Source organism: Rhinolophus ferrumequinum, chromosome 5, assembly GCF_004115265.2.
Source record: "Rhinolophus ferrumequinum isolate MPI-CBG mRhiFer1 chromosome 5, mRhiFer1_v1.p, whole genome shotgun sequence".
Taxonomy (NCBI): Eukaryota; Metazoa; Chordata; class Mammalia; order Chiroptera; family Rhinolophidae; genus Rhinolophus; species Rhinolophus ferrumequinum.
Window position 1 is genome coordinate 76,464,241 of NC_046288.1, and position 282,924 is coordinate 76,747,164.

At 38.9% G+C, this 282,924-nt stretch overlaps 1 protein-coding gene across 1 annotated transcript; it reads left to right on the top strand.

Moving 5' to 3' along the window:
- Positions 1 to 39,732: 39,732 nt before the first annotated feature.
- Positions 39,733 to 227,137, top strand: LOC117022118 (endogenous retrovirus group K member 8 Gag polyprotein-like). The gene is made up of 3 exons (XM_033105771.1): positions 39,733 to 41,712; positions 223,860 to 223,935; positions 226,893 to 227,137. The coding sequence occupies exons 1-3, from the start codon at positions 39,733 to 39,735 to the stop codon at positions 227,135 to 227,137; spliced, it is 2,301 nt and encodes a 766-aa protein (XP_032961662.1).
- Positions 227,138 to 282,924: the final 55,787 nt, after the last annotated feature.

Genomic DNA, 282,924 nt, shown 5'->3' on the forward strand with positions numbered 1-282,924 from the left:
GGGGAGCACAATCAATATGTAGAGGAGGGAGGGAGCCAAGGAGAAGTCTGTGCATACAACCACTAACCCCACTGTCTTTCCCTCCACTGCCCCTGCTGCTGGGGCCTCCATAACCACTGCCAGTGTCACAGTAAAAGAATCCTCTTTCCTTGTATTCTATAAATGGCTAAAAGGCATTACACATGTTATTTTCCTTCCTATTCAGAATTTTTTGTGTTATTAGTCCTTGGAGTATTTTTGTTTTTTTCTTTTCAGTTTTAGTTACTTTCTGTTATTCTTATATTATTTTCCTCACTTTTTAAAAAAATCAACCTCTCAATCACACCCTCTATGCAGATTCAACTGTCTGTTTGTTTGTTTTTCCTAGGCAATTCCTTCTGGAAGCTCTGTCTCCTTCTTCTGCAATGCACACACTCTGCTCCCCAGGATAGCTGTAGACCCCCCCCCCCCCCGCCCAGTTCCCTGCTAGGACAGGTCCCCTATTTCCTGTGTGTCTTCACCTTTGTGTGCGTGTTTACTTGTTTAGTTCCTGCATATAATAAATTGTTACAGTACATTTTCAAGTAACTTCTTAGGAAAGAATGGATGTTTTATAAATCTCCCTGAAAGTTTTAGAATATGAGCCTTTGTTTTTCAGCAACAAGTGTTTCTTGAAGCTTCCAGGATCTGTATTGTCCTTGATGTTCTGAAATTTACAATGAGGGTTCCAGATTGGGGGTTTTTCCCCCATTCATTGTTCTGGACACTTAGCATGTTCTTTTAATATGAAAAAATGTGTATCCTTCCTTCAACCTTAAGGAATTCTCTTCTTTGACCTTTTAATAATTTTTCCCCATTTATTCTGATGTCTGTTTCTGAGACCTTAATGGTCAGAAGTTGGACCTCCTATATTACTCCTCTAGGTCCCCTTTATTTTCTCATGTTTCTCTCTCTCTCTCTCTCTCTCTCTCTCTCTCTCTCTCTCTCTCTCTCTCTCTCTCCCTCTCTCTCCCTCTCTCTCCCTCTCTCTCCTGTTTTAAGTTCTAAGAAGTTATTTCAACTACACTTGTAAGTTTGTGAATAGAAATTGAAAATTGTTCAATCTATTAAAATTATTTTTAGTTTCTATTGTTTTCTGATTTTCTTTTAGAGAAACTATTCTTTAATTGATGTAATATCTTCTTGATTCTGAGTATATTAACTTTCCTTCTGTTCCCTGAATTATTTCTATTTCCTCCAGGATCAGTTTTCCTGTTTGTAGTGGCCCTTCTCTTTCGTGCTTCTGGTTCTCTTTATGTAACCAGTGATTCGTCTCTACTTAAAACAAAGGACTTGCTTGCTTACAAGTATGTAGGTTACCTCTGCTTTATATGAGGAGGGCTCTCTCCAACCAGGGCCCTGACTGGGAATTTTGAGGAGGAGTTCTGCGCAGATCAGAACAAGATTTGCTGAGTGACTGACAGTCTCACAGCAGGGGGTACAGCCCGTGACCCGCACTCAGGCAAGTCCAAAAGCAGCTTTTTTTTCTGGAAAAGGATCTAGCCAGGTTATTACCTAGATCTAGACAAATGCTAGTGTGAGAGGGCTTTTATTCCGAGGTACTGGAATTCACAGTGGAATAGTGAGCTTTTCCCAAATACTTGCTTCAATGTTGTTGGACCAAAGTTTCTGGTCTTCTCCCGTGAGGTCATCTTTGCTGCCAACCTGTGCTAACTTTGCCCCTGACAATCTGACACCAATGCCTGCTCTTCTCACCCCTGCCCTATTCCGTCTTCTCCAAAGATTCAAAGATACATAAAAATATATTTGATGAAGTGTTAGTGTTTCTGATTGGAAACACACTGAAAACTGCGATATTCTGGGCATATGGCAGCTCAGAACTTTGGTGCCTGCACAGCTCTACCTTAAGGAACACAGAAGTGTGAGTGGCTCAGATTTTTCCAAGTACCTTTCTAACTCCTCCACAGTTTTCACAGGAAACAGTTTTCACAGGGGAGTGGATGGCGGTACCACCAGATTGGTGTGGTTGTCCTATTAATGGATCCTCGATTTATTATGCCAATTTTAGCCCCACATACCCTGTTGGTAAGCCCTAAGAATTAGCCAAGAGCTGCTGAGAGCTGCACCAGACAGACTAGCGTGGGTCTCACTTCTTCTAACAGCCTCTTCTGATAAGTGTCTATGCAGCACTTGTCCTGTCTCTTTTCTGTCTTCCAAAAATCTGTGGAAACTCCTGTTCATTTGTCGTACCCATGCCCGTACATTTTTCCTAATTTATTCTGATATTATGAAAAGGGGCTCAAAAAGAATGAGAGACTCATTTCTTAATAGTTTAAAGTATGTAATATAACACTCTTCCTGGGATATCTGAAGATGCTCTCAGAGTTTGACCTAGTTCTAAGAAATGTTGACATTCTGCCATACCATGTTATTCCATGAACCCATTCCTTGGATTGTTTTCCCTTTCTAAAATTCTGGAAAAAAATCTCTTTTTGGACAACAAATTCTCCTAGTCTTTCTCCTCCTGTCACTATAAACAATTGTTATAACTAGATTTTTAAAAGAAGAAAAGACTCTGTTTTTATATCAACAAATCTTTTCTAATATCCACATATGGATTCCTTGACTGCTCACACCTAAATATTCTTCCAGAATTAAAATGACCTGCAAATCGAAGTCTACAACTGATATTTCACTCATAGCCACTCCACTACTATTCTTTACAAAGACATATACCTGCATAAAAATACTCCTAAAGAACGTGCTGCTATAGCAACTGACCATTCCTTTCAGCACTGGGTGCCGAAGGGTGCAAAATGCAAATCTAACTATTCTGCCGGTAGTTCTTGATTGCATCAAATCTGAAAGATACATTTTTTTTAAAGGATTTTTTTCCCTCAAGGTCAGAGACCACAGCTATAGAGGTGAATTTCAATCCTTCATCATGCTCTGAATGAAGCAAACATCACCTCAAATAGCAGTTACATTTTTCGGTTTTTGTGCTACTTTTGAATTTGCATAATCAGGTTCTTATTTCACTTCACATCCTTCCAAAGTTGACTTTACAGCAGTTTTTCCTATGAGCAGTTTATCTAAGAGAATCACTGAGGAAAGCCAGAATTGGGACCATTGTTAAGATAAGAATTTATGATGGTAGCTGTTATTTATTGAGTGCTCCAATAGATGTCAGGTAGAGTGCTCAGCTCTTCACATAAATTATTAGGTTGGTGCAAAAGTAATTGCGTTTTTTGCAATTATAAACACTGTATCAGTTGGATGAAAACAACAAAGAAAGAGAGAGAGAGAGAGAGAGAGAGAGAGAGAGAGAGAGAGAGAGAGAGAAAGAGAGAAAGAAAGAAGAATAAGAAAGAAAAGAAAGAAAGCCAGCCAGCAAGCAAGCAAGTAAGCAAAAAAGAAATAAAGAGAGAAAGAGAGAAAGAAAAGGAGAAAGGGAGAAAGAAAAGAGAGAAGGAGGAAAGAAGGAAGGGAAGAAAGGAGGGAAGGAGGGAGGGAGGGAGGGAAGAAGGGAGGGAGGAAAAATAGTTCCCTGAAGTCTATGTAGCCTAACTTTCCATACCATTGGTTGAAAACCTCCATCATAGTGTGACACATTTCCATCCCAGATATTCCAGCTAAGGAATCAATATCTGCACAGCCAGAGACCAGAAGAGCTTGGAGAAGATGCTATTCCGAAGAAGCTGGTAAACTGGTTTTCTTAACTATGGACATCCATCCAACTGGGAACCTATCCAGATATGTGCATTTCATTTGCATATGCATATGTGCGTATGTAAATATATGTATATATATGCATCTATGTAATCTACAGCAGTGACTCTCAAGCATGGGAGCACACTGGTATCATCTGGGAAGCTGTAGCCAAATATCGATGTCTGGGCCTCACCCCCAGAGATTCTGATTTATTTGTAAACCAGAGGGAATTTTAATGCTGCTGATGCCAAAGCTGCATCCAGGACTAATTAAAAGTAGACCAGAAAGACTGACAGAACTTGGTGGTTAATTGGATGTGGAGAGTGACAGAGAGAAGTCAAAGACGGCACCCAGATTTCCAGCTTGAGAAACTGAGAGAAGTACGGTATGCAGGAATAGTTCTCCCTGAGTTCACTATGTCTCGTATGTGCACAGTGGCATTCTGTCATGAAATCCACATTTGTGGAGCCCTCTGGCAATGGGAGAGGGCCTTTGAATTTTTTTTTAAAGGGAAAGTCCTAGCAAGGAATTTGAATTCTAAACCAAAAAATGATTTCCCCATCCAGTAGCCACCCCCTCCCCTCCAGTTTTGCTTTCCATGGTTACAGTTACGCACGGTCAATCAAGGTCCAAAAACACGAAATGAAAAATTCCAGAAATAAACACTCCATAAGCTTTAAATGGCATGCCCTTCTGAGTAGTGTGATGAAGTCTCGTGCTGACCCGCTCCCTCGGTCCAGGATGTGAAGCATCTCCTCATCCAGAGGATCCAATCTGTACACGCTCCCCACTCATTGGTCACTTAGTAGTCACCTCGGTTATCAGATCGGTTGTCACTGTATCACAGTGCACGTGTCCCAGTCACCCTTATTTTACTAAATAATGGTCCCAAGGCACACCAGTAGTGATGCTGGCAATTCGAATATGCCAGAGAGAAAATGTAGAGTGTTTCCTTTACATTAAAAGGTGAAAGTTCTCAACTTAATAAGGAAAGAAAAAAATCATATGCTGAAGTTAGTAAGATCTATGGTGAGGACATCTTCTATCCATGAAATTGCCTAATTTATAAATTAAACTCTACATCACAGGTATGTGCGTATAGGAAAAAAGACAGTATATTGTGTTCGGTACTATCCACGGTTTCAGGCACCCATGGGGGGTCTTGGGACATATCCCCTCCAGACAAGCGTGGAGTACTGTATGCAGAAACGTCAATTTCTAGTTCCTGTGCAAAACATTTAACTATCTTCTGCAGAATTAGTTCAGCTATGCCAAAGGAGGTAGCATCATGTCATCTGGTAGATCATAAAAGAACAGATAGCGTTGCATTCTAATCATGAGCTTCCTTGTATGATTCCACATCAGACTGTGAGCTCCTTGCAGGACAGTTTCTTTGTTTCCCCAGAGCCTGTAGAATGCATAGTAGGTGTTCTTCAATGCTATTGGAATGAGGGCACGAATGCAGTTTACACAAAGGGATAATACATTCTCTTTGATGTGACTGCTTCAAAAATACATTTGTTCCCTAACTCGAGTCCTGCTTTCTGTCCACAGCTTCCCATAGAAAACTCGCAGGCAGCCACTGCCAATTTATGCCAAATATATTCACTAGTCCAAGGGGATATTGTTTCTGATGAAGAATTAATACATTTTGTTTGGCATGAAGCTGTCAATGTCAACCAGTTTAAATCAAACTGAAATGTCAAATCACTTAGCATATGGCTTATCCGTACCTAATGCTGTAAGCCAGGGTGGTGTTCTCTGAAAAAGGAACAATCCTACTATACAGTGAGATGCAGTCTTGAAACGGCCAAACCTCATCTAAAAACACATAGTCTTCTACTTAAATTTTTCTATATATGCCCTTTCAGAAGCACATGCATGTAAATTATAAGGGAGCTGGACCAATCTGCCCTGTTCATTGCATCATTCCCCAAGACTACAACAGTACCTGATACAAGGTGCGCAGCAATCGGTATTGACTAAACAAAGACATACGAACAGTTATTTGCTGGAGCACAAACATCTGCTCTGCTAACCACCACAGATGCCATTCACAGCCATGTATTTGTGCTTTTACTTCCTTTAAAGAAAGTAAAAGAGTTTAAATGACAAGACCTGAAATTCTGATAGTAAAGAAAGAAGGGACTTAAACAATAGTTGGTAAAAAAAAAAATTAATAATATTGTCTGTGCAAATGAGGTCATCAAAACCAATACCATCAACTTCACAGCACCCTTGTGAAACCAAACTTCGCACCAATGTGTTCATGTTAACCCTTGCAAAGTGTCACGTTTGACTTAACAGATAACTGATGAAGAGCTTTTCAGAAACCAGATGTTCATAAGTAAAGGAGCCTCTGTGCCAGGACGTCAGACATGCAAATGCTATATAATTAATAAAGGATAACACGAGCATTTAATGAGCGCTTACTGTGTGCCAAACAATACTTTAACTTATCATTATCTATCGATTCATTTCTTCTTCACAAGAAACCTGTCAGTTCGGTATTCTCATTATCCCCATTGTACAGACAAGGAAGTTGAGGCTGGGAAAAGTTAAGCAACTTGCCCAAAGTGACACCACTAAAAGATAGTGGAATTGAGAATCATACTGAAGCAAAATACACAAATGGTTCTGGCACGACGTAAACAGTTAAAACTAGTCTAATAAATCTCTGGGCATGTTTAAAGGAAAATAGGTAAGTGTGATGCATCTATGGCTGGGAGAATCTCTCTGAATTAGGAGCCTGATCATTCATTAAGAACAAAACCAATCAACAAAGGGCCTTCCTTGTGCCTGGCATTATTTTAGAGGGAAGAAATGAAGTGGAATTAAGTCAAAGGGTGCCCAACTCTCACGGAGCTAAACTTCTAGTGAGGAAAGATTGATAATATGCATGAAAAAATATAAACGCAGTATTTTCAGATCATGGCAAGTGCTATGAGGAAAAGACAGCAGGGTGAGGTAATGGAAATTGACTTCTAAGTTACTTTAAGTTGGGTGGTTCAGAGATTTCTTAGAGATAGTAACATTTGGGCTGAGATCTATGCTGACAGAAAGAGGCAGCCAACTGACGATCTAGGAAAAGGGAAATTCAACATCAGGAACAAGAGATACAAAATTTCTGAACCTGGGGAGAGCTTGGAGCTCAAGAATCAGAAATAATGCCAGTGTAGGAAAGAAAGAAAGGAAAGGGAGGGGAGGGTCGGGAAGGAAGCAACTCCATTGGGAGTTTCACTGTAATTGCATCAAATATATAAAGTCATTTGTGGGTAATTAACATCACTTTAATATCGTGTGTGTTCCCACCCACTAACATGGACTGTTTCTTATTTCTTCCAGTCATCTTTCATGTCCTTCAGTAAATTCTCACGGTTTTCTTTATATAGGTCCTACACAGTTCTTTAATTTGTCACCATACGCTAATATTTTTATTATTATAAATGGGATTTATTTTTATTTTTACCTATGCATATTTCGAATTGTTTTTTCTCATATATATTAAAGTGGTTGTAAGAACCACATGGCAAACCTGGTGAAAATTCTTGTCCCCAAATGACAAGAATTTCTTCCTTACAGCTGAATAAAAACTGATATTTTGTTCTCTATTAAGCTCCAATCTGATGACCTCTCTTATAGATATTCCCCCTTCCTTCCTTCCTTGTTTCCTTCCTCCCTCCCTCCCTTCTTTCTTTCCTTCTCTCTCTCTCTGTCTTTGTCTCTTTCCTTCCTTCCTTCCTTCCTTCCTTCCTTCCTTCCTTCCTTCCTTCCTTCCTTCTTTCCTCCCTCCCTCCCTTCCTTTTTTCTTCCCTCCCTCCCTCCCTTGTTTCTTTCCTTCTTGCGCGCGCGCTCTCTCTCTCTCTCTCTCTCTCTCTCTCTCTCTCTCTCTCTCTCTCTCTTTCTCTCTTGCCTTCCTCCCTCCGTCTCTCCCTTCCTCCCTTCCTTCCTCCTTTCCATTTATCCAACCACTTAATAAACATTGATTTCAGAAGGTTATGGATGCACAATTGGAGGCCCCTCATCCAGACAGGGGTAGGTAGAAAATACCTTCCACAGAGGCCCAGCCTGGAGACAAGAAAATCTGGGTGGAGACCGTCAGAAGAGCCCAGGACAAACGGATATATTTCATCATCCATGAAACAACCCCCCAGTCAGACTGATCGCTACAAAAATATGTTTTTCAATTATATTATTAACCCACAAATGCATGTTTGGTATAAAAATGCAATCACAAAAATGGGAATATGGAAGAAAAATTTTAAAGTACTGTATATGTTTTCTTCACTTGAAGAGTTTACAGATAATACTTTTTAGCTATATTGTTATACAGACTTTCATAATTTTCTAAATGTATACATGCATCCACATGATATAATATATATATCACTATACGTATTATTTTTCAGCTTCCCTTTTTCATTGACAATACCTTAGAATGCTTATGCTCTCTGTACATATAGAATTCCATCCTTCATTTTAATACATATTTGGTGTCATTTCTATAATACAGAGCGATATGTATTTACATGTTCGTGGTAAGAAAAACAGCATTGAACTTGAAAAGTTGAAATGGAAGTGCCCGAATCCTCCCACAACTATCCACTCACATTTTCATTTCTCAGAACTGAACTCTTTGAAAGTCTCAATATATTCTTCCAGAAGTGTGTCTGTGTGTCTGTGTGTGTGTGTGTGTGTGTGTGTGTGAATGTTTTCTCCATTCTCTTAAAGCCTAGCTGTTCTCAGGACACAGATGGACACAGACACCCCACTTCTGCTGCACTGGTGCTCCATTCTGGGAAAAGCTGTGCGTGAGACGTGTGCAGGTGGGTCAGCCCTTCATCGTACTAGACTTCAGGAAGGTTCTGTGCAATGTAGTATGACCTCAGTAAGGCGAGTTAGAACAGAACTGCATTTTCTGGTGGGAGACATTCTTTTAATGGAGGAATGGGGTAAGGAAAACAGATCATGCTCTTATTGCTCACGTTGAAGGGAGGATGGAAAATTTTCTTTGTAAGTTATTTACTCCCTTAATCCAAGTTACTCAGCAAATGCATGTTGATAGGACCCAGTAAAACCAAGAGGATCTGCAGGGAGAACATTTATTTGAATTTCCACCTGCACAAGAAAACTAATACTCGAGTCTCTAGCTGACGACATTCCGCTTTATATGCTTCATGGCTCCAGGGGATTCTAGCTCCTGGCTCCATGATAATTTATAGTAAATGAGGTTCAAATTTGCAGGGATGATTTATTTACTTTGAAGTGAATCCGTGATCTGGGAACAACCCTATTATGAGTTAATAGGAGGAAAGAAGTACTTGTAACTGGAATAAAAGGAAAAGCATATAACATGCTCAACACGGACTTCACATTTCTCCCAAAAGGCTTGTGTTAATAACATTGGCAAGGAGATAAGTGAAGCAAAACTATTGTCCACATGTGAAACATAAGAAACTGTGTACCTCAGACCTGGGTACCTGGCTTGTCCAACTGTACCTAAAATGTTAGTGAGCAAGATGGACCCAGAGGGACTTTTCACCATAGGAGCTCTTAGGTTTATAGTGAAATACTTAATAATTATGCAAACTAAGATTACTATTGCATTTCACAATTTATAAAGCAATTTTACAACAAACAATTCACACAATAACCCAGTTTAAAATGAATATTTGGGGAACTATTCACAGCACTTATTTAGAACAAAAAAGTACAGGCTCAGGAAATTAAATGACTTGGTTCAGCTCATGCCCCGAAAAAGTGACAGCGTTCAAAGGACAGAGCTTCTGCTGGCAAATCCCACTTTGCTCCGAAACACTATTACATGACATCTAGAATTTCAAAGTATTTAAAGCCTGTGTTACTCTATTTCCTCAACCCCATGATATAGGGAAGCAAGAGGATTTTTACTCTCACTTCCCAGAGCAGAAACCTCCAAGAACCAGCGGCTTAAAACTGCAGTCACCCTATGGGGAGAATTAGCCGCTAGTTCCAAAATCAAGGACAGTCACCCTCCATGGGCAAGACTTAATGAACTGTTCTGTCGAAACAGTCGCAATAGTTTTCCCTATGAAACCAGCGCAACTGTAGAAGGACTGAAGAGCCCATTGCTTCCGTCCATCCTTTGTAGACTAAGGTTTACCTGACTGAAGGATTTGGGAGAGACTTTCTAAGTTTGACCACATGGGGGCAGTATTATCTTGGCATTGAAAGGCTTCCAGAAGCATCAGTTCAAGATGAGAGTACTGCCAATTAACTCAGGAAAACATCCTTTTGTGTCCTCTTCTTTGACTTAGAGATATGCAAAAAAAAAAAAAACCCCAAGAAAACAAAGATAGCAAGCTGTGCAGGCTCTGAAGAGAAAGCTGGTTCTTCCCTCCAGCTTAACTGGAGGGATCTGGATGCAGGATGAGGGGTAACACTGCAGCCTAAAGAGCCCCTTACTCCGAGAGGCACAAACACCAGGTACGCCTTGGGGCTTGGAGAAAGGTGCTTGCATGAAGTGGAAAGCAGGACAGGACTACAATGTTAGGCAAATCATAGGCTTAAGATACGTCCTTGGGCTTAAAACTTCTTCTCTTTTCTCTTTACTTGACTTTCCAACAAAGAAATCAGAAAGAGATGTTCATATTAGGATTTCACCATTTTGTTGGTGATTTCTAATTTGTACAAGTCATGTCTTCCTAGCAATAAATCTACAGCACAACCAACTTGCAAATCCATGCATTCAAAATATTGCATTCTGTTACACTCACATACAATTTTATACGGAGGAAACTAGCTCTCTCATATATATATATATATATATATATATATATATATATATATATATATATATGAGAGTGCGTGTGTGTGTGTGTGTGTGTGTGTATCTATATATGTATAAGATCTGGCATATATATTATATATTATTCCCTGAAAGCACTATTGCATTAAATCGTCACAATAGTTCTGTGTAATAGCTGTAATTATTTCCATTTTACAGATAAAAAAGCAAAGTCAAGAAAAATGAATTGAGTTGACTCAAGATTCCCCCGAGAGCAAATGAACAGTACTGATCTATTTTACGCATAAACCCACAATTTTTCCCCTCAGCATACTTATTTCACATTTAGGACAATTTTTCCATCCTTTTACTTAATCTTTGTATATTTCATTTTGTTATTATCCAGGTTTACTTTTAAATTTTTAATTAAAGAAGTCTCAAGATGAAAATAAGATATGGGTGATAAATTGATTGCCCAAATGAGCCCTGATATCATTAAAGATTAAGAAAAAGAAAAGTATAATATGTCGACCTGATCAGAAAAACAACCACACAAAAAAAAATAAAAGGTAAAACCTTCTCTATGACCCACAAGACCCCCTCCACAAACATCCCACTATACTTCTAATAAATAATAAACTAAAAATGGAAGCACAATATATAATGATGCATATAATAATATAAGCTAGTATTTATAACAGCATCTACTATTAGCCAGGCACAGTTTGAAGCACTTTAAAATATTAAATCAATTAATCAATTAAATCATTTAATATGCATGTATAGTCAAATATTTGTTTTTTATTTATACTAAAAGGATCTCAGTCTTCACAGTATTCTGAACTTTTTCTTTTTCCTTATTTTTCCCCTTTAAACATAGGATGTCAGACAATTAAGTTTGCGAACTCATCCTAGAAAAAGTGCTACATCCCTCATTGCTGAATATCACTATGGTCACCTTTGAAGTACTCCCCTTGGGAAGCTATGCACTGATGCCAGTGCCTAGTCCACCCTTCAAAGCAATTTTGGAACTCTTTTTCTGGAATGGCCATCAGAGCTGTCATCATATTACCCTTGAGGTCCTGTATGTCATCAAAATATCTTCCTTTCAATATTTCCTTTATCTTTGTGTAAAGAAAGAAGTCATTGAGGGCCAGATCAGGTGAGTAGGGAGAGTGTTCCAGTACAGTGATTTGTTTACTGGCTAAAAACTCCCTCACAGACAGTGCCGGGTGAGCTGATGCATTGTCATGATGCGAGAGCCATGAATCGTTGGCGAAAAGTTCAGGTTGTCTAACTTATTCATGCAGCCTTTTCAGCACTTCCAAAGAGTAAACTTGGTCAACTGTTTGTCTAGTTGGTACAAATTCATAATGAATAATTCCTCTGATGTCAAAAAAAGGTTATCAACATCATTGGAACAAGTTCGTGAACTTAAGTGTCATACCTCATATATCTGGGAGATCCTCCTCTACCCATAGAAACTGGAGATATATATATATACTTATATATGAAATATAAGTATTTCATAGCAAGTATGAACCATAATTAACAGATACCTGTGGTTTATTTTCTTTCCCTATGATCTTAACTGAGAAACATGTATAGTTGATTTCCTTTTAATTTAAAAGTCACATCTTAGTAACAACAACAAAAGACTGAATATGGTTAAAGGGTCCTTATGTTAGAAAGGAACTGATAAAATAAAGAGAAACTTTTATAGTTTAGAAAACAGTTGTACAACAGTGTTGCCAGTCACCTGGGCAGCATTGGGGTTGCCTAGGACAGAGGCTGGCTGACATCATACATCAAATCATCCATTCACCCTGGGCATTAAAAACCTTCCAGCCAAGCCATTTGCCATTGCCAGGGAATAATCACACACACACATACACACACACACACACACACACACACACACACACACACACAGTAGCCTTACCATGGGGGATACGTCCCAAGACCCCTAGTGGATGCCTGAAATAGCAGATAGTACCAAAACCTACAAATACTGTTTTTACTATACATACACACCTATGATAAAGTTTAATTTATAAATTAAACACAGAAAGAGATTAACAAAAATAACTAAAAATAAAATAGATCATAGCAACGTACTGTAATAAGTTATGTGAATGTGGTCTCTCTCAAAGTCTTATTGTACTCACCTTTTCACATAACAGAAATATTTTATGGCTCCTCTTAGGCATATCCCAATTGCCAGTATTGCACTATGCTTGCGCTTTGGGGGACATTATTAAGCAAAATAAGGGGTACTTGGACAGAAGCACTGTGATACCAGGACAGTGGATCTGATAACCAAGACAGCTACTAAGTAACTCATGGTCAGGGAGCATATACAACATGGAGATGCTAGACAAAGGAAGGATTCATATTTCGGCAGGATGGAGTAGACATTGTGAGATTTCATCACGCTACTTACAATAGCATGCAATTTAAAATGTATGCATTGTTTATTTCTGGAATTTTCCATAACTGAAAACGCGGGAAGTGAAACCACAGACAAGGGAGGACTACTATATACCTCAGCCCACTTTTCCCTCCACACCAAACTAATGACCAGGTGTGTGAAGCTCTGCCCACCAAAAGGATTTTTCTTCACCATCGTCCTGTAGTGTTACCCCTAAGTAGTGTGATAACAGAGCAGTAGTCCATTTTCAGCTGGCACTAACATATAATACAAACCCATTTGTGATCCAGCCTGGGTCCTTTCTTCCTTTGTCAGTTGTCATAGGAAATACCCCAGTAGGCCACAAGTGTATGTTGAGAGAGACATCAATACAATATGGGAGTGAGTGTAAGCTACCTGTTCATATAATTTACAGATGCCTTCTGGATCTGCTTGTGCTCAATCCGGAATACACCATTTCTAGCGTACAATGAATTGCTGTGTTGACCATCCACCTTTATGTGACTTGGTATATTGGATGATACTCAGCTTATGATAGATAATTTAGTAATGTAATATTATCAGTACAATGAACAGCATGAGTCTGACATGAAAGTCAAGATGGTTGAGATTTGTGCAACATTATAAAAGAGTACAAGAGAATTAATAGTCCTAGACAGAAGGTGAATGGTTGCTGCTTCCTTTCCCTGTGGAGGTGAAATGTTTTTCATCCCCCCGCAAACTTAGGGGAAAAAATAATGCATTTATCAACATAATATATACATTCTAACTCTAGAAACTCTTATGATCTGCTCCAGTAAGATACTATATCCTGCCCAGCAGCTGTGATCATAATGCCACCTAGTTAAGCTTATGGTAGTCCATTATAAACCTCTACAACCCATCCATTGTTTGCAGAGCCCATAATAGTGAAAGGGGCAATGATGAAACCACCACATCTGTATCCTTTAAATTTCTGATAGTAGAGGTATTGTTTCTGAACAACTATCTTGGCCAGAGATGGGGGAGGTCAGCTGCAGGAGCTTCCAATCAGTCTTTTCTAAATTAATGCTCTTTATGCAACAGTTTGGAGAATCAATGTGAACATTACACCAGATGGATATAATCCTTGCACCCAACATAAGAGAACCTAAATATATAAAGCAATTACTGATGGACACAAAGGGAGAGATCAACAATAATACAGTCATAGCAAAGGTCTTTTACACCTTATTGACATCAAAGGATAGAACTTCCAGATAAAAAATCAACAAGGAAACAGTGGCCTTATATGACACATAAGATCACATGGGTTTAATTGATATTTTTAGAGCATTTCACCCCAAAGCAGCAGAATATATATTCTTTTCAGGTACATGTGGAACATTTTCCTAGATAGAACACACGTTAGGCCACAAAATAAGTCTTATTAAATTTAAGAAGTATGAAATCATATCAAGTGCCTTCTCTGAGCACAATGGTATGCTACTAGAAATCAACTACAAGAAAAAAATGAAAACATACAAACATATGGAGGCTGAATAACATGTTGCTAAACAATGAATGGGTTAACAATGAGACCAAGGAAGAAATCAAGAGGTACACTGAAACAAATGAAAATGAAAACACAATGACCCAAATCCTGGGACACAGCAAAAGCACTCCTAAGAGAGAAATTCATAGAAATAGAGGCGTACCTCAAAAAACAAGAAAAATCTCAAATAAACAGTCTAACCTTACACCTAAAGGAACTAGAAAAAGAACAGCAAACAAAACCCAAAGTGAGTAGAAGGAAGGAAATAATAAAGATCAGAGTAGAAATAAACAAAATGGAGTCAAAAAACAACAAAACAATCAATAAAACCAAAAGTGGGTTTTTTGAAAAGATAAACAAAAGAGATGAACCTTTAACCAGACTCATCTAGAAAAAAGAAAGAGGACCCAAATTAATAAAATCAGAAATGAAAGAAGAAAAGTGACAACTGGCACCACAGAAATACAAAGGATTATAAGAAAATACTATGAACAATTATATGCCAACAAATTGGAAAATCTGAAACAAAGGGATAAATTCCTAGAAACATATAATCTTCCAAGACTGAATCAAGAAGAAACAGAAAACCTGAACAGACTCATTAGTACTAAAGAAATCAAATCAGTAATTGAAAACTCCCAACAAACAAAAGTTCTGGATTTGATGGGCTTCATGGGAAAATTTTAACAATATTCAAGAATTAATACCTCTCCTTGTCAAACTATTCCAAAAATCAAGTGGAAAGAAGGGCTCCTAGGCTCATTTCAAGGCCACCATTAACTGATTCCAAACCTATTACAAATGACATAAAGAAAGAGAGAGAGAGGAGAGAGAGAGAGAGAGAGAGGAGAGAGAGAGAGAGAGAGAGAGGAGAGGAGAGAGAGAGAGGAAAGGAAAGAAAGAGAAGAAAGAAAGAAGAAAGAAAGAAAGAAAAGAAAGAGAAGAAAGAAGGAAAAGAAAGAAGAAAGAAAGAAAGAAAGAAAGAAAGAAAGAAAGAAAGAAAGAAAGAAAGAAAGAAAGAAAGAAAGAAAAGAAAGAAAGAAAATTATAGGCCAAATATCCTTAATGAACATAGACGCAAGAACCCTCAACAAAATATTAGCAAACCGAATTCAGTAATACCTTTAAAAGATTATACGAGGCCTAACAATTAAGTTAGACAACTTGCCACCATGTGCTTACATTGGCAGCACTGTACAAACAGCCCGGTAAGGTTTCATAACCTTGGTATATCAGTGTCTCACAGCTGTGCTCGTGTGTCGATGTGTGGTGGTGTCTTGCTGAGTGGTGTTCATTATTGTTGCATATTTTTGTGTGCCATCATGAGAATGTCTGAGATTCAATTAGTGCAATGGACAAACATTAAATTTCTTGATAAACTTGGCAAGAATGGAAGTGAAATCAGGGACATGTTAGTCCAAGTTTATGAGGGTAATGCCATGAAGAAAATGGCAGTGTACAAATGGATTAAATGTTTTTCTGAGATGAGAGAATGTGTTTCTGATGAAGAGAGGTCAGGGTGGACAGTAACGAGCAGAACTGGTGAAAACATTGCAAAAATTCATCGAATTGTGTGTCAAAATTGTTGGCTGACTGTGAGAAGCATAGCAGACCAAATAAACATCGATAGAGAAACAGAAAAATCTTAACTGAAAATCTTGGCATGAGAAAAGTGTGTACAAAAATGGTCCTGAAGGATCTCACCAATGAACAAAAGCAAAGCAGAGTCAAAGTTTGCCAAGACCGTTTGGAGAGGCAAGATGATGTATTGGACCATGTTATCACTGGTGATGAAACATTGGTGTACCAATACGACCCTGAAACAAAGCATCAAAGTGCACAATGGAAGTCAGCCAATTCTCCATGACCAAAAAAGTTCCGTCAGTCCAAAACAAGAGTCAAAAGACTGTTGTTAACCTTATTTGATATCAGAGGGATTATTCATTATGAACTTGTACCAACTGGACAAATAGTTAACCAAGTTTACTATTTAGAAGTGCTGAAAAAGCTGCATAAAAAAGTAGATGAAAACAACCTGAACTTTTCACCAATAATTCATGGCTCTTGCATGACAACAATTCACCAGCTCACACAGCACTGTCTGGGAGGGAGTTTTTAGACAGCAAACAAATCACTGTATTGGAACACCCTCCATGAAATCAGGGACATGTTAGTCCAAGTTTATGGGGATAATGCCATGAAGAAAAAGGCAGTGTACAAATAGATTAAACATTTTTTCTGAGAGGAGAGAACACATCACTGATAAAGAGAGGTCAGGGTGGCCAGAAATGAACAGAACTGATAAAAACATTGATCTGGCACCCAGTGACATCTTTCTTTACCCAAAGATGCAGTAAATATTTAAAGGAAGACATTTTGATGACATTGAGGACATCAAGGGTAGTATGACGACAGCTCTGATGGCCATTCCAGAAAAAGAGTTCCAAGATTGCTTTGAACATACTGGCATCAGTGCATGGCTTCTCAAGGAGAGTATTTTGAAGGTGACCATAGTGATATTCAGCAATGAGTTATGCAGCATTTTTTCAGAATAAGTTCATGAGCTTAATTGTCAGACCTCATACACCACGATATTCCTGGAATGCAAGGTTGATTCAATATCCATAAATCAATTCATGATACACCACATAAACAAAATGAAAGATAAAAATCATATGATCACATCAATAGATGCAGAAAAGGTGTTTCACAACATCCAGCATCAATTTATGATAAAAACTCTCAGCAAAGTGGGAAAAGAGGATACATACCTCAACACAATAAAGGCCACATATGACAAACCCACAGCTAACACTGTACTCAACAGTGAAAAGCTAAACTCCCTTTCATTTAGATCAGGAACAAGACGAGGATGTCCACTTTTTATTCAACATAGTATTAGAAGTATTTTATTCAAAACAACAATGAGACAAGAAAAAGGAAAAAAGGCATCCAAATTGGAAGGGAAAATGGAAAACCTTCATTATTTACAGGTGACATGAAACTATATAGACAGAACTCTAAAGATGCCACCAAAAAACTATTAGAACTGATAAATGAATTCAGTAAAGTAGTAGGGCACAAAATTAATATTCAGAAATTGGTTTCATATTTATACACCAATAACAAACTATCAGAAAGAGAAATTAAGAAAAAAATCCCATTTACAATTGCATTAAAAAATACCTAGGAATAAATTTAACCAAGGAGGTAAAAGACCTGTACGCAGAAAATTATAAGACATTGAAAAAAATATACAAATAAATGGAAGGACATATCATGCTCATGAATAGAAAGAATTAACATTGTAAAAATGTCCATACCATCCAAAGCAATCTATAGATTCAATGCAATCTCTTTCAAAATACCAATGGCATTTTTCATAGAACTAGAACAAATAATCCTAAAATTTATATGGAACCAAAAACGACCCAGACTAGCCATAGCAATATTGAGAAAGAAGAACAATGTTGGAGGTATCACACTGCCTGATATCAAACTATACTACAAGGCCATAGCAATCAAAACAGCATAGTATTGACATAAAAACAGACACATAGATCAATGGAACAAAATAGAGAGCCCAGAAATAATCCCACATCTATATGCTCAATTAATCTACGACAAAGGAGGTAAGAGCATACGATGGGGTAAAGACAGTCTATTCAATAAATGGTGTTGGGAAAACAGGACAGATACATAGAAAAAGAAAAAGCAGACCACATTCTTAGACTATACACAATAAACTCAAAATGAATTAAAGATTTAAATGTAATACCTGAAACCACAAAACACCTAGAAGAAAACATAGGCAGGAAACTCTCTGATATTGCTCTTAGCAATATTATTTTCTGATATATCTCCTTGGGCAAGGGAAACAAACAAACAAAAATCAAATGGGACTACATCAAACTAAAAAGGTTTTGCACAGCAAAGGAAACAATCGACAAAATGAAAAGACAACCGACTGAATGGGAGAAGATATTCATCAATGATACATGTAATAGGGGTTAATATCCAAAATCTATAAAGAACTCAACACACAAAAAAATAAGCAATCCAATTCAACATAGGCAGAAGACCTTTTGGAGACGTTTCTTCAAAGAGGACATAGAGATTACCAATAGACATGAAAAGATGTCAACATCACTAATCACCAGAGAAATGCAAATTGAAACCACAATGAGATATCACCTCACACCTGTCAGAATAGCTATCATCAATAAACTTACAAACAACAAGTGTTGGCAAGGATGTAGAGGAAAGGGAACCCTTGTGCACTGTTGGTGGGATTGCAAATTGGTGCCGCCACTATGGAAAACAGTATGGAGGTTCTTCAAAAAATTAAACATAGAACTACCTTATGGCCTAGCAATTCCACTTCTGGATATTTATCTGAAGAAATCCAAAACACTAATTCAAAAAAATATATGTACCCCTATGTTTACTACAGCACTATTTACAATAGCCAAGATATGACAGAAACCTAAGTGTCCGTCAATAGATGATTGGATAAAGAAGAGGTACATGTATACAATGGAATATTACTTGGCCATAAAAAGAATGAAATCTTACCATTTGTGACAACATGGATGGACCTAGAGGGTATTATGCTAAGTGAAATAAGTCAGATAGAGAAAGATAAATACCATACAATCTCATTTATATGTGGAATCTACAGGACAAAATAAACAAACATACAAAATAGAAATAGACTCACTGATACAGAGGACAAACATGGTTGCCAGATGGAGGGGGTTTGGGGGACGGGGTGAAAACAGTGAAAGGGTTAGGAAATACAAATTGGTAGTTACAAAATCACAGGGATGTAAAAGTACAGCATAGGGAATATAATCAATATTATACTAATGATGTATAGTGCCAGGTGGGTACTCGATTAATGGGAGGGAATCAGTGTAAATTATATAAATGTCTAACTACTGTGCTGTATACCTGAAACTAATATAAAATAATATTGACTGTCAACTGTAATTGGGGGAAAAGAAAGGTTACCACCACCTATTCCTATTGGACAGGACACGCTCCCTGACTGCCGTTCTGTACTGGATGGCAATTGTGATCATTATTTCCATCTTGTGACGTGTTCAGATGCTGCCACGTGGCTTCTGCCATTCCCGAAATGCATCATTCATATGTGAGAGAGCTCAACTGCATGGCAACCTCTCCCTGTCAAAGCAAGCATATATAAACAGCCACCAGTGAGCTACTGAAAAGGCCATGCACCGCTGACCAGTGCAGTTCTTAGTGCCTTAGAGAAGGGTGTGCTTCCTGGGCTCTCTGGAAACAGTCAGCAGGTACACTGTAAGTCTTACAGAGTAAAGGCATTCAAACATCCCCACCTACCCAGCCCTTCTTCTCCATTCATCAAAATGCATCCAAGGAGGTTCTGGTACCCACTCCATTCACTGTAGTTTATCTTTATATTCAAGCATGAGGTGCCTGCCCAGAAAACCCCAGATGTCTTTTACAGAACATGAATCTAGAGTCATGAGTGCCCTGGCATTAAAAATGTCTCCCCTATCCATCCTAGAGTCAACTCTGCCTGCTCCAACACCCTCAAATGCCATTCTCACCACCAGTTCCCCAGTTCTTAATGCTACATATCAGTCAAGTTCTGAAATGGCTTTGGGCTGCGACAGTCCTCCCCCACTCAGACAGTGGGTGCTGAGACCTGACCCGGCTACTGGTCTGGAGGAACTGGGAAGACAGGATGGAGCCTCCTATGACCTCCAGGCAAAGAGGCCGCTAGCCTCTGGCAAGAGGAAGCTGGCCGCTTCTCCTTGTGTGGGACATTCACGGGATTAGGAGGGGTCGAGATCCCCGGGGCACATCCACCCACCCGTCCCCTGGCCAGTTCTCAGCCTACCTTCACCCCTTTCTCTATCAAGGTCGTGCCTGTGTGTTTTGTCTCCTTTGCAGCTCTGGCCCCTGATTTTCCACACAGGCTGTCCCACAGCTATAACACAACTTACTGTTCTTCAAAGCGGCCGTGAAGTCCCTCTGACTTTCACAGCATACTGCAAGTAGGAAGTTTACTGCTCTATCATTTCCTTTTACCGAGGATTGCAATGCAATTGACCCACTCCAATATCCTCATAATTACCATTCCCCATTCTGTTTATTCAGCGGAGGCTTCGCATAAAATAATGTTTCAGTTAGGGTTGCTAGATGGGCGGGAGGGGTGGGGGGTGGGGGGGAGGGTGAGGGGATTGGAGGGCAGTCGGTGACCACAGGATGGCCACGGGGTTTGAAAATTAATCTGGGGAACGTAATTTGGTGGTTACCAGAGCGTAAGGGGGTTGGGGGGTGGGGGATGAGGGTGAGGGGGATCAAATGTATGGTGATGGAAGGGGAGCTGACTCTGGGTGGTGAACACACAGTGTGATTTATGGATGATGTGATACAGAATTGCACACCTGAAATCTATGTAATTTTACTAACAATTGTCACCCCAATAAATTAAAAATAAATTAATAAAAATAAATAAATAAATAAATAACCAAAAATAAATAAATAAATAATGTTTCACCTACTCCTTTCACCTCATCTTAATGAATCATAGGTAAAGACAGCAGTAATTGTAATGCCACTGCATGTCAGGGGGTATGACTCAAGGAATCACTGCCAGTATAGGTCTCATAGTGCCATCAAATCGTAAGCAACCCAGCTCCAAAACAGATTTTTAGGGTCTGCTTTCTAGAACTTCCTCTGGTCCCAATTGCCAGAGCCTAGAGTTCCCAGAAGGCAGAGTTTGAGGCGGAAGGCTGTTATGCTACTATTGACAGGAAATACACATGGGGGCAGGAGACAGGCTGTTACACGAATAAATTTTTACACAAATAATTACAAGGTAACAAAATAAATTCTATAATAGGGATATGAATAATATCTACCCTACAACCCACCTGAGAAGGTGATTAATTGTACTCGAACAGTCAGGGATGTCTTCATGGAGCACCGAGGTCAGGACCTATGCCACTTATATTTATGTCTAATACTTGTAGGTAGTACTGCCCGCCCCATTTTAGAAACGAGAACACAAACTAAAACTTAGTGAATCCCAAAGATTCCGGGTGGCAGTCAGGCCCATGCTTTTAAAGCACAATGCTGAACGGTTTGTCTGGAAGACTCGATGCTGGTCTGATTTTTTAAGAGCTTGTGTCAACTAGAAGGACGTGGATACTCTGGGCAAAGAGAACAAGATATGCAAAGGCAAAGAGATGCGGAAGGGACTCCTAGGCTGGAGGGCAGTAAGAAATTCAACACGAGACGGGAGCCCTTTGGAGTATGCCTTGATCTGTTCTGCCCGCTGTAAGACACCGCCATAGTCTGGGTGACTTAGAACAACTGAAGTGTATTTCTCACCATCCCGGAGCCTGAGAAGGCTATGGTCAAGGCCCCGGCAGATTCAGTGCCCGCTGGGGCCTTCTTCCTGGTTCATAGACGGCTGTCTATTCGCTGTGTGTCCACAGCGTGGAAGAGGCACAGGAGTCTCTTTATGCGGGCACTAGTCCCACTCGTGAGAGTTCCGCCTCATGACTTATTCACCCCCAGAGGCCCTACCTCCTATCCCACTGGAGAATTGCTTTAAACATGAATTTCTGAAGAATATAAATACTCTATAGCAGAGCAAGAACGACACAGGGAAGAAAATATGATGGAGAACAGTTGAGGGAATTTAGACTGTAAAACAACTGGTGCGTTTTACGATAGTCCCACTAAGAGGTCATGAAACTGAAAATGAATTATGGCCCTGGACATGGGCAAAGGGATAAGGAGCTTGTGCTCCAGTATTGCTGTTACCTTTGCCTCTCTCCTCCCTGGGCCTACGTGCCGGATACCCCACTCGTCTCCATGTGACTTTGGGCAAGTTTCTCAACCTCACTGTCCTGTTTCTGTACGTATAACATGAGGAAAATAATAGCAGCTATCTATCGACCTCGTAAGATTGCTATAAAGATGAAATGAGATAATGCAAGTACAGGACCCGACACCCACATTTAACTTATATGAATTCAGCTGCAACCTCTTGTCCAGAGAAAGAAATATAAAGGAAGCAAGAGAAGAAGTAACAGTTCAAGAATATGTGAAATTTCATTTTCAATAATTGGCAGCTCTCCCTTGGTGAGAAGGGAGGTGTGAATCTGCTATTCGCATATGGAGTCCCAGTTCCTCCACTGCCTCTCAGAGTGTGAGTATCTCACAGACTAGAAGTCATTTGTGCTTGACGCTATGACTTAGCATAGTGAATGAAACACAGCACATATTAAATGAGCGTTCAACAAATGTTTATGTCCTTGTTAATTACTATTCTCGTCCACTTTGTTCATCTTGCTAGCAGGCTACAACCTCTGTCAACAATCGAGTTGTCAAATTTTCTCTCTTGGAGAAACAGCTGATTTAGCCCACCCTTGTCTAGAGAGGAGCTATTGATCTGTCCTAGGTTATTTCCTTAATGGCTACCTAGAACAGCTATCCTTTCAGCAGAAGTAGCTATTGAAACCTAAATCTGTCCCTGAGTTCTTGCATAATTCCCCCCACACACCCCATCTGGAATTAATGTCCATCTCCATAAATTTAACTCTAGGCACACCTGATCACGTCTTGCCCTACCAGTCCCAGAGAGAAAGAGGGTAAAGAACATAGTATCACCTTCCTGCCCTTTATTTAAGTCCTATCTCATATCTTGGCCTAACTAAACTCTTCTCATAACTACATATCCTTTCTTACTCCTGCAAATTCTGTCCCCACTCACAAGATGTGATCTGGTCCCAATGTCCTGGCAATCACCATGATCTAACAGTCTATTCCTAAAATGCCTGTTTATGTAGGGTCAGTGAACTCTGCATGTCAGACATCAGTGGTCCAACCAGGATTGTACTATGCTATCCCAAGCTGATCCCAACTCCTTCTCTCAGCCTTTTCTCCAATGCTGAGTGAGGAAAAGATCATTCCAACACATCCCTCATGTGTAGTCTGCCCTCCACATTCCATCTCCTGGGAGCAAACACTTAGACAAAAAAACATGCAAATATTTTCCTAAAACAACAACAACAAAATAATGTTTAGACGTAGAAAAATGTAAACCAAAATTTGGGAGGAAAAAACCTTGCACAATTTTCAGGGACACAAAATATATGTCCAGTGTAAATCACTAAACAGAAGACTTAATACTGCCATCAGCAGTGCCTGCATTTGCATAATTTCACTGTCAGCGGTCCTTGTCAAGAACAATACATGTGGGTTTGTCTTCTGTCAATGAAATTATAAGATCCATCAGAGTCCTCTTTCCCAGAAAAGGGAAACCTATGACCTAAAGACAAAAGCAAGTGAAGTCAGATTAAGTTAAGGCAGATTCTCATATACACTGCTTGGTAGAGTGCCTGGAACACAATAATCCTTCAATTGATGTTAGCTATTTTTAATTATCATGGTAGCTGTCCTTTGTTATCACCTCACGGTATGCCATCCTACCAGCACATGCACCAAGTGCAAAAAGAGACCCTTGTTTTCTTTTGACTTTCAGAGCCAAATGAAACAAAAGAAGTCATCATCTCGATCCCTAATTCGTGCAAGAGTTTGATCATGAGATGCTTTGAATATGTCATATGTTGAATATGTTGAGTTACAAACTCAAAAGTGGTTTACAAGCCAGCTCCTTTGCCAAGTGTCCCCGGTGGAACAGTCAGTACTTTCTTGGAATGGACTGATTCACGCTTGATGTTCGGCGGAATGTACAAGGATCTCTAGTGCAGAGAATTTGTGGATATTTGTATGAAAGAGAAAAACAATACAAAGAAAGCTAACTGAGACCCCATTTCATGAGATTTAAATAGCAACACATCAACTAAAATTATGATCTTATTCCAATGACGTTTACGTTTTAGCCTGTGTGGCTCAATTTGATATTTGGAAGAGTTGAGACAAGGTCTATGTACATTTAATTTCTTGTTGGGAGATTAGAATCTCTGAGCATTAGAGTTGGCACATACACACAACACCTAACAGATATCTTCCCTACATGCTCACCTGATGGCCTGGCAGCTGCTGGGGAAACTAGTTGGTGCTGGGGACAGTGAATAGATTTTGGACACAGAACTATCGAAAACAAGTCAAGCATCTCAACTTATGGGCTCTGTGATTCTGGTTGAGTTACTGCTCCTCTATGAATTTCATTTTATCAGCCATAAAGTGGAAATTATAATAACATCTACCTCATGGGAAAACAGTGAGGCCTGAGCTGCACAGTTCTTTATATTCTCTCAGGTGTTATACAAATTGCATGGAATCACACTGTTGTGATGTGTGAGTATGTGAACTCAATGCACAGAACTTTAGTTTAAGTCCATGTTCTACACCTGACCTTTATAAGCGTAACGGTCCTCATCTATAAAATGAATACACATAACCTTTCCCTTATCTGGGTTTCTGTGATGACCCATGAGATACCTACAAAGCACTTATCACAGTGTCTGATACATAGAAGCACCCAACTATGTCAATTATCGTTAGATATTTGATGATAAAATTGATGTTCCTTCAGCAAATATTTAATGAGATCCAGCTGTACCAGGCACTCTATCTGCTGGGCGTGAAGGTGGGGGAAAAGATCAACTCTGGCTCTGTAGGGACTCACCATGTAGTAATAAATTCATATGTCCATTCCAAAAAACGATCAGAGGTTTTTCATGGCCCAGAAAATGAAGTTCAAGTTCTTTGTTTGGAATCTAAAACACTCCACCATCATCCTGCCCTATCAACCCACTGAACCTCCTTATAAAATCTTTATCTCCAATCAAACTAAATGTCCTATGCTTGTATCATTACTTGTTGTATTAGTGAGGGTTCTCCAGAAGAAAAAAAAAATCGGAGGGGAGGAGATTTTTATAAGAACTGGTTCACACAATTATAAAGGCCAGGAAAAACTATAGTCTGCCATGTGTAAACTGGAGAACCAGGAAACCTGGTGGTGTAATTCAGTCTGAGTCCAAAAGCCCAGGAACCAGGAACACCAATGTCTGAGGGCAGGATATGATGGATGCCTCAGCTCAAGGAGAGAGCAAACTCTCTCCCTCTTACTTGGTCCTATTTGATCCTCAACGGATTGGATAATGTGCACCCACATTGGAGAGGGTGATCTTTATTTGGTCTACAGATTCAAATGCTAATTCTTCCAGAAACATCCTCACAGACACATCCAGAAATGTTTTACCAGTGATCTGGGCATCCCTTAGCTTAGCCAAGCTGACACATAACATCAACCATCACACTCGTGCTGGACTCTCCACCTGGGATACATCCCACACACTTCTCTCTCTATCCAAACCCTGTACTTGCCTCATGAACCAGTCAAATACTCTTTGTTGTGGACATCCCGTTTTCTGCTCCAATTCATGTCCCTTTAAGGAAATCCTCTTCTCTACCCCTCTTCTGGTATAGCTACAGATGCAATTCGTTGGCCACAAAACGATTACAAAAGTACCTATTTCGGGTCAAGGAGAGTGTGGCATCCCCTCACTTTAGGGATTAGTTCTGGGGTAGGATTGTGACCCAATCCAAGCTGATGAGACTGACATCTGGGATTAGAATTATTTAGAAATAAAATTTCCTTTTACACTGGAGTTGTCAAACTAGAAGGCTATGAATCCAGAGCTACAAGACACCATCTTACCCACAAGGATACCCAACTCAGAGGAAAGTAGAGCTGAGAGACAGAGAGAAACCAACTCCCAATGACATCATTCACCACCTGGATGGACACCCCTTGACTTCAGTTAAGGAAGCCAATTCATTTATTATTATTATTATTATTATTATTATTATTATTATTATTACTATTATTATTGTTATGTTTCTGTTACCTGCAATCAAGAACTTCCTGCTGACCAAGACCACAGTTTCTTTTTATATGTGGCTCCTCTGAAACATTGAAAATGAGTTTTTGCTCACTATAGGTGCTCAGAAAATGTTAAGTTAGATTAATCTATAACTCATGGACTAAAATGCAATGGATTCCAAATGGCATTCAACCTCACTAACATTTAACCTGGTTCATTAAGACAGAGGAAATATATCTGAGCCAAATGATCTATTTGTAAAGACCATTCAGCCATTCAGTTTCTCTAGAGATTCAAATGAAACTGTACTTTGTATAATAGATACATAGTACATAGATAGGAAAACTATACTTTTCTGGGTGCGTTTAATTCTCATTTTAAGAATGAGGTCTAGAGAGAACGACTGATTTTCTACAGTCTCACAGGAAGTAGGCAAAATACTACTGTGAATTCCTTTATGATTCTAAACTTTGTGATTCCAAAGGACTTAAGGTCCTTCATCTTACTCTGTTTCCAGAGTCAGGAAATATAAGAGTAAGAACTTTTAGAGTTACCCAGCTAGACTTGAAACCTCACTTACACCAACTGTAAAACACTACCTTAGGGTCTAGGACATAGTAAGTGCCAAATAAATGACAGATTTTAATTACATTAACACATATTTTCATGATTTCTCAGTCCACCAGAAATTTTAAACTGACTCAGAAATCTTGGGGGAACTTCTCTGACTAGCTCCCACTATTACCTATGAGATTTCTGTTTTAGGTGACGTCTCAACGGGGAAAATGGTAGGCGTAAATGACTAGTGCTTGTTTTATGATTAATTTTCCACCCACTATTCATAGACTTTCCCATCCATAATAAAACAGAACTTTCCTGTGCTCATTGAGAGAAGAATATTATTTGCTTACTGTTAAAGCTTTGCTAAGTTTCATTAGTTTTAGAATTTAATTTATGATGAGATCCTTATAAGTCACACTAGGAAATTCTGAACAGATTAAAGGAATTTGATGACTGTGAATCAATAAGAAAATGTGCAAATGAATATAAAACTTAACCCCATAAACTTGAAATGGGTCCAAAAATTCTTGCCTAAGATTGAAGGGAAAATTAAAGGGCAATTGCCTTCTTTATGTGACTTTATGTTTCATCATTGTCCTAACTAAATGTCGAAGGAAATGCCTGAATACAAAGTGCCAACCAAATAGACATGGCTGAAAACAAAATTTTCTCACCCACCAGTGAGGCCACTGTAGACAAGCTTTCATTATGAAATCACAATTCCTCTTTAAATCAGGATTAAATCATCTATCTGGATCACGTGTGATTGGTTTATATATATATTTTAAATATATACACAGTTGATAATTTAAAAAATATTTGGTGGGTGATGTCAGAAGCATGGCAGTGTGAGAGGTCCCCCTGGTCTCTCCCCTTGATGTTATGACAAGTTTAATATGTGTAATTCAACAAAGGATTCCTGCACAACACACAAACACATCTGAGAGATCCGCACATCGAGACATCTGAAGGTTGGAGAATTGAGGTGAACAAGGAAAAAGGGAAGAGAGAAAAGTAAAGACAGCTGCCACAGACACTGCCTGGAGCTCACTGCTGGTCTCGGGAGAAGGGAGGAATCGGGCGGCTAGTGCACTCTCTGTAGCCCCGAGCATTCCTGCCTGAGTGGTCAGTACATCCTGTGACTGAACCCAGTAACTGGGGCAGAGACGGAACACTGAGGTGTGGCAGCTTTGGTCTAGCAGCCACCATTGCCAGGCAGAAAACAAAGCCACTGAGCCTGGCCACCTCCCCTCATCTTCTCAGAGCTAGCAGCGGGCCCCAGAAGAAGCTGTGGCAGTGAGTGCAGAATATCTGTAGCCCTAAGAGCTGGCGAGACAGTTCCTGAGAAGCAGACACACACAGCTGCTAATCCCAGTGACAGGGTGGAGATATACAGGCGAAGCAGCTGAGGTCTGGCAGTTACCATTACTGGGAAGAGAAATAAGCCACAAATGTACAAGTGGCCTCTCCCAGCCCAACCAACCCCACCACCACCCATCAGAGCTGATTTAAATAAAGGCACCTGGGACATCTTGGGCAGTGCAGCACTGCTGGCAGTGTCTGGTTGCTGGGGGTAGCACAGGAATTTCATGGGCTCGGAACCTCATCGCCCATGAAATTCCCCCATGAGGGTGGTACCTGAGACCAAGATAATCTGGTCACAGAGAAGATACCCACCTCCCAAGGGAATACAGGGCATTTTTCCACCAATTCACAGAGATCTCAGAAGCCATAACAGTACAAAAGAAAAACAAAATACATGCGATTCAGCGCCACCTACTGGAAAACAAAGGAAAGACCTCTTCTTTTCAACCTGCTAAATAAACTATCACTCTTAAAAAAAAAAAAAAATGCAGATTTCATTACCATAAATGCCTAGGCAGAAAAACAATCCATCAAATATAAACAACAAAATGAAGAATCTCCAGAAAATAAACTTAAAGACTTGGAAATATGTGATTTAGATGACGGAGAATTCAAGATTGAAGTTCTGAAAAAAACTCAGTGAGATACAAGAAAACTCAGATAGGCAGTTAAATTAACTCAGAAATAAAATCAGTGAACAAAAGGAATACTTTATCAAAGAGATTGAAATTAAAACGAAAAATTGAAATTCTGAAGCTGAATAACTCAATAAAGAGATGAGGAGCGAGCATAGGAAATAGAATTGTAGAGACAGTTCCTAAGATGGAGAAAAGAATTAGTGATATCAAAGATAGAAATGACACAGATTGAACAAGAGAGAGACTTGGGCACAAAAGAAAAAGAATGAAAGAACTCTACAAGAACTATCTGACTCCACCAGAAAGAGCAATGTAAAAATAATAGGTATACCAGAAGCAGAAGAAAGGAAGAAAGGAGAAGAAAGCCTATTCAAAAAAATAAACAACAAGAACTTCCAAAACTTATGGAAAGAACTGGATCCTTGAATCCAAGAAGCAAACAGACACTTAATTAATTATCTCAATCCAAAAAGACTCTCTCCGATGCACATCATATTAAAACTGTCAAAGATCAGTGGCAAAGATCAGTGGCAAAGAAAGAATTCTTAAGGCAGTCAGGGAAAAGAAAATAGAACCTATAAAAGAAATCCCATTAGATTAGCACCAGATTTTTCAGCAGAAACTCTACATGCTAGGAGGGAGTAGACTCAAATATCCAAGCTATTAAAAGGGAGAAACTACCAACCAAGAATAATATATTTAGCAAAGCTATTTGTTAGATATAAAGTAGTAACCTTTCCAGACATACAGAAGCTGAGGAAATTTTCCACCACAAGGCCTACATTACAGAAAATATTGAGGGGGTTATTCTACCTGCAACAAAAAGGCAAAAGAATACAAAACTATGAGTAAGATGACTAACAGACAGACAGAAGGAGGAAATCGCAAACCTTATTCAGGATAGGGTATTATACACTTAAATCTATACATAAAGATTACAGGAGTTAAAAATATTTAAAAAGAGAAGACACCAGCTACTGCAATTTGGAAATGAACTCACAGCTTAGATAGGGATAATCTGCAAATACAAAAACATAAAAGGGGAGAGGATAAAGGTCTGAATTTGCAAAGGGAAATGGAGATAAGATGCAGTCAGAAGAAAAAAAGACTACTGTATATATGAAACTTTCTTTTTCATAAACCTGATGGTAACCACACACACAAATCTAGAACTGAGACAAGTAACATAAAAAACAAAACATAGGGGGAAAATTCATAGAATACCATTAAACTAAAATAACAGACAGAAACACAAGGGAAAAGAAACATTGGAGACACCACAGAGTTACCAGAAAACAAAAGACAAAATGACTACAGGAAATCCTCATATATAAATAGTCATTCTAAAAGTAAATTGACTGAATTCGCCAATAAAAAAGGAATAGAGTAGTGATTGGATCAAAACCCAACCATACACTGCCTTCAGGAGGCATATCTCAGCTGCAAGGGAAAATCTAGACTCAAAGTGAAAGGGAAGAAAATACACCAAGTAAATGACATTCAGAGAAAAGTGGGTGCAGCTATACTTATATTTCACAAACTATATTTCAAAATTTAAAAAGGTAACAATAGACAAAGATAGACATTTCATAATGACAAAGAGGACAGTGCATCAAGAAGACATAACACATCTATATATATATACATATATATGTGTATATATATATATGTATGTGTGTGTGTATATATATATATACACACACACACACCGATCAGGGACCACCAAAATATATAAAGCAGTGACCAACAGAACTAAAGGGAGAAAGTGACAAAAACACAATTTTAGTAGGGGACCTAAATACCCCACTGACAGATAAGGATAGATTATCCAAACAGAAGATCAATAAGGAAATATCATCTTTGAATGACACATTAGAACAAATAAACATAATCAACATTTACAAAGCCTTTCACCCCAGAACACCAGATTACACATTTTTCTCTAGTGCACATGAAACATTCTCAAGGGTGGACCATATGTTGAGACACAAAACTAGCCTCAACAAATTTAAGAAAATTGAAATCATACCAAATATATTCTCTGAAAACAGTGGTTTGAAACTGGAAATCAAATGCAAAAAGAAAGCAGGAAAAAATACAAATATAGTAAGATTAAACAACATACTACTAAAGAACAACTAGGTTAAAGGAGAGATCAAAAGTATATAGAGACAAATTAGAATGACAATATGACATATCAACACTCTAGGGATGCAGTAAAAGCAGTAATAATGCATGTAATAATGTACTGAAGTTTATATCATTACAGTCCTATCTCAAGAAACAAGAAAAATCCCCCCAAAACACCTAACATTACATCTTAAAGAACTAGAAAAAGAAGAACAAATGAAGCCCAAAGTCAGAAGAAGGGAGGAAATAACAAAAATTAGAGCAGAATTAAATGAAATAAAGAACAAAAAGACAGAGAAAAATTAAAGCAGCAAAGATCTGGTTCTTTGAAAAGATTAATAAAATTGACAAACCCCTGGGTATACTCAATAAGAATAAAAGAGAAAAGACTTAGGGAAGTTACAACAGATACCACAGAAATACAAAGGATCATCCAAGAATACTGTGAAAGACTATATGACACAAACTTCAATAACCTAGAAGAAATGGACAAGTTCTTAGAAATATATAACATTTCTAGACTGAATCATTAAAAATTAGAAAATCTAAATAAACTGATCAACAGAAAGGAAATGGAAACAACTATCAAAAAACTCCCAAAAAGTAAAAGTCCAGGACCAGTGGCTTCACTAGTGAATTCTACTAAACACTCAAAGATTTAATATCTATCCTTCTCAAACTCTTCCAAACAACTGGGGAAAAAAAGCAGTACTTCCTAATACATTTTATTATGCAAACATTACCCTGATACCAAAATTTGGAAAGGATAATGCAAATAAAGAAAACTACAGACCAGTATCTCTGATGAATACGGATGCAAAAATCCTAAACAAAATACTATATAATAAAATATATATTATTAAATCCTAAACAAAATACTATATAAAAAAATAAAATATAATAATATATTAAAAAGATAAATACATCATGGTCAAGTGGGGTTCATTCCAGGGGTGCAAGGATGGTTCAATATATGCAAATCAATCAATGTGATACCCCACATAAACAAAATAAATGACAAAAATCATATGAAAATATCAATAGCTGCAGGAAAAGCATACTAGTAAGACAAGACACAACATCCATTTATAATTAAAACACTCAATAAAATAGGTATAGACTGAAAGGACTTCAACATAATAAGGCTATATATGACAAACTTTCGGCTAATATCACACCCACTGATGAAAAACTGTAAGCTTTTCCTCTACTATCAGAAACATAACTAGGATTACCACTCTCACCACTGTTATCAACATAGTACTGGAAGTTCTAGCCAGAGCAATCAGGCAAGAAAAATAAATAAAAATAATCAAAATTGTGAATGAAAAAGTAAAATTGTGTCACTTTTTGTAGACAAGATGATTCTGTATAAAGAAAACCCTAAAGACTCCACCAAAAAACTATTTGAAACCGTAAAGAAATAAAGATGCAAGATACAAAATAAATGACAAAACTCTGCTGTGTTCCTATATACTAACATTGAAATTTCAGAGAAAGAAATAAAAAACATCAATTCCTTTTGCAATTGTAGCAAAAAATACTAAAATACCTAGGAATAAACTTAACAAAGAATGTGAAGAACCTATACACTGAAAAGTTCAAGACATTAAAAGAAATTGAAGAACACAAAAAGGAAATGGAAAGATATTCATTCTGTGTTCATGGATTGGAAGAATCAACATAGTAAAATGGTCATGTTACTCAAAACATTATACAGATTTTTAATGCAATCCCCAACAAAATCCCAATACCATTTTTTTAAATAAATAGAACAAAAAATCATATTTATAAGGAATCACAAAATATTACCAGTAGCTAAAACAATCCTAAGAAAAAAGAACAAGGCTGGAAGTATCACACTCCAAATTCAAATTAAACTACAAAGTGACAATAATCAAAACAGCATGGTATTGGCCAAAAAACAGACATACAGACCAATGGAACAGAATTGAGAACACAGAAATAAATATATATATATATGCAAATGATTTTTTACAAAGTAGCCAAAAACATATAATGAAGGGGAAAAAAGTGTCTTCAATAAATGGTGCTAGAAAAAATGAAAAACCATATACAAAATGATGAACCTAGACTGCTATTTGTCACCATACACAAAAATTAACTCAAAATGGATCAAAAACCTGAATATAAGACCTGGAAAAAAAATTACGTAAAAGAAAACATAGGTACTAAACGGTCTTAGAGAGGATTTTATGAATTTGACCTAAAAAGCAAGGGAAGTAAAAGCAAAAAAAAATGAATGGGACTATATCAAACTAAAAAGCTTCTGCACGGCAAAATAAACCATCAACAAAACAAAGAGGTAACCAACGGAAAGGGAGAAGATATTTGCAAACAATGCCTCTGATAAAGGGCTAATATCCAAAATATATAAGGAACTCATACAACTTAACAACAAAAAGACAAACAATCCCATTAAAAAGTAGGCAGAGGACCTGAACAGACACTCCTCCCAAGAAGAAATATAAATGGCCAACAGATACACGAAAAGATGCTCAAGTTCACTAACTATTAAGGAAATGCAAATCAAAACCACAATGGGATGCCACATCACATCTGTTAGAATAGCCATTATCAACAAGTACTAACAAGTTTTGTAGAGGCTGTGGAGAAACAGGAACACTCATGCTGCTGGTGGGACTGTAAATTGGTACAGCCACTATGGAAAATAGTATGGAGTGTCCTCAAAAAATTAAGAATAGAATTACCATATAACCCAGCAATCCCTCTTCTGGGTATCTACTGGGAAAATCTGAAAACATTTATCCATAAAGACATACCGTGTTTCCCCCAAAATAAGACTTAGCTAGACAATCAGCTCTAATGCGCGTTTTGGAGCAAAAATTATTATAAGATTCAGTCTTACTTTACTGTAATATAAGACTCAGTCTTAATTCTTGCTCCAAAAGACGCATTAGAGCTGACTGTCTGGCTAAGTCTTATTTTCGGGGAAACATGGTGTGTACCCCTATGTATATTGCAGCATTATTCATGGTGGTCAAGACATGGAAACAACCAAATTTTCCTTCAATAGATGATTGGATAAAGAAGATGTGGTATATATACACAATAAAATATTACTCAGCCATAAAAAAAGATAAAATACTGCCATTTGTGACAACATGGATGGATCTTGAGAATATCATGCTAAGTGAAATAAGTGAGATGGAAAAAGTCGAGAACCATATGACTTCACTCATATGTGGGATATAAAACTGAAAGCAATAAACAAGACAAATAAACAAACAAAAACTCATAGACACAGACAATGAAAGGGAGTGTGGGGGAGGTTTCTAGAAAAGGGTAAAGAGGGTCAAATATATGGTGACAAAAGAAGATTTGACTTTGGGTGGTGAACACACAATACAATATACAGATAATATAGAATTTTACACTTGAAACCTATATAACTTTATTAACCAATGTCTTCCTAATAAATTTAATAAAATTCAAAAGAAATTCATATAATGTGTGTATAATTTAAAATATGATATTGAATTTGAAAGCATGCCAATACAGAAAAAGAGAAGACACACGTCTCTCTTGGGGTAGAAGTATGTTATCACTTTAATTGTTGACAAGATTGCCTCTGTGACAAAGTTCTCTCCCCAAATTCTGAAAGAGAAAGCTGAAGAAGAAAGGGATATCGGGGGAAGGGATTTAGCATATGGTGAGCATCTACTTCATTCCAAGTTTGTGCATGATGCTAAACACATGTGCGCGCCTCTCGTTCTCCCCAAAGCACTTATGATTGATTTCCTCACTCTGCACAAAGGGCCTTTGAGCCCCAGGGGAATTGACCAGAGTGCCTATGATCTCCTCACTCATAAATGGCAGTTGACATTAAAAAAAAAAAAAAAAAAAAAAAATCAGCGTTGTGACTAAAAACCAAAAAACAAATCTCCCAAGCTCATTCTTTTCCTCTTCCATCAGCGTTCTCATAAGCCATTCATTCATGTTCTCAGTCATGTTTAATCTTTTTAACTTTGTTAAATTGATGTAGACCAGGGATTAGTTTTTTAGCAAACCGTCTCATAACCAGACCAGTTTCAGCCTCCTTTGAAGTTGTGTGGCCACATGATGGAAACATGGCCAAAGGAATGTGCTAGGTCTGATCTCCTAACTGGCATCCCCAGACCCAGCCCATTATAAAATCCTAGGCAATCCTCCAAGCTCTTCACGTTGACCACACCTCCTATCCATATTCAGGTGACCTCATAGAGGTCTCCAAGGTTCAGTGGATATTGGAGCAACTGGGCAGAAAGAGACTGTGGCGTCCATGACTACACGGGGCAGACCCATGAAGCCAACTCTCACTGGATTGTGACACGCATGAAAAACATTATCCAATGAAGTCTCTGAGACTTAGCAGCTATTTATTACAGCATCTAGTCTTCCCTAACACGTAATAAACCCTTTATACTTAATATTTTTTATTTAAACGCATCTACTTTTTTCTTAAAATTATTTATCACAGCGTTATTTACTGTAACCTCTCCTGTGGATCTGATGTACTGCGTAATTTTTTTAACATGAGAATAAAATCGAAACTACTTTTTAAAGTTTACTGAATAATAAGCTTGCCTGGCATATTTTGAGATATAGTGGTATTCTAATCACTGCCATATGACTAGCCAGGTAGTTGGCCTCTTCTTCAGCCAAGACTCTGAATATCCAAAATGAATGTTTGTCAGGATATGCACACATGGGCACTGTATCATCCCAATTCAACAACTGCTCTTTTGCTCTTTTAGTTCAGAGGGTCCAGCAGAAATGATGAAATGGAGCAGAAACTCCAGAGCTGCTCTGGATTAAAAGGCAGCATGAGCCTCTTGGGTGAGAGACAGAGTAACTGTGACCACAGGCTTCTCTGGATTATTCTGATCTTGGCCCTGTGGTTGCTGTGGTCCCCTGAGAACCACACAGGACTCAATAAGCAAGAACAGTGACTCTTCCTATCATCCTTCTGCTTTGGGGTAACTGAGTCACTCATGCTCACTTCTGAGTAAGCCAGACCTACGGACTCAGCTTACATAGCTTTTAACAAGTATATTCAGGCATCTGACCCCCAAGACACCAATGCTCCTTTAGAAAACCTTCTAAACCCAAGACTAATGTTCTGAGAACAAGCCAGAAAAATAAGAACTCCTGGAGCACAAGGACCAAATCCTCATTATCTGAGTCCCCAGAACATTCCAGAGCACAGAATAGGTCCTGACCGAGCATTGCTAACCTGAGCATCAAAGGGATGCTCTGTCCAGAGGGAAAACAAAAGTTTTCATGTCACCTCAAAGTGAACCACTCCAAAAAAGAGAATTCCTTAAGAATTCCATGAAAATACAATAGATATTTTCAGTAAGCATACATGTGATGACTGAATTTCCCTTCCTATAAAGGAAATATAAGCTGTGTTTGAAACTCCACTGTAAAAATCAGATGAGTGCTAAATCTGATATAATTAAGATGGAGTCAGTATTTACAAGGAGCTGCTACTGAAATTCAACTGCACACCACAAACACACACACACACACACACACACACACACACACACACACACACACACACGCCACTGCTTCATTAAATCAATTACATCTGCCAGTGTTTGGTGGTGATGCTTGGAACTGTCTAATATTGAAAATCAGGCCACCTACCCAAACAGAAAGTGGGAGAGGGAAGAGAGAGAGAAGGAGGGAGGAAGGGAGGGAGGAAGAGGGAAAGAAACAGAAAAAGAGAGGGACAGAGCTTTTAGTATGAAATACATTTAACATAAAACCTGGTGATTCTCCTGCATGGCAAAGCATAATTACTCTAGCGCCAGACATCTTTTCTATATAGACTTTCTGCACTGTTCCACTCTGTTATTTATGGGAAAAGGGGAGGGGAAAAAAACAGACGAAAGCTTGCCATAGCAACCCTTGCAGAGCATGTGACACCTAATACTATCTTTCATTGCTTACAGAGAGAGCACTTCTCACCAGGAAAAAACTGGATTTGGCTTCATTATATGAGTCTTAACCTCCATCAGAGAAAACATACAAAGCAATCAAGAGAGCCCTCCCTCACTTTGTCCCCTCAAGTGTTGAAACAAAGCTCTGAAGCTACCTGCTTTTTAATAAGATCTTCATTTCTTTTGAGGAAGAATTGACAAATTTGTATAAATGACCTTTAGTGTCTTAACATGATGAACAGGTATTACCGTTGTGCTAAGACTGAAGATGCTGATTATGTTTAAGATTTCTTTCCAGTGTTTTCCATCCAAAATGGAAACATTTCTTCCCCAACTGTTGTTTCCTTTCAGGTGTTCACCCCCAGGTTAGCATGAATTTGCTTTTGATTTGGTCACTGCTGTCACTGGGCCAGTTTGCCTTCAGGCTCACTCTCTCTCTCTGTGCCCACCCCCACCCCCAGTGTGTGGCCTTGTGAGTCTTCCAGACACAAGCAAACACTTCGCTCTCTCTCCTGGTTTTGCTTTTGATTACCTTCTCTGGGCTCTGGCTTGCTCTGTTTTTGAGAAGCCTCCTAGAATTGTCTGTGAAATGTAAACACTGTCAGGCTCCAAGAACACTAATGCCAAGGAGAAGTAGGGCTGGTAGGGTGGCACTGCTTCAGTGCCATGGTGTGATGCAGGCAAGATGGCAGGTTTTCATTTCTGGTCATCAATCCCCAGTGGGAGTCTATGGAGACATGTTCCAAAAAGTTCTGGTCTCTAAGACCAGCCCAAACACAATGCCATATTTCCAATGGTTTAATCAATCAGAAACCCTTTGCAGACAAGCTTTCTAACAACCCTCTATTCTGATAAGTGATAGAATGATTGATTCATACAGACAGAATTTTTGAATGACCCTGTGCTAAGGAATGTGCTAGGACACAATGATACCCATTAACTTCTGCATCTCAGGTTAGACTTTAGAAAGTGTTCTCTAACTTCTACAGGTGGGTCAGGTATCTTCCTCTGTGTTTCCCTGGTACCCAGAGTTTAATCTTAAGGTAGCACTAATTGCTTTGTAAATTAACTTCTTACTCTTTGTAATAGTCATAGGCTAAGCTAAGCTTCAGGAGCAAATAAACTCCCAAATTTCAGTTGCTAAACAAAACTATATTTCTTACTTAAATCACCATCCAGTATGGACTGGGTGGCCCTATAGCAAGGCTCTTAGCTAAGAACTGGTTAAGGGACCAACTTCTATTCAGAATCCTTGCTTCCAGCTAAATGCATAGGAGAATAGGGGGAGAGGGGACAGAGAGGGATGCAGGGAGGGGGGAGAGAGAGAGCGAGAGAGAGAGAGAGAGAGAGAGAGAGAGAGAGAGAGAGAGAGAGAGAGAGAGAGAGATTGAGAGAGATCAGGCCATGGAGATGCCACAACCACTTTTATCTGTCTCAGAAGAGTTATGAACTGGCAAGAATTAGTGATATTGACCCCCCTCAAATTGAGGATGGGAAATATGGAGGAACATAAGGATATTTAGTGAGAAATTTCACACTCTGCCCCTATATGCAAAATTAAATTGTAAACTCTTTGAGAACAGGGACTGTTGTATGAAATGTTATAGCATATTTGTACCTGATAGGAATTAACCAACAGACACAGAGACTGATGGTACAGGAAAGAGAAAGGACAATTACATGAGGAATGATTTTGAACAGGCAAGAGGGAATGGGATTAAGGAAAAAAGTGAAGAGGTTGGCTCCAGACAAAGCCCAAAGCATTCTTTCACTGTAAGAGGAGAGAAGATAGTGTGTATTGTCAGAGGGTATATGGGAACAAGGACATTTGATAGTGGAAGGATGAGAAAATTATCTTCTGGTTTCTTCTATTTTCTCAGTGAAATAAGAATGGCCATTAGCTGAGAGTGCAAAAGAAGAGGAAAGGGTATTGGTAGGTTTAAGGAGAGGTATTAAAGAAAGCAAAAAAAATTTCAGATTCAAGAAACACAAGTCCTATGCAGTGTGGGGAGCCATGATTTCTTGTTTATTCTGTAACGTTGCAGACTGGCTCAGTTTTAGCTCTTAAGGCATTGTCTCTGCTTACACCTGGAGGGTGCTTGCAAGCTGCTGAGGAATGAGGTGGGAACGGCCAGTTCCCGGACACAGATCACTGATGATTATCAGGGTAATTGGTGGGCTTTGTCATTGAGATAATGACTTTGGGAGAGTTTCAGTGAGTCTGTAGTTCATATGTAAAAGTTGCAAATTTTATTTTCAATGAGAAAATGCTCACTCGTGATTGTTAAGCTGCACGTACACAGGTGGTATATATTGGTAAAGAAAAGTAAACTCCGTGCTTCAGTATCACTGGAGACCGGCCGCATCATCATCATTGTGAGTGTCTTTTCATTCCCACTCCCCCTTTCAGGATCCGCGTTGATTCGTGGCTGCTGGTCAGCCGCAATTGGCGCCCAACGTGGGGCCTGAACACGGGGGATTCAGTGAGGAACACCGTACGGATTGGTACCGGCTCGGTTCACGAGCTAAACGGAGCTACGGTGAGTAGGGCACTGTTGCCTCGGTCGAATGAGTGTGTGAGTGAGTGATAGCTCCACGACTTTGTGTTACGGAGCTTGAATGGGCTCGTAACTGCGTTTCCGGCACTGTCTTACGGCTAAACGGCGATCAAAACTTCGGTTTTGCCTGGTCGGGGGTTTTATTCCGTCACGCTTAATTGCCACGATAGTCTTGGTCCCGCGAGGGGCACGGCCAGCCGAGCATCTGTGTGTTTTACTTGTGTGAAAGAAGGGCCGAGGATAAAGGGAAATGGGTCACGCTAATAGCAAGGACCTTTACATTAGAGGATTGAAAAAATCGCTCGCCGCTAGGGGCAGCAAGGTCAGCAGAGACCAAATGGAAAAATTCTTAGATTTTGTGAGAGAAGTGTGCCCTTGGTTCCCAGATGAAGGTACCGTCAGCTGGGAAACTTGGGAAAAGGTAGGAGAAAGGCTGAAGGATTACTATGCAGCGCATGGACCCCAGCAGGTCCCCGTGGAAACTTTTGGATTGTGGACTCTAGTCAGAGATTGCCTGGATCTTAGACATGAGGGATGTAAGTTGGAAAAATTAAGACAGACAGGATCGGAGGAGATGCCTCCTTTTGCGCCCGAGACCAAAGGAGAAATAGAGGCGCCCAATCCGCCCGAAGAGCTTATTAATTTACAGTCTTCGGATGAACAATCGGAGGATTTAGACCCTAAAGATGAGGAAGATTTAGAAGAGGCTGCGGCACGATATGATAGGGAAAAATACCCCCCGATGATTGCCGTAGCTCAAGAGGAAAAGTCCTTTTTAGATACGCAGGAAGGGAAATCTCTCCTTGATACAGTCCGTAGCTTGACTCAACAGGTAGAAACTCTTCAAGGCCAACTGGCTGCGATGAAACTTAAGCAGGATAAAGGGTCGACTCAAATTAGAAGCATTACTGGACCCTCTGTGACATTTTCCTCTGAACGGTGGAATTCAGGGGGCAAAGATCCCCCTGATAATATAGCCTTGCCACCTTCTGCGGTGCCTCCTACGGCACCACCCTTACTACCTACGGAGGCCCCCCTGTGGGACCCTCCTTTATCTAAACCACCTCCACCCGTTTGGGACATGCCAACTAAACCTCCGCCAGGATATGCTAGGCCAGGGTCAGATTCGGTTATGTATTCTTCCCGAAATTGTGAAGGCTCTTACAGACAAGGGGGAGATACGAAACATCGTGAAACATTTCCTATTATCGAGAGAGTAGATCAGGAAGGTAAACCCCTACAAGACTGGAAGCCTTTACGGCTTCATGACACGTTTCCCGTTTTTGAAAGAGCAGATCAAGATGGTCAGCCTCAGAGAGATTGGAGGCCCTTTCAGTGGAAACTGGTAAAAGATTTGAAGGAAGCATGCACCCAATATGGTCCCATTGCCCCTTTTACCATGGCAATTGTGGACTCAGTAGCTAGAGAAACCTGTACTCCAGAAGACTGGAAGCACATAACACATGCTTGCCTGTCCGGAGGTGACTTTCTTATATGGAAATCAGAATTCTATGAGAATTGTAAGATTAGAGCCAATGAAAATGAGATGAGAAATATTCCAATCACTTTTGAAATGCTTGCAGGAGAGGGACCCGAGTATGCGGATGCTAGAAATCAATGGAATTTTGCACCTCGTGTTTATGATCAAATTGCCTCAGCAGCCAAAAATGCTTGGCGAATGTTGCCTGACAAGAATAGCAAAGAAGAACAGGTTACTCAGATAAGACAGGGAGCTGATGAATCTTTTCAAGATTTTGTGTCTCGCCTTACTGTTGCTGCGGGACGGACCTTTGGAGCGTCCGTGGCTACGGAGGCTTTCATTAAACAGCTTGCTTATGAAAATGCAAATTCTGCCTGCCAAGCGATTATTAGGCCCATTAAGAAAAAAGGCACTATCTCTGATTTTATCCGTTCCTGTGCCGATGTCGGCCCCTCCTTTTCACAGGGAGTGGCCCTGGCTGCCGCTTTACAAGGAAAAAGCATTCATGAAGTAATGCAGCAACAGGCCAAGCTTCATGCTAGTGGCCGCGCAGGAGCTTGTTTTAACTGTGGAAAAATGGGACATCGAGCTTCTCAATGCCCACATAAAATGGACGCTAACAATCCGTCGGCTACTGCTGTGGTTAAAAAACCTCCAGGGCCTTGTCCCAGGTGCAAGAAAGGCGTTCATTGGGCTAATGAATGTAAATCCAAAACTGACAAAGACGGCAAACCCTTACAGGGAAACTGGGTGAGGGGCCAGCCCCAGGCCCCGACTCAGCAATGTTATGGGGCACTGCAGGTTCAGGAACAGACCCAGGAGCCGAAAAAGAACGAACCCCTGCTAGGAAGCATGTCACAGACTTATTCAGGGCCACCACAGGCAGCGCAGGATTGGACTTGTGTTCCACCTCCGACATCATATTAACTCCTGAAATGGGAATACAAGTTTTGCCCACTGGAGTTTTTGGGCCCCTGCCACCTAAAACGGTGGGTTTACTGTTAGGAAGAAGCAGCTCCATTATAAAGGGAATTCATGTTTCTCCAGGGATTATTGATGAGGATTTTACAGGAGAAATAAAAATTATGGCTCATTCTCCTCTTAATATTTCTGCCATTCCTGCTGGAACCCGTATTGCACAACTGTTTATTTTGCCTCGTCTTAATATTGGAAAAAACAGGCAAAATCAAGAGCGGGGGAACCAAGGATTTGGCTCTTCTGATGTATATTGGATTCAAGAAATAAAAAAGGATCGACCCGTATTGTTACTCAAAATAAATGGAAAAGATTTTCAAGGACTTCTGGACACTGGAGCCGATGTCTCGTGCATATCTGCTGAACATTGGCCCTCCAGTTGGCCGACGCGCTTTACTAATACCAATTTACAAGGCATAGGCCAATCGCAATCCCCCCTCCAAAGTAGTGATCTTTTGTCTTGGCAAGATCCGGAGGGTCATCAGGGGACGTTTCAGCCATATATTATCCCTGGTCTCCCAGTTAATTTATGGGGAAGAGATGTTATGAGTAAAATGGGAGTTTATCTTTACAGTCCTAGTTCACAAGTAACTCAACAGATGTTTGATCAAGGCTTTCTCCCTGGTCAGGGCTTTGGCTCGGTGGGACAAGGGCGCCGAGAGCCTATTTCAACTAATCCTAACTTACAGAGAACAGGTCTGGGGTATTTTCCCCAGGGGTCATAGATTTACCTGTACTCCACCAAAAAACTGCAAAGGCAATAATTTGGAAAACAGATACACCTGTGTGGATAGATCAGTGGCCCCTTACACAGGAAAAGATATCGGCCGCCCAGGCGCTTGTACAGGAGCAGCTTGAAAAAGGCCATGTGGTTGAGTCTACCTCCCCCTGGAATTCACCTATTTTTGTAATTAAAAAGAAGTCTGGAAAATGGAGGTTGTTACAAGATTTGAGAAAGGTTAATGAAACTATGGAAATTATGGGCGCCCTGCAGCCAGGGTTGCCTCATCCTTCTGCCATTCCTAAGGATACTTATAAGATAGTGCTAGATTTAAAAGATTGTTTCTATAACATATTGCTTCATCCCCAAGATTGCAAAAGATTCGCTTTCAGTGTCCCAAGTCCGAACTTTCAAGAGCCCATGAAACGGTATCAGTGGCAGGTTCTTCCTCAGGGCATGGCAAATAGCCCCACCCTGTGTCAAAAGTTTGTTGGTGAAGCAATAGTGGAGACTAGAAGACAGTTCCCTTCTGTTTACATCATTCATTATATGGATGACATTCTGTTAGCCTGCAAACAGGAAGGAATGTTGTTGGCTTGCTTTGCAAACATAAAAAGGAACCTTTTGTCTGCTGGCCTTGTGATTGCTCCTGAAAAAATTCAAAGGAGTGAGCCTTATGCCTATTTAGGTTTTCAATTATTCACTCAGTACTTTACTCCACAAAAAATAGAGCTTAGAAAAGATCACCTGAAATCTCTTAATGATTTTCAAAAATTGTTGGGGGACATTAATTGGCTGCGTCCTTCTTTAGGCTTAACTACTGGAGACCTGAAACCATTATTTGAGATTCTAAGAGGGGATTCTGACCCAACCTCCCCTAGGTCTCTTACTGAGCCTGCAAGAGAAGCTCTCTTTAAAGTTGAGAAAGCTATTCAACAACAGCACGTTTCTTTCTTGGATTATTCCAAGCCCTTGCATGCCTATATTTTAGAAACCAAGCACACGCCTACGGCAGTGTTATGGCAAGAAGGGCCACTTAGATGGATACATCTTCATGTGGCTGCTCAAAAGAATCTCACTCCTTATCATGAATTTGTAGCTAGTCTAATCCAAGAGAGTCGTCTGGAAGCTAGAAAATATTACGGAAAGGAGCCCGATTCCATCGTTGTCCCCTTTACTAAGACTCAGATTCAAGGTTTGATGCAGTTTACTGATAGCTTCCCTATTGCTTTAGCTCATTTTACGGGAACCTTGGATAATCATTATCCTAAGCATAAATTGCTTCAGTTTTTTCAACATCATGATCCAATTTTTCCCTCTATCGTTGCTCATGACCCTCTTCCAGCTGTTCCTAATATTTTTACTGATGGGTCCAGCAATGGTATAGCTGTTTATACACTTAATAAAGAAGTTGTTAAAAGACTACAGACACCTCCAGCCTCCGCTCAAGTTGTTGAGCTTCGAGCCGTTCATATGGTGTTACTTGATTTTGCTTCTCAATCTTTTAATTTATTTTCTGACAGTCATTATGTAGTACGTGCAGTCAGAAATTTAGAAACAGTACCCTTCATTGGTGCCAGTAATCCTGTTATTCAGGATCTGTTCCTTCAGATACAACAAGCGATTCAGCTGCGGTGTAAAAAATTCTACATTGGGCATATTAGAGCTCACTCTAATCTGCCAGGTCCTTTGGCAGCAGGTAATCAAGCTGCAGATGCTGCCACACAGTTTGTTGCCTTAACCCAAATAGAGAAGGCACAAAAGGCTCATACCCTTCATCATTTAAACAGCCAGAGCCTCAGATTGCAATATAAAATTCCAAGAGAAGCTGCTCGTCAAATAGTAAAACAATGTCCTAATTGTTCACATTTATTGCCTGTGCCTCATTATGGAGTTAACCCTCGAGGTCTACGCCCTAATGATTTGTGGCAAATGGATGTAACCCATATACCTGAATTTGGAAAACTAAAATATGTCCATGTATCCATAGACACGTTTTCTGGCTTTACAATGGCTTCTGCCCTCTCAGGAGAAGCTACGACACATGTCATTAGACATTGTCTTGCTACTTTTGCTATGATTGGCGTGCCCAAAAGAATTAAAACTGATAATGGCTCTGGATATACTAGTAAAAAATTTGCTCTGTTTTGTCAACAGTTTTCCATCATCCATGTCACTGGTATTCCGTATAATCCTCAAGGACAGGGCATTGTTGAGCGCTCTCATGGCACATTAAAAGTCAATTTACAAAAGATAAAAAAGGGGGAGTTATATCCCCTAACGCCCCATAATTACTTGTCTTTTTATTCAAAATTTTTTGACTTTGGATGCCTATGTTAAGAGTGCAGCTGAACGTTTCTGGCATCCTTCTGCCGTCCCTGAGGCTTTGGTCAGAAAGAAGGATCCACTTACTGGATCATGGCAAGGCCCAGACCCAGTCCTCATATGGGGCCGAGGGCATGTTTGTGTTTTTCCACAGGATGCAGATAGTCCTCGGTGGCTGCCAGAACGATTGGTGCGACATGTGGACCCTCTACCTGCTGATGACATTGATGACCCTCAGCAATGCAGAAGAAGACCAGACGTATTGGGCCTACGTACCTGATCCACCTATTCTCCACCCTGCTGTATGGGAAGGTCCTGAGATTCCAGACTATGTCAATGACACTCACGCCCTAGGATTGCCTTCTGATGGACACATGAAACAACATTTGGAAAGTTTTGTAAATCAGGCACTCCCTGCAGTCAGGTGACTGACTTACAAGACGGGACTAGAGACTGGTCTAAGAAATCTGTTAATGTATCTGCTTGTGTTCCTTCCCCTTATACACTTTCGATTGGAAATATTAATGTACCTTTTGTAGGAGTTCAGTATATGGGAGATGTGATTCAGAGTATAAAAGTTAAATCTTATTTAGAATGTCATTCAGAATATCATTGGATATGTGTTACTTCTAAAAGGTATAATAATAGTCAATATGATTGGAATCGGGTTCGTTTACATCTTCAAGGAATTTGGCATGATGCTAATGTGTCTTTAGATATGTTTCGGCTTCATGATGAAATTCAAAATATGAAAAAAGCTGAACCCTTAAAATTTGATGCAGCCCAGGCTGCTTCTGAGTTTGTTGATGTTCTTAGAAATGCTATGCCATCTATGCCTCATATTACCCATTCTGTTATGATTTTTCTTACATTGGGCATCTGTGTCTGTTTGGTTCTGTGCCTTCTCCCCATTTTCATCAAATGTTTCATCAGCAGGATGTTAGACTTGCGAGCCGACATCCATCAGCTTAAACTTAAGACAAAGCCCTGAGCCTTCCTCCCCAAGCATTCAGAGGGACAGGATAGTCAAAGACGGGTTGTACTTAGGCACCGCTTCAACACCTAAGACAGGGCTTGTATTATAAAATATAAGTTCCAAGGACGGGTAAGTTGAAGTCGGCGTCCCGAGACACCTAAGTCAGGCGCTGTCACCTCGCCATCCTAGCCGGATGGGTTTTGCTCCTATAAAATAAAAAAGGGGGAGATGTGGGGAGCCATGATTTCTTGTTTATTCTGTAACGTTGCAGACTGGCTCAGTTTTAGCTCTTAAGGCATTGTCTCTGCTTACACCTGGAGGGTGCTTGCAAGCTGCTGAGGAATGAGGTGGGAACGGCCAGTTCCCGGACACAGATCACTGATGATTATCAGGGTAATTGGTGGGCTTTGTCATTGAGATAATGACTTTGGGAGAGTTTCAGTGAGTCTGTAGTTCATATGTAAAAGTTGCAAATTTTATTTTCAATGAGAAAATGCTCACTCGTGATTGTTAAGCTGCACGTACACAGGTGGTATATATTGGTAAAGAAAAGTAAACTCCGTGCTTCAGTATCACTGGAGACCGGCCGCATCATCATCATTGTGAGTGTCTTTTCATTCCCACTCCCCCTTTCAGGATCCGCGTTGATTCGTGGCTGCTGGTCAGCCGCAATGCAGAATAAATAAATCAGTATCTAGGAACACTGTTAAGAAAATGTTAAATATTAAAAACATGATTGATAATCAACGATCATCACAGAAACACGGAAGACAGATTACTTGCACAAAATTATGATTAGCATTACAACTGATATATTTTTTTCATGCACATGTGCACACACACACACAAACACAAACAACTAAGAAGGAAAGAACAAACACCTACAAAGATCTTTAAAAAAACTCTATAAAAACTGAATTTAAAATCCAACCTTTAAATAAATCCCATCAGTGGTTAAAATTCAAATATTCAAACATTCAAACACACACACACACACACACACACACACACATGCACACAAAGTTTTGGAGATGAGCTATCTCAAAGATTCAAGATATATATGAATTTCATAATACTTAATAAGTACCAAAATATAAAAGAAGGTAAATTCCCCAAAGTATAAGTCCATTACAACTCCAATAAATGGGGAAAAATGGAAAATTATAGGCTAATCTCATTTATTAATATAAGTGTAAATTCTAAAATGAAATATTAAGAAGAAGAATCAAACAATGCATTTAAATAATTTATCAGGAACAAGAATTTACAAAAGGAATTCAGAGAGGTTTTAATATAAGGAGATCTACTAATTTAAACCACTATATTGAGAAGAAAAATTGTACTGGATCTGCAATATGTGCAGAAAATACTTATGATAAATCTCAACTATCTCTCATAAGAACTCAGCAAAATAGGAATAAAATGACCTACTCGAACCTTAAAAGACTATCATATACCTACAGAAATAATATTAGATTTAGTGGTAAAATATTAAGGATTATTATCTTTAAAGTCAGAAAGAAGAGAAGGATACCTGCTAATAGCATTTTTATCCAATATGATATTGAAGTTCTAATCTGTACAAGTAGACCAAAACAGCAAATAAAGTAGAAAAATTTTTTTAAATTACTTAAAGAAAAACAGCAAATAAAAATTAGCAGGGTTGGAATAAAGGAAAAAAATTCATCATTTTCAAATAATACTATTGTCTCCATAGGAAAATCGAAGTGAAATGATGCATAAAATCTTATTAATAAAAAGTTCAGCAAACTTACTTGATACGAGAACAATATTAAAAGATCATTTTTATTGCTAATACACCAGCAATAAACAAATACAACATGCAAGTTTTTAAAATGATGATTTTCGCAAAGGAAGAAAAATTATAAGGTATGTGGGAGTGTAAAACGATTCCTTGATTTTGGAGAACTGTTTGGTAGTTTCTCATAAAATTACACATCTACCTATGACTTAGCAATTCTAGTCCAGATATTTACACCAGAGAAAGAAAGCCATCTACCACAGAGAGAACTGCATAATTCCTTAGGAATTCTTAAGAGATTTGCTCATAAGAGGCAAAAACTGGAAACAGCCCAAATGTCAACAAACACATTGGAGTATAATCATATCATACAATTTGATACACAATCAAATCAAATAAAATGCTGCTCATGCAACAACATAAAAGAACCCCCAAAACATCCTGTTGAGGATGAGCCAGACGTAAGAGTACAGACTGTATAATCTGACTTATATGAAGTCCACAAATAGACGAAGCCAATGAGGAAATCAGAAAGGATTTATCTTTGTGGCAGTGAAAATTCAATGGGAAAGGGTCATGAATAATTGGTTGGAGTAGTGGAAATGATCTGTATCTTGTTTGGGATATACAAAAGTTTGTCCAACTATCACAATTTCTCAAATTGAATACTTAAGATCCATAAATTTTATTTTATTGAAATAATACTTCAATATGACAGCAAGGAAAGAAACCTATAAGCACCTAGGAGTAAATTTTCAGAGACGTTCAAGACTGTCTGAACAAGTTTTTCAAACTGTATTGAAAAACATTAGTGAAAATATATATCATATTCATGGAGAGGAAGTCTCAATCCCATAAATATAATCATTTTCATTAAATAAATCTACGTATTCCATGCAGTTACATGTAAAGTCTCAATACCTGTTGGTGTGAGTGTGTGTATGATCACCTGGATGCCCGATTACAGAATTTACATGGAAGCATACAGAGCCTAGCCTCGCCCTAATAACCTTGGAGAGTGAATATAATAAGATGGGTAGATAAAGGATGGAGAGCTGAAAGATTTAATTTATCATTTAGCAAGACATACTGTATCTATACTGTATTTAGAACAGTGTATATTGGAGAAAATATAATCAATAGACCAATGGAATAGGATAAAAACGTTCTCAAAGTCATAAGTAAAACAATTCTCACTCTGTAGAATCAGAATTCCCCTCTACTGAATAATTTGCATTTACACACAAATGTGTTTTTATTTCTCCTATCCTTAAAATAACTATTTTAACCCCACTCATCTCTGTTTTATTAAACCATTTTACTGAGATGTGCTTGACATACAAAAGCTGTATGTGTTTAACATGAGTATACAAGGTGATGAGTTTAGAGACAAATATACATGAAATCATCTCTACAATCTGTGCCATAAACATACCCATTACCTCCAAATGTTTCTTTCCACCCTCTTTATTTATTATTACTTTTTGAGACAGAACACAACATATGACCCACTCTCTTGGAAAAATTTTAAGTATATAGTAGTGATAACTACAAGCAATTCTCACTACCACCTAACTTCATAAGTACAATTATCATCAGCTCCATTTTACAGGAGAGAACCTCAGGCACAGAGAGATTTAACAAACTGCGTGCTTATCTTGCATGTGCATGATTACTAAACTAATCTACTTTTCCATTCACTATCCCTGGAGCCATATTGCAGCGCTATGAGGTAGGTGCTATAAGAAGATGCATTTATTTGACAGATGTGGAAACTGAAGCAAAGAGTTAGACTCATATGTCCAATGTCACAGTTAATGAAAGATGGACCCAGGTCTGATGGAGACATTTTGCTGCTGAAACTTCTGCTCCCACCACTATGTATGGATAACTTTCTAAGAATGCTATTGCATGAAATCACTTCTAGAAATCATAAATCTCTTATTTGTTGTTATAAAAAAAAATCACAAGTTTTCCTTCTAGGCTGATTTTTTTAAGTGCTGCAACTATCATTTTACTGAGTGAATGCCTCCCACATCAGACTGTACTGTCTGCCCCCTTCAATTTAGTGACTTCATGCTCATCAAGCCTGGACTGCTGACCCAGATCCTGTGTGCTTTCCTCTCCATGTGGCAAACTCTGGATCAATCAGATGTTCAATTCAGTTTAATTCAATGTTTTTACTGATTTGAACCATTTCCCAACTGAGCTTACCGAAATACCACCGAGGACGGACACCTGACCAAGTTAATATGGATTTCAGTCCAGATTTTAATCAGTCTAGTTTCTATGTGTGTTTTCTTTACAGTCAAGTCATTCAGGATCTAATGTGAGAATGATGACTTGGGACCCAGAGGTTTTGCCAAATGTTCCTGCATTTCTCTTACTGCAAACTGTCTCGCTGGGACCACCCTGAAACTCCTCATGGAGGACAGCTAACTTTTAGTTAGTGCCTTCAGTGTGCCATACACTGCGCTATGTAGTTTATCTATCTTTGGTGAGACAATGAACAAAAACATGTAGATAAGCTGATAGAGTAACTGTCCTCCATACAGTGGTCAGTAGCCAAGTCACTTTCATCTTGTCGCTCCCTCATCTCAACACAAGGCCTCCTTCAAGCTGCTTATAGGAAAAAGAGATTGAAGATTGTGAAGTGGCTTTTTACTGTCTTAGGCTGGAAGTGAAAAAGGCTGTCACTTAGGCTGTCACTTCTGCCCACAGCCCATTGTTAAAAGTTAGTAACATGACTTGACCAAACTCTAAAGAGGCTAAGTGAGAAGTGTGGTCTTCTCTGGGCCCAGAAGCATGTGGTAAACTTTAATGACATCCCAACCATAGCGATATTCTCTCTCCACAAATGCTGCTGCTGGGTCTCAGAAAGTGTAGGCAATTGTTCCAAGGACACCCAGTGGAGCCTGGATCGGAACTCCAGTGTCCCGGGCTCCAAAACACATTCTCTGTTTTGTTTTATTTTCCACCACAGCATCCTACTACTTGTTGGAACTGTTCCTTTGGGAATTGCTTACTAAGATATTCATTTTCAAATGGCAGGCATTAAACTGGGCACTCTTAACACCTTACTCCACTCCCATCTTAAGGGAACAAGCTGTCTCCCATACCTGAACCTGAACACCTCTCTTTTAGACTTTCCCTCTCCTGTGTCATTTCACTTCCTCCGTCTACCCAAAGACTGTCTGAAATGCCGAGTGTAGCTCTAAAACTCTAGACACTGTTACTTGGGAGGGCCATTTTTTTCTACCCTTCCTTGAATCAGTACCTGCTTTCAGGACACACTTCAATGTCTATCCTGTGTCATCATCATCAAGGAAAATGAAGGCATTCCATCTACCATTCATCCCTCATTCTTCCATCAGACACTTCTAAGCAGTACCCAGAGGAGGAAGGTACCATCTGAGAAGGAAGGAACGTGGCTGGTACACTTCTAATGTCTTTTCTGAGATGCCACAACACCACAGATCTGACTTAGTTTTGGTCTCTCTACTGACTGTGTATATTTTACTTTAGAAACATACAGAAACACAAAATCCTAGTACAAAAATATGGGAGCATAATTAAGCAATAACTAAAGTATGAGTTGTTAGTAGAATAGTCGCTAACTTGTTGTGCTAGCCACAAAGACGGATAAGCAATGTCCTCACAAAGTTTTCAGTCTCCTGGAAAAGGCAAAACATGTGAAAAATGATAGCTCAAGAAAGAAGCTGTGTCATAAGACAGGTCCAAACAAATATATTTGAATGTCCAGAGAAAAATGAGATCATGTCCTGTTGAGATAATCAGTGACGGCTTCGTGAAAAAAGTGGCATTTGGTGATAATAACAATGGTAATGATAATAGAAATAAAACCGAGTTAACATTAATTAAACAATTATATCATACCAGTCATTTTCCTAAGCACTTTATATTTGGTAACTTGTTTAGACCTTAGACTCTTTCTAGGAGATATTCATTCATTCAACGAATACTTCTTGAGTCCCTCCTCTGACAGGCAGAAGTCTGTCCATTATCTGAGGTTATGGCAAAGAGTAAGACAGGAAACTGCACAACTCCCTTGAAGGTTACTTGTCACTGAGGGTTACCACTACAATCCCCATTTTCCAGGAAACCGAGTTAAGTCTCCTGCCAAAGTTCACACACATTTTTAGCGTCTCAGTCAGGATTTGATTGCAGCCTGTAGGGCACAGAACATGCTTAAGACACTGTGTTCTTCCAACATAGAGGGATAAGGTGATAATAATAACAAAAAGAACAATAATGTCAGTTAACATTTAGTGGCATTTAACGTATGACAAGTGCTATGCAACTTTACATGGGGTACTTCATTTATTCTTCAAAACAATTCTAGGAGTGCAGTAACTGGAATAGGTTTATGACTTGGTAAGATTCTGCACTTTATAATCAGACCACCATATTTTATTTTTTTTATTTTTATTTTTTGGTTTTTTTTTGAATTTTCATGTATTTTATTTAAAAAGATATGCATACAATATAGTATGTGCAGGAGGGTTATTATAATTTTTCCGTCTACAAAGAAATTAACACACCATGAATGGAGACTGACATTATGCCCCAGACCACCATATTTTAAATTCTAGCATCAGTGTTTTTGCCTGCCCCTGTTTCCTGTATTTTAAGTGTTTTGGAGTCAGGGCATGTCTTAGTATTTGTTCTGTGCCAGTGCCAGGCACACTGGAACTGCTCAATAAATATTTGATGAATGAAAGAAAGATTGGTAGAACAGGGGACCTTGATCTTATTGAAGAATTTTCATAAATCGAAGCACATGGCATGAGCCATATGATTTCAAGAACTTTAGCGTCCCAGAAACCATTTGAGAAGCCACTACATACTGGAAAGATCATCCTTTATCATTATAGGAAATTCACCATAAGCCAAGGTCAGCACCTGTGGCTGCATGGAAGGCCCTGGACACCCAAACGAGATAGCAGACCAAAGGGTGACAACTTTTTCTGTTTCCATGTTAGCCTTGGGTTTGGGCCAAGTTCCAAAGAAACTGGATCAGAAAGTAACTTCTAGAGGTACAAGTTTTTCTAGCACAAGAAAGCGTACCTCGTATTAAAGATCGCACCAGTAGCTGCATTTGTGGGTGCTAATGCAAGTAATATTCTGGTGTCCTAAACACATTACTAAACCCTCTACAATTACAGGAATCCGTTGTTGAGGGTTGTAGCGAGACCATTTTCAAAGTTGGCGTGGAACCGAGAAATAAAAAATTCAAGCTCCATCCATTTTCTTTTCCCACTAATGAATACTCCTTTTGTTCCAAAGGATCCCAAGTGACTCCCCTGACAATACAGGTAATTAATGGACCATTCTTCTTGATTCAGATACTGTTGAAAATGTAGGGGGGCTTGATAATTGAATCTGCATCCAAACTTTCCCATTACTTAAGTGACTAATAAGTGTACATTACATTTAAAACATTTTTTTTTGCTAGAAACTTCTTCACAGCTTATGATAATGCTCATTTGACAAAGGAGAAAATGGTGGCAGAGAAGCCTTGCTAAGTAAGGCTGTAGCAGAAATTTCCTTTGATTGTCTTTGAGATTCAATTTCATGTTAGACTGCATTAAAGTCAACAGGCCTAAGTCCACCATCAGGCTCTCAAAATGTCCAAATTAAATAATTACGTAGTGCTTGTTAATTTTGTAATGACTTAAACCTATATATTTTTTTTAACTTTGGGATAGGGTAACTTTCAGAGTCAACAGTAACAATAATATTTAATGCTTCTGATATTATTTCATTTTTAAAAAAAAGATCTTTAGTGTCACCCATCTCCAGGACACCTTAATGACAGAGATTAAAATTGGTTTGGCTCTGATTGCTTGAGTAAGTTGTGCAAAATGAGAGTCTAGAAGTCATAGATGTTTGAACCACTCATTAACTTATCTTCTCTGTAATTGGTCTTAGTGGATGTTGGCTAGAGTTTCCCCTCCTTCTCCCAAAGGCACTTCTACACTGACTCAAGATGCACAGGGCAGAATAAGAGCTGATTTAGAAGAGGTCCTACTTTAAGAATTCCTGAAATATAAGTTTCTTGTCCTTGAGAAATCTAGTGGCATCTTCTTGCATTTCAAGCAACGTATAATAGCCAGGAAAAGATTACCATAGACTTTGCAGTTGTTCACACTAACGTACCCCATGCATTGCATTAATGATTTAAGGAGACACAAGATGAACAATAACTGATTGCTCATAAACAAAATGTTGGTTGCATTTCATGTTTTCTCATAACAGTGTAGACAACATATGGGTCAAAGTAGCTGTTTTGAGGGTGTTTTAACAGGTATCACAAAGGAGGTACTTCTGGTCTGTTTCCCAGGAGAAAATAAAGAGAATTAAAGAGACCAGAAAGAAAGAGATGGTGTTTGGGGGAACCACAAGTCGACTATGGTTAAAAATACCAATATTCCAGGATTCAGAGACTGCAGGAAAATAAGAAGGGCTCTGAACACCCTGATAAGGAATCAGTGTGGTATATATAGCAGCTTTTCCTAAACACTACTGTCCCACAAAATATTAATCGGCATTCCTCAGAAACATATGTTTTGTAGTCAAGTAAGCTTTGGAAATGGTGAGTGCTATAGTTCCCACTTTAAAGATTCAAAATGCACTAGATGTTAAAACTCATCTAAATCTTAGAGGACAGAAAGTCCATTTAACATGGTTCAACCAAATATTTTCTAACTCATGTTATCATGGAACAAACCTGCCCTGCTTCCCATACACATACACATTCGTTCTTTCATTCCTTCCTCACTCCTTCCCTCTTTCCTTCTTTTTGTTATCTTTCCTGGATACCCATTAACCTCTAAGACTATTCACAACTGTGAGCCATTGCAGGTTTTTAATGAGGACAGTGATATCACAAAATTTGGATTTGGAGTACAACAGGAAAAGTGGGTTGAGTGGGTTGAGACTGAAGGGGGTTGGGGGGTGGGAGATGAGGGTAAGGGGGATCAAATATACGGTGATGGAAGGAGAACTGACTCCGGGTGGTGAACACACAATGGGATTTATAGATGAAGTAATACAGAATTGTACACCTGAAATCTATGTGACTTCACTAACAATTGTCACCCCAATAAATTTAAAAGAAAGAAAGAAAGAAAGAAAGAAAGAAAGAAAGAAAGAAAGAAAGAAAGAAAGAAAGAAAGAAAGAAAGAAAGAAAGAAAGAAAAGAAAAAAGAAAAAAGAGAGACCACAGCATTAGATGTGATTAGAATTGAGAAAACATAGGTTGGATAGTAACATAGGGTAGTCAAAGCGGAAAGAAGAGAACAATAGTAACTCTGATGCTTCTGCCATGTATTCCTGGTGGTGATTTTAAGATAGAAAGTAGAAGGAGCAGGTTCAAGAGAGAAGGTGCATTGTTGAGCTGCGGAAATCTGTGGTTTCTGTGGCACATTTCTGGGGAGACATCTGGGAAGCAGTTGAGGATGTGTAGGAAAGTGAGCATGTGGGATATGATGTTAGGAGTCACTAATATTTCATTGGGTTGTGAAGCAACGCAAACGTTAAACTTTTAAGGCAACATATTATGTTAAAGCTAATTTTTGGTATGGATTCCAATCTACCACAAACCAAAGCTTGCAGAGACTACTATTAACTTGAGAAGAATGAGAATGCTAAGTAACATATGAAGCCTACAAGTCAGAAAACTGGGGTTATACTTTCAGTTCCACTGGGAAGTGTTTTAAAAGTAGATAGAGGTAGACCACTTAGCTACTCTGTGGTTCTGTCTACAATGGGCCGGCTGACCATTGAAATATTTGTTTCCTCCACCTGAAATTCCCCGCAACTTGTTTATCTCCCAGACAAAATGAAACCATCTTTAAGTCCAAGCTGAAGGTCCATCCCCTCCACAAAGCCTTTCCAGCCATCTTCACCAACACTGAAGTCAAAATGAGCCATTTCTTTGGCAGAACTGCAACACTTCACTCCTATCTGTGTTAGGACATGTCATACACCACACTACTACTAGATGGCTTATGTCTTTCTCCCAATTACATTGTGTGCGCCTTCAAAGTTTAAGTCTTACCTTATCTCTAAGTCTTTTGCCCTCTTTGCCTGGTGCCTGGTAAAGTACCATTCAATTTCTGATGAATGCATAATGAATATCTAGTGAACAAACAAATGATTGTGTGCATTATGAAATGTATGAAAGCAAGAAAGAAAGAATACATGCATGCATGAATGAATAAAGAAATGAAGATCTGTACTGGCCATCTGGATTGGGACACTTAATCAGTCCACCCGCTTTGCTGAAATTTGCTCTTTGAGGAAACTGAGCAGTTAGGATTCTGAAGTGCTTCACGTGGGATTTTAGGCAACTAGAAGCAGTCAGGGCTCACAGAGTGCATCCTACTGATTTTACTAGATCCACATAGACGCAACCATTGGTTTCCTGGTTAGAAAACTGAGGAGCAAGTCATTTTGTACAAGTTTTAGATGAAGAAATGGGGGACAGGAGGAGAAGTTGTTTGCATGGTAATAATTTTTGCTCAAAACATTACATTGAAAGTGGAAAGGCCAAAACCAGGGGAAAATATCAGACACTGGCAAAAATATTATGAAGGCTGATCATATAAACCTTGTCTTATTTGAAGGGCAAAGACTGTAATCCACAGATCAAGTTCAAATTTCCTGTTTAAATATTGTTAGTTTGAATGTTAATCTGAGTTCCATGTTTGATTGTGGGGATTGGAGCTGCAAATATTGATTACTATGAAATGAAAACAGAAACTCATTTCTGAGAAGGAAGCTAAGGAGCACATTTAAATGAACCCAACCAATAAATAATACCTTGGGATTCTGACTCATTCCCAAACCAGAGTGTAATTATTTTCTCTTTCACCCTGCTTCTTCAGCCTCCTTTCAGTTGACCGAATGCACATCCCATATCTGGGCACACTTACAAAAGCTAAAACAAACATTCCAAGCAGCCAAACACCATGGCAACAGAACCAAACTTGACACCACTAACACACAACAATAAATCTCCATAGATTTCAGAGCCACCACCAGATCCCCCACTTCGTGTCCTCCCATTATAAAGTCTCACTTTCCCAATGAACCACAGGGCATCACTGCTTCATGCCATGACTCTTAATAATTGCCAACCCCCACGTGTGATGGACAGTGGGGGGTAAAGCTCACAACAGAGACTCCCCAGCTGAGCCAAACCTGCTACCTGGAACATGGTTTGCTTTTGAAAACAATGAGAAAGATCAGGTTATAGCGGGGAGATGCAATCTTGCACAAATTAATGAGTCAAACATGTCACAGCGTGAGATTTGCCAACAGAGCTGAGCCCAACGTTCTTCTTACTCCAACAAATTCCTAGGACACTGAGTGTGTGGATCACTCCATATTCATATGTGATCTGGTTGCGTCAGTCATATTTGTATGTAGACTTGTTCATATGTGATTGATGCACCAAACTTGAGAGGAAGTGGAGAACGGAGGCAGAAAACTTGACACAGGTCAATGGACGTACGATTCCATGTGAACAGAAAACAGAATTCAGGTGAAGTGTATAGTGATGCTTTCCTGAAGCTTTCAAATTCCTTAAATTCTTCTCTTCACTTTGTCTACATGCAAATAACCCAGGTTGTACAGGCTCAACAGAAGGGTAGGGGTAGGGTAGCATTGGGTCCCAAATGCCAGTGAGCAGATGAATCTGGGTTATAACAAAGTTCTCACAGCACCAAGGAAAAGCAAAAAACAAAGGAGATTAAAGTGAGGTTTTCTGAAACCAAATGACTCATCTTAATTCTGAAATTATGTCCTCTATATTTTATTAGTGCTGAAATATCCTCTCCTTTATGCCATGAGGTAGGGGTAAAGTATTATAGTTTTGTTTGTTTTTATTTTATTATTTTTTTACTTGACGAAACAAAAAAATATGGCAACGCTATAACAAATACTATAATTAAAAACATACATCATTTTATGAAATAAAATTGTAGCGAAGCATAGAGAAAAATGCAACAAATGCTTCTGTTTCTCAAACTTTTAACTCAAGCTGTGTATCATTTGGTATGGTTTTACGTCTTTTTACATAATTAAGCAACTCACATAAAGCCAAGTCTCCTTGACATTTATTCTCAATGGCCTATGATTCTAGGTAGTGGGGGCAGGACGAGATTTCTGTCTCCAGCTTCCTTCCCACTACTCCAAGTTACTCTTTGTAATCAAAGCAGCCCTTGGACAAGTGATAAATGATATTCCAAACAAATATCTCACATATGGATGCTTGGAGAGAATGCAAAGTACCTGAACAAGATATGGAAAGAAGAAACTAAATTGAGCAGTTACATCATAAATTGTGATTTCTGTTTCATCATGGTCTTACAGTTCCCAAATCTTCCTGATAGAGCCGATAAAGCTCAAAAACCAAATTTTCACATTCCTGTGAAAATGAAAATGTCATACATAACCCCACTGTTATTGGGACAACGCATAATATAGTTAATAAAAACAACTTTGGAATCTGGTCACTCTTATTCAATAAGATACATGACTTTGGGCAAATTAATTATCATTTTTTAAGTCTCAATTTCCCCATCTTTAAAATGAGAATGATAATACATACCACAAATTAAATTTATCTTTGATGGATTAAATGAGAAAATATAGGTAAAGCATTTAACACAGTGCTCAATATACACTACCAATTATTGCTGTTACTACGGGTTTTTCTTCATTTGTTTTTTGTTTGTTTGTTTCTTACAGAGGCTGCACACTAATGCTGAAAGTTTTTAACTGAACATTACAACCTTCAGCTGCTGGGTTCATTTCCCCGGCCTCTATCAAAACCTCCTAACACACAGTTGCCAGCAATCTTTCCTAAACTCTCAACGTAGAGCATTTATTTTCTCGTATGCAAATTTTACAACCCAAATAGATGTAATGTGCATATGTGGAAGATGACTCTCTGGACTAAGGGCTACTTGGGAAGTCAAAGCATAAGCAATTTAATACATCATGCAAGAGATAAATATAGAGGTACCAAATATGCAAGATGCTATACATAAAAGCAAAAGAAAATCTCAGAAAACATGACATGACAAGGGTCAAAAGAATGGTATGAGTAATGTGCTTTGGCTTCAAAAGATATTAAGAGTTCTGTAGGCTGGAAGGACTGGAAAACTCTGTAGTGGAGAAGAGTGCATTCGGGATGGACAGGATTTGCTTTGGCTGAAATAGGGACAGTTACATGAGTAAAATCAATGAATAAATGACTTGGAATAAAACAGAGAAACTGGAGAAGTACTAAGTGATTGGAAATAAATCTAGATTTTATGTAGTTAGATTGAAGCCAGGAAGTAGAGGTATCAAAGTTCCCAGCCACCCAGTACTTCTGGGAAGGCTCCATTTGGCAGAAACTTCCTCAGCTCTGTGTTGTGAAATATTTCACGCCCACCTCTATTAGTTCCCCTCAGTGCAATTATACCATTCCTTTTCAACCTTTTCGCTTTAGGTTTTTTTCTTGTTTTTTCTTGTTGTTTTTTTTTGCTTCTCATGATTTTTTTTATTTTCTCTTTCCTGTTGCTCTCTTTGACATGCCTCCCACCCTCTCCTAATATAACACTATTTTGTTGTCATATTTAAACTATGCCCAATAGAAACTTCTTCTTCCTCTCTCTCTCTCTGGATACAGACAAGATCAAAACTTTGTCTATGACACCATAAAACTTGTCCCCAGGGCCACATGAGAATCTGTGCCTGTCTAGCCACAAAATGGAGGCTTTAAACTCTAGACAGACGGAAGCCATTGAAGTTTAAGGGGGTGGGGAAGGGTGATGTTGAAAAACAGTTGTTGATCTTTTTGTGTCAGTGGGATTTCAAACATTAGAATTTGGTGCCCATCCTAGAGAAGTTAAAGGATTTAAAACATCACTAACCAAGGCAACACAAATTCAGCTCAATCATCGCCTGAGTCTATCAGTTTTGCTTGTGATGCCTGAACAATCACTGTGTACCAGTCTCTGCTGTGGTGCACCATTCATCAGTTACCAGTCAGTTCTCTGTCTATTCTGGGGGATGGGGATGCATATTTTCTGCTTTAATCTGTATTTTGTATTCTTGAAAGGTGAAGTTTTTACAGACTTATTTAACTTGGAGCCAACTTGGTGTTATGCCTCTCACCTTGGTGTTATGCCCACCGAACTGTGCAGCTCACTCAGCTACATTCCCTGCTTGACAGAAAGAGAGAGAGAGAGAGAGAGAGAGAGAGAGAGAGAGAGAGAGAGAGAGAGAGAGAGCCCTATGATAATCTGAAAATATACATGCATTGTGAAAATCCATGTTAAATGCTGTTCAAATTTGGCAGCTCACCTGGGAAGGTTTGAGGCTCATTTGCATACCATGACATTCCAGTGGTAAGGCTCTGTCTGGTCTGGAATCTTAAAAGCAACCTCATACATACAACGTGAACTCCTACAAACCACAGTACCAATAATTACTCATCTGGCCTCTATTTAGATATTTGTAGGTAGTTCTCACAAACCATATCTGAGATATTCAATTTGTATTTTTTTTTCTTGTATTGATTCAAAATCTGCTTTCCTCTGGTATCCGCTGTCCTAACCTTGTTTTCCAGAATTAACAGAATAAATCTTACCCAGAAGCAGACCCTGAGTAAGGATTCTTGTGCCAGTGATTTATTATGGAAATGTGCCCAGGAGAACTTGTCAAGGAGTGGGGGGAACAAGGGAGAGGACAGAAAAAGGGAAGAAGCCAGTGAAGATGAATGACACGCTAAGGCCTTCAGCCAGAAGCTACCTAGACTTTCAGTTACATCTCCCAATTTTGTCCTTATTTGGAGCAAGGAAGCTGGGCTTTCACACTCCATCATGAATCACTCATTCACCAAAGGGCCACCCTGCGCCCCGAAACCTTCTGTACTTCTATCTGTCTGTGTCTGTGGGGAAAACAGCTCTGTAGACTGAGAAGAGTCCTCTGAAGGAAGATTTCAGGTGTGAGCCTTTGAAAGCAAAAGCACACAGAACCCAGGGGGAGAGATCACAGAAATGATAGAGATCTGAGCACAGAAGAATGGAGACCAAGAGTTCACTACATCACTCTTCCTCGTAAGAGTCCTTTATGTCGTTGCAGAAAACCCTCACTTTTTCTCCAAGTCTCCTCATCTTTTCTCTAAACTTTTTTAGTTCCCTTGACACCAAGTTTGCACCCAAACCTCATGAGACCTGAGTCATATTGAGTTATTGATGATCTATCATGTCTCAAAGAAAGGGGTACTTTAGGAAGATTTATATGGCTGTGGAATGACACCAAGGTGAGCCTTTCAGAGAGCAAAGGTTAAAAGGGCTAGATATTAATGTCTGAAATTCTCCATATGTCAACTGCAAAAAGAAATGATGGTGGCAAAGGATTTTTCGAAAGGCCCATCCTTCCAGAGAAACCAGACCCTGTGTTGGATTCATTTGAAGATGAAGTTTCAGCTACAACAGTTTTCAACTCAGCCATGTTTATGAAAAACAGCAACTTGAAACTGGAGATTTTGACACCAAAAATGGTTTGAATTTTAGAGGCTGAAAAGTACATTTCTAGCCTTTGGAAAGGTCACCCTTCCTGTTTTCAGGTTTATGAGCCACAATGTTTATGGTGGCTCAGTTTCAACTCCTGTTTCTTTTGCCTGCAGGGCATTTCTGTGTAAATGTCACTTTCTCCAACCTGCACACTGCAAGGGTGGCTTAAGGAGAGTTTGTCTGTAGATATCCAAGGCTCTGTTTCCACAGGCAAAGGTTCGGGTTTGTGTGTGTGTGTGTGTGTTTTCCCCCCTGTATTTTAATTGACCTTGTTCGTAAAGTTCTGTTTGCAGAAGGATCTGAGGTCACAAAAGAGGATTCTAAAACACCAACCAAAGCAAAGCAAACAAAGCAACAAATATTAAACAGCGTCACAACAGTATGCCTACACTAGGTTAGCAGGTTGACAATTAATCATATTTCTCCTCCTCAAATTGAAATACAATTAGGAATAGGCATAGAAGTGAGTCACAGGCAGAGAATGAAGTATTGCTTTTGCAGAAGGGGGTGAGATTAGCATGGCTCGAACCCATAAACAGTGGGCTTCCTAATTCTATTTCCTCCACTGAATTAACCAAGTCCCCACAGAGCAGCAGGATTGTGTTTGGCCATTTCTGCAGGGACAGGCCAGTCACCAAAGCAGAATAGTTTTGGGGGCTGAGCAGGGAGAGAGAAAGAACTGAAAACAGGGACCAGGACACTCTGGTTTGGGCACTTGCAGCTCTGTTTCAAGCTACCTACTCTCATCCTTAGGCTCCTCACTCATAAAATGAGCATTCTGAGAATTAAATGAGGTGATACGTATAAGGAGTTTTGCACAGTTCTTGACACATACTGAGTATTCCATAAAGAGTAGCTTCCATTATCAAGAATATTTTTTTAAATTAAAGTTTATTGGGGTGACAAGAGAATATTAATATTTTATTCTTACTTTCAATCCACAGATTTTTAGGATTTAGGAGCTTCTTTGTGCTCATGCTTCTTCCCTTGTTGATGCTAATGTATCAAATTTTTTTCTGTGGCATTTGAGGCCCTATAGAAAGGATCAAATGCAGATGGCAGCCTCAATTCTGAGGCGGCTCCAGAGAAACCTTCTGAACATCACTTAAATGGCCATGCACTATTTAATGAGTACCTACTTCCTACCAAGCACAGAATTAGGCACCAAGAGGAGCTAGAATTTGGCATGAGATTTTCCACTGAAACAATGGTTGTAATGTACGGATGGCAGATGAAGCAGGGAGGTAGTGATTTCTGAATCTCATTTGCTAACACTATTGATGGACAAAGTATCAAATTCCCAACAGCCAATAAGCAAATAAAACTGGAAGTCCTGAGAGCATCCTATGTTCATAAAATAAGCCAACACAAACAGAATTATATACCTGGGGTGCCAAAAAATTGTATACAAGTAGACACTTTGGTCACTGTTGATCAAGCAGTAGTCCACCATAATTAGAAGTGTCTGGATGCTGATGGTAACTTTGAGCATCTCTTGTAATTGCAGAAGTCAAATGTGACTTGTATTCATCTTTTGTTATCAGTATATATTGAGTATTAAAATTTGATACAGTTTTTTCCTTTCTTTAAATGTGTATACATTTTTTTAGGCACCCTCTGCATTTCAACATGCAATTAAAGCTAATATAGTGGTTCATTTCTTTGTATCCATATTATAACAGAAGTTCCAAAATCTCTAGGTCATGAAAATAGTTCCCAAGCCTTACCAAGCCCTCAGGAAAGAAATAAATACTTCTTTAATCTTTCCCAAAATCAGTAAACTAGACAGAGGGGCACCACACAAAATAACCCCCACACACTATTACTTAAGAAGCAACTTATGAATTATTAATGGTTGGTCAGCAACAAAATCTTTAAGACAAAGACAGAACATAAAACATAAAGCCTCTATTCACAAGTTATTACACTTTGCAAAGATCATACTTAAATACATTTTTTTAATACTTAGCTCTTACTTAACAGTCATCATGGACATCCTTTCCATCATGATCAATTTAAATGAATTATAGTCTCTTTCTTCTACTATGGTTTATGTAATTAAAAGAGCAGAGATGATGTGGAAATATTGGGATTGCAGTAATTTGGAGACTAACAATTAGCACTGATAAAATTAATAGTGCATCCATATCTTTATAAACTCCAAAAGAACTATATTTCACAAGAGTACAAGGTGTGATCAAACAATACAGTGAATGTTTACATTTAAAAAATATTACAGTAAAAGACACATTGCCGTTAATCCCCCTCACTTCCTATCATTCTCGCCACTTTCTGAAGCAGTTCTGGAAGTCCTCTTTCGTGAGTGTCTTTAGTTGCACTGTCATGGCTGCCTCCACGTCCTGAATGGATTCAAAACATTTACCTTTCATGGTCATTTTGACTTTGGGGAAGAGCCAGAAGTCACATGGCGCCAGATCCTGTGAATAATGTGGATGAGGACACACCGTAATATTTTTTTGTTTGTTTTTTGTTTTGTTTTGTTTTTTGTTTTTTTTTAAATCTTCTTGTTTTATTATGGAAATTTTCAAACATTCAGAAAACAACGGTGAGCCCAGCACTGTTAACAAATGTTAACACTTTGCCATATTTACAAAAAAAACAAACCCACATTATAAAATGTTATAGATGTAGAGCTTTTTCCCCACATGAACACTTAGTCCTTGTGTCATTCATGTCTCTGCATAAATACCACCTTGTCTGGACACTCTTTTATTTGACAGAAATTGCTGTACCAGAAGTGAAATGTGACATGGAGCCTTTCCGTTGTGACCATAAAATAGAGTGACTGCTGTTCCTGAGTGCCATCCAATGGAAAGGCAAGGATCTCCAATATGGGAAGCAGAGCATCAAACCTTAGTAACAATGTGTGACAAGTTTCAACTTGTTTGGTGCAGTCCTCGGAAGTGAGCTACAGTTGAGAGGTGTGTTTTAAAGTGTGTTGTAAATCATCCTCTGTCATGACAATGCTCCATGTCAATATCATTTCTGGTATGGCAATTTCTGTCAAATAAAAAAATTATTGTGTGTCCTCATCCACTTTATTCACCAGATCTGGTACCATGCAACTTCTGGCTCTTCCCCCAAGTCAAAATGGCCATGAAAGTTAAAGGTTTTGAATCCATTCAGGACATAGAGGCAGCCATGACAGCATAACTAAAGACACTCACAAAAGAGAACTTCCAGAACTGCTTCAGAAAATGGACAAATGATGGGAGAAGTGTGTTCAAAGGGAGGGAGAGTATTCTGAGGGGGGTTAATGGCAATGTGTCTTTTACTGTAAGAAATTTGTTTTTATTTGAACATTCACCATATTATTTGACCACATCTCATACATCTACATGTCAAGTTAACATATTTAGTAGTAAATTTAACATGCTCACCTTTTACAGGGGCAACTTATTGACACATTGGGTAGTTACAAGGGCTACTTAATCACAAGTCAGACTTCTGTAAATGCTTCTAATTATTTTATCCATTTATTTACTCATTCATTACAAAATATTTATTGAGCACCTACACTGTGTTAATTGTTTGAGAAACAGATGTGATTAAAACAGAAAGGAACTCTTCCTTCTTACAGTTTACAATCTAGTAGTAAAAATAGCTTTGACTCTAGCTGTGAATTTCAGATTTCTTATAAACAAAACTACCACGTCTGTGTACGATAACATTCAATCTATAAGCAGATACCATTAATTTGTATTTTACTAACATTCACAACAAATGTAATTATCTGGTTCCTAACCCTCAGTATATTTTAGGCAAATAATGAGAAGTTTCCACTCTTGTTCAAAAATATAAAAACTCATAAGTATTTGCTACCATTCATTAAATGCTTGCTTCCTGCAAAGCATTGTTATCAATGCTGTACTTATTTTTATACATTTAACCTTCACAAAAAAACATATGAGATGTGTACTATTCTTATCCCCATTTTTCAGATTAGAAAACTATGACACAGAGAGAGTTCAGTAACTTGCCAAGATCACTCTTCTAATAAGAAGTAGAGATGGGACTGGAACTCACAGAGTAGAGCATCAAAAAGTCATGATTTTGAATACTACAACACACTCACTCTCAAATAGAGGATGCTCTCTCAGCACACCATCGTCTTCCTGTTTTAGCAATCCTTGATAGATGCATTGGGGCAGTGTTGTTTAAAATTATTAGCTATTACAGTGGTAATTGCTGTCAAGCTTTCTATGAAATGGGAAGTGTTTTGAGTCCCATACACAAAGGCCAAGTAGAGTAAAGTCATTGCTTAATGTTATGTAGTGGACTTTCCTTGTCCTGATAGTAAACTGACAGAACTCTTAATAAAAATAATTGGCATAGGTGAAGAATCAGGATAAATTTTAGTTAGCCTTTCTTGTCAAAACTATCATCAGTGAGGAAAACACCATTTCCATCATACTTATCAATCACAAACGCATTCAACTCATGTATTATTCTACATGAAGACAAAACTAAGATAAATAAAATGGCTTTGAATGTCTGTATTCCACGAAAACTTATTAAGAGTAAAAAGATGTGGCTATTCAAACTTCTATTTGCAGACTTGGGTCACATGAAAAATCAATGTTTGTGTGAGATAACATTGAAACATTTTGAACATAGTCGGAAATACTAGGTAAGAGATTTAGCACCACAACTTAACTTTCTGACCTTGGGAAAACAACTCACTTAATTGTTATGAACCTCAGTTTACCTGTACATAGACTCAGTTTAATTCAATTCACAAGCATTTGTAGAGTATCTTCTATGTGATAAGGACTGTCGTAAACCTGAAGGTAACAAGATCAATGGGATCTAGTGCAAAGCTTTAAAGGATTACTATCACTAGCAAGTTAGTTTTAAGTTATGTTTATGGCACAATAGAGTTGTATTTTGCATATAATATACACAATTTAAGGTACATTTGGACCCCTTATTTCATATATATTTACTGTAAGTGTATGTTCATTTCCTAGGACAAAAGGCATAATTTTACACTCTTAAATTAATGTTTGGCTTTGTGTTTTTGACGTTCAAATCATCATTTCTATGATTTATTTGTTGACAAATCTTTGGTTGTACATACAAGTGTCAATTATAATACTGTTTCCCTAAGAAGCACATTCCAATTTATAACATTTGTTCTTAGGAATACATTACACTCTAACTTGGAGGCTGCCTATATTTTAAGCTCATTTTTCAGATAAATGCACTAATACCCTGAAAAATGGAGGTTTTTCTCACATAAACCAAATTATGACATCTGAAGCAAATAAAGAAACACACTGAATGTTCTATTTAAATGCGATAGGTCATGGCTCTGCGGTTGTGTTTATTATGATCACATACATATGCATTTTCTCTTTTTCTTCAAGTGAGAAATTATCCCGTTCTTCATTTATTTATCATTCATTTGATGAACATTTATTGCATAGTCACTATGTTCCAGGCACTATTTCATGTGCCCTCAAGGATATGAACAATGAAAAAAAAAATGCCAAATGAATTAATGATATAGCCACTACCCTAGAAGATCTCCCATAAATAAAAATTTCCTGGGTCAAGATGCAACGTCAGGGATAGCTCATCACAAAAATAGGAAGAGCCTAGTCTCTGGCAGAGCCACCATGCTAGCCTGGAAAGCCAACCCCCAGACAACACATTTAAGTAGAAAACTAAAACTCGTAATCGGTTTTGAGCCATTTTTAGAACATTCCTGTTATTTATAGCTGAATGCAATTCCTAATACATAAAGATCGCTGACTCATATGGAGCCCCCAAAAGTGAGTCTTTCTCTTTTTTTCTCTCTGGGCTGAAGCAAAGGTAGAAAGGTGCTAGGAAGAAAGGATGATAAGAATCTGGGAAGACTTTACAGAGCATTGGAAACTTCTAAAGTGTAACTTACAAGGAGGCTTGGAATGTGTCTAGAAGCCAAGTAAGGAGAAAACATCTCAGGGAGAAGTAATGGGAGAAGCAAAGCTGTGGAGGGGTGAGAGAACAAGGTGTGTTTTTGGAACAGTGAATGTGCTGGTGAGCCCGGGGTGGGTGCTTGGGGGTGAAGAGGGACACTGGGATGCATGACCACTAGTACATGTATGAACTGTCTGGAATGCCATGCTAGGGAGTTAAGGCTTCACCTTCAGGCCCCCAGAGGAGACCCCCCGCCCCCGCCGCAGTTCAGTGCAGTCCGTTGAAGGGCATCAATATCCCCTTGTCAGTGCTAACAGCTTCCACGGGAGAGAACTGAACGCTGTGGAAAACTGAGTGCTTGGGGCAGAGGCTACCAGAAATGCTTATTAAGGAATGGCACAAGTCCTACCAAACAGAAAAGGCAGCAGCACAGCAGCTACCATTAGCCAGCCCTTCCATGGTGCTGCATAGATATTTCTCAAGGTCTGCAACCAAGTAGAAAATAAGAGGTCATTACAAGTGCTATAAAGGGAGTCTCAAGAGGTACGGGTGATAATGTTTAGTCCAGTTCAGTACAATAACAGTTGACAGAGCAGACAAAAAATAAAATTGCTGGAGGTTCACAGGTATAATATAAAAACTTCAGCCAAGAAGAAAAGACATTACCGTGAAGACATCCAACAGTGAGCTGCTCGTAGATAACATCCCTAGAACCTAACTTCTCAACACCTCAATTCATCCCTCATCAAATATTATCAGCTAAGTGCAGTGAGGAAGATTTCCTTCATGGGGACAACTCTCTGATATTATCATATTGTTCGATTAGAAAACTGGGATCAGTGTTGTAGTTGTTGCTTTATCCATGTTATTTAGGGAAGAATTCATTTTGGCATTTTAAGTAAACTTATAAGACTTATATACATACATATTTTCTTGTAATGTTTTGTTCAGTTTTTGCTTTTCATTCAGGCTTTCTTCTGCATTTAAAAAAGTAATAAACATAATTCACTTGTAAACCATCATGCAGATCCTCAGAGGTTTATAATGAAAGCCTTTGAAATAATTATCTCTAACTTAAAGGATAAGTTTTATAAAATCTGTTGAAAGGAATTATGCAATGCAGATAAATGCCTCTTGTATTTTAAAAGAATTGAAGGCCCCCAAGAGCTTGAGGGCAGGCCCAGGATCTTCCAAAGTAGAGATACTAGAAGGCCCTTTTACTTCAAAAGCTGGAAAATGGAGTGAGAAGACCAGGATTTCTGTTCTAGTTTTGGCATTCAGTTGTTTTATGACCTGGGAAAGCCATTTTCCTCTCTGATCCTCAGTTTCCTCAGTTGTAAAATGGAGTGCTTGTACCCCTGATTTCTAAGGGCTTGCAGGCTTAGTGAACAGAGAAAGATACATACAGTCTACTTTGTAAAGTGTCAGATGGGCACGTGTCTTATTAGGGAGACCACTTCATGGATGGTGTAGATGCCTGATCACTGCACTGTACACCTGAAGCTGAAGCTAAATAATATTAAATGTCAATGATAATTTTATATATATATACACATATATATGTATATATATATGTATATATATATACATATATATATATATATATATATATATATATATATATATAGTCATATAGTCACAGGATGAGGAGTACAGCATAGGGAAAAGTCAATGGCATTTTAACAGCTATATGCGATGTCAGACAGATAGTAGATTGGGGGAGGCGGTTATCACTTTGTGAGGGCAGGGGTAAATGTCTAACTATTACATTGTTTTATTCACCTGAAACTAATTTAGAAAAAGAGGTCATGTCTCAAGTCGTGGTCAAGAGCAGGACCTCTGTAGCCACGCTGCTGAGTCCTCCTCATCCCAGCACTGCCATTTCCTTTCAGTGGGACCTAAGGCCGACCACTTAAGACTTTCAGTGTTCCATTCCTCCCCTTTGCAAAACTGCGTGATGATGATAATACAGCACGTCCTCAATGTCGTTGATAAGTTCTGTGACTTTAAGAAAAATGAAGCATAAGGAAACCAGTTTTACCACAGGATAATTGTTATAAATGAGTTAAGTTCCTAAGGTATCTCATCAACATTATAATAAAACAACGTTGAGTGAAATGATGTTATTTGCGGACCTGCTATACCTTCCTCATAGGGTTGTTGAGAAAATTGAATGAGTTAACACTTGAGCACAAAAGAGCTATGAGCACAGTGCTAGGCCTGTCTTGAAATCTCTCTGAGAATGATTCTATCCAGCCACTCTGCTAAATTCTATCATCCAATCCTACAGCCCTCCTGCAAAGCTGATGTTCTTATGCCTGAGAGATCGGTGTCCTGCCAGGAGCTACCTGACCAGTATGGTCAAGGCAGCCTTTGAATCATGCAATGAAGAGCCCCCAAATCCGTGCACCTCTGACCATATCACATCATCTCTCAGGTTCTTTCCTTTCTATTTATTCTTCCTGGCCCTTTCTGAGTACAGGACTCAGGTTCACCTGGTAAAAACTAGCAAATGAGCTCAAGGATATATTATGTTTCAAGATGCATTTGCAAAGATTTGAAAGTCTAGAGTCTGATAATCCAGTGTGACTATGGAAATCAATTAATTCCCCTTCTTGTGGGCTTCTTATTTATGTTAATGCTATCACCTCCACCGAGTTTCTAGAATTGTAAGTTGTAACCATGAGAAGAGGGAAGCTCACAGAATAATCAAAAGAGAAATACAATGTGATTATCATATAGATGCCGAGATGGCATTGATACAATCAAATATCTATTATAGATAAAAACATGTTCAGAAATACAGCATGATCAATAGCAGTGTGAGCCAAAATTTATCATGATGTTTAATTATGGAACACACAAAGAAAACATTGCCATTAAAATCAAAGAAAGGAAAAAACAACCACATTCACTATTTAAGATTTCCTCTCTGGAACATCTAAACATTGCTACAGGATACAAAGCTACAGGATACAATAGGTGTGACTATTATAAATTATGAGAAGAAAATCATTATTTAAAAATAATGATTATACATCTCTATAAACCAGCTTAAAGACTTCTAGAATTATAATACAGGATTTTTAATAAGTAACTGAATACAAAATAAATATTGAAAATTTTATAATAGACTTTCTGTCTTACAAATGCTATCACAATAGCCTCTTATGGATCTGCCTCCTCTCGCTCATACCTCCTACAATCTACTTTTCACAAAGTAGCTAGAATAATCGTTTCAAAACAAATCTGACCATGCCACTGACCTGCTTCAAATCCTTCCATGACTTCCCATCACATTTTAAATACAATCCAGACTCACAGCTCTGGCCTTGCCTTTCTGGTTAGCCTCATTACCTGCCTCTCCCATTGCTTATGATGCTTCTGGCCCCCTCACATCGGTTAAGCTGCTCAAACAGGCCCAGGTATTCTCACGGCAGGGTCTTTGTCTGTCTGATGGCCTTGTCTGTCCTTGTTTCTTGCTCTTTGGGTACTTGAATCCTTCCCATTCTTCAGACCTCAGGCTTAAAAGACCTCTTCTTAGAAAGATCTTCCTTGAACACACTGTTAGTACCTTCCCTCCCAGCCTTCCAAATCCCACAGACTCTTATTCTCAATCACCCAACCTTATTCATTGCTTTCAATGCATGCATTACTATCTTGATTTATATATTTGCTCGTTTATTTATTTAGCTAATGTTTCTCTCTCTTTGTAAATGACACTACACTAAGTTGGGGACCATAACTGTTTTCATGCAATTGCAATAACATTTCCGGGGAAAATGGACTAAACACTTCTGAGATTTATAGAAAACAATAAACAGATAATGGTGGCAATGATAATTTTATAAATAAAATGAAATAAAAAGGGAACTAACCTTGCCATATATTAAGCAATATTACAAAGCTACGATAATTAAGATAATTAGATAGAATAAATCTGAAACAATTGCTAGTAAATACAGTATTTAATATATGATAAAAGAAGCATAACATTCAACAGATAAAGGGATGGATTATTCAACAAATAATATTAAAGAATTTTTCCATATAAAAAATTAATTTTTTGGCTTTTTTACCACACACCATAAAATAGAACAAAGTCCAGATTTAATTTATCTGCTAAATGTGTGATAGATAAATGATTGATAGATAGATAGATAGATAGATAGATAGATAGATAGATAGATATGGTAAGTAATACTTCAAGGTTCTTAAGGACTTTGTGATAGAGAAAAGCTGAAGCTTAAATATAATGAGTGAAAAAGACATCTCTATATCAAACACAATCATAGAAAACGTTAAAAGAAAATTACTTGCCAAAACTATAAGAAATATGCTATTAGGGTAATATTCTTAATCTTTAAAGAATGTTTACAAATCAATAAAAAAAATTACTCAAATCTCAAAACAAAAATAGACAAAGGAAATAAGTCACAATTCACGTAAGTAAAACGACAAATATAGACATATATAAAAAAATGATCAACCTTCCTAATAATCAAAAAATTGTGAATTTAATGACTAACATTTTTCAAGGATTAAAGTAGCAAAGATTTTTCAAAGGTAATCCTAGTGTTGGCCAGGATGCATTTGACAGGCACTCACCCATTACAATAAGAAAGGGTAAATGGGCATACTTAGTGAAATGCAATTTGGCGATGTGAATTGAGAGTCTTTAGAAGATTTATATCTGTGGAATCTTCCAGAAATATATCCTGTAGTCAAACATAAGTACATATATTTGTGTATAAGGATGATCAATGCAATATTAACTATAATGGCAGGAAACATGTCTCTAGCCTAAGTGTATATAATAGGGCAACAGTTAAATACAGGATGATATAGCTCCTTTATGAAATATAGTTTGACCACTTAAATTAATGTTTTGAGAGAAGAAGAATATGAAACAATACTGACATAATGGTGAGTTAAAAAAAAAAAGAATATTAAGCCACATTCAAAATTAGCATAATTTTTTATGTATTTATGCAATAAAATTTTATGAACATAAAATGAATTTTAAAATTAGTTATCACAGGGTGGTTACATTATAAGAAACTTTTACTTTTCACTGTTTTTCTTTAAAATTTTTCACTATTTTTGTTTTTATCATATTATTCTTCCGATACCAAACATTATTTTAAATTTGGGAAATGATTAAAAGATGAGAAACAGGCTTCGAGTTTAATGAGAAAACTCAATGGAAGGTTTGTTTTAGGAAAATTTAAAACTTGGTAAAATGACTAAACATCAATACAGACAAGAGTATAAGAAAACATAATCAATAAATGTGCGTAAATAGTATGGCTTAATCAATAGGCCATAAATAAAATAACAATGCAAATTAAATAATAATAAAGTCATTTCATCTATTAAATCAGTGCCGAGAAAGTTGATGACTATATATTTACAGTGGAGAGGGGGGAAAATCAAATTTTCAACAACCCTTGGTTAGAGCTTTGCACAAGTTTACTGCTAGTATTAATACAAACTAGAACTATCTTTTTGGAAACTAGTTTTCAAATATGTAAAAGCCATAAAAATGTGCATTCCCTTTGACTTAACATAGAAATATATCCCGAGAAACAAGCCAAAAGAAGAAGTTATATGCTGGAAATGTGCATGACAATATTGTTAATAACAGCCCCGGATCAAAAGCAATCGAACTATTGGAAAGTAGGTGAATAGTTAAATACACTATGAGACTATCAACTTAGTTATTTTTTAATACACGAGGAATGCTACATAGCAGTATGTCTATGGGTACAGATAAAATATTAAGAGGCCAGGGAACAATATAATACAAGTATATGATCACAAGAAGTACATGATTATATATATGTTCAAAAACTAAAACTTTTCAAAGGTGATAGGATTCTCCTTGACTTTTCTCTTAATTTTTTTATGGTACCTACATAATTCTGCTCTGATTTATATTGCTTTGAGAGAGACAAAGGAAGAGAAATAGTATAAGTGAAGCAGGCTCCTGGAAGAGAAGGGAATGGATGGGTCCCGCTTTACACCTGAGGGGGAAAGGAGGCTTACAAGATTCTAATTCAGAATGTCCTCTGTGTCATCGCTGTTAGGTACTTTCAAGTGTGTTAGCTCATTTATTCCTTAAAATATCACTGTACATGTGTGTATGTGTGTGTGTGTGTGTGTGTGTGTGTGTGTGTGTGTGTTTTAATCCACATTTTCTGTATGAAGAACAATAGGCTCTGAATGGCTACGTAACTTGTTGAAAGCCATACAGCTGGTAAGTGGTAAGAGTCCAGGTTCAAACCCAGAACTCTCTGACTCCAAAGCCTAGCTTTATCCACCACACCTGTCTAATAAATCACCTTTCCTGTCAGACAAGTGGGGAGAGGCATGGTTGAATGCATATATCAAGTTTATTTGGAGTGGTGTGGGGAGAGAGTGGGGAACATAAAGGAAAGATAAGGAAATACTGAAAGACTTCGATCTTTCAGTCAAATGAAGGTGAAATTGTCTTCTGAGAGAGACCATAAAACTTCTTCTAAGAGGGTAGAAAAGCCATCAAGAGCTTCTAAGAAATTGGTTCTGGTACTAGCCAGGACCCCGAGCAGATTTGACCCTATTCAGGAAAGATGCAATTCCAAGTGCTTTCAGGAAATGCTACAGGGAAAAGAACACTGATTAAATTTTGAGTTTTGTCTTCATACCACCTGCAGAGGTGGGGAGTCTCAACCATGGATGATTCAGCCCATTCCCTACTGCACCCAAGGGACATCTGGCAATATCTGGAAACATTTTTGGTTGTCATAGCTGTAGTTGGGGTGCTACTGGGTAGAGGGGAGGGATACTTCTAAGCATCCTACAATGCACAGGACAACCCACCACAACAAACAATTATCTAGCCCAAAATGTTAATAGAGCCAAGGCTGAGAGACCCTTACCTAGAAGAAAGATACATAGCTAAATTCTTTGGGCCTCAATTGCTGTGTTTCTAACATAATAGTGGTAATATATGCCATAGAAGCTTATAAAAATTTGACAAATTGTGTGTGTAGTATGAAGTACAGTGTTCAGTCACATGGACGTCTAAATCATAATCTTATCTCCACTTAACCCACTGAGCCCTTGGATTCCCTCTTTCTCGATTTACCCAAATAACTACCTCCATCCAATTAGATGTAGACTCAGTAGTAACCTACTTTTTTATCAACCAACTAGCCTGGCCCTAGACTCCTTAAAAGTTGAGTGAACCACCATTTATAATACAAACTAATTATTAAAGAGATAAAATGCCAAGGTATTGCTCTGGGATCTAGGAAAACATTTAATTCTAGAATTGTCTTGATAGTAAGGAAAACATCATGGATATGCACATAGATTTGTCACAAGGATGTTTATTCCAGAGTTGTTGGTGGAAAGATGTAGAAACAACCTATCCATCTACTAGTGGGGATTGGTTCAATACGTGGTGGTATGTCCTTTGGAAAGGGTCCATTTTATGATGGAAAAAGATAAAAACTAGATTACAATTTAGTATATAAAACATGAATCTAAATTACAATAGAATATCATTCAACACAGCAAATATCTGGAAAGGCAGACATCAAAACAGGAACAGGAGTTATCTCAGGTTGGTGGAATTAAGCTTGTTATTCCAAATTTTCTAAAATTAATTTGTTTCATTACTTTAAACAAAATATAATCAATAAGTAGTACATAATTTGGAGGTTAAATGTGAAATTTCATCGGGTTCAAAATGAGTTATACATCATTTGAATACAGAAAATCAAAGGACATCTAAAAATATGACCATGAAATTTCTGAGGTCAAATGGAGAAAAGGAAAATTACCAAACTGACAAAAAGCTTCCTCTCTGGAAAGAGTTGCCAGCTTCAACGTACAACACGTGCAGCCAAAGAGTGAGAAGTGAAAGCGTATCTCTCAAACAGAAACTAACTTTGCTTCCAAATGAAACAATGTCCCCAGCCGGATTCGCTTTTTCTGCTTTATGGTACTAAGTGGTCATTTGCCTTATCTCAACTGAAAAAACATCAGGTCTGAATTCTCCAAGTAATTATACAGAAATAGTCAATCAACACACACAAAAAAACTTCTCCATTTTTCTCTGGCTTTCTTCAGTTCTGCGTGGAGCCATTTTCCATAATATTTTTAAGTGTACTTATATATAAGAATTAAAGAACGAAAACTGTGAAGTGTTCCAAGTGCTTTCAGGAAATGCTTTCAATCTGTAAGTATTTCAATGTAGAGCTTAATGTGAGTTGGAGAAAAGAGCAGTTTTGCAATGGATCCAACCAGCAAAAACATCCACTGTTCTTCCTTCACAGCTAGGCAGCTTCCACACCATAGATGTTTTGAAATAGAATTCCTAAATGCTCCTGAAAATTACCCATGCCAACATGTTCCTAAAATTCAGGCTGTATCCACCAAAGCACCAGGCAAAGCAGACCAATGATAAAATCGGCATCCTGCCCATATAACCTGGCAATCCTAGACTATCTCACCTCATTCTCGCCTTTGTTCCTTAGCACCCACTATATCCTTGTGATACGCAGATCTTCACCCCTTGGCTTTATTTTTTCATCCTAGCTCCGTATTTATCCTGGGGACATGACAACAGATTTGGCTTCTTTGATTGTAACCACCAGCACTCACTTGCCATGTTTTTATTCTTGCCTTCTGAAGCCTCTCCTGGCTGTTGCCCTCAGTGGCCACCTGGGCTAACCCATCTGCCTGGCACAGACCCACAAAGAGAGTACACTTGCTAGACAGACTTACCCCCTTGGGGTGGTTAATTGTATTTGTCACCATGGCTAGACTAACGGATGCCCAGAGAGCTGGCAAAACATCATTTCTGGGAGTGTCTGTGAAGGCATCTCTGGAACAGGTTAGTGTTTGAATTGTTAGACTGCATAAAGAAGATCCATCCTCCTCAATGTGGGAGGAAATTGTCCAGTCTGACCAGGGCCTGAACTGACAGGCAGAGGAAGGAGAATTCACTCTCCACTTGAAATGGACATCTATCTCCTCCTGCCCTCGGACATAACATTTCTGGTTTTCAGGCCTGTGGACTCAGACTGGCACTCACACCATTGGCTCCGCTGGTTCTCTAGACTTTGGGTTTGGACCAACTATCCCACTGGCTTTCCTGAGCCTCTAGTTTTCAGATGGCAAACTGTGGGGCTGCTCGGCCTAAAAAATTGTGTGAGCCAATTCCTCATGATAAATTAATTCTTATGTACCTATCTCTATCTTCCTATCTCTATAAATCCATCTCCGTCTCCGTCTCCACTCTCCTATTGGTTCTGTTTCTCTGAGGAAACCTGACTAATAAACCTCTTATCAGATGATGAGCCACCTATGTATTTAAAAGGCAGTTTGTTCAAAATTCTAGAGTCAGAATCCTGAGAAAGAGACCAGGTTTACTGTGAAGTTTAGGCACAGCGAGGATAAAGGGCTCAAATGACGTAATTGGGGCTCCATTTCTCTCCATGTCATGATGGAAGCTCATAACCCAGGACTCCTACCCTACCACTGGAAAAGTCCCTTCTCCTAAGCTGGCAAAAAGGAAAACCATCTCAGGGAGAACTCTGATTGGCTGTTCATGGATCAGGTGCCTATTGCTGAACCAATAACTTTGACAAGGGCATTGTATGTTTGTCCACACCTGAGTCCTATGTTGAGCCGTATGGTGCTAAAGAGGAAGCAAGAGCCCACCACCAACAGAGTCATGTGGAATTGGTTCCCAGAAGTCAGTGGATCCATTATCAGAAGGAGAAATCGATGCTAGGTGGTAGCTTATATGATCTCAAAGTTCTTCACAGCTTGTTTTTTCTATCATTCTAGGCCTCATTACAAATAAATACCCGAGAAGCCTACTGAAAATGTGAAACAAGGAAAGTTTAACATAATAAAGGGGAAGAAATACTATGTTTTAGAACAAATAGGAATCTTACACCAATCTATGTTCCAAGGTAGACATGCAGCAGTCACAGTGTTGGCTTTGTGTCTTGTATTCTATCAGGCTCTGTTGGCCAGACATTGGGTGCTTAAACTAGAGATGGAAAAGACGAGGCAAGCATGCATAAACCACAGGACGCATGCAGTAAGGCCAGTGAACATGTATGAAACCAGAAGACTTACCTCTTGGTACATAATCTCATATAAGTCCCTGAGGCTCTCTTACTCTGACCTATAAAATGGGTGTAATAACTCCAATACCTTTGCCAAATAGTTGCAAAGACCAAATGAGGTAAATATAACAGCATTTCAAATATAGTGCAGTATACACAATTATTTTTACAGAACATATTTTTAAATAGGTGCTAGATTGGGGGGCACCACTTATTAAATGCCACAGAAAGTCAGATAAAGCAGAAGGCAGGAGGAATAGCTTGATCATAAAGGGAGGTGGAATTGGAATTGGGCCTGAAGGAGGAATGATTTCAGCAGAGAGAGAAGAGAGAAGTCTGTTGGGGCAGACCAAGTCTCATGACTTGACTGTGGAATGACTTTCAGAAACTTCCAACTTCATAGCTTTTACCTTGTGCTAGTTCACAGCCAAGTTTACAGTTTTCCTTTGACTGTTCACTGTTTGTATTTTGCTTTGAAAGCATGGACAAATTCCATAAGTCTCAGTTGGTGAAGAAGGCACTATATGGAAAGTGTGTGCCAGAAAGAAAAGCTCTCCAATGCTTATAGAAAAGAACACAGATTTGCCAAATAGTCTGCAAACAATTTGGAGTCTGGTATCAATGAGCTCCTGGCAAAAGTCTGCACAGAATTGAATGTTTAACCTCATCCTTGGCATTTCAAGTGACAAGTGTTACGTGGAGAAATCAGCTATTGGGCAGTAGATCCCAGGTTAGCTCCTTTCAGAAACAGTGTTGGAAATTTTTCTTTTCCCTAGGCTCTGATATCTTTCCTACTCTTCTACTCCCGTATTCAACAATGATTGATTATGCCCTTCTCTATGTCAGGAACTTTCTCTGTACAAGAAAGACAAAGGTGAAAAGTCTTTATACTTGACCTCAAGGACTTTGTGTCTAGTGATTTAGGCTGGAAAGACAGTTCCAAGAAGATAACACAAAATAAGCATGAATTTTTAGATAGCACATGAAGAGGCACATATGGGGACACTACACAATTCTAATATGGGATAGAGCAGAATTTGCCTGGGCCAATCCAAGTTCAACTCTCAAGTCCTAATCAATGAAACAGTTTTGAGTGAATGGAAAACCCCAAACTTATTATTAATATTTTTATCTGAATCACACCCATTTTATAAATGAGGATGCAGAGAACTACAAATGTTTGTATAGAGTAACATAATCAAGAGGTGAGTTTTCTAATTGTAAATTCTGTGCCCTTTTGACCACATTGTTCTATGTTGTTGACTTGTATTTGCCGTGTCCACACTATCGTATCATTTTGAATTTGCAAGGGGAAATTATGAATTAATTGGTCAAGTAATTACGGAACACATATTATTAACAAGGTACTATGCCAGACACTGGAGATACCAGGATGAAAACAACATGGCCCTTCTCTTCAATTTTGGACAACAGGTAAATGACTTTATATTACATAGGGCACTGTAATATGATATCTAAAAGCCAAGACTTTCGGAGGGTAATAGACTGAAAAAGTATTAAGAAGGTAGGGATAGGATTATGTCATTAAAATGGCAGCATGAGGTAAGCCTTTTAAAATCTCCCCTAGAATTTACAACAAATTGAACAGCTATAATTCCACAAATCCCTACACAGCAGACTGGCAAGACTAAGAGACGCATAACTGAAATCATCTAAAGGTGGGCAAATTGGATGAGCAGGGGAGAAGGGAAGAGAGAAGTGCGGAGATGGGGACGTGCGGGCACAGTACGCAGACCTAGCTTGATGCTCCAAGCTTGCTGCATCCCGGAACTAACACAGCTGTGGGACAGGGAAGAACTTGGACTGCTAGGGCTCTGCTTATGGCCCACAGGACTGAGGAGACGGCATATACATGTCTGAACGCCACACTCACGGCAGAGACCTAGGAGGAAAGACTGGGGAAGAAGGCTGAAAATGGTGGTTTAAGCCCTGACTGCCACAGAGAATGGAAGGCTTACGAACTGAGATTAGCCACCCCCTCCTTACCCTCCCAGAGCTCACCCCTCCCCCACCTGCCCAGTGCTAGAAGCAGAACAGTAGCAGTGTCAGACCAAAAGAACAGAATATTTGCTGTTCTGAGAACTGTGGTCTGCAGACACAAACTCACAGTCCAACTATTTCCAGTAAAGGGGAGGGAGCCATGGAAGCAGGACTGGCTATGCTGGTGGTTGCCGCCATTGCTCTGGACCACCTCTCACCACCCACTCCACCCCTGTCCCCACTTATCTGATTGGATCCCTGCAGGAGTAAACAGAACTGCTGAAACACAGAGGCTCTGAAACTGGTGCAGGAAGAGCTTTGAAACTTTAGAAGCTCTCCGCATCCCCCCACATAGGTAGTGCCCTGTGACCCAGGCAATGTGTTCACAGAGGAGAAGCCTGCCTTCCAGGGAATCCCCCTATTGTGTGAGAAGCTGGGATAGTGCAGAGAAAACATAACACTACAGCATGAGAGAGAATAGTAGGCTGCAGTCAAAGAGAAAATAAAACATTCCACTAACACTGCTCAAAAACAAAAGAAAGACCTCTTCATACCAACCTCTTGCAAAACTCACTCCTATAGATGTCTAGGAAGAGAAATAATAATTCATTATTGCCACAAATATTCAAGGTTACAGTACAGTTCAGAAAGAAAATAAAAAGTCTCCAGAAAATGAACTTAAAGACGCAGAAACATGTGACTTAAATGACAGAGAATTCAAGATTGCAGTTCTGAAAAAACTCAACAAGATGCAAGAAAACACAGAAAGGCAGTTTAATGAACTCAGAAACACAATTAAAGAACAAAATGAACATTTTACCAAAGAGATTGAAATTTTAAAAAAGAACCAAATAGGATTTCTGGAGATTAAGAACTCAATAAAAGAAATGAATGAAATAGACAGCTTCAATAATAGAGTTGACCAGATGGAGGAAAGAATCAGCGACATCAAAGATAGAAATCTGGAACTGACACAGATCAAAGAAGAGAGAGACTTGAGAGTTAAAAAAAATTGAAGAACTCTGTAACTTTCTGACTCTATCAGAAAGAGCAATATAAGAATAACGGACATACCAGAAGGAGAAGAATGGGAGAAGAGAACAGAGAGCATATTCAAACAAATAGTCGACGAGAACTTCCCAAACTTGTGGAAATAACTGAATCCTCAAATCCAAAATGCAAATAGAATACCTAATTACCTTAATCCCAACAGGCCTTCTCAAAGGCACATTGTATTGAAGCTGTCAAAAACTAATGACAAAGAAAGAATCCTCAAGGCAGCCAGGGAAAAGAAGACGATAACCTACAAAGGAGAGTCCATTAGATTATCATTAGATTTTTCAGCAGAAACTCTACAAGCCAAGAGGGAGTGGAATCAAATATTCAAACTATTGAAAGAGAGAAATTATGAGCCAGGAATAATACATCCAGCAAAGATATCCTTTAGATATGAAGGAGAAATAAGATCTCCAGACATAAAGAAGCTGAGGAAATTTTCTAATGCACGACCTACACTACAAGAAATATTGAAGGAAACTATTCGACCTGAAACAAAAAAACAAAAGAATACAAAACCATGAGTAGTATGATGGACAAAAGCAGGAAATGGCAACCCCTACACCAAACAGGACACTATACACTTAAACATAACATACAGGGTAAAGAAGGAAAAAAAACACTAAAAAAAAAGAGGAAAAAGACAATTTGCTACAGCAATGCAGAAATCAACTCACAGAATAAATAGGGATAATTTGTGACAACAAAAACATAAAAGGGGAGAGAATAAAGGTCTGAACTAGCACAAGGGAATGGAGAAAGTAAGCATACTGAAGAAAATGGAATACTCTAAATATGAAACTTTCTTTTACATAAACTTAATGGTAACCACTCAAAAAAAAATACAGAACTGAAATATATAACATCAAAACAGAAAAAAATAGAGGGAAAAATCATAGAATACCACCACACTGAAATAACAGACAGCAAAAACAGGCAAAGAAACAAGGGAGAAACAGTCCTAACAGAAAATCAGGGATAAAATGATAGGAAATCCTCATATATCAATAATCACCTTAAATGTAAATGGACTGAACTCACCAATAAAAAGGCACAGGGTAGCAGATTAGATCCAAAAACTAAACCCAACCATATGCTGCCTCCAAGAGACACATCTCAGCTACAAGGACAAATATAGCCTCAAAGTGAAAGGGTGGAAACTGACACTCCAAGCAAATGGTTGGTATCCAGAGAAAAGCAGATGTAGCCATGCTGATATCAGATGAAACATACTTCAGGATAAAAAAAAAAAGTAACAAGAGAGAAAGATGGACATTTCATAATGACAAAGGGAACTATACAATAAGAAGACATAACAGTCATCAATATTTACAACCCCAATCAGGGGGCACCAAAATATACTAAGCAACTACTAACAGAACTAAATGGAGAAATTGACCAAAACACAATTATAGTAGGGGACCTAAAATATATCATTGATAGCTATGGGTAGATCATCCAAACAGAAAATAAATAAATATCAGCCCTAAATGACACATTAGATGAAATGGACATATTGACATGTATAGAGCACTTCATTCTAGAACATTAGATTGCACATTCTTTTCTAGTGTACATGGAATGTTCTCAAGGATAGACCATATATTGGGACATAAAACTAGCCTCAGCAAATTTAAGAAATCAGACCAAGCATATTTTCTGGTCACAAAATTTTGAAATTAGATATGAACTGCAAAAGGAAAGCAGGAAAACCACACATATGTGGAGATTAAACAGCATACTTTTGAAGAACGACTGGGTCAAAGAAGAAATAAGAGGGGAGATCAAAAGATACATAGAAACAAATGACAATGAAAACACATCCTACCAAAATTTTGGCGATGCAGCGAAAGCAGTTTTAAGAGGGAAATTTTGTATCATTACAAGCCTATCTCAAGAAAGAAGAAAAATCCCAGATAAACAATCTCACATTACACCTTAAAGAACTAGAAAAAGAAGAACAAATGAAACCCACAGCCAGCAGAAGAAAGGAAATAATAAAAATCAGAGCAGATCTAAATGAAATAGAGAACAAAAAGACAATAGAAAAAATTAATGCAACAAAAAGCTGGTTCTTTGAAAAGATTAATAAAATTGACAAACCCTTGGCTAGACTCGCTAAGATAAAAAGTGAAAAGACACAAATAAGCAAAATCAGAAATGAAAGAGGGGAAGTTACCACAGATGCCACAGAAATACAAAGGATCATTCAAGAATACTATGAAGGATTATATACAACCAAACTCAATAACCTAGAAGAAATGGACATGTTCTTAGAAACATAGCCTTCCTATGCTGAATCATGAAAAATTGGAAAATCTAAATAGACCGATCACCAGTAAGGAAATTGAATCAGTCATCCGAAACCTTCCCGAAAGCAAAAGTCCAGGACCAGATGGCTTCCCTAGTGATTTCTACCAAACCTTCAAAGAGGATCTAATACCTGTCCTACTCAAACTCTTCCAAAAAAATTGAAGAAGAGACAGTACTCCCTAAATCATTTTATGAGGCCAACATTACCCTGATACCAAAACCTGGTAAGGATAACACACACAAATAAACATTACAGACTAATATCTCTGATGAATACAGATGCAAAAGTCCTAAACAAAGTTCTAGCAAATCGAATGCAACAATGCATTAAAAAGATTATACATCACGACCAAGTGGGGTTCATCCCAGAGGCACAAAGATGGTTCAACATATGCAAATCCATCAATGTGATACACCAAATAAAAAAAATAAGACAAAAATCATATGATTATATCAATAGATGCAGAAAAAGCATTTGACAAAATACAACATCCATTTATGATTAAAACACTTAGTAAAATAGGTATAGAAGGAAAATACCTTAACATAATAAAGGCTATATATGGCAAACCATCAGCTACTATCATAATTAACGGTGAAAAACTGAAGCCCTTTGCTCTATATTCAGGAATACGACAGGGATCTCCCCTATCGCCTCTGCTTTTCAACCAGTATTGGAAGTCCTAGCCAGAGCAAACAGGCAAGAGAAAGAAATAAAAGGCATGCAAATTGGGAACAAAAAAGTTAAATTGCCACTTTTTGCAGATGACATGATACTATACATAAAAAACTCAAAAGGCTCCACCAAAAAGTTATTAGAAACAATAAACAAATGCAGTAAAGTTGCTGGCTACAAAATCAATGTATAAAAATCCATTGTATTCTTATATACTAACAATAAAATTTCCGAAAAAGAAATTAAAAAAAAAATTCCTTTTGCATTGCAACAACAAAAAAATAAAATACCTAGGAATAAACTTAACCAAAGATGTGAAAGACTTATATACTGAAAACTATAAGACAGTTTTAAAAGAAATTGAAGAAAACACAAAGAAATGTAAAGACATTCCATGTTCATGGATTGGAAGAATCAACATAGTTAAAATGGCCATATTACCCAAAGCAATATAGAGATTTAATGCAATCCCCATCAAAATCCCAATGGCATTTTTTAAAGAAATAGAACCAAAAAAATCATCAGATTTGTATGGAATCACAAAATAGACCCTGAATAGCCAAAGCAATCCTGAGAAAAAAAGAACAATGCTGGAGGTATCACACTCCCTGACTTCAGCTTGTACTACAGGGCAACAATAATCAAAACAGTATGGTATTGGCAGAAAAAAAAAACACACAGACCAATGAAATAGAATTGAGAACCAAGATATAAACCTCATAAATATGGAGAGGTAGTTTTCGACAAAGAAGCAAAAAAATATACAATGGAGAAAAGACAGCTTCTTCAATAAATGGTGCTGGGAGAATTGGAAAGCCGAGTGCAAAAGAATGAAACTAGACTGCTATCTGTCACTGTCTACCAAAATTAGCTCATAATGGATCAATACCTAAACATAAAACCTGAAACAATAAACTACATAGAAGAAAACATAGGTACTAAACTTATGGACCTTGGGTTCAAAGAGCATTTTATGAATTTGACTCCAAAGGCAAAGAAAGTAAAAGCTAAAATAAATGAATGGGACGATATCAAACTTAAAAGTGTCTGCACAGCAAAAGAAACCATCGACAAAATAAAGAGGCAACCAACTGAATGGGAGAAGATTTTTGCAAACACCACCTCCGATAACAGGCTAATAATGAAAATATATAAGGAACTCATACAACTCAACAACAACAATAAAACAAACAATCCAATTAAAAAAGGGTAGAGGACCTGAATAGACATTTCTCCAAATAAGTCATACAAAGAGCCAATAGACAGATGAAAAAATGTTCAACATCACTAATCGTCAGGGAAATACAAATAAAAACCACAATGAGATATCACCTCACCCCAGTTAGAATGGCTATCATCAACTAGACAAATAATAACAAGTGTTGGAGAGGCTGTGGAGAAAAAGGATCCCTCATACACTGTTGGTGGGAATGCAGATTGGTGCAGCCGCTATGGAAGGCAGTGTGGAGGTTCCTCAATAAATTACGAATAGAATTACCATATGACCCAGCAATCCCTCTCCTGGGTACCTACCCAAAAATTCTGAAAGCATTTATCCATAAAGACCTATGTGCTCCATTGTTCATCACAGTTTTATTTACGGTGGCCCAGACATGGAAACAACCAAAATGTCCGTTTATAGATGAATGGATAAAGAAGTTATTGTATATATACACAATGGAATACTATTCTGCCATAAGAAAAGATGCAATAGTACCATTTGCGACAACATGGATTGATCTTGTGATTATTATGCTGAGTGAAATAACTCAGACAGAAACAGTAGAGAACCATATGATTTCACTGATGTGTAGTATATAAAACTGAAAACAACAAAAGAATAAGACAAACAAATGAAGAAACGAAAACTCATAGACACAGACAATAGTTTAGTGATTACCAGAGGGTCAGGGGGGAAAGGGGTAGTAGTTGAGGGTAAAGGGGATCCAATATATGGTGATGGAAATAGACCTGACTCTAGGTGATGAACACACAATGTGATATATAGATGATGTATTACAGAATTTTATACCTGAAATCTATGTAACTTTATTAACAATTTTCACCCCAATAAACTTTAATTAAAAAAAGAAAAGAAGGTAGGGATAGATAAGACTTTCTAATTGATTGGACACTTAATCAATTTTGTCTATTTTTCTAGTTTTAATTTTATTGATTTCCACACCTGTCTTTATTATTTCCCTCTTTTTAATTACTTTGAGTTTACTTTTCTTTTTCTTCATTCTTAAGGTCACTTAAGGTCAATGATTATAAGCCTCTTTTATTTCTAATCTGAGCATTTAAAAATTCACAAATGGGCAAATGATTTGAATACACAATTCTCCAAATAAGATAAACAAATGGCCAATAAGCACATTAAATTATGCTCAACATCACTAATCATTACAGAAATGCACATCAAAATCTTAATGAGATACCACTTCACACCCATTAGAGAGCCTATAATTAAAAAAAAAAAAAGTGTTAGCAAGGATGTGGAAAAATTGCAACTGTTACGCACTGCAGGTAGCATGTAAAATGGTGCAGCTACTATGGAAAACAGTATGGTAGTTTCTCAACACATTAAACATAAAATTACCATATGATCTAGTAATTTTGCTTCTGGGTACATAACCAAAAGATCTGAAATCAGAGACTCAAACAGATACCTATACATAAGTGTTCGTAGCAGCATTATTCACGAAGGCCAAAAAGTGGACATAGTCCAAATGTCCTCTGACAGATGAATAGATAAACAAAATGTGATATGTTCATGCAAAGGCATATTTAGCTTTAAAAAGGAATGCAATTCTGCTATAACATGGATGAACCTTGACATTATACTACGTAAAAAAAAGCCAGACACAATAGTAAAAATACTGTATCATTCCATTTACATGACATACCTTGCTAATTAAACATCCTTTGTTTAATTTCCAGATATTTTTCTGTTGCTGATTTCTAAGGCAATTTCACTTTGGGTTGGAGAACTGAGACTTGTTTATGGCACAAGATATGATCTACATTAGTAAATAAAAGAATGTGTATACTTCAGCTGATGGGTGGAGAGTTCTATAAATATCAATTAAGTCAAGTTGGTTGACAGCTTTTTTCTATATCCCTATTGATTTTCTGACTACTCTTATATCAGTGAAAGAGGAGACTTGAAATTTTCCACTAGAGTTGTGAACTTCTCTATTTTCCTTTAAATTCTATCAATTTTTGCTTCGTGTACTTTAATATCTGCTATGAAGTTCATGTGAATTTAGTTTGGTTATGCCTTCATAATGCATCCATATTTTATCATTATAAAATATCACTCTATCACTTGCAGTAGTCAGTACCCAAACATTTACTGTGTGTGATATTAAGGTAGCCCATCTCAAGTTTCTTACAATTAGTGTTATTATGGAATATCTTAATGCATCCTTTATTTTTCTAAACATACTTTATTTTTTAGAATAGTTTTAGACTTACAGAAAAATTTAAATTCTGAGACTCCAGTTATAGAATATGTGTGTTAGACAGCTTGATATTATTCACAGGTTACTTAGGGGTTTTTTTGCTTTTGTTTTATTTTTTTCCATCTGTTCTTCATTTTGGATAAATTTTGTTGCTATGTTTCAAGTTCACTGATTTTTCCTTCTGAAGAGTCTAATTTGTTCTAAAGACATTCAGTGAAAATTTTACTTTAGATATCTTATTTTCCAGCTTTAGAGACTTTGTTCATTTATGAAACATTTCTCCATGTCTTTCCTGTTTAGGTTCATATTTCTTGAAAAGCTTGAGCATATTTATAAAAGCTCTCTTGAGATCCTTGTCTGCTAATTGTTTCATCTCTGTTATTTATGGATCTGTTTCTATTGTCTTACTTTTTTCTCCTGATAATTATATGTCACAATTTCTTACTTCTTCACATGTCTAGCATTTTTTGATAGGATGCCAGACATTGTGAATTTTACATGGTTGAGTGAAAAATTTTGGTACAGTCTTTCAGAGAGTTTTGGACTTTGTTACAGCAAGCAATTACTTTATTTGCTCTGTAATTTGTTCTTTTTGAATGTTGTTTTCAAGTCATTTTAGGGGTAATCTATAAATCATAGATCTATAGGTAGAATTTAGTACCACTACTAAGATGTGACTCTTCTAGGGTTTCTAATAATTGTCCCATATATTTAACAAGTTCTCTCAATTATGTGTGTGACAGTCAAATGAGTCCCAGTCCTGTGTGAGTCTGGGAATTACTCAGTTTACAGCTCTCAGGAAATTTTTCTTTCCCCCAAATTTTTTTGTGTTCATACTTGTGGAATTTCATCTGCTATCCACACAGACTGGCATACAATTAAAGCCTCAAGAAGACGCCTGTGCATATTTTTGTAACTTTTCCTTTTGTAAGTTCACTTTTTTCCCCTGATTCTGCCCTGAGAATTCTATTCACCTAGGCCTTTCCAAACTCCAAACATCTCTCTCCTCAAATCAACATGATCACTGTGCTCCACAAGGGTTGCCCTGCCTGCAACTACATTCGGAAATTCTCCTCTAGGCAGAAAGCTGGGGCATGGTAGAGTTCATCTGTTATGTTTTTCTTCCGTCAGCGATCCTGGTCCTATGCTGCTTTTGTCCAATGTCTGAAAACAGTTATTTTATATTATTTTCCAGTTTTTCTAGTGCAAGTTTGGAGCCTGTTACTCTCAAACAGCTGGAGAGAGAGATTGATTCACTATATTCTGGCCATCCTAGCAAATGCAAGCATGGATGGGACATGATAGCCAAGAACAAACAAGATAATATACCCTAACGGATGCCAGCTCTGCACTGAAGCCAAGCAGATCAATCTTCTTCTCCTCCACTCTTTCCATGTCATGACGTTACAAAGGGCCTCTCTTAACACCAGTTAGAGAGAAGGGAGAAGGAGGAGGAGAAAAACACTTAAAACGGCAGAGAAAGGCCCTAAGTGACTAAGAAAAAGTAGGATAGATGGAGAATATCAAGTTTCTGCCACTGGACAAAATAAATCAGTTTCAGTGATAGAAACAGAAAATTATTTTTTTCCTTTACTGTAGCTTCATTAGGAGGACACTGCAGCATCACTCATAATTATTCTTTCTCCTCTGTCATCCATTGTTTACCGATTGCTTTAGGTGTGTCCACTTTGAGTCCTTGAGTGCACTCTAAGTTTCTCAAAGACAATCTTGGTTTTCAGATTCCTTTCTTAATACTCCACAGCATGCAGCACAAAGCTGAGACGATAGAAGGAGATGTTTAATGGGGACATGGAGGCTGGTCTGAAAATTACTTGCCTGTGTATCTTTATAATTCTTCCACAAAGTTGCTTCAGAGCTTCTGATTATCTCTTCTTTCTTCTCCGGTCAGAAGAGAACAACCCTAATCACGAGATTTTCCTATACAACCCTCATTGCCAACATTTTCTCCTATCGCCACACAATGTTTCAAACAATTTGTCCAGAATTGAAAAGCATTTTGTTCAGAAAATATGATATTGTATTAGGTTGGTGCAACAGTAATTGCAGTTTTTGCAATCTTTAACCTTTTAAACCACAATTACTTTTGCACCAACCTAATATTTTAAATTATCATGAGAGCAGGCAACTTTCAAGTTGTTGGATTTTTTTTTAACTTATAACTTTGAATACAACTGCTCCATGAATCTCCCACTAGATAAGTTTTATATTATTTGTCAAGTAAATGGAGAATAAAGGTGGTTTTAAAATGTTCTCCAATTTTCTTTTCCAAAAAATTTTGGAAAGCAAAAATATGCTCTATTGTGTCATGCAGCATTGATAATACAGAAAATATTCTGATTATTGAGACAAAGATATGGCACGTCTTAGTGAGAATATGATTTCATTTAAAGCACATCATTGTATTTTTTCAATTGCGTACAAAAACCATGCCAGTACGTCCCCTCCAGGAGAAAATAGAGTGAAAAAAAAAAATCTATTGGCCATGGAGCTAGGTGTTGAGGGAAGAGGACAGCTCAAAGCTGCTTGATTTCGATTGGCAACAATCTGCAAGGGTTGCATAACTGATTACACTTTTTAAAAAATAGGACTGATCAGTGGTAAGTGGACTTTGCTTTAAAATGGAACTTTAAAAAGCATCAATCTTTGCTGGCTTTCAGATACATGGTCAAAGGAAGAGCTAAGCAGTCTTTGGGTGTCAGTGGTTGCCATAGAAACATTTATAAGTTGATCTTTCTCTGCTGAGAGGTGCTTTGCATACAGGCCACTTAAGGTGAGACAAATCCCCAAGGGACATATTCTCAGTAATGCCAATTAATTAGAACAGTGCAGAGGAATCAGAACAGGAAGGAGGGGAGGACAGAAAATTGGCTATTGCATTGTGGAAAAGTTAGTTTCCGATATTGACAAAAGATGTCTTAACCATACTAAACACTCAGATCTGTTTTCACTGCCTGGAACGTTGGTTTGCAAATTTTGGGTTTCCACAGATGATTTAGCGGATGTTTGCTTTGGACAACAGATCAATCTCTCTATATATAAAGGGAAGCTTTAATTTCTTCATCTGTAAAATGATGTGTTGATACTAACTCTACAGGTTGTTAGGAGATTTAAAAGGAAAAATATATGTACAATTCCTATCATATCTCTTAGAGTATTGCAGGTCCTCAAAAGATTTTAGTTCCTTTCCATATCTCACTGGAATACAATAAGACTTACTTTACTCCTAGAGAAAGTATGTATGTTCAGTGTTCATACTCCATATTTGTTGGTAAATCTCTACTAAATATTCATGAAACTATTGAAACTCATTTGGTTTCTTTGTGGCCTGCTCACGTACTCAAACAGATGATTTAAATCAACATAAAGAGATAATGATAGTTGAAAAACAGGATGTCTTACTTAATAAAATAACCTGTGTGCAGAGAAACAACTTTCCAAATAATATTATGCAACCAACATATCAATCACTAAAATATAGGTTGAGTATAATTGAATTTCTGATTATTCAGAGGTTACTTAGTTTCTTTTAGGGTTTAGGTTTGGAAATATCCATTTCACAGAAGAGTTGAAGTACCAATTAACCAGATTAGTTTAATGAAAAGGCATAGGAGGTGACCTGTAAATAGCTTTGGAGATTTTGTGTTCCATAAATGGGTTGCTATCTTCTCTATCAATAGTGAAACACTTAGATAGGGAGGAAAAAATCAGGCTAGTGTGAGTCCAGGATGAGCTCATTAGGCTGGATGAGGGAAACACAAAATGGATATTAGCACAAGAAAGTTGTAAGTACAATTGTAGATATAAGTACAGAGAGAAATGGAGTCACAGAAAAGGGACATCTTAACTTAGCTTGCAATGGGCATCAGGAAAAGCCAGATTAATCTAAATAAGGCATAGTTTGATAAACAAGGTGACAACTCTGCTCAGAATTTTTCAGTGACTTCTCACAATATAAGAATGAAAAGGATACCCTTTAGCCTACCATATAAAGTGTGTTCCTTCATAGTCAAGATATCAGCTACTCTTTCAGCCTACTCTCCCTTAACTCTTATAAGGAATTCTCCATAAAGATTCTCGAAGCCTACCTGATAGTCTCTTGAAAAAGAATCAGGCTCCCTAGCATCCAGAATTTCTATGACACCAATCCCCACCTTTACTAAAGGCATAAATATGACAAGGCTTTGGTGGAGGCAACAGCTGACCAACAGAGGTAAGAACTGGTAGTGAGAACCAATCAAAACTGTCAAGTGTCTCCATCAATGCCTTGACCAGCTAATAGGCGGATTCTCATCTTTTATGTCCTTTAATGTCAAAGAATACATTAGGCTGTATTAATTTATGGATTTGGCATGGAGACTCCCTAGATCATTCTATACATCATGACAACTTGCTCTTCAATTAATCCTTGCTCACAATTAGCATTCCAGTATAGATGTCCCTGGAAATTATTATGTCAAAGACAATGTTATGTGTTCAAACACCATTTTCTTTTTCTGATCCCATGGGAAGTCTACATTTTCCAACCTCCCATGGAGTTAGATTGAAGCCATATAAATGAGTTCTGGCCAGTGGGGTGTGACAAAGATGACATAAGTAGGCCCAGCCATTTACACATCCCCTGATGTCCCCTAACCCTCCCTTCACGGAACACGCAATGTTGGACGCCACATGTTCCAGATGTCATGGCTACAAGATGGAGGAGGGCTAGTTCACTTACACTAGACTTAGTATGAGTCCAAACCAAACACAGCCCCCATGTCACCTAGTGTTAAGTACCCTGACAGTCAGTAAATGTAGATGTTCCTCAACCTCAATTTTTTTCGCTGATACTTTTCTTCTGCTTCCGCGTATGCTAAATCTTCCGGTTCTTCAAGAATTAGCTCAATCTTCACCAATTTTCTAAGCCTGCTGGACTTTAGCATTCATTTTCCCATGGGATTTACTATAAGTGTCATCCATTTCACATATATAGGACTGTTACCTTTAAAGACAAATAGAGTATTCTTTCCCAAGCTATTTCACACTAGGACACATATAATAACTGAAAATATTTGTATGGCACAATAAAGTAAATGAATGAGATTGTTCTTGAATGATGATAACCACTCAAGGAACTTTCACCACCCCAGGACCTGCTCAGCTGCTTGGAGATCAGAGAGGATTCAGAACTTCAAACATTTGTTATCCATTCATAGCACACCAACGTGCCGTGGTACATTCATTGGAAAGTTTTGCAGAAGAAGAAGTCTCCCCAGACAGAATCCTGTGAGGTAAAAGCATATTGGAGCTGTCACCATGCTTCAGAATCTGAATCTAAACTTTCTTAGGGTTTTCTTATAATGCACTATATTACCGTGTGAAGAGCAATTACTGTGTTGTGCGTATTACCTCCTTAATTCTCACAACACTGAGGAGTAGATCTCATCATTTGTAATTAGGCTATGAAGAAACTGAAGCTTAGTGAGGCTGAGTAATTTGCACACGGCTGACAGCTTTGGGGGACCTCACTGGGACTCAAATGGATCCAGCTTCAAAACCACACTGCTTTTGTCAAGAGACTCCTCTCTACCAGTGAACCCAGAGTGATTGCACCAACCAAATTTAGCAGAAGGTAATATGTGAAGTAGAAATCCAACGCATGGCATTTTGATGAGGAATATATTGCCGAACAAATTAGAATATTGCTCTTAACTCTCCTCTTTGTCATCTCTTATCTCACTTCTAAGAAAAGAAAAACCTGGGGTCACTGAAACTTGGTTGACGTATAACATTCTGAAGGTCTGAGTTACGGTGTAGCATAGACTTGCCTGCAAATTTCAGCACAAGGGACCAATTTTTAAAATATTTGGAGGTTTAATGTCCTACATAACCTCGTATTTGTTTGTTTATTGATTTATTTAGTTTGCTTAATTCTGCTTTTATTTTCATGCCCTAGGGCTTCAAAACAGCTTCACATAGTGGCCTTTTTACATTATTTTATTCATTTGTCAGTGTTTCCCCATATCAGTCGTAGGCATATTTACCCAGATAACTAAAATAAAAGGTTTTGCTATTGCCTCTAACTCCTTTGAACTTTTCTGTTGCTTCTTTACTCCTAAAAAAGAAAGAGAAAGATGAAGAGGAGAAAGAAGAAGAATGGAGAAGAAGAGAAGGCAAAGAAGAAGGGATGGAAAGAGAGAGGGAGGGAGAATACTAACTTGCAGGGTGTCAATATAGCAGCAGTATAAACTCCCATGACTTTTATTTCGGCCAGTTCTCAGAGGAAAGTGAAACCTTCCCTTTAAAATGAATTATGTCCTTGGGTAGGGGAGACAGGAGATACACAGCATTGTCTCCCAGTTGGCTAGAAACGACACCCCCAACGAAGCAAAAGCAAGGCCTTCTAAGATGTGCCTTTGAAAAGGTGCACAGGTGCTTGAGGACGTTACTCAAGCTCACTGACATCTGAACTGGGGCTGAGCCCTCCCCAGTTCCACGTCCTTGGATGCTCAGCTCATCTTTGCCCCACTTCACATGTTGCTTTTCACACGTTCCAGTCTGTAACCTTGGCCTCCCGCCTCCACTCTCCAGCTAGCGAAGGCCTGCTCATGTGCTGACTTTGAACTCTTTTCACGTGGGGAAGGTTCATTTACCTCCCCTTTGTTCACCTCTCAATGTCTGCTTCTGTCTTTCCTTTCCCAGAGTGAGCTCAAAATTCTTTCAACTACCTCTAGACAGGACAAAATCTTATAGTTCCTGAATCTTCTATTGACATTTTTAGGAAAAAAAGTCCCTTTATTGATCAGAAATGTATCTAATATGCAGATTAGAATTGCAAAACTACCTTGCCATATCAGTATCTTGTCCAAAACAAATCACTTTTGGAATAATATTTAACAGAAAGTATATTGTAAAATTGACTTACAGAAGAGGAATCCATCTTGGGAAATTAGGCCCATCTCCTGCCAGCCATCTCGGCATTAGGTCATCACACACTTACAATGTGATAGGAAGGTCACAGCAGACCTTTTAAGGGATGTGATCATAACTGGAATATTTTAAGAATGACATTGGGTGGAGTCCAGATTTCAGTTGGGCCCTGAAGGGTGAGGGTGGCAGGGTAAGGCTAGGAAAGGAAAGGGAAGGGAAGGGCAGCTTTGCAGATCATAGGGCCCTGAAACGGAATGAAACCCACTCTGTAGATCTGTGATTGGACTTGGAGCTAAGCCTACATGGAAAAAGAGAAAGAAGAGGAACTTGAATACCAAGTAAAAGTCTGGATTCATTTCTATAGAATTTATTGACCTCCTGCTATATAACAGGCTGCCTATTAGTCACTAAGTTTATAAAACCAATCAGTCATGGCTTCTACTTCGGGACCTCATCAGATTCCAATAGGAGTGGTTTCTTTTCATAGTTCACAGAAGACTTTCTTATGTGTTATATTTGATTTTCACAGTATTCCTACAAGACAGGCAGACGAGTATTAGAATCTCTACTTCACAGGCAAATAAACTGAGGTGCAAAGAAATTAAATGACTTATCCAAACCAGGAAAATTCAGTGCTGAGCTATAGGCTCATGTCTTCTGATTTCAAATCTTGTTATGTTTTTTGGATTTCATTAGGTTGGTGCAAAAGTAATAGCAGTTTCAAAGATTAAAAATAACTGCAAAATCCCCTCACCTTCCCCCTTACTCCCCCCCCCCCCCGCCGCCCATCTAGGAAACAATCAGTAACCACAAGAGGGCCACGGGGTTTTGAAAATTAATCTGGGGAACGTAATCAATAATGTTGCAAAGATTTTGTAGGGTATCCGATAGACACATGTCCCATTTGGGAGACCATCTCAGGGAAGATGTAGATGCCTGATCACTGCACTATACACCTAAAGCTGAACAATAATGAATGTCAACTATAATATTATATATATATATATATATATATATATATATATATATATATATATGTATGTATACATTTACAAGAGGCAGAGTACAGCATTGGGAGTGGAGATAGTGGAAATGGGATGGCTTGGTGCGATGTCAGAGGGATAGTGGATGGGGGGAGGGGGGCCCACAGTGTGAGGGATATAAATGATAAACGTCTAAGGAAAAAACAAAAAACTCATAGACAAGACAGACAATAGTTTAGTGGTTACCAGAGGGTAAGGGGGGTGGGGGGTGGGAGATGAGGGTAAGGGGGATCAAATATATGGTTATGGAAGGAGAACTGACTCTGGGTGGTGAACACATGATGGGATTTATAGATGATGTGATACAGAATTGTACACCTGAAATCTATATAATTTTACTAACAATTGTCACCCCAATAAATTAAAAAAATAGAAAAATAAAAATAATTTAAAAATTAAAAAATAAAAAAAAAACTTCACAGTCAAAAAAAATAAATAAATAACTGCAAAAACCACAATTACTTTTGCACCAACCTAACACATGATTAATGCCTTACTCATTCCCTTCAGGATTCTGGCAATGGAAAACAAACACAACTGGCAAATAACTATATAAACTTCCATGATAAAGGGTTTCTTATAATGTCATATGTATCCCGGCCTCAGGCAAGAGCAGACATCCTCAGAAATTCAATGATTATATGTTTTAGACTACCACAACATGTCCAGCCTCAGGTGTGTCCTACCTGAGATCTCCAAGCAACACACCATATGTAACTGTCACCTCAGTCCATCAGAGAACCAACTTCTCTAGATCACCCATCATCACTTGTCCCCATGGTGTTCTAAATGACAGCCTTCTCAAAGTTGAGCTAGAGGTCAAATACATGTTCACCTTGCTTCCTCTTACTCATTATAACTATCTCTCCTACCTTCCGCTGTAAACCCCAGCTCCTTTGAAGCATATCTTTCCATTTTCCTACTTATTATTGTTTCTTGTGCTCTCCTGATACCCCAGCCACTTCCCTTAATTTATTGTTGACTTGAGCATCTGGCTTACTATCTCTCTGTCACTACTCCCACCTTCATATTTGGAAACTTCAACAATCATGTAAATTATCTACCAAATGCCCTGGCCTCAGCTCTTTGAGCTGATTAGCTCTTTTCTCTCATTCCACTTCAGCCGTCCACTCTTCAACCATGTGTTTACAAGTGACTACATATCTGTAGTAACTCAGTTCCAACATCCCGTTATTCAACCCAATAACTCCTATCTTTACACCTCATCCCCTGTAGTAGTAATTAACTCAAACTTTTCTTTGACTCCACTGGGACACTGAAGCATACTAACCTGGCCAAACTCCAACCTCAGTGGATCTCCTAGCTGTGTCTTCAGCTGAGCAACTAAAATTTGTTGGGGAAATCACACTCTTACTGACCAGACTCATTTTGAATTTGTGGACACAAGTCTCATATGGACACTCAAAACTTCCAGTGTCTGCTGTGCTTCTCTAAGGAATTCAGCGCCCCACTTTGCAAGACCACTGTTTACAGTTTCTCTCTTCTCCTATCCCACAATACTTTTCCCACATTAATGATTAAGATCTCGTCTTGGGATGACTTACAAATTTTTGTGAAACGAACAAGTACCCTTAATTTTTTTCTCCATTATTCCTACCTAAAGCTGCCTCCTTTCTTATTAAAATGAAGGAAGCATCCCCATTCCTGTTAAATCCCCTTCTCAAGGTACCCTGGATTCCATCCCATCTCACCACCCCAAAGTCCTTTACTTTCGTCTTTTATACTATCTCCTTCCCAGCAGAACACAAGCATGCCTTAAAATCTCTCATCAAAAAAGTCTTGTTTTTACCCCACATTTCCACCAACTGCTTCCCCTAACAGAGCAACTCTTAAAAGAGATATCTCTCCTCATGGTCTCCACTTCCTCACCTATCATTCTCTCCTCAGTAAAGTCTTATTCGAATCAGACTTTCATCCCTATGACTCAACTGAAACAACTCTCATCAAAGGCAATTGTGACCTATGTTTTGCCATAACCAAAGTCAAATTCTCTGACTTCATCTCCCTCAAACACTCAGGGACATTTAACATGGTTGACCTCACTTTCTCTATGAGAAACTTTCTTTAGTCCGGAAGTTATGGACTGAATTATGGACTGAATTATGTCCCCTAAAATTCATAGGTTGAAGCTCTATCCCCAATGTGACTGTTTGTGGGGACAGGGCCCTGAAGGAGGTAATTAAACTTAAATGAGTTCATAGGGACAGGGGCCCTAATCCAATAAGACTGGTGCCCTCATAAGAAGAGAAAAGACACCAGGAACATGTGTGCACAGAGAAAGGCCATGTGAAGACACAGCAAGGAGATGACAATTGGCAAACCAAGAACAGAGGCCTCAGAAGAAACCAAACCTGCTGACACCTTGATCTTGGATACTCAGTCTCTACAACTATGAGAAATGAGTTTCTGTTATGTGAGCCACACAATCTGTGGTATTTTGTTATGACAGCCCTAGCAAAATAATACACTAGTGTATATACTTTTGTGTATATTTGAAATGAAATTTCTCTACAGTAAAAATTGTTTTTAGAAAAGATTCCCTATATGTGGAAGACTTTCAAATTAGTACCTACAGGCTAAGCCTTCTCTGTAAGTTCTAGGCTCTCACACACAGCTGTTCTCAACTTCTCCATTTGGATATATAACAGGAATCTCAACCATACTATGACCAAAATAGAACAATTACTTATTCTCTAAAATCTGCTTCCCCTCTGTCTTAGGATGTATTATGACCATCCATGAAGCCACTTAGTCCTAAGTCCAAGGGTATCTTTGAGTCTGTTCTCATTCACCACCTACATCTTAACAGCAACATTGTTGGCTCATTTTAACATATCTGAAATCATTCAAAACATATCTGAAATCTGCCTACTTCTCTTCTTGACTGCTAACCCGAGCCAACTTCTTACCTTTCCTGGACCACTGCATTAACTTCTTCAATGGTCTCATTTCCTTTCCTTCGTTCACCTACAATTCATCTTCCACATACCGTGTTTCCCCGAAAATAAGACCTAGCCGGACAATCAGCTCTAATGCGTCTTTTGGAGCAAAAATTAATATAAGACTCGGTCTTATTTTACTATAATTTAAGATCAGGTCTTCTATAATATAATATAAGACCGGGTCTTATATTAATTTTTGCTCCAAAAGACGCATTAGAGCTGATTGTCCAGTTAGGTCTTATTTTCGGGGAAACACTGTAGGAGCTACAATTAGAGACTTTTCAAAAGCATAACTCAGATTATATGATTCACATGCTTAAAATCCACCAATGGCTTTTCATCACATTCCAAATTCTTATCACATACTACAAGGTCCAACATAATGTAGCCCCATCTTCCTTTCCAGAGGTCAATTGTCATTGCTTCAAGATTCTCTGATTTGAGGAGGTCTTTACTACCAAAACATAACTTTGCCTCTACTGACTGATATAACATGTCACCACTAAAATTTAACTTTTTTTCATGTTAATTTCTCCCCTGACTAGAATATAAGTTCTTTGAGGGCAAGGACCGTCTATTCACTAGAGTAACCCCTGTGCCTGGAACACTGTCTATCATTTAATAGGCTATCAAATATTTGTTGACCCTCCAGCTTTTTAAACTGTGTTGGAGAATGTCACTTTGTCTTGAGGCCAAAGTGGGACTTCCTCCTTTCTGCTTCAAATCTCAAGCTCTCAGAGCAGGTACCACGCCCAATCAGCTTCACAGATGCAGAACACTGGCCTGCCTCACACGCTCTGTCACACGGAGGACAAAAAAAAGCTAGTTAGAAGTCCAGGGACAAACAGTTACCTGGGAACACTAATTAGACTGAATAAGGACAGAAAATCTGCTGGAGAGGAATCAGCTGCCCTTGGAGAGAAGAAGTGAAGGAGCAGCAAGAAGGACAGTATGCACCTCAGTGGGGAAATCAAAAGAGAAATGCAAGGCTCATCTTTAAAGACACATCCATGGCACCAACTAGGGAGACAGTCCCAGTGAAGACCAGGCTGTGCTGAATGAATTAAGCTGATCCTCTTCTCTTGGAAAACAAAAGAAGTAAAACATAAGTGTTCCCTATAATACCCTCTATGAGGAGAAGGAATAGATGCAACATCCTCTATGGACCAAGGTCAAGAGTTATAGACTGGAGGAGAGGAGCCACCTCCAGCACCAAGGAACAGACTCAAACTAGGCTCTCCCATCCCAACGTCCTCACTTTCTGGACTATCATGGTAATAACGGCATTGCAGTTGGTGCAGACACAGTATGGGCAAGAAAAAAAAGATGCATCCAAGACGAGAAGAAGGCTTCCAGAGTGAGTTTATACTGAATATTTTTTAGACTGACTTTTGGGTGTTTTAATCTGCTTTGACTCATCAAGGGATGATAGGACAGGTGATAGCAGAAAGCAAATAAATGTGAAAGGAGAGTTTGTATTTATATTTCATTTTATCTTACCTTTTCTCTTTTGTACAAAATAAAAATTAGTGTCTAAGTCAAAACAAGGAAGTCAGCTCTCTAAATTGGAGGTGGAAAACATAAATTCCTTGGGAGCATCACCAGCCCCCTTGAAAGTTGAATGCCATGTTAGAACAAGCTTGCTTTGTTTAAGCTAGATTTGCATCTTAGTAGAAGCTTACAAGCATGTAACCTGTGAGGGGATGGTTGCCATGACAATATTAATGAGCCTGTCCTATGACCAGAGATACCATAAAGAGAATATGTTTGTGTTCCCACTTATTATCATATTGGTCTCTGCTTTCTGGACAGGAAGAGCTGAAAAATCACTCTAACAGAGGGAAATATTTATTAATGGGCTTGTCGTGAGCCATTCAAACTTTGCATAAGTAAGAGGAGAATTTTACAGCATTAAAAAAGTAAAGGTTAGCCTAAAATCCATTTAGATAAAAAGTGTATTATGTTTATTATGGACTACTGCTATGGAGCTGAATGCTGTTTTCTAACAAATAATGTGTCAAATTTACCAATAGTCTCATTTGGTAAATTGCTTGTATCATCTTCCTCATTGAAAGGTTTCAAAGCTTTTTTTCATTTGATAACTAAATCAGTAACCCTTCATATGCCTCTTAATTAAACAGTAAGAAATCATAGAGCACTGTGTATTTACTAATTATTATATTCCTGTACTATACTGGCTCTTTCAATAGAACGTAGCTTGTCGGCCTCAGAGCCGACATTTTGCCTCAGAGCAAAATAGAATATGGATTATCCATATTTAAGTAGAGAAAAGTGAGGCTCAGAGAGTTTGGGTAGGTGTCCTGGGGCTGCACAGTCAGTCCACAGGGCTTTGAATGCCAACTGGGTCCAAAGACGGTGGTTTTTGACCTCTTACCTTTCCCCACCAACACCACTGCCTCCCCCCATCCCAGGTGTTCAGTGATGTGTGAGTTCTCTAGAGACATATATTGTAAAAATGGCAAGAGAAAGTCCCTACCCTCAAGGGGTGGTTAATCCAGTCAGATAAGATTTATCATTCATTTAGAAAAAAATTTAATTGAATTATGAGTCTTGAGATCAGGATTCACGACCCAGATCTGACACTAACTGGCTGGCTGTTCTTAAACAAGATATATATTATTGTTGTGCTTTGGCTCCCAGAAACTACTATCTAATAAAATCTGAGTTACTAGCTTATATCAGAGCTCTCTAGAAATGGATTGGGGAAACTCAAAAAGTACTGAATGTCCTGTCATAAAAAGTATTTAACAAGAAGCTGAATGACCATTTCACTGACAATTCTACACTGAAAAGTGGATCTAAACAAAGTAAGAGGTAGATTTTTGTTTGAATTTTTAAATCAACTATTGAGAAATGTGTGTTAAAACTCTCAATTATGATTGGATTTCTCTATTCTTTTAGTTCTATTAATTTTTGCGTCATGTATTTTAAAGTTATATTCTTAATGTATATGGATTTATGCTGTCACAGCATCACACTGTTGGATTGAATTCCTTTTTATTTTGAAATATTCTTTTGCATTTCTAGCATTCTAAATGGGGCTTCTTACCTATAGCTTATTTTAATATTTTTATACCTGTCTTAGCTTTCCCTCAGTTAGTGTTTGCATGTTCTTTTTGATCATTTTTCTTTCTTTATCTATCTACTATCTATCTATCTATTTATCTATATCTATCTATCAATCATCTATCTATCTTTCTAGCTCTGAAAAACTATAGAAGAAATAATTCTGCTCTCTTGAGATTTTAACCTCCCTCACCAAAGCAGCTCCTAAGGGGGAGACGAGTTTCGTTTTGGCGCCAGAATCTCTCCTAAGTCCTGCAATACTGTGGAAACTTTTATTCTGCCTTTACAAGCTTTTGGCCTTGTCTTCATGCCCCATTGCCCCAGCCATCCACACGGCCCTCCAACTCAACAGATGTCCCAGATCCCAATTCATTGCTCCTGCCCAGTATGATCCTGTAAGTTTCACCACTTCTCTTCCTCACAAAGGCTCTGTCTGGCCAGGCTGTCCTCCTCACACATCCAGAACTGGCAGACGCGCCAAGGAAAAAACAGGTCATCTCTCCTGGGAATAATTACCCTCCTCGGGAATTTTGGTTCCTTTATTTCTCAGTCCTTCCTCTCATTTCTGATGTCTTTAATTTTTTTCTTTTTAATTAAAATGATGTTTGGCTTCTTCCAGTTGTACTAAAAACTTTAGGCGGCCACTAGTAACCACATCCTACAGAGAAATGGAATTACACCTACATACAAAATGAGCACGGAGTGAAAGAGTTCGGCTTTAATCTATGGATGCTTAGATCACGTCTCTCCAGAGTAGCCTTCTGACCATCTGGATGCTTATTAAAAATGATGTTTCCCATACTTCCTATCAAATCAGTATTTTTTTAAAAACTTTTTATTTATTTAAGTGTGTTTTTCCACCACCCATCAGCTCCAAGTCAAGTAGTTGTTGAGGGCAGAGTGGCCCATGCGGGGATCAACCCGGCAACCTTGTTGTTAAGAACACCACATTCTAACCAACTGAGCTAACCGGCCGCCCCTCAAATCAGTATTTTCAATTGAATAATGTCTGTATTTTTCTGGAACTTCTCAGATAATTCTCATGCTCTCTGATAGCCACAAGATCTCAATTATAAACACAGCACTCAACTGTAACTGAACTCGGGGGATAGACCTTTTGTTTGATCTCTGTGTTCATAGCATTTTTCACAGTCCAGACACCCAATAATTATTTTAAATGTCAGTTTAATTAACAATAATAGCTAACACTTACTGCTGGATTACTACATGCTATGCATTTTTCTAAGCTCTTTACAGAAATTAACCTACTTGAGATTTATAACAACCCTAATAAATAGGTTCAGCTATTATTCCCGATTTTCAGATAAGAAAACTGAGGAACAAGGAGAATAAGTAACTTGCAGCAAGCTCAGTGATTCAGTGGGAGAGCAGGAATATGAATCTAGGCTATTTGGTCATACCAGGCATCATCTGAACCACTTCGATCAGATGTTTCCTGAAATAAATACTTAATGAATCTAATTCTGTGGCTTCACCTAGCTTCACACTTACAAAAACTCTCATCTCTAACTCTAATACTTACTAAACATTCTCACCATAATTTCAAAATGATGACATTATAGGATATTAGGCCTGACTGAATTCAGGTTTGTTAGTCATACCATAGGAGCTTTTTAAAGAGATAAGCATTTAATTGACACATTAGATGAAACAGTGATACTCCCCTTTTCCTTCATAAACTGTATGAGCCATTGCCTGTAGCACCCCACCTTCCAGGACACCCATACTTCCCCATCATTTGAATGGTGTACACATCAGAAGTCAATTTGTCCTGTTCTCCAATTTACAGTTGTATGTTATTATGAGTATATAATTTACTCAAATATTTACATAAATTTTAAAATACAGGTTGAGAAAAGAGGCAATTCAATAAAAAGTTTGCCATTAAAACAACTAAAGCATTGGGAGGAAAGTTTCAAAAGCCAGAAGATTGTAAATTCAAATTGCTTTGCTCAGTCTCTTTAGGTTCATGGTCCACTTGGAAGAAAATGAAATGGAAAATCTTAGACAAGATATGATTAGTGTCGCATCTGAAGGCATCTGGGCTCAGGAAGGCCATGGCTCTTTATCAAATGTTTAGCGCGTAGATATACTTGATGCATTTTACATCAAGACAAATGTTTAAAATGTAAGTTTATTTGTTAAAGAATTTCTGCTTTCAACAAATTCCAGTGTCTTCCCAAAGGTCACCTCACGAGTAAGAATTTTCCTGACTACCCCACACAAAACAGCGACCCTGGCCCTTTCCTGGCACTCCTGAATCCCTTTAGCCTGCCTTACTTTACTCCTTAGCCCTTGTCAATAGCTCTCGCTGCTACGTATTCACACTGATCTGCTCGTGTTGCTTTGTTTATGATGTGTGTTCTGTGGTAGGTGGAATAACACTCCCCTAAAGAGGTCGCATCCTAATCCCTGGATCCTGTGACTATGTTGCCTCGCATGGAAAAGGGGACTTTGCAGATGTGATTTATTAGATTAAAGACGTTGAAATGAGGAGAGTATCTAGAGTAGCCAGATGGCTCTAACTTATTTAATCACACGAGTCCTTAAAAGAACCTTTCTCTGACTTAGGTCAGTGTCAGAAAAAATGTGGCAACAGAAGAATAGTCAGAAAGATGTAACATTGCTGGCTTTAAAAATGGAAGTGAGCCATGAGCCAAGGAGTGGGAACAGCCTCTAGACGATGGAAAATGCATGAAAGCCGATTCTTCCCTTGAGATAGTAGAAAGGAATGCAGCCTTGCTGATACCTTGATTTTAGTCCAATGAGGCCATGTCAGACTCCTGAATTACTTATCATAATAAACTAATAGACTCATGCTATTTTGAAATACTAAGGTAGTGGTAATTTGTTATAGCAACCATTGAAAACTAATACATGTCCCTTTGCAGAGTATGAGTTCAATGAAGACAAAAATATTATGTTTTGTGCTTTACCACTAAAACTTAGAACAGTGTTTGGCACATAGAAAATAGTCAATAAATATATGTTGAACAGATGAATAATGAATGAATATACCAAAAAAATCAATAAGACATCTCCTCCTAGTCTTGATATCATAGCATAAGAGAGGTTCTATTGGAATAAAACCAATAACGATGTTATCTATTGAATGTCTTTTATTAATCAGACATTTATGCACATTTATTTTCTCATTTACTCAACACAACAAATGTTAGGTATGTTATCTCCATTTTCCATAGGAGCAACCTGGAGCTCAATGGCACTAAGAAACTTGACTAGGTCTAACTGGCTAAAAAGTTGAGTCTTCCATTAAGAAACTATTTACAAGAATAATCGATTGTTTAAATATATTGTCAATAAAATAAAAGTTAATTAAAAAACAGTCTAACACAACCTATAGATATAGTGACCTGCAAACGTAAAGAGGGCTATTTATTTAATCAGTATGTAACAAAGACATTTACTTTCAAGGTCTTAAAGTCTGTGTACTTGTGTGGGAATAAAATAGCACTTTCAATACTCCAGTGATTTGAGTATCTCAAAGCACAGCAATTAGGTACCCTGCCTAATTGGATTCCTCATTAAAACTCCACATGTAAATTAACGGACCATGGATGCCTCTTATCCAGAAGGTCAACTTGCAAAAACCATAAGCATAATCTTTCAGAGACTGTTTCACGTCCCCTACAACAGGTACAGGTTGAGCTCCCATCGCTCTCTGCTATGCCCCTTAATAAGTAGCTCGCTGCTCCCTGAACCCATCACTGTTTCACATCCCTGACTTTGCTGAGGCTGAACAAGCCTGGACAATAAGCCTGGCCTCAGAGAGTGAGCACAGCCCAGGTAGCCTTGGTGTTGAAATGGTATTTAAAATCATATTGAAATGGAGTTTACGGCAGAGGGAGTTAGAAGGCAAATCATATTCTGTTGACCGTGCAGGAGTAGACGAAATAATGGAATTTTCAGTCATACTTGCATTTAGCAATCAATTTAGGTATTTCCCAACTGCATGGCTGGTTGCAGATTCCTGAACTCCTCTGAGCCTCAGTTTTCTCACCTGTTCGATAGGTATTTTAATATCTACTGTGTTGGATAAAATGAATAAACAGGACAAGACTACTGCCCTCAAGGATTTCACAGGATGAAAACACACCTTTAAGAATTAAAGTCACTTTGAAATTTCGAAGCATTCAAAATACTCTAAAATGGGCAACTGATTGAATAATTTCTGGTAAGTCTCTACTATGGATTGAGAGCACAATCAGGAACGGAACACATCACTTTTTGGTTTTCTTATTATAACTTATTTCTAAACTACAGATAAATACTCAAACTACATCACAGGAATGCCGGAGACCCAAAGAGAAGACACATTCTTTCATTCATTCACTCATCAAGTATTACTTGGTTATTGCTGGTGTAAACCGAAGTGTCACAAATGACTGTCATCTTGACACTAACACTCCGGAGAGGGAGAGAGACCATAAACATAATAAATAAGTACAGTGTGAAGTATGCATAAGGTAGTAAGTGTTATAGAGAAATAAAGGAAAGGAAAGGAAGTGGTGGGTGAAGAAGAGGTGGAGTTGCAATTTTCAAAGAAGATCCAGGAGAGAACTCACCAAGGTGACATTAACAAAACTTTGAAGGAGACGAGGAGGTTACCACGTGGCTATCCAAGCAAAGAGCATTCCTGGCAGAGGCAAATTATACGGGGAAACCCAAAAATTTTAAAGAGCTATACAAATATACACAAGTTTAGCACCTGAAGTGTCATTCAAACCTGCATCTGTCGGTCAGGGTATAAACCTGAAGCCCAGAATGGTTCAATGTCCCAAGTTGCAGAGCTAGTTTCCTGGCAGAAACCCAGGCTTGCATGACTCCTGACTTCTGATAAAGCTCTTTCCCCCCAAACTTAATTATTACATTCTCTCTACATTACATACTCATTCTCCCTCTTTGAAGGAAATTTAAGCATTATAAGCCCACATCTTTAAGGTGAGGAAGGAGTGTATTCAAATAAAAAACAGCTTGTTCTGCCATGAAACATCTGTCCAAAAATTCGAAAGGCAGCTTCTGTGTTTAGTTCAATTCCCTGGGAGCTAAGAGAAAAGACATAGACAGCCACCTCTTGTTGCTTTGACTTCACTGCACATTGACATCTCTTAATATTAAAGCACCACTAAGCTCTGGGAAGCCCCATTTTCCTGTTGAGTAACCACAGTAGTCCCCCCTTATTCATGGTTTCACTTTCCATGGTGTCAGTTACCAGTGGTCAACCGTGGTCTGAAAATACTAAATGACAAATTCCAGAAATAAACAATTTTAAGTTTTAAAGAGCACACCGTTCTGAGTAGCATGATGAAATCTCATGCCGTCCCACTCTGTCCCACCTGGGACACGAATCATCCATTTGTCCCGAGTACCCACTCCGCAGATGCTCTCCACTCATGAGTCACTTTGTAGCCCTCACGGTTCTGAGATTGACTGCTGTAGCATCACACGGCTTTTGTTCAAGTGACCCTTATTTTACTTAATAATGTCTCATTCACCTCATTTTATCATCTCACATCATCACAAGAAGAAGAAGGGTGAATACAGTACAATCAGATATTTTGAGACAGAGAGAGACCACATTCACATAAATTTTAATAGAGTATAATGTTATCATTATTCTATTTTATTATTGTTGTTAATCTCTCACTGGACCTAATTTATAAATAGAAATTAAACTTTATCATAAGTATGTATGTATAAGAAAAACATAGTATTTACAGGATTTGGTACTATGCATGGTTTTAGGAATCACTGGGGGGTCTTGGCTCATATCCCCAGCAGGTAAGGGCCAAGGTTGGGGGGTGGGGACTACCACACTTCTGTTTTCTAGGACTTGAGATGTTTCAGCCAAAACACAATCTTCCATTTCAAGCCTCCATGGAAAACAGTGTAAGCCCTCAATTTACTCTGGCAAAAACACAGTTCAGTAGAGTTGTACTTGGAGTCTTACTAAATTATCACAAAAATGATCTCCTTCTTAGTTGAAGGGGTGTGCTCAACAGAGGAAGGAAAGATAGGAAGAAACATTCATAGAGGGTCCTACAGGCCAGGTACGGCCCTTAATTCCCACAACAAGCCTGTGATGATGGCCTGTCCCGCTTAATAGGTAAGGAAATGGAAGACCACTAAGAGTATGCAAGTGGCCCAAGGTCACCTAGATAAGAAATAAAACAAGGGCTAAAAGTCAAATTTTCCAAAACTTCAGAATCCGTGTTCTTTCTACGACTTCTGTGTTGCACTTTGTTGAAATGCTAAAATGTATAGCACATCTTACATCACAGCTGATGTGCCCTCCCTGTGTAGCTTTTGTCCATCTCTATTCCTCAAGCGGATGCATAGAGAGTGCAGCCCTCTGTCACTGAACTAGTCACACAATATTGTAATTATTTGTTTACACAGCTGCCACCCAAAAGTCTGTGTACTTTCCATGGGTAAGAGACATGATGTATTCATATTTATAAATACCCTAGAATATAGTATATCCAGGAATATTTGAGTTATCAATCTATCCAACAGACTGTATATGGAGAACATAAGAATATAAATCCACAGAATTAATGTATGACTATTAATAGAATCACATTTGCAACCTATGATGAATCCAGTCTTATGAATCCTTAGACCAATTCATTCACTGATCCAATAAAGATTTCTTGAGCAGCTACCATTTTCCATTCCCTGTATGAAACAATGGGGATACATCTGAGAATAGAGAGAAAGGCAGCTTTCCTATTCTTACTGAGCTTTCATTTTAGAGGGAAAGAAATATGCAATAACAAACAAATAAAATAAATGCAGTGTAGAAATAGAAATAGACAGGAGGAAGAGAGGGGCTGCTTTAGATAAGGCAAGCAGAAATGGCTCCTAATGAGATGGCAGAAGTGTAAGTGCAAAGGCTGAAGCAGGCAGAACACTGTATATGGGAGACACTGAGAGAAAACTACAGAGCTGGAGCAGTGAGCGAAGGGCAGAGGGTCTGCTAGGATGCTAGAGAGACGGTCACACAACAGACTGTGCAAAACCACGGGACGAGGACAAGGCTATGTATTTTATTATTGTAACGGCCATTGTGTCCACATAATGGAAAGAGATGGAATGCTCACAGAGCAATCAGGAAAAAATTGGTAGGACCAAGTTGTTAATACATGTCCAAAAAAATAAAAGGAGATAGTCAACAAGGAATGAAATTCTGTTAAAAATAGATTTCAGTGGATTCTTACATAGAATCTTTCTTCACTGAGGTCCCAAGAAGTGAAAAGAATTCACCCTCAAGGAGCTCTGAACCCAAGTAATTAATGAGGAGAGAGCAGGACAGACATCTGTGACAGTGCCAAACCAGATCCGCAGATATTGAAAGGATGGGGGTAAGGGAGGAAGACGAGAAGAAAGAAGGAGAAGAAGAGGAGGAGGAAGAAGAAGGAGGACGACAATGAACTGCAATAACAGTAAAAACAGGGACATGTGTGTTGGAGAAAGAAGTTAAAAAAAAAGATGTTCTTTAGTGCCCTCGCTTCAATATAGGATGAATATAAACATGAAATTTCTCCAAGTCCTCCCATCAGAAAACCTCACAAGGGCAGTCTTTATGAGTTTGACCTAGAACCACAGTGTCCAATATTGTACCACTAACTACACTGGCTACTAATTTAAATTTAAATTCATTGCGACATTAAAAAATTTAAAATTCAGTTTCTTACTCAAACTATTACAGTTTTTAAGTGCTCAATAGTGACACGTGTCTGGTAGTGACCATTTTGGACAGCACGGACCTATAGATAAACAGATAGCTATCATCATGAAAGGTTCTATTGGACAGCACTGATGTAGAGTTTTCTCACAAAATCTACTCAATTGTGATTCCATAAATCCTAGCATGGTCCCTTGCATACAATAGATGCTCAATAAATATTTTTGAACTGTTGAATTACGCTGGAATCAGAATAACTAGGAAATGGGGGGATTATTTAAAGGAATAAATCTGCCACTGATATTTTAGTAAACCTATTTATAATTGAGACTCCATGTCAATAGACTTGGTAACACAACTTTCTTCCTGACTTCTCAGTTTATGGTTTTGTGGAAATTCATCGCTATTCCTAGTGTGATTCATATCATTTAGAACGTCCATGTCTTTGAAAACAAAGCAAGGTCAACTAAAAATGTTTAGCTGCATGCTATCTTTATACCGTTCTTGGATCAAGAATCCAATACAGAGTCTTTCTACAGAAAGACCATAAGATTTCTGTCTTCTTCTAAGGGATTTCAGGCAAGTCCCTGCCCAGCTGCTTCTCCCCTTGCCCACCTTACGGGGTGGTTGTGAAAAACAAGTAAAGTAGGTACATGAAAGCACTTTGGAAATCATAAAGGTTGTATATATATATTTTAATTATTATTGTAATTTTGGGAGACAGTTAAGTTGCTTATAAATCAACTATTGGAGCTTGGTACTGCTAAAAATATTAAAAGCCTTTCCCGGGCTAATAATTAACTTACCTGTTCTGTTGCTTATCAAACTGAAACACCTGTCTTTTTTGTTAATGTTTAAATTCATTTCAGAGATGTCATTTCTGTTTGTTTGGTTATGATGAAAACACTGGAGCCTGGATTCATTATTCCTTCCCCCTGTCACCTGCTTCTGACTCTCCCCCTCTTCCTGCTTCTGCCTCAGTCTCAAAATTACGCTTGTCTTCACCCTGCCACATTTTTAGAAACAATCAAGTTTTGAGATTAACAAAAGCATCCATATATAAAAGGAAATGCCACTTTTAAAGAATTCATTTGAAAAGGCACAGTAGTAAAAGAAAAAGGAAAAATTTTATTATCATCTCAATAATGTCCAACCCCAGTATTATTCTAATGGAGTTTACATTTCATATTAATCTTGCCCTTTTTATTTTCAAAGCAATTTATAGTCAAGTAGGCATTTTCACATTTATCATCTCATCTGAATCTCCCAGCTACCTCCTGAGATTGGTCAGGCAAGTACTTCTTTCTCAAATTTTTCCTAGACTCAGAGAGGTGAATTGATTTGCCCAAGACCACACAGCTGGTATACGGCAGAGCAAAGACCCAAATACCACTGATGTTATCCAGGCCAACTTTTACAATACTGGAAACCAGTAGACACGTGACATGGTTTGGCTGCCAGTTACCTTAAACTGTCCAGTGTTGCCTCTTGATTAAGTCTCTGTAAATATTTTTTGCTGTTATAAATCTTATAAAGTTATGGAACATTAACTTCAAAAAGATAAAAACATACATTTTGTCTAGATCGCCTACTTTTCATGCTAACCATGGGCTGTAAAATAGCCTGTAAATGCCAGCCAGGAATAGGAAGTTCACAGAGGCCTCCATCAACACAGACGTGAAAAACCTTCACAGGAACCTGCAATCAAATCAGTCTCTAGTGTGAGAGTGTGTTCTGCTATGAAGATTTTTTTTTTCTATTCAGGCTAAAAAGATCAAAATACTATAGACAAGATAAATTTGCAGGAAATGGAAGTAAGGTCACCAACTGACACTGCACAGAAATGCCACGAGCTCCATCAGCACAAGAAAAAAAATGGAATTATTCATAAGGTTGACTTTTCAAACACCTTCTTATCGATTTTCGTTGGAAAAGAGCCTTTCGGCCCCAGCGAATCATACCACAAACAAGCTGGCCTGGGAATGAGTGGTGCTTCGACAAAACTTTTTGCCTTCGGGAGACCCTCCAAAACGGAATGTGAAAAGTGGGCGGAACTCCTACTCAGTTATGAGATAAAACAATGTGGCAAAGTGAAGTCAGAAGAATTAGCTCTTATAATTAAAAACTGAGCTGTTTAAATACTTGCCAGAATCAAGTATAGCTATACAAAAGAACACACATGCAGCAAAGTATTTGAAGGTTGGAAAATGGATTTGATGGACAGAATTACTAATGAAAAAAATTCCTCCAAAACTGAATCCTAACGTTTTTTTTGCTACGGTGCCTACATTTTTTATTCTTTCAACTGAGATAAAATAGTTTGTACTCTGAGAGATGAAACAGTTTCACCCAGAAACTGTTAGCAGAGATTAATCTGATCACCAATATCCCTGCAGAGAAAATGTCTTTATATTATTGCTACCCACAATGGTATTTTCCCATGCCTTTAAATCATCAACAGTTTTACAGATATTCTTTGGCATGTTTTGGAGGATAGTTCTACAGTTTTTTTTTTATTATTTATTTAAACTCATATCGAGGTTAGTGATACCAGCTAATAATGTCTTGGGCCCTGTTTATTGCAACAAGAAAGCATATTGGAAAAAGTACAGGGTTGATTGTCAGGGGCATGGATTTGAGAGCTAGTCTTGAAATTAATTACTCCTGACCTATTTTGTTATTATAGCCAATCAAGCTTCTAAGAACAAATATGAGTATAAGAGCAACCCTTTTTGTAGGCTGAGCTGACCGCAAGCTGGGACGACTTCTAAGACTACCACAGTGACACCACTGTGGTAAGGGTTAAATCGTGGATCACACAATGGCCCGCTTTTCTCATTTTGAAAGTTGGGTTTTTGCTGTATTCAACCCACACCAGGAATTTCTCTATTCCTCCCACTTCATTCATATCCTCTCCCTAATTTTACATGTATTCACCTCCCCCAATAAAATGATAAATTGGTGTTTGGACAGGGAGAACAGACTACATATTATTCATCTCTGCCTACATACATTTCAGTAATTAGCACCACCCTATGCAAATAGTGTGTGTATTAAACATTAAGTGAATAAATGAAGGAAATATTGTTGTGACCTTGGATAATTCTGCCTCTATCTCCATGTCTCAGTTTCCCTCAGTAGAGTAAAAAAAAAGTGTAGGGATTGGAGAGTGTGGAATTTGGGACCAGAGAGACCAGGTTCAAATGCTACATCCATAGTGTAACCTCAGAAAAAATAATTAACCCCTCTGAGCTTCAATATCTTCATTTGTAGAATGAGGATAATACCTGTGTAAATTGTTGCAGTAAATGCAATAATGTATGTAGAATCTGTAGCATAAAGCATACTTGCAATAATAATAATAATATAATTTAGAAGTTACTTTTTTTATGGCTCTGACATACCTTAAATCTATGTTTTCCTCAAAGGTGTGTTCCATTAACCATTAAAAACACTAGAAAGACATCACAAAATGACTCCTTTCTGCTCATCAAGTCTCTGTACACTTAGTCATTTTTTGGTCTCGGTAAACAGAATAGAGATATGAGATAAAATAATTTTATTGTGCTATCTTCTAGCTTAAACTAAATGTAGATTGTGGAGGGGGGAGCAAGAGACCAGAAAGAGGAAAGCAATTACTGCTAATTACATACAGGAGTTTGGAGAAAGGGAATACAATTTATGATCCCATTACAGTAGAACAATATTACTATACAATTAGCATCAATATTCAAAAATCATTTACCCCATTGGCATTCCAATCAGTGCTGTTGTCTTATAAAGTTAGAAATTCTGCCTCAACTACCTACGGGAAATTTTTCTGATGAGAGAGGACAATGAGATATACACATGCCGCACATACAACACCAATATATGCACATGGCTGGTCAAACTGGTAACATCTCTGAAGTCAGCGTAGACACACTTCAATAAGAATAAAGCCAGTTTGACAGCAAAGCCATTGAAAACCAAGAATCTGGAAAATTGATTTAGTACGAAACATTTAGACATTGTAAAGGATTTTGAAAGCTGAAAATTGAGAGCCACCAACATTAGAGCATTTAAGTTTGTTACTTGTGCATTTTCTATACATATGATTGGAGTCAGTTTTTTTAAAAAAGCCACCAAGTTTTGATCAAATAATTTTTAATGCAAATGTTGACTGAGAACACCCTGTCCTTTTACTTCTAGCCCTAATCTCTTAATTTATTATTGCATAGTTTCATTAAATGTATTTAGTTGTTTAGTGTTTTATTCTCCCACCGGGCTCTAAGCCCCACATGTGCATGAACCATGTCTGTTTCATCCAGGAATGTGTTCCAATCATCTAGCATGTCATCAGGAACATGATAGATGTTCCAAGAAATATTTGTAGAGAAAATAAATGAATCTGTCTTAAAAGGCCAAGAGAACTTTGTGAAATGGAGCTCCTGATGTCTTTCATCATATCCAAAAATCTGATTGTGGGGAAAGAGCTCGAGGTTTTCAAATGGGCTTGGTGCCTAGTTCCTCTACTTCACAGTTCTGTGAGCTAGACTAAATAAGTAAGTTTTTTAAACTCTCTGAGCCTCCAAGAATTGTTGTAGGTGAATTGAATAATAAATTAAAAGTTTACATAGTAGTCATTGCCTCCCTCCTTGGGATGGGTTGACCTCTTTTTGACCTCTAAATTAATAAATATCTAAACAAAACTTTTTACAATTCTGCATTCATTTGAACTTCACATAACAGTGTCCTTTGAGACCATCTGTGGTTATTTGCAAAGGGGAATTATTAGTCCCAAAACAGAACTAAAAGGAATGATTTTCCCTAAATTACATGATAATTTATAAGCATAAGGAAGATGAGAATTTTAAATGACCCACTTCTCTTTAAATTAAACACATTTTTGTCTTCAGTACAGCAGTTCTCAGTTTCTTATATGTATCTTGGGGAGAATGATGACGTAGGTTAGGAAGATACTGTGCAATGAAACCAGATTCCTTTTCCCCCACACCAAAAAAAAAATTTAAGCCAAGTATATCCTTGAAGTATCTTCATAGATTTTATAGTCGATAACTCTTAAGATTTAGCTCATAATTACCATTACTTTCTGTGGTGAGAACATTTAAGATCTACTCTCTTAGCAACTTTTAAGCATATAATACTGTATTGCTAATTACAATCATGATGCTGTACATTAGATTCCCAGAACTTACTTATGTCCTTACTGAAAGTTGGTCTTTTTTGACCAACATCTCCCCAATTTCTCCATTCCTCAGACCCTACCACCATTCTGTTGCTGCAAGTTTGGCCGTTTTAGATTCCACATGTAAGTCATATCATAAAGTATTTGTCTTAAATCTGTACTATATGTATACTTATATCCAACTTTTCACTTTGTATTTTTGTTTCTTTAAATATCTTTCTTTTTTATAGGTCCTGCCCTTAGTATGTCCATTTGTCATTTGAAAAAACAAGTTTCAGGAGTTGTGAATCCTCTCTAATTTTCTCTATGTATCTACCTCATTTTATTCAATGTTATTTTTACATTTATTATTCCTTTCCTTCCTGCTTTTTTTTGTCTTTTTTTTTTTTTTAGGACTTACTCTGCTGCTCTTTACCTCACTTCTTAACAAGAACACTGAGCTAATTTATTTCAATAGTTCTTTTTCTCTGAGAAATGTTTCAAATTCATTACTTTCCTCTTAGTCTGCATCCCACAGGTGTTAACATGCAGTACTTTTATTGCCATTTAGCCTAAATATTTTGTAGTTTCCCTTATTGATTTCTCTTTTTATTAGGTTGATGCAAAAGTAATTGTGGTTTTTGAAAATGTTTTTAACCTTTTAAACCAAAATTACATTTGCACCAACCTAATAATATGGATTATGTAATAGTACTAGTAGTATGTTTAATATGTTGTCAAAACTTTAGGCTTTGTTCTTAATTCCTATTTCATTGAATTATGACCTTCTCTCATGTCTTGAATGACACTGATTTTTTTGGACTTTATTAAGGTCATCTTGTTTAGTGAACTTTATGAGACTTCGCTATACTTGACAACAACATTAAATAATAGTTTCAATGGGTATAGATTTAAAATTAGTTTCCATCAACAATTTGAAGATATTTTATTACTGTCTTCTTGCATCCAGTATTCCTGTTGAAAAGACTGATATCATTACTTCTTTGTAGGTGTTTGGTTTTTCCTATGTGAGGCATTTAGAAGTTTTTGTTGTCTTTTATGTTCCCAAATGTCACTAGAATGGGTCTAGGTATAGTTTTTCTTATCAATTCTATCAGAATTCTGTGATTTCTTTCTCCATAAGGATTCATATCTTTGCCCAGTTCTGGGAAGTTCTTATTCATTATTTCTTCTGCTACTTTCTCTCCTTCACTTAATCCTTGCTCTGCTACTGAAAGTCCTTTTAGTCATTGATACTTCTACTACAACTCTCTCTTAATCTTTCTTTCACTCTGTCCTTTTGTTCATCATTTCCTGATGTCTTCCAGGAGAGTTCCTCAACTTGATCATCAACTTATTTGTTTGTCCTTCTGCTATATTAATTCTATCACTCAACACATCCATATAGTAATTTAGTTTAACGATATTATTGTTTCAGATCTAACTCTTCCAGTTGTTTCTTCATACCAGTCAGATCTACTTCATTTTTCCCATATCCTTTTTTTTATCTCTCTGATACCACAGAATATGTTTATTTTAAATTCTTCCTCTATGTGTTCCATTAATTCTGCATACTCTTTTATGCATGTTCCATTTGTGCCTTTTCTGCCTAGAACTTGTTCTCCTTCTAGGGTTCATTATTTCTTCATGATACCTTTATATTTCTTATTTTCCTAGACTGAGTCATGCACTGGCCTCCCTGGGGTGAGGAGTGAGATCTTGGAAGCTAGACTGTGAAACTCAGGGTGCAGACCCTCTAGCCAATCAATTACCTAATAATTTTCTAACTGCCCTTTTTTCATGCATATGATGAAGGCTTTGCATCTATTTCCAGGAACTGGGGATTGATTTAGAAGGATGATAGGATGTTAATGTAGCTCATTTTTGGCTGAAAAGACCTGCAAAATAAATGAAAACTAGAAGAGCCTATCGAAAGAATCTTAGGAAATCAAATAAACTCATTTCCTAAAATCTTATCACTTTCTTTGATACCTTCCACTTTGAAATTGACTCCAAATTAATGTATTCTATGAATGCTAACACTAGAATGTGGCAAAGATGAAAACCTTGATTATAAAAAGGTTTGTATTAATATGAAATGTATTATATATACCATGTGTCCCTGAAAATAAGACCTACCCAGACTCTAATGAGTCTTTTGCAGCAAAAATTAATATAAGACCCAGTCTTATTTTACTATAAGACCAGATATAATATAATATAATATAATATAATACCCAGTCTTATATTAATTTTTACTCCAAAAGATGCATTAGACCTGATTGTCCGGCTCGGTCTTATTTTCAGGGAAACATGGTACGAGGCCTGACAATTAAGTTCGCATACTTGTGGCAATGATGTTGCTAACATTTTCTGATATCAGAGGGATTATTCATTATGAATTTGTACCAACTGGACAAACAGTTAACCAAGTAAACTATTTGGAAGTGTTGAAAAGCCTGTGTGAAAAAGTTAGACAAAAATGACCTGAACTTTTCACCAACAATTCATGGGTCTTGTGTCACAATGCACCAGCTCACACGGCACTGTCTGTGAGGGAGTTTTTAGCCAGTAAACAAATAACTGTATTGGAACACCCTCCCTACTCACCTGATCTGGCCCCCAATGACTTCTTTCTTTACCCAAATATAAAGGAAATATGGAAAGGAAGACATTTTGATGACATTCAGGACATCGAGGGTAATACGACGACAGCTCTGATGGCCATTCCAGAAAAAGTGTTCCAAAATTGCTTTGAAGGGTGGACTAAGCAATGGCATCCGTGCATAGCTTCCCATAGTACTTCCCAAATGGAGTACTTCAAAGGTGACCATAGTGATCTTCAGTAATAAGGAATGTAGCACTGTTTCTAGGATGAGTTCGCGAACTTAATTGTGCAACCTCATATCTTCCTAATATTTCCCGGAGCCATCCCTAATTTTGAGGAGGAAATAGAAACCTGCTTTCCCTTAATTAACAATAGGAGACACTCTAAACCATGGTCTAATAGCTGGGGGAAAAAACTATCTGAAACAGAAAGTATAGGCTAGAATAATCTACAAAGATTAGTTACCTACCAACATAGCTTTCACAGGAGGAGGAAATGGAAGGAAAGTTATGCAATTATGAATAGTATACTTCTGACTAGGACAGCTAGAGCACTCAATTTTCTGTCAGTAATGCAATTGTAATATTTGATCCACATGTGCCCCCATATGAACAATAAAATAGCCACTTTAAAAGGGAGTAAATTTCATGGGACATTTATAGCTAAATAGTTAAGGGCAGAGGCATTCTTGTCAGTAAGCTCAAGTTTCAAAGCTGACACTTCACAGCTATACGGCCTTGGACAAATGACTTCTTCCCTCTCGTTTTTATTTCCTTGTCTGTAAAACAGAATTGACATCAAAACATACCCCCTTAGGGATGTTGTGGGAATTCAAACAGAGGGTGCATGTAAAGTACATGGCACATGGTATCACCCCCAAAACATTACTATTACCTTGACTAAACATTTCAGGTGGATATAGAGACTTTTTAAATATAGTGGCTACTGACCAAATATTATTAGGGTTCGAGCAGCGCAAAGAATCAGTTCTTTCCTTTAAGCAATTGAGTAAGCATTTTAACTCAGAGTCAGTAGACAGAATCGAATGCAGTCCAAAGCCGATTTAGAGCTGAGCAGGAAAATGATGTGATCAATGTAAACACACACAAATAGGCATAAAATACTTTAAAAAATATCAATTCCTATAAATGTAGAAGAATAGTTGACATTATGAACCAGGAAGTACCTTTGGAATGTTTATTTTTATTATGATTTGAGATAGCACTTAATGTAGACTTTATTTTCACACCCTCAAAACTATGACACTACAGAGAGAAGATAGTCCAGATTTTTTACAACAGGATGTGACTCCCAGCTCGACAAAAGTTTATGTAAATCACAGTGCTATCAATCCAGAATAATAATCAAAAGACATTGAGACTGGGCCAAAGCAGAAATTCACCTGAACAACTCCTGGCTAAAAGTTTCACTCCTATTTTAAATTAAGGAATGGTTTATGAATACTTTATTTTGAATTAAAGTTTATTGGGGTGACAATCATTAGTAAAGATGCATAGATTTCAGGTGTACAAATCTGTAATACATCATCTATATCTCACATTGTGTGTTCACCACCCAGAGTCAGTTCTCCTTCCATCACCATATATGTGACCCCATTTACCCTCTTCTAAAATCCCCTTTCCCCCTTACCCTCTGGTATGAATACTTTTAATAATTAAGTTAAAAAGGTAAACAAATTAACGTGAGCCAGTTGTGTATACGTGTGGTAGGAAGAATAATAGCCCCCTAAGATGTCCACATCCTAACCCCCAAACTTGTGAATATGTCATGTTGCATGGCAAAGTTCTGTTGCACATAGAAGTAATGTTTCTAATCAACTGGCCATTAAAAAGGTAAGATTTTCATGGATTATTCGGGTAGGTCTTATCTAAGCACACAGGTCCTTCAGAGTGGAGAACTTTTCCATGGCGAGTCAGAGAGATGTAATGTGAGAAGGACTCAACCTGCTGCTGCTGGCTTTGAAATGGAGGGAAAAGGCTACAAGCCAAGGAATGCAGTGGCCTCTAAAAGCTAGGAATGACCCTAGCTTTTTGATCCTAGCAAGAAAATGCGATTTCAGTTGCATCACTGTAAGGAACGAAATTCCACCCACAACCTGAATAAACAAGAAAACAGACTGTCCCCTAGAGCTTCCAGAAAGCAATGCAGCCCAGCGAGCACCTGGAGTTTAAAAACCCACTTTCTTCTAAGTCACCAGAATGGAGTGGATCCAGTGACATTAGCAGCACAGAGCATGGTGGTCAGAAAGGACAGACCTGGGAAGCAGCCCCCTTCTAGACGGTTCTGCAGCACACACAGAGAAGCTAAGCAAACCCCACGAAGACAGAATCTGCAGAAATGCTACTCAACTCTGTGGTATATCCTGGGCAGCAGAACTGCAGAGGCTAAAATCCGGGAAGGGCCACTCACTTCGGGTTTAAAGTCACTTGTCTCTCAGGAGTGAGATTCTAAAAACAACTTGCGAGGTAAAACTGCATGCAATAAGAATTATGCTTGACAAGTCTCTTACATGGTCCATAAAGCACAGTATACATTGCTCTGTGTATGTGAATGTATAATGTATTTTATAATGTATTTAATGTAGATAAGGAATATGTATGTAAAATATGTTTTACTAAACACAGTTTGGTAAATTAAGAGCAAGTTCAATACAGCCCCACAACATACACACATGTATATACATTCACTCACGTAGGATGTGTAGTAGTTGGGTGGTTCATTGGTAAGCTATAAATATACATACAGATGTGGATACAGATAGTCATCTTTGACTGATCCCCTTCTCTTACAACTTACATCTGGAGTGTCAGCAAATTCTTTCAGTTTTACCTTCAGATAAGTTCATTTTCACCTCCATTGCTGGTTCAAGTCACCATCATGTCTCACCTGAACCATTGCAGTGGTCAACCTAGTGGTCTTCCTGTTTCACCCTTGACTCTCTTCCTCTTCACACAGCAGCCAGAGTGACCCTGTTAAAATATAAGTCAGACCATGCCACTCTGCCCAAAATGTTCCAGCAGCTCCCATCCCAAAGCAACAAGAAATTCCTTACAAAGACCTACACAACCTGCTTGGTCTGGTCTCCCATTTCCTCTGTCACTCCACTTCCTGGGTCTCTCCCTGACTCACACAGCTGCAGCCACTCCAACCCTTTGTTGTGCCTCAAACCCACGGGGCACATTTTCCATGTCAGGCCTTTGCACGTGCACTTCTCCCTGCCTGGAACACTCATCCCCTCAAAGCCCACACGACTTACTCCCTTACTTCTTGAGGTCTTTACTCACATTACCTTCCTAGAGACACCTTCCCTGCTCAATCTCTCCAAAATATCAACCCACTCACCCCCTTTCTTTAGCATTCCCCACTACCAAACACGACACATATTTCACTAATTCATCTTGTTTTATTGCCTATCTGTTCCTCTAAGGCTTAGAGGGTATGTTTTATTTTAAATCTTTTTGTTCCTTGCAATATTTCTAGTACCTAAATAATGCCTGGACCACAGTCAGTGGTCAATAAATATTGTTGAATGGATGAATAAATGGATACACACAGGTCCTTAATGGGCTCCATTAACTTACGTCTATATAAAGAGAAGAAAAGGGCTTCTTGGTAATAAGCAAGCCTATATTTTACGTTTACCAGGCACAGTGTGTTGAGTGAAATTACATGTTACATGGTTTACTGAATGAAGTTACACAAATGTGAAGAGAATACAGAAATTCTTATGCCTTTCTCTAAATACCCTTAAACAGCAATAAACATCAATTAATTTGGCTGTTGTGAACAGATTCTCTTGCAGCCTTCATGTTTCCACTACTCTACTTCATTAATCTTAGCCATCTACATTGTTTCAATTTTTTTTTTCTTTGGGGCATTGCTAGTATTAATACACCTGCTGTGGTTAGAGGAAGCATGCTCCCTTCCTCTCCCTGGCAAATGCCCCTTGCCAGGGAGAGTTACTTCCTGTTGGGAGGCTAAGTTGAAAATAATCCACAATTGCACACATTCCTGAGAACCATGATGCTTTCTCTCTAAGACTTGTTGCTCTTCTTTCTGGTGCTGAAATAGCTAAGGAGCCTCTACATTTAAGAAGTACATTCCCCGACACAACACAAGAGTCATCTTTGGAACACACGCACAGGAGAAGAAAGAAGTGGTGCAAGTCAAATATAAAGGACATATACTACATAAGATAACCCAGCAAAAACCAAGAACACTAGGGAATCTACCTAATACATAGAAGCAATACACAGATACTCAGCCAGAATGGGGACACAAAGAAACAAGTCCCAAATAAAAGAACAGAAGAAACCTCCAGAATTGGAACCAAATGAAATAGAGGTAACCAACCCATCAGAGACAGAGTTCAGAACACTGATGATAAGAATGTTTAAGGAGCTTAGTGACGACATAAAGAATGATAGAAAAATAATGAACAACCAGTTAGAACTAAAGAATACAGTAACTGAAATAAAGAACACACTTGAAGGAATTACCAGCAGTTTAGATGAAGCAGAGGATCGAATCAGTGACTTAGAAGACATCTAAGAGCAGAGATCACCCAAACAAAACAACAAAAAGAAAAAAGAATGAAAAACAATGAAGATGGTTTAAGAGACCTCTGGAATAACTTCAAGCTCAACAACATGTACATCAGGAATACCAGAAGGTGAAGAGAGGGAGCAAGGAATCGAGAACATATTTCAAGTAACAATGTCTGAAAACTTCCCTAACCTGGTGAAGGAAACCGACATACAAGCCCAGGAAGTGCAGAGAGTTCCAACCAGGATAAACCCAAACAGGTCCACACCAAGACACATTATAGTTAAAATGGCAAAGCTTAAAGACAGAGTATCCTAAAAGCAGCAAGAGAAAGACAGCAGGTTACATATAAGGGAACTCCTATAAGACAATCAAATGACTTTTCTACAGAAACACTGCAGGCCAGGAGGGAGTGGCAGGGGGTACTTAAAGTGATGAAAAACAAAGGCCTACAACCTAGATTGCTTTATCCAGCAAGGCTATCATTTAAAATTGAAGGAGAGATAAAGAGCTTCCCAGAAAAGAATAAGCTAAAGGAATTTATTACCAAGAAGCCAGCATTGCAAGAAATATTAAAAGGACTTCTGTAAACAGAAGAAAGATAAAAACAATCTAGCTACAAATTTAAAAAATGGCAATAACTATGTACCTATCAATAATCACTTTAAATGTAAATGGATTAAATGCTCCACTCAAGAGACATAGGGTGGCTGACTGGATAAGAAAGCAAGACCCTTGTATATGCTGTATACAAGAGACTCACCTCAGAACAAAAGACACACACAGGCTGAAAGTGAAGGGTTGGAGTAAGATATTTCATGCAAATGGAAACGAGAAAAAAGCTGGAGTTGCAATACTTATATCTGACAAAATAGACTTTAAAATGAAGAACATACTAAAAGATAAAGATGGGCACTATATAATAATAAAGGGATCAATCCGACAAGAGGACATAACCCTAGTAAGCATCTATGCACCCAACATCAAAAGACAGAGGGTGGCTGAGTGGATACAAAAGCAAGACCCTTGTATATGCTGTATACAAGAGACTCACCTCAGATCAAAAGACACATACAGGCTGAAAGTGAAGGGTTGGATTGAGATATTTCATGCAAATGGAAGTGAGAAAAAAGCTGGAGTTGCAATACTTATATCTGACAAAATAGACTTTAAAATGAAGAATATATTAAAAGACAAAGATGGGCACTATGTAATAATAAAGGGATCGATCCAACAAGAGGACATAACCCTAGTGAACATCTATGCACCCAACATAGGAGCACCTAAATATATAAAACAGATATTGACTGAAATAAAGACAGAGATCAACAGTAACACTATCATAGTAGGGGACTTCAACACACCTCTGACAACAAGGGATGGGTCTTCCAGATAGAAAATCAATATGGAAACAATGGCCTTAAATGACACATTGGACCAGTTGGAGTTAATCGATATTTTCAGATCATTTCATCCCAAAGCTGCAGAATACACATTCTTCTCAAGCACACATGGAACATTTTCCAAGATAGACCACATGTTAGGCCATAAAACAAGTCTTGATAAATTTAAGAAAATTGAAATCATACCAATTGTCTTCTCTGACCACAATGCTATGAAATTAGAAATCAACTACAGAAAAAAAAAATCTGGAAGACACACAAATTAATGGAGGCTGAATAACATGTTACTAAATAATGAATGGGTCAACCATGAGATCAAGGAAGAAATCAAAAGATATCTCGAGACAAGCGAAAATGAAAATACGATGACCCAAAATCTATGGGATGCCGTGAAAGCAGTCCTAAGAGGGAAATTCATAGCATTGCAGGCCTACCTGAAAAAAAAGAAAAATCACTAATCAACAGTTTATCTTCACACTTAAGGGATCTGGAAAAAGAACAGCAAAAATAAGCCCAGAGGGAGCACAAGGAAGGAGATAATAAAGATCAGAGCAGAAATAAATGAAATAGAAACCAGAAAAGCAATACAAAAGATCAATGAATCTAAGAGTTGGTTTTTAGAGAAGATAAATAAAATCGACAAACCTTTAGCCAGACTCATCAAAAAAAAAGAGAGAGCGGACCCAAATTAATAAAATCAGAAATGAAAGAGGAGAAGTGAAAACAGACACCACAGAAATACAAAAAATTTTAAGAAATTACTATGAGCAACTGCATGCCAACAAATTAGACAATCTGGAAGAAATGGACAATTTTCTAGAAGCATACAATCTTCCAAGGCTAACTCAAGAAGAAACAGAAAACCTGAATAGACTGATTAACACCAGGGAAATTGAATCGGTAATCAACAAGTTCCCAACCAAAAAAGTCCTGGACCAGATGGCTTTATAGCAGAATTTCACAAAACATTCAAAAAAGAATTATCACTTATTCTCCTCAAGCTATTCCAAAAAATCCAGAAGGAGGAAAGCTCCCAAACACTTTTTATATGGCCACTATCACCCTGATCCCAAAATCAGACAAAGACACCACAAAAAAAGAAAACTACAGGCCGATATCGTTAATGAACATAGATGCAAAAACCCTCAACAAATATTAGCGAACAGAATTCAGCAATACATTAAAAAGATCATATACCATGATCAAGTGGGATTCATTCCTGGTATGCAAGGATGGTTCAACATCTGCAAATCAATTAATGTGATACACCACATTAACAAAATGAAAAATAAAAATCATATGATCATATCAATAGATACAGAAAAAGCATTTGATAAAATCCAGCAGCCATTTATGATAAAAACCCTTAAGAAAGTGGGAATAAAGGGATCATATCTCAACATAATAAAGGCCATATATGATAAACCCACAACTAACATCATACTCAATGGGGAAAAGCTAAAACCATTCCCCTTAAGATCAGGAACAAGGCAAGGTTGTCCACTTTCTCCACTTCTGTTCAACATAGTGCTGGAATCAGACAAGAAAAAGAAATAAAAGGCATCCAAATTGGTAATGAGGAAGTACAATTGTCATTATATGCAGATGACATGATACTATAGATAGAGAACCCTAAAGACTCCACCAAGAAGCTACTAGAGCTGATAAATGAATTTAGTAAAGTAGCAGGATACAAAATTAATATTCAGAAATCAGTTGCATTTGTATATATCAATAATAAAATATCAGAAAAAGAAATTAAGAAAACAATCCCATTTACAATTGCTCCAAAGACTATAAAATACCTGGGAATAAATTCAACCAAAGAAGTAAAAGACCTGTATTCAGAAAATTATAAGACACTGAAGAGAGAAATGAAAGAAGATACAAATAGATGGAAACACATACCATGTTCATGGATAGGAAGAATTAATATAGTTAAAATGTCCATACTGCCTAAGGCAATATACAGATGCAATGCAATTCCTATCAAACTACCAAGAACGTTTTTCACAGAAATAGAATATATAATCCTAAAATTTATATGGAACCATAAAAGACCCCAGATAGCATTGGCAATCTGGAGAAATAAGAACAAACTGGGAGGTATAACAATACCTAACATCAAATTATACTACAAGTCCACTGTAATCAAAACAGCATGGTACTGGCATAAAAACAGGTACATAGATCAATGGAACAGAATAGAGAGGCCAGAAATAAATTCATGCCCATATGGTCATTTAATCTACGACAATGGATGCAAGAATTTACAGTGGGGTAAAGACAGTTATTCAATAAATGGTTCTGGGAAAGCTGGACAGACACACGCAAAAAAATGAAGCTGGACCACCTCCTTATACCATATACAAGAATAAATTCAAAAAGGATTAAAGACTTAAATGTAAGATCTGAAACCATAAAATTCCTAGAAGAAAATATAGGAAGAAACTTTACAGACATTACCCAGAGTAAGATTTTTACTGATATATCCCCTCAGGCAAGGGAAGTAGGAGAAAAAATAAACATGTGGGATTACATCAAACTAAAAAGTTTTTCACAGCAAAAGAAACCATCAATAAAACAAAAAGGGATCCTACTGAATGGGAGAAGATATTTGCCAATGATATATCAGATAAGGGGTTAATATCCCAAATTTATAAAAAAAACTCACTCAACTCAACTCCAAAAAAACAAACAACCCAATTAAAAAAAGGTCAGAGGACGTGAAGAGACATTTTTCTAAAAAGGACATATAGATGGCAGACAGACATATGAAAAAATGCTCAATTTCACTAATTATTAGAGAATTGCAAATAAATACCACAATGAGATACCACCTTACCCCAGTCAAAATGGCTATCATCAATAAACCAACAAACAAGTGCTGGCTAGGATGTAGAGAAAAGGGAACCCTTGTGCACTGTTGGTGGGATTGCAGATTGGTGCAGCCACTATGGAAAGCAGTATGGAGGTATCTCAAAAATCTGAAAATGGAACTACTTTATGATCCAGCAGTTCCACTCCTAGGTATCTATCCGGAGAAATCCAAAACTCTAATTCAAAAAAATTTATGCACTCCTATGTTTACTGCAGCACTATTTACAATAGCCAAGACATGGAAACAACCGAAATGCCCATCAGTAGATGACTGGATTAAGAAACTGTGGTACATTTATATAATGGAGTATTACTCGGCCATAAAGAATGAAATCTTACCATTTGCAACAACATGGATGGATCTAGGGAACATCATGTTAAGTGAAATAAGTCAGACAGAGAAAGACAAATACCATATCTCACTTATATGTGGAATCTAAAGAAAAGAATAAGTGAATGAACTAATCAGAAATAGTCTCAGAGACATAGAGGAAAAACTGAGGGTTGCTAGATGGAAGGGAGGGTGGAGATAAAGGAGGGAGGTGAGGGGATTAGAAAGCATAGTCAGTAATTACAAGATTGCCACCGGGATACAAAAGTCAATTTGGGGAATGTAATCAATAATGTTGTAAAGATTTTGTAGGGTATCCGATGGACACTTGTCTCATTAGGGAGACCACCTCAGGGATGATGTAGATGCCTGATCACTGCACTGTACACCTGAAGCTGAAGCTGAACAATGATGAATGTGAACTACAACTATATAAATATATATATAATATATATGTATATAATATATATATATATTTATGATATATATAATATATATATATATTTATGATATATATATATATATATATATTTAAAAGAAGCGGAGTACAGCGTTAGGAATAGAGATAGTGGAAATGTAATGGCTGTGTGCAATGTCAGAGGGATAGTGGATGGGGGGAGGTGGGTTGTCACTGTGTGAGGGATATAAATGATAAATATCTAACTATTACATTGTTTTGAGCACGTGAAACTAATAATAAAAAAAAAGACGTCCATTCCCCAACGTAATTCCAGTCATCGAAACAAGCCTCATTTCACTTTCTCCTCCTCTGGTTTTTTTTGTGGGTTTTTTTTTTTTTTTCTCCCTGCTCCACAGTGTACCCTGAAGATTTCTTGAAGGCACAAAAAGAAAGAAAAGAAGAAAAAAGAAAGGACAAAAGGGGGAATGGAAAGAACAGAAGAAGGAAAGAGGAAAGCTGAATAAAGCTACTGCTTTGTCATCCACTGTGTTTAGTATTTTCAAATAAATAATTCTATCTAATCTTTGTTAAATGGGTATTATTTCCTCCATTTTACAGAAGAAAAAAACAGGCTAGGAAAGGTTGAATGAATTATCCAGAGTTATAATGAGATTAATGATTCCATAGATGTTTCTACAAGTTTTCCTCAAAGGAAAGCTGTGTTTTGAATTTTCATTGTGTGTGTTGTTTGGCTGTTGGACTTAGCTTGTTTTAAGCAATTATCATATGTAATGAGGTTATATGTTTTTCAAAAATCTTTATTAAATTCCAAGAAAGAAAATGTGTTAAAATTACAAAAATTGATACACACAATTAGCTAGTTTCTAAGGAAAAAATATTTACTGTACTGCAACATAATGAATGTGCTATCTGCTATAACTTAATATTAACCAATTTTAAATGCATAATACTTCTAATATTTTCTTCCTATCTCTAGGTTAAAAGTCACTACTAGAGTACCAGAGACTTCTGTTTTGTACATATTATCAGATGTTTACAATGAAATGCAAGCAATTTAAAGTTGTCTCCTGTGGCTAATGCTAAAACCCAGGAAACAAGACAACAAAGCAAAAGATAAAGCAGATGTCATGTAGCTATTAAAGGTCTGTTCCAGTAAAGCATCTATAAGACTAGATTGTTGATAATTTTTCAACGTTATATTTCCAACAAAACCTCAGAGAAAAGGGAAATGCATTGTGTTATAACTTAGGGGAATGAAGATGTTTTCACTGAAAAAGCTGGCTCCTCAGGTGGACTTGTATTGATAGTCTAGTAATTGTCAATAGCTTCGATGAGTAAAGGAGGAGAGAAAATTACTCCAGACCAAGAAAATAGCCAAGTCTCCCCCCTTCTTCACTGACCTAGGAGGAGGAAGAAGGAAGGGCAGAAGACACCTAGTTCTTGGTTTCAAGAGACTTTTCCAGCATCCATGGCCAGAAAAATCCTGCCCCCCAACTACTGAGAGGACATGTGTTGTAGCAGCGAAGCATGCAGGAGCTGGACCCAAGTCTGCCTAAATTCCAGCACAGCAGCTGCCTCTCCTTGTTATTAAACACCTCTTGGCTATTTTTCTCTTGCTTCCTGTGCCCTCATCTGTATGATGAGAGTAATAGTAGTACCCACTCATAGCACTGTTTGGGGTACTGAAAAGACAATACATGCAGTTAGTTTAGACCAGTGCCTAGCATTGTAGGCTCAATAAATGGTACTTGTTGGTTGATGCTATTATTAATTAGCAAAAGCAATGCACCATAGCAAACCAGTAACATATTTGGGACCCAGAACTACACGACTTGGGTTCAAATCCTGATTCCAACACTTGCTAGATATGGAATTTGGGGAAACATGTCATCTCAAGCTCTTTATGCCTCAGTTTCCTCATTTTTAAAATGAGAATAATACTAATTAGTACATCTCAGGGTATTTCCTAGTTTGAATATTCTTCTTTCTATTTCAATTAGAGGAATAAAGATATGTAAAGGAAAACTCCAAAAGAGAAAGGTAAAATGGAAGGGAATGGAATCATTTAAGACGTATCTCATGCATTTCTTTTTATAGGAAGCATTTCATAATTCCCTAGAATAGCAGAGGTACTCTGCTTGGTGACAGCATATGAATTAGAAAAGCATTCAATAGTAAGCAATTTCATTGCTTTATAATTATGTATAGTAATATAGACTAGTTTATGCTGCCATAACAAATAAACACAAATTCCAATGGCTTAACAGAGCAAAGGTTTCTGTCTCACTCAAGTCACAATCCAGTAAAAGCTGAATGGCTCTCTTGGTCAGCTCACTTCCAAGCAATGGCTTAGAGATCCAGGTACCTCTTATTATGTGAGTTCATCATCACATGATCATGTAATCATATCATCAAACAGATGAACTGTAAAGAGAAAGCTGTATTTTAAGACCAGGCCTAAAAACCACTTCTGCCAACATTCCATTGGCCAGAACTAGACAAATAGTCCCAACTCAGCAGTGTAGAGGAAGCTGAGATGTGTAGTTTTCTTGAGTTTCCAGGGAACGGACACGGAATTGTTGAACATCTAGCTAATCCGGGCTGTAGAGGCTGTTTTGCTCACTCTACTCTGAGCTCCTTGTAGACAGGACTTTCTTACCAATCCCACCAACAATAATTGTAGGTGCCAATAAATATTTGTTGAATAAAATAATAACAAAAACCACCCCTACTTGTATCTCTTCCCATCTGGTAAGTCTACCTTCTAAGCTGTTCCTTGCTAAAATCTTCGGGAATTTGTTTTTCGTTTGTTGTAACAGAAAAAATAATTCCTTCCTAATTACAGCCTTCTCAACTGCTCAGCCTGGGACAATGGCTGCCCCTTCTCCTTGGCTAATCTACGAAGCAGAGCAGGAGTAAGTTTGAAAGTCAAGTCAGAAACAAAGCAATAGCCAGAAATGTAGGGTAGAGTGAAGCATCAGCAATTGATGAGAACACAGGCTGGGAACAAAGGGTGAAGTATTCTTTTATATCAGAGAACATTCTGATTGGATACCTCATAGAAGTGATGAATCTATGGAATCATAGAATCATTCTGATGTCAAAAAAAGGAAGGAATGAAAGGAAAGGTACAGGACATTTACTAGAATAAGAACATACTCGTAATCTAGTCAAAATAGCTTCTCATAATAATGATTGCTGATTTTTCAGGGTGACTACCCAGCATGCTCCATTTAATCTCTAAACCAGGACCATAGCTGACATGCTTTGGCAGGGGCAGTAACTGTCGTGTTTAGCAGTATATTTTTCTTGTCCTGTGCATCATCGAAAAAGAGGACCTGAAGCACTCACTATGACACATGTTCTATTTGAGTCCACTACTCCATTTCTCATGTCTACCATGAGTCCAGTCCTATGCCCAAGAGTGTGAGATTAAAACAAAGCCTAAGGTGTAGTCTCTGTCCTCAGGCAGTTTGTCAGCTCATAAGGGGCAGGAGGTATTAGATGGTATCCGTAACTAGGCCACTTGAGCCAAAAATAAATATAATTAACTGTGTGCGTAAGTCAAGATGAGTCCCTTAATCTTTCTGAACCTCAACGTCCTAATCAACAAAATGAGAATATTAAATCAGATGATTTCTACATGCCTTTCTCAGTTCACGTTCTAGGATATGATGCTCCATGTTTGATAACACTGCGATTGAAAATTTTAGATGGAATAGGACCAAAAGAGTTTGTTAACTGAGCAAATGAAATGAATTTCTACTAAAGATATTGGAGTCTGTGCCTGTCTGCTGGGTGGCTCATTTCTTTGACCTATCCTTAAAAGGTCAACACCTTCTTCAAAACAACAAACAAACCACCCTTCCCCAGGACATGAAATCTCTGCATTTATAGGTTCTTAAGTGGTTCCCACATGTGTGAGGTCACTTTGTGTTCTGTGCAGTCTGACTTCCCTCAGCTCCAATGAAGTGAATCAGTGGCTTGTGCTACCACCCTCATATCCCTTGTGAGATGATCCTATGTATGTGTTTTCATCTTGAAAACGTTTATAAATGTGAGTTGCTTTGATTCCTTACAAGAAAAAGAAAGGGATGATCAAGAGGGATCATAATCTTTAGAATCAAGCAGACCTGAATCTAAACCCTCAACCTGCTGTTTACTAGCTATATGTCATTGGGGCAAATTATGCAACCTTTCTGAGATTCAAGTTTAAAATACGTATGGAAATAATACAGATTTGTCGGTGTTTTAAGGGAGAGAATCCTGTGCTGAGGTTTAGAGATTAAATAAATTAACCATGTCTCAATCCATGTAGCTACTACATAGCATAGACTTTGAAAGTATATTTGTCTGATCCTTTCCATTTTTCTATCATCCCCTACCCCTTAATGACCATTCTTCAAATGATCTTATTGAACAATATTTTTTTGTTCTTTATTCTGATCAGAGTTTTTTTGGGATGCTAGGGGTGATGTGTTATAGAATCTAGCCCCACAAATTTTATTACATTAAATGGTCATCACTTGCCCATAACTTGTATTGATCTGGCTAGCTGGGGGCTGGGGTCTTCTGAATCAGCATTCAGTTCTCTCTACCTAAGTAGAGAATAAATATTTATAGTAGTGAAGTTTTTGTCACATTATCAATGACTTGACCACAATATTGCTTTAAATGGTAAATTCTTCCAACCTCCACGCTTAATCTTGTGACAATCTGCTTGTTTCCATTTTAAATAATGTAATAATGATCACTTAAAAACTATTCTGCTTGATTAAAATTTGAATTATAGCAAACTTTCAGAAACAAATCTATAAAGACAGGTCAACTTATAGAGAGATCAGGCCATTAATTCAGGACAAAAACTATTTCTAAATGTTTTCCAAAGTTTAAAGCACGCGGCTATCGCTCTCTTTTTCGGAATAATAAATAGATTTCCAAAATGCAGAACTTAAAATAGAAGTCTCACGGAACCGACTGTTCCTGTGTTCAGCTACTCGTACTCCTGACCCTGAGCAATACAACCTAATTGCCAATGAGAATAACTTCTACCCGGTTATTTTTAGTCAAGGAAACAGATCATGAATTATAATGGGTCAGAATCTCTGAGGCTGGATGATTTTGGTGTGCTGTATTTTTAGAGAAAGACACTGAAACAAGTAAACATGGGCAGGATGAATTCATATATGCTATCCAGGTGATGTCATGGGTTCAGGTTACCCTCTACCGTGTCTCTTTCGTTTGACAAAGATAAAGTCTAGTCAGCAGCTGTAAACATACTTACAGCAACGATACATCTGGGGCATCCTGATTTGTTTGTTTGTAAAGAATTTTGTAAAAGGGAGTTTGAAAAATGGTATGGAAGTCATTCATCATCAGAAATTACACCTTTTAGGGATTTCTGTACGTTTATATGATGGTTTGATATTGATTTTCTGTCTGAGTTCTCTGTAGGGAGAAGTTGGCAGCATAACCAGTTCAGAGCTTGAATCATCTAAGGTTTTGTATTTGGCTGTAATGTTTTGTTCTCAGTCACATGTCTCAAAAACGATTTCGCTACATTATCTTCCATTTTTAAAGTTAGGCAACCAAATTTAGATATTTTAAAGAGATTGCTAGTCAGGAGAGAGCAGCGTGATATTGTGAGAGGAACATTAACCAGGTTTAAAAGGTTTAAAGAAACCTAGTTACCAACCCAGTGTCTGTCATCTACTTGCTCTGTGACCTTGTGTCATCTCCTAAAACACTCTGGGTCTCTTGTCCCATCTGTAAGCGGAAGGCGTTGGACTAAAACAGTGCTTTTCAACCTCTGTTCCAATCCTACATACATGAGATCTACAACTCTCTTACCAGAAACAATGGCTCATTATGAGAGCGATCTTTGTGGGGATAGAGGAGACACAAAGAGACAAGGGAAACAATCTCTGAGCTTTGAAAAACTCCCCGAGTCATTTCTAAATTTCTGTCCCCTGACCCCGAATGAAAAATCACTGCACCTCAGGACATCTGAAATCCCTTGTGTCGCTGGAACTTCTATAGAAAAGGCTTATTGGCTATTTTTGAATCTTCATTATTGCTACTGAAGGGATTTCCACTATCATTTGCAGGGCAAGGTAACATGCGGCTCAGAGAGTCTCAGCGCCTTGCCCGGCACCTGAAGGGTGGAGCTATGGTTGCTGCTTCCACGTCCCTGACCTCCCCACTGCACGAAGCTGAGCTTTGGATGGCGAGGTACAGCAGCGCACAAGTTTACCCCCACTGGAACTCAAGGCATCTTCTCAGAAAGAAATAATTGTCTTCTCTGGTATCAACCCAGAGACCCTTTACTTCATTAGATTCAACACACGACGGCTGAATAATAATGAAAGAATAGTGAAGGCTAATATTTATTAAAGTACCTACTCTGCATCAGGCACTGTTGTACATGCTTTACATCTATAAACTCATTTAATCTTCTCAGAAAGTCTAAAAGGAAGACCCTGTTATTTATGCTTACGATGAATTGCCCAGCTAATAAGAGCTGGAGGCAGAAATTCAGGCTGCAGGGCCCTTACTCAGAATCACTACGGCATGCTGATTCTTCAAAGATCTTCTTGAAGTTTTTATATATGTTTTATTATTTAGGTTGTAGACAGAATTATGAAATCAGGAGGCAAGTGGAAGAACATGAGAGAAACACTAACATAGCAAAGCATCATGAGAGAAGGTGATAGAAAAGTGGAGAGAAGGATTTGAGATGGAACTCGGGTTCTTCCACTTCCTAGCTGTGTATCTCTGTGAGGTTATTTAATCTCTCTGTGCCTGAGTGTCCTTAACCATTGCGTGGAATTAACGAAAGTACTATTTCAGAGGACTGTCAGAATAAAAGAGTTCATGTCCAGTGCCCCATTCTTGGCATGGCACCTGACATGCCCCCACAGGAACCAAACATTCTTTAAATCCCTTCAGTTGATCCTGCTGCTCTCTCTCCTACTAAACAACTCAAGTCTGTGTGAAAACAAAGTGTTCAAGGTAAAACAATACATTCAGCCATACGGATCGCCCAATACAAGGCTATGTGCCGTAACCATAGAGATGGTTTTATATTTTATCTTTAGGAGATATAGTTTTCTAAAAGCCTTTCCATGAGGTGTGTATCATTGACTAGTGCTGACGGCAGCTCTCCTTTTGTTCATTCTATTAAATTCAACAGCTTGTATCGAGCATCACCCTCTTCTCTTTCCTCCTAGTTGAAGCTCTTGTTCTTGGATTTTTTTTTTTTTTATTCTCTTTCTGCCTTGGTCCACTGCCTCCTAACTCTCTGGTCACTAAATCTCTGTCCCCAAATTTATCTCCACTGCCACTAGTATATAAAGGAAGATACCTTTATGACAAGCAAAAGCCAACCAGATCAGATCATTCCCTAAAATATTCCAGTAACTCCTCAAAGGTCCCAGGATAACTTGACATTTCTTAGTTTGCTACTCACTAATCTTCATGAACGTTGTTTGCTCTCCCCTTCTAGCCTCACCTTGAACCAGTGTCCTAATCTGCGGGGCTTGACCCCACCAAATTGTGTGCCCTTCACCTCCCTACACCCTCACTTGCTGCTTTGCATCTCTGGGCTTTGCATGTACAGCTACTTCTTTGCAAGAGGCTCTTCTTTCTGATGTTTCCCAAACACTTCACCATAGCCCTTTAACTCGAATATCTTCTCATCCATCAAAACTCAGCTTCAGCACTGGGGACTTCAGGATGACTTTCTTGGCCACCTCCCCTGGCCTGTTAAATCTGGTCTCCTAAACATGCTCGTATCCCCATGTACCAACCTCAGTCACTACACTTGGTGCACTGACCTGTGACATCTCTGAGTACAGAAACTGTGTTTTTCATCTCTGTATTTCCAGGTCATGCTTGGCACATAGTAGGCACTAAACTCTCTTATGCCGAATGAATGAACAAATGGATAAAACGTAAATGAACTCATTTGAAACAGGTAAGTTCTCATGGAAATTCGTAAACTAACCTACATGACATTCCTCCAAAAGGTAAGAAACACAGCATTGGATTTTCATGCTACCAAGTAACGAAAAGTGGTAAACTTTTCTTGTTTATCAAAACTTCTATAAGCCGCATCTGGCATGTGCCAGTGGTTGCGATGGTAGGAACGGTGTTAGTTCTATGCACACACCAATACAGGAGACCATAAGCAACCAACAACCTGCCTCTGTCAGGTTGTTATATTAGAAAAGAACCTGGAGGAAAATTAATTTTTTTCAATGAAATTTGCATTTTTTTATTTCTAAATTTTTATTTCATTTAAAAAAATAATTTGACTTAAAGCAATAAATTTATGGATTTATAAGTGTTAATCATTTTTCTACTTTTATGAATCTTGAATTTTTCTATTACCTTCTCCCATGCTCTTGTTTGAAGCTCTACATCATGCAGGAATAGATATCATGCTAACAGTAGCATATGTGATGCTAAATCGAACATATGGGGAAAGGTGAAACAGGAACTATAAAAATGATCAATTTACCACTTTTAGAAATTTTCAAGATATGAATCGTGGCCCCTCATTTTCCAACCCTCACATAAAAAGCACACCTACAAAGCTACACCTTCAAGTGTTAAGGGGACACATCAAGGATGAAACACGGTAGGGTGAATTCACTGCTCAGGAGTTTAACGATTTTCAATTGTGATGTCTTGTCTGAAGCAGAACATATTACGGCAAGGGAGGGAGGACGGCGGACATGCAGTGTGGAAAGCTGTGGTCTCAACACAGTGAAGCCAGTGTACAGGGGACTTCTCTGTGTTCCCATCACCTTCGCTACCCAAAGCAAATCCAACCCGGCTTTCGGAAAAGCAGGAAGTTCAGTTTCTCCATGACCACATGCTCCCAAGAAACTACCAACCTGGCTTCAGGAGCCTTACTCTGCCAATGTCTTGGAAATCAGATTTTGCTAATACACAAAATCTGTCAAGAATATTGCTACACCCATGTTAATTTAATTAAGGGTTTTAATGAAGCAGAAAATTAATCAAAAGGTTGTCAGAAGAATATGTCAAAATCAGTCTTTACCAATGTCAACATACTGTTTCAGGATCCTTCCAGGTTCTGGCAACTTCCCTTATGAAAATACTGAAACAAACTGGATGGAATAGAAATAGAAACCTTCATGAAAGGACAAAAAAGGAAGTCCATTTTTGTCCGTGAAAAAGGTAGTGGGAGATTTATTTCCTTTCAGGCTAATGGTGAGGAATGAGCCACGGCATTTTAAAGAACTGAGAGATGTGGAAAGATTTCTAATAAATGCAAGTCATGCTAGTTACCATCTTATCCTCCAGAAAACCTTCAGGATACCCACTCTTGCTTTTCTCTGGAGGGTTGGGACCCATTTCTGTGCCCTGTCATGCCCGTATTTTGTGAAACAGAACTATTTAGTTATGGTTTCTCTTTCCCTCTCTTAGTAAAGAGGGAATTGTCTAATCATCTGTACAAGCTCCATTTTAGAATTAAGTATTTTTTTTTCATTTTTTAAAATTAAGGTGCGATTTATCTACAGTAAAACTTACCCTTTTGATAGTATAGTTCGGCATGTTGTGATGAGCATATAGAGTCATGTGACCACCACCACAAGCAGGCTATAAAACAGTTCTGTCATGCCCCCAAAATATCCCCGTGACCTTTTGCTGCCAACCCTGCACCATCCATCACCCTCAGAAACCACTGATCTGTTTTCTGTCCTTATGATTCTGCTTTTTTAGAAAAAATGTCACATAAGTGGAATTCTACAGTATATTTAGCCTTTTGAGTCAGGCTTTCATCACTGAACATAACACATTTGAGATTCATTCATATCGTATCAGTAGTTCTTTCCTGTTTATCACAGGGCACCATTTCATTTGATGTAGGTAACACAACTGGTTTATATCCATTCTCCACTTGAGATATCTGGGTTATTTCCAGTTTGAGGCAACTACAAATAAAGAGGCTATAAACTTTGTGTATAAGTTTTTGTATAGTTTTTCATTTCAGTTGGGTAAACCCCTAATGGGATCTCTGAACTGCATAAGTGTAAATTTAATTTAATGAGAAACTGCTGAACTATTTTCCAAAGTGGCTGTACTATTCTGCAATCCCACCAACAGTGAATCCTCACCAGTACTTGGCATTTTCAGTTTTCTTTTTGAAATTGTATCTATTCTAATAGGTGTATAGTGGCATCTCATTGTGGTTTTAATTAGCATTTCCCTAATGACTAATGGTGTCAAGAAGCTTTCATACATTTATTTTATATCCACATATCTTTTTTTAGTGAAGTGTCTGTTTTCTTATTATTGAATTTTTAGAGTTCTTTATATATTCTCAACAGAGGTAACTTTAGCAAATATAGTATTTTCAAATATTTTTTCCCAGTCAGTTGCTGTTTAAGTCATCATCTTAAAACGTTTTATGAGAGCAGACATCTTAATTTTAATGAAATACAATGTAAAAAGATTTTCTTTTATAGATAATACTTTTGATGTCTTATTTAAGCAATCTTTGCTTAACTCAAGCAAGACCCAGAGAATTTTCCCCTATGTTTTCCTCTACAAGTTAAACAATTTTACATTTTTTATATATATAATATATATGTAATATATATTATATATATAAAATATAAATATAAAATATATATACATATTTTTTTTTGCATTTTGGCATGATATCCATTTTGAGGTAAGTTTTGAATATGGTGATAAATAAAGATCAAGTTCACTATGTTTGCATGTGTATGTTCAATGGTTCCAGCATAATTCATTCACAAGATTATTCTTTATTATTGAATTGTCTTTATACCTGTGATGAAAATCAATTGAGCATATATGCATGGGTCTATTTCTGTAGCATCTATTCTGTTCAATGAATCAACATCTCTATCATTTTGCAAATATCCACACCTTATTGATTATTGTACTTTTATATTAAGTCATTAAATCAGTTGGTGTTAATCCCCCAACTTTGTTCTTTTTCAGTATTGTTTTTGCTATTCTAGGTTCTTTAGCTTTCTGTATAACTTTGGGAATCAGCTTAACAATTCCTAGTGTTTGCTGGCTTTAAACATCAGATCTTGCATATAATTTGTTAGACGTGCACCTGAGTATTTCCTGAGTTTTTTGGTGCTTTGTTAAGTGGAACTGATTTTTAAATTTCTTTTTCCAATTGTCCATTACTGTTATGAAGAAATGCAACTGACTTTGTATATTGCCTTTATATCCTGTGACCTTGCTAAACTCATTTATTAGGTCTATAGAAAGCTTTTGTAAAGATTCTTTGGAATTTTCTATTTAGATAATCATGTTATCTGCAAATAGAGACTGTCGATCTTCCTATCCAATCTCTATGCATTATATGTCTTTCTCTTGCCTTATTATACTAAGACTTCCAGTACCATGCGGAATAATAGCAGTAGGAGTGCATATCCTTGTTTGTTCTTGATCATACAGAAAAAGCATGCAGTCTTTCTTGATCACAGAGGAAAAACATAGTCTTTCTACATAAAATATATTATTATCCATAGGTAATTACTTATTGATTCTTTTATTTTTATTTATCTTTATTTTATTTATTACCTTCCTTCAAATGGTCAATTACCTTTTAGAGTGATTTAAAATATAAGAAGGAAATATTTTGTATTTACCAATTCTGCTGCACTTCATTACATTTTATAGATCTAGATTCCTGATGATGTTATTTTCCTTCTGTGTGAAAGATTTTCTTTATTATTTCTTATATATAGGACTGCTGGTGATAAAAATCTTTTTTTTTATATGTCTGAAAAGTCTTTTTTCCCCCCTTCTCTTTTGAAATATACTTTCACTAGGTAAGAATTCTAGGTTAATAGTTTTTTGTTGTTGCTGTTGTTGTTTGGGTTTTTCTAGTACTTAAAGATGTTGTTCCACTGTCTTCATGCCTGTATTGTTTCCAATGAAGAGTGCAGAGTGTGCAGTTATTCTTACAGTTGTTCTTCTGTACATAATGTGTCCTTTTTTTCTATGGCTGCTTTAAATTTTTCTCTTTATCATTGGTTCTAAGCAATTTGATTCTAATGTGCCTTATGGTTTTGCTTGATGTTTGTTAAGATTCTTATATCTGTGTTTACTTTTCATCACATTCGGAAATATTCCTGGCTTTAAAAAAAAAAGATTTCGGCCTTCACATTTCTTTCTCTCCTCTTCTTCGGGGACTCAAGTTTATATGTATTAGTCTATTTGAATTTTTCCCTCGGTTCACCAGTGCTCTGTTGATTTTTTTAGAATATATTTTTTTCTCTGTGCTTTATTTTGGATAGTTTTTATTACTAGCTTTAAGTTCATTAAATATTTATTCTGTAGTTCCTAATCTACAGAATAAATATTTAGTGAACTTTAATCTGTTAATTCCATCCAGTGTATTTTTCACCTCAAAAATCATTTTATCACCTCTAGAAGTTTGATTTTTTCATTTTAATATCACCCACATCTCTCCCTAATATGCTCAGGGTTATTAACCTTCTTGAACATAAAGATATAATTCTGTTCTAATGTCCTTATTTATTAGTCTTGTCATCCATATAATTTGGGGGTCAGTTATAGTTCATTGATTTTTATCTTCATTTTGGTTTGTATTTCTTAGTCCTTTATACACCATGCAATTTTTTTTGGATGCCAGAATGTGAATTTTGAATTGTTGGGTAACAGACATTCTGTTATATTATTATTTTTTTTTTTTAATTCTTGAGGCTTGTTCTAGGACAGTCCATTTACACTGAAATTCTTTGATCCTTTCAAACCTGGCTTTAAATCGTATTTAGCAACACTGGAGAAGCCATTAATCTAGAGCTAATTTTGCTGCAGTGAATCTTTCCCATCCCTTTTGGTATCCAAATGTCCAGGAGCTGTCCAGTGTCCTGGGTGCTGAGATGTTTCCTCATTCAGTCATCAAAAGCTTATGAGATAGCACTTGAAGCAGAACCACAGAACAGATTAAATTTGGACAGAAGTCAAAGCATTAATAGTGGAATCCTTGAAACAGAGCAAGGATTCTACTCCTTAAACGACCTTTTCCCTGGGCCATGGTGCTGGGAAGCATTCAGAATTCCAGTCATTCTGGAACTTCCCAAAGCGCACTGCAGCTAGCACTATCCCTGAACCACTGGCCTCAGCACTTTAGGAGACTTGGTTCTATGGAGTTCTAGTTTCCAAATCTCCATTCTTCCCTTTACCTTCTTACATTGTGTTCCTCTTTCATGGCTCTCCCACCTCTTATAGACCTTACATTCCAAGCAGTTCACATTTCTCCCCCAATGGAGCTTAATGTCTTCCTGGACAGAGACACAAAAGATCCCGCTGTTCCTATGTAGACACCCATGCTCGACTACCCTACACTACAATACATACAAAGCAATCAGCAGAAACTTTTGCTGTCCATGGATTCTGTTGATTTATAGTCCACGATTTCATTTGAAGTATATAAACCAATGTGAAGAACTTATATTCTGATATAAATAATTACTGTTGTAAAAAGATTCTTTCTTTACAAATAAATTATTTATTTACAAGCCCTATCTATGGACCCCAATAAATAAGCCTAGTATACAACAGGTATGTTATTTCATTTGCTTCTCACAAAAATGCTATCAAGTCAATGTACTTATTTTTATCCCCATGTCACAGAAGAGAAAACTGACACTTGGATAAGCTTCGTAATATGCCTAAGATCACATAGCCAATAATCAATAGAGCTGGAAAGCAAAACCAGGTCAGAAAGACTCCAAAGATCCTAGTACTGTGTGAAACTGCCTCACACATGGAAATGTATGTTTAAATTCAAGAAATTCTTTCTGCTGATGACGTCTCAGGAACATACCTCTCATATAACAAAACTTGCAATGACAGCAGTCAGGGCAATAACAATCCTTATGTGAGGATTATAGTTTCCTGTTCACAAAGCATTTTCTTATATGGTTTTGTTTCCTTACACCTGGAAGCCCCATTGGGCTCTTCAGCTTTTCTCTTTAAAGATATGACTGGTTCTTTTGGAGGTGGGGGTGGGGGGGGAGAAAGAGAGAGAGAGAGAGAATATGTTGTTGCAAATTGATTCTTAAATCAAACCAAATGCATATGAAAAGTGGCTCCCAACATAGGATTTCAGTGACCCAAATAAATCTTTCTTTAAAAAAGAAAACTAACGGCATCAGGAATATCACAGTCAATAGCAAATTAAGGTTTTCATTATGCTTGGTCCTTATTTTTTTAAGACGGTGTGGAATGTAATTTAAGTTGCTCTCTATCACACATCTTAATTGATAGACCTCTTCCTTATGTTTTGTTCTCAAGAATTAATGTTTGTATTTAATATCATACTGTCATTATCTTGTTTCCTCTACACTGAAAGCAGTTGTCTGTTATTTGCAGGTGTGGAGGGCCAGCTGGAAACACAATTCCCTTCTTCTCTTCCCTCCTCCCACTGAGCACTGGTTATTATGCATAATTACATGGAAGCATGTATTAGACTTTATTATAATGCATGACAGTGTGCTTTAAGTAAATTAGAAATTTGCATATCAATTTGGGGGAAAAAAAACTAAAATGCCATTCAGGACCTTTCATTTATATCCGGAGGATTCCTAGTTTTTAGGGAATTGTTTCTCTTCTCAGGTCAGAATCTAAAATGTGAAAGCATAATGAAGCCAGAGTGAAGGGGGAGGGGCTCTGCATCCTGTACTGGGTTTTCTCCCTCTACCTCCTTCCTGTCTTAGTAATCAGCTGGGCAAATGTTTCCTTAGTAACCAGGCAGGTCAGTCCTTGGCTACTTGAGGCACTTGGTATTTGCCATATAAGGTTTCAGCCCTCTGGAGCCAGCTGGCAGCTAGCTGGGGGTTTCAGACTTCTACAGCCAAAAAAAATCAGGATCGTCCAAAGCAGACACACCATGTTCCCTGGAGTGTCATGAAATAACAAGTCACAATGAGCCCCACAAGTATTCCATCCCGGCCCTGCCTGTCATTTTTTGTACTGTGCTTCTTATCTTCTTTGAGCCTGGAGAGAGTTGACCCAAGCTGAAGAATTACTTGGGGATTTCTAGACCATGGACAAGGGCCCTGAAGGATGTCATCTCCAAGCAGAGAGGGGGAAGGACTCTTGTTTCCTCCTGAATTGCTCAGGCTTGACAGTGTGGATGCTAAATCATTCCTGATGGCAACGTATGTCCCTCAGCTCGTTAAAGTAATTTGTAAAAGTGTATTTTTGCCTTTGGAGAGTACTGGAAGCTATCAGAAAGCGTCATTCTCCACAATAAAGTTCCTCACAGGTTTCATTATGCAAAGGTATTGTTTTAGCTCCATTGCACTGTGTATTCATTTATGGATTCAGAAATTCAAGTACCAGGGGAGTTTTCTTTGAATTTTTTTTTTTAAATCTATGCAGTGTTTTTGAAAGTATGATTTATACTTTTTGATTTTTCACCTTGGAAAATATAAGGGTAATGTTGAGAAAGAAACATAGAGAATAAAATAGTTATATAAGAACAGTGGGATCATGGATGGAATTTTTCTAATTATATTGCTTTAATACCAATACTAAATATATACTTCCTTGAATTCAAAAATATCACCTAATGTCCAAATACTTTTATAATCGAAACATGGAGCTAAAGAGTAACTTCCAATGGTGTTAGTTGTAAGGTCAACAATTTCTATTGTGTAGTCAGAATAGAAACTACTGTTAGGTTTAACCATTAGACATTGCCTATATGTGACCCCTTTTGATCTGCAAAAACAACAGTTTCAAATGAACCAACCTAAACCACATAACTGGTCAATAATCTTTCTGCTTCAACAATGTATAAAGATGGTTTTATTCATTTTGTTTGTTTGTTTGTACTTTCATTATCTTGTTTAGAATGTGAAAGGGGTGATGGCATTTTATAGGGCTTTTTTTTTCTTCCTTCAGATTAAAAACTTATAACAGTTGAGAAGAAAATGCAAGTAATAGTCTTTTGTTATTGTTGCTTTGTTTTTCTTTTTTTTCTTTTAGTTCTCTTTGGAATCATTAGTGTCTGCAGAATCATTCTATCTCTTAAAAACATACTGGGACAGTTAAGAAAGGACATAGCTTCCCGGTGCCCAGAAGGGAGATACCTTGAGTGGCTTGTGTAGCCACCAAGTAGCACAAAGCAATTCCCCCTGAATTGAAAAGAAAAATTGAAAGAACTTTACCTACTACTGCATAACAGCTGCCCCCAGACAAAGAACCACAATCAACCGAAACTGAGTAGGAAACAGGAGACAGAAAACACAATTATCCCCATCACTATTTCCCAGGAAGACCAATGGAACATGCCCGGGAGTCCAGAGTGCCAAGGACTCTGCCACATCACACATTTAAGGACACAAATTTTAATTCTGTCAGGTCATGGCTTTCTACAAAAAGTGATACGTAAAGCACAACAGTAATGGGAGAAGGGCCTGTTCTTTGGGATGAAAAGTTGACTTCCAATTTGAAAGAGAACTATTATGTCCCATCGTCAGTCTCTCAGCATTTCAATTTCCATGCAAGGTTCAGTTCTTTTCATTAAGAGTAAGGACTCGAAAATTGAAAAATATTAATTAAGTCACTCTCTGTTAACAGGGTCAAATGTGTACATCTTTTATTTCTATCGAAATAGGTTTTTAAATTACGTATCATATAATTACATATGTGTGTATTTAAACATACATGCCTGCCTTTGTTGGAAAACCTCAGAAACCAGAAAAGGGAATAAGAATTGAAAGAATTCCTAGAGGCCCTGTAACACCAACTGCTTCTTCAGAGTGAGAGACTGAAGCCTGACATAATATTAAGCTGGAATTAGAATCTACTCCTCCAGTACTCATTTCACTGCCACACCCACTACACACAATAGAATCAACCAACCAAATTCAGACCAAGTCAAATTTTCCATCTTCAGAACAAAAATGATTCAAATCAAGCTGAAGTAAGTACTGTGGCAGAAACTCCAAACTGACTTCTGATATCCAGTCTTCCTATCTTCCTTAGTAACAGAAAAGTAAGTTTCTAGCTGGGTGCATTGTCATGAAAACTATATTTGTCTCCCTTTTAGCCAGCTGCCCATTATTGTGACTCTGGCCAATAAAATACAAACAGGAGGGGTTAGTGAGACTTCTATGAAGTCTCCTTAAAAGGGAAGATGTGCGCTTTTCTTCTTCCCTTCCTCTTTCCTGTTGTCAGGAATGCTAATATATTGGCTGAAACCATAATGGCCATTTTAGACCAAGAGGCAACCAGGTATGAATGGCAGGCAACAAGATATAAGGATCCTGAGTTCCTAATAATCAGGGAGCCTTAATAAGCAGGTAGGGATGTAGCCCCACCTACATCCAACCACACTTAAATTGAGAAAGAAACTTCTTACTTAAGCCTCTGGTGTTTTGGTGTTTTTCTGTTGTATGCAGCCAAGTCTAACCATACCTACTATAAAAATATAAATTATATATCTAGGAGACCTTAGAATATATTAATTAATGTGACTTAATAATGGGGGAAAAAAGATTGATTTAATCTGTGATTTTTTTTTATCCTGGGGGCACTGAAACATTAATCAAACTTTATATTATGCTCCCATTTCCATTCCTACCCCCTGGGTATATTAAATGTCTAAAGCCCAACAAGGTGCCGATATCTAGGACAAGCTCTTTAATGGGAGGCACAGAGGCAAAAGTTCATTATTTTATCTTCTGTATCTTAATCTAAAAGCATCACAATTCCAGTTATGTAATTCAGCTATTTATTTGTCCTATCTATGGAGGCAGAAATGAAATAAATGTTTCAAATAATTTATAGGTTTAGATGTGTGTGTGTGTGTGTGTGTGTGTTTGTGTCTCCACACGTAAATCACCATTTTCATGATCCTTTCTATTTGAAAATCTACAAAAAATGTTTACACAACACATCAAAAAAACATCATTCAAGGAAAAATAAACGTCATACACCACTCTTTCTTATCTGATTTGGAAGCTTGTCCCACATTTTTGTGGTTATCCAATCTATTCCTTTTTATCTTTATGATCAACAGTTATTCTCTACATCCTTACTTCAGAAACTAACGTCTCCTATAAGAACAGAATAAAATAAGCTAATTACAATACAAGTAATAATAATTTCACTTTTCCAATGTGCTTTCATACAAAAAGCTCCAAGTGCCTTATAAATTATATATACAAGGATCACTTAACCTCCTACTAAAAGGCTGCTACTCTAAAAAGGAAATTCTCGGTAGTGTTGGGTAGCAGGAAAGAAAGACGGCCATGTACATGTGCAACCGCTCCAGGAATTTTAGGGAAGCAAAGTGTAATTCCCTACTTAGTGGAACTAAAAGCTTTGAACAATCCCTTTTAAAAATCATCAAGGGAGCTTTTAATCACCAGAAGTAGTCAACATTGTGTTTTGGGTTTCGTCCAATCCCAGTAGAAACTCTGCCATTAAGCTGGCACACCCAGTCAACGGGAGTCGTGAAGGCAGCTCCATTTCATTAGCCGTAGTGTCTTTGACAATGACTATGTCAAGTGAGGAAAATGGAAAAGATCTGAAGGCCAGCAAAAATTGGTACTCCTGAAGTTGATTGGAACTGGACTGTGAAAGACGTACCCAGGGCTGCATTTTGTTCCGTTTCCAGTTCTCCAGTCCAGAACTGAGATCTGAGAACTGACCCTCCATTCCAGCCACCTATCCTCAGTGACACCAGCAGGAAATGTTCTTCAGACCTCTTCACCAACTGTGAACTTTTGTCAGCCTTTGGAGACCATGACCCAGCTACTGCGCTCTCCTCTGTGAAGCCCACCGATTGTAGCTGCAGCAGGGTCATCATCCCCTTCTCTGAGTTGCCTCAGTTCGTTTTCATGCTGTTCACATAGCGTGTGTCAATCCTATAAGAGCTGACTTTTGATCTTTCTCTTCTAGTAAACAATTTGTTCTTTATAAATGGTACCTTATCATATTTCAATCCTTACCTAGCAAAAGGCCTGAACAGAGTAGGTGCTGATTGTTTTATTAATTGTCATGTCCTGCGCAATGAAGGTTGTCGGGAGTGAAAAGGGCAGTGCAGGGTTAAAAAAGACAGTAGCCAAGAATAGAGTGCAAGCAGGGCCAAGGGACTCCAGCCTCAAGGACTCAGCCCCGAATAGGGCCTACGCATAGATTTTATTAGTTAGGTGGGGAAATAAAGGAGATAAAGCTTGTCAATCTCAAGATCTGTGAATCTCATACACCATAATAGGAAACTTATTTAAGCCAATCACCCTTGCCTGCAGGCAGCTAAACGGTAAGTCTCAGGGTGTATGTACTTCCCCAAGAGACAAAACCTTTATGCATATGAATAGATGGAAAGCACATCATTGAATCTCTTTCCCCTGCAGGTTGTGGGAAGGAATGCAGCCACAGAGGCAGAGGCTCTCCTTAGCCGGTGGAAGGTGGGAGGCTGTGCCCATCTCTATGAACCCCGTGGGTTCTCCTGTTGGTCCCCACTCGACTGTGCCTGGCTTGAGTTGTCCCCACCATGGGGAATCGTACTCATCATTGGCTGACCAGCCATCTTTCTGGGGCCAAACAGGAGACATAAGGTGCAAGCACAAAAGTGAAGCAAAGTCCCTGAAAGGATCCGTCTCACAGACTCTCCTTTCTTTAGGGGCAGGTATGAGGAGACAGACGGGCAGGCTGCTACGTGGCAACAATTAATGACTAAATCATCCAATCCAGTTCAACTCTAACACAGTCACTTTCAACAACCATCTAACTGACCTCCCTGTTACCATGCTTCCCTTCCACTCATCTATTCTGAATACAGCACCCAGAGAGAGCTTCTAAAACTGAAGGTCTTTGCACCTCCCTCTTCCACCCCACCCTTCTCCATCGCGCTTGCTTAAAACTTCTCATTGGCTTTCCATTGCTCAGAGAACCAAGTCCAAATTCCTTACCATGCAATAACCTACAGACCTGGATTTTTCTCCCAAACCTCACTTTTCTGCCTCTCTTTCTTTTGCTAACTATACTCCAGTCATGCTGGCTCCTTCCATTCATCTTCAAACACACCATATTCTCTCCTTCCCCAAAACCTTAATATGTTCAGTCCTCCAGTGGGAATGTTCTTCCCCCACCCATCATTCTCATTCTTCAGATCTCAGGTTCAATGTCTCCTCTTCAGAGAAGACTCCTGTTTCCACCATGTTAGGTAAAGTTTGTTACCTCCTAGCATTCTTTACAGTGGGCCTCCCCACATGGAACAGGCCCATTAGGGCAGGGACCATGTCAGTATTTTTCTCCATTATATCCTTGGCAAATAGCACGGTGTTTGAGACTTTTAAATACTCAGCAACTATGGGTTTAATGCATAGATAACACAAAACACAAGGTGCTAACGCTAAAGACCTGTGTCCCATAAAGAGAGTTCCACTAGAGAGAATTTCCAAGGCAGATCATATAGGGACAGTCTGACAGCCAGAGAAAAAGAGCAAATATAATGAGTATGTATGAAACAGGAAATATTAGAAAAGCAAGGAGGCTTCCCTCCAGGATCACCCATGTTGTTACAAATGGTAGAATTTCCTCTTTTTAAATATGTATACACCATATTTTCTTTATCTATTCATCTGTTGGTTGACATTTGGTTTCTTTCCATATCTTGGCCATAGCAAGTACTACTACAATGAATGCGGAAATGCAGATATCACTTTGAGATCTTGATTTTGATTTTTTGAATATGTACTCAGAAGTCAGATTGCCAAATCATATGGTAGATATATATATATATATATATATATATATATATATATATATATATATATATATATATATATAATTGTTTTAGGAACCTCCATACTGTTTTCTGTAATGGCTGTACCATTTTACATTCTTACCACCAGTGTGCAAGGGTTCTAATTTCTACACAAGTCAGTCACAGAAGAGCAAATACTGCATGATTCCTCTTATACGAGGCATATATATATATAGAAGTCAAATGTATGGAAGTAGACAACAAATGGTAGTTACCAAAGGATGGGGGAAAGTGTATAAAGTGTATAAGGTGTTGTTCAATGGATATAAAGTTACAGTTATACCAGGTAAATAAGTTCCAGAGATCTGCTGTCCAACATTGTACCACAGGTAACAATAAGGTATTGTGCAGTTCAAAATTTGTTAAGAAGATAGATCTCATGTTAAATGTTCTTACCAAAAGAAAACAACTCCTAAAACAAAGGGACACAGGGAAACTTTGGGAGGTGATGGATATGTTTATTACCTTGATTATGGTGATGGCAAGATGAGTATATACTCATGTCCAAACTCACCAAACTGTATACATTACTTATATGCAGTTTTGGTTTGTTTTTGTTTGTTTGTTTTGTATACCAATTATGTGTCAGTAGAGCTGAGAAAAAACTGAAGCTTCCTAGTATGGATTCTATTTGTCCATGTAAATAAATGATTATAATAAGTTGTATATATCTCATAAGAGGGGTTCTCTCATATTCACCTGGCTAACTCAACACAGATGTCATCTCCTCCAAGTAGACTCCACTGGTGTCAAGTGCCTTTTTCATGTGTTCTGGTAATATCCTATATATCCCTCTAAGATCAGTGAGTGGCAAGAGATGTGGGTGATAAAAAGCCATAGTTATTAGTGCAAGTATTTACATTTCATGCTGAAACATTCGGAACTTAGCTAGTGAACGACAGAGAAATAACTGAAAGAATGGTCAGATATTTAGTTTAGAAAACTTGTTCTGATTAATCTGTGAGTAAAATAGATTCAAGGAAAGGAAGACTGGAAAATAAGCAATGGTTGGCAGGGTTCCACAGTGGTCAAAGACAAACACGATAAGAATCTGAAGTAGGTCAATGGCAAAAGCAATAAAGATGAATATAGATTCGGGAATTACAGAGCAGGTGGATTCTATAACACAAGAGGATCCTTTTATAGGAGTGAGCCAAAAATTAAGTTGTTTATGAGAAGCAGCTGGATTTCCAGTAAAGCTCACAGATTCGGCTTGGGACAAGTGGAGTTTAAGGTGTTATGGGATTTCCAGGTAAAAATGTTATGTTAATAATTGTAGATTTAGATCTATAACTCATGATCTGGAGAAGTACATTGAGAAGGCATTGTTTATTATACAGTCCACCCACAGATGACCTTGTTGGTAGCCCTGCCTACATGCAAATACCAAGGATAAAGACTAAGCAATTGATCAGAGTATTCTCCAGGGCAGAGCAATTTAAAATAAAATGGCACCCTAACAGTTAAAAAAATATGGTATGCTCAATGAACAATAGTACAGACTTAATTTCATTATTACCAAAACAGAAGACCATAATTCATTAAATGTTGATTGTTGTTCACAATTTCTAACACTTGGTCATCATCTTCAGGTGGCCAAAAGAAGGCTCTCTGACTCTAGAGATACAGATATAAAATTCTGGAAGTTCATTGAAATATATTATACATTAATATGCTAATGTGTTCTAGACATGTACTTGGCACCTACTGCACTTTAAGGAAGATGAGTTAGCTTATATATTATGTTCCATCTCCTTAAATGGATCCCATTACACAGTTCACAAAGCATGTTAGGACATTCCTTGCATCCACCTAAGTTCAATAACGAAGTTTAGCTGATTATGATATATGACAATACTATGATTGAGTTCCACTACCTTACTGAAAGAAAATAGCATTGAAAAGAAAACTAAGAGTTCACTAGTGTGACATAGTAAGGACTACTATGATTCAGACACTATTCATGTACTCATTTTGTTCCTTTAAACAATCATGGGAGATATTAACATGATCCTAATTTTATAGCCCCCTCCGAAAACAAACAAACAAAACTAAAGCACAGAGAAGTTAGTAACTATCAAGATCACAGAGCGTATAACTGGTACACTTGAGCTTGAAACATAGGGTGTCTGGATCTAGAACCTGTTCTTCAAATCATTCAGACTCCATATCTTCCCCTCTAAAATTTCTCAAAGTCTTCCTTTTGGGGAGAGTGAAAAATTCAATGACTACTCCCATCAACACAAAGTAGGAGCTAGACAATTAAATGTTGACTCAATGAATTAATAAATAATTTATGGACATAATGTTATGTCGTCCATCACTCCGAAATCCCACTGCACTGACATTGTGCTGCCCCCTACTTAGCCAGTCTATCAGCCTCATTCTGACTTCTTTTTGGAGCCCATTCTGTTCAAAACACAGGGTTTCATCATTTCAACACTGCCAGCCCTGTAGAGTGTCACCACTCATACTTCTATTGGACTAATAAATCCAGACTTCATAGTCCATGCCCCTGCGGGAGAAACACACAAGACAGCTTCAGGGTTGGATGATTTATGTGGTCACACAGGGCCTATGTGCCAAGGGGCTCTGTGCTTGGCTTAATGCCCTGCTGTCGCTTTCTTGAAATTCTTAATAATTTTTGAACAAAGTGCCTGCATGTTTATTTAGCACTGGGCCCCACAAATCATACTGAAAAGTCTTAAACTCACATAAATTCATTCTAATTTCGAACCAGCTTTCTCTTGACCTATTTTTACAATGATTTATTTAACTACATTTGGGGGAAGATGTTATAAAGGAAAAGAGGAGTGCTGTGGGAATGCGTGGTTAGAGGTGCTAGGGAAGCCTTCCTAAGAAAGTCGGATTTCCTCTGGGTTCTGAAGGTTGAGTGAAGATGACCACGGCCAAGAGCTGGGAGCTGCACATCCCAGGCAGAGCCCTGAAGCATGAAGTACATGGTGAGTTAGCAAAGGGCATTTAACACCGTGGAGACCTGAACAAGGTGAGGCTGCCGAGGAAGGCAGGCAGGGCCATGCAGGGACTGAGCACCACATTAAGAATTTTAATCTTCATCCCAAAGAGCAATGGCAGCCCACTGTAGAATTTAAATCAGAAGAGTGACAGGACCCAATTTTTATTTAACAAGGTCACACTGACAACTCACGCCTTTAAACTTCAAGTTATCCTCATCCTGCATTGACATTTACCAGATATGCAGTTCCTTTTTTTTTCTTACAGTTCTCCAACTCCAAATGGGCTCCTTTTACACTTAGCAGATGACTTCACCTACTATTTCTAAGAAGGTCGAAGCTTCCCAGCTTCATTATATCTTCATCCCCTCTGCCTCTAACACCACACGATCCTCATAACTTTAAGATGGTCTTGTGTTTACTCAGGCTTACCTCCTCCCCTTTTATCGCAGAAGAGTATGTACCCTCTTCTCTTCCCAGGCTAGTCCTTCCAACTATGGTCTTAATCCCACCCTCTTTCATCCCCAGGTGTCTTTACCACCACCAACTGGAACAGGGTAATCAGATTCTCTTCTTCCAGAATCTTAGATCTCACAGTACCCAACAGCTATCTCTCCTTAGCCTGTAGCTACAGCTCTGTGCTTCCAGGGGAGGTGGAGATGGCAAGAGAATACCCTTCCTTGAGCTACCACACTCTTCTTTTTCTCATCCCTTACCAACCAGTACATTAGAAAACCAGTCAACTAGGCAACTAAAGTTCTTATCTCCACTATAACCCTAAGGTTTAGGTTTGTATCTTTCTCTAGCACATGGCATCTAAGACTCTTCTCTCCAAATGTGTACTTGTGTGGTTGGTTTTTTGGAACCAAAGAAAGGCATCTTAAAATGACATCTTAGTTTGAAGCCATTGCCTCAACTTATCAAGATCTTTTGGGATCCTTAATCTGAGAGTCCACACATTCCCTTTTCCTTTCAGCTGTGTGTGATCTGTGACTTTATAATGCATGCCTTCCATGGGATCATGATGTTGGAGGTGAATGGAAATGGGTAAAGGGTACAATGTAACACTGATTTTGAATACACCTTACCCCATACACACAAACTGTATTGTAATTCTTTACCTATTTTCAAATTTGTTCTTCTGGACAGCTACATTTTCCACTGATGAAGTTACATTCAAATTTCCACTTAATAAATGTAAGGTTAAACTGCTGCTATCATTTCTAGTGCCAGAAACATTAGCAAAATCTGACTAAGTAAAAATTTCTTAAAAATTAAAAAAAAAAATAGAAACCCGTGGGTGTACATTTGAATAAGAACTTAAAAATAGTAAACAGATGAAGGCAAATGTTTTTATGGTGGAAAATCTAACTAGAAACAAAAGTACAAGTGTCTTATATCCTACCAGACAGTTCTCATTTTAGACAACAATGGTTTTTCCCAGCATGCCTCACAGTATGACTGCAGGCTCCCATGCTGCCCAATCTCATCAAAGCAGAAGTGTGACCAGAGTCGGCCTGTTTGTTTACAAAGGTTTCCCTAACAGCCAAATGAGAGGAGCTCTAAATAAGGGAGTATAAAGATTTCAATGTCTATTCAACCTTTTCTTTTTGAAAATTCTACATGCTAAAACTGAGAGAGTATCTAGTACAGGTAGAGAGAGGATCTAATAACCTTGGCTCACAATTAGAGTAATCTTAACAGAGCATTGTATCCGATTTCAATAACTAACAGCAATTTAGATGATTATTGGTGCCCAGTAAAAATGTACTATTAAGCATTAAGGAAAAACTATAGATGAACAATAATCACACTGTATTTTACATGGAGCTGTAACCTGAAGCATAATAATTATCATGTGCTATAATCTCCAGAATATAAATAACAGTGTGAAGACTATTTGAGAGAGAGAAAGGGGGTAAAAAAGAAAAAAAACCTCAATCCGGATCCAACTAGGAGTATATACCAGCTGGAAATAAGCACTGGCAATTGGAGAGAATAAAATAATAAAATATTTTAATGACCTATACAATGTAATTCCTACCACGTCCATGGACTCTACCTCTTGGGTCCATCCCCACTGCTGCTGTCCTAGCTCAAGCCATCAACAGATTCTGCTGGGACTTGTGCAGTACTTTTGTATTCTCCTACATGGTATCCTTGCTTCCAGCCTCTACCTGCTCCTGGAACTCTCCACCCTACCACTAGTATTCTCTTTCTAAAGTAAAAGTCTGACGTTATCAATTCCCAATTTAGAAATCCTTTGTAGAATAAATTCCAGGTTCCTTATCATGGCAATGAAAGCCCTTCACTAGTAAATCCTCACGAACCTTCAGTCTCACCTCTAGACAATCGCCACCCTCACTCTTCCTGCCTCTGCTCTCCCGTACGCTACCATGATATTCCAGCCATGCTACCCATATTCCAGCCATGATAGACAGTGCACCAAATTCTCCCGCAAGCCTGCTCTTGATGGGTTCTCTGTTGGCAGCAGAGTAGAGTGCTTAAAAGTATGGACTCTGGAGTTAAGGGCCTAGGTCCCACCTCAGCTGTGCCTCTTCTTAGCTATTCATATGTGACCTTGGAGAAGTTACCTAACTTCTTTGTGCCAACTCTTCTCTTCTTTAAAATAGGAATATAATTAAAGTGTCTACCGCACAGTATTTCTGAAAGCCATAAATGAGGTACCATAGGTACAATGCTTAGAACAGTGCCTGGTACATAGTGAGATGTATGTATTCGTTTTTATCATTGTCACTGACATTTGCCATCCCTTCCCCACTTGGCAAACTCTTAGCGACCACAGTGATTCTAGTCAAGTGACATTTTTCTATAACCCTCACATCTCCCACTTTATGTATCACTGGTAGGTATAATAGATACTTGATTCCCCCCCCAGCATCATAGAGCTTTGATCATATAATCAAATGACATTGACTCTCATTGTATTGAATGCCTGCTATGAGCAATGCAAATGCTGACTACAAATAAAATAGAGATAATGATCACCTTATACAGATAAGAAGACTGAGAATAAGAGATGCCATTATTCAACCAGCAGATAGAATTCAAATTCGAATTCAGCCCAATGTTATCTTAGTACAGGACTCATTACTCCGTATCAAAGATGGGTGCTTATACAGCTGTTTCTCTCTAGTCCGTGAGCTTTGTCTCATTCATCTTTTAATCACCAGCAACTTGCACAAGTCCCAGCACGTTACATGAGCTCAATAAGTACATATGACTTTTCAAAATCAGGTTCTAAGGCAGAGCTGTCCAACAGAAATATAATGTGAGACACGTGGGCAACTGTAAATTTTCTAGTAGCCACCTAAAAAGGATAAAACTGAAGAGGTAAAATTTATTTTAATGTTTTGTTTAACCCACTGTACCTACACTATTATTGTAACGTGCAATCACTATAAAAATGTTCATGAGATATTCTGCCTTCTTTTTTCAGCTCAGTCTTTGAAATCCAGTGTATCTTTTACACGTACAGCATATCTCAACTGCAAAAGGCCACATGTCAAGTGCTCACTAGTCACCATGGTTAGCAGCTCCTATAGGGGACACTGCAGTCGGAAGGAGTGTAAGCTGTAAGCACAAAACTAAACGGGATGTCAGCCACTCTGCTCTGTGGAGGTCAATCAAACAATCCAAGTAGACTGAGTCCCTCCACTGCATCCACACCACAGCCCTACTCTCCCCACCAAGTCAGTGGGACCTTTCGCCATCTTTTGTGGTTCATGGCTATTTTAGATCTTCACTGCCTTAGACAGAGTCCACGCGAGACTAGTGAACAAAGCTCCTTTTCTAACCCAGAGTTACCTTTGGCTGTACCATCAGTATCATTGTGCTCCCACTGCCTGCCACTTCCTGGGTGGGGGAAGACTGAACACACACCTATATCCACAATATGTGATTTGAACCTCTCCCGTGGAAATGTTTAAGTTCTGTCTTGTATCTGAACCAATTGCCTACAGAACTTCTCTGCACCTAAGATTTTAAGTTAGAAAATTCCGTATGTTCGACCTGACACACAGCTGAGCATCCGATGTTATGCCCTGACTTATCACTGGGCCCTCAACGGACAGTTATGGGATGAAGAATCTCAAGTTGTTTACCAAGGATTTAGAGCATAGTTCAATGGGGGAGATGTGACTGAGGGCAGGGTTGGTCACCAGTCTGCAAGGTTAAAATAGAATGGAACTAGAAATAAGCACTTAAGCAGAGAAAGAGGATGAAAAAGAACATTTCAGACAGAAGAAGTAGGAAAAAAAAAAACGAAGGCAGGATATTATTTAATAGGTATCCACATAGCACTCAGTATGTGCAAGGCTCTATTCAAAGGTTCACTCATGTAAGGTTCATGCTAACCCACTAAGTGGCCCATTTCTTGCAGATGCGGAAAGTTTAGGTTAAGTGACTTGCAAAGCTTAGTCCGCTAGAAAGCAGCAGCACTGAGATTTGAACCCAGAGCCTCTGCTTCCAGGGTCCATCCTCCTAACACTACACTACGCTGTCTCTTTGTAGCAATAACCTGCCAAGATTATTCTGAATTATGCTTGACCTTAAATTATACTGGGTTTTGATGGGATAGTGAAATGTTTGGGACTATTCTGAAGTAAAAAGAGATACAGGGTAGTTTTGATACATACTGCAGTCTGGGGAATCAGCTTGAATATCTGAATTCAACCTTCCATTTTCATCACCATCAACTCACTTTACAAGATATGTATAAGTTAGGTCTATCTGTTCCCACCACATATAGAGAGCTCTGGCACAGGAGCCATACTGCAAGGAAATTTACTTGGTAAATCGTTGGGGACATTCTAGGGACAAATAAACAGTAATACAGGCTTTGTTTTCTTTCAGAAATGTTTTGGATAGTATGTAGGTACAAGCAAAAGGGTGTTTTGTTTCATTTTCCCCCAGTTGCTACTATGATAAAATCAAGAAGTAAAACAGAAATCACTATCCTCAAAAAGCTTACATTTTGGTTCATTTCAACTCAAGTTAGTAAACAATTGTTTAGCACCTATGGGCCAGGTTCTCTGCAGGGCAATAGGGAAAACAAGATAAAGAACAATCCTCCCTTCGTGGAGCTGAAACTCTCAAGACATAAACAAATAACTATGTGCTAGAATTAGAAACACGCGCTATGAAAATATAAAAGAAGCCATAGCTAATTCTGGTAGGGTGGAGGGATGGGTATTTGCTTGATTATTAATAATTTTTCAAAGGAGTTTTAGAAAAACATTCTGCTAACTACAATAAAGAATGAAATAAAGACGAGTATATAGTTCTAACTGAGAATTCCGAGGAAGGAGTGATGAATTTTCACTTGGATAAGTAAGGAACAGTTTCAAGGAGGCAGTGACGCCTGAGCTGAGAGTTAAGGAGTACATAGGGTTTTTTTTAGGTAACAATGTGGCAATGTCACTTCTTCAAGTCCATGAAATGTGCAAAAGATCAGTTATAAAATCTCATAGTGGGCAGGAGTAACTGTTCTGCATCTAAAGAGCTCTCATTAAGTCGTTGCAGGCAGTGGGATATGGGGGCCAAGCATTGCATGTAATTCCAAAACATTTACCAAGAATTCATTATGCACCATCACCTTGCAAAGTGATAAGGATACAATGATACCTAAGACAAGGTTCCTCTTCCTGAGAAGTTCAAAGCTAGTAGCAGAAAGAAAGATATGAGTAAAGAATTGTCGGTCAGTGGGACACTTGCTAGAACAGAGGTATATGGTGTAAGGAACAGTCGAGCCATTCAACACAATCTAGGGTTAAGGGAAGACTGGTCTAAAGACGTTATATTTGAACTGAGTCGTGAAGATGAGTGAGTGTTGTCCATGGGACAAAAAAGATTCTTTCAGACAAAGGGAGCTTGTGCAAAAAATACAACTCCATGAAACATTACAACAAACTCTGGAAAAGCAGACTTTAGCATTGTTTAAGAAGGGAATGATTGGACATAAGACTGGAGAAGTTCGTAGGGGACATACAATGGAGAGGTTGACATTAAACGCATGCATGTTGTGATTTCATTATGTAGGCAGTGAGGGCCACTGAGACTTTTAAGCAGTGGAAGTAACACGACCAAATTGCTCTCCAATGAAGGACAACACTGGAGAATGGATTGGTGAAGTTAAGACTGGAGGTCCTCTTAGGAGGTGAGGCAATGATTACTGGAGAAAAGATGGTACCCTGAAATAAGATTAAACGGGTTACGAGGTAGCAGAAGCTGTGGAATGGAGAGTATTTCAAAGGCAGAACCAACATAATGTAATGATCATCCAGATTAGAGGAGGACCCAGAGATTAATAAGGATGAGTATTAGTTTCTGGATTGAACCATTAGATGAGAGTGAGGACAGCAACCAAGATAAAGCAGACACTATTGAAGAGAAAGATGACGACATGGAGAAGAGGAGGTTGATGTTGTAAAGCAAGAACACTATACGAGAAAGCAAGCCATTCAGGCTCCTGATAAGACCGATTTATCAGACAAATCTGCCATCTGCCCACATCTACTATTTACTTTGTTTTTCTTCTAAAATAAAAGAGCAATCAATCTTGACATTCACCCCAGCAACTAGGCTTAGCTATCCCTCCTACCTGGGATGCTCATTGAAAAAATGGGTCAGATTAAAACAAATCAATCAAGTTGTGTCTGCCAAGTTAACATCTCTGTAGGAAGTTAATCGACCCTGCTTCTGACACAAGCCTACATGACAGATGAGACGTGAGGGAAGATGGGACATCGCCAGCAGTTCATGACGCAAACAATAAGGAGATGTTCTCCCTCTATAAATGCCTTTTCTGGATAGCAGGTGATCCCTGGAGCAAATCTGTGGGGAGTTCAGAGGGTTAACAGGTATCTGAGGGGGAGCAGAGCAGGCTTGTAGCTACAGCTGTCATGGCAACTCCAAGAAAGTGACAACGACAGGCAAAACCTGGAGGGAACACCCTCTCTCTGCCTTAGGGAAAAAGAAGGGCACTGAGTGAAAGGGATGCAATTGCACTTGATTTGCAATCTCTAGGTCTGGCTTCATGGACACATTGCTTAACTTCTCTGAAATTAGTTAATTAATTAAAAGAAGGTTATACCCAGCTCAGACAATATGGGACAAGGTACCTAATCTTTCAAAGCCTCTGTTTTCTCATCAGTAAAATGGGCTGACACCTGCCTTTTTCTTACAAGGACTGTTTTGATAAGTAAAGGTAGTAATGTAAGGGAAGGCACTTGGTAAATTGAAAATGGGTAAACATATTTATTCTTGGATCACAACTGAAAGACAAGTGTTATCTCATGTCCTAAATTTGGGGATCTATCAAACCACTTCATTTCTCTGGGCCTCAAAACAAAAAAGCTGGGAATAGATGGATGGTCCTTACATTTTGTGTAGCTCAAATATTTTATGATTATTCCACTTGGACTTTGGGGTCACTAGAGAAATTTCTGGTAGCCTAGAAAGAATGCAGGATTCAGCTGTAAGATCTGAATTCAATTTCCTTTCCAGCTTCTTAGTAACTTTGTGACCTTTGGAAATTTACATAACCTCTCAGAGCCTCAGCTTTCTCATCTGTAAAATGGATCTTAAATATCACATGTAAAAGTGCTTTACTAGGCATAAAGAACTAAATTAACATAAACTATTTATGACCATCTTGGCTGAATTGCAATCTGAATCAGTCATCACAACCTAACAAAAATCCAAATCAATACTAAACCAACTCCTAACAAAGTGTAAGCCAAACACCCTTGCCTGGTGTTCCTTCAAATCTCAAAAGCCGAGTAAGCCACTGTTATGGACTGAATGTTTATTGAAGCCCTAACCCCAATGTGATGGTATTTAGAGGTGGGACTTTTGAGAAGTAATCGGGGTTAGGTGAGGTCATGAGGGTAGGGCCCATGATGGGATGTATGCCCTGTAAGAAGAGGAAGACACCGGAGCTTCCTCTCTCTGCCATGTGAGGACACAGAGAGAAGGTGTCTGTCTACAAGCCGGGAACCCTAACCTTGGCATTCCCAGCCTCTACAACTGTGAGAAATATGTGTGTTATTGAAGCTGCCCGGTCTGGTATTTTGTCATAGCTGCTTGAGCTGACTGACAGCCACTGTGGCCAGGGCAGACACTCCTTCCCAAACACAGCCGGTCAGCTACAGAAATGCTTTGTTTAGAAGAAATTTCAACTGATCTCTTATGCTTATGTATCCACTCCCCTCTTCACTCACCATTTATTTGGTAAGACGCAATCCTCCTTCTTATAATTTTGCGCCTTTCAAATCCCTCATAAATTCCATCCTTTACCAAGTCTAATGCTGACCAGAAAGATTACATTCTCTCTCCATCTGCTGTGGCTCCCTATTGCCTAGCAGATGGGCCTAAGAGATCACTGACAACCTGGCCTCCCTCACACCCTCAGCGCGGGAGAGTCAGCATGAAGCAGCAATGACAGCACAGGCTTCCAGATTAGAAGAGGCTGTGTCTTCTCGGAACCTAGCAGAGAGCCTGACACGTAGCCAGGGAGCCATCAATACTCACTGAATTAATGAATTAAAGAATGTCTACCACTCATTGTCTGTTTGACCTTAAACTATTAATTGACCTCTCGTCATTAGAGCTTGCTTATTTGCAAAAGAGATTATTAATACCTACTACATAGTTGTTCTGACTGAATGGACTGGAGTATATAAAGTACAACATGTTGTTTGGGACATGTTAATGTTTGATAATTGGTAGTTAGCAATATTACGGAAGCACCTTATGCCCCAGCCAAGTTGAAACGTTTGACATTTCTCAGTCCTGCCTCATCCTTTTAGTCCACGATTCCCACAGCTCATGATGCCTCTCCTCCTTTGGCAATGCTGGGAAAGTGTGTTTATGCTTCTCCACTTTTCACGGATTACTTTATCTGAGAGCTATGTTTCTCTGCTAAACTCTTAGCTCTGTGAGAATGGGGCAAGTGTCCCATTTGGTATCTAGGATAGTGCCTGGCCCAAACCTAGTGTTCAAACTTTGTATAAATGTTTGAATGAATGGAGGAATGAATGAACATAGATGACATCTGCTGAAGGCTGGTGTCAATTTCAGCAAATGTCCTTTTTCCACAATGTAAACTATTCTTGATATGTTTATTGTCTTGATTGTGGTGAGTTTCACACGTGTCTGCATATGTTCGGACCCATCATACTGTGTACATTAAATATGTGCAACTTTTTTTGTATATCAATTATACCTCAATAAGGCTGCTTATAAAAAAAATAATAACTAAAGGATGCTTACCAATAGTGTGGAGAGGAATCAAAAGGTCTCATGACCTCTGCCTAGAACATTTACCTGGCTACTTTCCTTGGTGTCTGGATCACAGATAACACTTGCCCTTTGACCTTTGACCAAGTAAAAATATATTTGGCCCTGCTCTGTTAGTACTTGATTCTAAGGAACTGTCCATAGCCTTACGGCTATCCTCTCCAGTGACATGAGAGAAAGGAAATGGACAGCTTATGATCAATACATTTTCCCTTTTGAGTATGTCTGCCTACAATGAAGAAAGCAACAGTGATGGCTATAAAACCTTTCATCCAATTCATCAGTCTAGAGCTTAATAACTCTAGCCCTACACAGGATAACACTAGATAAATGAAGTTCCTGTTCCTTAGTTTTCCCCATCTATAAAATGGGTATAACATAAAGATGTGAATAAATGAATAGAAGACCATTACCCTGAAGTTGAAACTACTTTCATGTTACCTAGCTATTCCCCAAGGCTGCTAGGCCTCTGGGTGCTGGGGCCAGTCTGGCGATGATAACACGTATAGACATGTATTCACTTCTAGAAGAAGAAAGGAGGTAATACTTACTGAACACCTATAATGGTTTTGGAGATTATGCTAAGCAGTTAACAGACTATGTCTCATTTGAGGTAGATGCAGATAAAATCCTCTGATGGGAGATGAGAGAAGTCAAGTGAGCCAAAGTCACATAGCTCGTAAATTTAGTGCTGAGTTCTGTTTATTTGTTGTTTGATTCTGAGTTTAAAGTCTTTGCTAAAGTCCAGGCTGACCTGATACTTAGTAGAAGAAATATTTAATTTTATACAGTCTGTTCTTTCAGGGGAATTCTTCCTGTTCTCACATACTCTTCACAGCAAACTCATTACAGAGGTAAAGTGCAGAAGAAGCACCTTAAAATTTGGGAGCACAGAGCTCAATATTAACTCTGCACCTCTATGAGGTAGGTAAGAGGAGAAATACAAAGGGACACGCTACCATTTGCCATTTTCCCAGCATGATTCTTTCAGTGAGTATATTGGATTCCTGTTGGGCTGAACTTCTAAAATGATAAAGCCCCTCTAACCCCTACTACCACTGCCACTTGTGTGTCGCTACAAGACAAAGCCAGGAGCCAAAGTCTGGCTCTTTTTTTTGTCAGGAGACCAGAAAGTTTAGGGAATCAAAACATGCATGTTGGAGGCACAAAGACTAACCCTGACTTCATCACTGCATCATGGTGGGAACTTCAGCCAGTCTTATCACCAGGACATCTGTTCCAGGATTGCAGGAACTGTCTCTGCCTTGCTTTCTGCTCCATTCCAGCACCTGGAAGGATGGCTGGTACACAGGAGGGGGGAATTAGTGCTTGGGAAATGAGTATCTTGAAATTACTTGACAATGTAATACGTACATAAGAAATGGGACTTAGAATTTATTCAGAATTAAGAGCTTAGAATCTGTGTATAGTTCAAATTATCCAGTGGTAGAAGTGGCAAGACTTTGGACACGACATCTCTTCATAGCTGAAGAAACTGTAGCCCAGCAAATGACTTGTCCTAAGTTATCCAGCTTGGATTTGAACCTGGAATTCCTGATATATTTTTTGCTACACCTAATTATGTTTATATAACCCCACAGAATCTTAGACGTAGATGTTCAATAATGAAACAATAAAAACTGGCACAGAACCCTTCATATAACATTAAGATTCTCTCTTATGCGTTCAGTTGCTAGAGAGGAAACTAAAAGCAAAGTTCCAAGGATCATCAAGTTGTTGTCAACTCAGTATACACAACACTGGAGTTGGACCCACAGGCCAGAGGCCAAGGTCACCACTCAGACCCTCTTGGGTAATAATGAACTGCAGACAGCCCCTTGCGTACTGCTTAGCAGACTTCCTAGGGGGATAAATCTCCTGCACTCACTGGGGGCTCGCTGTGCTGTCCTTGGGGTCTGACTTGTAAGGAGATAGAAATTTGGGGACCCCAGAGAGAGGACATGTACATGGTGCCTGTGTTTGAGGCAAATTGCAAAGAAAAAGAAACATCATGGAAGAAAGCAAAGTACAAAGGAGGCAACAAAGGAAAGAAAAACGTGGGCCGCTGAAAACCTCGGCCATGTGGTTCGAATTCCATTTAATTAATATTGCCTTCGTTGGTTGTTCGCTGTAAGGTGTAAGCTGTGGTCTAGTTAATGCAAACTGTGGCCATAGTTGCAACCTTTTGAGAGTGCTCAGGACGGCTCATGTTCATTCCCTCCCCACAGTAGAACCTCCACCGAGGGAGGTGGTTGAGCTCACTGCGCCTAGCAGATTTTCCAGGCTAAATATGTATCTGTTTTTCTTTTTCGTAGCACTTGTTAAGAATTAATAAACATATAAAGTCTTCACTCACAGCTCTTGTTTAAGATATTTCTTATTTAAGCTATGTTTGTAAACGCCCCAGGAAATAACAGAAGCTTTGCTTATGCTACTCTCTCAGAGTTTCCACCCTCAAAAGGTCAGTGTGAAGTGGAAGCTGATGGGCTTGGAGCTTCAGCAGCAGCTCCTGTCCGGTGGGTAACTGAGAGCAGTGTCACAGCTTAGCTTCCTGGAATGAGCCCGCCTCTTCCAATTAACTTCCTGACTCACCCAAGAATAATCCAGGTTAGCACTATTCCCAGCCATCTTGTTTGTTACTTGATTGGAAAGCTAAATCCTTTCTCTCTGCCCCCATCATCCCAATAAGTCCCAAATCACTACATTTCTCTGCTTCCTTATTTTGGCTTCTTACTTTTAAGCAGCTCCATTGCAAATTATCCTTGTTTTCAAAAGGACACCTGAGCTCTGCTCCTCAAAGCCTTTCACACGGTAGTAGGCCCTTGAGCGCCCGGGAGGCTAGCCCAGGCTTGATCTCATGGTGCTAGCAGAAAGGCAAGTGTGGGGACAGAGTCAGGAGTGCAGTTTCCAGGCTCTCGGCCTCACGTGGAAAAGGGATGGCTCAGGGAGTAAACGGCCATCAACTGGGATTGGATGGCCATCAGCTGTGGCTAGTTGGCCGTCAGCTGTAACCAGTGAGCCATTGGGCACTAATATAACTGCCGCGGCTGCGTTAGGGAGTGAGGTCGAGGAGAGAGTCGGTCGGTTGGCAGAAAGCGGACAGCAGGTCGCACGTCGTGTGAATCCAGCCTCCAGTGAGACTATAGCGGTATGACTCCCCTACCTATGGCTCCGTGGGTGTTCCTTTTTGGCCTAGCCATATCCTGGGTTCTTATGTGGGAAGCAGGACCAGAAGCCCTGCAGGCCACCCCGCACGACATCAAGAAAGAGCAGAATTGTCAAAGGCCTCTTGAGACATAGACACAGAATTGCCACATTGTTACTTCTACCGCATTCATGTAGAATGTTCATGAATATTCATGTACCATATTCATATTCATTCACTTACTCACCAAATGGGAGTAAGTGAAGGCTATTGATTCAGAGATTGATAAAACAAGGGAGTCAGCCACCATCACTTGCATTTGGCAGAAATTCAAAGGCAAGCAGAAGAGCTTTACAGTGGGAATAAAAAGGATGGTTTCAGGTATGTCCTGATTGGAGGCTGTTGGCATGGGAAAGCTGTAGGTGGGCAAACTAGAAGGAGGCATCCTTGTATGTGATTGGTGAGGGGTGCCTATTTAGCTTTCTCAGGTTGGTCCTAATTTGGAAGTGGGAACAAACATTAGGAGAGCTTATTAATCAAGTCTTGGTCATTTGGGGCCAATTGTTACAGAGGTTATCGTGTGGTTTCCTGGACTTGCTGTTCCAGATAGTGGTTTGACTTCCTGGTTACCACAGGTAGTAGGTTGGCTTCCTGCGCTGGTTGCTGCAGGTTGTAGATCAGAGTTCTGTCTTTATACATAGTCTGGCCATGGTCCACTTATATTCAGTCTCTCATTTTGTTGACAAAACAAGTCACAAAATTAGCCTATATTCAGGTGGGTAAATAGACTCTGTGGGAGAAGCTGCAAAGCTGCATTGCAAATGATGTGGATACAGGGTGTCACTCACTGAGTTCATTGTGGCAGTCAACCAATAAGTGTCTAGGATGTGCTAAGGGCCTGGATGTGAATTACAGGAAAAGAAAGGAATCAAGGTGACTCCAAGTGCTTTCGCTTAAGTAACTAGTAGAAGAGTCATAAAATAGAGAAGACAAGGGGTAGAATTATTTCCATTTCATATTTGATACCTTGCAAGACTATTAGACATTCAAGTGGTGATATCAACTGGATATACAAGTTGGGGGGAGTAAAGCTGGAAATCATAATTTGGAAACAGTGACTAAAAGGAGGTACCCTCGTCAGCTCAGGCTGCTATAGTAAAATACCGTATAGGGGTGGCTTATAAACAACAGAAACTTACTTCTCCCAGTCCTGGAGATGGGAAGTCTGAGATCAAGGTGCCAGCATGGTTGGGTTCTGGTAAGGGCCCTCTTCCTGGTTTGCATGTTTCTCATGATATCTTCACATGGCAGAAAGAGGGTGAGAGAAATTTCTGGGTTCCCTTTCATAACAGTATTAATCCCATTCATAAGGGATCTACCTTCATGATTTAATCATCTCCTAATATCATCACACTGGAGGGTAGAGTTTCAATATATGAATTGGAGGGAGGGGGCCACAACCATTAAGTCCATTGCAGGAGAGGAAATAATTTATAAGCCTTGAAGATTATAGAGATGCAGCAAAGCAGACTAAGAAGTGACGAGTGCATTAGGTGGATCCAAGAGGGGGTGGTATCGCAGAAACAATGGGAAGAAGAAGATACAAGAAGGGCATCATCAATTTGAGTCAAACAGAGAACAAGATGAGAACAAAGTTCTGACCATAGAATTTGGCAACATGGAAATCCTTAGTGAACTTGACATTGGTGACCTCCTAAGATTGGGTCTAGACTGTCTTTTTATTCCCATCTACTCCCACCACCTAGGAGGCCAACATCACCTCTCTCCTGGAAGATTGCAATAAACCTACAACTGGCCTCCCAGATTCACCTTTGGCTTCTTCCCAACCACTGCCCACTCTGATGCGCATCTCATCCTAAGCACTGTCACCACCCCATTTAAACCCCTCTAATAGCTTCACATTACTCTTAGAACAAAGTCCAAACCCTTAATGTGATTTCTGCACGCATGGCCTCTGTCTGTCTCTTCAACCCTTTCACTGCACTCCCACCATCTGGCCTTCTCTTATTTCCTGGGATGTTATTCTCCGTCCCACCAAAAGGTATTTTTCAATGTCATTCCCTCTACCTAAAACATCCTGCTTCCCCAACCCTAACACGAGCTTGCGCGCGCACACACACACACACGTATGCCTGGTTGTCAAAAGTATCCTTCCTGCTCCTGTTTAAAAGGGAACAGTCCAGGACTGTCTAGCTAAGTTACCCTAAACACCTCATGCCCTATACCCTATTCCTCTACTCCCCGATGCCCCACACATCCTGAATTTAATTTTGGCAGAACTTTTTCAAATTATCATTACATCGTTGCTCTGTTTAATGCCTCCCTGTAAGTCTGCTGGCTCCTTGAAAGCTGCCATATCCCCTGACTCAAAACAGAGGCTTAATTCATATTTGTAAATAAGTGAATGAATATTAGATGAACTCTATGATATACACACTATTATCTCCATTTTACAGATGAAGAAGCTAATACTCATCAAGGTCAAGACCTTGTTCAGGATTCTCACCCAGGTCTGCCGGACTCCCAAACCCTAGCTCCTACCCCCTAACTTTTCGTGTGTGTGTGTGTGTGTGTGTGTGTGTGTGTGTGTGTGTGTTCACCATAAGCTGGAGTTTAAGGACAGAGTTTATATTTTATTCATGTCTGAGTTAGAGACTACCTCTGTATTGTTAGTACTACAGTGTCTAGAAATATTGATTGACTTGAGTTGTAGAGAATTGAATTTCATAGATTTGAGCTGAAGTGAATAAACATGCAAGCCGTGTGAAAATAGGTTTAGGTTTCTCTTAGGAACTTTATATTTGGATTATCATGGCAACTTGTGCCTCTTCCTGCTCCTCCCTCCATTGCTATAGTTTCCTTCTTCAGGGAAATATTATTTTGCACACGTACAGCTAGTTGGTTCTGGCAGACATTACCTCCTGCCTTTTTTTGCTCACCTCAAGCACTATTTGTGTTTGACAGAGAAAGAATTCAGCCCATTACAAAGCAATAGAAATTGTGTGAATGCTTTCAGCTTAAGAGTCAGGGCACTTATGGGAAGTGGAGCTCTCAAGCTCCTGCCGACTGCAGACCACTTTGGCGAAACGGAGAATGCCCACGAACCACCAACCACCCTCATTCCCACTGGGGGCTGCCCCAAATGAAAACCACACCCCAGGAAAGAAACGGCTGGTACTGCCTCTGATGGGCTGCAGATGAAACAATGTCTGCTTCTATTAAATATTATAAACAAACGACTTAGTAACACCAGAAACCAAACCATAGATATAATAATAAAATAAGCAAGCACTAATGGCACAGCCCACAGGGCACCTGGTTCTCCAACTGTGGATTACCAAGTGGTCCCCCCAAAAGACTTCAAGAATGATTAAGGTGGAAATAATAGTGAAAAAACAATAAATAACAATATGAACAATTAACTTTGAATACCGCAGTGACATTTATGAAGTTCACATTTGCTCTCTTAGATCTTGCGTAGATACAATAAGTCTATGAAGGATAAGGAAGGGATTAGCATGACGATTCCACCACAGCTGAGGGCTCAGAAGGGTTGGGTGACAGGCCAAAGGCTTCATGATCAGGACGTGACAAAGCCAGGACTGCAGACTCTAAATACCACTAAGAATAGATCACTGACATACACCTCCTTGGCCATCTTGCTTCTTTGGGACTGTAGTAGATGGAATTATTGTTCGTAATGTTATAGCTGCTCTGTTATAGGATTATGCATCTGAACACTTTGCCATATAACTTTGTTTCTCCCACTATGGGTGAGCCATAATCCCCCGCCTCCTAGATGTCTGGCTGACCCTGTAACTTGCTTTGGCCAATGAAATGTTAATGATGTGAGCATAGCTGCAGAGGATTTGCACAACTGGAATGGCTCTCTTGTACTCCCATCATTGACCTTGAGAAGAGGCCCAAGGACCTGGGAGGAGGAGTGTTAGAAGACATTTGGAATAGCCCGCGTCCAGCCTGCATGGGGGAGCCAAACCCAGATCAATCTGTCCAGATCCACCTAAGACCAGCCAAAGGCCAGCCAACTTGCAGACCCATGAGGGAAAACAATAAATGCTCGTTGCTGTAAGCCAGTGAGTTTTGGAGTTGTTGGTATTACAGCATTATTACAATAAAAACTAAATGATACAGGGGCAGCCAGATGGCTCAGTTGGTTAGAGTGTGAGCTCTAAACAACAGGGTTGCCGGTTCAATTCCCACATGGGAGAGTGAGCTGCACCCTCCACAACTAGATTGAAGGACAACGACTTGGAGCTGATGGGCCCTGGAGAAGCACACTGTTTCCCAATATTCCCCAAGAAAAAAATATAAAAATAAAAAATAAATAAAAGATAAAAAAAATAAATGATACAGGGACTATGTCCCACTTTCTGAGAGGGCATTTGACTGAAAGGTGATGGAGCTGTCACAACAAGCAGAGAAATGACACCAGGCTTTGCAGTCACAACTCTAAGGACTAGGATTCAAATCCCAGTTCTGCCATGCCTCAGCTGTGTGACTTTGAGAAAATTACCTAACAGTCTGAGCCTTCATCTTTTTTTATCTACTAATAGGGATATGAAAACCTAGTTTATATAGTAGCTGTGTGAATTAAAGGGGTATTGTATGTTAACAACCAGAACCAAATAGTAATTATGATTGCCCACAAGTGTTAGTTTCCTTCTTAGATCTGAGTAAAACCTCTTTTTTCCCCACAACATGCTAGATTGTGGGCCACTTGAGGTTAGCAAACGTGTCTTTACTTCTACATGCCATTTTTTGAACACCAGGATTAATCAGCATTAGTTCAAGGGTGGGGGAAGGAAAAGAAAAAAAATCGGGAAAACAGGAAGGAAGGAAGAAGGAAAGAAGGAAGGAAGGAAGGAAGGAAGGAAGGAAGGAAGGAAGGAAGGAAGGAAGGAAAGAAGCAAGGAAGGAAGGAAGGAAGGAAGGAAGAAAATTAAAATGCAACTAACCTCAAAAGCTCACATAAGGAAAAATGATCCCACACGCCATTCTTCTCAACGCATTTCTCTGAGCTCAGATGTTAGGGGGCAGAGACTTAGCACAGAAGCGCATGCAGAGGGTTATAAGTATGAGAAATAAGAGTGGGGGAGATGAATGCCTTGCTTGTGATAGGATAATGTTGATCCCAGACCGAGCAGTAGTTGGAAGAACTGGCTACTGGGACTATTTGCTTGCACCTTCCATGTGTACAAGCACATGGCGGGAGCTCAGTAACTAGGTGCTGACTGAGTAGAGGATGAATGAGTGACTCAGTGAACGGGGTTCCAACAAGGCAATGAGAACCTTCAGTGAGGAAGAACCTGTGGGCAGTGGGAAGACCAGCTCTCTAGATCAGAGGGTCTCAGTTCCCATCCAGATCTAGAATTCTGATTATGCAAGGAAGGAAAGCACAGCCATAAACACCACAAAGAGGCAGCTGATGAGCCGGTTGCCTGAAAAACACATTTGTATTATATGATAATATCAATGTTTTGGTTTCTGGCTCAAATTACATTTTTATAATTAATATTATGCAGGCACTGAATTATCATATATTGATGTATCTAAAAAACCAACAAAATTTGGCCACTTTCTTCTCATTATCAACAGTTGACATTTTATTCTGGATAATTCTTTTGATGCCTAGCCCCTCTTTCTTAAAAAAAAAAAAAAAAAAAAAAGTTTCTATGTGCCATCCTTTGCTAAGCACTGAGGAGCCAGAGATGAAAAACAAGTCCTTCTTATGTTGGGCAATTTACCCAATACTGATGCAAAGCTACCATCAGTGAACACTAAAAGCTCTTCTTCTCTGGAGTTTGGTGAAACTCTGAGATATTTAGAAGTGTTCCAGGAGTTTTTGACTCTCCACCTTTATCCCCATTCCTCTGTCATGAGTAAATTAGCAGCTGGGGTATTTTTCCTGGTCACAGTGTTTCTCCTTTCCCTTGGTCACAGTGAAATGATGCAGGGTAGAACACAAGAACCAAGCTGAATCAAATAGATCCTCTTATTCAAGAAAGTGGGGCTTGAATCAAGAGACACAGAGGTGGTGTTTCAGTTAGCTGCTGCTGCATAACAAACACCCACAAAATTTAATTAAACCAAGCATATGTTGTTTCTCGTGAGTCTATGGATCAGTGGAGGGGACCGTTCTGCTGAGCTGAGGTTGGTTTGATGAGGCTTCCTCATGTGTCTCAGTCAGCTGCATGTGGGATAGGCAGTCCTCAAATGAGCCTTCTCTCAGAGGTGGGGCTCAGTTCAGACAGCGGGGATCACCCAGCTCCTCTCCATATCCCACATCATCCAGTAGGCAAGCCTGGGCACATGCTCATGGCAAAGACAGGGAACAAACAAGAAAGCAGAAACCTGCAAGTGCAAATCAAGCTTCTGATTGCATCAGATTTGCTGCTGTTCCAGGACCCATTTCAGAATCAGAATGATATGGAACTCTAGAATTATAGAGCAAAGGGCATTGCAGTGAGGTATTAAATTGGGACCATTAATGCAACTAACCAACCACAGATTGAAAGTCAGTAACCATATGTCAACACCCCAGAAAGCAGATATATGGAGGCTCCATGCTGATGTCCATGGAGATTCCCTGATTTCTGCCTTCCTAAGATGTAATCAATTATGTGCGCTACCCCAGAATCCTACTAATAAATAACCATCTCTGCTTACGTTCACCAGTCAGTTTCTGTTACCTGCCACCAAAAACAATCATCATCATCATCATTTATAATGACTTTCACCTAATACACCACATTTTGTCAATTCTGCATACAAAAATTTCTCATATTCATCCTTCTTAGTCACAGGTACTGCCTTAGTTTGGACTTCATCCTTTCTAAGCTGAAGCATTACAACAGGACTTCTGAACTAGAATATGAAGCCACCTGTCCTGAACCCCACTGCCAAAGTCTTTAGTAGTCCTCAGGTACAGTATTTGGCCTAGTTATTGCACTTGGTGATTTCTAACTATCAGGTGCCCCACACCTTTTTAGGGGGGAACAAGTTGGTGAGTTTTTATGGAATTTAGTGAGAGTTAAGGTGCTCTTTTCACCTTTTGCATACTTATAGCAATTTTTGTAAAGAAATACATGTTCCACCATTTTTTAGTTAGCATTCTGTTTTAGGCCTCCCAGTCTATCTGTATAGCGTGCAATAAATAAGTAAATAAACAAATGGCAAAGAAATTTTTTTTGGAAATGTATCACTCATGATATCTTCAGTAGAGAAAATAACATTATAGTTTTACCTGAAAAGTAAATTTTATCTGTTCAGCTTTATGATATTGGAATTGTTCCAACAATATGGTAATCTGTTTCTAAGGGAATTTAAGGATTACATTAAAATTTAGTCAATGAGAAGAAGAGAAGGAACAAGTAACCTAACTGGAGAGGGACTCAACAATTTCATGCGCCTACCTGTCTTTTGTTAATAATGGTTAACTAAGATGTAATATTTGAAACATTAGGCATGCATATATTTAAAGAAAAGTTTGGTTTCCTTCCAGGAACTGACACATACAAATGATACATTCTAACAGCGTGTATAAAATGGCCTTCCTTCTCGATATATGAGGAATATATATATGTTTGTTTGTTTTTATTGTGCCCTTTACAAAGTGGTGTGTCCCTATCCAAACTTTATCTTCATTTATCATTTTTCTTTTCTTTTGGTCGGGGATTTGTTTGTTTGGTTGCTTTTTATTCTGAAGCTTGCAAGGCTTGCAAACTAGGCTTGCAGACCAAATCCCACCTGATGCTACTTTTTATACATAAAGTTTTATTGGAACGCAGCAGTGCTCGTGCGTTTATATATTGTTGATAGCTGGTTTTGCACTACCTACGCACATTGACTACTTGTGACAGAGGCCACATGGTCCACAAAGCCTATTAACTATAGTTCTTTCTCAAAAATGTTTACTGACCCTGTTCTAAAGGAAACAAGATTGGCTTGGGGTCAGCAGATATGGGTTAGAACCCAATCTCTCTGACAAAAGGAAAGGTGTGGTATTGAAGAAATTAATTATCTTCTCCGAGCCTGGCTTTTCTCATTGTTAAATGGACTCAATAACCTGAGCCTCGTGGAAATATTACGAGAGTTAAACAAATATACAAAGAACTTAGAATAGACCTCACAAATACTGTTACATTCTTCATCCGTCACCCTCCACATACAACCTACCCCAGCCCCTTCTCTGGAGTGGTACAATTCCAACATACAAAATATTGATTTCAAACAAATTCACTGAAAGACAAAAAACAAGTCTTTTTATGATTCCCAAATGGGTGTGATTTCCCATTTTTTTTCTTCCCTTTCCTTTCTCCTGATACATGCCTGAAAGAATGGAGCAAACAGCACCTCTATCAGTTTGGGTAAGACACCTCCTTACAATGTGTGAGCAAATTAGCATGTTAAAAATGCAGGTGTTGTGCCAAGTTATTCAAAATCAATGCAGTTTAAGTTTCACAAAATGCTTCCCCTCCAGTTAATAATGGAATTCATCGCACTTAAGGTTCAGCATTCATAGATTGGTATTAATGCTTGTTAATCCAATTATAGATTGTCTCTCCCACAGATAACTCTCTCAAGAAATGCCAGATTCCCTCATCACAGAGTTCTATTGCTCCTTTAGCTCTTTTTGCCACAACTTCCAAAAGCCTTTTTGTGTTTCTGTGATTGTAAAACAGATGTTCAAAAAGATCACAATTTTCAAGTTCAAGTTCTAACAGTCTGATCCCACAAACGCACGTTGTCTGTCTCCTAAATCCAACTCATGCTTTGCTATCCGTGGTCTCTGAGTCTACCCCCCAGGTCAACAGAAAAGCAAAGCTCTAGTTCCAGGATGGAGAAAAGTATTCCAAGATTCCAGGTCAGAATTTGCTTACTGCCTGAGGTTTCCAAAATGGAACTAGGTTATTGAAGAGTCAATGTCCAGCTGAAGTGAAAACAAACCGAAGCTAGGTAGACTGTTCAGTAGAACCAATAATCCAAGAAGTGAAGAGAAAGTACCCTGTATGAAAATTCCACAGCGGTAGTAAGAATAATGATAATGACTGCCTCTTTAAATGCTTCCTTTGCATTGGGCAGTACGCGAAGTGCTTCAGTAGGGTGGTGTGTTGTCTGTTCATTACACAGTCCTGCCCACGTGGATATGGCACTCCCTAGAGTCATGCAGCACTCAATCCACATAGGCATTCACAGCAGGCCTCTACATGCATTAGTGCATTCTCTATTTTCTACATGCGTGACCTCAACTAGTCTGCAACAAGCCTCTGAGGTACATTTGGTTGCCCTATTTTACTGAGCTTTGGAAACTACCAATGAGGTGAAAAAGGTTACCCATGTCTACATAATTACTGAGCAAAGGAGCCAGGATTCAAACCCAAGTCTGCCTTGCTTCACGCTTTTTCCACCATTCTACGGTGTTTCTCCCTAATTTATTGACTATCCGTGATGTGTTTTAAAGCAGAGAGGAAGCTGAGAAGCTTTTACAGTTTGCACTATTCCACCAGGACTTAAGCAATTTTCCCGGAATGAAATGGGAACTCATAGAAGAAGACAGAGCTCTTTGAGGCCGTGGGGGCAACATTTAATAAACTGCTGGACTCGCCTCTGAAATGGAAAAGACAATTATCAACTCTGAGAGATGAAAACAGTGTGAACAGGTCTTATACTCTCCCAGAGGGTCAGCTTCCTCATGAAGAGAAGCATTCATACAGGGACAACCTGGTCAATTGTTAACTCAGTTTGTGATAAGAATTTATTTCCCACCGTGACGGTGTCAGAAATCATCACATCCAGCTTTAATGATCAACCCACACTCATTCGGCCTCTTCATCTTCTCATGAAGCTTTACTTGGATTTGAACATAAATATAATAATTAACAAAGAACCCAAATAAAAAACCACCCAGTTATTTATTGACTACAGGAAGCAAGCTTTCTCATGAAGTGATTCAGAAGAGAGATAATAAAGGCAGTGCTACAAGCCAGAAAGAGAATAAACAGTCAAAGACTTGCCCAATTTAGCCAGCTCTGGCCAACATCACCCCTCATTCTTAGAGGCAGACTTTGGAATCTAAAAGGGCTGACTTGAAATCTTGCTTCTCTTTAAATTAGAATAATAATGGCTGTCTCTGTTGGTGTGATGTAAGGATTTATGAGAAATTATTCATAGAGGGCCCGGCACATGGAAATCGGTTCTCTTTCTTCTGCTTTCCAGGGCCTATGATCTTGTGCCCTTGGAAATCTGAGCTTAGAATCTCCATATACATAAACCTGTCAACACTTGACTGTAAGCAATTTGAAGGCAGTTCCTTTTGGTTATATCCAATGCAAAAATGTACCCCCTACATAACAGACACTCAATAATCATGTGTTTAACTAATTCATTAGTTCATTCATTGACAAAAATATACGGAGTGGTTAGGGCAAAGAATGTTAAATGTAACTGTTTTAAGTCTTACTATTGAAAAGATAAAATTATAAGGTAGAATTCGGAAGTCAGCTGGAAAAGAGAAGACAAAAGAACATTGGGGCTTTCCTCACATCCCACACTCTTTGGGAAGATGACGTCTAATTCTTTTTCTCAGGAATTGTATTATTGGTCATTTAAGCTGGTGCTAGGAAAGGCTAATGGGATAAAGAAGCCTATCAGTTGCCCTTTCCATGCTCCCTAGAGGCAGGACTACTTACAGCCATATGATATCATCCTCGCCCTGCCAATAGTCATTATTAATCGGACTACGGAAGGATACCAACCCAAGGATCAGACAGAGTCTGGGTTAGCCAGCTACACACCCACAAATTATAAAATCAGACAGACTCAAGAGTGAAGCCTCCCATTTTGTCAATTTTAGGACCACATGTGCTAACAAATAAACATGGAAGGCTAATCTGCAGGGGAGTAAAGGAGAATAAATCAAGATGGGTGGCCTTGGTTTCTAAAGACAAAGAGAAGCTGTTGGCTAGTTTTTTAAGCCTTCTAGTTCTCAATATCCATAGTTTATGTACTTCACAGTTTAAAAAGTACATAGTTACTATACTTTAATCCTTGGATTCCATTAAACTTCCATGATTCCTTACAATAATTTCCATTTATTTGAGCTATAGTGAGTAAGTAGCTTTCTATTTAATATAATCAAATTATCCCTAAGCTAGATCTTAGTCATATGGACTAAGTTATCAGATATAAACCAAATATTTCTTAGTCCCCCAGTGTCTGCACACACGGCAGGACTGTACTCTGGCTCCCTTGTGACTGAGTGGGGACTCGTGACTACTGTCAATTACAAGCCAAGCATTCGATTGTTGGTGAGAGACATCAGAGTTCTTTCTTTTTTTTCCTGTCACACAACAGGCCATGTTCAAGATGTTGGTTGCTCCATTAGCCTGGGTCTCTGCGGCACTGTGACGAGAAGCCTGCTTATTAACCCAGGAAAGACCTTTAGCATGAGTTAGCAATCAAGCTTTTGCTGTGTAAGTCACTAAGATTTGGGCATTCTTCATTATAGCAGCAAAATGTAGCTAAACTGATCCAGAGATGATTTTAGGTTGTCTCCAAGGGCTGCATGAGATGGATGCTGCAGAAGGTAGGAGTGAAACAGCAGTGTCAAGGTGGAACAACATCAGTACAAAAGTAGTGTGAGGTACTATAGAAAGGAGGGACTAAGAACAGGGCTTGGGACATTTGGGTAAAGCCAGAGGTCAAGTACACAGAAGAAAAAAATAAATGGAGAAACAGATTGAAAAATGGCATAGGGTTCAAATGCCTGTCATTGCCACTATCAAGATTTAGGGTGCCAGATGCATTGTACTGCAATGGATGGTCTAGTGAAAGACACAGCCCTACACATATGGTTGTGAATTAGATGAACAGGGAAAGAGATCAAAGATCACCAATACTAAGGAAGTACAGACACAAATATTTTGTAGCTCTATGCACAACCGTATAAAGGTTAAAAAATAAGAAAGGAAAAGCCATCAAGTGTGTTAAATTCTGTAGAGTCCTTCACCTTCATTGAATATATTACCTATATTAATCCTCTGGACATACAAGAATCTGGGTTACACAAATTATGGCTCCTGGTTTCAAACCCAGGTTCTTCCACTTACTGACTTCCTTCCCTTGGGTAATTGTTTAAACTCTTTCAGCCTCAGTATCCTCATCTGAAAAATGAGAATAATAACAGTAACCCACTGCAGATGGTGTTGAAAATTAAATGAGATAATGTGGATAAAGGGTGCATATCAAACAGTGGGTATTCAATAAAGAATGCTTGCAGGTTACAATCAATGTTTTTCAAATATCCAAAATATTGCCAAATAAAAGGTAGATTAGATTGTTTCGTAAAATCATTGGACAAAAGTAATGGAATGACAAACTTTAGTTTAATAAACATGGAAATTTTTTAACTGTTAGAAAGATGGAATTGATAACATGAAGCAGAGTGAGTTGCCCACTGTGAGAGGAGCTCACGCAGAAGCAATTATGAATCGCTACGTGGAGACTGAAAGGGCTGTTGTGGAACCCATAAGATAGGAGCTGGTTTTTAGATTCTATTCAAATTCTACAAGGCTTCATTTGTTCATTCATTCAACAAGTAGGAAATGACAACCTACTCCGTGCCAAACACTATAGGCTGGGGGCTGGGGAGAAAGAGAGTATGATACTGACATAGTCCTTATCCTCAAGGAACTACAAGACTGGAGAGGAAAACACACACGGAATAAAAACTATACAATGATTCATTCTCAGTAAAAATGTGAAAAGTTCTTGGAGGAAAGATGGAGAGTGCTGGGACATACGGTGACAGATTGGGTAATCTTAACTGGGAGGTAAGGACAGCTTCTCAAATAAGTTAGGATTTAACTAAATCCCAAAGGAGATGCAGGAATTTAGCCAGGTAAAGTAACGGATAGATGGCTGGATAGATGGCCGAGGGAAGAACATTCCAGGCAGAGGAAATGGGATGATGAAACGGTCTGAGGCATGAAGTAGCTTGGTATTTAAGAGGGTAAAAAATAGTTGTGTGATAAGAATCTTGTCAGAAAGGGAGAAGAGTTCAAGATGCAAAGAATGAAAGACCCAGATTACATGACCTTGGAGTCCAGGTTAATATTGAATTAAATGTCATCTTATAACCCTCCCCAAGATCTAGGTAAAAAAAAAAAAAAAAAAAAAATCAGATTCCTTCTTCAGAAGGGTGGAATTTTGAAGAGCAAAACTAAGAGTTTTATTCACCAGTATCACGTTTGAGCTCCCACTGTGTGCAATAATCATGATTCATGCCCAAGTACAGGAGGTAATTACAATTCCAGTGCCAAATCAGCATATTTCTTGTTTGAAATTCTACCACTATCAAGCAGAAGGTATTGTGTCTTGCAAAGTTTCATAAAAACAATAATAACCCTAGTAAAAGGGTTACAAACGTATAATACCAGTTAAAATACAAGAATACCAGACCATAGTGTGAATATACCCACTTGTGTTGTCTCTAAACTCATTGAAGGAAATAGAGGTTTTTACGGAAGATGTTTGGGGATTCAAAGAAAATAAAATAAAACCTAAGTTACTTCACAAATGTGTCCTCCTTGGTGAGACAAGGGTTTGAAGATACTGTTCCTTCTGTGGAGCTTACAATTGCACAGGGGAGAGGGAGCAGAATGAGACACTGGGAAAAGCAACACTCGGTGTCAATCACCCCCAAGGGAGGGAACTGATTCGCACGGTTGTCAGGACTTGGAGAAAAGCTCACCCTCAAGTCAGAGTCAGACAGAGGAAGAAAAACGAACAAGCACCAGTAGATCGCAAAATGATTGCTTAGTTGACACAACTCTGAGAAATTGCATCACTGGCCCCCAACTCCCCATCCCCTCCCTATCTCTGTACACTTCTGTAGTGTCATCCACCGTAGGTGAGGGGCCTCCCCACTTCCTGACTTTGGGTTCAGACATGTGATTGCTTTGACCAACAGAATGAGATGGAGATGAGGTGTGCCAGTGTTGAACTTAGGCTTTAAGAAGTCTGTGTTTCCACACGCTTTCTGGCACCTCTGTCATTGCCTGGCCACCAACAGACCTGGGCTGGCCTGATGGTCCTAGCAGGGAGATGAGAGATACATGGAGCAGAGTCACCTGCAGCCAAGTCCAGCCTGGACCAACCGACCCCCAGTCAACTTATAGACTGAGAGAAACAATAAATGGTGGTTGTATCGGTTTGTCTTGTTATGCACAGTATCTAACTGATACAGTCTCTACTTCAAAATGTTCTGTTTGTAATAAAATCAGAGGTACAGTAAGACTCACCAACAACACAAAGTAAAACAGGAGCCAGGAAATTAAAGGGAAATGAGAGGAGAAAGATACGGTTGAGAAGCAGACCTTTGAATTTTTCTCTGGGGCCAAAAACCTTAGCGACCACAATACAGAAGGGGAAAAGCAGAAAACAGAAGAGAACCCACAGAAATTTCCAATGGCTCACAGGGTATTCAGCTGAAGTGTGGGTGCAATGGAAAGACAATAGACCTTGGAATGGGAACTTGGGTTCCCAATTGCTGTGTCAATGTTCTGAGCTCTTTTTAAATCACCAATTAATACCAGAAAATGATACTCACATTTTTATAGAGCAAATATGAGAATTAGAAAGAATCATGTAATAGAAGAAAACAGCACTTGGGGGGTAAGCAGTAAATGACAGCTCCTAATATCAGTAACATACTATTTAAATGTCGCTTAAGTTTCTGGTCTTCACACTCCGCCTACCTTTTTCCTGAGATCTGGTTGATTTCTCTCCTCCTTAGACCCATCCTGTTCCCAGATCCTCTGACTTTTTCCTGGTCTAGCAAACTAACAGCCCCGTCGGACTTTTACCATCTTGTTTCTGACAATGACAGAAATGAAGATAACATGAAGGTAATTGTAAAAATAATGACAATTAAAATCTTTAAAACCTTAAAAGGAGATATTTAAATAATGACAGTTAAAATATGGAGACAGTTAAGATATACAGAGACACTCACTAGGCATGATGTGAAGCATTTTATTTACATTACATCCTTTTGTCCACATATCAGCCCCTCTGTTTGATCATCATCTCCATTTTACAGATGAAAACACTGAGAAGTAGAGACATGGATTATCTTTTCCAAGATTACTGCCATTAAGAGGCAGTGAAAGAATTGAAATCCAGGGTTCTGTGATGCCAAACACTGCCTCCCCATAGCTATACGTCTGCACCTCCCAGACTCTCAGAATGTTTCCATGCCTTGCTGGAAACATTCCATCAAGCAGTTCCAGCAGTTCCTCGGTGGTCCCACATGTGACAGATGTGTTGGGGAAGATGTTATTGACCCCTGAGCAGAGTCCAGTGACAACTGTCAACTTTGCCAATGGGGACGGGCAGGAAGATCCTATACTCTTTCTCAGGAAAGACGGTAAAGAACAGTTCCCAACCTCCCACTGGTTTCCCCCAACCCCATGGCACCAGGCCATCAGAGGGGACCCTGTAGAGGTCCACGGGCACACACTTCTGTTCTCAGGCACCTTCACCTTCTCTTCAATTAGTCAGATGGCAGGTTAGCAACTCAATCAATATGTTCCAGGAGGTCACACTTTGGGAAGACTACCCATGAATTAAAATTTCATTTTAGACCCTTAATAGCCCAATCAATAATTTAGGGAGCAAAGAAAACATTGTCTGGGAAAGCATTAGCTTAAAACTGAAAAGTAGCTGCTCATCCCTTGAAATGACATAATTTTACCAAGGGTGGGGTAGGAGGGCAGAGGCTGGCAACTGCTTTTCACATACTCTTCCTCACTCTCCTTCCTTCTCCCTCCCTCTTGCTCTCATCCTCTCTCCTTTTTCTCTCCTTACTCCTTTTTTTCTCCTCCTTCTTCTGTCCTATCTAGTCTTTTCTATTCTTCTTCCCTACACTACTGCTATTACTGTTTCATATTTTCTCATGCTTCTGAATATTGTGCTTTCTTGTACAAGAACTAATTAATACTGCAACAAATCTGTAGCTGTGAATTATTTTTTCTTGGAAACAGCTCAAAATCATTACCCATGAATGTTGCTTAATTCCATTTTGGAGTATTAGTCGCACTTAAAATTAAAGATTCACCTTGAATAAATTGTTATTATTCAAATCCAAATTTTATTTTTTCCAATGTGGTTGGCTGACTAAAAATATTTAACTCAAAAAAATGTAAAAATAGGCAAAAATTCTAAGAGTTCCAAAGCTGTTTTTGAGAACTCACATGGTGGTTAATAATATATCTGACTTGCTAAAGCCTTTGAACTGATTTCCAAGAAAGTACTTCAAAATACGGTTCTCTCTCTCTCTCTCTCCCTTTCTCTAGTTTTTGCTGATTGCTGGCACACTAAAACATCCATTTGGTTTTGGAACAAGCAACACTTCAAAGAAAGTAACCTGAGAAAGACTTTTGCCTCTGAAGTTGTTCATCTGAGTTGATTTTTAGTACAAAGCCACAGCCTGAGGATCCAAATGCCCCACACTTTTCCAGCCACCTCAGTGATGATTCACCCAAGCCATGCAAACTTGTGACAGAAATTAAGCTTCTACATGAAAGTGAGCTCGGGGGGAGGGTGGGGAGTGGTGTTCATGAAAAGACCACGGAGCACAGAGGACTAGCAAAATGATAGATAACTTGTCCTCCCTCATCCTAAAGGAAAGATAGACATTTGGACGGATTGGGGACGTCACCTGTAAGCGTGTCCCCATATCCCATTCTTCACCATGGTCGATTCCTGCAAACCCTCTAAAGCCTGTGTATCAGAGGATTAGGGTTGTCAACAAAAGGAAATCCCTATTGGAATCCCAGGACTAGGGGGCCTTTAAAATCTTTTTCAGGTTTACAAAATTCTTCAAAAGTAGATTTTTTGTTCAGATTTACATGGCAAAGGTAATGGCGGAAACCCAGTATCCTGATTTCTAGACCAGTTTGTATTTATTGATACCACCCCTCTAGGTCTTACCCCAACCCTCTGCACCTCGTGGTAGTGCCATGACCAGGAGCCCAGGTACAGGAGCCCAGGTACATCCTGGTATGTCACCTGCAGGCACTGCCCTCAGAGACAGCCCCATTGACTTTCCATCCATTCTACCCCAATTCCTCAGTCAGTCTTCAGACAGTTCCCAGACAGTGGATCTCTAACTTAGCTACACCAGAATCACCCAGAGGCCTATTAAAGCACACGTTGCTCAGCTCTGCCCCCAGAGTTTCAGATTCAGTAGGTCTGGATGGGGCCTAAGAATTTGCATTTCTGACAAGTGTTGTGAGAGAACTCTCCAGGAGTCTCTTGCATTTCTCCATACCTTACAAGTAGAGACACTGGTTTCCTCGATTCTGCACAAATTTTCAAGGATATTTATATAGTGCAAAGCTTTAGAAAACGCAGGTTTATTTACTGTCCTGCATAAGGTAAAAAAGATAATGTGTCTCTCCAGAGGAAAGTTCAGGCAGACTTACTGTCCATTATAAAAGATTAGGATTTCCCCAAACATCTTCAAGATATTTCTCTTATAATGAAAGCTACTGTGTGGCAGGTATTATCTGACCCTCTTGACGTTGCCCCGTAAGAATTAAGGCTCAGGGACTCATGCAAGCACCGTATATATTACACATTTTAATTATTTATAAGGTTTTTGTCTACATCTCCTTTCTAGTACATTCCTACTGTGTCCACTCCTCTTTTGTTCCCAGGACTTCAAACAGAGCCAGGTATGTAATAGGTTTTCAATAAACATTTGTGCAACTGAATAAATAAATGAGCAGCAACCCAATTAGGTTCAACTCTTAACTCCATTTTATAGATGAGAAAACAAGAGATGGACAGAGTTTGGGTCATTTAGCCAAAATCACAGAGCCAGAAAATTGCAAAATTGGAATTTGAACCTAAGTCATCCAACTCTGCCACCTAAATCTGTCACACTTTATTTTGGCCCCAAATGGCCTTGTCCCCTACTTAACCCTTCATTTAATTCTGCAGACCTAGTCTGAGTCCACCATTATTACTTTTTTTTCCAAAATCAAGTTGTGTCCTACGGACAATGATTTACAACTACTGAGGAAGTTAAAGGAAGCTGCTATAAATTCTAAGCACAATCCCTAGTATAGGTCCCAAAAATAATCTTGAGCATCTTTAGAACTGGTGGCTTAGTCTCAAGAAACAATTTACTTAAACGTGAACTACACTTATTTCCCATATACCAGTTTCAAAAGCCTATATCCTTCAATCAAAGCCATGGCTCAGGTTTTCCTGCATTATAATTCTTTGAAAACTGATTGTCTCTTATCTGGCAACTCTATCGTGATGCCCGTCAGCAAGAACCACCCACCCCCCATTCCCTCACCGAAACAACCCAGAGTTTCTTGGAATCACAAAGAAGGAGCTCGGCCTCCCACAGCAGCATTTTAACCCATGTTACTCAGATTCACCTAGATAATCATTGTACGATCATTCAAAGATCACTGTACTGTTTACAGCTCTCAAGCATTTGGGACAGTCTCCTTTGTTCATTATACCCAATTAGAAATTTGAATGAAGGTTTCCATTAAGCAAACACTGATCGCTTTTCCCATGTTTATTGAGGAACAGAAGCCAACAAGCCTCTTTAATTTCCTTCCAAGTTTTGCATATGAGTTCCATTGTTCAGAATGGGGTTTGGTAATGTAATTGTTCTCCCACTGTGAGTTTGGGCCACTTGGCAGGAGCGAGTACAACTCAATCAAAACTATCTTCTGCAAAACATTATAATTTTTCACTTTTATGTCCTGAGCATTTGGAGATACATTTGTAGAATTTTGTGAAAATCAAAATGTACTTTCCGTACATTGACTTGATAAATAATTGTATGGTATGGTGAAAGAACTACCTCACTTTGGAAATGAAGAAATCCATGTCTCGGTTCCACTTACCAGCTGGAGGACCTAGGGGAAGCGGTTTTTCTCTGAGCTGTAGTTTTATCAGGAGTGAAAAATGGATTTATAATACCAGTGCTAAGTACCTCATAAAATTATTATCAATATGAAATGAGATAATATATATGAAAATGCTGATAATATTTATTATTTAGAATTAACAGTCACATAATCAAGTCTCATTGAAAGTAATCTTCAAAGACATACCTAATTTATAATTTGACGTTCCAGAAATGCTTCACTACAATACAGCCTAATGTCTCATTGGAACATTTAATCTATCAACAAAGAGCATAATAGGAGGACAGTTTCTATTTAATCATGCAAGAATAATTGTAATAAGAAGGTTACACTTGAAACATCCCCTCCTGGGGGTGGAGGAAGGGGACGTATTATGCTTTGGCTTTCAAATTCACAGAAATGGATTCTTCTGTCTTGTGTGGCATTTCACGTTTGTGTCCTGGGAAAGGGGCGGGGCAGGGGCTGCAGAAAGAGGGACACATTGGAAAGTCTCATCCCTTTTCAGTTACTATAATCAGACTCCAAGGACGTCATTCACAATGGGTAGTACACGGAGACGCTCCCTCCAGAAACACTTTAATTATGGGCTGCTGGCATGTGTCCAGGAGGGAGCTGGCCATCGGTGGCTGGGAGGCCGGAGTAAGGCTTTCAACAGGCCAGATTCAGAAAAGGGAATAGCGGGGGTTGGGGGAGGGGGACACAAGGTAATTACCATCATCAAGAGCAATTGCAACAACACTGGGATTGGGCTCTGGTTGTTCACAAACAGGCAATTCCTTTTGTGCAGACTTTCGTGTTGACCCCCTCGTACAGAAGCTCCGGAGGAAAAAAGCAGGGTATAACCTTTTCCTTCTTAATCATCAACATTTAGCAGGGTAAATGTCATCTGCTGTCTGACTTTTTATTAACCATATCAAATCCTGGGTCCTTGCACTTACAGACAGGCTTCGAAAAAATGATTTCCCTCCTCCTTTCCTTTTCGTTTTAAAAACTATTTCATTGGCACACACACACCCACCTTCCCCATAAGGAATTGCTGGAGGGGGCATGCCTGATGCAACCTCCTCATCAGAGTTTCTTAAGGCAGAATTATTGGAAGCAAATTGGGGAACTACACTAACGAGAAGAGTCAATTTAACTGTCATCGGGAAATTATAAAATAGCTTATCAGAGATTGAACGTGAAGGAAAGACCCTGAGGATTGTAATTTAAGAAGCAGTGGGTTAAACTGTGTGGGGAAGATTACCTTTAGCTCATTAGTACTTGAAGTCACAAGCATTTAAGGATCCAAGACCCACCAAGGGAACAAACCTGCCTCTGGTTCTCCTGCTGGAGAGTGATTAGCTGGAATTAACAAGGGCACCTCTAGGGACTTCTTTCCAGATCGATTGGAACAGCAGTTACCCTGATACCAAAATCTCAGGAAACAGTTAACCTGGTTTTACAACCCTGCATGCCTGCCACAGGAGCAGTGTGTACGCCTGGCATTTTCCCTCTGTAGAGCAGAATGTCACTAGGAAATTATTGAGACAAAAACATATCCACTCTGCACCTTTCACAGAGTCCTGTCGTGATGAGAAAAAATTACCTGGTGGTGCCTGGTTCTGTGGATGTCTCCATTTTATTCCTGGGCCTGCCTCTCATTCGTAGCTTCATGAGCAAATTCCCTTAGGCAGGGTTAATGTTTGGGGAAGTGGGGTGAAAAGCCATCAGTCAACTATTAGCTTCAGCGGGCATCTCACCCGTCTGATTCCTTTTGTCCAAGCTGACAGGCACCGGCGTAGGACAACGACCATGTCCAAACTCCAGTCTTTGGGGGTCCTTATCTGAGCCTCCATGCAATCTTTATAATTCACTAGACACACTCCTCAGAGATAGTGTTAAAGAAACAGGGATATCCATGAACCAGCTTCCGGAGGGGTATGAATGGTCGTGAGGTTTTAAAATTTCAAGCTATGTTTTCAATTTTGCAGAGGCCTAGATTTGTCATTAAAACTATTACTGGAAGTGTTGGGGTTTGCCATCAGGAAACCGGGGCTTGGATCCTAGCTCCACCACAAACTGCGTGATTCTGCGCCCCACACCCGAGCTCTGGAACCTCATCTCTCATGAACGAGATAATCAGGAGAGGACACATCTCATAGAATTGGGTATCAGCCTAAGACGTGTGTTTCAAACACACTGGACGATATCAAGCAAAGAGCTATTTCAAGTCAAGATTACCCCAATGGTAGTTCATGAAAAATAACAATAATGATTAAGTGAAAATCGAGGAAAGGGATTCTTGTATCATCAGTTAATCCTTTCCTCAAAATGCACCAGACTACAGAGTGGAGAAAATACATTTTTTTGATTCGTTAAATATCGCCATTAGTTGGGCTGCAGTTCACTCGTGTAATATAACACTGTAAGAGAGTAGAGTGTATGTAATCTGCATTTTTAGCAGAAAGCAACTGGCTAGCTTCAAAAGAAAACGACGTATCAGAAGTTTATCAGGGGAACCCAGAATTGAAAAGTGGCTTAAAAACCACACTTCAGATGTGGCAGGTGACAGAGACTCTCTCCTTGACCAAGCTTTTCTAAGGCCCCTCTGAGCCTGCTCATCAACTAGGCCTGGACCTTGGTCCCTGGCCTGCCTTTGGCCTGCTAAGCCCAGTGTGGGCAAGAATCCTGCTAAGTCAGGTTGTGAGAATCCCCCGAGTTCTTCACCCCTCACCTTTGATGACTATAAGCCTTCGGCCGCCGTTAGCGAGAACCCTATTAGGTCAGTTTAGCAAGAAACTCCCTACCCTGATGTCACCTCTCAGTATGTCTCTATCCACTGTAAATCCCCAGCCGTCCTTACAATTCGTGGTTGAGCCTCATGTCTTCTCCTGTTGCGACAGGCATGACCCCTGTTGCAGTAATCTTGAATAATGTCTTCCTTCTCCTTTCAACAAGTGTCAGAACAATTTTTCTTTAACATGTGAGAAAAGGAGGCTTCACAGGATCAAGAACACAAACACCTCACAGTAAGAATCGTCTATTCTCCCACCCGTGGTGATGACACCCTGGATGTCGCCCCCAAGTTCTGGTCTTTACAACCCTTGCTCCAAATTCAAAGTACTGGACAGAAGCATCAGAGTGGCTCAGACTAGGTTACCTAACCAAGCCCTGGCTACCAGGTGGTGGAAAGAGGGACAGTTTTCCCTCTAGATTCCATGGACAGAGATAAAGTAGGTGGGGTATTTCCCAAAATAGAAAGAAGGACGAAATTCTGAGTGGCCAAAGACATCAATTCTCTCCTGTGACTAGCCATTGGGTATGGCCCATGTGCCAGATACTTTGCATATCTCATTTCACTCTGCTCTCACAACCACCCCAGAAGACGAGGTATTATAACGCCCAGGTTACAGACGAGGAAACTGGGGTTCGGATAAATTCAGTGACTTCTTTAAGGATAATGCATCCTCTGAATGGTGAGACCCATTATCTGTGTAGCTTGATCTTTCCCTGACGTTCAGCTGGCTCCCATGTAAATTGGGTTAAGTGTTGGGCCCAGGGTTGAATGGAATAGCTGATCAGAGAAGAAGGTTGTAAACCGACACAAGAGGAAAAGAGAGTGGTGAGAAATAAAATCAGGGTCACCTTCTCACTCTACAAATACAATGCCAGTTGTCTCCTCTGCTCGTGTGTGCCTTGCACAGAGGAAAAGGTGGAAAGCAGTGTGGTCTCTTGTGGGCGTGCACGCTCTGGTGGCTGCCTGCCCGTGGCTGCAGAAGCTGCAGCCTGCCCTTGAAAGAGGCCGCTGTGCCTTACGGTCCTGCACAGTGTGAACCACACCGCCCTGGCCATGCTGAGGTTCCCTGTGCCATGAATATTTATGATTCCTATTTACCAAGCACCCATGGAGAGCGGTTTGACCTGAGCGTGATGCCCATCTAAAAAGGCTCTGTCCCCTCCCTGGAGAGTTTTCTTTCCTGCAAGCTGATGCCATTCAAACCAATACCAGAAGTTGCTGATTGGGAACTTTATTTCTTAATACTTTAACAATTTTTATTCATATGGGGCTGGGCACTAAAGTGATTAAGAGTTTGAATTTCAGATCTAAAAATCTTTCATATACAATTATAAAAATTTTTCTTCAACTCTCTGGAGCAGGGTAGAATAGTAAAGTACAAAGAGTAAAAATAAAAGCTGGGCTAGAATCTTTGCATGCCTGCCTATGAACTGAATATCTTATTGAAAGTACTTAACCTCTCCGAGCCTCATTTTCTCCATCTGTAAAATGGGAATGATAATAGTATTGGCTTCACAGGGCTCTTATGAGAACTTTGCACAGAACCTCCCATATAGTAAGGACTACATAGAGTTCTTATCATATTTATTTTACAAATGAGAACTTGGAGAAATTAAGTAACCGGCCAAGATCATGGGCAACAACAAAGGCTTAAACCCTGTCTTTTGATTCCAAATACAGGACATTTCCCATCATATCTCTGTACCTTCTAGTTCCTACCCAAGTTCCTGCTGGCTCTTACACACACTCTATCTTGCTGATTCATATTTATTCTTGCACTCACTGTGATTAGTAAAGAGAGTAAGAAATTCTACTCTGGGCCCAATAGGTTTGCAACCTCTGAATATAGGTGTTATGTTCCCTTGAGAGCCACCTGAGCTGGGCACTTCTCCGGAATCTCTCCTTTTCCTTAGAGTTCTGTTAATAACATGTTTCCCCATATCTGCATTCAAGAATTTCCCACATTTCTATTTTTGTGTGGCCTTGTTATTGAATTCTTAACATTTACTCCCTGCTGGGTAAAGTAGGACCTCCTTGCCTGAGGGGTACTGTCACTCAATATAGGATTCTTTATCCAAGTACAAAGCATAACCATGATCCATAGATTCTTGAATAACTTAGGGAAAGAAGCTCAGAGGAGAGACACAAATGTAATATCTGAGAAATGGAAGATGCTTTCATCATCGTGTAGGAAAAACAAAATTACCAACAAAGACCAAAAGATGGGCAAAATCTAGGCAGCATCACAAGGAGTTTAGAAATATGGGAGTTTAGAAATAAAGGCGTGATATTATCCTCCCTTGATACAACCCACCAGAATCCAGCTACATTTGGTATGAGCCCTGAGAAAACTAGAAGGTAATTTTATTAAATTGTCAATAATCAGATCATTGATGCTAATGTTTTTTTTTTTTAATATCCATGTGGAAAATAAATTCATAATGAGGAAAATGTACGTTCCCTGAAGAACGTGGCAGTGATGCCCACCCACGCAGGACTGGAGATCTGAGACAGATGGTACAACTCCACATCACTGATGTTTCCTTTTGTAAGGCTGACTGATATGGAAAGTGCACGGGCCTTGAGGTCAGACAGATCTAGGCTTAAACTCTGACTCAGCCATTTAGTAGCTGCTAACGATTGCTTTTTTAGCCGGGCCTCAGTTTTGCCATCTGTAAAAGGGAGACAATTACGCCTAGCTCACAGTATTGTATAGAGATTAAATTAGCATAAATCAACTTTGAATCAATAAATGTTAGTTTCATTTCAAATATTAGAACTTGTAGTAGATGTATTTTGTGTCTATGAAATGCATTACCTTTTCTCAAATCCTTTAATTACTATTTTATCATCACAACCCCATGAAGTAGATAAAGTAGATAACATTGAGCCTATTTAATATGAGAAAACTATGACAGAGAAGTTATTTAGTGCCCAAGGTCACAAGCCAGCTGGTAACAAAGCAGATACACGTCCTTTGATATCCAGTCTATTCTCCTTTCAGCAACCTATAGGTCTCCCTGATGTTGAATTTGAATATGATTCCACCCAGACAAATCTCCTGGGTAGGTCCCACTTGTCGTCTCTTTCATTTCCTTTTTTCATTCACAGCAACTTGATTCTCCTTTGCGCATATATTACCTCCTCTCCGTTATTTATTAGAGGGAAATGATTAATACAAGTGCTAATGTGAATTTCTATCTCCCGTATCACATTTCCTTCCAAGGAATATTTCAAGTATTAAAAATATGTACAACTAAACAACCATATGTTAAAAGGTATTTATCACTATCTTTGCATGGGTCTGATCTCAGAGATTTATTTCAAGCTGAAAAATTTTAAGTGTTAAAAAAGTTCGATAAAGCCAATTAGTAAACACACAATCTAATATTTTAATATGCATTTGATTTAATCATCGAATCATGTTTATAAGCCTTTAGATGGACATTTGGCAAAATTATACATTGTACGTGAACTATGGTTGTTTACAACGCTGAACAAGATGTCCCATTGATCACAGCTGAGAGTTATAAGGAGATGACACAATGGCAATGCTATTTACTGTATATATAACCCCTATTGAAGGTTTACTCCTTGCTAGGTGCAGTACGAAGCACTTTCCAGCACACTGTTCCTTTTCAAGTGCACAACAGAAAAGTAAATAAATTTTTAAAGATGCGCAACAGCACTTGTCCTCAGTTTAAATATAAGAAACTGAGTCACAGTCGTTGGCTGAAGTTAAGTCTTTGGCTAAAAGTAAGGGTCTCAGATCAAGTAAGTGGCAGAACAGCGGACTGGAAGCCATGTCAATCTAACTATTTTAAAAAGCACATACTCTTAACGGAACTTACTCAATAATTTCATCCATAAATCTTTAAGGAGACCTCTGATGAAGTGATGGGTGGATTGGAAGATTCTGGTGACAGAGGGGTAAGCAAGAAAGGCACAACCTCTGCCCAACTCAAACATATTCTTTGGGAGCAGATGGAAAATCAATACGTGAATTAATGAATAAGATCACTGCAGATGGTGATAAGTGCTATAAAGAACAGGATGGTGAGCCAAGGAGTAAGAGGAGGGGAGCTGACAATCCCCACTCATTGCTCTGGAGGACCTCACTGGGGAGGCGACACTGGAGCCAGGTCCTGAACCAGAAGTCTTCTGACATGAAGGGCCTGGAGACAAAGTCTTCTAAAAAGCCCTGCCCAGGAGACCTGCTAGGAGGTCAGAGAACAGAATAGAAGCCAGGGCAGCTGGGGTACAGTGTGAGAAGGAGCTAAGCTTGGAGACAGACAGGACCAAATCTGATGACAACACACTGTCATGTAAAAAGTAAAACATGAGCACAAAATCCCACTATCCTAAAGCAAACACTGCCAAGAGCTAATATATTAAAAGATATTTGTCAAACACCTTACAAGGGAAAGAATATCAATATAATGATTATTACTTTTTATATTTAGGTAGGAAAAAATCCATTTCAGCATTGTAAATTAGTTTTGGTTTGAGCTATTAGATGTATGGGGGCTATCAAAAATTTAAAGCATCTCCTTGCTTTTTAACCTCAACTCTATCGAGATATAATTAGCACATAATATTGTGTAACTTTTACACTTATATATGGCAGTGCATGTGTAATTATCACCATAGCGTTACTAAAACCTTCATCATCTTGCTTTAATTTACAAATTCATTAAATGAACTTTTTGATACTATTACTGTATACACAAATACAGATGCATCATTATTTTTCTGAGTCCTTTGATAAAAGTTCACAAATGAAGGGCACAATTTTGCATGGTTTGTTTTGATCTTTATAATCTCCAAATGCACAATAAAAGCATTCATTGGCCCTTTAAAAAATTCACCTTTTAAAGTATACAACATAGTGGATTTGAGTATTTTCACAAAATTGTGCAACTGTCACTATAACCACCACCACTACTGGTAGGCAGAGTAAGGAGTTTGGATTTTACCGTAAGGGTAAAGAAATCATTAGAAGATCTGAAGCAGAATTTTTTCATGTGTTTTACAGTAACCTCCTGACCACACTTTCTTTCCTTCCCCTCCAAGCTCCACTTACTAGCTCACTTCCTAGCTGGGTGAACCAACCAATGACCAAGTCACCTAATTTTCTACTTCACCTGCCTGGCAACTCTCTCCCTGACTCTGCTTCTCAGTCATCTAACACTACATTCCATTCTGGATGGAATGGAATGCAGATAGCTGGTGGCCAGTCTCATTCTGGGCCTTTGCACACGCCATTCAGTCTTCCCGGGGCACCCATTCTCCCTCCTACTTTTCTCTGCCCACTGGGCAAGTCCTATCACTAAGATTCTGACCAAACGTCATCTCTTTTGCTATACTCTGAGGCCCAGTTACCTCACTCTGCACTTTGAGGGTTTGTTTGTTTGTTTGTTTGTTTGTTGTTTTTTGTTGTAATTTTAATTGTGTATATTTTCTTATAAAAGTTTTAGAAGCTCATGACAAAATATTGGAAAAATGAAAAAAATAGAAACAAACTTCCTACAACTCTAATGCAAATGCTGCTTTCTTTAAATTAAAGAGAAGTGAACGCGTTTTGCATAGAACTGTTTTTCCACATTACAAAACATTGCTGTAGGATAGATTCCCAGGAGAGGAAATGTGGTGCCAACATGTCAATACAAATAGTTTCCCAAAGTGCAAGACACTAACACTACAGCCTGCAGGGTACGAGCACCTCTGTCCTGTCCCTTTTCATACTTTTAAAAAAACTGTATTTATTTTTGATATGTCATTCACATGTCATAAAAATTCACCTTTTTACAATGGCTTTTAGTATTTTCAAAAATTGTACAACTGTTGGTTTGTAAACTGGCCCCCACACACGGATACATGGAGGGCACAGAGAGACGGAAGAAAGAGGCAGGCCACTCCACATTAGTAGGTGGCAGGTTTACTAAGCAAAGGAACTTACCTGTGAGGCTTGTCATGGGCGGCTGCAAGACCAGCAGATCTCAGCATCTACCCACAGACTCCTAAAAGTTCATACAGAGGCTTTAACTGGGTCCAGTCACATACACCATCCAGATGATCTCAACAACACATTGCTCTCTCAAGGCTGTGTCCTTGAAAATGGCTCCCACTGTGGGAAAGGTGGGCGCCATGTGCACTCCAAGGGCGGAGGAGGTCATGAGGAACCTTTGATTGCTTGGGTCCTGCTCACACGTCAGCCAGCCATCACATCCTCTCAATGACCTCCTCCAACAGTAACCATCACCAGAAAATTTTCGTCACTCCAGAAAGAAACCTTGTGCCCATCAGCAATCACTCCCTATTCCCACCTCATCCCAACTCCTGGCAACCACTAATCTATTTTCTGTTTCTGTAGGTTTGCCTTTTCTGGACATTGAATGTCAATGGGATCATACAATATGCAGCCCTTTGTGTCTGACTTCTTTCACTGAGCATAAAGTTTTCAAGGTTTGCCCATGCTGTAGCACACATCAGTACTTCATCTCTTTTTATGGCTGAATAACATTCCATTGTACGGACATGCCATATTTTGCTTTTCCATTCACCAGCTGGTAGAAAACTGATTTGTTTCCATTTGTTGGCTATTGTGAATAATGCTGCTATGAATGTATTTGCATAAGTTTTTGTGTGAATGTATCTTTTTATTTCTCTTGGACACATAACTAAGAGTGGAATTGCTGGACCGTATGGTAACTCTAAGTTTTAAGTTTTTAAGGAACTGACAAACTGTTTTCTAAAAGGGCTGGACCATTTCACATTTTCACAAGCAATACAGGAGAATTCAAATTTTTCCACATTCTCACTAACACTTGCCATTGTCCATCTTTTTTATTGTAGCCATCCTAGTGGGTGTGAAGTGGTATCTCATGATTTTGATTGGCATTTTCCTAATGATTAATAATATCGAGCATCATTCTATACACTTATGCTTAGTACTTATTTTACTAGGTTGTAATGATTTGTGTTTATGTCTGTCTCTTCCCCGGAGTGTGAGTTCCTTAAGAGTAGGTATGGTGTCATTTGTCTTTGTATCCCCAGTAACTGAATAAATAAGTGAACAAGCCAACAACAGAACATAAGACTTGAGGAATTCCAAAGGCCACATTTCAAATAATAATAACAACAACAATAAATTAAAAAGGAAAAATAAAGGAAACAAAAATAGGTGATACAGTGGTAAGAATTTAGACAAAGGAGGGAAAGTTCTGTTAAGACTGGATCATCTGAAGATGTAACATTTTGACTAAAATTTTAATGAGCAATAGAAGATAGCCAAGAAAAGAACTGAGGGGAAGGGCATTGCAAGCAGAGGGAACAGCTGGTGCAAATGCCTCAACACAGAATAAGCATCATGGATGATGAACGGAGATGAATTCCAAGAAGGAAAGAATAGCAAATCAAACACACCTTTATCGATACTGATAAACGTTTATGTCTGTGGTGGTCATTAAGGCTGCCCACATCGAGCGAAATATGATATCACAGCTGTTTTCTACCCAATGGAATGTAAATAAGGCCATATTACTTGCTCTACCAACAAAAGCTGAGAAGCTACCAATGGGTCCCTTCCCCACAGGAGGTTACAGAGCCAGCCTGGGATTCACCACATCTGTGTGCCTTCCCTCAGTGATTATGGAAGCCTAGGATAAAACAGCCTCCATCATCAGCCCAGGTGCTGAGTACCTGTGGTGACTGAGCCCCTAAGCAGATGACATCAATCTGCTTAGGCTTCCATGCCATCAAATACCATAGACCAAGTGACTTAAACCAGAGGTATTTATTTTTCATTGTTCAGGAGGCTGAAAAGTCTGAGATCAAGGTTCCCAGTGATTCAGTTCCTGGTGAAAGCTCTCTTCCTGGCTTGTACATGGCCACCTTCTTACTGTGTCCTCACATGGCAGGGAGAGAGGAGGTAAGCTCTCTGATAGCTCTTCTGATAAGACCACTAGTCTCATCCTGGGGACCCCCATACTCATAACCTCATCTAAACCTAATTACCTCTCAAAGGCTCCACCTCCAAACAACATCATTGGGGTTAGGGCTTTCATACATGAGTTTTGGGGGCACACAATTCAGTCCATAGTACAGACTCACAATGGATATGCAACATGCAAGAAAAATAAACATCATTTTTGTTACTGCACAAGACAGTAACCCATCCTGACTGATGTCGTATTTTATTCTAAGTTCTTTGAAAAGACACTGGGGACATTTAATCAGGGGTATGACCTGATCTAACTTATGTTTTTAAATATGTGTGAATGATTTGAAAGAGGGAAAATGGCAGCAAAGGGAGAGAGAACTGTTCAAAGAGTAGTCACAGGTGTCCAGACAAACAATTGCTTGGACTATAATGGCACAAGTAGAAATGTATAGAAATCATTATTAACTTGCAATAGCTGAAAGTAGGAAGTATGAAAGAGAGAAAGAATCAGTTACTATCTCTGTGTTTGTCATAGTACTACCAGCTCACAGAATTGTAGAGAGGGTAAATAAAGCTTATTTGGGGGCGAATCTAACACATAACACTCTTGGGGTTTAGTAAGGTTCGCTCCCATCCTCCTCTTCCCTCTCTCTCCACCCTCATCACTGCCACTCTGTTCCAGGGCTAAAATCAAGTCACATTTTCTTCTTCAAATCATACCATTGTCTCCTCATTGTGGGGGACCAGAGGAAGAGAGTCTGAGTCACCAATCACAATACTTGGCTCACCACATAGTTTACCCTAGGCTCGCTCACAAATTCAATTTCTGTTTACCTCTCCTGAACAATGAGCTCTGCCTATGGCTAACAATAAATGATGCTCTATTCACAGTGAGGCAGCTCAACAGGGAAGAAAAATCAAATGAGAGTGATTCACAGTGCTATTGAGGCAACTCTCATGCTTATAATTATCCTTGACAACCAGAAATTTGTGGAAAGAGAAGATGTTTGGATGATGTTGTTTCCAGTAGGCCTGTGATCACTTGACTTCAGTGAAGGGAATTGGACGTCCCTTCTTTTCATAACAACCACAAATATTCCTTTAGGAGAACAATGATTTTTTTTTCCTGTAAATACTGTTCAGTGTAGAATTGTATTTGCCTAATTGTCTACTACAGCAACAAGGTGGAAAATTATGTCCTTATTTTTACCATGAAATACCCAGTGAAGCAGAGCAGGTTTAGGGCAACATGACTGTAACTGTGCTCGCTAGGCATCAGACTACTACTGGATGGCAGTGGGCGAGAGAAATATTTCTTCCACAAAATATTTCTGAGTACAGTGCCTTGCTGATAAGAACATATTATTTTTGGAAGTATTTTTTAAGAACTTGATGCCCAGTAATGTAAAGTAGCTTTTACACACTATGTGCATTAGATGGAAGAATGCTTCCCAGCTGTAGTAAGTCTAGGCAGCTTGGCAGGGTAAAGATAATCGTGCTGAGTATTTGTACAGAGCAAGGGTGAGCGCTCCCGCGTCTCCTCCAGCACTGTCTCTCTCCTACCCATGCCATCATCATGAAGTCACATAAGGTTTTAAATGCCCAGACACCAGTGTAAGAGGGAGAAGAGAAAGGACTGAGTCTTTCAGGGGAGATAAGCAGCCCAGCCCTGGATGGAAATTAAACTGAATATTTATCAAAAGAGGCTGGAAAGAAACCTAAAACAGACCACTAAACTTGCCTCTTTTTCTACCAGTGGAAAGGGAATTCGTGAACAAGATCTAGACATTTATGGGCAATGAAGAAAGCAAACTTTCTTTTGTACTACTGCATTATAGAATAATGCCCCCTTCCCAGAGATGTCCACATACACCTTTGAATCCCAAAACATGTGACTATGTTAAAAGGCAGAGAAATTAGGTTGCAGATGGAATGAAGGTAACTGGCCTTGAAATGGCGAGATCACCCTGGGTGTGACCACAAGGGTCCTTACAAGTGGAAGAGCCAGTGGAATGAGGAAACTAAGGCTTACATTGCTTAAATTGCCTATGGACACACAGCTTGTGAGTGACAAAGCCAGTACTTTTTTTTATCAATCCGTGATCTCTCTGCTGTGACTCCACTCCAGTTCTCAAGTAAAACCTGGGCTTTCCTTGCATTCTCTTTCCTTTGATACCTTCTTTTAAGTCCTATACCCAAAGCTGTGTGCAGTTTTCCTAGCAGATGGCCCTGTGGTCTTTCACAAAATATGCAATAGAGATTCTTATTTCCAAATAAATATTGAGAGAGGAGTAGTCTATCCGTATTAAATGAAGCAGAAAAAAATGGTAAAAATGGTGTCTGCCGAGGTTACTACCACCTATACCTGGAGACACAAGGGAGGGCCCATGGACTTCCGTTTTCCTTCCTTCACTGCCAAAGCCAACCCAAGATATTCCTTTGCTAATAGATCCAAGCTGATTGTGAATACAATGCATGGCAGCATCTGTGGCGTGCACATTGTTGAACTAAAAAGGCTCTAATGTGTTGGAGCAGAGGCCAACCAACCAGTATCCATGGCAACTCTGCGTTTAGTTTCAACTGACAGTTGCAGAGAGTATTCAATCAGATTATTATATTTGTCTAAATGGCACCCAATAAATATTTCCCATAGCCAACATTGTTGCCTTGGCTTAGAAACAAAGAAAAAGGAGACCTGCGTTGGGACTAACTTCAGGAAAGTTAAAATTAATGTTTCACACATCACATGAAAAAGAACTAAGGAAATTGTAATAGGTATGCATATAGAAGTGAAGGTGTGTGGGAAGGGAAACAGAATCAAAATACCTGACCCTAATTTTATCATTAAAAAGTAGTTTTTAGGGGCCGGCCCGGTGGCTCAGGTGGTTAAAGCTCCATGCTCCTAACTCCGAAGGCTGCCGGTTCAATTCCCACATGGGCCAGTGGGCTCTCAACCACAAGATTGCCAGTTCAACTCCTCGACTCCCGCAAGGGATGGTGGGCTCCACCCCCTGCAACTAAGACTGAACACGGCTCCTTGAGCTGAGCTGCCGCTGAGCTCCCAGATGGCTTAGTTGGTTGGAGCGCGTCCTCTCAACCACAAGGTTGCCGGTTTGACTCCCGCAAGGGATGGTGGGCTGTGCCCCCTACAACTAGAAAACGGCAACTGGACCTGGAGCTGAGCTGCGCCCTCCACAACTAAGACTGAAAGGACAATAACTTTACTTGGAAAAAAATGCCTGGAAGTACACACTGTTCCCCAATAAAGTCCTGTTCCCCTTCCCCAATAAAAAATTTTTTAAAAAAAAATCTTAAAAAGTAGTTTTTAAAGTCATGAAATCCAGTGGTGTTTACAAACTAATGGTGTACTGTTATCTATTGAGTGTCTTTTCAGTCATTATGCTAGGCACTTTGCAAACATTATCCCTAATACACACATACACACACACACACACACACACACACACACACACACATACATACACACACATACTCCAAGAAAGCTATTATTATCTCTATTTTATACTGAAGGAAGTTGCAGTGTAGAAAATTTATACTTACCCACTGTTACAGATTTCGCCTGTGAGAGATTTGAATTAAGCCTATCTGATTTGATTTAAAAGTCCCTGCCTTTTCCAATTTTTCACATTCTGAAGGGACCAAGGAGTAATAATTTTTTTTAAATGCCATCCTTGTTTGAATAACTGCTCCGATAATAAGATGTTACCCAGGCAAATAACAAATTTCAAATTCAAGTCTGAGAATTCATATCAATGAAATAAACAGTCTTCTCAAAAATTAAAGTTTCATATTTCACCAGAAAATCATTAAACGTGTGAATATTCTTCATTTGCATGTGATTTGTATGTGTTCATTCTAGGTCAACAAGGGGTAGAGACTGGGAGGTGAGACCCAATCAGCAAGATGCTGGAAACATGAGAATGTGAATACCCAGAGTTCTGAGCAGAAAACTGGACAAGAAAAGCTGGTTCTCCTCACACAGCATCTAAAACTACTGAGTTGCCTCTTGTGTCAATTAAACCATCTCAAATGCCTGCAACTTTCAAAATGATACAAAATCTAACTTCAGAAGAGAGGACCTTGTACTAAGATAAAATGAAGGCATTAACAGCCACCTCTGTCGTATGAATTAGTTAAGCAAGTAGGATAAGAAAGCAAACAGTTTCACAGAGGTATAATTAACATATAATACAGTGTATGTTTAAAGCTTACACACTGATATGCTTTGTAACATGTACACATATCTGTGAAACCATCACCACAATCAAGATAATGAACATATCTGCCTCCCCTGAAGTTTTCTCATGCCTCTGTGAAATCCCTCCCTCAGATCTTTTCCTGCCCAACCACCACCAACGCCAGGCAGCCAACAGTAGTTTTTATCTTCTACAGCTGAACGTATACTTCTAAATTCTCCTGGCACCAAGTTAAACCACAGGAACCAAATAAAAAGTCACCACAGCTACCTACTCTTCCAAACAGGAGTCCCTCCAAACCCCATATTTAAGGTCCATTTTGGATCTGTACTCTTGTTGGCTCCCATGTACCTGGACCATGTGTGATGCTTGGTGACTTTATTTCAGAGAAGCTGTCCAGGTCTGGTCTTTATCAGGGTACAACTTCTCATTGTGCTCTCTCAACCTAATGTCCACCTCTCTGCCTGCCAAAGAGATAGGGTGCCATCATGCCTCCTGGCCACCACTTGTCCAGAAAGTGGGACCCAACTATCAAGGTACAACCTTATGAGGACTCTATCAAATGCCCTAGAATAATAAGCTGTAGCTTGTGGGAATACAAACAATTCTCAGTCCTGTGTGAGTCTCAGAAGTTTTTCAGTCTAGTGGTTCTTTCCAGCGGTTTCCAGCAGTTCTTTCCCTAGCCTCAGGCATTCTTCTCTCATATATACACTTACTAATTCTTAGTCAAAGATTAGAGGGACTCCTCTGTAGATCTCAAATCCCCACTCTCTCTCTCTCTCTCTCTTTCTCTCTCTCTCTCTCTCTCTCTTTCTCTCTCTCTCTCTCTCTCTCTCTCTCTCTCTCTCTCTCTCTCTCTCCAGCTCTCTCTTCTTTGTCCCTCAAATGTTAGCTGTCTCAGCCTTCCTGTACTCCAGTCTCTGTCTCAGTGAGGCCCTGATCCCATATCAGTTCCCCTTTCAAGGAGTAAACTAGAACAATCCGAGGGGCTCCCTGGTCTATTTCCCTTCTCTTGGGCATCACAGTCCTGCCCTGCCTATTGTCCAATGTTTGGAAATCCTTAGTTCATATACTTTTCCCAGTTACAGTAGCTTATGGCAAGAGAGAAATTCCTGTTTCAGTTCATCTTTCAGGAGAGGAAACAGAAGACTCTAGCAGTTGGGTTTTAAACAGTCAATAAGAAAAAGGACTTGTCATGTGATATAAGGCAGTTTAAACCAGCACCTTCCAAGCTTACAACTGCCAGAAGCACGATGCCCAACATCCACAGGTGCAAGAATGACAGGTACTCCTTTCCATGATTAGCTAAATGCCTTTAGCCAAGTATTATTTCAACCAAAACCTTAAAGTTGAAAACATGACCTTTTGTTCCTGACATAAAGTACTAACCAGAACTGATAATGCTGTTTTCTTTTGCAGTAACTAATCTTAGGAAGTAGATCTGAAAAGACAATCTAGAGGAATTTATTTTTACTTTTGAATAAGTGTCATCCACATACAAAAACATGTACATGTCGTAAGTGTGCTGCTTAATGCATTCTCACAAACTGAACACACGCAAGTCACCAGCATGCAGGTTAAGAGGGAGTCCATCATCAACATCCCAGAAGCCCTCACGCATGATCCCTTCCATTCCTTTCTCCCCCTGCTACAAGGGTATCTGTAATCTTGACTTCTAACAACATAGATTAGTTTTCCATGTTTTCATATTGCATAAATTAACTTATAATTATGTATTCTTTTGTGCTTGGGGATTCACCTACATTGTTGTATGTGGTTGGAGACCCATCATTCTCATTGCTGAGTAATTTTCCATTTGCCACTGCAACAGAATTTGTCCTTTCCACTGTTGAACATTTAGAGCAGGGTTGTCCAAACTGCGGCCTGCGGGCCAACTGCGGCCCGCAATCCATTGTTAATTGGCCCGCAGCAAATTCCAAAAATATATTTAGTTTACTTAAATAAACCAGGTGAGGCAATACGTACTTCACCTCGAGTGAGTGGCCCGGCTGTTTGTGTGTTTTACCACATATGGCCCTTGGTGAAAAACGTTGAAAAAAGTTTGGTCACCCCTGATTTAGAGTCTCCAGCGTAGAGTTCTTACAAATTCTGCTACTAGAACATTCTTGTGCATGTCTTTTAGTGAACATCTGTGTACACTATATATAGGAGTGGAATTTCCAATCATAGGTCATACACTTAATTAGCTCTAAAAGGTATTGCCACCCAGTTTTTCCAAGGTGCTTATAATACAGGCCACGTTTAAACCCAGCAGTCTGTTTCAAACAGCAGAGAAGCAACTCTAGGCTTGTGTAAGTAAGAGATCAGCGTCCACAAACAAAACCAAATTTCCATTTCCTCAGCTCAGCTCCAGATATCATTTCCTCTAAATCATTTAAAACCCATGACAATACATAGTCATTGCTCACTAGGTTAAATAACTGAAAGCAAAGGAACTTTAAAATTGAAAGCACTAGAGCTGAGGGCGCTCCATCTTTTTTGTAGCAGCAAAATCCGTTTAATCTAAAATAGTCTTCTGCAAATCTTCACATCTAAAACCTGTAAATGCCAGGTAGCTCCAGAGACAGTTTTTGGGAACCACAGGGTTCTGAAGTGCCCGATTTGAAAACACCGCTATGCCCTATCACCTGTGTTAGAATGAGGACACTCAGGTCCAAGGAGGGAAAAACGCCTTCACGGAGTCACACAGCCAGGTGGTGACAAAGCCAAGGTTAGCGTTCAACTTCCTTCTAACCCCCAGTTCAGCACACCTACCACACCCTGTAAAACGGGATCCTAATCTAAACTCAAACACTGTTAATCAGATTCCTGCCCCATTCAGGGCAGGTGTAAATAGATTTTAGGAGGCTCAGATCCGTTGGACAGCCCTCCGTGGGTTATTTTCTCTCAAGTTGATTGACGCACATAGAGCAATATATTCTTCTGCTGAGAAAATGAACCCCTCCCCCCGTGAGAGAGGAAAGTCACAAAAGCTACTACATCCAGATGCTAGTTCAAAGCAAACCGAGTTTATTGTTTGTGAATGTGGACAATTGAATACTGAATGCGAACAAAATGTGTGACCTCCTAAAATGGACCGGAAAATAAGCAATGTGTAAATGTGCCCTGACATTGTCTGAATCTATTTCCAAGTACTAGCTGAAGAAAGTTAAACTTTTGATTCTGACCCAAATATTTTTTCAAAGTGTTAGAAAAATGCAAGTTCAATTTAGTCCAAGCCATTGACTTCAGGTCTGATTTCTAAAAACCCAGAAATCTTGCACATCAAATGGGTCTTTAAAATTTCACAAAGACTCGAACGACGCTGAATTCAATTTCCCCCTGAAGAACATATGGACTTTCAAAAAGGCAGGGGAGTTGGTGGCTGGCAAAATATGTTTTCAGTTTAACACATTTTTTTTTTTGAAAAAACAAAAGTTATGGCTGAATTTGCCCCTGCCCATAACAATAACCATTTTTCCTGTCACTGACCTATGAAAAACTGAAGTTTTTCTGATTATTTTCTACAAAATAATCATTCCCTGTGCTAATAGTACTTGAGCAGTTGCCGGCAATGGGCTGTTACAAGGCAAGGCCAGCCTCAGAAAAAAATCAACAGTTCCTTAAATCATCTGAAATAAAGACTATTTCCAGAAAATTACACAGGCCATTCTAGATTAAGCACCAAGATGTCCACTCTAAACCTCAATAGAGAATTTGGGTTTAAGAACAAGGAGGAAGAGAGGAGCATAAAAGGAGGAGGAAGTGGAAGGTAGGAAAGAAAAGAAGAAATTCTAAAACTATTACAACACATCAATGTATTCCTGAGTGGAAAAGTGGCCCTTTAGAGTCTGGCATCAGGAAGATTCAGTTTTGATATCGAATTCATAATTTTTCCCAAAGCGTGTTGATTATATGTATGTGTGTGTGTGTGTGTGTGTGTGTGTGTGTATATATATATATATATATATATTTTTTTTTACTAGAGCATAAATGCATGAGGGAATTTACCAGAACCCAAACTGATCCAACCCAGTTAACCAGAATTTTTCAAGTATATGTTTATCAAAAAGTTTGAAAACTAACTCTTCCTGTCTCTGCCCTGGCCTTTGCAGGCATTTAGCCTCATCTCCTCCGTGATTTGGAGCAATAATTCAAAAGTTAGACCCGGATCCTGCCTGGAGGCAGCAACAAGGGGGATATGCGCACAGCTGACGATCAGAAGTGACTGAGTGACTTAATGTTGGGGCAGAAGGAAGGCGGAGTCCTTCCAGCTGGACGGGGATGAAGGGGCTGAGCTCAGAGCTGCCTCGTAATGAAGCAACCTGTAATGTTTTGTGCCCACGCCCCACCTTACTCCCCAGTCCCACCACTTATTCTAGCGGTGCCCTTCCTACAGTCCACACCTACCCGAGGGGAATTGACTCAGACAAAACCCCTTTTGTCTCCGGGATGTGATCTTTTAGGCACCTTATTCCAGATAAGTTCCCTCTCCCATTCCTTCCTCACAGACCTGCTATTCCTGGTTTGAAGACATCGACTCTCATGCTTTTCTAGACAGAATTAATCAGTCCATCCTAGTACCAACAAAAATACGAGCCAATATTTCCTATTAAAATTCTATGGAGCAGGTACTAGTCTAATAATTTTATTTAACTTAAAGCAATAGGCCTGTGAGGTAATTAGTTATAAGTCTCATTTTATAGATGAGGAAACTAAAGAATGAAAAGGCAACTAGATTTATGAGGAGAAAGAATAAGTGACCCCCAACATGGTATGAATTAGATCCCCCAAGTGAGTTCAGTATTAATCCTTCCATCATTACAACACCTTTCCTTTGATGCTTTTCCATCTGCTCTGGTCTGAATGTCAGTGTACCCCTAAAGCTCATAGGTTGAATCCCAACCACTAAGGTGGTATTAGGAGGTGGGGCTCTTTGGGAAGTGATTGGGTTACGAGTGACCCATCAGGAATGGGACTAGTGCTGTTATAAGAAAAAGGACCAAGGAAACTCCCTGGCCACTTGCACCACGTAAGGACACAGCAAGAAGACAGCCATCTGGGAAGAAAGACTACACCAGACTCTGAATTTCCCGCTGCCATGAACTTGGAGTTTCCAGTCTCCAGACATAAATGTTTGTTGTTTAGTGGCCACCAAGGGTGTAGTATTTTGTTGGAGCAGCCCAAACTGATTAAGACACCGTCATCAAGTATTTCAATAAAATGTGTAGACATCAGGTATGTGGATCAGAGTTCTTTGTCAAAGATAGCAGAATCTACTCCAGTTAGTTTAAGAATAAGATGAAGTAATTTGGTGAAAGACACTACACAGTTCATACCATCTCTGTGAGACCCAAATTACTAGACTCATGCTACATAAGCCAGGGTAGATGCAGTTAGGTAAGATGCATCTAGAAAAAACATTCTTGTAGGATGGTCCCATCCTAGAGGAACCATCACTGCTCTCCTGCCTGTATAATAACCTGGATTAGATGAGAGACATACCCCACACCTGCCCTGGACCCCTCCCCACCACGCTTGTTTGAAATCTTGGTTTCTCCATGGCCTCCTGCCTCTTCCCTTTGCTTATTTTCCCCTCCAAATCTGGGGGCCTTCTGATTGCCAGATCCTACCTAGGTCGTGTGCCTACATCCTAGTTACAAATTTGAAGCAAAGTCATTTTTGCTCTCCAGGCTCTGTAATAAAGGAAAGCAGTTTCCAAGTGGGTTCAAATGAGTTTTAAGGCAGCAAACATACAGCTTTTGATATTTAGTAGCTATGAAGTAAGCAGAGATAAAATTTGAGGAGATCTGAAACAGGGGTTTGTCTGACTTCTAAGATAGGCAGAGGGGTAAAAGAAAAGGGTCTCCCAAAAGAGGGCAGAGGGCTCCAAAGATGGTGGTATCCAAAAGATACCAACAAGGTTATCTCCTGGTGGTGATTATCCTGAGAGAGGAAAGGATGGACCGATGTGAAGAAAGGCTAGAGTGACAGCAGCCATTTCTAGACAGTATACCTATTCTGTTTAATTTACATCCATGCTTACGCTGGAGTGGCCCAACTTGTCTCTCCACAAACTATTTCTAGCCATTTACAGGCAAGCTGAGGCAAAACAGCAAAATGGAATAATCCAAATAGAGATGTAAACTGAGAGAAGAAGAAAAAGCTGTAGATTGGATAAAAAATGCTTTGGGAAGGCAGAAACCCACACTACTGCTTATAATATTCTTGACATCAGTGACATGAAGTGCAGCTAAAAGTCACAATACTCAGGAAACTGTCAAGCCGAAAATGCACTGTGTGTTACGTGACCTGGTAGAAGCACAAAATGCTATCAAATTGATAGTTCATTAAAACAAGTTCTTGGCAAATTGATATCTCAGCATCGGTCATTTGAAAAATTAATAACTGCCCAATTGTTTTTAGGAAATCGCTATGAAACCATTTGACCTAGAACCTTTACCCTAAATGTGACATCCTCAAAGAGGACTCTCCCGATCAACTGACCTATAATAATCCCCTCCCAGCCCCTGGCAATCACATAACTCGGTTGCATTTACTTCGGAGTACGTATCCCTCTCTGAAATTATTTTGTTCATTTTTTGGCTTGGGGTATATTGTCTGTCTCATCTCACCAGAAAGTAAGTTCCATAAAAAATCATGACAATGTCTTATTATCCCACCTTTGTATCCCCACTACTTAGACCATTTCCCAGTACATAGTTGGTGCTTAATAAAGGTTGATCCCTATCAGTAGTAAGTAGTAATGCCTGCTGTATAGAGTTTTTAGGGAGATTAAGTCTATCAGTGTGTGTTAAGCACTTAGAAGAGAACTTGACACATAATAAGACCTCAATAAATGCTAGCTGTTATAACTTATTTTGAAACAATGCTTGTCTTCTTTGTATATCACATTAATAATAAATATTCCTTCTAAAGCCGTTTGCCTAATTTACCTGGATTCTGAACCTGGATTTTAGTCAGAGGACCAATGGTGTTTCCCCAGCAGCTCCATGTGGTCCAAAGCCTGGTTTTTGCAACATTAATGTTTAATGTAGTGTAATAATATACCTTTACATCTGCCACAGATTAATAATTAATATGTGATATTTAGTACAAACCAGAATTCAAATCCTTAGTGCATCTTGAAAAATGTTGCCATCTGGCTCCCAAGTCCTGGGAATATTGTGCAGTGAGAAAGCAGAAGTGGAAGGCTTGTGGTCCAAGGGCTTTCTCTGCTTCCCTGCCCCCTCCCACCAACAGAGGTGGCCTTGGGAAGCGAGTAATTAATAAAGGTTTAAGACCTCAGAAGCAGATGGAGCTGGCCCCCTAGATGCCTTTGCAAACTTATAATTAAAGACTGCTCTGTGTGTTTATCCACAGAACATTGCAATCCTGGAATATTGGCACTTGAAGGAACTCTGGAGATCACCTGGGCCCAGCCCTTCATTTTACAGATGAAGGAATGGAGAAATAACGTGAATGGATCAAAGACACCCAGACTATGTTTAAAAGAGTGGACACTAGAACTCAGGTTATTTCTATAATAATACCGTTTCTTGTTTTCCTGAGATTCTGCTTTGATATGTGTGCCTGGATTTTCAGAAACAATTCATGACAGATTTTTTTTGTTTGTTTGTTTAAGAATTTCCTGTTTGCCTCAGGGAATGATTGTCCCAACTCCTTCTTCTTGTGTTCTGCCTTTTGGTTTTCTGAGGGGTTTGGGTTTTTTCTGTACCTTGGGTTTTTTGTTTATTTGGCTGTGCCGTTATTCACACCCAAAAACATGTTCAGGGACTAGGAAAGATATCTCCATGCAGATAGCGTCAGGTTTATCACAGAGGTTTATTAAGTGTTGATGAACTTAAACCAAATAATTTCTATATTTGTTAGAACTTAAGAGCTTAGTGAGGAATAAGGTTACAATTATTACCTAAGATTGGAAGACTTAGGTTTTAATTATTCATTCTGTTCACACAAGTGAGAAAGACAGGATACTGTAGTAGTTAAATGTACTACTTACTTCAAAGTTAGTCAAAGCTGAGTCTGAATTGCTGCTCCCCTGACTATCAGAGGAAGTCACTAGAGGTTTCAAGAACTGACCTATTTTCAGACAGCAACTGGCAGCTGTGTAGGGAAAAGAATCAGACAAACAGAGATGGGAGGCAAGGAAACAGGTAAAGAGACCATGGCAACAGGCAGGAAGAGAGATCGTAAGAGATCATATCATTCTTCACTGTTATCTGGGATCACCAAATATTGGCAACAAATGGTTTGCCAAATCAGTTCTACCTGGGGAAGGCTGAAATATATACATGCATATATACACGCATACATAGAAGAGAGCGAGTGAGCAGGAAAGCAAGGAGTGGGGAGGGAGGGAAAGCGAAGGAGGGAGAGAAGGATCCTTGCTGATAGTGGGACCCAGCAAGCTGTGTTCTAACAAGCCATCTAGGTAATTCTTATTCACACTCACATTTGGGAACTGGTGTGTGTGTGTGTGTGTGTGTGTGTGTGTGCGCGCGTGTGTGTGTCCTATAAGTACAAGGTGTACACAAAGTCCTGGTTCAGTATGAATAGTAAATAATGTTTATGTAACAAGAAAACAATTTGCAAAATAAACAAAGGATAATTATTCAAGATTTAAAATAAACTGTTAACAATTTGTTTTAACATCTTATTCCATTGTCTCAGTAATAAACCCCAGGTGTAATAATGGCTAAATGCAAATGTATCCAAGATGACGGTGGGTGCGTTGGAAGCTAACACTGCACTACTTTAAATCTGTGTAAATCCTCCCTCTGTCACGTTTTGCAGATTGCCTGCATCTTATGTAGAAGTAAAACCACAAATTCAAACTGCACAAAAACTTTATGGACACCTTCACATATAATACAAATTTACGTGTACAATACATACATATGTATATATTTATAATTAGGCAATAGATAAGGATTTTTCAGGGTGGCTGTTCCTCATGATGTATTTTGTGGAAAAGATGGGTTATAATTTTATGAGTGCAGGGGCCTTGGTTATAGTCAAACTTATTTACTCTCGATTCCCGGGACATGCCTTTGATTTTCCCTACTTCGCTCATGTATTTTCCTGGACCTGAAATGCCTTTCCCACTTTCTTTATAGGTTTCTGGACCCAATTCCAATGGGAGAGAAGGGTATTCTCCCACCATGACAAGAAATTCTTCAGATACCAGCTGAGTTTTCTAGAATTCAACTCAATTCTGACTCTCTTCACCCAGAAATAGCATCAGATCCTACAGGGTAAGGGTTCAGTCCTTAAGTGCGCATGCTCCCCCTTGACTTCAAATACCAGTCACAAGCCCAGGTTATCACCTGTACTTCTGACTGTTATCAGAGGTTCCCGTGACCTCCTTTTCGGGTTCAATTAATTTGCTAGAGCGGCTCACAGAACTAGAGAAACATTCTACTTGCTACATCACCGGTTTACTGTAACAGGCCATACCTCAGGAACAGTCAAACGGAAGAGATGTGGCCAGGTATGTGAGAAGGGGTGGAGCTTCCATGCCGTGTCCAGTTGCACCCGGTCCCTGCACCTCCACCTGTTCACCAACCCAGCTCTCTGAATCCTGTCCTTTGGGGGTTTTCTGAATGCTTCACCACATAAGCGTGACTGATTAAATTATTGGCCATTGGCAACTGATTCAACCTCCAGACCCTCTCCCTTCCCTTGAGGTGAGGGGATGGGACTGAAGGTCCCAATCCTCTGTTGGATGAGGTCATTGAGAGGACATGACTGCCAGGTGACCCCAAATCAGAGGCTCATCACCCCCTCCCCTGTCCTTGGAACGTGCAGTCCACCCACCATTCCCACACTAAGAGTTATCTCAAGGATGCAGCCTTGAGAAAGTCAGGTATACTGAGACCATCTGGACTGAACACGTGGCTGAACCCAGTTAAGAATTCTATATACACTTTTAAGATTCCGGCTCGTGGGTATGGAGAGCAACATGTCTTGTGGCAAGCCTTGTCTATTAAAAGCTACCAGTCTGGAGTGATCTGCCTCTTTCTTCAGTCATCCCCGCCCTCTGTGTATGGGGAGCAAACCGACACACTCTAATCACCCCCTTGCTCGTCCTAGCACCCAGATCTCATCCTTAGATCTAAAAAGTCGCTTCATTAGCATAACAAAAGGCACCTTTATCCTCTCTTCACTTAGGAAATTCCAAGGATTTTAGGAGTTCTGTGCCAGAAACAAGGACTAAGACCAAATATATGTTTCTTATTAAATCACATATCACACACTCCTTTCCAAGTTCTATCTGTCCTGCCCTGGGAAAGCTTTACGTGACCACCTAGGTTGAAAATCCAAGTACTGGACCTAACTTTCCTGAGCCTACCAGCTCCAGGAAGTGCGGGCTCTTATGCAAGCAGCCTCTCAGCAGAGACTGGAGCCACAGGCAGAATTTTTACGCTTGGGGCCAGATGAGAGGGGCTAGGTTGAGCTGCAGAACCCAAGGGGTAAGTTCTAAAAAGAGCCTCGCCTGCAAGATGGAAGGGTCTACAGGCACCGAGGCTGGCCATACCCATGTGAGTTGCCCTTGGGGACGCCCTGATCCTTCTGATCTCGTTGACCTGCAGGGGCCACGGGGGAGCTAGACCACTGGGACCTCGGGTCACCTCTGACCCTGAGGCTGCGTTAGTGAGAGCTGTAGCTCATGAAGAACCCAGAGGAGTGAAGCTTCCTTCTCAATCATAAACAGGTGTCCGTCCCTGAACTACCAGCTGGGTCTAAGACACTTAATGTACCGCAGCAGCAACAAGATTTTAAGGGGGCACTCGAAGAGGCTGTAGTTTAGCACAAATAAGTAGTTTTAGAAGTAAGTGAATTACCTAGGTAAACTGTGTATTCATGGAAAAGTACTAGAAGGGAATGTGCATAAGGGCAAACGTGCTATCGTGATGGGTTTGTGGGTGATTTTTTTCCCTTAATTTTTTATTAAAGTAAACATTTTTTCTTTAAACTTTTATTAAAGTAAATGTGATAAAGAAAATGATTGCTGTTTGGGTTTGCTAGTCCCCACAGGCATTCCGCACAATTCCAGAGGCTAGAAGTCCAAGGTCAGGGTGTTGGCAGGTTTGACTCTCCCCTTGGCGTGCAGACTTCCTGCTGTCTTGCTGTGTCCTCACGTGGCCTTTGTTCTGTGTGTGCGGCCCTGTGTCTCTTTCTCTTCTATAAGGACACAAGTCCTATTAGATAAGGGTCCCCTTTATGACTTTTTTTGCCTCTAATTACCTCTGTGAATGCTCTATCACCAAACACAGTCATCAGTGGGGGTCGGGGCTTAACACATGAATTTGGGGGGGACACAATTCAGTCCATAACAGTTTCTAAAAGGGCAAAACTAGTTTATATTTAAAAATGAAATATTTGAGATACATACTGTAAAGGAGTAGATTTATATGAAAGTGGGAGAGAGGGAAAGCATGTGGATAGAGGATTGGGAGGGCTGGGTTCTAGTCTTCCCTTTCTCGTCACTATGTGACCTTGAGAAAGTGACTTTCCCCGTCACTGAAGACAGCCCTTTGCACATGAGGATTTCTCAGATGCCTTATGTTTTACAATTATAGTTATTTTGAAAGAAATTAATTGTCAAAACCCACTGAGAAACAATTACAACAATTGAAGTGATTACAGTGGAATGTTTTGCTCCACACGCTGACAGACAAAGAACAGCCCATTACTTTATTTATTCTGAACTATAGCGAACCTGCTTAATCTGAGGTTCCGTTCATCAGGGTAACAAGAAAATCATTTGCAACCATATTTCCTATTTTACTGTCTCCTTCCCTCCTGAGATTCAAAAAACCTCCTAGGATTTGAATGGCACTACAAATCCATCCTGACTGTAGTTGAGATGCTGTGTCCATGTTCTCACGCTCCATTAGAAGGGTGCTGGGTCTATTGTCTCAGTATTTACCGGAGTCATCCAAGCCCTCGCCCTGTTTCCAGTCCACACGGCCTTCCACATCAGCACTCCATCAGACCACCACCAGGACTTTTCAAGGGCATAGACTCTTGACACATTGCGAAACCAGCCTTCTTTTCAAATCCTCATTCTTGGGGAAACCAACGCTCTGTCTCTGAACTTAGGTAACTTCCAATTCTGCACCCATTGACTTCCTTCTGCCTCTCATCAAAGCATCAATCTCTACTTCTTAATGAAAACAAAGTCCCATGAGTTCTCCCTTGGGCCCTCTGAATGTAAGGCTGGGTGTAGAGGAGAGGTACAAGAGGAAAGAATTATCATCTTGTCATGAGTCTGCTTCTGATAGTTAATTTTATGTGTCATCTTTGCTGGGCACAGCACGTAGATATGTAGTCAACATTATACTGTACATTTCTGTGAAGGTTATTTTGGATGAGATTAACATTTAAATCAGTGAACACTGAGTAAAGCAGATTACCCTCCATGATGTGGTGGGCCGCATCCAATCAGTTGAAGGCTTAACAGAACAAAGACTGACTTCCCCTGAGCAAGAAGGAATTCACCAGCAGACTGCCTTTGGACTCAGACTACAACTCTACCCTGGGTCTCCAGCCTGCCGTGCAGGTTTTGGACTTACACCTCCCTAATAGTGTGAGCCAATTCCTTAAAATCTCTTTCTCCCTCTCCCTCTCTCTCATACACACACACACACACACACACACACACACACACACACAGATATAGATCAATACAGGGAGATATAGATATAGAGGTGGTAAAAATGGACCTTTACCTCTGTGATCTTACCCCAAAAGCCAGATAACCCCAGTTTAATCATGAGAAAACATCAGATAAACTCCAGTTGAGGGATTTTATATAAAACAGCCAACTAGTACCCCTCAAAACTGTCAAAGTCATCAAAAACAAGGAAAGGTTGAGAAACTGTCACAGCCAAGAGGAACCTAAGAAGACATGACAACTAAATATAATGCAGGATCCTGGATGAGATACTGGAACAGAAAAAGACATTAGGTAAAATCTAAGGCAATAGGAATAAAGTATGGATGTTAGTTAATAATAATGCATTGATATTGGTCCATTAAATGTAACAAATGTGCCAAACTAATGTAAGCTGTTAATAGCAGGGGAACCAGGGTACAAAATATATAAAAAGTCTCTATATTACCTTTGAAATTCTTCTGTAAATCTAAACCTGTTCTAAAAATTAAATGTTCATTTTTAAAAATCACCTCCCTACAGTAAGAACACAAATGGTATTTTAAAGAAGACTGTGATATCCAATTACTCTAGGAAAATAGAAATAAGAAGCACTGAGAAATCTATCTGGAGTGTGCTGGTTCCCTGATGGGGTGACACATTTTTGAAACTTCATTTATTCATTGGGAATGGAAACAACACAAATGTGCTCTATTCTGGAGGATCTGGCTTGTTTCCTTGTCTTATTTTGTTGTTTGTTTCTTTCTGGACATTGCTGAGGCCATCGAACGTCTCAGTTCATGGTACCTCAGTCTCATTGGTGCTTGATTCACCTCTCTGTTCCATTTTATTATTATTTATTTATGTTTATTTACAAAACTCACTCCTTTCTTCTGCTCCCCGCATAAGAACCATTCTAACGTGCTTTATCAGAATTTGACAAAAGCTCACTATCCTTCACCCCAAAGAAGGCTAAAAAGCAGTAACGTTGCCAGTACCTTCTTTTCTGATTGTAAAAGCCTTATCTGAGATTAAAATCGCTTAAATAGGAGCTTTGGGGTGACAAGTGGCATTGAAAGGCTCAGTTTTGTTTGAAAGCTGTGGGTTTAATAGGACATTATTAAACCATTTAATCTCTCCTGCAGAAACATTTCAAGCTGTCCCTTCAGGGACCTATCCCCACGGGAGGTCCTGGAGTCAGCCTGTGGCCAAGTTGGTGACCGTTCAAGAAGTTCATTCTGCTCTAATTTCAACTCAGCAGCGAGAGCACTCACAGCAGGAAATTCACATTTGAAAATCTCAGGGCAAATACACACAGCCTGTCACTTCCCACCACCCAGGATATTAAACCCAGATGACCACGAAGAAGGCAAGGGAAAGACAAACGGCAGAAATAAACACGGCTATTCCAAGCCACCAGTTCATTTCAGGTGACAAATAGGCCCATTTTATTTCTAGGGAATACACTATCTTCCCTAAAGGGAAGAGAAACATGCCCTTAGAAGCCATTCCATCAAGAGAATAGCATTATCTAAGGAAACGGATTGTTCTGCAGAAATTGAAGTTCAAAGTTTTACATGCAGTGTTGTTGGGTTGGAATCCAGCATGGTTAGCTCATCCAGCACTTTGCTGCACTCAGACCCCAGGAAGACCCCTCTCTGGCACTTCAAATACACCTGCCAATCTCTGTTCTTCTATAATCTGCATGAGGCAGCAGATAAAAACAACAGCAGACCTTCGGAGGAAGAGAAACTTCGGCTCAAATCCCAACTCAGCCCTTACCCCTGTGTGACCACAGGAAAGTAGATAACCCTTTCTGGGCCTCAGTTCCAGTGTTTTAGAATTAGGGAATACAAGAGAAATGGGGAACATTTGGCAGTTTGACTCTAGTCAAATTGCAAGGCAAAGGTGATGCAGATTTGTTTTTTTTGTTTTTTTTTTTTGTAATCTACGAAAAGGCTGCACTTTGGAGACCATGTGCACTATGTATTTCTTTAAAACCAGCAGAGCCAGCTTTCCTCTAGTGTTGGAAATGATGGCTGCTTCTTCATTTATGGACCAGATGAAGCTGTTGGCTTGCATTTGAGGGCCGTGTGGAATGGGAACTGTTTAGATTTAAACATCAGAATTGCACTCAACACAGCTGATACAAACTGAGAAGCATTTGAAGCAGAGGCAATTTCTGGGAATAACAGTTTCACGCGCAGGTTACTCCAAGCCAAACACTGATTAGCAGAGGGCTGACCAGTGATAGTGAGTGCACTATTTAAATGTAGCCTGTATAAGCATTTCTTTCTCCCCTTACCTCCCCCTAGTTTCCTCTTTCTCTCTTTTCCCCTTCTGCTTCTCCCTTTTCCTCTCCTTCTCCCACGCGAGCGTAAATGCACCCAAGTTAAATGCATGTAGGATTGTATGATGCAATTCTGCTACAGCTACCTTACATCATGGTATTAAATGTGATAAAGTGTATAAAGCAGATATTCCAGTGCCTGGTGCTCTCACAGGAGTCCAATGATGGCAGCTGATGTTTAAGACTAAGGCTTGGTGCTGTCAGCCACTCACACACTCATCTCCATTGCCCTCTCATCAAAAGGGACAAATGTAATTTCAAGACCTGAGTTCCTTTTACATTTGGTTTCCTCCCGGAACGTCGTTATTGTGAAACCTTTATCCCTGTTCTGCTGAAAGACTGGAAATTCAGACAAACTCACCTCAGAATTCTTGGAGTTGAGGTAAAGGTATGCAGGACCAAATTAATATGTACTAGAGTTTCACAGAGAAGGAAAAAAGAAGATTGGAAAAGAAGAACAGCATAAATTATATTCAAAAAAGCTAATAACAGACAATGAGAGAAGACAGAATCTGGCATCATACACGTAGGTATCTGAGGTTAAAAACATCTCTGTGACTTTACCTTGTGCAGTTTTCCCAATTCCCCTGAGCCTCAGCTTCTCCAACTGTAAAACTTGAGCTTCTCATTGGTTACTGGAACAATGAGCTTTATGCTCTACTCATTATCCTAGAGAGAGAAACCCAACACGTGATCTAGCATTGATTGGTTGAGTAGCTAACCATTTTTGAAGAATGGAACTAAAAACATTCATGGTTATTTCCTGGAAATACAGTACTGTAGCTGATAGCATAGATTTGGAGGTGGAAAGCCCTGGGTTTAAATTCTGGCCCCCTCATTTTCTAGATGTGTGACCATCCATGAGCAAATTATTTAATTAAAATTATTGATTATTATTTATTATTAACAGTTATTTAACTATTTCTCCTCATATTAAAATTCTAGTGTTGCCTTTTTGCCTTTTTGTTCTCCAAGTTTTCTATATCTTCCCTTTCTCTCACACCTCCATATTGAACATCTCAAAAAGCCTCATAAAGATTTCTATTTAGAAGTCCTATTCCCTACTTACCCACTTACCTAAAAGGCAACCACTAATTGAGATCCAACATCGCAAAGGGCAGATACTAAAATAAGACTAGTTTATTAAAGGTCCATTCAATGCCTATATGAGCCAAGTACCATGCTTGGCGCTGGAAATACAGAAGTATATAGAACGTCAAGTGAAAGTCATGTATGTAGCTTACAATTACAAAATACTACAACAGTGAAGGAGTAGAGACAGGTTCTTCTGGGAGCCCATATGAGGGAACACCTCATTCTGGGATGGCAAAGAGGTCTTTCTGGAGAAGGTGACAGCTGAGCCGAATCTTAAAGAATGGGTAGGAAGTATCCAAGTGAAGACATAAAGGATGTGGGAGTATTTAAAACAGACTCATCAATTAGCCTTTTTCTAAGACATCTTCAATGTCTCATTCTCGAAGAGATTGCTTTCCTATCCTTAAAAATAATAATAACAATCTATTTTCTTCAGTCCAATCACTTTCTTGAGGTATCATTGTTCCAACCTACAGAAAAGCAATATACCACCTCCCTGCCTATAACACTTAATAATTGCCATGTACTCATCACTTGAGCTTAATCAAAGCATGCCTTTTTGCTTCAGATTTTGTAGAGAACAAAACATCATAGATGAAATTAATACTTAATTTGTATACATGCCCAGACACATTACCTTCTGCATTCCCTAGTGGTGATCACTAACTTGATTTGGCATTTATCTTTCCTTTTCATGTCTTATGCTATTATTGTATGTGTATGCATCCATAATATATAGAATTTTGTAAGTTTTCCTTATATAAATGGTGTCTGTCATACTTCATTTTTCATCTTGCAAGTTGCTTTTTTTTTTTTTAACTATACTACTCTGTGTTTTGGACCTGTATCCATAAAGAAACAGTCTCATTCATTTTAACTACTATAAAGCATCTCTAGTATTTACATATCACAGCTTATTTAACTTTATCCTGTTTACCGAGATTACTTCTGGTGCTTTGATATTATCAACAACATTGATATAAGTTCCTGTATGTGTCCCCTGGTAGACAATCAGCAAGGAGAAAGTGGAACTACTGGACTGTGGTATAGAAATCTATTGCCCTGTTGATGTTCAACCCAAATCTCTTCCCCCATTATTTATGTTCAGTAACCTCCACTCCAGGAATTAGAAATGAAATCTAACACAGAACACCAGAAGTTGGCCCTGAACTATCTAGCATTCACTTTGGCATCTCATTGCACTTGAGTGATGACTGGTGAGCAGAAGGAAGGTGAGCAGGAGGAAGGAAGGAAAGATCAACTCCCCTTATATGCCGTCAGAACAATTCCTAGGACGTAAAGCAAGATCTACAGGACTTTACCTGAGATTTTACTATTAATTGTCATCCTCTCCTGCCATGTCCTGCTTTCCCATTCCCTTCCTAGTCTGCCCTGAGAGCACTGTCTTAATAGGTCCCTTACACACAGATCTCATCTCAGGGTCAGCTTCGACCAACATTACAGCACATTTCAAATTGACCAGATATTGCCAAATTAGATCTCCAAATTGACTCAACTTGTGGCTACTTGCACCAGCAGGGCTTTGTGAGTTGCCAAGTCTCCACAGAACCCTCAAACTTTGGAGTTAGCCAACTTTAATTTTATTTCTTCATTCCAAGAACTGTGAAAAGTTATCTCATTGTATTTTGCCATTCTCTGCATTACTAGTGAGGTTGACCTCCTTTTCTTCATTCTGTTGGCCATACACATTTCCTCTTCTGCAGACTGCCTATCCACTGCCTTTATCCATTATCCTATTGAAGTCTTTGCCTTTTCTTTTCGATATGTAGTTCTTCAGTTCTAGAAGCTAAACTTTTGCAATTTGTATGGGTTGTAAATATCTTCAGCTAGTCTGTTCCTTGTCTTTTAAATGTATGCTATCTTATACTGAAAAAAATTTTTTTTTCATATATTCAAATGTATTTATCTTTTCCTTTATAGTCCATCCTTTTTTGTTTCTTTTTTATAAAATCTTTTCCTAACCCAAGGTCATAAATATTTACTCTCATGTTTTCTTCTAAACACTTAAACATTTGTTGATCACATTTTTGTCTTTAGTAATTTTGTGTATAGTGTATGGTAGGGATTTGATTTGATTTTTTCCAAATGCTTTTTGCTGAATAATTTTTCTGCTACTAATTTTTTTTAATTTATTTTTAATTTATTGGGGTGACAATTGTTAGTAAAATTACATAGATTTCAGGTGTGCAATTCTGTATCACATCATCCATAAATCATACTGTGTGTTCACCACCCAGAGTCAGCTCCCCTTCCATCACCATACATTTGATCCCCCTCACCCTCATCCCCCACCCCCCAACCCCTTTACCTTCTGGTAACCACCAAATTACGTTCCCCAGATTAATTTTCAAGCTACTAATTTTTAATGCCAGATATGTCATTGACTAAGTTTCCATATACTTATGGACTTCTTTTATTGCATTGATCCATTTTTTCTATCTGTAAACCAATGCCACATGTCTTTAATTAGTATGGTCTTAATAATAATTCTTGATATCTATAAGGCAATTTACCATCTTCTTTTTCTAAAACTTTATTCTGTTTCTTTCTTCTTCCATGTGAGTTTTAGGACAAGCTTGTCAAATTCCATTAAGAATTAGAATTTTAACTAGAAGTTCATTGAATCTTTAAAATAACTTATGGAGAATTGTTGTCTATATGGTATAATCTTTCTATCCATGAACATAGTATTTCTCTAAATTTGTGTCCATTCTGTAACCCTCAAAAAATTTTTGTAATTTTCTGCATAAAGATTTTAAATATCTTTTGTTACATTTACCCCTTTGTACCTTATAATATGTTATTTTATTACATATTCCACTTTGCTATTTCTGGTGTTTAGGATAGTTATTGTTTGTACATTGATCTTATTATATCCAATAGACATGTTGAACTCTGGTATAATAATTTATTGATTCTATTGCATTTTTCTATGGAGACAATCACATTGTCTCCATTTAAAAGTATTTGTTCTACTCCTTTCAAACCTTAATTTTTATCTTTGATTTATTAAATTGGATATGGTTTCTAATATAATGATAATAGGAATGATTAAATTTGCCTTCTTTACTTTTACCTGACATTAGTAAGAATGCTTGTAAAATATTACCATTAAGTATTATGTTTGATATAAATTTTTAATAGAAATAATCAATTTAAGGAAGTGTCTTTTATTTCCAATTGGCTGAGAGATTTTGAAATATGTAACATTTATCTGTATATATGTAAATAATATACAATATTATTTAATATATAACTGTGCTCGAGTGTTGCATTTTTATCAATTTTTTTCTCCATCTGTTGAGATGATCATATGGTATTCCCTTTTAATCTGTTCATATGATAAACTATATGATTAAATTTTCTCATATAAAGCTATCCTTACATTGCTGGAATAACCCCTAGTTTATATATATATGAGCATATATAAAGCCCTCACACATGCTGACTTTAATTTGTTTTTATTTTATTCAGGGTTTCTGCATCTATCCTGTGAAATTAAACAATAATTTTATTTTACTTTCTTGGTCTAGTTTCAACAAGATTATAATATTGTCATAAAACAAGCTGAGTTTTTCCTCTGTTTTAATTCTCTGAAACAGTTTTACAAGATGAGGACCTTTTATTCCTCAAAGGACTGGTAAAACTTACTTATCAAAACCATGTAGGACAGAAGACAGATGACTTTGAAGCTTCTGTGGTGAGGATTATGAGTCAGGGTTAATAAGTGGAGAGGGAGAACTGTAATTACTATCTCAACTTCTTTGATGATTATTCTTTTGTTTAAGTTCTCTACATCTTCTTGATTCATATTGGAATTTAAACACATTTTTCTAAAAAACTTATTTACTTTCATTTTGAAACATATTTTTTGTAGCATAAAAATGTTTATAGTATTCTTTGTGATGTTTTTATAGCCCTACTGTATACTCATGCATCATTACATACTCTTTTATTTTTAATTCCTTTACATCTTTTTGTACTTATCAGTTTTGCTAAGGGTTTATCTATTATTAGTTTTTATTGAAGAACAATATTTAGACTTTCTTTGTTCTTTGTATAATTTATTTATTTTCTGTTTAAATTTTTTGTCTTAATTTATTTTCCTACAATATTTAAGTTTATCCTTTTTTTTAGCTCCTTGAACCAAATAATTAATTTATGTTCAATTGTTTGTTAAAAAATGTACATAAGGTACTAATGTTGTTGCATTCTTCCAACATTTTGTAATTTTAATTGGGTTTACTCTTCAATTCATTAATTTTTAAGTATAATTTGTATTTTCTAAACATATGGAGACTGTCTTTTAATATTTTATTGAGTTCTAATTGCCTTTGGGTTACAGAAGATGGAATTCATTATACTGATTCTTTGAAATTTATTGAGACTTCTGAGTCTTAATGTGATCATTGTGTAAATACTCCATGTGCACTTGAAAGGCACGTAATAGTCTCTATTTGTTCAACTCAGACATTCTATGTTATTACAGTTATCTTTTTAATTGCACTGCTTACATCTCTATTCTTACTAATGTTTCTTCAGCTTGTTCTGTATCTGTCAGGGGTTAAATTTCCCACTTCAATTGTTGATTTGACCATCTCTCCTTACATTTTGGTCCATTTTTACTTTACATCTTTCAAGGATATGCCATTAGGTGCAAATAGATTGTGACTGTTATATCTTCTGAAAGGACTGTTCTTTACACAATGGTCCTCTTTTTCTATTCAATACTTTCAATCTATTTTGTACAATATTAATACTGCTACAGTAATGGGTTTATTTTTCCATCTCTGTTTTCAACTTCCCTGTGTGATTTTGTTTTCGTCGTACCTTCCATCAGCAACATATGACTGGATTTCGTTTTTGTATCCTTCTAATAATCTCTGTCTTTGAAGGCTTAATCTACTTACACATATTGTAATACCTGATATACTTGGAATTATTTCTGCATCTTACTTTGTGTTTAGAATTTAACCAACATTTTTCTTTGCTCTTCCTATTTTTTTGCCTTTTCTTGTTTCCATTAGTACACAATGTTTTCTACATGCCCTTTTTATCCACCCGTTGATTTTATTTCCACGGTTTTCTTTACTTTTTAGCATACATAATTATACATTATTCTAATACTATAAATTTATAGTATTTTATGTGCCTCTTAGACACAGCAAGTATTTTTGCACTCCTTATCTATCAAATGTCCCACCTCCTTAGTTTTCTCTTTAAGAAAACCACAATATTCGGTTTTTAATTCTGTTTCTTTTATATCAACTCTTAACGTTCAACACTACTTAATTTCAGTGCCTTCCCTTGTACCTTATGTCCCAAGGCTTCTGTCCACATCTCTTTTCTATATTCTATAGTATATCTTAATAATTCTAACATTGACAATCTCTGTGTAGTAAACTCTTGTAATTTATATATCCAAAATTGCATTCATTTGCCTTCATTCTTGAATAATAATTCATCTGGGTTATTATTCTTGGTTGACATTTTGCAATTGTACTTATGAGTCTTCTGGCCTCTGGTTTTGCTGATTAAAAAGTCTACAATGCAAACAAATAAAGAAACAAAAACTCATAGACACAGACAATAGTTTAGTGGTTACCAGAGGGTAAGGGGGGCGGGGGCTGGTAGATGAGGGTAAAGGGGATCAAATATATGGTGGAAGGAAGGAGAACCGACTCTGGGTGGCAAACACACAATGTGATATATATATAGATAATGTATTACAGAATTGTACACCTGAAGCCTATGTAATTTTACTAACCATTGTCACCCCAATAAAATTTAATTAAAAAAAAGATTCTACTATGAGTTTAATTGCTGTTTTTTTGTAGGTAGTCTATCTTTTCTCTGTCATGGCTTTAAGATTTCCCTTTCTCTGTAATATTTTGCAGTTTCCCTACAACAAGAAAACAGTGTTGAACACATCGTGAATTCCCAATACTACCTTTAATTCACGAATTCTCACTTTGTGTCCAGTCTAGAGATGATTTTCTCAGGGAGAAAGACTTACTCCCTGCTCCTCAGGTACCAATATGGAAAGTGATCTTCCTTCCTCTTGCTCCTACCCTATTCACTCCTCCCGCCTGACTGCTGGGTGACAGCCATTCCTCACCTTCTTTGACTGATAGGAGCTAATCTATTATAAAGGCTGTAGATTCTGGAAGTTCAGACTCTTTCTCCTTCTGCATTCTGAACTGGTGTGAGGAAGCAATTCTGTACACGTCTGCCACCCCAAAGTTATCCACAGGTGGGATCCAGACTGGAGTATATGGTAAGCGAGAGACAAGCCAGGTGGGAAACATCAGCAAAACTGGTTGGCAACTGGTTGCATAATTTGGCCTCATCCTCCAACACAGCTTTTGCATCTGTGATAAAACTCACTTTTTCCTTTTCAAAAATTGAGATATAGTTCACACACCATAATATTCACCCCTTTAAAGTATACTATTTGTTCATTTTTGGTACATCCACAAAGTTGTACAACTGTACTATCTACTTCCAGAACATTTCCATCATGCCAAAAACAAACCTTGTATTCATTAGTTGTCACACCCCAATCCTACCCCACTCCCAGGCCCTGGAAACTACTAATCTACTTTTGTCTCTGTGGATTTGTCTATTCTGGTTATTTCATTTAAATGAAATTATACAAGATGTGGGCTTTTGTTGTCTGGCTTCTTCCCCTTAATAAAGCTCAGTTTTACTCTCTACCTATCCGGCTCCTGAATCCCTCTCAGCTGATTTCAGACAGAGTGGTGTAGAGAGGGGTGTTATTTATGGAACCCATAAAACCCCACATAATTTTTGACTTCTTAGTTTCCAGGACTATGCTTTTAATTCCCATTTTGACTTATAAAGCCACTCGCTCTTATTACTGCCTAGTTTTGTTTATTTCTTTTCCTGTTTTTAAATAAACTCTTTGCATTGTAACATACAAACAGAAAACAACATCAATCATATGTACATATACCTTAATGAATTATTACAACCTAGTCACCAAAAATTACTGTCATCCCAAAAGTCCTTCAAATGTTCCCTCATGCTCCTTGTCCCCTCTCTCTTCCTCCTCCTAAAATAACACTATCTTTATCCGGACTTCTAAAACCACATGAGTTTTACCAGTTTTTAAACTTTAAAAAATGGAAATTATAAAGTACAGTGTGTATGTATGTGTGTGCCGTTTTGGCTCATCTTGTCTGTAACTCCTCCAGTTTTAATAGGACATATGTCTTATTTGTTTGGTTGGTTGGTTTTGAATGTCTTAAATATAGTTGTACAAAAGTCTTTGTCAGACTGGTTTCTAAAATAATTTCATTTGAAGTGAATTCATGGTCTGAGTCTTTTTTTTTTTTAATTTTGTTCACCACATCCATTTTTTCCTGTGTTTTAAAATTCTGTTTACAAGCTTGTTTGAGTAGACAATTTGTTGTAATGCTACCTATGTGCGTGTGTTTCGTTTCAGTTTTTCACATCATACCTTTTCTGTCTAGAAGTTTGTAGTTCTCTCCACCCATCAGCCTGTCTCCCAGTCCACATCCAGGCTGCTCCGCTCTAATGAGAACGTCACAGATCCAGACACAAAGCCAGCTGGCAGCTGGAGCCTTGTTCCTAGTCCTGCGGCTATGTTTCTGTCTCTCCTGAATCCTTGCTCCCACCTCCACTTCCCAAACTCCTCCCCACCTCGCAACCCACTGTTTTTTTTTTTAAGCCAATCATCAATTCTACATCATGAGGCATTTTTTATTCAACTCTCTTTTCACAAGTGGCAGAGACTGTGCAGCTTTAGTAGATGGCATGGCTGTGCTCCCCCATCCCACGAGGAGCACATTTGAAGAAACAAAGCTCCCAGATCACTCTCTCTGCTTCAAAATAGAAACCCCAGAAGGTCTGTACTGCAGCTGTCACCAACACTATATGTTTTTACTGGCCTTGAGTTTAGACTCTCCTCCTAAGTCTTGTATCACTTTTTTAATTTTTAAAAATCTATTATTGTGCACTTGGAACAACAACAACAACAACAGAGATATTTACACAGTATGAACTCATTGACCCATCTTGAACAGATGTCTCAACTATTTTCTTGAATCCTTACAAGCAGATTTATGGCAACATGCTCTCCAAAAAGCGTTCTCTTAAACGATCGTGGAGCTACTTCATCTAAGACACTGGCTTTCTCTCAGTCTTTACCCAGGTTGATCGTGGGATGTTTCATAATGAGCACATCCCTGGGCTAAGAAGTTCTCACCTCACTTGTTTTCCATCACTCCGTATTTTCCTGATCATCTTCCTTCCTCTGTAACTGTTCCTTCTCTAGTTCACACACACTCTTTGAACTCCCTTAATATATGAATTCCCTAAAATAAATGGCTGACTTTGTCCCTCTTTTTTTCCTCTCTATACTCTTTCCTCGGGTGACGCATCAAATAGCAGTCCTACACAAGTGATTCCCAATTCTCTGCTGATTCTGCTGATGCTTCTTCCTCCTTTCACTCCCATGTTTCCCACTCTTTTCTGGATATCTCCAGCTTCTCCACTGCCAGCTTCTTCTGTGTACGCATTCCAGCTCCCACTGTTTTCTCCACCGATTCTGTTCTTCCTTCTCAGCATCATCACTTTCCCAGGTATTTGGATAAAAACAGCTAAAGTCACGTCGACTTCTTCCTTTCCCTGCCCTCCACTATTCATCACTCATCAAATCCCACAGGTTCGACCTGATCCCCTTCTCCTGGTTACTTCAGCTGCTTGTCTAGTTTTGAATTCCAGTGACCTCTTATCTGAACCAGGAACTCATCCCCAGCTCATTTCCCTGATTCTAGTTTCTTTGCTCCCCAATCCACCTGACATTCAGCCCCCACGTTCATCTTCCTATAGTAGAGTTTAATCATGTCCTTTCCTTGCTTAAAAACTTGCTCCAAACCTACCTGTGCCTCCTCAGTTACTGCAGAGTAACGCGTAACATGTTTTGGCTGCCTTTCAAAAGACTCAATGACCTGGCAGAAGTTCACTTCTCGTTATGTATCCTTCTAACCAGTTACCCTGATAATTATGTCCTGTAAGGCAGCCAGACCTGATTTCTCCCTGTTCCCTTTATATAACTTATTTTTTCACATTATACTTCCAACCTGAATTTCTTTCTCTCTCATCCCTGCAAATTCAAATCTGACTACACTTTTTTATGCCTCAGCTGAAAAGCCAATTCCTCCGATACTTTTTTATCCCACCAGCCAAAATTAATCTCCCCCACCCTGAAACTCCTCTAGCATCCTATCTCTAGTTCTATTAAGCCACCTATCCCAGTCCATCAGCTAGTCCACTTATAAACATGTTAGCATAATTGCTATGAGACTATAATCCCCTGAGGACAGAGCATATTTTACTAATCTCTGAGCCTTTCACAAAACCTGGCACAGTCGCTGACTCAATGCAGGCATTTAATAAGTATTTCCCAGCTGAGTGAGTGCATTAAAGACATGACAGAAAAGATTCGTGCCTTGGATTGGAGGCTGAATGAGTTAAAAATTCTTCTCCTCCCACATTCAATCATCCTCGGATTTCCAAAGTTACGACAAATTAAACGACATTATCATAGAAACTTGTGGAATTTTAATTAATAGTAGACAAAATTAATAGCATAACCAGCAACCTCTTGGGAATATTTAGGCATAGTTTATATCTAATCCTCCGTGACCAATAGGTTTCCATGATCTCAAGATTCTGAAGGAAAAACTTGGAAACTGAAAAACACCTTAACTCTCCATCTGGCCACACTGTAGCTCAGTGAAGTGAAGACCTCATTTAGCCTCCACTGCTCAGACTTCACACTTCCAACATGCATTTATCAAACTCTTTCTTCATCAGCATTGACAGTGTCACCGGCCCAGCATGAGGCATAGTCTCTAGTGGTGAAACGAGAATATTTGATCCCAGGCTAAAATGTTTGGATCTTTACCTCACTGGCAAGAGCAAAGGAACTTTTTCCTAAGTAGAGTCGGCAGACACAATTTGAAACGTCAGTAAAATTTTGGTCTACTGTCATAAATGGATAGAATCGTAGGTACTACCACCACCCACTCGTATTCTAACACGACTTACAGCCAGATCAGAAATTCTAACCCCCACCCCGAATTCAATTTACAGTTAATATTTTGGCACTCTTTCAGAGCATAACAACACACTTTCAGAAAAAGTCTGAGCAAAAATTGTAAACTTGCCTTTCAGGCACGTAAATGTTATTGTATAATTAACGGAGACAGGCATTAATGTGACTCAGTTCAGAAAATCAATCCCAACTAGGGAGCTGTATCTTGAGAGTTTTGTTTGTTTGTTTGTTTTAACCGAAGAACCCATAGAATTCACATTTTCAATTCTGTTTCACTAAGATTTCCTCTCCCGTAAAGGCTCAAGATTTCAAAACATCATGGTGGAACTGGGCTCCCAGTGGGGCTGCTTGCCTGTCTCTGTGGAAGATGTTTTCTCTGTAAAATATCTGATCACTTTGATAGTATTGAATGTAAAACTCACCACAGACATTCAGAAATCACTACATCTTCATGGGGTGTCATAAAGTTAATACATATTTGTTCCTATCACCAATATCAACTCTCTAATGTCCCAGGCCTAGATAAACTCCTATTATACTAAAGTGAGAGCCATTTCTACTCCTGCCTCTATATTATCTCATATATGAATCCTACATGTTGTTCTATTTCTTCTATTTCTCCCCCTCATTGCTTGGTTTTAGGTGCTTATTAAGTTACATTTAGCAAAAGACAAACACCTATTTAGTTACGCACATAACATCTAGGAAAGTGCTCTGTTTGAAGCATTATTTTTCATTTTCTCATCAAATCGGTACTTATCCTAGACAGATAATGACAGTGCCTACTGAATCTTTTCTTCTAGAGCTGTGCTCTTGGTTTCTGCTCTAGGAGAAGAAAAATCTGTTGAACTTTCACACAATGGTACCAGAAAACTCTCTAAGAAGAGTTTATGAAGAGATGGAAGAGAATATATGAAGGGTCCGTGCACACTGTAGCCTATGAGGAGAAAAATATCTCATTTTGTGCTTACACTTTCAATTTAAACCATTCAAATACCAAGTCTTTTGCTACAATTCCTAAACTCTTCAAAAATAATTTCAGTCAAGGACAATTCCTCAAAATCCCCAAATTTACTTTTGCCTTATTTCTAAAGTAATTGATAGATCATGAAATTTGACTTCTAATACTATGATTACTTTTAATAGTAGTAAGTCTTTTGGGTTGAATGTTATTGAAATAAATTCAACTCAAATTACTATAAGCAAAGCAAAAGGGAATTTGCTGGCTCCCAGGGCTCAATGCAATATTTTTTAGTAACTTGCAGGATTACAGGAAGAGCGATCAGAATGTAGGCCTGACTGTCTCAGTATTATCGGACCTCTCTTGGTCTCTTTATCTCCTGTTTGCCTCTGCTTTTTGGCCCATTCTCTCCCACAGCTGGATTTCTATCCTGTGACTAAGGAATATGGCCGCTGGCCTCTCAGGCCTCCATTAGACCAGCTGAGCAACACAAGTGAGGACACGTAGCGGAATTCCACTGGCCATCCCACATTGATCCTAGAAAGGAGCTGATTAGCTCCACCTCAGTCAAATACCTACCCCTTAGATGGGAAACTGTGATTGGACAGACCTTGGCCAAGGGGAAAGGTATGTTACCAGAAGCAAAGAGATAAGCAGGCTCTCAGAAACAGATAAAAAACAACAGTCTCCAAGGCCCATGAAAAATAATAATTATCGGTATCTGTAACTTAAAGGTCATACAAGGAGACCCACAGACAAACAAATGTGTTTTGCTTGGCCTTTTCAAAGTTAAATTAGCAGCAATGTTTTAAAATCCTAAGAATCCCCTCCAAAAATCATTATTTCCAGGTTTTTTTTCAAAAATGGAAAGTTGGTGATCATCACATTCCCAAACGTTAACAAATACAGTAAGTGGAGGACACCCCTTTTCATTGGGACATACACATTCCCATTCACGCTGACCCGTTTCGCTCATTTATGTCACTCGCTTGCAGACATTTGACAGTATGACCCTTGACTGATACAGCCCTTCAAATTTATGGCCATTATTTCTTCTTATCTTCTCGGCAGTGCTTTGATACTGGTACTATTGTACCCCTAAGGAAGCTGAACTCAGACAGTTTTCATGACATGTTCTGAGGTCACATGGCTAATAAGTGGAGGAGCTGAGACTTATAATGCACATCTTAAATCTAGGGTCTTAAAGTAGAAGTTCTCGACCTTATTTTTAAGCAGTAAAACACTTCCTGTCAAATGAAATCTTGGGTGGATCACTCACATGTCAATTAATAGAAGCTGAGTTCTGTAGCTGCAGGAGTGCACGGCTGGGAACTCAGGTTGGAGTCCCACAAGGTTCAGACAGAGCACGCTCCCCTCACTTTTTGTCTCCATGACCACTCCTCCTCCCAAGCCCATGCCCACACATTGGATCCTAAGGCATTTTTACAGAACAAAATGAGAGACCTTCTTGTCATAACGTTATTAAAGTTGAAGGTACTAAGTATCTAATACTCTGTGAACACAATCAACCCTCCAGGAGGGTGAGAGAAATACATTTGTAATATATTAAAATACATAATATATTATAAATTCTAATGCATAATTATATAAGATATAAGTATACTATACATTTTAATATTCCTATCTGTACTTTTAAAGCATGTTTGCAATGTAAAATAATATAACTGCTAGACTATGTGAATAGTATTCTATGAAAAGAGCCTCCAAAATTTTTGCAACCAAATTAACTCAAGGGAGCGGAGATGTACTAATCAGGGTTTATTCAGAAAAAGAGAGGTCATGCTATTATTTCAGTATAAAGCATTTAATATAGGAATTAGGGGCTTACAGTGCCGTTGGAAGGTCTAGGGGAACAGAAGTGAGGGGATCTGCCTGTGAAATCAGGAACACGCCACCCAAGGGCAGCTTGGTCAGCAACTTGAGCTCAGCAATGGCCTCCAGAACACTGGCTTCTCTGGCTCTCCCACCTTGCAAATCTTATATAAATTCCTCTCATTAGCAAATTCTAGTCTGGAATGACATAGGATGGGCACGTGGATAAATGTAGTTCCTGACTCCTCTTTGGCAATTCAGAAAAAAAACCTTAGAAAGGGATCATAAGGATGCAAAGTTGATAATAAACAATCTAAACAGGGGCACCTTTGGAACAAGTAAATGTGGGCAGAAAAAATAATGCCTTCCTCATCTAGCTAGGTACTGGTGGATGTCTATTCAAACACATCTGGGGCTCCTGCCTTCAGTTCGTGCAGGACCTCCCAGTTCTTCTCCACCTTGGTGACATGGAGGACAGAAGGTTGAGGTGAAGAAGGATGGAATCTGACCAAGGATTGTCAAATTCAGGACAAGTAGATGCATTAAGGCAGAGATTATAAGTAATACATTAAATTGAAATTGACATTTAAATACAGCAAGAACAAATAGACACCAGGAAGACTCAGTAGGATGGAACTCTTGGCACGTACGCATGAGTGGAAGCATAAAGTCTTCTATAAAGCAGATGTATTATAATGAAGCCTGGAGTCACACAGTATAACAGAGGCTGCCAGTTTCCCTACTTTTACAAGTCTCTTCTTCCTTCTAATTTAAAAATAAAAAAAAAAAAAAAAAAAAAAAAAAAAAAAACAATTTGCCAGATACATTGCCGCTTAGAATGAAAGCCTACATTTCCCACCCCATGCCCCGGGAGCCCTGTCACTAAATGTTTGCCAGTGATTATAAGAAGATGCATACATGGAACTCCCATAATGCATTCTTTGCCACTTCTTCCACCTACTGCCTGAATGCGGATGTGACAGGAGCTCCAGCAGCCATATTGCACAAGGTAATCTTGAGAATGGAAGCCATAGGCCAAGGATGGCAGAGGAAACAAAATAGAAAGTCTTAGTCCCTGATAAAACTGTAAAAGCTACCTCCAGACTTCTTTTACATGAGAGGGAAATAAGCCTCTCCGTGACTGAAGCCACCGTTAAGAGGAGGGTCTTTGTTACCAAATACAATCCTGATAGATGACTAAAGCTATCAGATGATACTTGCTTGTAATGCAGGCCTAAGCAAGGGGCTGAAAATGACAATATCTTCAGGGGATAGGAAGGTACTGAAATAAATAAATGACCCAAGTAAAGAAGAGGCACTGAGAAGACCAAAACATGAGCAGGAAACAAAGGTAATGCTAACTGGCTTCACATAGAGAATTGGAGATCAATTATGAAATATTAATATCTCTTCGTATCAGATCCTCATCCTCAATGAACTGGTTCTTCTAGGTCACAAAGACGACCATGTATTTCCTTGCTTAACGCCACCCTCCACTGGCTCAGGATACAATTTAAAACTACCTAACCACGGCGGGCAAGGCCATCTCCTCTCACACCTGCCTGTCTTTCCTCTGGCCTTGTCTCTGCCTTTTTGCCCATGCTCCCTGCACTTGAGGCATCTGCAGAGGGTACACCACCCTGATCGATCAATCCGGAATGACCTCCCTGTCTCCTGCTTGCAACCTTGCCTTCCCAGTGGAAACCCCTGTTCAACCTTTCTCCGAGGACTCCCAGATCATGGCCTCCTGTGTGAAGACTTCTCTGAGCACTATGGGTGTTTCAAAGAAGGGAGATGCTGCTTCCGGTGTAGGAATTAGAAAAATTATTAGTGGAAAACGTGCCGTTTCAGATGGGGTTTAAGCTATGAGAAAACTTTTGAAAGGCTAAGGCAGAGGAAGGAAAAGTGTATATCATAACAGAAACATCACGAAGCGAAGACCAAAAGGTGAGAAACGGGCTGTTATTTCGGGGAACAGCAAGCGGCCCAGCCTGGTGATAAACACTGGGTCCACACAGAACACAAACGTGCTAAGGGAGAGCTTCCCTCTTGCCTAATGATGTGCACTTAAAACAAATTTAATAAGAAACTTCTACATGCGGAACCTCATGCTAGATTTAGTAAGTTGCAAAGTCAAAGATGGCAGTCCCTACCCTTAAGGAATTCAGGTCCACCAGGCGACACAGACAGCAATAGATCATGTCAGTGTGTTTGGGGTAAATATTATGACACAGATATGCATAATGTGCTCCAGGAGCTCCTGGGAATGATTGCGCTCTTGTTTACCAAATGTCTCACGCGCTGGGTACTTCCTACACATTATTCCGTTTAAGATCAGAGCAGCCCTTGAAGGTAGGTATTTGTATTGCCAAGTTAAACGATGAGAACACTGAGAATCAGAGAATGTAAGCAAGCCTGCCCAAGGTAGACAGATAAAACAGTACCATGCCTTCCGCTAACATCATGCTAAAGTTAGTTTACTTAACTTGGCGGACAATGAGGGTGTCATTGAAAGGCTGTGAGCAGAGAAATGACGTACTTGGAGCTATGCCTTAGGAGGATTCATGTGGCGGTGATGTAAAGGAAGGAAGGACAGCAGAGAGACAATTAGAAAACTATTGCACGTCCAGGCTTGAAATGATGATTCTCAGAAGAGGTGGTTTAACAAATAAATAATAAATAAACAAGCAAGCAAGCTCCAAGTATGCTTGCTGTGTGTGACAATCATTGTGCTGTTCACCAAGTATGTTCACCAATATTCTGTTTCTCCCTCTTCTGGGCACACGATGGGACTGCACTTCCTTATCCCGTTAGAGTTAGGTGTGGTCACATGACTTGCTCTTGCCAATGAAATGTGAGTAAGAACAGAATGACAGGCTTCACCCTGGAAACGAAAACTGATCAGGAGAGTACTGGCCCATTAGCCTAGAGTGAGAATGATACAGAACATAGCCCCCTCTGGCCCACAGTGGACAAGAAGCATTAGTGAGAAAATAAAACGTTTGAGCCACTAGGATTTGGGCTTGTTGTTACCGCAGCAGAACCCAGTGTACCACAATTGATAACACAATCCTTTTTTTGAGACTCAGTCATTTCAAGCACTGTTCGTCAAACTTTAATGTATATTTTAATGTCTGGAGATATGGTTAAAATGTAAATTGTGGTGCAGTAGATCTGAGGTTAAGCCCAACGTACCATATTTCTAAACAATCTCCTAGTCCCAGGTGTATGTGGATGTCATTGGTTCACACTTGCAGTATTTCTCAAGAGTCTAAAGCTGCACTGCCCAAGATGATAACAAATAACTACCTGTGGCTAGCCAATGGCAATTTAACTAAAATTAAATACAATTTAAAATATGGTTCCAGAGTCACATTTCAAGTGCTCAAAAGCCATGTGAGGCCAGTAGCTATTGGATTTAACAGCAGAGAACTGTTCAAACACTTACATCATCACAAAAAGTTTTAGTGTACAGTGCTGTTCTAGAGCGATATCCAGAAACATAAAGTGACAATTAGCCCTGGCACCTCGGGGGATGGAAGTGGTCATGACACAGGCAGGCAGAGCAGAGGGCTTTGAGTCCCAGGACACGCAGCTGAGACAGAAACGCAACGTGACATTTGAGCTGGGTGCAGGACAAATCCCTGCCCTGCCTAATCATTTTATTTTCCTTGTGGATCATTCTAAGAGATCCCATTTCAGGGAAGGCAGTTCCAGGGAGCCTCCTCTCTCTTTGCCCTGATCTTGTCTGTCCAATTTGGCTAATCTATTTACTTCCCCCACACACAGAAGACCACGACAGCACGGATAACACTTGTTTCTGATCTCCCTTCCCCAAGAAATCAATAGCACTCAGAGAGAGCATGCCTGTAAGCATTGCCAAAAGAGCGATAGAATTACATGGTACAGTAGGCGTGTGGCGGTGACGGGACGCTAGCTGCTGCCTTCTGCCATGATGCTGCATACTGCTGCCCACTTCTCTCCCTTCTTTTCCCTCCGCTGGCAATTCAGACAAGAGAGAACTTCCTGGCTCATCTCATCCTCTCTTTATCACCTCCTTTTACCCTGAAAACAGCAGACCTCCTTTTTTAAAGGTAGACTTGGAGAAGGGATACTAAGCTTAGATTCATGGACACGATGAAATTGTATGCAAAAGCTTGATGTATGTGACATGATCCCAATGTTCCCCAAGAGTAACAAGGGCAGCTGGCTCCATCCAGATGCTGAGTGGCCCAGTGCATCAGGGATCAGGGAAGGAACAAAAAGAACCTAAAAGAACAAAAGGATTAGAACAGAGACAGAAGGACAGACAAGACTGAGAGACTGCGTGTGAGGGACAGCTCATGAGTGACCTGCTAGAAAAACCACTGAAGACCAGAAGGAATCAAGGACAATGCCCCCTAGGATAACAGCTCAGACCATATGCCCAGTAAACATCATCTCAGTTTTCATCCTTCCCCATATTACTGAGGCCTTCATCATGTTCCCGGGGAATAACCCTAAATGGGTTGAGACCCCCATGTGGCAGCAAAGAATATTATAATAAACATTACATTAAAATTGAATTCTTCTACACCCAAGTTGGTATGCAGTGCAATTCCTTAGAGTTTATAGCTTTTATTAATAGAAGATTCTCAAAGGACCCCTTGGACTAAACATTCACATCAGTGTCTGAGGATCCCTGACGAAGGATGTGGTGCATGTGTAAATATGGACAGAATCTGCCGTGTCCTTTCAAGGGCCTCTCTCTTCCACTTCCTGCTCCCTGCATAAACCAGAATGTTCGATCTGATTGCTCCAAACCCTGATGTTAATAGTGCCATGCTCAAGATTTGCAGAGATATAGTATTTTAGTCCCTCTCTGACAATTGCTCGCAAAGACTTCTAACTGTAGGAGGGAACAAATTTTTACCTGCCACCCTCTTCCCTACTCCAGAAACCTGAGACAGACCCTCACATGACCACCATAATCAGGTCAAGTTCTTTGACGTCTGTGCCCCATCTTTAAACATTCCGAGTTTTTACTCCGTAACCTAGCATTGCTTGTTTAAATATAAAAATCATGATTTTTTACCACAGATCTTCATCCTATCAATACCCAGAATGCTAGGTCATCCTCAACCCAGGTTCCTCCTATCACACCACCATGGACTCCCCAGATTTGTAACTCTGGGAGAAGCATGACAGATTTTGACTCCTTAGACATTTTGTGTGTATCTACCATGTGCCTAGCCCTTGCCAGATGCTTATAATACAGAGATATAAAAAACCTGCCCTCAAGGAATTCAGAGTCTAGAAGATACAGAGAAGCACAGTCATAATTCTGTGCATGGATGTGCCATTTCAGAGGAAAGAATGGGGTGCAGGAGACCAGCGGAGGGCAGTGGGAACCACTGAAGGTGCACTGAGACGACCTAGACCAGAGTCTTTGCTGCACAATTCTGCCGAGGTGTGACTCCCTTTAAAGAAGGACAAAGAGAGCACCCAGAACACTATTGCAGAAGAAGGCTTCACTAGACATGTAGGCAGCAGATCTGCGCACTAGTTCTACCTTCTCTGCTGAACCAGGATGTGAGGCCCTGCTCAGTCAGTTCCGTTCTCTGCATTGTGAGGATGGCACACACCCCCGTGACATGAAAGAGAAGGGCAGCTGAAGAGCAACCAGAACCATCTGCAACCACACATCTTTCCTCAGAGGGTGAATGTAAGTTCAGTCTACTGGACACACAAAATGGGCTCTTGAGCAAATCTCTGATAAATTTGGATGGGTCAATAAAAAATCCCTATCCCTCCAGTGCAGGGGCCAGCAAACCTTTTCTGTTAAAGGATAACCAGTAAATACTTTAGGCTTGGTTAACCAGGCCCAGTCTGTGTCACAACTCTGCTCTTATACTAGGGAAGCAGCCCTCAACAAGCCCTCTAGAAATGAGGATGGTTGTGTTCCAATAAAGGAATGAGCATTAAAATTTCAGTATCATCTAATTTTCCCTTTTGAGAAACACTATTCTTCTTTTGACTTTTTTCCAACCATTTAAACACGTTAAGAACTATTCTCAGCCTGAATGCTATATAGAAGCAGGCCTGGTTCCCCAAACCCCACTGTATTAGTAAAGCTACTGCTCTTCAATCTCATGGTGGCAGGTTGGTTTTCAGAAAACCTTACCATTAGGTCCCTCATTACGCATGAGTCCACATGGCCACGTGGAATGATGACTGAAAACTTCTTGAGTTTATCGAGATGACTTTGTGTATACAAACGATTCCTTTTTGTTCTGAGCAACCTTTTCCAATCTTCAGATACATACTGCAGGAAGTCTGGTTGCCAGGAGGTAAAGGTTTTCATATCTTTAGTGTTTGCAACAAAAAGAAGGAATTGAATGATTTCATCAAATGGAGAACAGAGCACAGGCATCAGCCTCCCAACAATGAGATCAAGGTCAGGGTCGGGACAGGCAGGGCCTCGTTCTGCACCTCTGGGCCCCCCAGGCTCAGGCACAGTGAGTGTGTGGGGCATGTGGCCTGGGGTACAGCCACCCAGGTGGCTTCCCATGTTGCCTCCCACCGCCTCGCCTGCCGGGATTTGCGGGGTTCAGAGGCCACACGGCACTGGCCAGGGGAGTTGTGTTCCTGTGAAGGAGACGAAGGTCCTGAGCAGTACACGCAGCAGATTCACATCAATTCCAGGAAATGCTACCACCAAACATTGCCTGCGTCAGGAGCCATGAGCAAGGCCAGCTGCTCCTGAGTGGAATTTTCTATCTGTTGAAGAGTTCTCAGCAATGCAAAGTGCTGTTGAGCTCCTTGGAGACCCAAATTGGATTTCTCTTTTTTTCTTTTTTTCCAACTTCAGGCATCAACTTGGGTAGCAATTGGGTATTTGTCTGAGGCGTAGGAAGTGAACAGATCATGTATGTACTTCCTGCACACCTTCTTCCTGCCCCTGAGCCTATCGTCTCACACACAGAACAGACCTTAAGAGATTCAGTTCCACTCAATTCACTCAATAATTACTGGGTTCCTTCTATGTGTCCTATGCTAAGCTAGGCGTTGGAGATAAGGGCAGCTTGGTTTCGAACTAGTTGGCTAAGTAGCAAAAACAGACATTTATCTAGTAATACAAGTATGACATATTATAGGAAGAGACATATCAAGTGCTATGAATGCATCTGGAAAGGAAATCAACCTACTCCTAAATGTCGAGAAGGTGTCCCTTGGGAAAGGTTGGTGGCTAGGTAAAGAGAGAAAGAAGATTTGCAGGAGAGGCTGTAACGTGTGTGAAGAACCCAGAGTACAGAGAGTGTGGTGCAATCACAGAAGTGAATGACTACACTCCAGAAAGCGCGAAAGGAGCAAGGGCAGGGGCTGCATCTTTGATCAGCTCTGCTCCTAGGCAGGGCGTGGCACAGGTGTTCAGCGACTGCCAGCAGCGATACTCAGAGCTGATCTCTCCCTTTTCTTCTACCATCTATATAAAATTACCTCCTATATACAACTTTATTACAGGGCCTTTTGCATGCAGATCAACTATTTGTTTTCAATCCATTTCCCCATTTAAACCAGAAGATACATCTTATTTGTTTTATAGTCCTAGTGCCCAACAAAATGTAAGGGTTCAATAGTGAAAGCAGATAAAAGAAGAAAAGAATGAAACAAGGAAGAAAGGTGAATGCAAAGAAAGCAAACTAGAAAGAAAGGACTTCAATGCATTAAGATAAACATTATTGTGGTCAATTAATTTCTTCACTTGACCACCAGAAGAGTGGCAGAAATATGACCTTCTTGTCATGGAAGGAAGGGGAGCCAATTTCTTCTCCATCCTTTGACTCTTGTTTCTCCACTTTTAAGTGCCAGGCTTGTAGTAGTCAGCTATTGTGGCAATAATAATACATGACAAATTATTGAGCTTTATTTCTTGCTCACAGTTCTTCAGTCCAGCTGCAAATTGGCTGGGCCAAGCTGAAATTGTGAGGTCCAGGTTCCAGGGTGAGGTCTGGGGACAGGTTTCCCCCACACTGTTTGTTCCATGTGACCTGGCTGTTTGTACTCCTGTGAGCTCCATGGAAACTCTCCCCATTTTGGCTGGTACCCATCTTTATATGTGTATGTAGTTGAAAGTCAGTCACCTAACCAGTTCTAGGTCTATCTCATAGCTTACACTACTATTTTAGAGTAATATTTGTCAAACTGCCTCAGTCAAAATGTCTGATCCATCATCCCATGGCAAGAGAGAGAAACAGAACTGGTTTTTCAGGGCAGAAGATATCTGTATCTTATTTTACACTGAAGAGAAGGATGAAGAGAGGGATGAGTTAATAAATCAGGAAAGAAAGTGATTAACTTATGGAGCAAGAGCCCAGAAAGGCATGAAGGGAAAGAAGCAAGGGCACGGGTAGAGAGATTGGCCTTAAACTGGAGGAAAATGAGGAGGTGAGGAGTCACTTTCTTTCCAACAAGATGGACATGTTGAGGATGAGAGTTACCAGGAGAAATATGGGCAGAGAGGTGAGGAATATGTTCATGAGGCCACTATTCTTCTGTGCAGTTTATCATCATCAGAGAGAAAGAGGTGAGGAAGGGGACCTCGGGAAGAACTGTACAGCTGGAAGAGGTTCCCTGGGACTAGAAGGAAGCACTAATGAAAGGTACATAAGAGAAGCGTATGCCAAGCAGAGTTAGGACCCAACTGAAGATGGAGATCGGAAGTTTCTTGGGTCCTCATCTCTACCAACATATGATTTTTCTCCAAAGGGCTCAACCAATGTGGTGAAAACAGCAGAAAAAGCTGCTGGTTGATTGGATCCAAGACTGGATGTCTGCTAAGCAAATCAAGGAAACAAAAAAGCGGATGGTGCTGAAAGAGAGTGGTCAAATTGATGGCTCTTGGAGTATTGGCTAAATGGAGAAGGAAGTAAGATGTGCAAAGAACTAAAAGACAAGACAAATCACTTAGAAATATAAGCCAAGTCCATAATCAGTCCATCTCTAGGTAACAGAAATCAATAAATCAACATATTATATCTTTGTTGAGTGAGTTTCAGAAACACAACTAACATTTTTTTTTCCTCTCAAGCTACTTACAGCCTATCTGGGGAAACAAAATTAATGCAAAATCATTGCATGTTGCACAAAATATGTAGCCATATTTGAACAATTTCAAGTATTTTAGAAATACAATGTAAGCTAGAGCGTGATGGCTAGGGCAGTGTATCCTCCTACCCGAACACAGAACCAGAACTGACTGCCTGAATTCTTTCAAGTCCACTTTCTCTACTAAGTCATAGTCTAGGATTAGACAACATGCGCCCAGTAGCTCATTGCCCCTGGGATGATGGGACGAGGTGGAAGGGGCAGATACACCACCACTAGGGAAAATAATGGGAAGAGAGTCGCAAAGCTAAGCCATGAGGAGCCATATACATACAATTAAATTTCCCTAAAAAGCAAATATAAAAACCTTCAAAAAAATCTATGCTCCGTGCTAAAGAAGGAAGGCAAGCCACAGCTCATGTTAGAATGCTCTAGATAGGAGGTTAAGGAACTCATTCTCTTACTCCCAGTCTGCAGACTGTTTGAAGAAGGGAAAGAGATGGTTTCCTCAAATTAATGCAAACAAGACTACATCACTACTATATTATCAATCTTGATTTGGGGTAATGCAAAAGTCCTAAGTGTGTAAATAATCATAGAAAATAGCATGTAGATTGGCATAAATGACTTTTCAGACACCTAAAAATTCACCCAATCCAGTGGCAAAACTTTTTAAAATTCAGCCTTTAAAATGTTGTATCAGTTAGGATGGCTCCCACAACAAATAAGAGAACTCAACTAGGACTAGAAAGGAAATGCATTACCTCAACTGAAAGCTAGCGTATCCATGGAGCCTGAATCCATGTCTCAATTTCATCCTCAGGTGGCCGGGGAGATGCTGCCAAACTTCTGGACTTTTACATGCAACAGTGCTCAGCGGAAGGGAGAGGGATTACTTTCACGAGGATACCCAGAAATAAGGACAACTTGACTAGAAGCTCCTATGTTTTGTGCTGGTCTCAACCTACCAATACCCAACACTGTGGCTGGGCCAGCCCTGCGGGTCCCGTTATGACTGCAAGATGCCCTTCACCAACAACCATCAGGAAGCTTGGATAAAAATAAAGGTATTTTTACTCGTAGGACCTGGAAATTACATAGCATACCTGGGACCACACAGCAAGATGAGAAGAGAGCGAGAGAGAAAGAGCGAGAGAGGGAAAGAGTGAGAGAGAGAACCTGTACAGAGGCCTGGGGTTCTGCTTTTGTTGGGGTTGAGGATGGAGTCTTAGGGTGTTAAGGGTCACTCTTTATTGGTGAATTTAAAACATAAGAGAATTTAAAGCTTGGGGATAGAAAAAATAAGTGGGCCAGATCGTCATTTATTGAAATCAACTGAGATTTCTAAAATAAAGGAGCCCCAGTGTGGGGAGATGACCTGGCTCTTCAGTGCTTTGTCTGGAAATCTGTTTATTGGAGATAGATAGCCATCATGGAAGTGGAGGCCTCTTTGAAACTGATGCTTCAGCAATCAAAGCTTACATCAGACACTTGCATTACAAAACAGAAAAAAAAAAAAAAAAAAAAAAAAACAACTATTCAGGCTCATACCACACCCTAGTAGACCCCTCTTTAGATCATGTTGTCCAAAATGGGTCATGTCAATTCCTGAGCCAATCACTGCCAAGAGAGATGGAATCACCCTTTGCCTGTTAAACTCAGGTATCTGGCATGAGCAGTAGAGTAGAGAAATGATTTTACCAATTATGGGAATAAGGGACATTAGAGGAAGAGCAGATTTGATGGAAAAATATGAATCCTATTTTGGACATAATATCATGTTGGGGATAATTATGTAAAGAGGAATTAAGGTAAGAAATGCAAAGAGCAGACAAAGTAAATGATGGAAAATTTTATAGTACGTATTTCCAAAATTGCTGAGGAAAAAACAGTCCTGGGATTTGGAACTGCCCTCTTTTTGGTAGGCGGGGAGTTGAATATAAGAGGGACTGATTTCATTTGCTTTGGGAAGATGTTCATGGGAAGAGCGGGGGCCAGATGACTCTAGGGATTAGAGAACAGGTGTGAGAAATCCTTTCTCAGCTACGATATGTAAATCAAATGAGCTGTCCAAAGTATATCAAACATCCAGCTTACTCCATGTCTCTAGGACCATAGAGGGGGCAGGAAGTCGAAGTCAACACCTTTGAATCACAAAGTAAGAAAAGCATCAAACATTTAGAAGGAACATCACACTTTAAAAATGTTGTCTGTTAATACTTGCATTTATCTCCAAAAAGCTAAAATTCATTTACAAGTATCTCTTTGAAACTCTGGAGAAGGGTGATGGTTAAATTCTCTGACAGCAGGAGATGCTGAAAAAGGTCTGGAGATGGATGGTAGTGACGGTTGCATAACCTTGTGAATGCATTTAATGCCACTGAATTGTATACTTAAAAATAGCAAAAATAGTAAATTTCATATTATGTATGTTTTACCACTGTAAGGAATTCTCTGAAAATAAGAAATAACCAATAGGAACCAACTGCACAGTATTCATGTTTATCAACTTAACATACACAAAATCATATTGACAGTCTAGACAGCGGTCTGGATTTATTACTTTATTTTTGGAAATGTTTAAATACTTTTATCCATTATAAATAATAATAGCTACAATAACAATCGAGGAATTTTCAGCTATGAGCCAGGTATTTTGCTAAGAGTTTTACATGCATTATCTCATCAAATATTTACAAAACCCCATGCCATCATACTGCCTATCTTCACTTTGCTGACGGGGAAGCTGACTTACAGAGAGGTTAAGCAGAGCTGGTAAGTGGTAAGCTGAGATTTGATTACGGCCCAGGCAATTCTATTCCAGATTATATTACATCGAACTGATCCCTCAGAACTGTAAACTTCTCAACTGTTATATTCTTCTACTATTTAGACTTTCAAAATATAAGCTCTGAAGCTGATAAAGGAATGCTGTACCTTTTGATGAAGCAGAAGCTAGTTTTGATATTAAGCCAAAGAATACTTACTAATACATTAATATATGTTTGCCTAAAGGACTCTACAGGAGGGTGCAATCATTGAACTTACCCTGTCCAACAAGTGAAGGCCTTGAAAGTATTCACCAATCTTCTAAGTTAAAATCCTGGGAACCACACTGGAGTGGAACAATATTGGCATCCAATTAGCCTTTAAGGGCTGCTATCTTTTTTTTCTTTTTAAATACATTCCAAATATATATCTGCTATCTATTCCTAGACCTCTTATCATTTTCTGAGACTGTTCTATGACAGTCTCACAACCAGGCTAATTCCTATCTCACCTGGCACCCTCACATCTGTTCTCTAAATTGCCACCGCAAGCATCTATTTTTTGAATGAATGAATGGGTAGATGGATAAATGGATGATGAGATCTGAATAAGGACAATAATAATAATTACTGAATATCAAGTTAAAGAATAAAAGGAGCTCCCACAGCAAATACTAGATGAAAATAGTAATGATGAACACAAGGGGTGTATTGGAGAAATATTTTTGAGGTTTAAACATGTTTAAGGGAGCAGTCTAAGAACAGCCGTGAATAATGAGCTTGAAGTAGAAAAGTGGCATGATCATATTTGAATTTTAGATATTTTTATATTAAGTAATTTCATGGAAGAACACAGTATTTCTTTCCATTTGCTTAGCCCTGATTTCAAATATTGGCATATGCAACCATAGATTCATTATAGCATTATTTACAATAGCCAAGATAATGGAAGCAAGCAATCTAAGTGTCCATCAATAGATAAATGGATAAAGAAGAAGTGTTATATATATATATATATATATATATATATATATATATATATATATATATATATATATATATAATGGAGTATTACTCAACCATAAAAAAGAATGAAATCTTGTCATTTGCAAGAACATGAATGGACCTAAAGGGTATTATGCTGAGTGGAATAAGTCAGACAGAGAAAGGCAAATGCCATATGATTTCACTTATTCATGGAATCTAAAGAGCACAATAAATAAACAAACAAAACAGAAACAAAGTCATAGATATAGAGAATATTTTTGATGCTTGCCAGATGGGAGGGGAGTTGGCGGAGACGGAGGGAAAAGAGGAAGGAATTAAGAAGTAAAAACTGGTAGTTACAAAATAGTCATGGGAATGTAAAGTATAGCATAAAGAATATAGTCAATAATATTATAATAACTATATATGGTATCAGATGGGTACTAGATTTATTGGGGTGATCACTTTGCAAGTTATATAAATGTCTAATCACTATGTTGTACAACTGAAACTAATATGACATTGTATGTCAACTGTAATTGAAAAATAACACATTATTTTAAAAAGAATTGTTTTTTAATATAATCTTAGCCTTGCTTATAAAATTTATTCTTAATTTTTTTATAGATTTTGTGACTACTAAAAATAGTATATTTTCCCCATTTCCCTGTCTAGTTGCTTATTACTAGGCCAATGAAAACCAATTAATGTTATGTTTTTATCTTATATTTACGCAAAATTCTTTTATTATAAAATATTGTTAGTAGATCTCTAGTTTTTCAGATAAACTAAACATCAGCAAATGGAGACCAATTTATCTCCTTTTCACCTGTATTTAAATCACTGAATTCCTTTCATTCATAGAGTATTTTCTACAGCTTTTAAGAAAACATTCAATAAGAATGGGGATGGATTTTACTTCCATCCATGAACAGTACCGACACCAGACATCATCATGCTTTAAAGAACTACAGAACTAGACAAAATACACAAAACAACTATTTTCAGTAACTAGACAAGACAATAAGCAGTGCAGGACTGATCTTTGAGAGAAGGGAAAGAAAGAAGGAAAGCTCTGTGACAAATAGGGACACATCTCAAAAACATTGTACTAAGCAACTGAAGTGTGACACTAAAGAGTACTTACTGTACATACTCTAGAAACCGGGTCTATGATGATAAAGAACAGATCAGTAGTTATTTGAAGCAAGAGGTGAGAAGATAAGAGTCGGCTGGAAAGAAACATAAGGGAACCTTTTTGGGGTGATGGAAATACTCTATATTTTTATTGTGTTGGTGGTTACATGAATGTACACATTTGTCAAAACTTATCAATCTGTGCTCTTAAAATGGGTACAATTTTTTTATATAAATTACACCTCAGTAAACTTTAATATTTGGAAACATGAGAATGGTGAAAATAAGCATCCTTTCCAATAATTTAGTTTTTCATAGAAAACTGTCCATGTTCTCTAGATTTTCATTTTCTTGTCCGACGGCTATATCTTAAACCAGGTACCCTTGAAATAGACTCTAAAATGAAGATTTGTGTGAAGAAGATTTATTGGAAAGAGCAGTCAGAAAAAGTACCTGTAAGAAAGTATGGAAGACGTGATTGAGCAGGTGGAGTAAGTGAACTGTAAAGCAATATTGGCTGTGGCTATTCCACTAGGAGCTAAGGCCCTTCAGAGCTGTCCCAAAATGAGATAAAAGGACGGGGATGTTATATTTCTGTATCAACTAGTTTTGAGATGTAAGCTGTCTCCAATACCTACCGGACCATGTACACTGGATGGTAATGGGGGCAAGACAGCCCCCTTGGCCAAAAGCAATTCCTGGAGAGAGAGAGACATCTGTGAGCCATCAGCCACCAACACTCCCCAGAAAGAGATAATGAGTCCCAGTCCTGAAGGGGATGTCTGCAGAACACACCACAGTGCCCCCTAGAGGTTGTATGTAGTATTCTCCGGTTGTTTTTATCTCTTGCATCTTGGCTAATGGCTACGGTACTTTCTCTTTAATGTTTGATCTTTTTCCTAATAAGACTGACAGTGAGTTTATTTACTTTTAGTGGACATTTTAGCAATCAGCTCTTAGATTGACTCACTATTTCTACTATGTTTATTTTCATTTCATTTAATTCAACTTTTTATCTTGATCTATTCCTTCTTCCTAGTTTCTTTGTTTCTGTTATTTTATTAATTTATTAAAATTAGTATTCACTTTTCTCTTTCTTGTTTAATGATGATTCCCCACTAATTTGGAAGTTCTATTACCGTATTTTGCCATACAATGCATACATTTTTGCCCAAATTTGTGAGGGAAAAATAAGGATGCGCATTATACATGGGTAGTACTAATTTCATATCTATATAAATGTTTTAATTCTTTTATTTATGCTTATGAGTTAAAAGTGTAACTCTAGAAATCAATAACGATATCCATATGCAAAATAATACCCTGGGATATGACCATTGATTTTGTTAAACTTACAACGAACTTGAAATGGAAGAGCTCTTTGTCTTCTACGATACATATAGTAAATTTGTTACTGGTTTATAACAAATGGTTACTGGTACATATGAGGTTCTTGTACCTCATATCTGTTCTTGTGTTTTGTAATTATTTGTTACATAAAATTTCTTATACCATAATATGTTAAAAAATGTATGCTAAAATTTCTTTATAATACAAAAAATAGGTACCTAAATGTAAACAAATAAAAATTTGAATTAAAAAATTAAAACGAAAGATTTTCTCCCTGAAAGTTTGGGCCAAAATCGTGGGTGCGCATTATACATGGGAACACATTATACATGGCAAAATACAGTATTGTTACATCTCATGGTGATCACCTTCTTTTTCCCTGTTCTCATAATCACAAAACACTCTATTCTTCTGAAAAAACAGTACACCAACTATTTCCTCCCTTCCTTCCCTCCCCTTGCTCTACCCCAATAAGACAAGCCTATTTCCTCTTCTTCCTCCATTCCAGGATCCTAGTTTTACTGAAATGGATTATTGCTTTTAGTTCTACGTAAGTATTTGATATTGCCTTACAGTAAGTCAGTGAGTACCTTCTCTTTTGCCACTGTTCGTTTAGCATTTATATTACATATTCCTAATCTGATCTAATTTTCAGAGAGAAAGAAAAAATGAGATTGATTCTGTACCCTCGTTCCTCTTCTCCTCGTCTTCCCTCACTTTAAAGTATTGGTTATTTTCTTATCAATTCACCCCAGAACCCAGTGATCCCTTGCAGATGCTGATTTGTTTCATTGTCCCTCTTTTAAAATGTCTATCGAAGTCTCATAGTTCTATCCTTAAGTCTCTTATCACTTCCATCTTATTTTGGTTTTTCTTTTTCATTTTGTGCTTTGAAATCATTCGTGCACTTACAAATTTGATTTCAAAATTTTACAGAAGTGTTTACATAGGAAATCATGGGAGTTTAATTGTTGTTTTGGTGGTGGGTGTTTTTGGTGGTGGTGGTGGTGGTGTTCCATGAGAAAACATGTGTGAGCGCTGCATGTGAGTATCAATCAGTGTTTTATTATTTTTCATTCATGTTGTCTTCTAGATTTTGTCAGGCATTGGTTCTGTTTACAGAGCAGACTGGTCCTTCTTTGTGACTGCTGGATCCCTAGAATGCCCCTCTGTGGAGAAGTTCATCTTATTTTCCTCTTGAGGTAATTCAGGCAAATGCAGACGTAGCCACCATTGTTGAAAAATGGTGAAACTGGAGCTTAAACACTCCACTCTTCCCTGTCTCCACCCAAGAAGACCAGAGTTATCCTATCGCCACTTTGGAAGCAATAGATGACTGAACAAAGGAAAATCTGTTCAGTAATCAACTGAAACCTATGCAGCAGGCAGCATTTGCAAAACACGAAAAGACAGATGGAGCTGAGAATCAGTTTATACAGAAAGGTGGAGACATTCAAGGGCAGGGTTAGAGACACCAACACCCCAGGTACAGGAAAGATCACATTGGGGGAATAGAAGGGAGCACCGGGAAGATGGAAGGTTAGAGGGATGAGATACAGTCTGCATGAGATATCCTCAACCATGAGATCCTTTCTCAACCTCTCTGCCCTCTACTCCATATTCCCCTCTTCTATTATCTAAGGTACAGGAAACAGATTATGTAGGTAAACCATAACTCCTGGCCTTGAAATTGGTTATAGGTTACTCATTTGCACCTGTTAGTAGACGAGGAGCTTGAAACCACATCATACTTCACTTATGCTCAGTCCGTGGAAGGACAGTGTGGAAGGGGAGTGCCTCCTGCTCTTTATCATCTGGCTGAGAACTTGGCCTCCCCTTGTGGAGAGAAGTAATCTAGAAAAGATTACAAACTGCCAGATGACTCTCCCCTCCATGAATAACCATCAGAAACATTCCTTTGATCTCCATTTCAGCAAGGACAGTGAAGAACAGCTACTCTGAGATATAAAGAAATGGCTCAGGTGTACAGATTACACCCCTGACAGTGAGCAATAACTGTACCACCCAGTGAACTCCCATTATGTGCCAGTGATCACACATGCGTTGCCTAATTTAATCCTCTGGGCACCTTGCAAGGTAGGTGAGGACCAGGAACATAAAGTACCATATCCAAGGCCTCGCAGCACATAAGTGCTGGAGCTGGAATTCATCCTGAGGACGGTGGACTCCAAGACCCCCATTCTTTCCAGATGACCCCACTGACTCTGTCACAGCATGAACAGCACAACCTAACCCTCTACGTAAATCAGATGTCACGGAAATGCATTCAAGATGTGGACATGCCTAACAACTGCCCATTCAACTTGCCATCCAGTTAAGCTTTCTCCTCTCTGCTGGGAAATTTTCCGTTCCAAAAGTGGAACCAAATATTGGAAGATACTTGGTTGAATCAGGTCTCCCAAAAAAGCAGAAGCCCCACAGGTCTTGTTTACAGACCCAGAAATAACCCTTTTGCCAGAGTATTGAGGAAGCCATTGCAGAAATCTCAAGAATGGGAGAGAGAAAAAAGCAAGACATAGGGAAGCCATCGCTGGACACAAGCCACCATGTTGCCTCTTGCTGGCTTGCGGAGGTCTCAGTGCAGCCCCAGTGATCTGCAGCAGAGGACACTGCTCCCTCAGCCCATGTCTGGACTGCGACCACATCTCCTAAGACACACAGTAAAGTGTAGTGAACAATCGGAACTCGACAGGTACAGGTAGGCTTGAGTCCAGGCTACTTTCCTATGAACTGTGTTTCTTAACCTATTTGACCCTTAAGTTCTTCATCATATAAACATGGATGAAAGGACTACCACAAAGAATTGAAAAAGTAAATAAATGAACATTTATGAAAGTACTTGGCATATAGTGGGTTTAATAAGTGATAATTACCCTCCTTTGTGACACACAGCACTTTGGCACACTATTTTACAAAGTCAGTTCTTCGGAAAACCAGACTTGTAGCCCTCTGCAGTTGGGGTCAGGAAACAGGATGGGGGAGATTCTGTCATTAACGTTGGTTGGGGAAAAGAACACATGCTTTCTTCCTCCTTTAAATTCACAGTGAACATCAATTTTAAAGGCTCAGAGAATTCCCACTATATTAAGAAAGGTTTCCTAAATTTATTTGGCCACTAAAATGTGTTTTATAGTTTTGTAACACCAAGTTACATCCAGAGAATACATCTGGAGAAAAACAGTATTTTTAAGGGAGATTTTCATTCTTTTATACAAGTGGCACAAAGTGTCAGAAAGAAATTCATTCTTTCATTATATTTATATTACCTTTATCTGAGGCACCTAAAAATACCCAGAGATAAATTGCCAGCTATTGAGACAGGCAGGCAGATTTGATCCTCATATTATGCTATCGCAACTGCCAAGAGACTTGATCTGATCCAAGAAAGATTGAAAGCAACAATCAGAATCTAGAAACAATCAGTGCGGAGCATATCTTAAACCAAGAAAGACTGAAATATACATCATCCTCTCGAGAGACAATGACAGGCAAAGCCTCTTGCCCTCAAAGTCCCCAGTTTGCTGTCAGAGCCATCACCCCTCTCTGCCCATATGAGAGCACAGCAGAGAGTGTGTAGGAAAGAGCCCTGGGCTTGAAACCCAAACGCTGGAATTCAAACTCTCTAGGTCTCAGTTTCATTAGTTATAAAATAGGGCTAACATGCTGATTAGATAAGATCATGTACACAAAATACTATAATATAATCAGTCAATATCGCATTTAACTGAAACATTTGGAAGACAGATATGTATGTCAATTTAGAACCTCAAGGACCTCAAAGATTATGGGCTACAACCCAATATTTTTACAGTTGGTGAAACCGAAGCCCAGAGAATGAAGTGGTTTGTCCAAGGTCACGAGCTACAAAGCTAAGACTTAAACGAGTTTCCTGACTTTTAATCCAGAGTTTTTCCCACTACACCTCAAAGATCAATGAAGGGAAGATTCAGCTTCACTTGCATCAAATGAGTACAAATTAAGCTGAATATAGCAATGGATCTTGGAAGCAAATATAAAATCCTCTTATCTAATATATTCAGGGAAGAAGGAAATTCTGGTTAATCAAAGAATCTGTCTCACGGAAATTAAAAAATTCTCCCCACAAAAAGGTCAGGGAGCCCTGATATATACCACACATAGATTAATGACTTTCAAATCATGCGAAAGCAATGCAGTTCACCTTTGAAAGTAGGATGGACATAATTTCCTCTGTCTTTGATGACTTTGGATTCTCACATTGCCTCAAGGCAACCAGGACCAACATCAATCTTCAGCGTACTGAGGGCATCAACAAGAGCCCCACTCTGAGATGACACTGTGTGTGTAGGTTGGTTAACAGAGCTCTGGGTTAATGGAAATCCAGGTAGCAGAGGGGGGGTTGTGTACAGATTTATGACCAGTTTCCCGGAACTCAGTAAGTTAGAAGATTTTGTACCTTTACTCTTTTTTATTTAAGATAGCCTATTGCTTAATATTTTATGAATTTCAGAATTAAAACTCAGCATCGTAAAACAGAAAAACAGTATAGGAAGTTCACAGAACCTCAAGACGTGAGTGAAATTCACAAGGCAACAATTACCACTTCACTCTTTGAAAGATAAGGGAGGAGAGGCCCCAGAGGTAGACTGACGTACCTAACTGGAAGAGGCTGAATAGGGTCTCGAACCCGAGACTCCCAACTCCCTGCCCAGAGCTCTTTGCTGAAATGGGATATAGAATCATACATTTGATTTTTTTACTTTTTTATCCAGGAGAGCCCAAGAGAAGACAAATCTAGATTACAGCTGCCATGGAAAGCAAGAAACAGTGTCTTTTCCAAGTAGTTAAAATGCCTTCCTGAGCCACCGGTAACCTCTCTCCAAATATATGTAATCTGCCCTACATATATTGGGTAGAACTGCCCAGAAGTTCTAGCAGCACACGGGATGGAGGCAAAGCTCCTTCTGACTGGGCACTGTCTGCCATCCAAACGCCTGCTACCATCCCAGCTGGGTGAACTCCAAACCATTTCACACTGAATTTACTATCTTCTCCTAAATCTAAACTGCTTCCTGCATTCTCCATTTGGGTTGGTGGTAAAACCATCAACCCGTTACCCATGCTAGAAACCTAGAATTCAATTGCAATTCTTCCCTCTCTCAGGACCGCTTATATTTCCACCCAGGATATCTTTTGATTGCTTTTTTAAAAAATTCAGTCCCAACTACCACAGCCATAGTTCAGATTCTCACCATCTCTCACATAAATTTCTACAATAGGATTTCTCCTGACATACGTAGCTGCCAGCAATACCACCTCATTCCCAACCACTACCTGCTTAAAACCCTTTCATGTTTCCATCCAGGATAAATTTTTCCCAATATGCTCCACCCACCCCTACATGCATACACACAGTTATACTCTAGGAGCACCAACACACTTACCACACTGTGCAATTTCTTATCTCTGCAACTTTGATCATTGTTGTCTCTCTACCCAGAATGCCCTTTTTTTCCTTACTTTCCCCAGATCATTTTACCTGGGTATTTTCTGTTCATGCTCTAAGACTCAAGAAGTCACCCTTTAGAGATGGCCAGATGGCTCAGTTGGTTAGAGCATGAGCTCTGAACAACAGGGTTGCTGGTTCGATTCCCACATGGGCCGGTGAGCTACACCCTCCACAACTAGATTAAAGACAACGAGCTGCCGCTGAGCTGCCAGAGGGGGTGGCCAGATGGCTCAGTTGGTAAGAGCGCGAGCTCTCAACAACAAGGTTGGTTCAATTCCCACATGGGATGGAGGGCTGTACACCCTGCAACTAAGATTGAAAACAGCTACTGGACTTGGAGCTGAGCTGCGCCCTCCACAACTAGATTGAAGGACAACGACTTAGAGCTAATGGGCTCTGGAGAAACACACTGTTCCCTAATATTCCCCAATAAAAATTAAAATGAAAAAGTCACCCTTTACAGGAAACCATCCTTGATCTGCAAGTCCAACCTGCAGGATATATGAAGTACCCCTCGTCTGTTTTTCCAGAGTCCCCTGAATTTAATTCTCTCTTTGCACCTACTACATCATTGTACAATATCCACTGATGTGCCTGTTTCTCCCACTAAACTGTGAGCAACTTGGCAGGAAGATCAAGATTCTGTCTTATTCCATTTCCGTGCCTTCAGTACCCAACACACTTAGCTGGTTAATAAGTGTTGAATAAACAAACAAGCAAACAAATTAATTAATTATTCAGTGCTCTTTCCCATTTTTGCTGTCCTTTCTAGTCCTTTCTTATATCACAGGGTAACAGCTGCACCCTCCATGGGCCTTTCCCAGGTGCAGAACCATTTACAATGAAGAGAGAAGACTTTCTTCTAACGAGCATGGAATAAGCAAACAATCAGACAGGGCTGGTGAACGGATGCATCATTTCTTCCATATTGAAAATGTGAGGATTTTTTTTCTTTCAGATGCTGAAAGCTGTTAAATGCAACTGAATCACAAAAAATGTCATGGCAACTACAAGGACACACATTGGTACAATTCACGAGCATAAGAGCATTTTATCCTCAGAATAATTCTAGGAAGTAGTCAGAGTCAATGTCATTCCCATTTTACAAATAAGAAAACTGAGGTTGATAGAAATTGTTAAACACAGCCAAGTCTAAAGATTAGTTAAATTAAAGGCTCAAATCCTCCTGTTCTGACGCATAGTCCTCTACATCACGCTGCCTCTGTTATTATTCAAAATAAAAATCAAAACACTGTTTTCTCTGAATTGCCATCTTGACTTCATTTTCCTGGAGCTCAGGAGTGTCCTGTACTGCTTCACATGTGCTCGCCACCCACCCACCCTGCCATCCTAAGGCTGGCTGCCCTTAGTTCTCTTCAGGAGGGATGAACACAGCTCCCTTTAGGACCCGGTAACAGATGCTGTCCTGAAACAGCTTGAGAAGCTGCCTGACCCTCTCCTTATTGGCGGTTGCTTAGAAGCAGGAGAGCAAATTAGTATCTAAACAGTCTCCTTACATGGAAGGCATAATTCATACAACAGGTCAAATGCTATCCAACAAATATCACTGAACAGAAATCCTCAAGTGATAAAAAGATCCTCAGGCCTCAACCACGGATCATTTATTAAAAAGCAGCCTTTGATGTGTGACAAAGTTCCAAATAGATGTTCTTGGGTGTGTATACACACACACACATACACACACACACACACACACACACACACATACACAGACCTATAATTTTGAGTTATTTTGTGTTCTTTCTAGGTTTTCTGATGTGTTAACTCATTACTCCCCATAACATGCCTGTAAGAAAGTCTAAATGTCTCCGTTAATAACTGAAGAAATGGAGACTTAGAGAGCTGTCCACTTAGTGGTTATAAAGACGTGATCAGATCCCGATTTTGCCACTTGCCTACTCAATATAACTTCCTTGATCTCTAGCCTCAGTTTCCTCTCTGTAAAATGGAGCTAACAATGATAACTTTCATCACATGACTCTGCTATTTTTTTAGGACCCGATCTCTGCTTCAGGCAGTGGATGAAGAAGAGAGTATGTGGAGAAAACATACAGATCTCTTATTCACCTTGAGCCAGACGGGACTCACATCACTTATATTGCCACCCCATCGCTAAAAACTGGTTGTGTACCCATTCCCACAAGCCAGAGGGCTGGGAAATATGGTCTAGCTGTGTGCCAAGGAAGGAGAACACTCAACACTGGTGGGAATCTGGATCCTGGTGGGAAACTAGGCACCCCTGCTGTACTGTCCACATAGCTTTAGTGTGAAAACTAAATAAGATAATATATGTACAGTGCATGCAATAAATGTTAATTATACATAACTCTTCTTGATAGAACCAAGAGTAGAACTCAGGATTCATGATGTCGCATATAGTGCTTTCTGCCTTAACTCACAGAGTACATCACTTCTTTGAATTTTTGTACTGACTGTACCCAGCCCTTGCCTTTAAAGAAATTGACAAACTGTGGTTGGATATTGAATGCTGTTATAATTGAAGACACATATACAAATCAATTTATAACAACTGGAGTAAGAAATATTCGATTACTATTTTAAATAACTTATTAAATATCAGAATGGGCCAAATACCTTTAGTAGTTAGCATAGAATTAAGTCAGAGTTTTGGGCTAATATATTCTATTATTTCTATTGTGGAGTGGATACAACATACCTGCCAGAATTCTTGGAGAAGATACGCGGCATATCCTGACTGAGAGGGCTAAGGAGTATTGTAAGCATTGGTGCTAGTGGCACACCTTTGCCCAACAGCTGACTGAAAGCAAGTCTGCCTAGCAAACCCCCTGTCCTGGCAGGAATAAAACATAAGAACATCACGCAAGCCACAAACATCCCAGTTCCTGGGTTCCCTTCCAGAGGGAGAAAGGTCAGGCAGCACGTACTCAATCATAGGGTAAGGTTCTAAACTACTGGACCATCCAAAATAATGAGAATATCTGACGGTGCTGGATCTCCTTACGTTCTTGTCACCATCCTGCTGGCCCTCCCTGAACTATGCTCTCACTGCTGCTTTCTACGACATTCCATTCAGAAATCTCTTAAGGCCTTAGATCATTCGGTTTCTTGTGGCATCAGAGCAGAACTTAAGAAACAAAAAAGAAGGAAAGAAATTACATGGCAAAGAAAGAGGTTCCAGAAGTGTTTATTTCTGCTTGCTGAGTAATGTTGTCAAGTAGTCAATCATTTCTCCTCTGAACATTTATTATACAACCACTGTATAGCAAGTCCAAGAAGACACGATTCCTACCCACGCATAGTAATGATGTTTGAAATGGACTTTAAATTTTCCCATGTAACTTTTCAAAGTTTAGAAACACAACATAAACCTTTAAAACCTTCCATCAATGTGACTGTCCCTGTCAGAAGTGGCCTTGTCCCCTAAATAGCTCCTTCCACAGGCTCTGACAAGTTCAAGATGCCCGAGAGGAAGCAGTCACTATATGATTCCATCCATTGTTCTCTGCCTCTCTGTCCTCTCCGAGCCTCCTGCTCCATCCTGATGTTTCCGGACTGTACCCTGCTTCTGAGGAAGTACTTTCCACTGCTTTTCACAGCCTCCATAAATATCAATCCCAGCTCTCCTTTGGATATTATTTGAATCTCATTTTCCCTCCTTACATTTGATTTACCTGAATTTGATTTACACACTTTAAACCTTTGATATTACTCCACAATGGGCCTGCGTCTCTACAAGATATGTCACCCAGATCCTGCTGTCTCAACCTTTCCTTTTCTGGAAGCCAGTCCTTTGAGGAGAGCCAACAAAATGTCTTAGAAAGAGTCAGGTCTTTGGCTCTCGCCATGGCCTTGTCATTTGACCACTGTCTAGCCTAATAGATAACCACCTCACTTCAAAATTTTTGCCACATCCATGTCACCTGCATGTGCTTAACATTTTACTTTAAATTTAAATAAACTTAAAATTTTAAAACTAAAATTTTAATGGTAAACTTTACATCACCATGTAATTGGAAAATGTATCATTATCCACGAACCCCCAAAATAAATGTATAACTATTAAAAATCATTTTATTTATTAATCTCCTAATATCATATCATGTATTACCACTGTTATACACAACACTTTCAGAAAACTCTCGGGTGACTTTTAAAGCTATGTGGCCTTTATGACTACGGAATCCTCCCCCTGTACATGTAAAACCCTGACAAACACAGCGATGGCTTGGATGTCTCATGTGGCACTAAGCCTGCTGAGAGCCTTGTCGTACTGCAGCCGACGCTGAGTGCAGTCTGACCTCTGCCTAGGGACTGGTCATCCATGTTTTCATCAACATCAAGGTCTTTTTGCATCTGCTTCAAGGTGGCACCTGAGTTGACATTACTGATATGCTTCTTCGCCTCCCACAGGAAACTCTGCTGGTGGTATCTGACCCTGTGGGATGCAGGGCAGGGTGATCCTGCCACTCTGCCAGGAGTCTGCCCCCCTTGCATGGTGGCACACGGTGCACATCTGCATCCCTATTGTCTGGAGCTGCCTAATCTCAGCTGCTGCGATGGCCATGAGAATGCACTTCACAGAGCTCCAGTTTAGGGAGTGGAACTGACAAGGGCTCTAGCTGGGGAGTTGTGAAACTCTAAGCGGAGCTCGTGTGAGGCCATGCCAGAAACTGCGTATGGCAGGGAGAGTAAGACAGACTCACGTCTAGGGGACACAGGATTCCTCCCAGGGTCATCTTGGGCTCCAGGACTGCCTGACAGCTTAGCCCAGCCTTCCTGACTGCATGGCACTCCGCCACGCTTACATTCAACGTTCTCCCCTTCTCTCTTCACACAGGGTCATGCTTGCCCAGGGTTCTGGTGGCTCTCCCAGTCTTACCCGGCTCCCTCATTATTTTCTCTCATTAGATGCTTTTCCTAATAAAATCCTCGCATGTTTAATCTCATGTTGATGTCTGCTTCTTAAAAGGACCTGAACTTACACAGTTCCATTCCTTTTTCTTGGTTTGGGTAGGAGACTTTGCTCAGCTATGAGTTTCTTATTTTGTAACTGGTTTATTCAACAACCTAGACCCTAGAGAAATCAAATTTATTCTTTCTCACCACTGCAGACCTGTAAACCTTCCCCGTGTACCCATTTTTCAACCCCCTATATAATCTTGGGTAGATTTTTTTTTTTTTTTTTATCATTTGGAATCAGGTTTTATTAGGAGAAATGGAAACCCTGATAACGAGTAGCTTAAATAAGATAGAAGCTTATTTATATCTCATATAAAACAAGACTTGGGCTGAAATGTCCAGGAATGGTACTGCAGCTTCATGTTCCTCAGGGACTTAGGTCCTTTCTAGATCACTGCTCCCCTAAACCTAAAGTGTGATACCTTCTGCCCATCTCCATGGTCCAAAACAGCTACTGGAGATCCAGCTAACATATTGACATTCCAAGGAGCAGGATAAAGGAAAAAGAAAGGAATGCTTAAGGAGACTTCACAACACTTCTGTTTACAGTGTATTGTCCAGAAGGCTGTATAAGGTATCTTTTTAGATAGAGTGCAATGTGCATAGTAGAAAATCCAGATTTGTTACAAAGTAGGGAGGAGAGAATGGATAGGCAACGGCAGTCTCTGTCACAGCTTCCATAGCTTTTCCAGTAGTTCAGCTGTCCTCTGCTCACAGTCAGGTAATAAAAGGCTTTGTCCATCATAATATTAAACTCCAAACCTTCATCCAATTGAAGCCTCCCCCATGTGTAGTGGAGAGTAGGGCAAAATTAGCTTCTGTATTGCCCCACCTCCATTCCTCTTGCCCTTTCATTAGACTGCCAATGGCTCTCCACTGCCACAGCTGGAGAAGGAAGAGAGATAGAGGACAGAAAGTTCCAACTTTACTGGCACAGTTATAATCTAGCATTGGGATTCTCTGTGTTCAGCAGATTCCAAATACTGATTTGCTCTCTTATGGGTGCTTTTAGGGGTTCTTCAGAGACACATAAGCTCTGAAGTATTCTCACCTGCAGTGTCATTAATGTGGGTGTCAGAGACTGCAATTCTCCCCAATAGCCATCTTTCCCTTCTTACTAAAGAATGATGAAATCCCAATTATTAACTGGACACATGGCCTCCAGGCCTAAAGACAACATTTACCAGCTGACATTACTTTCGTGATGAAAATTCTATTCACAACTGGCTTCTGCTCCGATATGTAAACAACTTGGAAGCTGTCATTCCCTTCCTCACAAGAAAAAAAAGCTGAACAAAGTGAAAATCAACAACTCTACTTAGATTCATCAGAGAATTGAGGTCACAGGGCAAACCAATGTCCTGAAAACTAGAGAGATAGACAGGCAAATACAGAGAATCACAACTTACCAGGAGTGGAAGCTGCTGGAGTCATGAATTGGGCAGGAGAAACTGTAATTGATGAACGGTTGGAGGCTGAGTGTGGTCTACTGTGAGAGTTAAAAATTCTTGGGGGCCCATGCTCATGGAGGACCCTCATATTTTTGCGATTGTTACTTCCAGGAGACCCAACAAGTTCTCCTGATGTGAAAATTGGAAGAAATTCCTTTTATGCTTCCAACAGGGAGAAGGGTAAAGTAGCCAGTTTGAAACACATCCGGAGCTTTCTTTTCTTCATCTGCCCTTAAAATAAAGTGCTTTATCAGAGCCTAACCCATATGGAAGAAAGGAAATACTCATCTCCAGCCCCACTGACCCTTCCTATCTCACCTAAGTAAGAATAATAGAAAGCTGAGAGGCACCTGAAAGGTCAGAGCCCAAGGAATCATGCTCACTAAAGGACTGAGAGTGAAACATAGGAGTATCGAATGCTTTCCCTCTTCCCACACCTCACCATCACACCAGCAGGACTCCTGGATAATAACAAAAGACGACAACCACAAGAATTGCAAGGCTAGGACTCTATTTAAGGAGTTCTGAAGAAAACCCATAGGAAATCCCGAGACAAAAACAAGGACACTAGAGGAAATGGAAGCCTCACACACCTACACGTCATGCAAATGGTAAACAGAGCGTATCTCCCAGCAAAATAAGCAAAAAACCTCACCCTAAGGCTCGTTCATATCGGTGTTATTACCCAACATCCCACGTCTGGCTTTCAACAAAAAAATTACAAAGCATGCTAAAAGGCAATGAAAAACACAAGATACAAACAAGCAAAAGAATCAGACTCGATATGACAGCTATTTTGGAATTATCAGACCAGGTAAAATAACTGGTGATTAATATGCTAAGGATCTAATGAAAAAAATGGAACATAGGAGAACAGATATAATGTAAGCAGAGAGTTGGAAACTCTTAAGAAAGAATCAAATGGAAATGTCAGAAATCATAACTACTGTACCAGAAATGAAGACTAGCCTTTACCAACTTCGTTTTTGGCTAGGTGAAGGCATACGCCTTGGTTTTGACTAATAGGATATGAGAAGAACTGACGTGTGCAACTTTCAGGGGATACTCTGAAGGAGCATGCCCTCGATGGCAGTCATTAGGATTGCTCACTTACATTCTACTGTAGGATTGCACTTCCTGACTCTTTGATGTTAAACATGGCCACGGGATGAGTTCTGGCCAATAAGTGAAGGGCAAAGTCATTTAACTTCTGATGCAAGACTCTCCAGCTTGCCCTTCTCCTGCCACAGGCCCTTAGCAAATTTCCAGAGGATGCAAGTCCATCCTCTGGTACCCTGGGTGAGAAAAACATGAAACACAACCCCTAGGGATCCGTAAAAAAACATACCACACAAGCAAAAATGAAGTGCCTAATATTTTGAAGATGATGATTACCGTAACACAATCTAGCCTATTCCGCCTAATCCCCTGCCGCTCCCCTCTCCATCTTCACCCGAGCTGAAATGCAGACTGGGTGAGCCAACTTGGATCAGGTAAACAACATCCTAGTGACATAAGAGCAACAAAATGGAAAGAACCTGGGTCTCTGAAGAATTCTCAGAGCAAAGCCACAATACCAGCTCAAATTTCTGGGTGACAGAGAAATAAACTTCCATTGTATTTAAAACATTGTATTTTGTTAGTTGAATCTGTATCTTAATTAATTAAGTAGTTATTAGTTACTACTTTAACTACTGGTTGCTTACTCTTCAGTCTCAAAGAAATCCTGCAAGCCCCCTTTGTTACCATAACATTGTATATTTGAAGTTCTGTGCTTTACTGGGCATTTATAAATATATTTGGACACACCACTGCACTAACTGTTAGTTCTCAGGAAGTGTTACGTGAAAACACTGAATGCTATCACCTAACATGTGTGTAACCATGGGGAGAAGTTTGATCCCTGCCCTGCCCTGGCTTTTGCTTAAAATTCAATTTATTCAGATTGAGTTTATGAGTTTATATAGGAGTTGAAACAGTGCTGCCACTGAAATGACTAATATTGCCAAGAAGAAAGAAGTCAAAATAGTAGCCAGCAGGGAACTCGGTGTTTATAATGGAAACTACCCCAGGTGAGGTGAAAAAAGCACAATAGGAACATGACGTAAAGCCTTCATTGAACTAGCAAGTGTGTGATCAGATGTAATTGCAATATCTTAAATTAAGAAAGAGCTCATTTTTCTAATTAAATCATGTGCCAAATAAAGTCGCAAAAATCGCATATATTCCCAAACTCCTTGGATGGTTGTATCACTTATGATGTAAGACTGCAAATTTTCAAGAAAATAAACTATGACTCAAACAGAATTAAATTTAAAAGGGGAATTAACTGGTTCCTCAGACTGGAAAACTAGATATGGATTCAGGAAATGCTTGATAAACAGTTAAAACAATGACCAAAACCTGGTTTCTCTGTCTCCATTTCTGGGTTCACTTTTAAGTGTTGGCTTCTTCAATCTCTAGAGCATCTCCCTGCATTTGCACCTCTTATCCCAGGACAGCTGCCATAGAACTACAGGTTCCCTTGTTTCTCTCCATTAAGAAAGAGTATGCCACCAACCACTCAGCAAAAATCTGGAATCCAAGTTTGACTGAACTAGCATAGGTCATATGTCCATCCCTGAGCAGAAGAGGTGAGGGCTGAGCCATATGTTCCATCTTTTTGGGGGTGGAGTCAGCCTCCTCTGAAATGTGAAGAAGAGACAGATAACTACAGCATAGACTGCTAGTTCCTTTTCCTCCCACACAGGTGTCTAGAAGGTATTTCCCACCTCACTTGCAGCTAGGTGTGGTCATGTGACTGAGTTGTAACTAACGGTATGACAGCCTTGCCCGTGACATCATCCCACATTTAATCCTCTCTATTTTTTCCCCTCTGTCACCTAAAAGGAGAGGACTCTAAAAATTTGATGATGTAAGATCCTAGAAGTCTGAAGAAGAAGAACTCTCCGAATTAGAATGTAGAAGTCAGGAACACCCACACTAGACTATGACATGAGCAAGAAATACATTTTTTATAATGTACTATTTATTGCAATAATAAGCATTACTTGAATACAATACTACAAAGAATATTAGAGCGATGTTTCCAATGGTAGGACAAATAAATGGTAGGCAGCTCAACAAGCAACATCGACTGCAACAGTGGTCTTCAAAATTTGGATTATCTTTAAACAAAATGGAACCAATTATGCTGCCAGAGACATCTTAGTCTATATACATTTTCTTTTCCAGAAGAGGAGCATTGTAATGACTTAGCCACAAACCAGATAAACAAAGCAGCAATTGCTTCTTGTACTATAATAAGCCTTTGCAAACATCCCTGCATTTGCACATGGCTTCTTTAATAAATGGATGCTATTTTCTTATGTTCACCAGCAGTTGTATCAAATAAGAGAAGCAATTTAAATTTGCTCTGCATCTCAGGGAATCACTTTTCAATACAAGAAGCATTTTTTAAAATGAAAAATGTATTTTTCTAAAATCGCTTCCTCTTCTATTTTAATGTGCAAGCACGAAGCAGACAGAAGAAAGCAACAATCAAGAGGCATAGAGAAGGCAACATAGAAGAAGCTGTGAACCAGTTCCAAAGCCAGTGAGAGAGGCAAAGAATAGCAACTGGTTGAATCCCAGGCCAATTATCTTCCATCCAAAATGGAAAATGCCCAGAGTGGAGAGAGATTGGTACAAAATTCAAAGCTTAAGCAGGTGTTCAGAGAAGAAAAAGATCAGGAATCAACATGCCAGACGACAGACAAGTATGTGCTTTACCTGGAGAACTCCTTCCTCTTCAGCTGGATAAATTCTACTCATCTTTTGGGCTCAGCTGAAATATCACATCCTTGGGACAGATTCTGATGACAATTCCCTCCTCACCTCCACGTCGTTTTCTTCCTCTTATAATTACCTCAATAACCTTCACTCTTCTTCCATAGCTCTTCTCATTACCGTAATTACAGAGTTACCTGTGTGATTATTTAAGGTCTGTCTGCCCATCTACAGGGGAAGTCCTGTGGGGCGAAGACCACGTTGTCTTGTTCACCTGTATCTTTCTAGGATCTAGCCCGGTGTTTGGGACATAGTAGAGACATGAATTCCATTGACATTCTGGTGAGTGGTGGGGCTGGCATCAAGCTATTTTAAAAGGACCCAGTGCCTGAGTACATTGTAGCCTGACATTTTCCTTTTATAGCCAGTTTTGGAAAAATAAAAATAAAAACACTCAGAAACCAATGGAACACCATCTCTTAAATCATCTAAGAAGTCATTTGTTTTGCAAAACACTTAGAAAAATTGTAGGCATTTTCCTCTGAACTAGTTTTCTGGGAGACAAATTCCATCGCATCACTACATATGGACTACTCTCTCTGACACGATAATAAATAATCTGGTATGGACCAAGCCTAACTCCACGACAGCCCTCCCCGCTCCCCTCATTTCTCTCCCTGGAGACAGAAAATGGTCCAGCTCATGAGCTTCAGATCAATCTCTATTCTATCATTCCATCTTTGTCACTTCCTGCTACATCCTTCCCAAATCCCTTCCCTTGGCTGACAGAGCCCCGTTTTTTCTCATTTTTACAATAGGCTGAATGTATAACTCAAACAGTTATAAAAATGGGAAAAAAGAATATGGGGAAAGAGGCTGTCTCCAGGTCTGTGACAGATATCAGTGTTCTATTATTTGTTTCTTTCTTTTGTGGCACTCTTATCCTAAAGTCCCCTCTGCCCTTCAATCTCACTGTCTCTAGACTTCTCTCCCACTTGCCTCCTCATTCAAATTCACTTCAAGCTTGCTCAGAGCACAAAGGCTTCAATGATTGATTGGGTTTTATTTTTTAAGCTAATATTTATTGAGGTTTTATATAATGGCTTTTTTAACACAAAAAGGTTTTTTTTAACACAAAAACCTTCGAGGTTTCGAGGTAGGCATTTATTAATTCCTCATCTTTGATGAGAACCCTAAGGTTTATAGAGGTTAAGTAACTTGCCCAATAGAACATGGCTTGTAAATGGTGGGCCTAGAATTCAAAGCCAGGTCTGCCTAACTCCAAATCCACTCTTTCCACAGCACCATGCTACCTTTCCACTTTCTTTTGTTAATATCCTTGTTCCATCCAAATAGTGAAAGCTTTCAATGGATAATTGCCTGGTTAGATGCAAAGTCTAGACCAAAATTGTGTTACCACATGTGGCTGGTGTGAAACCGTTAATTCACAAAGGTCCAACCACGTCATCTTCAGCCAAGATATTGTAACAGACACTTTAGCAGATAGTTTTGACCTCAGCTACTGACATCAGGAGACATGCATAGTGACAAACGGAAAACAAAGTGGAAAAAAGGACATTTGAATAATAAAAACAATATTGCACTCATCAGTCAACCTGGAAAACATTCTTTATTCCCAACTGAAATCATAACCACTTCAGAAGGTATATTTTGGCTGAGGATATTCTAGGTCATTTAAAGGCTTTAGAAAGCGTCACTGTTCCTTAACGACTTTAACTTAATTGTGCAGTAACAATTGGATACAGAAACAGCAATGACCATTGAAATGTGGTTGCTATACTCAGTATAATCAAATCAGAAAATCTAGAAGAATTTACATTCAAGTCTATTGACCAAATGGCTGAGACCTGTTTACACTGAAAATATTAGCTCAGACACAAGGAAGATTCTAGACCAGAAAGCCAGCATGAGATGCACAAGGGAGCCAAGTGAGTTAGACACCCAAACCTAGGGCTCCAAAGATGAGAACACTCTACTGTGGTCAGAAGAAATACTACCTTCCTGGTTAAAGCATTCAACATACTATACAGGGTGCCAAAAAACGTATACACATTTAAGAAAGGAAAAAACTATTAAAATTGTAATACTCAATATATACCGATAACAGAAGATGAATATAAATCCCATTTGACTTCTGCAATTACAAGAGGTGCTCAAAGTGGTTACCATCGGCATCCAGACACTTCTGATTATAGTGAACTGCTGCTTGAGAAACACTGACCGAAGTGTATACATTTTGTTGGCACCCCGGTATATACGTATAGTAAAAGAGTTTGGTAATTTAACACCACACCCCAATACTCCTATATAAGATGTTTCTCTTGTGTGTGTGTGTGTGTGTGTGTGTGTGTGTGTGTGTGTGATTTTATGCTTAAACTGAGTATTAATAGTAGTACAAGTTCATTCCATAATTCAGGCTACATTCTCAAAAATAAAATCCTTTAATTACCTTTACAAAGTCTTGAATTAGGTAACCTTATTCAAATATTGTTAAAGATAGCTGTACCAAGTCCAGGTAACAGTAACCTTCTTGGGAATCGCTCTCTTTGTGTTCAGACATGTGGCTCAAGTCACCAATATTCCTTAGAAAATGGTGTCTGAACAGAGCCTGATCCTGTCTAAGTGAACAAACAAATGTTCCTCCACAAAGGTCCTCACCAACAGAGCCATTTTCCTGGCAGCCAACCTGCTCGTCATCATACTCGAGACTCACTTTTCATGTCTATTCTATGCCAGGCCTGTGTTAAGTACTAGAGGGACACACAAGTGGAGGAGATCAGACATAGACACAGAAGTTGAACTGAAATGATGTGGTTCCCAGGATACAAGTTGGTGCAGGATACAGTGGCAGCACCAAGGCGGAAGGGGTCGATTCTACATGGAGGAAAAAGACTCTCAAAACATTTTGAAAGATGGTGAAATATGAGCAAAATCTAGAAAGAGATATGAGTGTTGCTCTCTTATTGGAGAGACTGAGAGAAAGAGATTGAACCTTACTATACACAATTTTTAATTCTAAGATGCCTGTCGGTGGTGGTATCCTATGACCAGAATCCTGGGGCCCACAGGCCCACATACAGAGCTCTGTAGAAGCTCAGTACCCTGTAAACACATTCAGGAGCACTTCTATCTATTAAGTGTAATCCAGATACCTGGCATCTGTAAGAAATTCTGAGCCATGGATGACTTTGAAGGGGATGACGAGATAGAACCTTTCCTTTTTTTTTTTTAATTAAAGTTTATTGGGGTGACAATGGTCAGTAAAGTGACAAAGGTTTCAAGTGTACAATTCTGTAGTACATCATCTATATATCACGTTATGTGCTCACCACCCAGAGTCAGTTCTCCTTCCATCATCATATATTTGATCCCTTTTACCCTCATCTACCTCCCTACTCCCCCCTTACCCTCTGGTAACCACTAAACTATTGTTTGTGTCCATGAGTTTTTGTTGACAGAACCTTTCCTAATCACAGATGGAACCCTTGAAGCAAGTTTGGCACCAGATATTGGCAGTAGATATGGCTGACGTGGCAAGCAAGGTGAGAAGTCCTATGAGTTTGGGAAAGGCGTTAGGGAAAAACAGTAAAAACAATAATAGCTAAAATTGACTGAATGCTTACTGTGTATTATGAGTACTTTCTATCTTTTACATGCACCAACTAATTTAATCCTCAATCCCATTTGAGGCCTGAGGAAGTCAAGGCTTAGAGAGACGTCACAGAGCGAACAAGTACGTGATCTAAACTGGAGGCAAATGCAGGAGGTCTCCATGCAGAGTTCATGCTGAGAACCTCTTTGCTAGACAGCCTCAGAACCAACCGTGCTGTCTAATCAGTTTGGCAGGAGCCAGAGTCCAGGAGAATGATTAGCAAATTCTGATCCTGGAGCACAAGTTACCAGGTCTATGCTACGCTGGGTATTATACTCGCTGGAGGGCTAGACATCAGGGGGGCCTGCTGCTGATAGAAAGACAGAGAAGGCAACATATTTCACTGAGGTTACGTGTGCTTTCTCTGAAGACAGAAACTGGCGAAGACTATAGTTTCCCTATCATTAGTACAATAGTAGTCTCTTTCACCTAACCAATTTAAAAAATACACAGAACCTTCTAGAAATAGTGCCCTCCCAATTATCACTTCCACAACTTTCAGGGTCCAGAATTTTCCATTTCATGTGTGTTCTGTTTATTTAAATTCATGATCTTCATATTAATTCTTCCAAAAATGACATTTTATCATAGAGAGTATCTCCATTTAACTTCCCTATGTCAATATTAACGATGGCATTTGTGTGTTTATTAGGTAAAAATTGGGTCCTGACAATCATGCAGTCAATTCCAAAGCTTATGAGCTCATCCATCAGTGTCCCTCAATTGCCTTTTTTAATTTCTTCTGTTGACATTGACCCTGTGTGAGGTTATTTAGAAAAATCTTTATGAATATAATTTATGACTTAATTTTAACAAGTATTAGGTAGATGTTATCACCGAGTCCATGACCTGAGGTGGTGAAGATTTTCTATCAGATAGCATCAAGATTCATTTAAATTTCTCATTTTGTGATTCCTGTTCTATTTCCCCAGCAACACTAAGGGTCAAATATAAATGAAATGAGAAGTGTCTTTCACATTAACCGTTCTTTATTGATTTCTTGGAGCAGAAATGTAGGTCTTTCCAAAGCAATTGGAATATTGGAAAAGCAAACCCCCTGAAAGAAGGAAGACAAAGAATATTTTTATGTGTGCCTATAACAATTATACTGTAAACAAGATGTTTTTCCAATATATGCAATGTGTTCTACATGACAGTATTCCTAAGTTTGCATTTTTAAATGAAAAACAAAAGTATATTTTTTAACTGGAAAGGTCCTAGAAATATGCTCAAAGATTTCAAACTGATCACCTATAAGATAGATAGTGTTTGCCCTTTACAGAGTTTTAAAAATAGGAAAATGTTACAAAAATGGCTTGATTTCTAACTTATTTTGAAAAGTCAGAAGATCTGGCAACACTGTGCTGACACCTCCCAAGGCAATAAATGTCCCCCCTGGAGATAGTCTGTGCACTCTCTAGTTGTCATTGTCCCACTAATACCATTGTCCCACTAATTGTCCCATCTAATACCTTATACACTTCACTCTCTCATATGACTTGCCTGATCCCAGAAGGCTTTGAGGTTGTCAACCCCTGTTCTTGTTCAACTACCTCATTTTACAGATAAGGACACTGAGAACCAGAGAGATTAAAAAGCATATCCACAGAGCCAGGACAAAGAATAGGTCCCAGTCTCCTAAACCATGTCACATGTCTATTTTTTAATGTAAATTTTGCTCTTAACAATATCTATTGGACATGGATACATATAATATTATTAGGTAGGTGCAAAAGGAATTGAGGTTTAAAAAGTTAAAAATAATTGCAAAAACCTCAATTCCTTTTGCACCAGCCTAATACTTAACACCTTGCTGTGTGTAATGAATAGGTAAATATTACATGGCTCTGCTTTTGCCCAAGACAATTTTAATAATGATCACCTAATTTACTGAGCCTAACAGAATGCTTTACCGCCTACAGATCTGTCATCAGAAAGAAACACTAGCTGTGAGGACAGCCCAAAATGATAATATATGATGCCATCTTGTCCTGATTTCTGGCTGATGCCTGCAATAGTGACTAGGTAGTACTCTAAGCACAATACTGCTCAGCCCAGGAAAATGAACAGCGTCTTAGCAGAAGGCTGATGATAAAAAGGACTAAGATGTATCTCCTACGTTAGGCAGCCATGATGGACCAATGATCCACATCTCTAGGTATTTGTGCCTTAAGTAATTCTCCTCTTGAGTGAGGGCTGGTCCCAATGACTCACTGCTAATGAATAGACTATGTTAGAAGTAGTGGTATGTCACTTGCAAAGATTAGATTATGAAAGATGGTGGCTTCTGTCTTGAAGGGCTCTCACTCATTTGCTCTTGGATTGCTCACCCTGTGAAAAGCCAACTGTCATATTGTGAAGATAGCCGTGTGTGAAAGACTGAGGCTCACCAACAACCACATGAGTGAGCTGAAAGTAGAGCCCACTCCCATTCTGTACACTAGATGAGACCATAACTCCAGTCAATAGATGACTACAACCCCATGAGAAATACTGAGCCAAAAGAATCCAGATAAGCCATTCCCAGATTTGACCCAGATCTGACCCACAGAAATTATGAAATGACAAATGATTGATGTTTTAAGCCAAAGTTTGGGGGTTATTTGCCACACAGTAATAGTCAAAGAAACAGGCTCCTCGGCCACAGATAGAGATCAAAGATTCCTGAGTCCCTCACGTGTAGTAAGGGATTTTTATCATATACTGCAAATAATGTATACACATATGTGCATGTGTATGTATATAAACACATGTGTGTATGTGTATGTATATATCAGAAATGTAGAATCACACTGATTAAAAAAACACACATATGCATAAAACAGAACTGTGTTCAAATCCTGGCTCTGTCATTTATTAGCTAAATGACTTTGGAAATATACTCAGCCTTCATTTCCTCATCTGAAAAATTAGGTTAGCATTCTCATTGTAATTTATAAATGACTCTACTTTTATACTTAATTATACTTTATTGCAGTTACTGGTTGCAATCTGAGGTCAGATACAGTTCCATTGGGCTCAAACCAAATACCAGCCAGAAGGTCATCCATGCATTGGAAAACACCAGCTCTACCAGCCCACCCTAGACTAGTCTCACCTTCCCCAGGATGCTTTATGGGCATCAGATTGACTATCTCTGAAAAAGTGTTTACAGACATCTTCCTCGTAAAGATGATATGTGATATATGTCCAAATGCCATGTACTGTTTGGGGGACAATGATTAGTTGAATCTTTGATCATGAGGCTTTTATACTATTTAACATGAATAGAGGAGAACTGTCTGAATAAACTTATCTTTAGCCAAAGTTCAAGATTTCTAAGCCATCATCCCACAGATTGAGACTTTTTTTGTTGTTTTCACAATTAATATTTTTGGGTTACTCACTCCCTAAAGGAAAAAGAAATTTTCACAGAGTAGCTTGCTCAGGGTAATTTATGATATAAAGATTTGCCATCCAAGGTCAGCAATAGCTCAGTCCAAGAGTCTCGAGTGTTTGTGTGTTGAGGCTGCGGTTGTTTTTCTGTGCTATCTAACCCAAAAAAGTATATCTGAGCAATTCTTCACAATTTGATGAAAATTATTTAGAATCTCTTTAAATTCACTCCTTTATTTCACAAACTTTCACTGGACAGGCTTCTGTGCCGGGCACCTCACTAAACACAAAGATAAATGAGATGCCACATTTAACTAAAGTGTCTTATAATCTAATGGCAGCAACAGATGTTTAAAGAAAGAATAATAATACAATTTAGTAAGAATAGGTTTAACACGCGAAAGTGCTAGAGGAGCACTGGTTATTGAAAGCAGGAAGGACATGCTGCTTGGGGAGATAGTGAAACAACTCTAGGAAGAGAATTTAAGTTATGGCTTGAATGATGAGCTGGACGATACTGACGGGCGGGGAAATGAAGAGGCTGGCAGACCTAAGGTCCAACCATCCAAAGCCAAGAAGGTGTGGAAGGCAAGGAGGTGTTTGAAATGCCTCAAGAATACAGAACTTCAGGTCTATGAAGATTGTAGTGGAAGATGAGGATGGAATGGAAAGATGAGCCCAGATCAGAAAAAAATACCTCGATGCGAAGGAACAAAGTATAAGCTCAGGCAGTAGCAGTTAAAACGAGAAGCAGGTCAACGGATTCAAGAATAACAGCCCACTTAGAAATGTCACAGTTCGGAAACTGATTGCATGCATGTATTATTTTATTTGGGTGCTTTTTGTTTGAAACAAAAAGATGAAATAAAGGAGAAGAAATAAAAGATATGAAAATGATGAGATGATCCAAGAGAAGGCATTAAAGAATGGGTGGGTTAAGCCAAAAAGAGTGGGTTAATCATAGAAGAGATAAAAAGGATAATTGAGAAATGTCCCATTTTGAGGAGTTAGTGGGACATTCGGGGTTTAAGACAGTGGAAAGCTTGAAGGCTTGAGGGAAGTGGAAGTAATTAAGGGAATTACTTTAAAAAGGAAATGACAGTATAATAGAAGATCTAATGCAGATATTGTATAAGTCCTCAGGAGGCTTATCTTTGAGCTCAGTCCATTGAAAATCCATTGCTCCTATAAATTGCAAGAGGGACAGAAAAACTTTTTCTTCAAAGGCCTGATAGTAAGTATTTTAAGCTCGTATTGGTCTTTGTTACAACTGTTCAATCTGCCATTATAATGCAACAGCAGTGCTAGACAATACATAAACAAATGGGCATGGCTGTGCTCCAATACAACTTCATTTATAAACACAGGTGCCCAGCCTGCAAGCAGTCATTTGCCAATTCCTGTAGTGAAAGTTTTATGATTCCACTTCATTCAATATAGATTACCTCATTTTTGCTAATAATGTAAACCATAGGAAAAAAATAGCTGCTACTTATAAGTTGCTTATTATGTGTCAGACCCTTTGCTAACACTTTCAATATATTCTATAGTAGCTCACTTAAAATAAAACTATGAGGTAGAGTTTTGACATTACTAGACATTAACTATGTCCCTTTATAGGTAAAGTTGAGGGTAATAGAGATTAAGTTGCCTAAAGTTATGGGTAAATGGTGAAACTAGAGTTTAAACTAGAGTTTAAAAGGCAAGAGAAGACTTCCTTTTTGGGCAGTGTGTTAAACTAGCTACTAAAATCCCTCCCACTGAAAACTGTATAGATACTAGATGAATTACAACAAATATGGTTTAAAAGCACATTTCTGAGCTCAAAAGAAAGCCAGAGAAATCCCCAAAGACCAAAAAATATAGCCCTCTATTGTAAAATGAGTGATAAGTAAATACAAAATCTGGGACTTCTCTGCTGGCTAGTGGTAGTGGGGGGAAACGCAGAAAAAAACAGGACTGTTGGTAACACAGGTAAGGGACCTTAGGCCCATGCATAAACCTCATACTCTTCCAGGAAGCAGAACCTGCGAAGGGATGTCTATCCTTAAGGGAAGAATCAGATCAAAAATGTAGATCAGAAACAAAATATCCATCTCCTGCCACAGAGTTAAAAAAAAAATCACTCTATCATAGCTTTAGGTGTACCATTTTATGATGGTAAATATCCCTTTTATCTCTGGCAATTCTCTGGATTGAAAACTATTTTGTCTGGTATTCCTAAGGCCACACTAATTTCCTTATGCTTACAGTTGTCACCCTCTCTTTTTTAATCCTTTTACTTTCAACTCTATTTGTGCGTTTATAAATTGACAGAACTGGTGATCACAAAGAGATGTAATTTAAAAAAAATTGATGAACTTTAAAAACCTAATTAGTGTCCTCTATGAAGACAGTAAAAAATCTGAAGATGTAAAAACACAGACATTTATAAAAAAGGGACAATTAGAAAAATAGAAAGGTATACTGAAGTATTTAAGAGGATTAATTAATCTATCATTATATATTGCAAAAGGATAAAGAAATATACAGATTACCTCAATCTGCTTTTGCAATGCAACCAACAACCGCCAAATCTCAGTGGTTTACAACAAACATATATTTCTTGCTTATGTTACAATGAATGATGCAGGGTGGCTATAAAAGTGACTTGGGGATGGCGGGGGCTCTATCCCAATTCATGTTCCTAGAATATAGAAGAGACAAAATTAGAGACATAGGAAATCAATTCAGGAGACTCAATGTTAGGCTAGGAAGAATTCAGGAAAATCAGAACAGAAAAAAAGATGGAAACAATGACAAGACTTACTTTTCTAAAAAATTAGAACTGAAGAAAAAGAGAAATTTCTAAATTGAAATGGACCATTTGATTGGCTCAGCAGAGTAAATGACCCACTCTAAATCAAAACTATGAAATTCCAGAACACTATAGATAAAAAGAAATACCTTAGAAGTTTCAGAGAAAAAAATCAAATTCACCTATGAAGAAGAAATGAGAATCCAACTGGTATCAGTTCATCAGTAACACTGAATACTCAAAGACAAAAGAACAAGTGCTTTTAAAGTTATCAAGAAAAATAATTTCAGTACAGAATTCTATAACAAGTCAAACTATTTGCACAAAGATGAGGGCAAAAATAAGATCTCAGTTAAAAAGGAAACTCCTAGAATTAATGTTTTTAATTTTATGGGTGAATATAAAATAAATATACGTATTTTTAAAATATTCTTATTTTAAAGTGCCAGTATGTGAAATTGCAGCAAAAATATTCCATTCACTCTAAAATTTAAAGGAGAATGCTTAACAAAAAGACAAAGGATCCATACAAATAATATATTATTGAAGCACTTAAAACAAGATCTGAATATATTTTTAAAACACATCATCATTCTTGGATGAGAAGAGTTAATATAAAACCACTAAGCATCTTAAAATTAATATATAAATGTAATACACTTAACATTGAGAGAAGACTGACCCAACCAGTTACCAGAACACATCATAAAGCTATTTTAATCAAATCAGGATGACACTGGCTTAGAAATGGAAAATAATCCCAGGATATATAAAATTTAATATATGACAAACACAGAAGTTCAGTTCAATGGAGATACTGTAGCTTGTCTAATAAACACAACCAGCTAAAAGGACAAAATACTGAAAGAACATCTAGGAAACCACCAATCAAAAGCAAGGGAAGCCTTTTAATTAAGATTGGAAAGCCAGAAGATAATTCTAAAATTAAAAAAAAAAACACAGAAGTATTTGTCTATATAAAAATATTTTTAAAAATTTATGTAAGGCAAAAGATAACATAAACAAAATGATTGGGAAATTTTGTAATACAGAAGTAATACTGTGTTTCCCAAAAAATAAGACCTAGCCAGACAATCAGCTCTAATGCGTCTTTTGGAGCAAAAATTAATATAAGACCCGGTCTTATATTTTACTATATCTTATTTTACTATATTATATCTTATTTACTAAATTTATTATATTATATTTTATTTTACTATAAGACCCGGTCTAATATAATATAATATAATATAATATAATATAATATCAGACCGGGTCTTATATTAATTTTTGCTCCAAAAGACATATTAGAACTAATTGTCCGGCTAGGTCTTAATTTTGGGAAACATGGTATCTATCATATACAAATAAGTCTTATAAACTAACAAGAAAAATTCAGTACAAAAACAGGCAAAGGACTTGAATAGACATTTCATTATAAAGCGAATCCAAATGGCAAAAAAAAAAAAAGTATTAAAAAGAGTTACTCAAATTTTCTAATACCCAGGAAAATGTAGATAAAATTCACTTTATACCCTCAACAAACTTACAAAAAAAATTGAAAAGAGCTGTAACACTTAACTTTTGGTAATAATGTGAGGGGAACTGTACTTAATTGTTGGTGTTACCTAAAATGTTACTATTTTTTGGAAAGCAAGCTAACAATATCTATTAAAATTAAAAATTCACATATCCTATATCCAGAAACCCCACTGCTGGAATTGTCTAACAACCACAAATGCATAACAATCTGTGTAGATCTTCCTACAGCTTTGTTTGTAGCGACAAAAACTGAAAGCAATATAAACACTCATTAATAAGGGAATACTTGAATAAATGACGGTGCATTCAGAAAATGGAATATTATGCAGCAATCAAAAAAGAATGAAACAGGGCTATTGCAGTTACTGGAGATTTGGAGAATTTTTATGAACTAATTTAGAGATAATATTAGTGTGATTAGAATGAACTGTCTGATAGAGAAATGAGGCTGGAGAAATATGTTCCAGTGTGACAACAAGGGCTCCCTATATCATAACGAGCTTGAAGACTCTACAAACTGCATGATAAAAAAAAAGAATAATAATGAAAATCGATGCTATCCCAGCTAATCTAAGGCAAGTTTGACTTCCCTATTTCACCTTCCTATTTGTTCCTTATGACTTTCTCACTTCCTTTTAGATTTTCTAAGAGCAGGATCCTAATGCAGAAAAATACATAAGAGATAAGAAACAACTGGTGTTGCAGTTAAGTGGTTATTGTACTGAGATTCCCTAAAATAAAATGTGACAAAATCAGGCATGTGTGCTTTAAAAGAAACTGTTTTCCAAATATGCCACACTGTTCTTTTGGTAATTTGATTGTGGTGACAGGTCAGTCAGGCTATAATTGGTTTTAATTAGCCTCCCTACTGCTATAATATTCTTCACCTACATGCAAACTGTCAAAAAGCAGGAAGAAGGGAGGGCTAAGGAAAGGGAGGGAGGGAGGGAGGTTGGTTCGTTTTCCACCTTTCTCAGAATGCCAGATAAATTGTTTTCAACCTGTCTTACAAGCAAATGGCCCACTTTCCAGTATAAATGAGGGGAAATATGTCACCATGGCAGCTTTTAGAAAGAAATGGCTGATCCCTTCAGCAACAGACAATGAACTCAATTCTGTCTTTCGTAGAACAATGCGTGGTTTCCAGGGCCCAGGGAGGAGTAAAATCTCTACATTCTTTCCCTAGTTCCCCCTGGTAAAATACTATTTGAAGGGTGAGGGTGAGGGAGGGAAAGTCAGAAACTAAGAAAAATTCATATAGTCAAGCAAATATATTTAAAGATGCAAAATTTTTGTACTGCTAAGCATATAGGAACTATGCTATATATGTGTCTGTCATATATTCCACAGAACCAGAGTAGTATGACAATTTCTCAGTGTCTTTAAAATCACTGTGTACATACGTAAAATGTATCCAAAACACATTATTTTTTAAATTTGAGATTTTGTTTTGTTTTGTTTTGTTTTTTGCTTTTGTTTTTGTTTTAATTAAAGTTTATTGGGGTGACAATTGTTAGTAAAATTACATAGCTTTCAGGTGTGCAATTCTGTATTACATCATCTATACATCACATTGTGTGTTTACCACACAGAGTCAGTTCTCCTTCCATCACCATATATTTGATCCCCCTTACCCTCATCTCCTACCCCCCACCCCCTTTACCCTCTGGTAACCACTAAACCATCATCTGTGTCTATGAGTTTTTGTTTCTTCATTTGTTTGTCCTGTTCTTTTGTTGTTTTCAGTTTTATATACCACATATCAGTGAAATCATATGGTTCTTGACTTTTTCCATCTGACTTATTTCGCTTAGCATTATCATCTCAAGATCCATCCATCTTGTTGCAAATGACATTATTTCACCTTTTCACAATGGCAGAATAGTATTCCATTGTGTATATATACCACAACTTCTTTATTCAATCATCTATCGAAGGACACTTTGGTTGTTTCCATGACTTGGCCACCATAACTAAAGCTGCAATGAACATCGGAGCACATATATCTTTACAGATAAATGTTTTCAGATTTTTTGGGTAGATATACAGGAGAAGAATTGCTGGGTCATATGGTAATTCCATTTTTAATTTTTTGAGGAATCTCCACACTGCCTTCCATAGAGACTGTTGTGTCATACTGAGACATTTCAGGAACTCCTACCTCTGAGAAGCCACTGTCATTCCCAGCAGAGTTTGAATCAGAAGTCACTTGGGAAGCTGAATCCTAAAGTCCTTTAGATCATTGAGATTCAAGGATACGGCATTTTTAAAAATGATGGGAGGGGTCAGTCAAGATCATCCCTTGGACCAGTCTACTCCGGGTGCACAAATCTGCCTTCCACACAGCTATTCAGCGTGTGGTCATAGCTCACACAGCTCAACTACAGATGACAAGCAGACACACTCATGGGCACTCCAGTCCCCCACTCCCTCTTGGCTTCTAGTAAAGATGAGACCATAGTGAATGCATGGGGTTGGTAGCCATTGCTATTCCCTCATCCTTGCCCCTAATCCTAAGAACCCTCACCTGAGCAGACTGGTACACCCAGACCCTCATCCACAACGTAACTAGTGTCCTTCAGAGACAAAACAGACATGAAGCCATTCAGTCTAGGGATCCTTTGAATACTGAACACAAACTTCCACATACAAACCTCCAGAGGTATTGAATTGAGGCAGCCTCTTTCAACTTTGGAAAAATGAATTATTTCAGTGGTCTTCCTTTATGTGTGACAGAACTGTGATACTCTATTCAATACTTAGTGCAAGGCTGTTCCACACAAATGTATTCAACACAAAGCTTCTCATCTCCCTAGACTCTTTATCTACTTCCATTAGTTCCAGTTCTATCACTTGGGATAATATAAAGTAAGACTAATCCTTCTTTCACATGATAGCCTTTGTATAATATTATGCATTTTCCCCCAAAACCCCCAGGAACACACACAAAGTCTCTCTTCTCTGAGAACATCCCCAATTCCTTGAAAAATTTCTGTCAATGGCTTCAAATTGCTTGACCATCCTTGATACTCTCCTGTGAATAGCCTCAAGGTTTTCTATGTTATTGTTGATTTGTGGCATCCAAACCTGAATATAATACCCCGGAAGTGGACTGAGCAGCTCAGGGTCGAGTAGCAGCACCTTCTTGTTCATTTTAAATGTTGTCCCTAATACTGTTACCAAAGGTCACATTAGCTTTTTAGAAATTACATAACGTTCTAGGGTTTGTGTTCAGTTGTGTAAGATATCTTTTACGTATACTAGGAAATTATGTCTTCTTGATTCTATACTGTGCAGATAAATAAATCTGGGAACTTGAATCCATGACCCTATATTTATTCTGATTCTATTTGGTATTCTCAGATGTGACCTGTCTTCTGAATCTACTCCCTTCAGACCAAATCTACAACAAGAATCACTTCTACCATCTGCCATCCATCCTGGTCAGCCCATCTGTCTTAAAGCTCAATTCACAGACTCTTAACAAAGCATCTGTTTGTGAAGGTCATTTTGAGATGACTTTTGCCTTTAGTGCATTTCTCCTCACCTGTTCCTTATCTCAATAAATAGCACCACCACTTATCTCTTCAGTTTTCCAAGTTAGTCATCTAGGAGGAACGTCGGCTCTCACTCTCCTGCTATATCCTGTCAGTCCAAGTCCTATTGAGGCTACCTCCGAAATATCTCTAGGGTCTGTCACTTTCGCTTCATTCTCACTGCTACTCCCTTTTCAGACAAAGTCTTCCCATTGCCAAATACTGAAAGCCACCTTGTCTCCCTTTTCCCACTTGCCCCAACAATTCAAATCTCATGAGTTCTCTCCCCTGCTTAAAATCCTCCCACAGCCCCTCTTGGCGTAAATAAACTGCTCATAAAGCTCTTGGTAATTGGGCCCTCGACTTCTCCAACCTCACCCATCACTGTTCGCACACATGAACATTCTGTGCTCTTCCCGGTTTTTGTCACAGGAATGTATGCCCACGTGTCCCTGCTACTTCAAACATTCTCTGCCCCAAACCCTTCAGCTAGACCCCTTTTGCTGCTCAAACATCAGAGCTTGAGTCTTTTTCTGTAATAAGCCTCCACTGATGGCATTCTCAAGAATGGCCCATGGGCCCTCCCCACGTGCTTCACTGGCAGACCTGCTACATGCAATGGTAACTGTTTACACTCACTCCAACCTTTTGCCTCCATCATCCTATCTCCTACTACTCACTCTGATTCACTGTCTTCACTCTTATAAGGACTCTTGTAATGACACTGGGCCCATCTTTACAATCCAGAATAATCTCTCCCTCTCAAGATCCATAATCACATCTGTCAAGTCCCTTTTACCATGTAAGATAACATGTTCATGACTTCTGGAGTTCAGGACATGGACATCTTTGGAGGAAGAGGGAGAGATCATTATTCAGTCAACCACATAAGGTGAGAGTTAAGAAGCAGAGAAGGAAGAACATTTTGGCTAAAGGAACAGCATGTGCAAAGGCTCTGAGATGAGAAGGAACACAATGCAGTGAGCTCCTGTAAGAAAGCAAGGTGCGTAGAACGCAGAGAGCAAAAGAAAAGATGTTGTGAAATGAGCAGGGAGATGTCAGAATGGGCCAAATGGTACAGAGCCTTGTTAGCCACATTGAGAACCTTGGTTTCTATCCTAATAGCAATGGGAACCCACTGAAGGCCCTCAAGTATTGGAAGTGATAAAATGAGACTCATTTTATTGGAATATCACTCTAGCTTCAGTGTGAAGAATGGACTAGAGCTACCAAGGATGGGAGTGGAGCGAAATTTCATGCACATTCCTGGAAAATATCTGAGAACATACTTTGATAATTCTAGGCATCTCATGTGACCTGTAGTATAATTATCAGTAATACTACTACTTGATAATCAAATTTCCTTGCCTTCATGGTTGCTTACATTTCACAAATCCTTTCTCAATGCTCACCATCACTCTCTGATATAGAAAGTTCTAAGCCTCTCCGGCAGATGAGAAGACTAAGGCTCAAAATCTTAACTACCTTGCCCAAGGGGGTGCATCCAAGCAGAAGCTGAGCTAACACTAGAACCAAGACTCCCGACTCCCAGTCCAATGCTTTTGTATTCTGATTAACATGTTTCCCCTCTGAAAACAGACCTTGGAACAAGCCCAGTGTGTTTTCATTATGATTTTTTTAAACTGTGTCTCTCTTACTTTTCTACTGTCTAGGCACGAAAGCAGATGTAATGCATCAATGAGTTTATCTGGTCCTAAGAGTGAACCACCACTACCTTCATCATGTCACTTTAGAACACTCCTAACAACATGGGTCAACCTCCATCCACACCCATTGGTCATAGGAAGAAAAGAAATTCCTCAGAGTTGGTGCTTGCTTTGCAGTTCAAAGAATGGCGACAGCTCTCTGCTTATAAGTTAGACAGTTTGAAAAACAAAATTAGTCTCTGAAGCCTTTTGCCTTGTCTTTCCCCCAGCAGGGCCCCTGTATAACAGGCCATTAAACATGTTGGGTCTAATGTAATGACTCATATAGCATGTTTGTTCCTTCCCATCACATTAATCACCAGTTTCTGTAATATCCTATTTGTTAAAACCAAGCAATAATGCAAATCCTCCTAACAGGAACCCTCAATTAAAGGGAATTTGTTTCCCCTGCACCTCAGCACAAAGAATCAAATGACAGTGAAACAAGCTAATGGACATTTTAAAGAAGCAGCAAAGAAGTACTTCCAGTTGCTGACAGCAGTCCACGACACGGGGAAGTGTGTGAGCAAACCAGGGAAGACAAAAATCCCAAATCCCAAATTTGTCATGAAAGATGTAATCCGATGCCTACTAATCTTGTTCACTAATTCATGAAATCCTTCAGGCAAATCAGGAGACGGATACTGAGCTGAGGGTGGGATGACAAAATGATAAAGAGACAGTCTCAGCTCTCAAGAAGCTCCCAGTCTGGTTGCGGGCAAAAAGCATTGCAGTAGCCAGGACTAGGGTTTCCAGGCAGGAATTCCCGCCCGTTCTCAGGAATTTTTTTCCACTTTTCCATTCCCAAATCCTGAGAAAAGTTGGTCGGGAAATCAGAAAAATCAGTTCCTTGAACCCAGTAATACCCACAATGGGAAATAAATGTACTACTCACAGTGTATCTCTTAGACATTTGCCGTGCAGGGGATCCTGCCGACTTCGCCATGTGTCGTGCGGGGTGTCAGGTGGGGTCTCTGGTCCCACTCCCCACACAAGAACGCAGGACATGGTGAGGCCAAAAAGGAACACGCATGGAGCCATAGGTAGGGGAGTCATACCACTATACTCTCGCTGGCGGCTGGGTTGGAGACACAGGAACCAGGAGCAACACAATTCTCAACCCTCACTGTGCCGCTTGCAGGCTCAGCCACCATCTCCTTGCTAGCTCCCCCTTTTTCTGCTAGCGTAGCCACGGCAGTTATATTAGTGCCCAATGGCTCACTGGTTACAGCTGACGGCCAACTAGCCACAGCTGATGGCCATTTGATCACAGTCGATGGCCATTTACTACCTGAGCCAGCACCTTTCTATGTGAGGCCGAGAGCCTGGAAACTGCTTTTTGGGGCTCTGTTCCCACAACATTTTTCCTATTTATTGCTAAGTTTTCCCAGCGGGAATTCCCGCCCATTCTTGGGAATTTTTTTCACTTTTCCATTCCTGAATCCTGAGAAAAGTTGGTCGGGAAATAGGGAAAACAGGCTCCTTGAACCAAGGTGGTTGGTAGTATCGGCCATCACTTTGTGGAAACAATTCATCGTGGAGAACAGAAAACAGTTTATATCTCAGGATTCGGGAATAGGAAAGTGAAAAAAATTCCTGAGAACAGCAATAATGCAGGAAAGCCTAGAAAAGCCTAGCCAAGAAAGCCTAGCCAGGACACCGATTACAAGAGAGGCTAATTTCAATCCAAACGGACCTAAACATAAAAGAGAAACAAGTATGTCACTGGAAAGGTACAGTTGCATCAGGCAACTGGAAACTTCTGAATTCACATATTCAAATAACAGAATTCTGTCTCCATAAAAAATCTGCTTTCTTCCATGTTGTTTGATATCTGTTACTGTCAGTTTCTACACTTTTGGTGGTAAAATCTCCTCCAGCCAGTCCAGACTTATATTCTACTCGTCTGGCAAAACCATAGAAACGGAGAGTCTGTTTTCCAATAATTCCAGCAAAAGTACTGGGCTTGACTCATCATTTGTGATATGCATTTTTTTCATGTTTCATAAACCAATTACTGTGGTCAAGGAGCTGGCATGGCCAATGGGCCAGTTATCCCCCGCTCCTTGCCAAGCAGGGAGGGTGGTCAGTTCTACCTAACCACAAGAACCGAGAACATGAATTTAGAAATCAAGGTGCTCTTATGAAAGAAAAGAGAAATGGATGCTGTCCAGATAAAAACTGCAGACGCCTCTACAGTCAAATATACTGATGTGCAATAAGGTGCAATAAGGTCAGGGAAGGGTCTTCCTGACATGGGAGGACATGAAGGGGGAGAGGAGCTTATTCTGTCAATGGGAGGAGAAGTCAGGAAAGGCTCATTATGCTGGAGCTGAGCCTTGAAAGGTAAGTGGAGGTTGCTTCTTGAGCAAAAGCACTGAGCCAGGAAACAGCCCAGCCGCTTGGAGGAATGCCTAAAATTCCTCCACTTCACCTCCCCCATCTCTGCTGTCCCTGGATCTTCACAGGTTTGTCCACTTCTACCTCAAAGTCTCTGCCTGCTGCAGGTCCAGAGCTGACACTCAGACTAATGTGATGTGTATCAGAGGTCTCCTCTCCCTTAGCCAGGAAGGCCCCCAGCACTAAAATCTAGAGCCATAGGGAAGAGAGACGGACTCAGGGAATGACCATGTGACACCTTCACTGCCAAGTCCACAAGATGAACTTTCTGCCAGGTCTCTGTTTATTCAGCATCCAGTCACATATTCACTAAGCTGCTGCTATGGGCCAGACCATGTGTGAGGCTCTGGCCATATAAGGTTCCTGATCTCACAGAGGTTAATTTCTAGCTGGACAGAGATAGACTAAAAGCATATAAACAAATCAATGAATAAAGTCATATCAGAACATGCTAAGTGCATAAGGAAAATAAAGCAGTTCGGTGATGAGACAAAAACTGGGGAGGGAACAATTAAGTGAGGGAAAGGGCTGCTTCAATTAGTGTAGTCAGGGAAGGGCTGAGGCACTAACTGTTGAAATGACACTTAAATGGCATGAAACCATGTGCAAGCCTTGAAAAGAGCATCATGTCAGATCATCCAAACAGAAAGTAAGGATGGAAATATCTGCCTTAAATGACACATTAGACCAAATGGACATAATTGACATTTATAGAGCACTTCATCCTAGAATACCAGACTATACATTCTTTTCTAGTGTATGACTACATGGAACATCTCAAGGATAGACCATGTGTTGGGACATAAAACTCTCCTCAGCAAATTTCAGAAGACTGAAATCATACCAGGCATATTCTCTGATCACAAGGCTTTGAAATTGGATATCAACTGCAAAAAGAAAGCAGGAAAAACCACAAATATGTGGAGATTAAACAATATGCTTTTTAAGAAAGACTGAGTCAAAGAAGAAATAAGAGGAGAGATCAAAAGATACATAGAAAAAATGAGAATGAAAATACATCCTATCAAAATTCCTGGGATACAGAGAAAGCAGAAATACGAGGAAAATTTATATCATCACAGGTGTATCTCAACAAACAAGAAAAATCCCAAATAAACAATCTAATATTACCTAACATTACCTTAAAGAACTAGAAAAAGAAGAACAAACGAACCCAAAGTCATCAGAAGGAAGGAAATAATAAAAACCAGGAGAACTAAATGAAAGAGAACACAAAGGCAATAAAAAAATTAATGGAACAAAGAGCTGGTTCTTTGAAAAGATTAATAAAATTGACAAACTTTTGGCTAGACTCACTAAGATAAAAAAGAGTAAAGACACAAATAAACAAAATCAGAAATGAAAGAGAAGTTACTACGGTTACCATAGTAATACAAGGGATCATACAAGAATACAATGAAGGACCATATGCTACCAAATTCAACAACCTAGAAGAAATGGACAAGGTCTTAGAAACATATAGCCTTCCTAGACTGAATCAGGAAGAACTGGAAAATCTAAACAGACTGATCAACAGTAAGGAAATTGAATCAGTCATCCGAAACCTTCCCAAAAGCTAAAGTCCAGGACCAGATGGCTTCACTAGTGAATTCTACCAAACATTCAAAGAGGATCTAACACCTGTCTTCCTCAAACTCTTCCAAAAAAACTGAAGAAGAGGCAATACTTCCTAAGTCATTTTATGAGGCCAACATTACCCTGATATCAAAACCTGGTAAGGATAACATAAAAATAAAAAATAAAAATAAAAAATTACAGACCAATATCTCTGATGAATACAGATGCAAAAATCCTAAACAAAATTCTAGCAAATCAAATACAATAATGCATTAAAAAGATTATACATCACAATCAAGTGGGGTTCATTCCAGGAGCACAGGATGGTTCAACATATGTAAACAGATCAGTGTGATATACCACATAAACAAAATAAAAGATAAAAATCATATGATTATATCATTTGGTACAGAAAAAGCATTTGACAAGATACAACATCCATTTATGATTCAAACAATAAAATAGGTATAGAAGGAAAATACCTTAACATAATAAAGGCTATATATGACAAACCCTCAGTTAATATCATAATGGTGAGAAACTGAAGCCCTTTGCTCTACGTTCAGCAATATGACAGGGCTGTCCCCTAACACCAATGCTATTCAACATAGTATTGGAAGTCCTCGCCAGAGCAATCAGGCAAGAGAAAGAAATAAAAGACATCCAAATTGGGAATGAAGAAGTTAAACTGTCACTTTTTGCAGATGACATGATTCTTTATATAGAAAACCCTAAAGACTCCACCAAAAAGCTATTAGAAACAATACACAAATACAGTAAATTTGCTGGCTACAAAATCAACGTACAAAAACCCATTGTATTCCTATATACTAACAATGAAATTTCAGAAAAAGAAATGAAAAAAACAATTCCTTTTGCAATTGCAACAAAAAGAATAAAATACCTAGGAATAAACTTAACCAAGGATGTAAAGGACCTATAAACTGAAAACTATAAGATATTTTTAAAAGAAATTGAAGAAGACACAAAGAAATGGAAAGACAATCCATGTTCATAAATTGAAAGAATCTACATAGTTAAAATGGCCATATTACCCAAAGCAATATACAGATTTAATGCAATCCCCATCAAAATCCCAATGGCATTTTTTAAAGAAATAGAACAAAAATATCATCAGATTCGTATGGAATCACAAAAGACCCTGAATAGCCAGAATAATCCTAAGAAAAAAGAACAGGAACTTCAGTTTTTACTACAGAGCAACAATAATCAAAACAGTGTGGTATTGGCAGAGAAACAGACATACAGACCAATGTAATAGAATTGAAAACCCAGAAATAAATCCACGTATTTATGGATAATTTTTGACAAAGGAGCCAAAAACATACAGGAGAAAAGAAAGCCTCTTCAATAAATGGTGCTGGGAGAATTGGAAAGCCACATGCAAAAGAATGAAACTCGGCTGCTATTTGTCACCAATACCAAAATTAACTCCAAATGGATCAAAGACCTAAACATAAGACCTGAAACAATAAACTGCATTGAAGAAAACATAGGTACTAAACTTATGGACCTTGGGTTCAAAGAGCATTTTATGAATTTGACTTCAAAGGCAAGGGAAGTAAAAGCTAAAATAAATGAATGGGATTATATCAAACTAAAAAGTGTCTGCACAGCAAAAGAAACCATCAACAAAACAAAGAGGCAACCAACTGAATGGGAGAAAATTTTTGCAAACGCCTCTGATAAGGGGCTAATATCCAAAATACATAAGGAACTCATACAACTCAACAACAAAAAAGACAAAAAAATCCAATTAGAAAATGGGCAGTGGACATGAAGAGACACTTGTCCCAAGAAGACATACAAACAGCCAACACATCTATGAAAAATATAGTAATTTCACTAGCTATTAGGGAAATGCAAAAACCACAATGAGATATCACCTCATACCTGTTAGAATGGCTATCATCAATAAGACAATATAATAACAAATGTTGAAGAGGCTGTTGAGGAAAAGGAACCCTCATACACTGTTTGTGGGAATGTAAATTGGTACAGCTGCTATGGAAGTTCCTCAAAAAATTAAGAATAGAATCACCATATGATCCAGCAATCCCTCTCTTGGTATCTACCCAAAAAGTCTGAAAACATTTATCCATAAAGACGTATGTACTCTGATGTTCATTCCAGCATGATTTATGGTGGCCAAGACATGGAGACTACCTAAGTGTCCTTCAATAGATGATTGGATAAAGAAGATGTGGTATATATACACAATGGAATACTATTCTGCCATAAGAAAAGATGAAATACTGCCATTTGTGACACGGATGGATCTTGAGATTATTATACTAAGTGAAATAAGTCAGAAAGAAAAAGTAGAGAACTATATGACTTCACTCATATGTGGGATATAAAACTGGAAGCAACAAAGGAGCAAGACAAACAACCAAAGAAATGAAAATCCATAGACACAAACAACAGTTTAATGGTTACCAGAGGGTAAAGGGGGAGAGGGGATAGTAGAAGAGGGTAAAAAGGGTCAAATATACAATGATGGAAGGAGAACTGACTCTGGGTGGTGAGCACACAATGTGACATATAGAGAAAAAAAAAAAGAAAGTCAAATAAATGCTTACTGAAACTTGCCAGATTTAATTAAAAAAAAAAAAATCTAAAAAAAGAGCATCATGTCAGGTAGAACATGCACAAAGTTCAAAGGCCTGGGGTGAAAGCCAGTTTTGGCCTGTGAGGGCCAGAAAGCGAATCTCCCTGTCATAACCCCATAAAATCAGAGCTTTAGGTTAAACCTCAATCCATAACAAGGCCCCACGCTCTTGCTATCCCTTCCACAAAAGCAGAATTCCTTTCTCAACAGCAATCTCTACCATGTTTTATTTTCTTCCTGAAAAACTTAATAGTAAAATTTACTCATTCCATTTTTAAATAAATTTATTGGGGTCACAATGGTTAGTAAAACTACATGGGTTTCAATAATACTAAGTAACAGGTAAAAAAAAAAAAGAAGGAACGAACAAACGAACGAAGGAAAAAAAAAAAACATGAGGTGAATACACTAAGGTGATACACTTAAGGCCATAGTCAAATATAATATTCATTGTATGCCAGCTATAGTTGAAAACATTTTTTAAATTATTAAGGAAAAAGAACAAGGATTGAAAAATAAAAGGCTAGTCAAGGAGCTCATCTTTTGTCTATAGTAGCATTTTAAATACGTTTTAAAGATCACATATCTCTAAGGAAGATACATGGCAGGTGGGGGGGAATAGAAAGTTCTATAGTCAAATAAGTTTGGGAAATTCTGCATCTATTCTTGAAGATTTGCAATGATCCTTAGCATATTAACAACTATGAGAAGTCCTGCAGTGAAGAAGCCTCTTTCACTTTGCTTAATCCAATACTGCCCAAATTTATTTAACTCCAGAATTCCCTTTCCAATACCATGTACACATATTCCCTAAACCAGTATTTCCTAGAATCCACTCAGTAAAATGTTTGTCTACAATAAGTTAGGCAAACACTCTATCACCCTGGTGAACTATTTGCAGTAGTCGCCCTGATCTGTCCACACCTCACTATATCCCTGCCTTTGATAGCTCCCCTCTTCCTCCCACCCATCCCCCCCGCCCTTCCCACACCCCCACACATACACACACACTCTGATTCTTAGCTTGGCCATGGGACTTGCTTTGGCCAACAGGACAACACGAAACACACGATGCAAGGAGAGACTTGAAAAGTGCTTATGTCCTCAGGCTTGTCGTTTCTCAATGCCCCTGGGTCCTTTGTCACCACCACCATGTGAAGAAGCCCAGCTAGATTCCTACAAGATGTGAGAGAACATGGAGCAGAGGCCAGCCATCCCATTTGAAGTCTCTGCTGGACCAACTTGTCGTTGGCTAACCTGTTAACTAACCAACAACGCACGAGTGAGCTCCAACCGAAACTAGCAACGAATCACCCAGCTGAGTCCAGCCCAAATTACAAACCCACAGAACTGTGAACTAAAGAGAGGGTTGTCATTTTAAACCACTAAATAGTAGGATGGTTTATTATGATGCAAAAGCTAACTGACATACCCACTAACTGAATTGTTTTGGCACGGTGCTCTGCAAAAAACTTACAAAAAATGCAGACCTCTTAGTTTCTATATGTAATGTTCTTTTAGGCCACACCATTATCTCCTGTATGTAATGTTTTAAAAACGAAATCCAAAGGTTCTTATCACAGATCTCTTTCTCATAGTGGTAAATGCACCTGAATCTTAAATTTTCAATTAGTGACAGTTTCTGAAACTACCTTGGAAGCTCAAAAAGGTGTTTACCTTGATCACACACCATTATCCATTCATGAACTAATATACTACCATGTGTCAAAACAAACGTGGGCTCCAATAATCATAAACCAAGTAAGTGCATTAAAATATTTAAGAGGCTTCTACCTTTCACAGATGATTTTGATCCAGGGAACCTTAAAATTAATAAACTGTGAAAGTTGTACCTTCAGTCCTTGTTGGGTGAAAATGAACATTAATACCCTGCTGATGGGCCATTAACACATCTCAACAGTAAGAAATAAAACACCACTGCTGCTTTCATGAGGGGAAACCCCGTTAATTAAGTTGATAGTGAAAGTCAGAAGGCTGAAACTCGGGCTTATGAGGCAACACAAACCTGTTAAGTTTATTAAATAATGATATTTCCATCTCCTTAGGACATCTTTTTAAAAAATTATAACCAAAATAGCAAATTGGGAGTTTACAGGGAAGAGAGAGAAAATATTAGCTCAGAAAGTCATCCCAGGCATGTCTGCCTTCCCGGTACATACTGTGAAAACATAATTCCCAACTCATTAGGGAGGCAAAGGTATGAGTGGAGAGAAATGCTAATTATGCAATTGCTCAGTTAGCTAAATTCAGATGGGGCAATATCACGGGGACTAATGGAATAAGCCATAAAATTTTAAATTCCAGGCAGACTACTGCAAGTGGCTTTTAAAGAAGCAAACCAGTTCCCGTTGTCCAAAAACCACAAACTGGAAGCTGGAAATTATATATCCAAGCAGAATGACAAAATTCACTCTAGCGATGATAACCAGTGAGTGCCATCTCCAGAAATTAAGGGTTAACTTCAGGTCTTAAAGCAATGTCTCGGAATGTCATTATTATAATACACAACTAATGCTGGAGTAAAAGGATAGATCAAGTGGAAACTGGGAATTCAGTTCAAGAGACCAGAAAGTTAACTGTCAGACATTCATAGGACTTAAAGCAACTATTTTCCTTTGTTACAAACAGCACCATTTATCTCTTCTACTGGACATGTGGGTAGTTTCCATTTTATGATATTACAAGCAGTGCAGCTGTGAACTATCTTGTATGTGTCTCCCGATACACTGGTGTAAGAGTTCTTTTAGGGCTGTGGTTCTCATTAAAATCACCTGGGGGATTGTTCCTAGCGATTGCTGTCCTAGCCCCACCACAGACCCACGAACTGAATCAGAATGTAGAGCCAGAGGCAGGGAAGACAGGGTAAATGAGGTGTAGTATGGGGGTGAGAAGACAGGTGTCAAACATTTTTTCCAACAGTTAGTAAACATTTAAATTTCACCAATTGTCCCAAAATGTATTTTATACCTGTTTTATTTTCCAGTTGGGGACCCAGTTAAGGTCCATACCTTGCATTTAATTACATGTCTCTGCTATCGCTCTTAACCTAGATCAGTCTCTCTCGTTTTTCTTTTCTCATGACACTGACTTTTTAAGGAGTCCAGACCAGTTTTCTTATAGAATGTCCCACATTCTAGGCTATTTTTTCGCAACATCATTGATCCTCTATCCCCTAAATTTGTTGTAAAATGGACGTTAGGTATAGACACTTGACTAGATTCAATTTAAACATTTTTAGTAAGAGCACTTGTAGGTGATGCTGTGAACTCCTCCTGAATCACATCAGAGATGTCAAGCGTGGTCACTTGGTTAAGGAGGTAATGACACTATCTCTGCAAGATACTTTTTTTAATTAAAATGAAAATGAATG

Coding starts and splice junctions, on each gene's coding strand:
- LOC117022118 (XM_033105771.1), top strand. CDS start 39,733: ATGGGTCACGCTAATAGCAAGGACCTTTACATTAGAGGATTGAAAAAA. Junction 41,713..223,859: donor AACCCTTACAGGGAAACTGG/GTGAGGGGCCAG, acceptor TCTCTCCCACAG/CTGGATTTCTATCCTGTGAC. Junction 223,936..226,892: donor AGACCAGCTGAGCAACACAA/GTGAGGACACGT, acceptor CCTGCACTTGAG/GCATCTGCAGAGGGTACACC.